Genomic DNA, 288,358 nt, shown 5'->3' with positions numbered 1-288,358 from the left:
TTAAAAAATCATACAATGTGATTTCCAGATTTTTTTATTTATTCTGTCTCTCAGAGTGGGAATGCACCTACAATGTGAATTTAAGACCCCTCCATGATTTCTAAGTGGGAGAACTTGCTAAATCGCGTGGTGTTCAAATACTCCCTCACTGTAAATGGGCCATACAAAAAATACGGTGAAAAACTGTTGCATGTAAAATGCCCTCAAAAGACAAGGGGGCACTGCCTCCGACAGGAGAAGAAAAAGTTCAGTCTCCAGAACAGTGGACAGTTTTAAAAAGGGTTTAGATGAATTCTTAAAAGTAAATTACATTAATGCTTATGAAAATGTGTAAAAATCGGAGTCTGATTTTCATTTTTTACATTAGTCAAAGGATAATCCCCTTAAGTGGCATAATTATGGAAAGGATATTTAATGCATGTCCTACATCTTGGGGATTTAGTTAAAGTGTATGTAAACTTTTAACTAAACTTTATTAAATCCTATTCTAAATATGGTAAACATAATTTTTGCATATACATATAATTATAATACAAAAGACTTGGAGGAGAATACAGCACCACATACCTCTTACATCCAGTGACATCCCCTGTCATATAGATCTTCTCTTTCCTCTTTTCCTCCATTTGATCCAGACCGCCATGACTAATTAGTTTAGCTGCATCTCGTCTCTACAGAGTTTGTTACACAGACATGTTAGATTTCAAAAATTTTCCATCAACCTCCGCACCCTTGTGTCCCAACAATGTCATCCTGCTGCCACTCCCAATACTGTGCCCATTGTGCTCCTCAATGCCCCCAGGTACTATTCTGCTAAAAAAATAGTGACCCCAGTAGACATAATTGGGATCATTTATTAAACTGGTGTAAAGTAGAACTGGATTTCCAAAGGAGCTGTCAAAAATGAAAAGGTGGAATCTGATTGGTTGCTATGGGCAACTAAGCCAGTTCTACTTTACACCAGTTTGATAAATGAGCCCAAATGTCCCTATAGTGTCCACAACACTTATAATGTCCCCTAGAGTGCCCGTACTAATAATAATAACACCCTATATTGTGCTCCAGGTAATAATCCCTGTATAGTGTCCCCAAAAATAATGTCCCCAAAAATAATGTCCCCTAATATGTCCCTGTGCCTCCCCAATAGCAATGCACCCCACATTGTCCCCATATAGTAATTTCCCACACACAGTAATTTGCACCCACACAGCCAGCCCCAATATAGTAATTTGCCCCCACACAGCCAGCCCCAATATAGTAATTTGCCCCCACACAGCCAGCCCCAATATAGTAATTTTCCCCACACAGCCAGCCCCAATATAGTAATTTACCCCCACACAGCCAGGCCCAATATAGCAATTTTCCCCCACACAGCTGCCATATAGTAATTTGCCCCCACACAGCCAGCCTCAATATAGTAATTTTCCCCCACACAGCCAGCCCTAATATAGTAATTTGCCCCCGCATAGCCAGCCCCAATATATAAACCAAGCAATAGAACAGCACCTCCTAAGTTAAAACGCAGGTGCAAGCTACCTGGCAATAATACAGCAAACAGGAAATAGTAGCAGCACACCACTATATGCACTAAGATTGAGTAAACAGGTGAATATGTGAACAGGGTCAAATACATGACGCCACAAAGTATAGTAGTATATAGTCACTGCAAAGGCAGTGGAGAAGTTCTTAGCGCATATTATTGATCAAAAATATGTCGGGCCCACCTACCAGACGGCAAGGTAGCTTCTCATCAGGTGGGGACCTACTCTAATATAGTGATATGTCCCCACACAGCCAGCCCCAATATAATAATTTGCCCCCACACAGCCAGCCCCAATATAGTGATATGTCCCCACACAGCCAGCCCCAATATAGTAATATGTCCTCCTGTGCCCCCGCCCCCTTAATGTTCCCCAAAGTTGGCACATAAAATAAGGAATAAAAAAAAAAAAAAAAACTAAAAGCTAAATATTTACCAGGCGCGCGATGGCAGGCGAGCACACATCGGCACAGGCGCGCGATGACGTCATCACGTGTGCCTGCGCCAGGATTTCACTACCGCATAGGCCTCAGGCCTACTGGACCTGACACCTGGGGCGGTGATCAGCGCCAGGCAGGGCCGGCGCCACCCATAAGCAAAGTACGCCACCGCGTAGAGCGCACTCTTGCTGGGGGCGCCGGCGCTGCTCTGGCCAGGCTTAGCATTAGGACCTTTTTATCCAGCCCGCAGCGCCGCCTCCTAGCTAATTTATTCACTTCACTTGCCGCTGAGGTAAATGCAGAGAAGCGGCGTAATCTCGCACAGGCGCACTGGATACAGTAGCCTGCGCCCGGGCCATGCGGACTACTGGCAAAAGCATCGTCGAGCGAAGTGCGCATGCGCCGTCTTCCAGCACATCTCGGTCTGCCAGTAGTCCGCACGGCCCGGGCGCAGACTACTGTATCCAGTGCGCCTGTGCGAGATTACGGCGCTTCTCTGCATTTACCTCAGCGACAAGTGAAGTGAATAAATTAGCTAGGAGGCGGTGCTGGGCGGGGAGGGGATCTGTGGATGACACTTATGGGGATCTGTGTATGTGACACTTGTGCGGATCTGTGGGTGACACTTATGGGGATCTGTGGATGTGACACTTATGGGGATCTGTGGATGTGACACTTATGGGGATCTGTGGATGTGACACTTATGGGGATCTGTGGATGTGACACTTATGGGGATCTGTGGATGTGACACTTGTGGAGATCTGTGGGTGACACTTAGGGGGATCTGTGGATGACACTTATGGGGATCTGTGGATGTGACACTTATGGGGATCTGTGGATGTGACACTTGTGGAGATCTGTGGGTGACATGGTATGTAGCTGGAGGTAGAAAACGTGGCCTTACCACAATGAAGGGTACAGTCTGTATAAATAGGTGGGCGACAAAAAAGGGGCGGGTCAAAGGGCGTGGTCAATAGGCGGAGTTGAGGGGGGGGGCGGCAAAATTAGCTTTTGCCTGTTTTTGTCATAGAAAAAAAAAGGTCACGTCGCCTGTTTTTGTCATAGAAAAGTTGTAAATTCACTGGATTTTTCAGTGCCATTGCGACTTTTCTGGTCACAATTGGAATTTTACTCCACTTGGCCAATTTTATGAAAAGGGAGCATGCCAAGGGTGGAGTGTGTGGTCTGGACCTTGTCATAAATGACATGACTTCTCCAGCAGCGTAGGCCCCATTAAGACCAGAGTACTGGATGCCGGTTTTGATGAATCAGGGCCTATGTTGTTGCATGACAAGCTATTATTCTGCAAAAGTAGTAAAACAAAAAAACTAAAAATATATACATTTGGTATTGCCGTAATCATACAACCCATAGAATAAAAGTACCATGATAATTATACCACACAGTAAATGTTGGAAGTTTATACTGCAAAATACAATGGCGGAATTGGTTTTTTCATTCCCCCAGAAAGTTAATAAAGGTTAATCATTAAGTTGTATGTTCCCCAAAATGGTGCCATTAAAAATACAACTCATTTTGCAAAAAAACAAGCTTTCATACAGCTGTCAATGGACAAATGAAGAAGTTACAGCTGTCTGAATGAGGTGTCAAAACTATTTTTGCATGAGATGTGCTATTATTGTCCAAAAGTAGAAACACATAAAATCTATACATATTAGGTGTTGGCTTAGGTTAGGTCTACACGACGACATTTGTCGCGCGACAATAAGTCGCGCGACAGATAGGGCACAACTACGACATTTGTCGCGCAACATTTTGCTGCACCAATGTCGCGCGACAATTTTTATAATGGCAGTCTATGGTGTCGCATTGCAACATGCGACATGCTGCGACTGCGACGCGACAGTCGCAGAAAACTCCATCTCAAATGGATGTTCTGTGACTGTTGTGTCGCAGTGGCAGCATGTCGCATGTTGCAGTGCGACACCATAGACTGCCATTATAAAAATTGTCGCGCGACATTGGTGCAGCAAAATTTTGCGCAACAAATGTCGTAGTGTAGACCTAGCCTTAATCATACTTAGCCATAGAATAAGAGGCATTAGTTATGCCACATAGTGAATGCTATGAATTTAAAATGCAAACAAAAGAACTTTTTAGAATCTGATCAATAGAAGTGTTTTACAATGGATAAAAAAAAATACTCATCAGGTATAAGGAGCAAGTTCAGAGAAAAGGAGCAAAGGAAAAAACTAATTTCATTTTGTGCCCCCGTAAAAAGTTCCTTTTTTTTCTAACCAACCCACCGTTAAAAATGTTGCTGTTGTGGGTTGTCAAAATCTACCTAGCAGTAGCCTGGCCTTGACTAATCAAGAGGACACTACCAGCAGCAAAGTGAGAGGCCATTGCCCCACCAACACCCATTTTCTCCTGAAAAACTCAGATGAGGATCTACAAGAACATGTTAGCAGGACCAGTGATGAGGATACATCTGAAGTAAGCAATCCAATTAGGATTGTTAGCTAAAGGCCTCTTTACACTGGTAGATTTATTAGACTATTGTCAGGAATGAAGCATTTCACTTGTTCATTGGGTGCTCTGAGTCACCTTTACACAGGCAGATAATCGCTAATGAGTGTTCCTATGAACGCTTGTTAGTGATTATGTAGCCGATTCTCAGCCAGTGTAAAGGGGGATTTAAACTCACCTAGCGATCCCTCTAGCCATACTGATAACCTTGACATAAGTTCAGGTCCTAGCAGAATGCCATTGAACCAGACAACATATTCAACTTAGGCCTCCTGCACACGACCGTTGCCGTTGTGCCGTTTTCCGTTTTTTTTCGCGGACCCATTGACTTTCAATGGGTCCGTGGAAAAAACGGGAAATGCACCGTTTTGCAGCCGCATCCGTGATCCGTGTTTCCTGGCCGTGAAAAAAATATGACCTGTCCTATTTTTTTCACGGCCAACGGTTCACGGACCCATTCAAGTCAATGGGTCCGTGAAAGAACACGGATGCACACAGGATTGGCATCCGTGTCCGTGATCCGTGGCCGTAGGTTAGTTTTTATACAGACGGATCCGAAGATCCGTCTGCATAAAAGCTTTTTCAAAGCTGAGTTTTCACTTCGTGAAAACTCAGAACCGACAGTATATTCTAACACAGAAGCGTTCCCATGGTGATGGGGACGCTTCTAGTTAGAATACACTACAAACTGTGTACAAGACTGCCCCCTGCTGCCTGGCAGCACCCGATCTCTTACAGGGGGCCGTGATCAGCACAATTAACCCCTTTAGGTGCGGCACCTGAAGGGGTTAATTGTGCTGATCACGGCCCCCTGTAAGAGATCAGGGCTGCCAGGCAGCAGGGGGCAGACCCTCCCCCCCCTCCCCAGTTTGAATATCATTGGTGGCCAGTGCGGCCCCCCCCCCCTCTATTGTAATAATAGGTTGGTGGCACAGTGTGCGCCCCCCCCCCTCCCTCCCTCTATTGTAATAATTCGTTGGTGGCACAGTGTGCGCCCCCCATCGCCCCCCCCCCCTCCCTCTATAGCATTAACAACATTGGTGGTCAGTGTGCGGCCTCCCATCTCCCCCCCCCCCCCATCATTGGTGGCAGCGGAGTTCCGATCGGAGTCCCAGTTTAATCGCTGGGGCTCCGATCGGTAACCATGGCAACCAGGACGCTACTACAGTCCTGGTTGCCATGGTTACTTAGCAATAGTACAATAGTAGAAGATTCATACTTACCGGCTGCTGCGATGTTCGTGTCCGGCCGGGAGCTCCACCTACTGGTAAGTGACAGGTCTATGCGGCGCATTGCTAAATGAACTGTCACTTCCCAGTAGGAGGAGCTCCAGGCCGGACACTAACATCGCAGCTCCCAGGTAAGTATGAATCTTTTACTATTGTACTATTGCTAGTAACCCGCTGCCACCAATGATCGGGGGGGGAGAGGGGGGGGAGATGGGAGGCCGCACACTGGCCACCAATGTTGTTAATGCTATAGAGGGAGGGGGGGCCAATAGGGGGCGCACACTGTGCCACCAACGATTTATTACAATAGAGGGAGGAAGGGGGGGGGGGCGCACACTGTGCCACCAACTAATTATTACAATAGAGGGAGGAAGGCCACCAATGATATTCAAACTGGGGAGGGGGGGGGTCTGCCCCCTGCTGCCTGGCAGCCCTGATCTCTTACAGGGGGATATGATAGTACAATTAACCCCTTCAGGTGCGGCACCTGAGGGGTTAATTGTGCTGATCACAGCCCCCTGTAAGAGATCGGATGCTGCTAGGCAGCAGGGGGCAGTCATGTACACAGTTTGTAGTATATTCTAACTAGAAGCGTCCCCTGGCCGTGCGGAGCCAAACGGATCCGTCCTGAATTACAATGCAAGTCAATGGGGACGGATCCGTTTGACGTTGACACAATATGGTGCCATTTCAAAAGGATCCGTCCCCATTGACTTTCAATGTAAAGTCTGGAGTCCCTTTTATACCATCGGATCGGAGTTTTCTCCAATCCGATGGTATATTTTAACTTGAAGCGTCCCCATCACCATGGGAACGCCTCTATGTTAGAATATACTGTCGGATATGAGTTAGATCGTGAAACCTCATTTCCGACAGTATATTCTAACACAGAGGCGTTCCCATGGTGATGGGGACGCTTCTAGTTAGAATATACTACAAACTGTGTACATGACTGCCCCCTGCTGCCTAGCAGCATCCGATCTCTTACAGGGGGCTGTGATCAGCACAATTAACCCTTCAGGTGCCGCACCTGAAGGGGTTAATTGTGCTATCATATCCCCCTGTAAGAGATCAGGGCTGCCAGGCAGCAGGGGGCAGACCCCCCCCCCCTCCCCCCTCCCCAGTTTGAATATCATTGGTGGCCAGTGCGGCCCCCCCCCCCTCCTCCCTCTATTGTAATAATTCCTTGGTGGCACAGTGTGCGCCCCCCCCCCGCCCCCCCCCCTTCCTCCCTCTATTGTAATAAATCGTTGGTGGCACAGTGTGCGCCCCCCCCCCTTCCTCCCTCTATTGTAATCGTTGGTGGCACAGTGTGCGCCCCCCATTGGCCCCCCCTCCCTCTATAGCATTAACAACATTGGTGGCCAGTGTGCGGCCTCCCCTCTCCCCCCGCCCCCCCCCCCCGATCATTGGTGGCAGCGGGTTACTAGCAATAGTACAATAGTAAAAGATTCATACTTACCTGGGAGCTGCGATGTCTGCTTCCGGCCGGGAGCTCCTCCTACTGGTAAGTGACAGTTCATTTAGCAATGACACTTACCAGTAGGTGGAGCTCCCGGCCGGACACGAACATCGCAGCAGCCGGTAAGTATGAATCTTCTACTATTGTACTATTGCTAAGTAACCATGGCAACCAGGACTGTAGTAGCGTCCTGGTTGCCATGGTTACCGATCGGAGCCCCAGCGATTAAACTGGGACTCCGATCGGAACTCCGCTGCCACCAATGATGGGGGGGGGGGGAGATGGGAGGCCGCACACTGGCCACCAATGTTGTTAATGCTATAGAGGGAGGGGGGGCCGATGGGGGGCGCACACTGTGCCACCAACGAATTATTACAATAGAGGGAGGGAGGGGGGGGCGCACACTGTGCCACCAACGAATTATTACAATAGAGGGAGGGGGGGGCCGCACTGGCCACCAATGATATTCAAACTGGGGAGGGGGGGGAGGGTCTGCCCCCTGCTGCCTGGCAGCCCTGATCTCTTACAGGGGGCCGTGATCAGCACAATTAACCCCTTCAGGTGCCGCACCTGAAGGGGTTAATTGTGCTGATCACGGCCCCCTGTAAGAGATCGGGTGCTGCCAGGCAGCAGGGGGCAGTCTTGTACACAGTTTGTAGTGTATTCTAACTAGAAGCGTCCCCATCACCATGGGAACGCTTCTGTGTTAGAATATACTGTCGGTTCTGAGTTTTCACGAAGTGAAAACTCAGCTTTGAAAAAGCTTTTATACAGACGGATCTTCGGATCCGTCTGTATAAAAACTAACCTACGGCCACGGATCACGGACACGGATGCCAATCTTGTGTGCATCCATGTTCTTTCACGGACCCATTGACTTGAATGGGTCCGTGAACCGTTGGCCGTGAAAAAAATAGGACAGGTCCTATTTTTTTCACGGCCAGGAAACACGGATCACGGATGCGGCTGCAAAACGGTGCATTTTCCGATTTTTCCAAGGACCCATTGAAAGTCAATGGGTCCGCGAAAAAAAACAGAAAACGGCACAACGGCCACGGGTGCACACAACGGTCGTGTGCAGGAGGCCTTAATATGAGCCTTATCAAATCAATCCTTTTCTTTTAAAAATATCAGACTCTTAAGGGTGGATTACACAGCCCGATGTGGCAGACCATTGTCGGGAGGGAAGCAGGCAGCGCGATGACGTCATGGGTCGGGCAGCATACAGCGCGGGATACAAGCCAGAAGAGGCCTGTACTACATCGTTGACAGCTACATAGAAGTAAGTATGTGAACACTATGGGGGCATCTACTGGGGCACTATATAGGTGCATTATATACTGCACACCTTTTAGAGGACACAGGGGAAGGAGGGAGGAGGCCTATGGGGGCATTATATAGGGGCATTTTATACTGGCACTTATTATGGGGGGCACTATGGGCAAAGGGGGGAGAGGAGCACATGGGGACATCTACTGGGGGAACTATATAGGGGCATTTTATACTGGTACACGTTATGGGGGGCACTATGGGGACATTAGCTCTCAACTAGGGGCACTAAGAGGGGGTGTTTTTTATCCTGGCACACACAGTGGGGCATTGACACACATTATCGGGCACTATGGGGAGACTGGCTCTACTGGGGGCACTAAGAGGAAGTATTTTTTGTACTGGAACACAACAGGGAATTTTTTTGTACTGGCACACATTATGGGGGCATTGTTTATATTGGCACACATTATAAGGGGTATTTTTTGGTACTGGAGCACATTATAAGGGTATTTTGGGTATCTTGTGTACTAGTGCACACTAGTGCACATTATAAGTGAACATTTTTTGTACTGGCTCACAATTTAATGGGGGTATTTTTTGTTCTAGTGCACATTATAAGCGGGCATTTTTGTACTGTCACATTATAAGGCAGAATTTTTCTACTGTCACACATAAGGAGAATTATTACCACTGGGGTGCATTATGGTGAGCTTTATTACTACTGGGGGATTATGGGGAACATGATTACTAGTATGGGCACTATGGGAGAGTTATTACTTCTGGGACACAAAGGGGACATTAATAATGGGGCACTCTAGGGGCACTATTACTACTAAGTGCGCTCTGGCAGAGAATTATTACTATTGGTGGGACTTACTATTGGGAGCAATATTACTGTGGGGGGCACCCTGGCACAGTACAGTTTAGCACAATTATTTTTGGGAGACCTTTGGGGTAATTTATCAAACTGGTGTAAAGTAGAAATGGCTTAGTTGCCCATAGCAACCAATCAGACTCCACCTTTCATATTTAACAGCTCCTTTGGAAAATGAAAGGTGGAATCTAATTGATTGCTATAGGTAACCAAGCCAGTTCTACTTTACACCAGTTTGATAAATGACCCCAATTATGTTTACACTATTGGTGTCAGGGGCACTATTTGCTGGATGCAGTTATTTTTTAGGCCATTCCATGCCAATAATTATTAAAGGGGGCACTATCTGTGTGGTACTAGTATTTTCAGGGGGACTGTTTCTGCAGCATAGTATTGGGGAGCATAGCTCAATATTGGGGGTGGCAGAATGTGGTGTTCAGAAGGTGGGAGGATGATAGAAGATTAGGAAACTAAGATGTCTGTTTGTCAAATGCTGCAGAGACGAGTCGCAGCTGAAATAAATCATCATGGTGGTCTGAAAGGAGAAGATGAGGAAAGAGAAAATCTACATCAAATGAGACTTCACTGGATGTAAGAGGTGTGTGGCGCTGTATTGCCCTGTATGTTTTGTAGTGCTGTATTTAACGTTAGGAGGGAAGAGGTTAAGTTGATAATTTGGTATGCGGAGGTCGGGGGGGATCGCCATTTCAGTTTTCACCTCAGGCAGCAGATAGGCTAGGTGCACCCCTGCATGAAATATCCACATATATCTAAAGTACAGCACATACATATGTTACACTCTCCACCCCTGAGCTTCATCCCCGGAAATGACGCCAAGAGCTCCCTTAGCGGTGAGAACAGTGGGATGATAAAGGTATCGCTACTTTTTTGTGGCATTGTAATCCGTTTTCAAATATTAATTTCATATGGGTGGACAACACCTTCTTAGTGCAGACCCCAGATGAGACCACAAAATTAATACAGACTCTCAGACCAGACCCCTGAATTAATACAGACCCCCAGACCAGACTTTCAAATTAATACATACCCCAACATTTGTACAGATCCCAAAATTGATTCAAACTGCTGATCAGCCCCCAAATTCATACAGACCACAGATTCATAAAGGCTTCAGATCAGCCCACAAATTAAAACAAACCCAAGATTAAACCGCAAATCAGCTGTCAAATTCACATGGAATCCAGATTACACCCCAAATTTACACAGACCCAGGATCAGATCCCAAATTTATACAGACCCCAGATCAGACCCCATATTTATACAGACTTCAAATCAGATGCCAAATTTACACAGACTCCAGATCAGACTCTAAATTTATACAGACCTCAGATCAGATTCCAAATTAGACCGCTGGTGCCTCCTATAATTCCGACCCAATCCCTCCATTCCCTAAATAGAGATCTCAAAGCACACAAGAATAAAAATACTCACCTCTCCTCCTCTGTGCGCCACCATCACATCATCTCTTCAGCACTGCACTGTGTCCTGGCATTAGCACCACACAGCGTCAGGTCATAGTGCGTACCTACGTGCACTACACCCTAAAGCTGTGCGCTGTCGGGACCTAATCCAGTGCCGGGTGAAGAAGACCAGGGAGTGGTAAGAAATGCCAGAGCAGCACTAGTGGTGACATACTCACAGCTCCGTGTATCCCCTGTCCTGCACTAATGAGCGCTTTGACAATGGGTGCTACAGAAGATGTGTGACAACCCGCTTAAGGGAACACTCACAGCTGCAGCAAACTGCCTCAGAGGCCATGTGTTCAAGGCTCCTGTATTAGAAGATGGCTCATGTCATCCAGGATTAAATGATTGCTATAACAATTTTCTCTATGACTTAGAAAAAAAACATTCAGTCTGTCTAGTACAGTTGCAAAGAGGGAAACTATAGAACATTTGAACGATATGGTTAATTTACTCCCTCAAAACCAACTGTCTATATTGTTTCTGCTGCTGGCTCTTTGGTCAGAGAAATGAAAAGGTTCCAGTCTCGGCAGAACCATGCATCGGCTTCTCTGACTTTAGAAAAGGCATCGACAAAATAGAACAACTTGAAAAGTATAACGCTCATCGAGAAGCAGAGAAAACATTTCTTATGACTAAATGCCACATAAGTCAGGACAGCACGGCAATAGCAGGACACATCAAAGACGAGAGGACGCAGAAAGTAAGGAGCAGAAAAATCCTTCACTGACTGATACAGATTGCTCGTTTGTTAGCAAGACAGGTTCTTGCATTTTGGGGTCACAGAGAATATGCTGGCTTGGGTGACTCAGACGTCAATGATGGGAATTTTTTGGAGCTGCTTAAATTGCTAGACTGTGGAGAATGGAACCAAATGTGCCACTTAACACTTAGCAGCTAGGAATAATGACATGACAACCTTCTTTTGTTGGGTGAGTGTCGGTCACAGCTTTATTACTTATTTCTTCATCAAACCAACTTTTATTTATATCTCAAACCAACATCAACAAATTTGGAGTCTCCAGAAGCGGTATGCCCCACAGACTCCCTCTGTGGGCAAGTCCGCCTTCTTCTCCATTTTGCTTTGATCACCGACCTCCGCTGTGACTTAATATCATACCTGAAATTGAAACATCAACACTTGTAAAACTTGAACCAAAATCAGGGCGGGCAGGTGGGGAGCTGTCTGCTGGTGCCGAAGAGGAAGAGGCAGAGCCCTGCCTCAACCCCTATTTAACCCTGCGTGGCGCCTACCATTCCCAGCTACCAATCAGGGAGAAGGGGAGGATGACCTGGGACACCCAGGGATATGATAAACGAATAACCACTGCTAGGGGGCTACCCCCCTGAATACTAAACTTCCATGACCCCGGCTGCTAGCTGCTGGAAACCTTAACCCCTTAACATCCGTCTCCCCAGTCTATGCCACCTTCACTTAACCCCCTCGGCGCCATCAAGACTGTGGAGAATGGAACCAAATGTGCCACTTAACACTTAGCAGCTAGGAATAATGACATGACAACCTTCTTTTGTTGGGTGAGTGTCGGTCACAGCTTTATTACTTATTTCTTCATCAAACCAACTTTTATTTATATCTCAAACCAACATCAACAAATTTGGAGTCTTCAGAAGCGGTATGCCCCACAGACTCCCTCTGTGGGCAAGTCCGCCTGCTTCTCCATTTTGCTTTGATCACCGACCTCCACGGAGGGGCCCGTGTATTCCTACACAGGGCACCGACCCCCACCCAACAAAAACTAGGCCTGCGCAATTCCATCTTGTAAACCAGATAAGAAAATATCTAATCCTATATCATTTAAGTGAACACCGTCGGGCCGCATCAAACGCCCGTTATCGCCTTCCAACTGGCGATGGCGTACCACTACTCCAGCTCTGGATCGGATAAAACGTGAAATACGGTTATTAACCGTGCGTCTCGCCCTCTCTATGGCTGTGGCGTCCCTGGCACCTTGCCACGTAACCCGGGGAATAATTTCTGACCACACAATAATCGCCTCCTGGAAGAAAGAGGGGAGTCTCTCCAGATCAGCTCTTATTAATGTGATCAATTCCGCTATCTTTAGCAGACACAGGTCATTGCCCCCAGCATGTATAACTAATATCACCGGGGATCGCACTAGATGGCTACATTCCACAGCTTCCGGGAGAACCTGGGACCAGCGTAATCCCCGAACACCCCACCAGCGTGCTTGTATATTCCGAAAGCCAAGGCATCGACCTCCCGGACGACTCTCTGCTCTTTGTCCTGCCCAGAATATGTACGAATGTCCGATGAAACATACTGTAATCTGAGCCGAATCTAAAAGAAAATTCAAATAAGTAAGTGAGGTCGAACATATGAAGCAAAGCAGGCAGACTTCCAACGCCCAATCCTCTGAACCTCAGCTTCTGGCAAACCGGCAAGGGGCCGCTTCCGTGGCTGCCCCAATTCTGAAGGAGTGAGTACCAAATTCTGAAACTGGTAAATGAAGAAAAAGGAGGCAACGGCGGAATATGGATCTAAATTGAAATCGAGTAAGGGGGGTGCCGTCAGCATGTATAAGGAAGGTAGGTCCTTCAGGTCGAGTGACTACTAACTGGGCTACAGCAGCATGGGGGCAAGCTGGGCCGCCAATCTTATGCAATGGGAGCCAGGCACCGCGCGCAAAAACATCTGTTTTAGAGCGCCTGATGAAGACCCTTAGGGCCGAATCACTGATGAAAACGTCTGTAGCTGCCAAAACTCCTGAGCGAACAAGGGAAGGGGAAACCAGCTCTCCAATATGGAGGGCCGCAAAAAAGGCTAAGCAAAAGGCAGCCCTAAATAAACCCACCTCATAAGGAGATGAACAAATGGACGGTAATATTTGACAAATGCTTGATAACAGTGCAAATGATACTGGGCGGCGACATTAGGTCTAATTGCGCTAGCAAGGCCCTAAGCGCAGGAACTAATCCTTTGGCTACTGTGTCCGCACCCCAGGCCCCAGTAAAATTGTACTCACCGGTAGGTGGATTCTGAAGTGTAGGAGCGACTGAACTCGCCTGAGGAACCGTTGTTGGAACCGCGTTGGCAGTCTCCGCCCCGCGGGAAGGCCTTCTTGACTGATGTCTGGGGGCCCGCCTACTCCGAGAATGTGACCTGCCGGAATCCGAACCGCAGGAGCTCAACTCTGAGGACGAAGGAGACCTCCATCTCGCCGATCTAGACCGCGTTGAACGGCTACTACGGCTATGGGCGCTGGATGCATGACGGGAACGGCGGCAACGATGAGAACCCGACCTGCGCCTTTCTCGGCGGTCGTGGGAAACTGCAGGTGATCTACGCTGGGAAGGGTAGCGTAGGGCCAGCTCCTGTCCAGGAGCGCCAACCGGCATGGTCGTCTGTACATTGGCTGGTGCAATTGGTGTGAGCAGCGAATGGGGGGTTGACTGTAACGGTGGCTGGGGTGTAGGGACACCACTATAAGGCAGCTGCATTGCAGGGGCAGGGGGGGGCATGGACAGTGTTATGTGCTGTGTGACCGGGGGTGCTCCAGCCACAGCAGCATTGTCAACAGCTTCCCCTAAATGTGCCTCCACAGCAGGTACAGGGGACTGTGATAATATTACATTCTCCTCAGCAGAGGAGCGCTCGCTATGTCGGTTGCCCATATTACTTGCAGAGCGAGCAGGGAGGAGGGGCTGAGCCTCGGCCGGCGGGAACAGGAGCTGCTGTTCCCGCGGGGCCGGAAGTTGTTGAGTGGTGGGCGTGGCCTGCGGACGTGCAGGCCGAAGCGCTGGAGTCCTCCGAACTCTGGCAGCCGGAGGATCCCAGCGCTGCTGCTGCCGCCGGCTCCTGGTGCGGCGAGGTAAAGGGGCAGGAGAGGGACTGAGACGGGTGGGTGGGCGGGTGTTTTTGATGGGCCGCCTACCACCCGGCCGCTCCGGTGATAGTGCGCAAGTGACTGGCGGGGGAATGGAGGACTGAGGCGCTTGTAAACCCGACAACATGCGGGCAAGAAAAGCCGGGCCCTCATTTTGCAAATGAGCAGCAAGCGCTGCAAAAATCTGCTCCTCTGTGGCCATACCTGCGAGCAGAGCTGTCTGCTGGTGCCGAAGAGGAAGAGGCAGAGCCCTGCCTCAACCCCTATTTAACCCTGCGTGGCGCCTACCATTCCCAGCTACCAATCAGGGAGAAGGGGAGGATGACCTGGGACACCCAGGGATATGATAAACGAATAACCACTGCTAGGGGGCTACCCCCCTGAATACTAAACTTCCATGACCCCGGCTGCTAGCTGCTGGAAACCTTAACCCCTTAACATCCGTCTCCCCAGTCTATGCCGCCTTCACTTAACCCCCTCGGCGCCATCAAGCACAGTATGACAGTGTTCTTGAGAATCATCTGAAGAATCCAGTAGGCCATGTTAGTTATCTGAGGTCAGATTTCTTCTCAGTAAGGGCTCACGCACACGACTGTTGTTGTTTTGCGGTCCATTTTTCACTGATCCGTTGTTCCGTATCTGATTTTTTTTTTTCTCTGATTTAAGTCCTCTTCCATTCCGTTATTGCACAAAACATATCCGTATGGTTTCCGTATTTGATCCATTTTTTGCAGATCGGAAACGGAAACAGTAACTTATTAATCACCAAACACATGAGCAATATGGGCTGGGCATAGCATTTCTACAGTATGGATCCGCAAAATACAGATGAAATACGGAGGACATACGCATTCCGTATTTTTTGCGTACCCATCGACTTGAATAGGGCATCGGACCGTGATTTGCAGACAATAATAGGACATGCACTACTTTTTTGAGGAACGGAAATATGGAAATAAGGAAACGGAATGCACATGGAGTAACTTTCATTTCTTTCAATAAAATGCTGCTTTATCCCCAAATTTTTCATTTTCACAAGAGGTAACAGGAGAAAAAGCACTCCATAATTTGTTACCCATTTTCTCCTGAATATGGCAACACCCCATATGTGGTGGTAAAGTGCTGTGGGGGCACATAGCAGGACTCAGAATGGAAGGAGCGCCATATGGCTTTTGTAGCGCAGATTTTGATGGATTGGTGCCATTGGTTTTTATTTTTTAAGTGATTGTCTTATGTGGGGGGATGAGGTGACATTTTAATTGGTACCCTTTTGGGGTACATAAGATTTATGGATTGCTTGGTATTACACTTTTTGTGAGGCAAGGTGAAAAAAATGGCTGTTTTGGCATAGTTAAAAAAAAAATGTTTTACAGCATTCAGCTGAGGGGGCATATAATTTGATATTTTTATAGAGCAGGTTGTTACGGACACAGCGATACCTAATTTGTCTATCTTTTTTTTTTTTTTTGTTAAGTTTTACACAGTGAAAGCATTTTTAAACAGAATAAAATCTTGTTTTTGTGTTGCCATTTTCTGAGAGCCATATTATAAATTTTTGGGGCGATTGTCTTAGGTAGGGGCTCATTTTTTGCAGGATGAGATGACGGTTTGATTGGTACTATTTTGGGCTAAATATGCCTTTTTAGTTTCAATAGTTTTTTATTGGATTATAGACAAAAGCAACAAACCAATACATTTAGTAAGACGCTGAGTATATGTATGCACATGCTTGATCTTGTTAATCCTTGATATGTGCAAATCTTTATGCATACATATACTCAGCGTCTTACTATGCCTTTTTGATCGCTTGGTGTTACACTTTTTGTGAGGCAAGGTGACCAGAAAATGGCTGTTTTGGCACTGTTTTAATATTATTATTTTTTTACGGTGTTCACCTGGCATGGTGGATCATGTGATATTTTTATAGAGCCGATTGATAAGGACACGGCGATACCTGATATGTCTACTTTTCTCTTTTTCCCTATTTTGTACAATATTTTGTTACTTTATTTGGGGAAAATAACACTTTATTTAATTTTTTTACTTGAAACTTTACATTTTTTATAAAACTACATTTTTTTACATCTTTTTTAACTTTATTTTTTTGTCTCACTTTGGGACTTAAATTTTTGGGGGTCTGATCCCCTTTACAGTGCTTTACAATTCTTCAGTAATGTAATGCATTGGCTGTAAGTGTATTACACACTGTAAGGGCTCATGCACACAAACGTATTTTCTTTCCGCTTCCGTTCTGGTTTTTTTGCGGACCGTATGCGGAACTATTCACTTCAATGGGTCCGCATAAACAACGGAAGTTACTCCGTGTGCGTTTCGTTTCCGTATTTGCGTTCCTCAAAAAAGTAGTGCATGTCCTATTATTGTCCGCAAATCACAGTCCGAGGCAGTGGCGTACCGCCAATATAGGCAGACCACGCATCTGCTACGGGGCCCGAGCCGAGGGGGGGCACGGAGTGGATAGAAGACCCCGCCCCCTACAATGTCTCCAGTTGTATATTATGCCATTGCCACAGCTCTATCTGCGGTTCAGACGAGCCCTGCTTCCCTCTCTGCTCGGGCCCCGGCCCCTCCCTTACATACATTGTGTGCACAGACAGCGATGTCCCTGACAGCCAGCCCTACAGCCAGGTGAGCGCTCGCTCTGCTCTGTCTGCTGGGGACTGCACTGGCCAATCAGCATTTAGCAGTGCTAAGCTCCTGCTGCTGATTGGCCAGTGTATCGCAGCAGCAGACAGAACTGAGCACGGCACTGCCTTGCTCAGTGAAGCCACTGCACTCCAGCCCCCAGTGTCGCCGGCAAGTTTCACTGCGTGCCACAAAGTGAGTTGTGAGAAATGAGTGCCTCTATGTTTAAAAAAAAGTTAGTGGGTGGAAGGTTAGTGTGGGGAAGTGGTGGCTCTGCTGGGGCAGAAGCAAGCAGAGTTCCTGAGCGGGGGTAGGGGGGGTTGGTCACTCTGTTCTGTATAAAAGGCTTATCATATAGAGAACAGTGTGTCCCTCCCTCCAAGAACTCTGCTTGCTGTTCATAGACAGTGTGCCATAGGGCAGTCTCCCCTCACCATGAACTGTGTGGGGGTGGGGGGCTGGTGCACACTAGTATCAGCAGCAAAAATCTTCAGATGTGGGGGAATGGGCTATGTCAGGCTTTAGCACAGTGGGCACAGGCAGGAGGAGCGATGTGTATGCGGGCCCCTGCCCTGCACTCGCTCAGCTGTGCTTGCATACATATGGCTCCCTGTGCCCACTCTGCTAAAACCTGACATAGCCCATCTTATGCTGGTGTTCTGCCAGATTTCTATACCTTGCCAAAACGCTATACCGGAAGTGACGCGACCGCACAGGAATCAGCTGGAGGAGGGTGTGTGCGGCGCTGCGCAAGCGCACATCCACTGGATTAGCAAAAAATCATTGCAGCGCCGCGGGAGAAGGACTTCATGCGCATGTGCGAAACCGTACACTGTCCGTGCGCACTTAGGGGTAGGTAGATTTTCCAGCGCAAAATGTTCCATCAGATCTCCCTACCCCTGAGTGCGCATGCGCGCACAAATCATAAGGAGCAGTTCATCCTTACCGCAGAGCTGAGTGCAGAATATCGAGGTCACCAAATAGCAGAGCTGAGTGCGGGATATTTTTTTATCACGCGCGGAAAAAACTGAACGCAATCGCAGACAAAACTGACTGAACTTGCTTGCGAAATGGTGCAAGTTTTCCTGAACGCACCCGGACCTAATCCGTATCGTTCGTGTGCAAGAGGCCTAACAGAGATATTCTAGTACTTTGTGTGAAGCATTAATCCATCAGAGTTTCTAGAACTGGGACACCTGTTTCTTTGCATCAGTCGTATTGTCATTGGATACTTCACCACTCGGTCAAGCACCACTGGTGTGGTATTTTAGCAGATTATTTTCTACTTTCAGTAAGTGTTCATTATAAGTCCAAGTATAAGTCCAAGGAATTAGAGACTTCAACTTGGTGTTTATACCAGAAAGACCTATGCATATGGGGCCCGCTACTAATCTTTGACCTTATCCCTTTCTACTGTGATCAAAGACACTTAGGCCACATGCACACGAGTGCGAGTGAACACACATAAGATCTGTATGAATTTCCATGTGGATTTATGTGCTTTGTGCAGCATATCAGCACCACAATCCGCAATTTCTAATTGGATCCAGTTTTGCCGGAGAACTCACCCTTCCATTGAAATGGGTGATATCCGCAGCTAAAACCTCAAACATACTGTATTTTCCTGCATATAAGACTACATTTTAACACATGAAAATCTTCTCAAAAGTCGGGGGTCGTCTTATACGCAGGGTGTCGTCTTATATGCCCGTATACGGCATGCTGAAACTTACTTCCTAGCCGGACTGGAGAAGCTGTCCTTCTCCAGCCTCAGGGACAGGCGCCCTCTAGCTGAGCCACCGTGCGCTGCATCCCGGCCAGCAGCTCCTGAAGCAGCCCCCTCTCCCTGCTCTCAGTGGTTTTCTCATGCCGGCAGTATCACATTGCGTACTATCGCTCAGATCGTCTTGAAGACAGGGTGGGCTGGGCAGGCATAGAGAGCTGACCCACCCAATCCAAGCAGGCTTTGTATGCAGTGTGCACAGAAAATACCGGTACATCGCTTGCCGTGATTGGCTGGTTGTTGTATACTGGGTTAGATTGGCGATTCTGAGGGAAGGCAGAGGGAAGCAGGAGCATCTGCTCTTCAGCCAATTCTAATGTTGGAACGACGGATCTCTAATGAAGTTTGGTGTGCATCTTATCTGTGGTGAAAAACTGAGTCAATCTGGGGAGCAGATACATGTGGTGGTGAATACAGTACAGCACCAGTATCTGTACCGGTTCATACAGTACAGCACCAGTATCTGTACCGGTTCATACAGTACAGCACCAGTATCTGTACCGGTTCATACAGTACAGCACCAGTATCTGTACCGGTTCATACAGTACAGCACCAGTATCTGTACCGGTTCATACAGTACAGCACCAGTATCTGTACATACAGTACAGCACCAGTATCTGTACATACAGTACAGCACCAGTATCTGTACATACAGTACAGCACCAGTATCTGTACCGGTTCATACAGTACAGCACCAGTATCTGTACCGGTTCATACAGTACAGCACCAGTATCTGTACATACAGTACAGCACCAGTATCTGTACATACAGTACAGCACCAGTATCTGTACATACAGTACAGCACCAGTATCTGTACCGGTTCATACAGTACAGCACCAGTATCTGTACCGGTTCATACAGTACAGCACCAGTATCTGTACATACAGTACAGCACCAGTATCTGTACCGGTTCATACAGTACAGCACCAGTACATACAGTACAGTATACAAATGGCTAACAGTCAAGGCCCCATCATGGCTCTACCAGCAAGAAGAAAGAAATATAAGGCCAGTTTCAAACTTAAAGTTGTAAACTTTGCCATGGAACATAATAACTGCGCTGCTGCAAGACAATATGGAGTAACAGAAAAGATAGTTCAGGACTGGAAAGCAAATAAAAAAACATTAAAGAGTATGCCAAGGGGTAAGTGTGCATTAAGAAGAGGCACCCCGCATTGGCCAGAACTCGAAAAACATGTAGCAGACATGGTGAATGAGCATCGCCAAAACGGTTATGTAGTGACACAAAATAAAATAAGTTTGTTTGCACTTCAGTGGGCCAAATCTAACCCAGCAACAGATTTAAGCCCACTGTATCCTGGTGTACTAGAGTCTTGGAAAGGCATAATATGGTACTGAGGCAAAAGACGAAAATTGCACAATTACCTGCAGCTCTTGATGCCAAAGTAAATAGCGTTGGAGGGGTAGTCTTATACGGCGAGTATAGCCCAAACCCTATATTTTAACTGGAAAAGTTGGGGGTTGTATTATACGCCCAGCCGTCTTATACGCCGGAAAGTACGGGTAATTGACAAGCTGTGGATTTGGAAATCTGCAGTGCCATTTTCAATTTTCACATGGAAACAATGAGATTTGTGTAATCTCATACACTTTGTTAGTACTGTACTACGCTGCGGTTTTTCCGCACGGTATTCCTCAACGTGTGCATGTGGCCTTAGGGATTACTACAGTTACATTGGTGAGTGCGGTTGCCCTGCTCTGGTAAGGGAATAGGGTGACCTGCTAGGGCTAACGTAGCTTAACATTTATCCTCAAGGAGTAGTACTCCAGTGTGTTTTTTTTATATATGTGATTTGTCGATTTAAATTGTCACATATGCTCTGTCCTAGCACTTGACGTGGGTGTGACTGTAAGGGGTTAACCTATCTCCACTCACTCAATCTTGGTAGTCCACTAGGCTACCAACTGTTTAATTCACGCTTCCCATTATCTTGCTTATTACTGAATAGTACAGTAGGCAATGAAGAGAGACGTAAAATGAAAACTACCGTAAGTTGCACATTTATTAAGACTGGGATTTTAGATGCCAGTCTTAATAAAGGCCCATAGCTGGTGGAGGATGTCCCGAAGTTATGAAGAGGCGCTAGTCTCTCCATAACTTCGGTGCATCCAGCGCCAGCTCTAAATGTAAGACAGCTTCCGAGCTGTCTTAAATTTAGACCATTTTCTACCCCTACCCCTTCCCTGCCCACAATTTTGGACCTGTCGTGAGCAGGGAAAAGTTGCAGATAGCGGCACAACTAACCGTCGCTATGCCATCTGTGCCTGAAATGTGCCTAATTTAGGCGTATTTTAGCTTAGTAAATTGTTCATTTTCCTGTATTACACCCACTGTGGGGGCTGTCCATCTGTTCATTCTCTGAAGCCTGTACAAACAAGCCGCAATGTGTCAGAAGTCACACTTAAAGTGAAACTGAGCTCTGTGATATGGGATCACATGATTTGGAGCATGGATACCTACCCACACAGGATGATTGATAGCTCTCCATGCATGTACACAGAAGGCTGTCAATCACTGTCTGTGGGTGGGGTTATCAGGACTCTCACTGACTCTCCTAGGAGTCCTGTCAGGATTTATTCTGCTTTTCATTCAGAAATCCAGTTCTAAATCATATAAATCTATATGAGCTCAGCTTCTCTGCCTTGATTTTATCCTACTCACATATAGGGCAACAGACATCACCTGAGATAGGTTCACTTTAAGTTTCTGGTTGCATTGAAATCATGGGGCTTACAGCGCTTGCTAGGACAGCTTGGAGCTTGTAAAGGCTTACAGATCTACCATAGCAAACTGCCTGTAAAGCTGTGCCTGCAGCAAGGCTTGACAGGCAGCCAGTGAAAATACCATAGACTGCAACAGTATTGCAGTCTATTGTACAAACGATCATAGGATCACATGCTAAAGTCACCCAATGGGACTAAAAATTACAATAAAAAAGAAAAATAATTAGTTTTTCATGTTTTCCAGTACAATATATGATAAATTAAATTATGCCTTTAAAACTACAACTTTTCCCACAAAAGAACAAACCATCATATGACTATATGAAAGAAAAACAAAAAAAGTCATGGCGCTTGGAAATGAAAAAAAAAAATAGACTGTGTCCTGCAAGGGTTAATGCCTATAGTTCAATATAAAATGCACAACAGACCATGGCACGTATATTTACTAATGTGAGGGCATCTAGACCTTGTTGTAAACGGCTCTGAAATTTGGCGCATCTAGTCATTTACTGCACCTAGCTTGACAAGGGTGTTTACCAGAAAGCAACATGGCCAAAGACACACCCTTTGCACCACAATTCTGACATAAAATTCTGTTGAAAATTAAACCAAACAATAGTTGGCATTGAGTTAGACAAAAGTGTCTATCCCTGCGAGCGCTCCAAACAGTATTAGAATGTAATGGCTCCAATTAGCCGAAGTTATTACTTCGCGAAGGCTCGCGAGACTTCGCATAATAACTTCAGAAATTGTTTTCTACTGTAAAAAAACATTTCCCAAACTTGGGTACGGTTTCAAGGTCTGTACAGTATTGAAAAAAAGTATTATGCGAATCAACTTCGGATGTTTGATTGTCTTCCCATTGATTGAAAGCACCAGGCTCTAAATTCACCTTCAATTTATCTGCTAATCCTAAAGGTTCACATGCTTTTGCCACTCACAGACATAATATATTGGATCATTCACTTCAATAAATAAATGATCAAGTCTAATATTTTGCCTAATTTGTTTGATTTGGTTATCTTGATCTACCTTTAGGACTAATGTGAAAACCTGATGTAACTTTAGGACAAATTTATACAGAAATATAGAAAATTCGAAAGGGTTCATAAACTTATAAGCACCACTGTAGAGTAATTTTACCACTGGACTTTAAAGGGGTTATCCCATGACTAATGTAAAAAATGAAAATGACAGATCATATATGAATCCAGTGGCGTAGCGTCGGTTGCAAGCACCCGGGGCAAGCCAAAAATTGGGCACACACACACACACACACCCAGCCTGTGGGCATGCCCCTTTTAACAGATAATGTAGTAGATCACTTGCAGTCCTATGTAACACCACAGATAACACACTAATAACTCTCTGAGTACAGATAATGTAGTAGATGTTACCAGGGCCGTCTTTAACGCGGGGCAAAAGGGGCGGCTGCCCCGGGCCCAGTTGCTCCTGGGGGGCCCAAGGCAGCTGCCTCTTGAGCCCCGCTGGCCACTGGTGACGTGGGAGGCGGCCGCAATCATCTGTATCGCCGTCCTCAGGACAGCGATACAGATGGAAGTGCTGCGGCGGGGCATGGGAGGGAGAGGCATCTCCCTTCCCCGTTCCTCTGATAGGCTGCAGGAACTAGGCGTCATCGCACCGCCTGATGGAGGTAAGTAAAAGTGTTTATTTATTTTTATATGGTACTACTACTGGCACATGATTGGGGGGCATCTATGGGGGCACTTGTTACTGGCACATGATTGGGGGTATTCTATGGGGGCACTTGTTATTGGCACATGATTGGGGGACATCTATGGGGGCACTTGTTATTTGAACATGATTGGGGGGCATCTATGGGGGCCCCTGTTACTGGCACGTGATAGGGGGGCATCTATGGGGGCACTTGTTACTGGAACATGATTGGGGGGCATCTATGGGGGCACCTGTTACTGGCACATAATTGGGGGGCATCTATAGGGGCACTTGTTACTGGCATATGATTTGGGGCATCTATGGGGGCACTTGTTACTGGCACATGATTGGGGGGCATCTATGGGGGTACTTGTTACTGGCACATGATTTGTGGGCATCTATGGTGTTACTTTTTACAAACACATGATTGGGGGGCATCTATGGGGGCACTTATTACGGGCACATGATTGGGGGCATCTATGGGGCACTTGTTACTGGCACATTATTGGGGGGGATCTATGGGGGCACATCTTACTGGCACATTATTGGGGGGCACTGTGGGGGCATCTATGGGGGCACTTCTTACTAGCAAATTATTGGTGGAACTTTTATTGGCACATTATTGGGTGGCACTATGGGGGCACTTCAAACTGGAACATTATTGGGGGCACTATGGGGGCATTTACTGAGGCCACAAAGAAGGGGTATTTTATATGGGGGAAGTGGTGAGAGGAACACTATGGGGGCTTCTACTGAGGCCACAAAGAAGGGGTATTTTATATGGGGGGCTCTGCATAGGGGTATTTTATACTGGGGCACATTATGGTGGGTACTATGGGGAAGGGGAGAGAGGAGTACTATTGTCACGACCGCTATCCCAGCAGCAGTCGTGTCGCACCAGACGGAGGGGAAGGGGGACCCTTATCTACGGATGGGAATAGTATGGCCACCCCTGACTAACCCTAAGCTGGCACCTGTCTGCCCTGATACCCTAGACGGGGTGTGAACCCGTGCGGCGAGCAGGATGCCTAAACCCTCAATCACCCTAACAAGCCTAGAGTGGGGAAAGGCCGATGGGAGCACTAGTCACCATCACTCATGTCTAGGAGAACAGCAGGGGAAGACAGCAACAACAAACTATAGCAGAGATAGACTTATCCAGTCACGAGCAGAGAAGGCGATCCCAATCATGACAGTCCACGCCGGACAAGAGCTCCACAGCAACACCATCAAACGATCTCCTTCAAAGGTCAGAATAGAACTGCAAGTAAGGACTATATCTGGCAATGACTGCAAGTGAAAGTGAAACTAATATAGTAGCTGGGAGTGGCAGACAGGACTCACCTGAGGAGGATGCCTACAAACTCCCAGTCAGGACAAAAAGGTTCACAAGGCAAAACCCAGATGACATACCCTGAACCACGGAGCAAACTCACAAGCTATCGCGAGTAGCAAGTCGCTGCGATCTTCTCCTCCCAGACCTGTCTGGATCAGTCACAGTCGTGACAGTACCCCCCTTTCTACGAGGGGCCCCTGGACCCTCAAGACCAGGCCTCTCCGGATGGGAGCTATGAAAAGCCCGAATGAGTCTGTCCGCTTTTATCTCTGATGCTGGAACCCACATTCTCTCTTCGGAACCATAATATTTCCAGTGCACCGGGTACTGAAGAGAGCGGCGAACATATCGTGAATCAACAATCTTTTCTACCTGAAACTCAAGACTGCCATCAACAACCACCGGTGGAGGCGGTAGTGGCAATGGTTCAGGAGGTTCTACATATCTCTTAAGCAGAGATCTCTGGAAGACATTATGGATCCTAAGAGTCTGAGGTAGCTCCAGACGAAAAGCCACCGGGTTAATGATCTCAATTACCCTATAAGGACCAATAAATCTCGGACCTAATTTCCACGAGGGAACCTTCAACTTGATATTTCTGGTAGACAACCACACCAAGTCATTCACCCCAAGGTCCGGACCTTCAGAGCGCTTCCTATCAGCCGCACGTTTGTATCTACCACCAATTCTCTTCAAACTTTCTTGCACACTCTGCCACACTGAAGAAAGTGAAGACGCAAATCGTTCCTCCTCGGGAATCCCAGACGGCCCCCCCTCACTAAACGTACAAAACTGAGGATGGAAACCATACGCACCAAAAAATGGTGACTTATCGGTGGATTCTTGACGACGATTATTAATGGCAAACTCGGCTAACGGTAAATAAGATGACCATTCCTCCTGATTTTCGGAAACAAAGCATCTCAAATATGTCTCTAGGTTTTGATTGGTACGTTCAGTCTGACCGTTGGACTGTGGATGGAAAGATGAAGAAAACGACAGATGAACCCCTAAACGAGAACAAAAAGCTTTTCAAAATTTAGAAACGAATTGGGTACCACGATCCAAAACAATATCGGAAGGGACCCCGTGAAGCTTCACGATGTGGTCAATAAAAACCTGAGCCAGTGTGTTAGCATTAGGCAATGCGGCAAGAGCAATAAAGTGCACCATTTTACTAAATCTGTCAACAACTACAAGAATAACAGTCTTCCCCGCTGATACTGGTAGATCCGTAATGAAATCCATTGACAGGTGCGTCCAAGGCCTGTTGGGGATGGCCAGAGGTAAAAGACGCCCTGCCGGACGAGTATGATCTACCTTAGAACGAGCACAGGTAGCACATGCAGACACAAAATTCAACACCTCCTGGCGCCATTTAGGCCACCAGAACCGATGAGACACTAACTCAGAGGTTGCCCTACTACCTGGGTGTCCTGCCAGTGTGGAGTTATGGTGTTCTTTTAGTATCTCCAGTCGTAAATTTTCTGGCACAAACAGTTTACCCGAGGGGCAGGAGGCCGGGGCGTCCCCCTGAGCTTCCAACACCCTCCCCTCCAAACCTGAGTGTAATGCAGAGACCACCACCCCCTTTTGCAAAATGGGCTCTGGTACCTCAACATCACCCCCTCCAGGAAAACTTCGAGACAATGCATCCGCCTTAGTATTTTTTGCCCCCGGGCGATAGGTTACTACAAGATTAAACCTAGTAAAAAATAACGACCACCGAGCCTGTCTAGAGGTGAGACGTTTAGCAGACTCCAGATATAATAAGTTTTTGTGATCAGTAATCACCGTGACGGGATGAACCGCCCCCTCCAAAAAATGACGCCACTCCTCAAAAGCCAACTTAATAGCCAAAAGTTCCCTGTTGCCAATATCATAGTTCCTTTCTGCAGTAGACAATTTCTTCGAAAAGAAAGCACACGGACGCCATTCACCAGGGGACGGGCCCTGAGATAGTACCGCTCCCACCCCCACCTCTGATGCGTCAACCTCTACAATAAAAGGAAGCGAGACATCTGGCTGTACGAGAATAGGGGCCGAGGTGAATCTCTCCTTCAGAGATGCAAAGGCAGTTTTGGCTGCATGTGACCATTTGGAAAAATCGGATCCCTTTCGGGTCATGTCCGTCAGTGGTTTGACCACCAAGGAATAGTTCTTAATAAACTTTCTATAAAAATTGGCAAACCCCAGGAAGCGTTGCAATGCCTTCAGGTTCTCAGGCAGATCCCAGTCTATAATCGCCCGGACTTTCTCTGGATCCATGCGGAAACCTGAATCTGACAACACATACCCCAGAAATGGCAGTTCTTTAACGGCGAACACACATTTTTCTAACTTAGCAAACAATTTGTTGGCCCTTAATATCTGCAGCACTTGTCTCACATGGATCTTATGTGTATCCAGATCCGGGGAATAGACCAGGATGTCATCAAGATATATCACAACAAATCTCCCGATAAGGTGACTAAAAATATCGTTGACAAAATGTTGGAATACCGCAGGCGCATTAGTAAGACCAAATGGCATGACCAGATTTTCATAATGCCCTTCCGGAGTATTAAAAGCCGTCTTCCACTCATCCCCCTCTTTGATGCGAACCAGGTTATAGGCTCCTCTGAGATCCATTTTGGAGAACCATTTAGCACCAGCAACCTGATTAAAGAGGTCGGGAATGAGAGGAAGAGGATAGGGATCTCGGATAGTTATCCGGTTTAATTCCCGGAAATCCAGGCAAGGACGTAGGCCCCCATCTTTCTTTTTAACGAAAAAGAACCCTGCAGCCACAGGTGAAGAAGAGGGTCTGATGTGTCCCTTAGCCAATCTTTCATAGCCTTCCTCTCCGGGCCGGAAAGATTGTATAACCGGGTTTTAGGTAGTTTTGCCCCAGGTAATAGATTAATCGGGCAATCATATGGATGATGAGGTGGTAACCCCTGACAACCCTTCTCAGAGAACACATCCATAAAATCTGACAGAAAGGCAGGTAAAGATGTTACAGAGAGTGTAGAGCACCTACTACTCAAGCAGTTGTCCTTACAATGTTCACTCCACTCCACAATCTCGCCGGCCTGCCAATCCACCACTGGATTGTGAGTCACCAGCCAGGGAAGCCCCAATACCATAGGAGCCGGAAGACTGTCCAGGACATAACAAGAGATATGCTCTTTATGGAGGTCCCCTACCTGCAGATGGATATTATGGATGATCTGAGTTAACTCTCTCTGAGTAAGAGGGGAGGAGTCGATGGCAAACACAGGAATAGTTCTGCATACCGGTTCCGGAGTAAAACCCAGAGCCTGAGCAAACCGTGAATCCACCAAGTTGACCCCCGCCCCACTGTCCAAAAAGACGGAACAGATCTCAGTCTTATTGCCCGCCTCAACGGTAGCGGACAACAAAAACTGAGACATGCGTATGGAGGAAACGAATACGCCCAGACTGTTCTCCTCCGCACAATCTGGGGACTCTAGTTTTCCGGCGGCTCCTTTGTTTGTGGTCTCTTGGGTTCTGAGGGACAAACCTTTACAAAATGACCCCTCCCCCCACAATGAAAACAAACCTCTGACCTACGGCGGAACTTAGGAGGATCCACCCGTCTAGTGGCGCCCCCTATTTGCATTGGTTCGACTGGACCATAACAGACCGATCCCTGCCCTATAGAGGCCTCCGTAAAATTTAATAGTCTCTCCCTGAGTCGTCTGTCGATTCTTATGGACAGAGACATAGCAGCCTCAAGAGACCCAGGGACCTCGTATACCGCCAGCGCGTCTTTTAATTTTTCAGACAACCCCTGGCAGAACTGACTCCTAAGGGCCGAGTCGTTCCATAACGTATCAGTAGCCCACCTACGGAATTCGGAACAATATAGTTCAGCAGACCGATTCTCTTGCCGAAGTCTACATAGCTTAGACTCAGCCAGTGAGACCCTGTCCGGGTAATCATATACGAGACCCAGAGCTTCAAAAAACTCCTCCACTGATCGTAAGGCTGGAGAGTCTGATGGTAGGGAGAAAGCCCAAGCCTGCGGATCTCCTTGCAGGAGAGAAATTACAATGCCCACCCGTTGTTCCTCACCGCCGGAGGATCTAGGGCGTAACCTGAAGAACAATTTGCAAGCTTCTCTGAAGGTTACAAATTGGTCTCTCCCTCCTGAGAATCTATCAGGTAAAGCCACTTTTGGCTCAGGAGTACCTTGGTTTCCCGTAGCAACGGTGGAATCCAAGGATTGCTGCTGCTGCTGCAGCACTGTTGCTTTTAATCCTGCCACTTCAAGGGATAATCCCTGTAATTGTTTCGCCAAAACCGAAACCGGATCCATAGTGAAACAGAAAAATACAAAGCAAAACAGCAAGCAAAAAAAAAAAAGGAATGTAATTATTATTATTTTTTTTAAAGGCCAGATATACTGTCACGACCGCTATCTTAGCCGCAGTCGTGTCGCACCAGACGGAGGGGAAGGGGGACCCTTATCTACGGATGGGAATAGTATGGCCACCCCTGACTAACCCTAAGCTGGCACCTGTCTGCCCTGATACCCTAGACGGGGTGTGAACCCGTGCGGCGAGCAGGATGCCTAAACCCTCAATCACCCTAACAAGCCTAGAGTGGGGAAAGACCGATGGGAGCACTAGTCACCATCACTCATGTCTAGGAGAACAGCAGGGGAAGACAGCAACAACAAACTATAGCAGAGATAGACTTATCCAGTCACGAGCAGAGAAGGCGATCCCAATCACGACAGTCCACGCCGGACAAGAGCTCCACAGCAACACCATCAAACGATCTCCTTCAAAGGTCAGAATAGAACTGGAAGTAAGGACTATATCTGGCAATGACTGCAAGTGAAAGTGAAACTAATATAGTAGCTGGGAGTGGCAGACAGGACTCACCTGAGGAGGATGCCTACAAACTCCCAGTCAGGACAAAAAGGTTCACAAGGCAAAACCCAGATGACATACCCTGAACCACGGAGCAAACTCACAAGCTATCGCGAGTAGCAAGTCGCTGCGATCTTCTCCTCCCAGATCTGTCTGGATCAGTCACAGTCGTGACAACTATGGGCTCATCTATGGGATGCACTAAGAAGGGGTATTTTATACTAATTATGGGGGACACTGAGGGTGTCTACTGGGGCACTATATATGGGGCATTTTATACTGGTACATTATGGAGGGCACTAAGAAGAGGGGGGAGAGGAGCACTATGGGGCATTTACTGTGGGCACTATATAGGGGTATTTTATACTGGCACATTATGGGGGCACTATGGGGACATTAGCTCAACTGGGGGCATTAAAAGGGGATATTTTTTGCACTGGTACATTATAAGGAGAATTATTACTACTGGGGGGCATTATGGTGGGCTTTATTACTGCTGGGGGGTCTATGGGGAACATGATTACTAGTATGGGCACTATGGGAGCATTATTACTTCTGGGGCACAGTGGGGACATGTTGGGGGCACTATAGGAGCACTATTACTACCATGTGTGCTCTAGCAGAGAATTATTCCTATTGGTGGGACTTTTGGGAGCACTATTACTGTGGGGGCATCTTGGCACAGTATCAGCTTACCACAATTATTTTTGGGGGACGTTATGTTTACACTATTAGTGTCAGCGGAACTATTTGCTGGGCACAGTTATTTTTAGGGCACTGTGTGTCAATAATTATTGAAGGGCACTATCTGCATGGTACTACTATTATCAGGGGGTTGATCTGTTTCTGCAGTATAGTATTGGGGAGCACAGCGGCACAGTATTGGCGGTGGTAGGATGATTTGTCCAGAAGATGGGAGGATGATGGAAAAGTAGTAAACAGATTTTGTTTGTCAAACTGCAGACACGAGAAATGGCTGAAAAATGATGGTCTGGTCTGAAGGTCTGAAAGGAGAAGATGAGGAAAGAGAACATCTAAGTCAAAGAGACGTCACTGGATGTAAGAGGTATGGGGCGCTGTATTACCCTGTATGTATGGGTGGATGGAGGGGTTAGTAGTACAGTACTATCTGCACATTGTAAAAAAAAGTAATAATAATCTGCAAAATACTATATATTTGTGTCAGAAGTTGTGCTTTTTTAATTTTTAGAATAATGATACAGCCATTTTATTTGATTCTTTTTTTTTATATATATATATATTAAGGGATACTATAGTCACCAGAACCACAACAGCTAAACATAGTAGTTCTGGTGTCTATAGCATGTCTCTGCAAGCTTTTTAATGTAAACACTGCCTTTTCAGAAAAAAGGCAGTATTTACATTACTGCCAAGGAACAGCTCTAGTGGCCACTCATCATTATTAAAGTTTACTACTCTACGAGGTGTGTGGATTTTTTGTGTATGTGTGTGTGTTTTGGTGGAGGGCGCGATTGCATGCTAGGGTCCAAGTAAATTCTTGCCCAGGGTCCAATCAATATTAAAGACGGCACTGGATGTTACCTGCAGTCCTATGTAACACCACAGAAAACACAGTGATAACTCTCTGAGTACAGATAATGTAGTAGGTGTTACCTGCAAACCTATGTAACACCACAGATAACACAGTGATAACTCTCTGTGTACAGATAATGTAGTAGATTCACCTGCAGTCCTATGCAACACCACAGATAACACAGTGATAAATGATAACTCTATGAGTACAGATAATGTAGTAGATGGATGGGAGAATTCAGAACACGCACAGTGTGGCCTCAAGTCTGGGGCCACGATGCGGCAGGGTGGGCCAAATTCTCAATCTCCTTCCCCAACCCTACCGTGAAACAGATATGTGGATGGACATTATTATATACAGTAGAATACAGCACCACATACCTGTTACATCCAGTGACGTCTCCTGTGATGTAGACTTTCCTCAACGTCTTCATTCAGAGATAAGACCGTCATGACACCTTCTTTCAGCCGCGTCTAGTCTCTGCAGAGTTCACAGAAACAAATTTAGGTTCCTTACTTTACTATCATCCTCTCCTTCCTGGTGTCTCAACACTGTCATCCTGCTGCCCCCCAGTACTGTGCTAGAGCCATACAGATAGTTCCCCATTCCCCATAATATTATTCCCTCTGTATATTATATTGACTCCCTCTGTATTATTATTATTAGTATAATGGCCCCACGGTATTATTAATATAATGGACCCCTCTTTTTTTATTAATATAATGGCCCCCACTTTATTATTAATATAATGGCCCCCTCTTTATTAAATAATATAATGGCCCCCACTTTATTATTAATATAATGGCCACTCTTTATTATTAGTATAATGGCCCCCTCTTTATTTATAATATAATGGCCCCCTATTTGTTATTAATATAATGCTCCCCTCTTTATTATTAATATAATGGCCCCTCTTTATTATTAGTATAATGGCCCCTCTGTATTATTAATATAATGGACCCCTCTTTATTATTAGTATAATGGCCCCTCTGTATTATTAATATAATGGACCCCTCTTTATTATTAGTATAATGGCCCCTCTTTATTATTTATATAATGGGCCCCTCTTTGTTATTAATATAATAGCCCCCTCTTTATTATTAATAATATAGCCCCTCTTTATTATTAATATAATGGCCCCCTCTTTATTTTTAATATAATGGCCCCTCTTTATTATTAATTTAATGGCCCCTCTTTATTATTAATATAATGGCCCCTCTTTATTATTAATATAATGGCCCTCCTCTTTATTATTAATATAATGGCCCTCCTCTTTATTATTAATATAATGACCCCCTCTTTATTATTAATATAATGACCCCCTCTTAATTATTAATATAATGACCCCCTCTTTATTATTAGTATAATGGCCCCCCTCTTTATTATTAATATAATGGCCCTCCTCTTTATTTTTAATATAATGGCCCTCCTCTTTATTATTAATATAATGACCCCCTCTTTATTATTAGTATAATGGCCCTCTCTTTATTTTTAATATAATGGCCCCCTCTTTATTAATATAATGGACACTCTTTATTATTCTATTTTCAACTGGCGCTTAAACACATGAAATGACGCTGCAGTGTTATAGCAGTCCCGTACCTGCTATACAAGACTTAATACAGACCAGCCGTACAAGACACAAATTTATGTAAAGCAATGTAACACTGCGCGTTAACTCTACGATAAACAATTAAATAATAATAATAGCAAGCTTGTCTCCACCCTCCTATCTATCACACAGATATGTAAAACAGCGTTGATACCTATATATGTCTCAGTGCCTACCTTGACATAGGTGTCCGTGCTGTTATTATGTATCGCGTGCTGGTCTTCGCTTTTCTCCTATATGGTGTTTGCTGTATGGAGCAAATAGGGAGAGCGGATCCCAGGGAAGGGGGCTATAGCGTAAACTATTAAAAAGTATTAAAGTTTTGGGAGTACGCCCCGGCCGGTGGCGATATGCTCCCGTTACCTTTCACTTGAGCTCACGTATGAGCGGGTGACGTCACCGTTAGTGAGCTACGGATGGCAGTGAGGGTCTAACTTACTACGCGTTTCGAGTACAGGCGGTACTCTTCGTCAGGGAACGTTACATTCACTGCGCATATGCTCACTATTTATAGTCTATGCCATATGTCCATCTTCCCTAGGATCATTACTATTCAAAGCCGAACACCTTTATTTCTGAATTCAGACCTCTTGGTAGCAATGTATATAGATTAAATATCCACTCAGTCTCCTTTTTAGATTGTTTCTTTATATAGTCTTTATTATTAGTATGATGGCCCCCTCCTTATTATTAATATAATGACCCCCTCCTTATTATTAGTATAATGGCCCGTCCTTATTTTTAATATAATGGGCGGTCTTTATTATTAGTATAATGGCCCCCACTTTATTATTAGTATAATGGCCCCCTCTTTATTATTAATATAATGGCCACCTCTTTATTATTAATATAATGGCCCCCTCTTTATTTTTAACATAATGGCCCCTCTTTATTATTAATATAATGCCCCCCTCTTTATTATTAATATAATGGCCCCTCTTTATTATTAGAATAATGCCCCCTCTTTATTATTATTATAATGGCCCCTCTTTATTATTAATATAATGGCCCCTCTTTATTATTAATATAATGGCCCCCTCTTTATTTTTTTATATAATGGCCCCCTCTTTATTATTAATATAATGGCCCCCTCTTTATTATTAATATAATGGCCCCTCTTTATTATTAATATAATGGCCCACTCTTTGTTATTAATATAATGGCCCTCCTCTTTATTATTAATATATTGTCCCCTCTTTATTTTTAATATAATGGCCCCCTCTTTATTTTTAATATAATGGCCCCCTCTTTATTATTAGTATAATGGCCCCCTCTTTTTTTTTAATATAATGGCCCTCTCTTTGTTATTAATATAATGGCCCTCCTCTTTATTATTAATATAATGTCCCCTCTTTATTTTCAATATAATGGCCCCCTCTTTATTTTTAATATAATAGCCCCCTCTTTATTATTAATATAATGGCCCCCTCTTTATTTTTAATATAATAGCCCCCTCTTTATTATTAATATAATGGCCCCCTCTTTATTTTTACTATAATGGCCACCTCTTTATTATTAATATAATGGCCCCCTCTTTATTTTTAACATAATGGTCTCTCTTTATTATTAATATAATGGCCCCCTCTTTATTATTAATATAATGGCCCCTCTTTATTATTAATATAATGGCCCACTCTTTATTATTAATATAATGGCCCACTCTTTATTATTAATATAATGGCCCCTATTTATTATTAATATAATGGCCCTCCTCTTTATTTTTAATATAATGGCCCCCTCTTTATTTTTAATATAATGGCCCCCTCTTTATTTTTAATATAATGTCCCCCTCTTTATTATTAGTATAATGTCCCCCTCTTTATTATTAGTATAATGGCCCTCTCTTTATTATTAATATAATGGCCACCTCTTTATTATTACTATAATGGCCCACTCTTTGTTATTAGAATTGTTCTGGTTCTGATCAATGGTCAGGTAAGTTGATACACTGCTCCAAATTAGATAGATACATGCATGCACGGCGAGAGAAATAACACTGACACTCTATATAAGGTCAAAGCATAACTCTAATTTATTATATGGGGGCTTCACATTATATACCCTCCATTTAAGTGGGAGGAGTGGGCTCACATAATTGTTTTTTTTAGCAAGAAGGAATGTAAACAGGAAAGAAGTTTAAGGCATATGTATGATAGACTTAGAGGAATTCCTGACAGTCTCAAGTTTTTGCTGCAAATAGTTTAAATCATAGAATGCATACTGGGAGTTGTCTCTCGGACAGAAACCATTTTGTAAGTGACAAGCAAGTGTCCATTATATTAATATATTCCATAACAGTCCCCCCTTGGATTCTTGATTGTAGAACTTTCCCTGCCTAGTGACCCCTGCCTGGGAATACCATTCGCAATCCTCTTCACCCACAGTGGCGACAACCTACCCCTTTTGGGTAGACTCCCGGTTAATCGGACTTATGATAGTACCCTGGGATTCATATTTCCCTATCTCGGTACGACATTGTATTTGGTGGGGGAATTTGTGTTGAATTCTTTGGATTCCATTTCTTCTTCACCATATAGCAGCATGATGGGCTGTTCAGTAGTTGCAGTCACAATTTTTTCACATATTTATCAGACACAGGGTACAATGCAACATAACACTACTGACATTAATACTTGTATCAAGACTATCACCATACCTATCTGGGTGAGGAAGGTTTTCCAATTTTTTAACCATCCAAAGTACTCATCCCATGGGTCGGTTATCCCTGAGTTACGTTTTAATTCCTCTGAGAGGTTAGTAAGCTTGTTTATTGCTTCAGTTACCTTCCCTTTGGGGCCAGTGTTATCTGGGATGTACAGTAGGTGCAGCAAGTTTCCCCAATCATTTTACAAACTCCCCCAGTCTCAGCTAGGATCATATCTAGGGCCATCCTGTTCTGAAAGGTCACAGCAGAATTAGCCTCTAACTGTTCTGCAATTCCTTTTAGGGCATCACGGGTGTAGTTTACAAATCTTTGCTGATTATAATATATGTTTATCCAGTCGACGTTCTTGTTGATTGTCACTATTGGGAGTAGGGATTCAAATCCAGCTGCCACCTGATCTCTGGCCTTAAACTCGTTGGGGACCCCCCTTGGGACTCCTATTGCGTCTATATACACATGTGGGTCAAAGCTCCCCTATGGGGAGACCTCCCTAAATAGGTTTTTTGAGTATACCCTCTAACTGTGGGGTCATCTTCTAGTATGTGAAGAGGCATTATGGCTTTCGCCAGGGCGCATTCACCGGACCAATTGCCTTCTAACCTAGTTCTTATTTTTCCGTCTCCACAGATCCAATAGATGTCCCCTAAAGATACCCTCTGATTCTGTGTTTCAGTGGACAGGTTGCTGTAGGATGAGCAGTACCCCTCTGTGAAGTTGCCCAAGAATCTCTGACTGCCAGGGTTGAAGTAACAGGTGTAGTTACCGAGGTATATGGTTATGCCTTCACCTGGTTTTGGGGTTTTTACTACCAGGGGGTATTTTTTCTTCCACTTTTCACAGGCAGAGTCATTCACGCTAGTGTTGCTGTATAGGCTGAGGAAGCAGCTTTCAGTCTCAGGCGCTAGATGCAAGGGCACTGTGCCTAGGTGTGGGCGTGCCCCCCCCCCTGCATATGTAACGGTTTGTCTTATTGTGTGTCAGCATTGTATTTCATCCATTCTAACCACAGGTTGGTGTCAGAAACTCCTGTCTCGGCGGCCATAGTATCTTCAAAGGTGTGGTCTGCTATGGCTGTCATCTGCCTAAGGGAGGTAGTGTAGGGTTTGGATGGACCCTTCTCTATCTTTGTGAGATTATGTAGGTCTTTCAGGTGGAACATGCCCATGTCCCCACCAGTTACCACCCCCATCCAGGTGCCTATAAGGTATGTCCCTGCGTCATTGGGGCTGGGGTTTTCTATTGTGAGGGTAAGTGGCATGTTGGAGCCTGTCTGTCCACTTGGGTGGCATCTTCCACTCTTAAACAGTGTCATGCGGGTAAGCAAGGATTTACCCATTTTGTCTTTTTTATCTCGGGCACTCTGAGGTCTGTATCCCCATGGGTCACCCGTGTTCCACCCAACTGCTCCCCACGAGTTACACTGTTCCCCATACTGGTTATCAGTGACACAGATGTATGTGGATCTATGGCTGCCCATTTGGTAGATGCTACATTGCCATGCTGGCATTGGGCACAATACTAGACTGCAGTAATCGAATTTGAAGGTAGCCACGTGAGTACTGGAGGAATTAAACCAGAAAGTGGTCAATATGTAGCCATCCTTCTCTTTTTGTTGGGTGATGGCCACTTTTTGGAAGATTCTGTGTATATGTGACCATGAAGGTGTAGACAAAAAGTAGCAGAGCGATAACTGTTGCAAAAGGCATCATGCAGATTCAGCGGTGGTTTCCTAGATATCTGGAGCTGGCACTCTGGTATTCTTTTGCAGTGTGATGCGTGGATCCAGTTAGGTCTCCCCTCGAGTTTTACAGAAGTTGGGGTGGTCAGCAGCACCTGGTAAGGTCCTTCGTATCGTGGTTCGAGGGTGCTTCTGATATGCTTCTTGACCACCACCCACTCTCCAGGTTTCAGAGTGTGGCTTCCTTCTAGGGAGTTAGGATCTGGAATGGAAGAGAAAACTTGTGCATGTATGTTAGACAATTGTTTACTCAGAGCTATTAAATATTTGGCAACAGATTCATAATGCATTTGCAACTGTTGCGGGAAATACTGTCCCATTCTAGGCCCTGTCCCAAATAGGATCTCGTATGGTGTCAGTTTGTGTGGAGGCCTTGGTGTGTGCATAACTGAAAAGAGTGCTATAGGCAAGCACTGAATCCAATTGAGCCCTGTCTCCCTGGTCATCTTCAACATTTTTTACTTCAACACCCCGTTCAATTTTTCAACTTTGCCGCTGCTTTGGGGCCTGTAGGGGGTGTGATACACCAGGTGCAACCCTACCATTTCCCAGACTTCTTGGGTTAATCTGGCAGTGAATGCTGGGCCCTGATCACTCTCAATGACCTCAGGTACTCCGAACCTACAGAGAAGCTCCTGCATCACTTTTTAGCAGTAGTAGTTGCTGTCTGATTTCGGACGGGGTAGGCTTCTGGCCACCCAGAGAACAAGTCTATCACTATCAGCACATATTGAAACCCTTGGCACATTGGCATCTGGATGTGGTCGGTTTGTATCCTCTGAAAAGTTTATAAGGCCTTTGGGAGACATTTCTGGGCCGTGGGCTCGGTTCTACCTGGATTACACTCTGCGCAGATGAGGCACGCTTGATTATGTCTCACCAGGATGGGGGTGATCCCTGGGGCCACCCATATTTTATCATTTAGCTCTTTCATGATGGTTTTGGATTGGTGGGTGGGCCCATGAGCTATTGCGGCTATTAGGGGATAGAGAGTTTTGGGTAGGCATACTCTCTTTCCCTGTGTCCAGAGTCTGGATTCTTCTTCGAGGGCTGACTCTTTCAACCAGGTTTCCTTTTCCCTGGGAGTGGCCTGTTTCTGCATTTGTTTCAGTAGATCCCATGTGACTTCCTCTTGCTCCAGATCTTCTTGTACTGTCAGGATCTGTTCTGTCTGGGCTCCTTCCTCTTCCATTGCTGCTCTCTTCAATGTTTGATCAGCTAGGACATTTCCTCTGGCCTCAGGAGTGTCAGTTCGTGTATGGGCCTTTGCCTTGATCACTGCCACTTGAGTGGGCAGGAGTACTGCTGCCATTAGGGCTGCTACTGCTGAGGCATTTTTGATTGGGGTTCCTGCGGCTATGATGTAATCGCGTGCCTTCCATATTAGTCCAAAGTCATGAACCACTCCAAAGGCGTATCTGGAATCCATGTAGATATTAGCGGTGGAATCTTTTGCCATGAGGCAAGCTTCAGTGAGGGCAATGAGTTCAGCCTCTTGTGCTGACTGGTCTGGGCGCAATTGTCTTGCACACAGCACTTCATGCTCACTAGTGACTGCCATTCCTGTATGGAATTTCCCTTTGTCATCGGCGTACCTTGAGCTGTCCACAAAGAGAATCCAATGAGGGTTTGTCAGAGGAGTGTCTTGGACCGATAGTGGTGTCCCTACTTCAGCTTCCATCATTGTGATGCAATCATGATCCTGTTCCTGGTAAAGAGAGTCAGTTGAGGTCCAGAGTTCTTTTTCCTAAAGATCTTCTTCAGCATGCAGATCAATAAAATCTTCAGAAGATTCTCCTAAATCTCTAGTATACTTCCCCCTTGGAAGAGGAAGGAGTGCAGCAGTGTTAAGGATGTGACATTTCTGAATGGTGACATTATCTGTCAGGAGCAGACTACACAGCAGCTGGAGGTGGCGTTGTGAAGTGAGGTGTTTGGGTTGTGTCTGCTGGAGGATGGCAGAGATGTCATGCAGAGCCAAAATAGTGAGGGGGTGCCCAAGCACAACGTCAGATGTGACGTCCAGAAGAGAGCTGGCAGCATGGACAGCTCTGACACAGGAAGGGGCAGCTCTGGCTACAGGGTCAAAGCGCTTAGAGTAGTAGCCCAGCGATCTGTTGCGTCCACCATGAGTTTGGGTAAGAACTCCAGTAGCGTGACCTTGATGTTCCATGACATACAGCCTGAAGGGAAGGCTGTAGTTAGGAATCCCAAGGGCCATAGCTGTTCCAATTGCTGTCTTCAACTTGTCAAAGGACTCATTAGCCTCCCTGGTTAACTGGAACGGAGAGGTTGCATTCCGGGGAATAAAGTCATATAGGGGCTGCATCAGCACTGAGGCATCGGGGATCCAGGGTTGGCAGTAGGAAATGAGGCCTAAGAAGGTCTAAAATTGGTGTGGAGTGTCTGGTATCTGTATGTTTGAAACCGCCTTTTTCCTGGAATCCGTCAACTGTTTACTATCTTGGGCAATACAGTGGCCAAGAAAGACTACCTTGGGTAAACACAATTGGAGTTTGGTTTGAGATACTTTGCAGCCCGATTCGGCAAGGAACTGTAGGAGAGAGATTGAGCTGGCAAGACATTCCTGAAAGCTTGAAGCACAAAGGAGGAGGTCATCCACGTATTGTAGGAGTTCGACCTCCGGGTTGTCTGCCTGCCATGGTTGGAGCACGGTGGACGTGGCTTTGCTAAAGCATGAGGGGCTGTTCTGTGCTTCCTGAGGCATCACAGTCTAAGTGTATTGCTTGCCTGCATGTGTGAATGCGAAGAGATATCGACAATCGTCTTTTAGAGGAACAGAGAAGAAAGCGTTAGCCAGATCAATCACAGTGAAGGTATTGGCAACCAGTGGAATTCCAGACAGCAGGGTGTGTGGATTAGGTACAACAGGGGTTTCTAATACAGTTGCCTCATTGACTGCTCTCAAGTCTTGTACCATCCTGTATGTCAGGGATTTACCTCTCTCTGGCTTTTTCCGTACCGGGTACAAGTGTGTGTTAGGGCTCTTTCACACCTGCGTTCTTTTCTTCCGGCATAGAGTTCCGTCGTCGGGGCTCTATGCCGGAAGAATCCTGATCAGTTTTATCCTAATGCATTCTGAATGGAGTGAAATCTGTTCAGGATGCATCAGGATGTCTTCAGTTCCGGAACGGAACGTTTTTTGGCCGGAGAAAATACCGCAGCATGCTGCGCTTTTTGCTCCGGCCAAAAATCCTGAAGACTTGCCGCAAGGCCGGATCCGGAATTAATGCCCATTGAAAGGCATTGATCCGGATCCGGCCTTAAGCTAAACGTCGTTTCGGCGCATTGCCGGACCCGACATTTAGCTTTTTCTGAATGGTTACCATGGCTGCTGGGACGCTAAAGTCCTGGCAGCCATGGTAAAGTGTAGTGGGGAGCGGGGGAGCAGCATACTTACCGTCCGTGCGGCTCCCGGGGCGCTCCAGAGTGACATCAGGGCGCCCCAAGCGCATGGATCACGTGATCGCATGGATCACGTCATCCATGCGCATGGGGCGCTCTGACATCATTCTGGAGCGCCCCGGGAGCCACACGGACTGTAAGTATACTGCTCCCCCGCTCCCCGCTCCTACTATGGCAACCAGGACTTTAATAGCGTCCTGGCTGCCATAGTAACACTGAACGCAATTTGAAGACGGCTCCGTCTTCAAATGCTTTCAGTACACTTGCGTTTTTCCGGATCCGGCGTGTAATTCCGGCAAGTGGAGTACACGCCGGATCCGGACAACGCAAGTGTGAAAGAGGCCTTACACGGAGAGGTGGTCTCCACTAATGCTCCATTTTGCAACAGGGCACCCGCTGTACCTGCTGCGTAATGGCATCCTGCTGTTGCATTGACAGCGGGTATTGGGCCTTGTAAGGCAGCACGTTAGGGTCTTTTAGGAGCACCGAGACGGGAGAGACATTCAGGCGTCCTATGTCTTGGGGCCCCTTAGCCCAAAGGCATTCTGGGATATGTGGTAATATGGTGCTCAACACATCTTTGTTTGGTGTAGTTACAATGTCGTCACTGATTATTCTGAGGGCCATTAGGAGGCAACTTTCCTCGGGGCACAGGGTTGTCCCGAGGAGTACTGTTCAATCTTGCTGAAATTGTATGTTAGCCCTTATTTTCTGGAGGAATTCCGCCCCCAGAAGATTAAAGGGATAGTCGGGCTAACAACTAACTGGGTCATGATGCCGCTGGGTAAGCGCAGCTGTGGTGAGGTGATGGAAAGGGATTTTGTGATCGGGTTGTGTTGCACAACGGAAGTTGAATGTTCGGGAGCCAGGATGGGAGGGCGGCAGTATCACAGAGGACGCTGCGGGCTGCACCAGTGTCTAGAAGAAATGACAATCTTTCTCCCGCTACATCGAGTGTCACTCGAGGTGGGGTGTGAACCGCCATGTAGGTGTTATCCCCTCCCGGCACTGGCTTGCCGGTGTCCTATTGGTTGGCGGATGGGGCGGTGGCATGCTTTCCTGCTGCTGCCTCCATTGCTGATAGGAGGGCCAGAGGTGTCGACTGCGACAGTTCCTTTTTATATGTCCCGGTTTTCCACACCCATAGCAGGTACGTGTGGGGGGGGGAGGTCCCCACTCTCCTCCCCTGACATGACGGCAATCACAGCTGCCCTGGTTCTCTTGTTGTTCGCTTCAAGTCCTTTGGCAACTTGTTCGAGTATGTCTATGGGTAAAGCCTTCCACTCAGGGCGACATGTGGTTAGTGCTTTGTTGATGTCCGGTCTCAGACCCTCAACAAAGGAACGTGATAGAAGCCTCATGTGTACGGGCTCGTTCACGCTGAACACTATGTCCCTATAATTTTGTTTCACTCTCTGCACAAATTTTTCCACTGATTCCGTCCTGTACTGAGTCCTGTCTTTCAGCGTGGATGACTGGTCAGCTAACTTGTCCTTCGCCAATTTTTCCATTCGTGTCATGAAGTCATACTCCGATCCCGAGGTACGGTCATCATATCCGCCTTCTGGCTTCTTGAGTTTCTCCAGAATGAGGCCTGAGTATTATCTTTAGATCTGACCACATACACCCATATGTCTTGTATATTTCATCAAATTTACGGTAAAACGGCATGTCCGGCAACTGACTGACAATTGAATACAGCTGATTTGGTGTGAATGACACATATCTAGGTGGTCCCCTGGGTATTGCTTTGGAAAAAATGGTCTTATTTGCATATCTCAAAAATTCTGACTGTTCTCCGGCCACATTCTTCATCTGTTCTTTTATCTCATGTAACTTATACTGTATCCGCCGCTCCTCCTTGGTCAAGTCTGACCACCGTTTAGGAGTGCTCATATCTGCAGGAGAGGGGAAAGTTGTATGCATGGGGGGTTCTGCTGGGTACTCATCCCGATCATCCTCTTCCCCATCCTCCTGCGGTGGCAGACTAAATGTGCCATCAGGATTTATCATGGGATAGAGTGCTTGAACTTGTGGGCTTACAGGCAGGATGGAGGGATCTGGGTTACTGGGGGTTAACAGTCCAGCCGTGGGCGTCGGCTGGGAATATGACGGTGTCTCATGCAGAGCTGTGGGGAGGAGGTGCCAGGGAACTATAGGAATGTGGCTATGCGGCCTCGTTATGCGAAGTGCGCATGCGCCGTCCGGCGTACTTCGCTATAACCTACCTTGGCCCCCCAATTACAGGCTGTAATCCGGCGGCCAAGGCAGGTTCTAGCGAAGTGCGCCGACCCCATAACGAGGCCGCTGCCAGGAGTGAACGATGAACTGAGGTAGGCGGCTCTAATGGAAGGGAGGGCGGAGATTTCAATTCAGAAGACGGCGCTGGGCACCGAAAGGAGATGGCTGCAGCCGGGCACCCTGCATCGTGAGATGTCCCGTTGGACACATTTTGACGTGAGTGACAGGTTATATAAACCTGTTTTATATGATTATAGAGCCACAGGCGCATTTGATAAGGTCACTTTAGGATTCTGTGTATTAGTAGGGATCTCGCCATATGTTTAGGTTATAGGCCTAAATTCTGATGACAGAATCCCTTTAACTTTCTTCTCATTTAACAATGCTCTCCATCAACACAAAGAGTGCCACCTTTACACATCTCATAATATTTCTCAAACCTGGGTAAACACTTTACGAAGCGTTTCCCTCTCTTGTCCGTCACGTACTGCTCCGGTGAGCAGCATCCCTTTGGGACACTTTCAACATTTCCTATAATGTAATATCTCCTGCAGCCGTCCAGTCCGTAACCTGTCCTCGCACCCTGTGTTCCTCAACTACCTGAGTTCTTATTTGAGTCAGACACCTAGTACACCTTTGGACTGGTTCTGACCGCCTCCTCCCCTTCTACTATCTGGACAGATGCCTCTGGTTGTACCGCGATGTAGGCAAATGAGGTAGGCTTCCTTATTTTGTAACTCGGTAGATTATACACAGGTGCTCAAGGTCATAACAATGTCAGAACAACACATAAAACACAGTGTATCAAAATTTCATCAATTACTGTGGGGTTCTTACTTGCGTGCCCTCAAAGGCGCCCCAACTGCCACCGCACCCCTTCCTCAGACAGATGACAAGAGGCTACACCAGGGGACACAATATAGGCAAGATTACTCTGTTTTCTTACCTCATATCACGGGTAGAGATCCTGGTGTTGGTTGGTGCACCCCTCCTACGTCTGATCTCCGGGGGTATGAGAACAGGGGGTCCAACCTTCGAGCCCCACGTTGGGCGCCAAATTGTTCTGGTTCTGATCAATGGTCAGGTAAGTTGATATACCCTCCATATAAGTGGCAGGAGTGGGCTCACATGATTGTTTTTTTTAGCAATAAGGAATGTAAACAGGAAATACGTTTAAGGCATATGTATGATAGACTTAGGCCTCATGCACACGACCGTTGTGTGCATCCGTGTCCGTTGTTCCGTGATTTTCTGCGGACCCATTGACTTTCAATGGGTCCGTTGAAAACTCGGAAAATGCACCGTTGTTCATCCGCGTCCGTGATCCGTGTTTCCTGTCCGTCAAAAAAATATGACCTGTCCTATTTTTTTGACGGACAACGGTTCGCAGACCAAGTCAAGTCAATGGGTCCGTGAAAAAACACGGATGCACACAAGATTGTCATCCGTGATCCGTGTCCGTAGGCTACTTTCGCACAGACGGATCCGCAGATCCGTCTGCATAGAGCTTTTTCAGATCTGAGTTTTCACATCGTGAAAACTCAGATACAACAGTATATTCTAACACAGAGGCGTTCCCATGGTGATATACTGGAGCCCCGGATGTTTTGTCCAGTGCCCCGAATGCAGGGACGGCGGGGGCTCCACTCTGGCCGCAATAGAAGTCACAGCGGTCTACGCACCCTGCGCTACTCTACACCGGCCCCGCCGCTCACAGGAGTATACATTTATAAACTGTAATCCGTATCCTGCAGTAACTTTAAATCAGCGCTTATCTGTTTACTATCTTACACTCAGCTCCAGTAACAGGCTGTGCGGGCGGCGCTCACTGACTGACGTCACGCGCCTGCTCCTCCCACTAGGCGGCACATGTGCTGCCGCCCGCACTGACTGCTACTGTCTGGAGCTGAGTGTAAGGTAGTAAAGAGATGAGCGCTGATTTAAAGTTAAAGTTACTGCAGAATACGGATTACAGTTTATAAATGTATACTCCTGTGAGCGGCGGGGAGGGGGAACTGTGGATGGTACTGTAATGGGTGATCTGTCGGGTTGCCCAGACAGCTAGGCCCTTCACTGTAGTTATTAACCCCATTCAGCAGTCCCCCATTCACTATAGGGGGACTGCTGAAAGGGGTTAATAACTACTGTGAAGGCCCCCCCCCCGGTGGCGATGAGGGCGTGGCTTCACAGGGTGGGGGCATGGCTTCACGTGGGCTCGTGCCCCGGATGTCTTCAGACCCTAGCAACGTCCCTGGTACATACATAAAAAATAAATATATACTTACCTCTCTCCAACACAGCTTGTGGCGTCCGGCGCAGGCGGTCACGAACGCCTCACTGTGCTTTCCCATGCCGCGTCATCGCATCATCTTGCGAGATCCGACGCAGGAGGTCACAGTGAGGTAATCGTGACAGAGTCCTGCGTCGCTCTACTGCCACATAGGATTCAGGCCTAGTGGCCTGAAGCCTATGAGGCATAACAGAGGGGACAGGAGCCATAGGTGTCATGCCCCACTCTGACGATGTGCGGAGGTCGGCCAGGATTGCAGCACAAGTTTAGTGTTTGTTTTGGAGCCGTGCTGGATCCGCCTCTCATCAGGTGCACTGGGTGGGGTCATTAGTTTTAGTTTAAAGGGCTCACCAGCCCAGTGCTCTGAGCGGATTATACAATTCATTGTGGTCTTGGAAGCTAGGAAGGAAGGTTCTCTGTCTGTTCCAGCTCAGAGAGATAAGTGTGATTTCTGGTTTAGTTATTTTGTGTCATCTTTTCCATCCAGGTTCTGTGCGAGCAGGCTGCTCCTATTTCCCCTCTTCACCATCTCAGGGAAGTTAGGGTTTTGTCAGCCCAGGCCCGGGGACACCTTACACCTATCTTAAAGGTCTGCAGGTGGGCTGAGCAGTGCAGAGAAAGTGGTCAGGGATTAGCTAGGAGGTGACCCTTCCCCTGTCTCTCGCCCAGAGCCTGGTTGGTAGGTTTTCTGTTATTCTGAGTGCACGCCCGCCGTGACAATAGGCTCCCGTGTCCCTCGTTGAAATTCCGGCTGCCTGGTGCCCCCTGTAATTTGGCACCTGGGGCAACCGCACCCCCAGCTCCTCCCACGCTATGCCACTGTGACAATCTCTTTTTAACAAAGCTAGAACCAGCCTTGCACCTCACATGGATCCAGAGATCTCCATATTCATTGCTGTACTAGATTTATATCAAGCTGGCAGCTCAAGGGGGAGTGTCTTTTCAGCATCAGCTAAGGGGGCGTGTCTCAGCTTCCCCTATCACAGCTCAGGAGGCAGTTAAAGTATAAAACTGAGCATGTGCGGCCTTCTCAGTGAGCAGGACAAAGAAATAAGAAAAGAAAAAACAGCAGGTGGCGCTATACAGATACATTGTATTGAATAACTCAGTGGCTATAAAAAATGGTTAATTACATGCAATTACAAAAGTATTCATATTTTTCATGGAACAACCCCTTTAAGTATCTCCAAGTACATCATTGATATACATTTTATAAAATGCCTAGCTACAGTTTTACAGTTTCCTATGGCCCATAAGGCCGTTTTAGAGCATATCTGCTGTTATCGACTGAGGCAAGATGGCAGCGCCACACAATCATGTATAGAAAATAGAATAAAATAAATCTACAATCAGAAAATAAAAACAGAACACAGAAAATGTTTCAGTATTTGGTTTTAATGGGGAATCTGTCAGCGGGATTAATCCCATTAAATCAGGGGTAAGGCCTGGTAGGATTGACCCTCTGAGTACATCATACCTCATTTATGTTCCTCCATTGCACTCTAACAAAACTGAATTTTGATTCATATCTAATTTTGGTCTTCATTTCACCAAGGGGCAGGCCTGAGCCCCTTAGAGCATCATATCTCCTCCGCTATACCCTTAAAGGGGTTCTGCAGTTTTCTTAAACTGATAATCTATCCTCTGGATAGATCATCAGCATCTGATCGGCGGGGGTCCAACACCCGGGACCCCTGCCGATCAGCTGTTTGAGAAGGCAGTTTACCGCAGGCCCGGTGATGTCACGACTAGTATCAATGGCCTGGGTGGAACTAAGCTCTGTTCACTTGAATGGAGCTTAGCCGCGCCCAGGCCAGTGATACTAGTCGTGACGTCACTGGGCCTGCGGTAAACAGTGAGAAGGCTGCCAGCGCTGCTGCCTTCTCAAACAGCTGATCAGCAGGGGTCCTGGGTGTCAGACCCCCGCAGATCAGATGCTGATGATGTATCCAGAGGATAGATCATTAGTTTAAAAGAACTGCAGAACCCCTTTAAAACCACTCTCCCTGCCTGGTCTCGCATTGGATTTGTAGTCTACACAGGGGTGTAACTATAGGGGAAGTAGGGGAAGCGGCTGCTCTGGGGCCCTGACCCGAAGGGGCCCATCCAGGAGGAGGAGGAGGACTAAAAGATTTGGTCAGGGCCCCCTCAACAGTATTACGCAATTAAATTATATACAGTGACAGTATAGACAGCGTATAAAACGGATGGAACAGCTGCCGGGCCTGGTCTTAGAGAGCGATCTTTACTAGCCACAGAAATGGGGGAGGCATGAAAGGAAGGGGTTGCAAAAAAATTACTGGGGCAGGGGGGCCCAATTCAAAAATATGCTGAGGGGTCCAGTCATTTCTAGCTACGCCACTGAGTCTACACATTCAGCACACGTGCAGTACATCTTCCTGTACTTCTCCAGCAGCGCAGATTACTACGGCACACGTGCCAGTGATGTCATCTTTCAACCAAACAAAGCTGAGCGTCTCCATTTTTGGGTGGAGGATGATGTCAGCTGCGCTGCTGGGGATACAGAAGTATATGCCTGTGCATGTGCTGATAGGGTAGACTACAAAGCAGGAAGTGGATCACTGGGACAGTGGAGTGGCTCTAAGCACACATAGGAGGAGCTCTAGTGCTCCGAGGGGCTCAAGCTTGCCCCTCACTGCACAGTACCCAGTTTTTTTTTCCCATGGATATTGGAGCAAATTCTGCCCCTAAAATTCATTTAGAAAACATGTGCAATCCACTTCACATTCATTTTAATGGGAACACCACATGGTATTTTACACTGCATTTTTTCTTCTTCCCGCTCATGGTTGTAAAAACTGTGGAAAAAAGACATCTAAGGCATCTGTTTTAGTAAATACTGTTATTCCCAGTGACATGCTGAGCAGGCAATCCAAGGAATTTACTGTGTTTTAAGGGTCATCTGTCAGCAGAATTGTACCCATGAAACCGGCTGACCTGTTACATGTGTGCTTGGCAGCTGAAGGCCCAACGGGGGCGTTGGCATTACACCCGGAGGCTCAGCTCTCTCTGCAACCGACGTACCCTCTGTACTTTGATTGACAGGGTCAGGCAGTGAAAATGTCACCACATCAGGCCCTGTCAATCAAAGTGGAGAGGGTGCAGCACTTGCAGAGATAGCTGAGCCTCCGGGTGTAATGGCAATGTCTCCATTACTCCTAGAAACTCCTTTGCATGTATTAAAACTTCACATTTGTCTGCAATGTGGGCACATGGGACCAAGAACATCTGCATGGAGTTTGTATGTTCTCCCCATGTTTCTGTAGGCCCCCTCCAGGCACTCCAAAGACATACTAATAGGGAACTTAGATTATGAGCTCCACTGGGGAGAGCGAGTGATGATGTCTGTAAAGAGCTATGGAAAATGTCAGTGCTATATAAGTGAATAACATTGAATCCATTTTGCCACATGCCGCCCCCCAGGGTCTTGATCAAGGTGCGGCCTCAATAGTCTCTGTTTATGTCATGGTGCTCCTACCTGGATACAGTCTCTTCCCAGGGGTTGATATACTTGAATAAACTTGCATCCAGACAATATTCAGACTTTCGCTTGGTTCCAGCAGGTTTTAGCATAAACTGGAAGTCAAACTTGAATATGCTGCTTTATCTCTCTGTTGTGCTAAACTCAGCTTTAGTCTGGTAGCTGGACTTTAGGACTGATCTGGTACCTTTGGAGTGGGGTGCCTTTAGCTGTTGACCCCCTTGCAACACTCTGTAAATCTATAAGGAGTCATGGTGCTCTATGAGCTGCTTTCTTCTGGAAGCAGGGGGGCCTCCCCTCGCTGCTACATCTTCACATATCTGCATCCAATGCCAGCTTGGCTAAGACTGACTAGACACTTCCTGCTACCTCTCCCTTGGTAGGAAATGGGACTTGCCCACTTCTGTCCAAAGGGGGAGAATGGAATGGTAAGTTCCATTCTATCTCAAGATCTCTCTGCCATATATCTGCTGCCACCTGCTGGTGAACCAGGCATATTACATGTACAAAACTGTTTCATAGCAACATTATCAATGCACAGTGACAAAGGACCTGGAATCCATACACAGATGACATTGTGGTTAGCAATTAAAGATAGTAGCAGGGTGTAGAAATAGTAATACCACTCTGGGGTATTACAATTTGAACTATAATGCACCCTTTGCATCTGCATTCAGACGCATACCCCCAACAGAAAACTCAGCACAGAGTCTGGCATTAAAAGGGTTATTCCTATGTTATGTGTTCCCTTGACAAATAAGCCAACTGCAAGTAGTCTGCCAGGATCCCCGTGATCAGAGAATGAAGCACTGACGAGCCAGGACCTTCAGGCTACAATCACACAACCGTGAAAAACGGACGTTTTCTGAACCATTGCAGTCTAAGGAGCTATTCACATGGTTGTTTTTTAAAGGGGCTGTATGGGTTCAGAGCTGAACCCGGACATACCTCCATTTTCACCCCTCCAGCCCCATAATATGAGCATTGGAGCATCTCCCTTGCCCTGCGCTGTATCGAGCAGGGCAACAGCTTTTTGGTTTATGTTTTTAACACTACTATGCAGAGGCTTCCACCCAGCAATGGTCCAGGTGACGTCACCAGCTCGGATGGACGTGCTTTAGCATAGCCCTAGCCGTTTAACAGGCTAGGACAGCACTAAAGCCTGCCCATTAGTGCCGGTGAAGTCACCGGGCTCATTGCTAGGGGGAAACCTTCGCTAGCTTACCCATGGAGAGTCCGGAACGTCACCGGATCTCCAGAAAAAGAGCAATGCTTCGCAGGACGAAGGAGAGCATCGAAGCTGCCTGGGTAAAAAGGGTAATATGTCCGTGTTCAGCTCTGAACCTAGACAACCCCTTTAAACAGCCAGTGAATATGGGCCATAAAAAATAAGGATGCCCTATTTTTGGCCATTTTTTCACAGCCAGACAGACCCCATTGAACGACGGGTACACTAGTGCAATATGGCCTTTTAGAGGGTAAAAAAAACTATGAATCACCTCATCCACTTGCACGGACAGAGGCAGTTGCTCCTTTCTTGATTCTAAAAGACCTGCGCTTAAAGGGGTTCTGCAGTTTGTTTAAACTGATGGATAGATCATCAGCATCTGATCGGCGGGGGTCCGACACCCGGGACCCCTGCCGATCAGCTGTTTGTCAAGTGAACAGAGCTTAGCCGCGCCCAGGCCAGTTGATACTAGTCGTGACGTCACTGGGCCTGCGGTAAACAGTGAGAAGGCCGCGGCGCTGCTGGAGCGCCGCTGCCTTCTCAAACAGCTGATCGGCTGGGGGTCCCGGGGGGTCGGACCTCCGCCGATCAGATGCTGATGATCTATCCAGAGGAGAGGTCATCAGTTTAAACAAACTGCAGAACCCCTTTAAGCATGATGACATCACCACGCGATCATGCTGGGAGCATGTGGTGATGTCATCACGCTTACCAGCAGGTCCTTCAGAAGCAAGAAAGGAGCAACTGAATCTGCTCCTTCAAGTGGAAGATAAAAAACATTACAACTGAGGACCTGGGGGACATTATGTATACTGCAAGGGTTGGGATTATTATTATTATTTTTTAAAAGCCAATGAAATCCGTGTATTTTTAACAGTTGGAAAAGTGGCCAAGGCTAAACTCCCAGTGTCCATGTCCGCTCACCACAGAGTACAAGTTTCAAAACAACTACTGGGATTTAAATTCAAATACGGAAGCGACTTTCTCGAAGCGTTGCATGACGGGTATTGTAGTTCCTTCATAGCGCTGTGGACTAGATAGCGCCCTGGAGAGAACCCGCTTTCCCAGAAGCCTCTGGGCGGCCCCGGTGCTTGCTGGTGCGAGAATGAATCAGTGGCGTTGTTGTTAACGCCATATTGAGAGCAGAGGGAAGGAGACCGAGCCTGGTAACGCACGGCGGCGTCCTGAGCTGGTGCAGCATCCCGAGCCATCCTCCTCAGCCCCGCCGCTCAGCGCCCCGCAAGCAGCTGATACCTCCCCGGCACCCCGCCCGGCAGAAGCACCGACGAGGGGGGACTGCCGGAGGCCGGGCGATCCAGGGAGCGGAGCCGAGTGACATCCTGCCTGCCCGGACATGGCCTGTGGAGCCACCCTTAAAAGGACTATCGACTTTGACCCGCTCCTCAGCCCGGCGGCCTCCCCGAAGAGAAGGAGATGCGCCCCCCTCTCCCCCTCCGCTCCCTCCCCACAGAAATACCTCCGCATGGAGCCGTCACCCTTCGGGGAGGTGTCCTCCCGGTTGACCGCAGGTAGGGCCTTGTGTGGAGGATGGATGATGGGCAGTGTGGGGGGGCATGTATTGGGGGAGGGGGTGCTTCCCCTCTCGGGCCCTGTGCTGCAGGCTCCGCCAGGGATCTGCTCGGCCTTTCATTGATTGGGAATGGAATGGCTTTTGTTCCCCCGGTAATTACCAGTGATGGGTGAAACAATAAACCTGCTAAAGGAGCACTCCTCCCCCAACACAGCTGGCCCCCAAGGTGGAGGGTGTTGTCATGGTGATCTACCGGCACATCTCCTACAAGTCGGGCCGCCTTATAGTTTCTGGGGGTCCTATTTGTAGACTAGGAGGCTACTTGTGCAGCCCCCTCTCTACTGGTCTGGGTATGGGCCCCCCTCTGAGAATGGAGCGCTGGGCAAGGAAAAGGGGCACCATCGCTGGATCAGTGGGGGTCTCCCTCTGATCACCAAGTCATTTCCCATCCTAGCCATAGGACGCTGACAAACTGCCACAAAAACGTACCTCGGGGCATCTACCGTAGCATGCTGCGGTTTTATCTCCGGACCAAAAAAAACGGAAGACTTGTCTGAATGCTGGATCCGGCTTTATTTTCCATAGAAATGTATTAGTGTCGGATCCGGCATTCAAAATATCAGAATGACGGATCTGTCTTTCGCAGACCGGTAAAAATGTGTGGGGGGAATCGAAACGGGTCTGTATGACAGACGGATCCGTTCTTGCAATGCATTTGTAAGACGGATCAGGGTCCTGATCAGTCTTAAAATGCCATCAGTTGGCATATGTTTTGCTGGATTCCTTTGGCGCAAGTGTGAAAGTAGCCTTACTGAGCCCCTAATGTAAACCCGCCAGTTGGTGCTCCAGTGCATGCTGTCTGACGCAGAGAGCTTCTGTTTTGGACACTACTGAAATCCGCGCACCGGTTTGCCTTATGCCGCATTCACACGTCAGTGTTCGATCCGTGACTTCGGTGCGGATGAGGCTTTATAGCGGCTAAAAGGGTCGGTCCTGTGAACGGAGATGTTTGGGCAAGGTTATAGGCATTACACAGGACCACGTGCCTCTCAGGATGGGCCTGTTAATAGTATACCGTCTTCAGCGTGAAATCTACGGAGGGTCTTACTCCTGAAGTCGCCTGCGATCACGCTGGCGGTTGTGTTCGCACACTTCTGAAAGAACCCACCAAATGTTTGCTGTATATTTGCGGCCTTTATGCGTCATGACGGGGTGTTGTGTACACAGGTCGGGGTTAGCGTGCGGGAGCGACACCTGAGGGCAGGGCTTTACCCTTTCAGATCGGGAAATACAGACGTTTGGAGTCTCTGTGGAGATATTGGGGATTATGGTGCATAATTACATCTCCGCCCAGTCCCCATTATAGTGAATGGGGCCGGGCAGAATTCCGGAAGCGCACGCGTGCAAACGGTAGTACGGATCTGGCAGGCTGTTCCCCTGCCAGGAAAGACTAACGCCAGTGTGAAAGTAACCTTACCGTGTTTTCTGCACTATAAGACGCAGCCCAGGTTTAGACGACAGCTGCATACACACCTGACAAACACAGCTCTGCTACTTATAAATCTCTTACATACACAATCATCCCATCTACACTAGCCTCCTACAGCCTAGCTGGCATAAATCAGAACTGAAGCCTGCCTACCTGGCTGATCGTTGTTGCCCAGAGGGTGGTGATGCTGGATGGTCTCTGGCATCCTGAAGTCCAGGCAGTCTTGGAGGCGCAGGCCTCAGAAGATGCTTAGGTCGTTGTCACAGAGCTGCCCAGGGCAATGGCAAGCTCTGGAGGTTAGGCATGTTGGATTGGTGGTGGCGTCTACCATCACTCGATCAGCCTCACTTCGAGAGTTTGCCTTCAGCCGGGCAGCTCCATGATCATGATCTAGGTGTCTTCTGAGGACTGCCTGGACTTTAGGATGCCAGAGACCATCCAGCATCGCTGACCCCTCAGGTAGGCAGGCACATTGATGCCGGCTTCAGTTCTGGTGTATGCCAGTGAGGCGGTAGGAAGCAGTCAGGGGTTCTGGTACTGCTGGCCTACTTTGGCTGCGGACTGTAAGGTGCAAGACTTTTATTTTTATTTTTTTCTTGCTAAAAAGTGTCTTATAGGCTGAAAAATACTGTAAATGGCATCATCTTTTATAAGGCTACTTTCACACTGGCGTTTTGGCTTTCCGTTTGTGAGATCCGTTCAGGGCTCTCACAAGCGGTCCAAAACGGATCAGTTTTGCCGTGATGTATTCTGAATGGAGAAGGATTCGCTCAGAATGCATCAGTTTGCCTCCGATCAGTCACCATTCCGCTCTGGAGGCGGACACCAGAACGCTCCTGATGAAGCGGAGCCAAACTGATCCGTTCTGACACACAATGTAAGTCAATAGGGACGGGTCAGTTTTTCACTGGCACAACAGAAAACGGATCCGCCCCCCTATTGACGGATCCGTTTTGGCTATGTTAAACATAATACAAACGGATCCGTTCTGAATGGATGCATGCGGTTGTATTATCTGAACGGGTCCGTCCATGACGGATCCTCACAAAACGCGAGTGTGAAAGTAGCCTAATCTGTACAGATCTAATAAAAAAAATTATATATATATATATATATATATATATATATATATATATATATATATATATATATATATATATATATTAGGGCTGCAACGATTAATCGACTTTATCGATAATAGTTACTGCCGGAATAGTCTGCTGTGAGCAGCGGGGCCGGGGCTGTTATGGGGAGGGGGATCTGCGCACGGCCCTGTTAAGGGGAGGGGGATCTGCGCACGGCCCTGTTAAGGGGAGGGGGATCTGCGCACGGCCCTGTTAAGGGGAGGGGGATCTGCGCACGGCCCTGTTAAGGGGAGGGGGATCTGCGCACGGCCCTGTTAAGGGGAGGGGGATCTGCGCACGGCCCTGTTAAGGGGAGGGGGATCTGCGCACGGCCCTGTTATGGGGAGGGGGATCTGCGCACGGCCCTGTTATGGGGAGGGGGATCTGCGCACGGCCCTGTTATGGGGAGGGGGATCTGCGCACGGCCCTGTTATGGGGAGGGGGATCTGCGCACGGCCCTGTTATGGGGAGGGGGATCTGCGCACGGCCCTGTTATGGGGAGGGGGATCTGCGCACGGCCCTGTTATGGGGAGGGGGATCTGCGCACGGCCCTGTTATGGGGAGGGGGATCTGCGCACGGCCCTGTTATGGGGAGGGGGATCTGCGCACGGCCCTGTTATGGGGAGGGGGATCTGCGCACGGCACATATAGCATAAGATGCTATATAGTGTCATCCACAGATCTTCCCCATAACAGCGCCACCCACAATTTGTTTTAATATGGCCTTTGAACATCGATTATTCAAATAATCGTTAGCTGCAGCCCTAATATTTAATCAGCGTGCAAAAAAGGCCACTTTGGGCCAGTGGGAGTAGGGTTTATGTAGGGGAGTATTTAAACCTAGAAAACCGGAGTCAGAGCCCAAGGTCCTATTACATGGTATATGTGCACTTGTTTAAAGGGGCTTTCACGTGACCAGCTGCAAGTAAAAGGGGATTACGATATTGGCGGCAGCACATCCCTGGTGATTGTCCTGATCCTCAGCCAGTCAGGGTAGTTGCTGCCCCCCTGTATCTGCACCCACCATGTTGTCTATGTACAACATGTACATTTTGCTGCAGCTGTCATGTCTATGAAGGTCAAGCAGTAATGGATCAGCACATGGATGTCTGATATTGTGCGTCCAGGGATGACAATTACATCTGGTTGGTAATGGAGTCCACAGGACTGCTGTATACTAGGGGAAGCAGGTACCTACTGACCGCTCACATAGGAGTGCAGTCCCATGGCACTCGCCCAGCCATTCAAGAACTGACTAATATGTAATTGTGAAGCAGTACATGTTATATTGTGGTGGTTGGTTGCGTTTCTAGCACAAGGACTATTTATGGCATTTTAGGACTGCGCTAGATGCATTAGTGCATTTGGCCTGATCCACAGTAATATGTCCACTCCACCCCCACGTAGATGTAGGTAAAGATTAAAGAAAGTGTTCAGAATTTCCTGTATGTAAAGCGGTTTTACAGCATTGGGCTAGGCTAGCACGTTTAATTATTGGGGGGGGGGGGGGGGGGGGTGTTTGCCCCAAACAATGGACTGCCCAACCACTTAGTGTGGGATTTCAAAATCCCTGACCACTTTGCTCTCAGGAAGATGAGCTGCATGCATGTCTATGGGGGGGGGGGGGGGTCTGTAGAGATAGCTGGTCGCTATTAGCAGAACCCCACTGGGTCGGGTCCCTACTATTGTGATCGGTGCAGATTCCATCTTGGGATCCTGCAGCGTTTGTAGCTTTTTTGGGTGTAACCTGTGGATATGACATCATACCCCTTGAAACTTTAGCACAGCCCCTATTAAAGAGGCTCTGTCATCAGGATCAACCCTATGAAACCAGCTGACCTGCCTGGTGGGACTCATCACGCTGATTAAGACGATACCTTTCTTTTGTCTGTATGTTTAAAAACAGATTTCTCTGCAGCTATTTTTTATATGCAAATGAGAAGTTTGAGCACCAGGAGGCGGGGCTGAATCCTTTGAGCACTGCTTTGTAACACCCCCTGTGCTCTGCCCTTGATTGAGGGGGCTCGACATGCTGGGGGCAGAGCTGTGTGCTAGCAAGTAAATATCATATACTCCATGTACTATAGCTTTACCACATTCAGATCTGCTCAGAAAGCTAATCTATCACAAGCGCAATATATCATTATACAGACACCAGTAATGTCTGTTAGCTTATAAGCATGGGGGAAAAAATACTTCTATGTGATAATGCTAAAGCTTGATGTTAAAGGGGTTCTCCAGGAATTAAAAAAATGAAAATACTTAAATATTTTAGAATAAATATATCCACAAATACCTTTCATTACTTAGAATGGCTTGTTTTGTCTAGGGTGCAATCATTAGGAGAAATAAAATGGCTGCCGTCCTATCAGTACACACAAAACCTGTCCTAATCACACAGGAGGACAAGTTACTTCACCACAATGAGTCATAGTGCTGCCTCATCCTCCTCTCTGCTCTGCTTGTCAGAATACAGATGAATCTGTGATGATGGAGATGATGAGGAGACATGAGAGGAGGGTGAGGTGTGGCTAATGAGCAGCAGCATTTGTTTACAGTCTCCATTACCACAGTCTGTCATCTCTGTACTTCATGTCTCCTCATGAACTAAATTCCCCAGAGATTCAGCTGAAGTTCTTATCTCTATTCAGGATGATAATCCCTGACAAGTAGAGAGGAGGAGGAGGCAGCTCTTTAGCTCAGTGTTGTGAAGTAACTTGTCCTCTTGTGTGATTAGGATAAGTTTTGTGTGTACTAATAGGACGACGGCCATTTTATTTCTCCTAATGATTGCTCCCCAGACAAAACGAGCCATTCTAAATAATGAAAGGTATTTGAGAATATATTTATAATAGTTATATTTAATCCTTTCTACCCTGGGACAGTTTTCACCTTCCTGCCCAGGCCATTTTATTTTTTTTTTATTTTTTTTGCAAATCCGACATGTCACTTTATGTGGTAATACCTTTGGAACACTTGTTTATCCACGCCATTCTGAGATTTTCTTGTGACACATTGTACTTCATAATGGTCATAAATTTGAGTCAAAATATTTCACCTTTTGGTAAATTTGGGATTTTTTCACAAATAAAAAATTTCAATTTCTCTGCTTTTAAAACGGAAAGTGATACCTCAAAATATTTATTACTTAACATTCCCCATATGTCTACTTTGTTAGCATAATTTTAAAAAGTGTATTTTGGAAATTTTCTTAAGGACCAGTTCAGGTCTGAAGTCACTTTGTGGGGCTTACATAGTGGAAACCACCCATAAATTACCCCATTGTAGAAACTACACCCTCAAGCTACTTAAGGCTACTTTCACACTAGCGTTGTTTTAATCCGGCGTTCAATTCCGACACCGGAACTGCCCGCCGGATCCGGAAAAACGTGTGAAAACGGATTACATTTGAATCCTGATCAGGATTTTGATCACAATGAAAAAATGCATTGGAAAAAACGGATCCGCCATTTATGGACTTTAACTTTTTTTTTTCACATTTTTCGGGTTTAACATGCAAAAGCCGGATCCGTTTTGACTGAACACACAGCGCCAGATCCGGCGTTAATGCAAGTCCATGGGAAAAAGGCCTGATCCGGCGTTCAGTCAAAGTGTTCAGGATTTTTGGCCGGAGGTAAAAATACTGCATGCTACGTTTTTCTGAAAAGCCTGATCAGTCAAAAAGACTGAACTGAAGACATCCTGATGCATCCTGAAGGACTGACTCTCCATTCAGAATGCATGGGGATAAAACTGATCAGTTCTTTTCCGGATTTGAGCCCCTAGGACGGAACTCAGCGCCGGAAAAGAAAAACGCTAGTGTGAAAGTACCCTAAAACTGATTTGACAAACTTTGTTAGGCTACTTTCACACCTGCGTTCAGGTGTCCGCTCGTGAGCTCCGTTTGAAGGAGCTCACGAGCGGTCCCGAACGCAGCCGTCCAGCCCTGATGCATTCTCAATGGAGGCGGATCCACTGAGAATGCATCCACCTGCCAGCGCTCAGCCTCCGCTCCGCTCAGTGAGCGGACACCTGAACGCTGCTTGCAGCGTTCGGGTGTCCGCCTGGCCGTGCGGAGGCGAGCGGATCCGTCCAGACTTATAATGGAAGTCAATGGGGACGGATCCGCTTGAAGATGACACAGTATGGCTCAATTTTCAAACGGATCCGTCCCCCATTGACTTTCAATGTAAAGTCTGAACGGATCCGTTTGCATTATCATGAAAAAAAAAAAAAAAAAATTTTTTTTTTTTTTTTTTGTTCATGGTTATGCAAACGGATCCGTTCTGAACGGATGCAAGCGTTTGCATTATAGGAGCGGATCCGTCTGTGCAGACACCAGACGGATCCGCTCCTAACGCAAGTGTGAAAGTAGCCTTAAAGGAAACCTGTCTCCAGGATTTTGTGCATAGAGCTGAGGACATAGGTTGCTAGATGGCCGCTAGCACATCTGCAATACCCAGTCCCCATAGCTCTCTGCGCTTTTATTGTGGTAAAAAAACGTTTTGATCAATATGCAAATGACCTGATATGTGTCCGTAGATAAGTCCAGCGGAAAGGAGCCCAGCACCGCCCCGCGTCCTCCGAATCTCCTCCTTGCTGGCTGACGTCACAGAGCTGGAGCGCCGCTAGCTCGCGCATCGCGAGATTTCGGCGCTCCAGCTCTGTGACGTCAGCCAGCAAGGAGGAGATTCGGAGGACGCGGGGCGGTGCTGGGCTCCTTTCCGCTGGACTTATCTCCGGATACAGGACACATATCAGGTTCATTTGCATATTGATCAAAACGGTTTTTTTGCACAATAAAAGCGCAGAGAGCTGTGGGGACTGGGTATTGCAGATGTGCTAGCGGCCATTTAGCAGCCCATGTCCCCAGCTCGAATCACAAAATCCTGGTGACAGGTTTCCTTTAATCCTTTAGGTGTTCCACAAGAATTAAAGGAATATGGAGATGAAATTTAAAAATTTCACTCTTTTGGCAGATTTTATTTTTTCTTTAACACATCGAGGGTTAACAGCCAAACAAAACTCAGTATTTATTACCCTAATTCTGTGGTTTACAGAAACACCCCACATGTGGTCATAAACTGATGTAAGGGCACATGGCAGGGCGCAGAAGGAAAGGAACGCCATATGGTTTTTGGAAATATTACAAGAAAATTTAGACTGGCTTATTCATAGTCATAGGTGCACATCCATAAAGCAAACATAATTAATAAAAACAAATGGCTGCACACACATAAGCAGTAAACCTGAGAAATGGGGATCATTCTAAATTCAAGTGGTATTATACCTACTATAAATGGATCAATGGAAGCTCTTAACACACATTTTGATCAAACTTGTGTCGGGCTGTATGTGTATATGGTTTTTGGAAGGCAGATTTTGCTGGACTGGTTTTTAGATGCCATGTCCCATTTCAAGCCCCCCTGATGCACTTTTACAGTAGAAACTCCCAAAAAGTGACCCCATTTTGGAAACTAGGGGATAAGATGCCAGTTTTAGTGGTACTATTTTGGGGTACATATGATTTTTAATTGCTCTGTATTATGTTTTTTTTTTTTGTGAGGCAAGGTAACCCCAAAAAATGGCTGTTTTGGCACAGTTTTTATTTTTTACAACATTCATCTAACAGGGTAGATCATGTGCTATTTTTATAGAGCAGGTTGGTACAGACGCAATGATATCAAATAAGTCTACTTTCTTTGTTTCAGTTTTACATAAAGCATTTTTGAAATAACATTTGTCTCCATTTTCTGAACGCTTTTTTTTTTTTTTTTTTTTTTTTTTTTTTTTTTTAACCTACTGTTCGTCTTGTGCAGGGGCTAGTTTTTTGCAGGAATAGTTGACGTTTTTATTTGATTTTTTTGAACATTCATTATTACACTTTATGGGGCAAGGTGACCAAAAAAATTGGTAATTTTGGCACAGTTTTTATTTATTTTCCCATCGTTTACCTGAGGGGTTGGGTCATGTGAAATTTTTATAGAGCAGATCGTTACGGACGTGGCAATTCCTAATGTCTACTTTTTCTTATTTAAGTTTTACACAATAATAGCCTTTTTGAAACCCCCAAAAAGTTTGTCTCCATAGTCTGAGAGCCATAGCGTTTTTAAATTTTTTAACCAATTGTCTTAGGTAGGGTCTCCTTTTTTGCGGGATGAGGTACTATTTGGGGGGTGGCATACGCCTTTTTGATCGCTTGGTGTTGCAATTTTTGTGCTGTTAGGTGACAAAATGGCTTTTTTGGCACTGGTTTTATTTTAATTTTTAAGGTGTTTACCCTGAGGGGTTAGGTCATGGGATATTTTTATAGAGCTGGTTGTTACGGACGTGGCAATACCTAATATTTATCCTCGGGATGAGATGACCGTTTTGGTATAATTTTGTGGGACATACTCCTTTTTGATCGCTTGGTGTTGCACTTTTTGTGATGTGAGGTGACAAAAATGGCTTTTTTTTGACACAGGTTTTTATTATTTATATATTTTTTATGGTGTTTATCGGACGGGGTGGCAAATGTGATATATTTATAGAGCCGGTCGTTACGGACGCGGCGATACCTAATGTGTGGTGTGTGTGGTTTTTTTTTGTTTTTATTATTTTTTATGACTAACTTTTGGGGGTCTGATCCCCTCTGCAATGCATTACAATACATCTGTATTGTAATGCATTGCCTGTTAGTGTATTACTCAGAGTAATACACTAACAGGTTGTCTAGGAGACCCAGCCTGGGGCTGTATCTCCCAGTAGAAGGAAGGTCCCGATGCCGTGCAAGGCATTGGGCAGCCTCGCCACAGCAGCGCGGGGACCCGATGGGCTCCCTCACCCGCAGCAAACCCCTTCTATGTCGCGGTCAGCTCTGACCGTGGCATACAGGGGGGGGGTTAATGCTCCGGCATCTGGGTTATCATCGATGCCGGCGCATACAGCAGGGGTCCGGCTTACGGGAACAGCCGGTCCCCTACAGATGATCAGGCGGGCGCAGCTCCTGCACCCGCTCGATCAGCGGGCCGTAATAGTACGCCACTCGCTGTGCAGTACTAGTATGGCGCTGGGCGGGAAGGGGTTGTCTCATCTGATAGTCAGTTGTTGTGTTTTATGATGTTATTTTCAGTCACTTTGTAATGTACTTCTGTTTTCTATATGGCTTCTCTTCCCCGTTTTCTTTCATTAAAGACCCTGCTCGTCTCGAGGGGTTACGGCCACTGCTGAAATGCACTTGTGGTGGCCGCACTTTCTTGGAGATAGCTATCCGGCCTTTCTGGTGGCCGGGAATCGCGGGAGCGAGCGTACATAGAGGCCGGTGTTTGTGCATTCGCTCCCGGCCACCTGGTATGCATTCTTGGATTAGCTCTTGCACCCGGCCACCTTGTTCTTCTATAGAACAGCCCTGAAGCTGTTCTCTACAGTTATGCTAGGAGGGTAAATAGTATAACAGGTAATATACAAATCGCAAGTGCCGGCTGTCATCTTGTGAAAGATGACTGTAGGAAAGCTTCAGATCTGACCTGAAAGTTTCCTACAGTGGTTGGCAGAGCGGCCCTATCTGTCTTCTGGTAACCTCATCAGGAGACAGACATCACTGCTTGCTGGGACCCACTGTTATCTCTATATGCAGTGAGCTATGGAGGGCTGCCTGTGTGAGCGCGCATGGAGAGGCAAGGGTTACTGTCAGGAGGAGAAGCCCCGCTCCAGCTCAGAACTAAGACCGCAGAGATGGCAGAAGGTGAGACAACCCATTTAAGTATTTTTATTTTCTTAATTCCCGGAGAACCCCTTTAACCACCTCAGGACCGCCGTACGCAGGATTGCGTCTTTGCGGCGGTCCTGTTGTTCTGGGTGGACGCGCCGGTGCGTCCTCTCGCGAGACGCGAGATTTCCTGTGAACGCGCGCACACAGGCGCGCGCGTTCACAGGATCGGAAGGTAAGCGAGTGGATCTCCAGCCTGCCAGCGGCGATCGTTCGCTGGCAGGCTGGAGATGTGATTTTTTTTAACCCCTAACAGGTATATTAGACGCTGTTTTGATAACAGCGTCTAATATACCTGCTACCTGGTCCTCTGGTGGTCCCCTTTGTTTGGATCGACCACCAGAGGACACAGGCAGCTCAGTAATATGTTGCACCAAGCACCACTACACTACACCCCCCCCCCCGTCACTTATTAACCCCTATTAGCCCTTGATCACCCCTGATCACCCCATATAGACTCCCTGATCACCCCCCTGTCATTGATTACCCCCCTGTCATTGATCACCCCCCTGTAAAGCTCCATTCAGATGTCCGCATGATTTTTACGGATCCACTGATAGACTGATCGGATCCGTAAAAATCATACGGACGTCTGAATGCAGCCTTACAGGGGAGTGATAAATGACGGAGGTGATCACCCCATATAGACTCCCTGATCACCCCCCTGTCATTGATCACCCCCCTGTAAAGCTCCATTCAGATGTCCGCATGATTTTTACGGATCCACTGATAGACTGATCGGATCCGTAAAAATCATACGGACGTCTGAATGCAGCCTTACAGGGGAGTGATCAATGACTGTGGTGATCACCCCATATAGACTCCCTGATCACCCCCCTGTCATTGATTACCCCTCTGTCATTGATCACCCCCCTGTAAAGCTCCATTCAGATGTCCGCATGATTTTTACGGATCCACTGATAGACTGATCGGATCCGTAAAAATCATACGGATGTCTGAATGGAGCCTTACAGGGGAGTGATCAATGACTGTGGTGATCACCCCATATAGACTCCCTGATCACCCCCCTGTCATTGATTACCCCCCTGTCATTGATCACCCCCCTGTAAAGCTCCATTCAGATGTCCGCATGATTTTTACGGATCCACTGATAGACTGATCGGATCCGTAAAAATCATACGGACGTCTGAATGCAGCCTTACAGGGGAGTGATCAATGACTGTGGTGATCACCCCATATAGACTCCCTGATCACCCCCCTGTCATTGATTACCCCTCTGTCATTGATCACCCCCCTGTAAAGCTCCATTCAGATGTCCGCATGATTTTTACGGATCCACTGATAGACTGATCGGATCCGTAAAAATCATACGGACGTCTGAATGCAGCCTTACAGGGGGGTGATCAATGACAGTTGGGTGATCACCCCATATAGACTCCCTGATCACCCCCCCCTGTCATTGATCACCCCCCTGTCATTGATCCCCCCCCCCCCCCCTCTGTAAGGCTGCATTCAGTCTTTTTTTTGGCCCAAGTTAGCGGAATTTTATTTTTTTTCTTACAAAGTCACATATTCCACTAACTTGTGACAAAAAATAAAATCTCACATGAACTCACCATACCCCTCACGGAATCCAAATGCGTAAAATTTTTTAGACATTTATATTCCAGACTACTTCTCACGCTTTAGGGCCCCTAGAATGCCAGGGCAGTATAAATACCCCACATGTGACCCCATTTCGGAAAGAAGACACCCCCAGGTATTCCGTGAGGGGCATATTGAGTCCATGAAAGATTGAAATTTTTGTCCCAAGTTAGCGGAACGGGAGACTTTGTGAGAAAAAAATAAAAAATATCAATTTCCGCTAACTTGTGCCAAAAAAAAAAAATTTCTATGAACTCGCCATGCCCCTCATTGAATACCTTGGGGTGTCTTCTTTCCAAAATGGGGTCACATGTGGGGTATTTATACTGCCCTGGCATTCTAGGGGCCCCAAAGCGTGAGAAGAAGTCTGGTATCCAAATGTCTAAAAATGCCCTCCTAAAAGGAATTTGGGCCCCTTTGCGCATCTAGGCTGCAAAAAAGTGTCACACATCTGGTATCGCCGTACTCAGGAGAAGTTGGGGAATGTGTTTTGGGGTGTCATTTTACATATACCCATGCTGGGTGAGATAAATATCTTGGTCAAATGCCAACTTTGTATAAAAAAATGGAAAAAGTTGTCTTTTGCCAAGATATTTCTCTCACCCAGCATGGGTATATGTAAAAAGACACCCCAAAACACATTCCCCAACGTCTCCTGAATACGGCGATACCAGATGTGTGACACTTTTTTGCAGCCTAGGTGGGCAAAGGGGCCCACATTCCAAAGAGCACCTTTCGGATTTCACTGGTCATTTACCTACTTACCACACATTAGGGCCCCTGGAAAATGCCAGGGCAGTATAACTACCCCACAAGTGACCCCATTTTGGAAAGAAGACACCCCAAGGTATTCCGTGAGGGGCATGGCGAGTTCCTAGAATTTTTTATTTTTTGTCACAAGTTAGTGGAAAATGATGAGTTTTTTTTTTTTTTTTTTTTTTTCATACAAAGTCTCATATTCCACTAACTTGTGACAAAAAATAAAAACTTCCATGAACTCACTATGCCCATCAGCGAATACCCTGGGGTCTCTTCTTTCCAAAATGGGGTCACTTGTGGGGTAGTTATACTGCCCTGGCATTCTAGGGGCCCAAATGTGTGGTAAGGAGTTTGAAATCAAATTCTGTAAAAAATGACGAGTGAAATCCGAAAGGTGCTCTTTGGAATATGGGCCCCTTTGCCCACCTAGGCTGCAAAAAAGTGTCACACATCTGGTATCTCCGTACTCAGGAGAAGGTGGGGAATGTGTTTTGGGGTGTCTTTTTACATATACCCATGCTGGGTGAGAGAAATATCTTGGCAAAAGACAACTTTTCCCATTTTTTTATACAAAGTTGGCATTTGACCAAGATATTTATCTCACCCAGCATGGGTATATGTAAAAAGACACCCCAAAACACATTCCCCACCTTCTCCTGAGTACGGAGATACCAGATGTGTGACACTTTTTTGCAGCCTAGGTGGGCAAAGGGGCCCACATTCCAAAGAGCACCTTTCGGATTTCACTCGTCATTTTTTACAGAATTTGATTTCAAACTCCTTACCACACATTTGGGCCTCTAGAATGCCAGGGCAGTATAACTACCCCACAAGTGACCCCATTTTGGAAAGAAGAGACCCCAAGGTATTTCGTGATGGGCATAGTGAGTTCATGGAAGTTTTTATTTTTTGTCACAAGTTAGTGGAATATGAGACTTTGTAAGAAAAAAAAAAAAAATGAAAAAAATCATCATTTTCCGCTAACTTGTGACAAAAAATAAAAAGTTCTATGAACTCACTATGCCCATCAGCGAATACCTTAGGGTGTGTATTTTCCGAAATGGGGTCATTTGTGGGGTGTTTGTACTGTCTGGCCATTGTAGAACCTCAGGAAACATGACAGGTGCTCAGAAAGTCAGAGCTGCTTCAAAAAGCGGAAATTCACATTTTTGTACCATAGTTTGTAAACGCTATAACTTTTACCCAAACCATTTTTTTTTTACCCAAACATTTTTTTTTAATCAAAGACATGTAGAACAATAAATTTAGAGCAAAATTTATATATGGATGTCGTTTTTTTTGCAAAATTTTACAACTGAAAGTGAAAAATGTCATTTTTTTGCAAAAAAATCGTTAAATTTCGATTAATAACAAAAAAAGTAAAAATGTCAGCAGCAATGAAATACCACCAAATGAAAGCTCTATTAGTGAGAAGAAAAGGAGGTAAAATTCATTTGGGTGGTAAGTTGCATGACCGAGCAATAAACGGTGAAAGTAGTGTAGGTCAGAAGTGTAAAAAGTGGCCTGGTCTTTCAGGGTGTTTAAGCACTGGGGGCTGAGGTGGTTAAGGCCCTTTTCACATGGGTGAGTTTTCCACGCGGGTGCAATGCGTGTGGTGAACGCATTGCACCCGCACTGAATCCGGACCCATTCATTACTATGGGGCTGTGCACACGAGCGGTGATTTTCATGCATCACTTGTGCATTGCGTGAAAATCGCAGCGAGCTCTATTTTGTGCTTTTTTTTCGCGCAACGCAGGCCCCATAGAAGTGAATGGGGCTGCGTGAAAATCGCAAGCATCCGCAAGCAAGTGCGGATTCGGCACATAACGGAGCCAAACGGAGCCTACGGGCCCCATAGACTATAATGGGGGTCTATTCAGTTTCCGCTTACAGGAAGATTTTCGAAGCTGAGACAAGTCGTGTATGCAGGACTTATGTCTCCACTTAGGTTTCCACTGAGAGGAAGATTTTAACGGACCCCATTATAGTCTAGGTAGGGCAGTGATGGCTAACCTCTGGCACTGCAGCTGTGGTGAAACTACAACTCCCAGCATACTCCATTAATTTCTATGGAGTTCTGAGAACAGCCAAGCAAGTTTACATTTTGGGAGTTGTAGTTTTATCACAGGTGAAGCTATAGTACATAGAGTATATGAGGTTTACATGCTAGCACACAGCTTTGCCCTTGTCAATCAAGGGGCGGGGGGGCGTGTTCAGAGCAGAGTGTTTTTTCAAATTGGTACTCAAAGGATTAAGCCCCTCCTCCTGGTGCTCAAACTTCTCATTTACATATGAATCCAAAAGCAGATTTCTCTGCAGCTACTTAACATACAGAGAAAAGAAATGTATAGTTTTAATCGGCATGATGAGCCCTACCAGGCAGTATGCCTGTTTTTAATTGGGTTAATCCTGGTGACAGAGGCACTGTAGAGCCCCCGTGCCAGGACCCTGTATAGCAGCACAAGCTGAGACCCGCAGTGCTCTGTGCCTACGTGAAGCAATATATTCTCTAGATGCCACATTTCTTCCTCACAGATTTGTATGGAGAACCTCTAACATTGGAGATGCATAAAGCCCATATTACAGAAAAGTACCACAATTCTCTCTTGTAGCCCACCAACTGAAGCTGGCCCTATGATCCTCTGGTGGTTGTAGAAGGCAGAAGACTTCTGCTGTGGTGCATGTTTGACATGTGAAGTTCTCCCAGTATGGCACTAGGCGTGTAGGGATGTGGTATGTCTCATTTCCAGCAGAGGACTGGTCACGAGCTGTGGTTAGAGCACTTGCGCAATTGTCTTGCTGACATCTTTGCAGTAACTTCCTGCCCGGCCTGAGAAGTTGGTACCTGTTGTGCCTCTGTACACGGGGCATTTGGGCTATACGTCAGACATGAACTTATTGTATGCCATAAAGACTATGCAACCTGTGAACGGAGGCGGAGTGCCTCCTTTTGCTTTGAAGGTATAAGCCTCATCTGACAATTGAGAAGATATAAGCAGGGTATACACAGGGACAGATTTATCAAAACTAGTCTAAAGTAGAACTGGCTTAGTTTCCCATAGCAACCAATCCGATTCCACCTTTCATTTTTCAGAGCAACTTTGGAAAATGAAAGGTGGAATCTGGATGGTTGCTATAGGCAACGAAGCCAGTTTTGCTTTACACCAGTTTTGATAAATCTTCCGTAATGTCTTCTACCCTGAACATGGATTGTGGGATAAGCGGTGACACTTGGGTGTAAGCGACTTCTCTATTCCCTCCTGCTATAATGCTGCACGTATCTGCTATTAATCTCAACCCATCCAATGGCGGTCTAGAACATCTAGTTGGCCCTTAGAAATAATCAGCTTGCCTGTGTCTGCAGAGGTCCATGTATGGTGCGCTAGAGATGGGAGAGCAAGTCTAATCCAAAGGCAGGAAGCCATAAAAACTCCACACTTTAATCCAGATCAGGAATGCTCAACCGGTGGCCCTCCAGATGTTGTAAAATTACAACTCCCAGCATGCCCTTCTGTAGGCTGTCTGGGCATGCTGGGAGTTGTAGTTTTACAACATCTGGAGGGACGCAGTTGGGCATCCCTGATCCAGTTATTAAAGGGAACCTGTCGCCATGAAAACGCCATGTAAGCAACCGGCAGCATGGTATAGAGCAGGAGGAGCTGACCAGATTAATATGTAGTTTTTTTCAGAAAAAATTCAGTTAAACTTGTATTTCATTCATTTGTATAACAGTCATAGAGGGCAGGCCATCAATCACTGAGGTGGTCCACCTCCCTGACTTCAAAGAATGAGCAGGAATAGAAAAAAACTACATATCAATCTGCTCATCCTGCCGCAGCTCAGTTTCCATGTTCAACCGGACGGGATCCTTTTTAAATATAGTTCCTATCCCACAGCCCTTGTAGCCAGCCTACGTTTCGAACCTGCATCTTTCCAGATGGCCATCTAGTTGGCGCTTGGGCTAGACTATGTATGCTTTACATCTGCCTCCTGCACATGACTATTTTATTTCTAAATCTGATCTGCATTTTTTGTGGATCAGATGCAGACCCATTCTTTTCAATGGGGCCACAAAACATGCGGACAGCGCCCCATGTTCGTCCTACAAAAACTAGAACCTGTCCTATTATTTTCCATTGGCGGAGAAGAATAGGCTTTTTTTACAACAGGGCGCAGCATATTGCTGGATGTGCACAGTATCCGTATTTTGTAGAACCGTGGTTTCCAGACCGCAAAATGCATCCGGTCGTATGCATGAGGCCTTAGATAGCTGCAGCTATGATTGTGAATATGCTGGAGAGCAGCGAAGTTAAAGGGGTTGTTCGGGATTGGGGACATTGTTGTATGTGCACAGCAGTCCCCTAAATATTACATTTATACCTGTCCTAACTTTAACAGATATTTCTGATGCCCCATTTGCAATTCACAAAATCTCAGCCAGAAGTGCCGGTTTTCTGAGAGTCAGTGACTGGTCCCTTTCTGCAGAGCGAAGCCTCTTCCGCTTCGCAAGGAAGCCCGTGACGTCACCATCAGCCACAGTAATTATTCACAGTACATGGATGGGCGGCAACAGACCGCGCTAAGCCACGTCCCTCTGGTCCGGTGAAGTCACCGGGCAGGGCGCTTTATTACTAATGAAGGAGGCGGCATATGAATTAGGGGGGCGGATGCACGGAGGAGCAGACAGACACCAGAAATCACGCGGTACTGCGCTGTGCTGGGACCCAGAAGGCAGTGCGGCAGGAAGTTACCGCATACATAAACAGATGTCAACAAGCAGTGGGGGACTGTTGGAGCCCGGCTGAAGTCGGAAAAATACATAATATCTTCTGGGGGGACCTTGAAACATCTATTAATAGTGAGTAAAGTGTTTTTGTAAAAAAAAAAAAATGTTTATCCTGGACAACCCCTTTAAACCCTTGTGACTATTTGGGTGTAAGGTGTTGGAGTAACCCAGGTTTTACTTTCTTTGCAGAACAAATCCTTTACAACATAAAGCAGGAGTATAAGCGCATGCAGAAGAGAAGACATCTAGAAAGCAGCTTTCAGCAGACGGAGCCCTGCTCCACTGAAGGCCAGTCACATCAGTTTTTACCTGTGGGACAAAATCTACCCGGTAAGTAAATGGCCATGAGCCCGTTGGTCTCTGCAGGGAAAGTTACATGGGAGTGGTCACTGACTGGCTCACATGTAAGTAATGGTCTGACATGACATGGAGGGAGGGTCGCTTTCTGTCCTGCAGCAGTCAAAAGGGTTAATTGATGAGAATGAGCTGACCCTATGCCATGGGCAATTTGGAAATTCGCATCATATTGTGCATTTAAATATGAGCATTGTTCTTTTCATTACAGGAACATCATCCGCATCACCACTGAGGAAGGAACAGCCACTGTTTACTCTGAGGCAGGTTGGAATGATATGTGAACGTCTGCTAAAAGAACGAGAAGATAAAGTTCGTGAAGAATATGAAGAAATTTTGACCACAAAACTGGCAGGTATGGTTAGTCTTATGCCCCATGATTCTTACATAATGGATATTGGTAGAAAACCCCCCATTGTCATACTCTGTTATTCATGGAGTAACAGGTTTTATATGTATTTTATTATTTCAAGGCTGGTCATCTCGTGCCCCTCTGCTCAGGATTGGCTCCAAAACGTCATTAACATGCGCTCGGTACAGCTTTACAATGTATGGGCTCCACTGAGGCAATCTAAAAAAGTCTCGCGTAAGGCTACTTTCACACTAGCGTTCGGGTGTCCGCTCGTGCGCACCGTTTGAAGGGGCTCACGAGCGGCCCCGAACGCATCCGTCTGGCCCCAATGCATTCTCAGTGGAGGCGGATCCACTGAGAATGCATCCGCCTGCCAGCGCTCAGCCTCCGCTCCGCTCAGTGAGCGGACACCTGAACGCTGCTTGCAGCGTTCGGGTGTCCGCCTGGCCGTGCGGAGGCGAGCGGATCCGTCCACACTTACAATGTAAGTCAATGGGGACGGATCCGCTTGAAGATGACACTATATGGCTCAATCTTCAAGCGGATCCGTTCCCCATTGACTTACAATGTAAAGTCTGAACGGATCCGCTCAGGCTACTTTCAGACTTTAGAAAATTTTCTAAGTAATAATGCAGACGGATCCGTTCTGAACGGATGCAAACGTCTGCATTATCGGAGCGGATCCGTCTGATGAAACATCAGACGGATCCGCTCCGAACGCTAGTGTGAAAGTAGCCTTACTGGTGTTGATAAGTCTTGTGCCCGGACCGTTAGTTTTCTGCGCATACATTAGGGTTTCAAAATCCGAATAAATGATTCACAAACCCGTTCAGATGTTTAAACATTAATATATGCGCAGAAACTAAGTCTGGGCGCAAGACTAGAAAAGTCTTGTGTTACGGAGCGCATATTATTACGAATTGGGTTCTGTCTGAACCCACTTTGCTTAAAGAGGACCTTTTCACTAGATTAAATAATCTAAACTAACTATACAGACATGTAGAGCGGCGCCCAGGGATCTCCCTGCACTTACTATTATCCCTGGGCGCCGCTCCGTTCACCCGGTATAGGCTCCGGTATCTTCATATGTTCGGCTCCACCCAGTGGAACCTGCCGGGGTCTCCTTCTCCCAGGCTGTAGCGCTGGCCAATCGCAGCGCTCAGCTCATAGCCTGAGAGAAAAAAAAACCTCTCGGGCTATGAGCTGAGCGTTTCAATTGGCCAGCTCTACAGCCTGGGAGAATGAGACGCCGGCAGGTTCCCCTGGGTGGAGCTGAACATATGAAGATGGCCTATACCGGGAGAACGGAGCGGCGCCCAGGGATAATAGTAAGTGTAGGGAGATCCCTGGGCGCCGCTCTACATGTCTGTATAGTTAGTTTAGATTTTTGAATCTAGTGAAAGGTCCTCTTTAACCCTACTCCAGGATATCTGAAACCAAAAGAGAATTAAAAGGGTATTCCGGATTTAATGATAACATTTCTTTATTTAGAGAATAGAATCTTGAACAATTTTGTAATGTATTTAAAATTTTGCTCACAGACCTTTACATCCATGTAGTAGTCTCTCCTTAAAAAAAAAAAGTTTTAGTCCTGTAAAATGCATCCATAGGAGAGTTGGATAGGACTATACGTGGCATCAGTCAGTCGTAACCTGGCTTTCAGTTAACTGCCCAGGTATCCAACAGGTGAATAGTTGTGGAGCAGAACATATACACTGTATAAAGTATTACTACCTGCATTATTGCCTCATATCAAATAAATGATGTGAATGTCACATGACTGTCACTGATACAGTACACAGGACTATACCGTCCTACTGCATAAAGGGGTCAACTGTCTGATATAAGATGGGTACGGTATGCATAAAGGGGTCAACTGTCTGATATAAGATGGGTACGGTATGTATGCAGAATTTTAAATACACGTATTTTAGAAAATTGCTTGATTTCCTATTATATATAAAAAAAAACAAAAAACACGAATACCCCTTTTAAGGAAGGACACATCTGTGAAATGCAAGTTTTCTCTTCTGAGCCATACGTATGTACTAAAGTTTGCTCTTGCTCTGAGGATAACATTGTGATGACTTCCTCCCATTACTCTTTTAGAACAATATGATGCTTTTGTGAAGTTCACGCATGACCAGATTATGCGACGATATGGAGAGCAGCCTGCTAGCTGTAAGTATGAGAGCATGAACCTTTAGGTCTAGTGAGATTGCTCATTTCTGACTGGGGGGGGGTATGAATGGGATAGTAAGAGAACATGGCCTTGTGTAATGGCATCTCTGTCTGAGTGAATGTGGATTAGGTGCCAGGCAACATATACACAAGAGTGGGGTAAAATTTTTTCTAATGCAGCCAGCCCTTTTTGTAACATAACTGAGGTAGATTGGCAGGCCAATACTATTAATTAGCTTTAATTATACATGATTAGAGGCAGGGATACCGCTGGGACAAGCATAAACTAATGGCGCCATTGTGTATTTCCAGGTTGCTTATAAGTCAGTGATGTAAGGAAATTACTACAAAAACAGTATTGCATTGTAAATGGGAACTGTCATGTCCCCCCAAAAAAGTAAAGTGGACAGCTAGCTTGCCTTTTATTAGCTGTGGCCACCTGCTCTGGACACTGCCGCCGCTCCTGAGATCCAGTGCTCTTCCTGGGCTTCCTTCCGCGCTGTGCTGTGACCTGATGTCGCACTGAGCGAGTTCAGAGAGCACCGACATCCGCACACTGCGCAGGTCACAGCACAGTGCGAGGAGCATGCAGGAGAAGACTGGGAAGCAGTGAGTACAGAGCCTGTGCGGGGGGGCCTGTGAATAGAGCTCCCCTGTACTAATGAGCGCTTATAATCGGAGCGCTCATTAGTATTCGCCCCAGTGAAGTGTCTTTATAGGGTGAAAAATACAGTAGGAGATTAGAATGTGATTGAAGTGGGACAGTTGGGGTCAGTACATGGGCAGCCACATCTCGGCACTCCTAAAAACATCCATCATTTGCTATACTAAAGGACTGTTAAAGGGATTGTCACCAGAATTAACCCTTTTAAAATAGCTGACATTAGCGATGTGCTAATGTCAGCTGAACCTAACTAGCCTATTCCTACTTTTATCTATGCCCCCGTTACTCCAGAAATATAGCTTATATAATATGCTAATTAGCCGCTATGTTGCCCCAGCTTCTAGAGGTTCCCTCCGTTCTCCCACCTCTGGCCAGGCAGCGTTGGTCTCCTACTGCCGGCCCTGTCCGCTGTGTAAATCTCGCACCTGCGCCATCCCCGTTCACTATTGGACGCAGTGAGTGAAGGGCGCTCGCCAGCTGCCTCACTGTGCCCAATACTGAACAGCGCAAGATTTCCCCAGTGAACAGGGCCAGCAGTTGGAGGTGAAGGCTGCCTGGCCCTGTCAATCTAGTGTAGCAGGGCGTGGCCAGAGGTGGGAGAACGGAGCCTCTAGGAGCAGGGGCAACGCCCCTTGTACCTAGAGGCTAATTAGCATATTATAAAAGTAAGATTTCTGGAGTAACGGGGGCATAGATGAAAGTAGGAATAGGCTAGTTGGGGTCAGCTGACATTAACACATCACTAATGTCAGCTAGCTTAATAGGTGACAGAAACCCTTTAACTTGTGATGCACATCTGCACACTGGAGCCAGCAGGGGGTGACTCCTGCTTGTCTGGATTTTTAGGTTTTTGCTAAGTGATGTAAATTTGTCTGAGTTTATAACAGTCTCCCTTTCTCTGCAGATGTCTCATGAATCGTTCCTCGCCTCTCCCGGCTGTTCTCCCATGTTGCTGCAAGATGTCCTACTTATGAATTGCAGCAAGGCCATATTTCCCTACCCCGTGAACACAGCTTATTTCAAGCTTCTGTCAGTGGCAACCACTCTTATGCAGCAACTGGTTTTCGAGTGCTCCCTGATGTCAGTGCCACCTGGATGTGGATCTATGCTACCTGTACTAATATACCAGTGGCCTCATTGCTGTATCATTGAAATCTGGCTTCTTTTTGTTAATGTTTTAAAATGGATAAAAGCTGGTGTTCAGGAACATGCCCTGTACCTGTTGTAGAAATCAGTCTTCTTGATAACTTTTAACAGTTCACTACAAACGCAGCGTCCACTGTCAGAACGGTGACGTAAGCAGTGGGACTTTTTTTTTTTTTTTTTTTTTTAAATGACATTTATCGGATCTGACTCTGGAAAAAGTAAATAGGGCATGTGCATTTTAAAGAACTTTTGTGGGGGAAGTAAAACGGATTTGATTACTTGTTTTGTAGTTTTTATTTATTCTATCCGTCTTTAACAAATGTTTAATGCATTTTTTTTTCTGTCTTTCATTGTTTAACTGCCTTGTAGTACTGGAATTTAGTTGGAAAATAAAAAATGTACAAAAACTTTTTTTCCCCCAATATGTTCCGAAGGTAATGACTGTACAGCAAATATTCAGAAATGGTCTTACTCCTTTTTTTTAGGGCGTGTGTATGGGGGAAATTATTACAGTAGTGGCATGACAATATCATTACTACGCCAGTACCATGTTCCCTTTTATATTGGAACACTATACAGAGATCCTGTTGGAGCTGAATTATAGGGTTGTTCTGTTCCAGGAGGAAACTGGACAACACTTGGGATCTGCCTGCAGTGGAGAATTGATAAGTACTTTCTTGATGGATCCTTCCCTAATGCTCTGGTTTTCCTGGCCGGGCTCTGTTTACCTGGCTGCAGCAAGTCACTGGCTTCAGCAGTACATCTTAGGAGTCCAGTGACTGGCAGATCTGGTAGCTGTGCCATAGGTTCTGTCAAGAATTATGGCAGATTCCCTATATTGGCAGTTATACCCATTAAATGGGTACAAAAGGCCAGCGGCGGGAGTTCCCGAAATGAGGCCTGTAGTAATGTGTATCTTTTTGCCCCTTTTGAACTGAATAGCTGAACTAGTAAATGGCAGAGGTAAGCCATTTCCCTGACTTGGCATATAACATTGTCTAGTAGGCACAATTGCGTTCATACTATGAAAAGTTAGTTATTGAAACGTTCATTGGGATCACATAGTCTGAGAGAGCAAGTATTCAGACAAAAAACTCCAGATCCTACACAATTTCTAGGCCACTATTCAGATTTAACCCTTTCAGGACAAAACCTGTTTTTACATTTTTTTTTTGTTCCCTTCCTCCTTTCTAAGAGCTCATGCACACGGCCATAGCCGATTCTGTGGTCTGCAAATTGCAGACACCGGCCATGTGCATTTTGCGGAACCTCCCTGTCCTTATCCTTTACGGCCAAGTATAGGACATGTTCTATGTTTTTGCGGGTGCCGTTTTTTTCACATAGCCATATGAGGGCTTGATCTTAGTTGGACAATTTTTAACGGCACCATTTAACTTGCCATATCTTGTATTGAAAAATATTTTTTTTTGGGGGGGGGGGGGGGATTATATATAATGTTCTGTGCAGTAAATGCTGTAACTGAAAAAAAAAATTACTAATTAGAAAAAGTGATGAAACCCAAAATGGTACCAATAAACAGTTTGCCCTGCAGAAAATCTGCTCACACATCTCTAGATGGAAGTAGTTTGTCAGAATATGGGGCTGCAAAAAGAGGAATGTTTTTCACAGTAGTAAAATGTTAACTTGGAATCGCATTGACCCTTGAAATAGTGTTTTTTTTTTTTTTTTTTTTACAGAAACCCCAAAAAACCTGGAATTTCAATTTTTTTAATTTAAGAATTTTATTTTGGACATGGCAATACCTGTTTTTTCTTTTTCTATATATAAATTGGGAAAGGGGGTCTGTCACCACAATTTGCCCTTTATAGACCACTTACATAGCACTATAGATCAGTCAAATGGTACCTTTTGGCAGATATCCCGTACTGCATGGAATGATGCTGCTGCCCACAATGGTCATCACAGTGCGCATGCGTGATATCGGCCAGTACACCGGATGACGTAAGAGGCTTACAGGGTGGGCCATGCAACAGGCTGGGGAGGGGTTATGTGAGAAGAAGGCAGAGCGGCCTGGGCACTTGTGAGCCCTCATTTACATATGAATAAAACTGTTTTTGCCCCTGGTGAACATCCAAACAAAAAGACAAAGGTACCATTTGACTGATCTATAGGTATGCTATAGTGCTATGTAAGTGGTCTATATGGGCAAGTTGTGGTGACAGACTCCCTTTAAACTTTTTAATGTACTTTTAGTCCCTTTAGGGGGACTTGTACACGCAATCTTCTGATCACTTGTTCTAAAGAGTGCAGTACAATACTAGTGCAGTCTTGGATTTTCACAGCCGGCCTAGCTCACTGCTTTTCAGGCAGCTTGCAATGACCAGGCCTGTGAGCCACTCCAGGCTGTCAGAGCAACTAATTGGGAGCTCATAGATGCTGCGGTTGCTATTGACAGTGGCATCTTAGGGGTTGAATGGCTGAGATTGAAGTTATCTGCTATCAGCTGTATTCTACAGCCAGCACTGTGTGTGTGTATAGCAGGGAGAGTGCATGAGCCTGCTCCATACACCTAACACTGAAAGGTATAGTTACGTCATGGTACATGTAAGGGTTGAAGGGGTTCGGCACTTGGTATTTTACATTTCCTTACCGTATTATCTAATCTTTCCATCGTTTTAAATTACCTTTCTTTCTAACCCCCTGCTTTGCTGCTAGTTTGTGGTTGCATCATCTTCTGTAAAGTGGCTGGGCTGGCCATCGTATCGTCATATGTCCTCCAGCGGAGGACTCTCCTCACCCACCCATTTAGTAGTGTGCCGACTCAGTATCATCCACCTCCACTTGCTCCTGTCCCATTAATCATTATTACAGATGTTTAGAGTGCATGCGCCAAACACTTCCTATGGAGTAGGGGCAGCATGTGAGACTATGAGTAAAGGAGATAATGCGGGCCTCCCATCAAAAGTTTCCTGGAGGGAGATTCAAATTCCAGGTCTGTCAGATTATATATTTTTTTTTCTATAAACTATTACCAATAACCTACAAACATTTCACATTCACACAGCATGAGGACCTGTGCTTTCAAATGGCAGGGTTAAATTACAGTTCCAGTCTGGCCCTGGGTCATACACTATGGGGGTTGTTTATCAAACTGGTGTAAAGTAGAACTGGCTTAGTTGCCCATAGCAACCAATCGGAATCCACCTTTCATTTTGGACAGCTCCTTTGGAGGAATCTGGTTGTAAAACAATATATGGCTTGACTTTACATCATTATGTGAATAAAGCGTGGGTATAATGCACAGTGCTGTACTTCCTGTTTTTGTGAAGATAGTCCAAAATAGGTTAGCACAAATCTTCAAAATTCAGAGGGATGTCCTAGTTTAATCTGTAGTATTTTTTCTTCTGGTCTTATGAATTTCCAGACTGTAGACAGCAGGGTAATTTAAGCCACCCAATGCAATAAGTGGTTGGCCACTGCCTTGAATGTTCTGCATTCTAATGTCCTCTTAAGGGATTTTCCAGTTTTAATAATTACATCTATTTAGAGAAGAGGACGTTGAACAATTCCCCAGTATAAATTTTGCTTGCAGACCTTTTATTATATCCATACAGTACTATCTCTAAAGAATACAAAATAGTATGGTCCATTTTTAGTCCTATAAAATGCAGCCATAGGAGAGAACTTTAGGACTAAACATGGTGACCGTCCTGTGACCCAGCTTTCAGTTAATTGCTCAGGAATCTAACAGGTAATAGAGCACTGAGGAGCAGAAGTATCCACAGTACTACTACCTGCAGAAGCATCTCATCGTGTCTGTGTAGAAACAGATGTGTCGTTAGTGTTTTGTTTTTTTTAACACTAGACAGGTAGCCATGAATCCCTGGAGGTATTACAATATAAACAGCATTACATACAATACATTCAGTTTAAGTTTATTGACAGTTTTCAAAGATATTCAAGTTAACATCCACCCCAGGTCAGCCTTGCCACATGGTCAGTCTTCTGCTTTGTAGGCTTTACAAATCCAAGGAGCTCTAGCTCAGAAACTGCTCTGATGAAACGAGCGCTGAGAAGCTGGTTAAGGATGTTCTGTTCTGAATGGTGAAACAGTGGATTGTGAATTCGAAAAGAAGAAATGGTTTCAGTTGATAACAATATCTAAGATTTTACATACAACATCACCAAGTTATGGGTTTCTGATTATAATGGGACGCTGACATTTTTCTCCTCATGCCTGGTAATGCTTTTCCCTCAGTTAGCTTTGGAGTTAATGAAGATAATAAAAAGGTACTCTTGCAATAAATCTGCATTATAAAATGCCGTCATTTACATGTTACACACAATGGTCAATGCACACGGGGAATTTATTAAGGCTGCCTTTTCTTGTCAGTTTTAAAGAGGTATTCTAGTTTTAATGATTACATTTATTTATGTAGAGAATATGATATTGAATAATTTTCTAATTTACATCTGTTTAAAATTTTACTTGAAGACCTTTACTATATCCATGCATTTACCTCTCCCTAAAGAAAAAAAAAAAAAAGCTACAGTCCATTTAGTCCTGTAAAATGCATCCATAGGAGAGTTGGATAGGACTAAACATGGCCTTAGTCATGTGCCCCTCACAAGTATGAGGTGACTTGGCTTTCAGTTAACTGCCCAGGTATCTAACAGGTGAATAGTTGTGCACGGAGGAGCAGAACGTATACACTATATACAGTACTACTTCCTGCAGCACCTCATGTTCGTCAGTGTAGAAGCAGATCTGTGTGCTGTTTTGTGTATGTTTTTTTATACTAAACTTTATTAGGCTACTTTCACACTTGCGTTAGGAGCGGATCCGTCTGGTGTCTGCACAGACGGATCCGCTCCTATAATGCAAACGCTTGCATCCGTTCAGAACGGATCCGTTTGCATAACCATGAACAAAAAAAAATAAAATATTTTTTTTTTTTCATTTTTTTTTTTTTTCATGATAATGCAAACGGATCCGTTCAGACTTTACATTGAAAGTCAATGGGGGACGGATCCGTTTGAAAATTGAGCCATACTGTGTCATCTTCAAACGGATCCGTCCCCATTGACTTCCATTATAAGTCTGGACGGATCCGCTCGCCTCCGCACGGCCAGGCGGACACCCAAACGCTGCAAGCAGCGTTCAGGTGTCCGCTCACTGAGCGGAGCGGAGGCTGAGCGCTGGCAGGCGGATGCATTCTCAGTGGATCCGCCTCCATTGAGAATGCATCAGGGCTGGACGGCTGCGTTCGGGACCGCTCGTGAGCTCCTTCAAACGGAGCTCACGAGCGGACACCCGAACGCTAGTGTGAAAGTAGCCTTAACATGACAACATCTCTTAGAGACAGGCAGCCATTTTAGAAATTACTACAGACTGGCACACAATGATGTAGTTACTGTAATAACCACAATAAAAATCATTATTCCACCACTAGTCCTATTATCACATGTATATCATATAACTCTGCTTACTGAATGTCAGGGTGTAAGAGGTGTCACACGACTGATGCCATGTTTCAGTTAGGCCATTGATGCATAAGGGTACTTTCACACTTGCGTTTTTCTTTTCCGGCATAGAGTTCCGTCAGAGGTGCTCTATACCGGAAAAGAACTGATCAGTTCTATCCTAATGCATTCTGAATGGAGAGTAATCCGTTCAGGATGTCTTCAGTTCAGTCATTTTGACTGATCAGGCAAAAGAGAAAACCGTAGCATGCTACGGTTTTCTATCTACGGCAAAAAAAAAACGGAAGACTTGCCTGAATGCCGGATCCGGCATTTAATTTTCCATAGGAATGTATTAGTGCCGGATCCGGCATTTAAAATACCGGAATGCCGGATCCGTCCTTCCGCTCTGCGCATGTGCCGACCTTTAAAAATGAGAAAAAAATAAATACCGGATCCATTTTGCCTGATGACACCGGAAAAACGGATCCGGTATTGCAATGCATTTTTCTGACTGAAAAATGCCTGATCAGTCAGAAAAAATGACATGCGTTTGCATACAGTTTGCCTGATCAGGCAGTCAGTTCAGGCAACGGAACTGCCTGCCGGAATCAAACAACGGAAGTGTGAAAGTACCCTTAAATAGGACTGATACATGGGGTATACCATTTATATAAGAAAGTTATATATTTTAAATACATGTATATTAGAAAATTTTATGATTTCCTATTATATAAACAACAAAAAACCAGAATACCCCTTTAAATATACTGGTTTAGGATTTAGTAAATTGCACTCCTCATAATAATCTCGGGCACCCCAATGGAGACTTGGGCCATTAATTTTTATGGACCTGAAACTTTGCATAGGATTTTAGATTGCTTGATTATTTGAGATGAGTCATGAGGTTGTCATTCAGTTTAGTGCAAACAAAAGTTCTACATGATACCCATCATACCACAGCTTTCTGAAGGAGGTGAGAAGAAAATTGGACTTGTGGAATTATGCCCTGCTGATTTCTGTAATTCATACAAAGGTGCAGAACAAGTAATGTAGGATCCACAACAGTACTGCAGAGTAAAGTTTTAGTGTAAATGTGCAAAACCTATTCTACTCCTACCCACACAGCAATGTAAAACACAGCACCAGTATAATTCATGTAGTACTGCACCTAATAGACCTCTCGGGAGGTGACAGACTCCATTATAAAGAGAAGTGGCATTTTCTAGAAATTAGGATCCACTGGGCTCAATGGGAGAAGAAGAATGTCCTCTGTTCAATAGACTTGGAACTGATAGATATCAGCAGGACATTTTTGGCTCTTCCTCAATTTTGCGTGACTTTAGGTAATGTTTCTTTCATTCACATCTAGCCATTACCATATATATTCAGAAATGAGCATGTCCAAGTGGGCCACGTTCTGTGCCCAGGACATACAGTACCCTCGCCTGTGCAGCATTTCTAAATGTTCAGCTGTCACTTGCACATTCTCTTCACTTTACACAGACAAATTAAAAGGATACTGAGTCATTTCATCCACTTGCTTCAGGGAATCCGAATCACTGTCCTCATCAGCGTTAACAACTGTTGCAAATGCCTACACAATAAGACAATACGCAAGAGAGCGGATCATAAGTTAACCAGCTCCCAATCTGAACAGGTCATAAAACCTCATATCCTTTTTTTTATTACCTTTGCCACACAATAGATTGTATCGGCAAAAAGTGGGACTCTAATTGGTAAAACATTACTGATGACTATTTATTATGGGGCCCCGTGACAGGCACCCATTATATTACTGCTAATCCCAGGTTCCCATGCAGCAGCAGGGACTATATACCGGGTGGTGATGTTACATACCTCTAACCAGTCATAGAGGTTAATGAGTCTTCCACATTCCAGATGCAGTTTGTATGCAATGCATATATCAGGAGCTGCACTGGACAAGGTTCCATCATTTTCCAAGGACTAAATGAAAAGAAGAGAGCAATGTTTTACTGCAGAATATAACGTTTCAGGTACAATGACCATCACTAAGCCAAGATATTCCAAGCCATCGGTTCTCAAACTTTTCACGGCAAGTACCTCCTAGTGACAAGAAGTACGGCTAAGTGGGTGGGCGCGCAACTTTCACTGTACAGTCTGAACTGCAAAACCTGTTGCCCTGCCTTCAACCTCTACAAATATATTAACTGTCTGCAAAGTATGCGGTGCAGGTAAAGTTACTATATCTGTTCAAGTTGCGGGTGGTGGCACAGGTTTCTTAGGGTTAGGGTTCAAAGGCGGGTAGAGTATGATCCACATAGTGCAAAGCCAGTTCTTTTCTTTTTCTTGGTGGTGCCAGTGCACACCCCCTGGAGTTGCGGCGTATAACCCCTTTGGTATGAATACCACTCTTCTAAACCATTCTACTGAATAGAGATGGCACAGGACTTGCTACCTTTAAATAGGTTGAAGGGTTGTTCAGAGCTGTGTGCAGGGCAATACGAGGCACGGCATTCAGGTGTTTGCGGAGGATGGTAGCAGAACTAAAATACACAACTTCATACAGCGGCTGCTCTTCCGGAGGGGTTAAGTAATCTCTGAAACAGGAAGTTAATCTTGGTTATTAGCAAATGTGGAGGGAGATTTTGCTCATCATATATGTTTATATAAAAAAGTGAAGAAGTTTTGAAAGAAGCACAATATGGTCATTGCTAGCTGCAAGGCACATAAACGGATGTGGACCCATTCATTTTCTATGGGGACGGAATGGATGCGGACAGCACACAGTGTGCCGTCAGCATCCGCATTTGCGGAGCGCGGCCCTGATCTTCAGGTCCGCAGCTCCGCAAAAGATAGAACATGTCCTATTCTTGTCCGCAGCTTGCGGACAAGAATAGGCATTTCTATAGGGGAGCCGGGCGGGTGTGTTGCGGATCCGGAATTTGCGGGTCCGCAACACACCACGGACGTGTGAATGGAGCCTTAGGCCTGGTCTACTGTGCGACTTTTTGTAGCACGACTGATTAATTTTAACTATTGAACTACAGCTGCAGTCCAAATGCAGGTACTCAAAATCAATCAGTTGTGCTACAAAAGTCGCAAGGCCTAAAGGGAACCTGTCGTCACAATTGTGGACTATTATCTGTAGTAATACATGAGTAATTTAAGGAGTCCAGATCTCCATTTTTTTATCTTCCTGGTGACAGCGCTCAAACCTGCACTAAGGAACACAGTCTGCGCTGCTGTGGCTTGCCGACACAATGGAGAGGACTCGTGTGCTCGTGCACAGCAGTCCTGACAATGTATTGCAGTGCAGCTTTAAACCCAGACAGTAAGGGAATGGCGGCAGTAGGAAAATAAAAGACAGCAATCTGGACTCATCTGCAGCACTTCTTCTATGTTACAGCAGATAACAGTCCAAGTTCGTGATGACAGATTCCCTTTAAATCTTCCACCAAGAATGAAACATTTTCATCCTTCACAGTCTGCCAACTGTAATCATTTAGGCTCCATCCTTCGCCGGGTATTAGAAATGCTCTTATAGTTACTGCATAATACATACACTAACTTTATTGTAATACTCTAAGCAGCATCATTTGAGCCGACCTCTGAGCTAGATACTCTTTATAGGGCTGTCTATTAAAGGGGTTCTCCAGGATATACCGGTACTGATGACCTATCCTCAGGAGAGAGGGCAGAAAGAATGCTGCTAGAGGGAGAAAATTGCATTTTCTCTGATGAAATAAATTACAAAGTTCCTTTTATTTAACTGTACTAAAGTATGAAAATTTTGTTGAAATGACAGTGATCATTTAACGAGGACCTGCCACATGTGTCTTAGCAACTGCTTGCACTCCCCATGTAATAACAATTCTGGAGCATCTATTATCATGACTCTGTACTGTGTTATTCCTGCTAGAAGTTTGCAAATAAATTACCAGCAGTCTGCAGGAAAGGTACTGCTGAGTGTCACCAGTTGCCGCACAGTGATGCTGGTGTCAGGCTGTGTAGGGACACTCCCCCAACGGTAACACCCATTTGTATCTTTACTGCAAACTGCTGACAATTCAGTCAAACTATTCTACCAGGAATAATAAAGGAATGGCACAAGAGAGTCATAATAATAGACGCTCCAGAATCGTTATTACATGCAAAATGCAAGGAGTTACTAAAACAGACATGTCAGGAGAGGACCTCTTTAAGAAGTTTGTAATGGGAGGGGAAATGTGTGGGATTTATAAACTGTCATCCCAAATATCAGTGCCATTCTACTAAATGGGTTTCTGACTACTTTGTGTATTAAGGAATCACAGTAAAAGTAATTTCCAAACAATATGTGAAATACATGTATACAGCTTCTAAAGGCCCTATTAGACTGCATGATTTCGGGCCAATCATCGGGGATCCGAACATTTGTTCCAGATAATTGGCCTGTATAAATGAGCAGATGATCAACTGATGACCGATCAAGTTCATCGGCTCATTGGCATCTTTAATCAGGTTGAAAGATGCCGATAACTGATAGCACATCTCCCAGTGTAATCAGGGATGTACTACCGATCATCTATAGAAGAGAATGAGGGAGGAACGATTTGCTGTAGCAATTTTTCATCTCTCATTCAAAATCATCATCGGCCTGGGTGATCAGGCCGATGCCAATGAGCGCCGATGGATGATCATCATCCATGGCACTCTGATTGGGCACTGTAATGCCACCCAAAATAGTAATCAATGCACCAATCAAAGCAGATATCTCCTTTAATACATAGACAGGCAAGGATGTTGCTGCCCTCTTCTTACAGTGCTGGTGCCCTACAGCCATAGCTGGGACAACATTTTGCCAGCATGCATATTAGATCTATGGGATTAAGCTGTGCAAGGTTTATTGTACAACTTCTTTGGGCAGTACCCAAGGTTTTAAAAATTTTTAAAGCATTCTTTCAGACAGAAATGTGCTATAGCCAGGCTAAGAAGCACACTGCATGGCACACACCTAACAAGCCCATCAAGGAAATCCACCACCTCGAGGCGAAGGGATTCAAATCTACTGTGTTTCTTTGTTCTTCTAGTTTCCTTCATTTCTAGCAGTGTCTAGAGAGAGACAAAAGGAATACATCAAATGAGATACGGCCTGTCTAAATAAATATCGTACGTCCTAACATCAGGTTTCAATCAGATGTTTGCCTGACCCACTGGTGAACCCAGATGGACCATCTGCATGGCTTTAAATGTGATCAAGTATCAGAACACCAGAGGGGAAAACACTATAGTGGAGAGTTATGTTAGCTGGAATTTGTGAATGGGAATGTTGTCGTATCTGCTACATTAGGTATCCTGGAAGGCACAAGAAATATACCGCATGGCTCTTCTCATGTTCTAAAGTCTACAAGTGTGGGGAGACTATCGGGCATACACCAACTCATTATGCTGCATCTGCAGGCATTTCAGGGGAAATCAAAGTGAAAATCAGATGTCTATCTTTTTTATTAAATTAAAATGATGCCAAATAAGCTTTTTGGCTATAAATACAGAGTTTTGATGGTTTGATTATGTAAAAAGTTGTTTGTATGCTGCCAAAATAGAGACGGCTTCCCCCAGCCACGCAGAGACTGATCATATCATATAACCCAGTAGATCCGGTCACTTTACTCCAAAATGCATAGAACATTTGTTACTTTATTTTTTTTAAAGATTTTCGTTAAAAGCAACATTTCAATAGCCGAAACTGGATCCGTCTATTCTCTGACCGGGCAAAGCAACAAGGGATTTAATATTTTACGCTAATCAGGAAGCGGGTGAGTAATGACAAACGCTCCCCCTCTGCTATGGAAGGATTTTCCAAAATCGGATTAATGTTGTGTTCCCTGGAGGTAAAAATGTTAACATTTCAGATTAGTGCTGACAGTTATCTGTTCCAAGCAAACAACTGCAAGAATGGCCACTGAATCCTGACTGCAGCTTACATCAGTCTATAGTCTGCTTACTCAAGATGTACAGTCCTCCGTCTACACAAAGATGCTTCTCACACAGAGCAGGAGGAGGTGGCGGTCCTACTAAGTGACTCACCATCTTCCCTTGCACCAGTGTGTATACAGAGACAGCTGTCAATCACAGAGTAGGACCGCCCACTCGACTCCTAAGTCCAAAACAAGCAGAAACTGACATGAATAAAATCCAATTTTGCCGTCGTATACAAGCTGATACTAGTACAGCACATACATATCCATGCGCAGGCAGGTAACACAAAAGGTACCTTTACACGAGTAGATGATTGGTATGATGAATGAGTCGAGTCTTGGTGTATTGAACCTTTCAACAATGACCCGTCAATTATTGTTCATAAAATCGTAATTTCAATGGCATATTCCATTGTTGGTAAAGCAGACAGTTACACTTACACAAAGCGATTACTTGAGTGGCGTGCCTACACACATCCACAGTGTAATGGTCTGTAATCGTGCGTGCAGTGAACGATTCCCGTTTACACGTATGAAATTGTTAATGTCCAGCGATGATTTTTGTGCCCACACAGACGATCGAACCAACGAGAAATCTACCAATTATCGGTTGTCTCTCAATCGTTCTATTCCTTTTACACTGCTCAATAATCTTGCGGTTTCACTCAATTTAACGATAATTTACACGATAATCACCTTGTGTAAAGGTACCTTAAGGAATCCCCAGCATCCTACTCAATATCTGTGCCACAATTTTTTACACCCCTCTTCCCACGTCCATGATTGGATGTTACAGATTGGTCCGGGACGCACAACTTACGAAGACGAGTGAGTAACATAAGCTGTAATGTTAGGGCATAGGCCATTATATTCAGAAAATGGTCAGCCACAATGGAGAAGAACAGCTAATGTATTACATACTTTCTGAAGCTGGTACAGGTCAGTCTTTTTCTGCAGTCCTTTTTGTGTGGAACTCTCCTCATTGTCTACATTTTCCAAATTATCTCCTGAAAAGAATAAATGAAAATTAGAAACGTACTTGTTTTACTGCAAACCCTGGATATTTTTTATATGGTCATCTACAAGTGATCCGATTCATATGGTGTACTTTTCAGTGCTTACTGACCGCACCTCTACCTACATTTGTCCAGGCTTTTAATATTGATGACCTATTCAGATTGGCACCCCTGCCAATCAGCTGTATGAGGAGACGGCGCACACAAGTGCCATCTCCCTGTCTTTGCCATAGACAGCAGCAGCTGACAGGAAGATGGCACCTCATACAGCTGATCGGCGGGGGTGCTGGGTGTCACCTCCACGGTATGAGAACGAGGGATCGCTACTGCATCGCGTGTCTGATGCCCAGAATGTTGCATTGTTTCTGATGCCCAGAAATGATAAGTTATGTGCCTGCACGAACAACTATTTCACCCGATGAATTGGCTGCATCATTAGAACATTCTTCCCTGATAATCTGTCCGACAATCGGGCCCAGTAAACACGCTATTAATCACTAGTCTTTAGCTCTTGACCTGATTATAGAGACGACAGGGAGACAAACTATGAGATGAAAGGAGTGCAGGCCACCCATGAGCGAGTCGTGCTTCACTTACAGTAAATCATACAGACAGATTGCATAGGCAAAGTTGGGCATGGTACGTACATAAATTACTCTCTCTCTCAAGGACACTACAGTATGTGCAGCTACCTTCTTCCAGCAGGAAACATTCAGATAACCAGGAAGGAAATTATAGTAACATATTTTTACCTTCAAGACACTGGAATTGAGCTAAAAGTTCCTTCAATTTTTTCAATGCACTGTCAAGCTGTCTTCCAGAATATGGATTCAAAACCTCCAAACACTTATGAAGCGTGGCCACCAGTTCATCCTTGGCCAGCATCCTGCAATGAAAAGAAAACACCAATCAGCAAAGAATAAAAGAGGCAGAAGCTTTAAATATCGGCACTGAAAACCACTTCACAAAAAGTGTATTATGTAGGGAGTTTCCTTTGTAGCTATTCACTAGGAAGGCCTTATGTACGCCATCATTCTGGAGGCAACACTGACGGATCTCCATGCTTCTCTCTAGACTTGGGTTGTCACCTGTTAATGCATTTCGTGCCTAAGAGGGGAAGGTGGCCTCTAGTCCTCAACATAAAAATTAAATAGGCATATGTTTTCTAATGCCGTAAACATTGCTACAAGTTGCACCATTTTATTCAAAGTTGTATGATGCAAACCGTCACATTGCACAAGTAACTACGTACTCGGTACACAAATGAGATCAGCATCAAGGGCTTCCAATAAAGGCATTTCAGGATAAATGAGTGCAGGTATTTAGATTTCGCACATCAAGTGTTTGGCAACACAGAGAAACAGGAAATTGCAAATATTCTTTGTACTGTCAAAGGTTCGCTTCCCTAAAAAAAAAGGTAGTGACCTCAACAGCATGTCTGCCTGCAGATATCAGTACACACCAACACTTCTCTGCCGGGCCATGATCAAAAAAATATGGAGCAGGTTCAAGAGAAATCAGCCTCTGAATTGAAGGTGCTTTTTTTTTGGTGTATTCCTTTTTTCTGCTGCGCAGATGCCTTCATAACACAAGTCAAATAGCAAGTGGTGTGTACTCTGGAAAAATCCGCTTCTAAAACGCTAAGAAGTGATATAACCGTTCTTGAAGCATTACGCGGCAGTGCAAAAATACTCTCCCCCTGTGAACAATGGGCTACTGTTTTCAAGCAATTTGAAGTGTATTATGGTGTGTAAAAAAAAAACTTGAATACGCTGCTGGCATTGCTGTTGTGAACATAGCCTTAGGGTGGGTTCACATCTGCGTTCTGGATGCCGTTATGGCTTTTCATTATAAAATGGTTATAACGGAAAATAACGGATTCCATAAGATGGAAGTGAAAACGGAAGCCTTTGGAGGCATTCCGTTTTGATCCGTCTTAATAGAAGTCTATGGGGAATCATAACGGATCCGTATAGGTCTCGTTATGCAAGACGGAAAACAAACAGGACAGGACTTTTTTCTCCGTTCTGCATAACGGAAACAAGACAGATCCATTATGCTTCCCCATAGACTTCTATTAAGACGGAAACCTTCTATTAAGAACGAAAGGCTTCCGTTTTAAATTCCTTCATAATACAAGTCTATGGGCAGTATTCCGTCTTATGGATTCCGTTATAACCATTTTATAACGAAAAGCCATAACGGAATCCAGAACGCAGATGTGAACCCACCCTTAGGGTATTTTTATACTGCAGCAAAATCCTGCGATATGAACGTGCTGTGTGAATTAACCTTAAGACTCTATTCACACCATATGTTTTGAATCCTGACAGAAGTACAGCCAACTATATTACAAAAACATCATATACAACTGTCTGCCCATTGAATTTAACTGTAAGAAAAAAAATTAGACAAAAGGTAGATAGAAATCTCTCAAACATACCAAAATCAAGACTTTTTTCATACATTTGTCCCATAGAAAGCTGTAGGTATACATCTTTTTTCTGCACACAAATATACAGTGAAACCTTTTCCAAAAGACCTCCCCTTTGAGAAGACCCCACTTCCAAAAAGTTTTTTTCTGCGATTCATTTTTGAAATGACACACATTGGATTTACAGTTCACATGTTGAGAATCATCTGGACGCGGGTCCATGCTGCACCACGTCATCAGACCAGAGTGCGCAGGAGTCTTGGTATCAGGGGAGAGATGCTGTCAGCAAAGAGCGGGCGGGAGGAGAATCATTTCCAGCACCGCAAAGTACAGGAGGGAGGGTGCACCTTAGGTACAGCAATGAGGAAGGAAAATGGGGGAAGTTTACCATAGGGACTGAGAAACGGAGGGGGTTGGGGTGACTTATGAACAGTTCCATGGCTGTTTGGTCTAGTCTGGGCCTGGTTCTCTGTGATATGCTGATGTGATACCAAGCATAAAACACGATACTGGGCTCTTTCATTATTATTTATGGCTTTTATCGGATATATAGGTTTGCTGAATCCAGTATACACTCTCACCTGCATTCTGTTTTTTTTTTTTGAGAAAAGCTTAATTTTTCTGTGCATATTTGGGTGGTTGTCACAAGGAGTTCTTACAGTTTATGTCTTATGTATAAGGAATAGACGACATGAATAGGGTCTTAGTCTCTTAATAGCAGGGTATTAGTGGCTAGTCTTATTCTGATTATTTGGACTTCCACTGTCCATGTAATCCATATATGTTACATATCACCAGGGATATATTAAATTAGTGTCCTTTAGTTGATGAAAAAGGTAAAACACATATCAAAAACAGGGTTCTAAAAACCTTAGTCCATTTTGCTTGCACCGCCGCTGTGTCGGCTTCTTCATGCATTCACCTGTCACTCAGTCGGTATCTCTTTCTCTGGGCACGTTCATTCAAGACAGAGAGCAGTAGCACTCCACTAAGAAGGCTGTACTCATCTTCCCTGGTCTCCTTCTAGGTCCCGCTGTGGTGTCCTGAATGTAGTGCACGTAGGCGCGCACGATGACCTGACGATATGAGCAGTCAGGTCACAGTACAGAGCGGGACCCCGAAAAAACTATGGAGCGGTGAGTTCCTGGATCTGCAGCGCCGTCCGGAGCAAGCAAGGTAAGTTTATTTTTTTAAATGTCTGATCTGAGGTGTGATGGGGGCTGGAGGTTGCCATCTGAGGCTGAGTGGGGCTGGGGGTGCGATCTGAGGCTGATGAGGTCTGATTGGGGATGGGTCCGATCCGAGTCTGATGGGAGGCTGGGGAGTCTGATGGAGCTTGGGGCTCTGATTTTGGGGTCTGATCTGAGGTCTGATGAAGAATGAAGGTGTGATTTGGGGGTCTGCTCTGAGGTCTTATGCAAAAAAATTTTTTTCTTATTTTCCTCTTATAGTCCTGTGCATATTATAGTCCAAAAATACAGTAATAACATCATAAATAAGGGTCTAAATTCCACATTGTCAGTATAAACAATAACCCACACTTTACATGGGATACTTCTTTAAAAAAATATATATATAGTGCCCTATATATAAAGTACAGACTGCTTGGCCAGAGTATCTAGACAGGAATACACTTACCGTAGGAGGTTTAATGCCGACTTATATTCTTCTGTATACCATATATTCTTTTCTAAACAAGCACAATAAAGTTCTCGAATCTGGTAAAGCAAATAAAAAGTTTATTTTATTATGAAAGCATCTACTTTAATCGGTACCATATCCAGATTTATTACCGTAGCACACTTAGAAGTCTAAAAACAGTGAGCGAGATTTACTGCAGTAATGCACCAAAAGTCTGGTTCAGTTTGCACCCAAATACTGGCCTACATAACTTGCACCACATTTATAACGTTTTAGACACTTTTTACACCTCGCTTACCAAGGAGGCCTGCCTTAGAAACATGGTACATGGCTTACCAGAAATGGGGCAACATACACCAAAATCTTTAGATTGTCTTAACCTACTAAATATAAGACAGAACTAGTAAATCTGTCCCTCTCTACAAATATATGGGGCAGAGGGACCACATTTTTTCACCCCTGTAACTTCTCAATGTCGATGCACGATAATGTTCACATAATGTGACCAGTAAGGGACTATCATCTGAAATACATGCCGATAACAGCTGAAGCTGCAGGGAGCAGCACATTTTTGCTGCATAGGTGTGGGAACCACTAAACCACTCGAATGAGAGTCAGCCAAGCGGTGGCCGAGCTGGAGGGGGCGCTTTAGTAAGATTTTTTTTTCAAATGTCAACATCAATGTCAGTTAGAAGTACCATAAGTCGGTAATGAACATACATACTGCGATCATGTTACCGCTAATATAATGGGATATAGTTCAGGTTCTATACAGTACAACCCTGGCATGGTTATACATGTCACAATATAACTACAGTACCTTCAAAGGTGACCCATAAATTGATGTATGTATAATCTGTAAAATTACGGTATAGCCATTAATAAAGTGCACCTTAGGCTACTTTCACACCAGCGTTTTTTGCTGGATCTGTCATGGATCAGCAAAAACGCTTCCGTTACTGATAATACAACCATCTGCATCTGTTATGAACGGATCCGGTTGTATTATCTTTATCAAAGCCAAGACGGATCCGTCATGAACTCCACTGAAAGTCAATTGAGGACGGATCCGTTTTCTATTGTGTCAGAGAAAACGGATCCGTCCCCATTAAATTACATTGTGTGTCAGGACACCGCACCACATCGCAGACAGAAGAACGCTGCTTCAGTTCAGTTTTGTCCCCATTGACAATGAATGGGGCCAAAACAGAAGCATTTTCCCCTGCTATTGAGATCCTATGACTGATCTCAATAGCGGAAAGGGAAAGCTCAAGTGTGAACGTAGCCTAACCAGTCTACACTCCCAAGAACTGTTTGTCTATTTGGCAGCTAGTACCTTCTTTTACTTCACTCACAACAGACCACAGTTAACAGTAGTCTCTATGTATTTTTACACAGCACTGACATATCAAAGTATTCACATGAGACTAGGTAATGAGATTTGGTACTGCACTATAGACACAGTCGAGTCACATTATTATGACCACCAATATCTAGAGTAACCGCCTTTGTGCAGCACGGACAACAGCTATATGGGCTGGAAGTGACTCAGTAAGGTTCTGGTAGGTTGTCACAGGAATCCGGAGCCATGCCGACTGCAGTGCATCTCACAGCTGCTGGAGAGGGCATGTGAGAAGATTCGTGAAGTGAACACGACAATCAAGGTGTTCTCACAGATGCTCAATTGGGTTCAAGTCTAGGGAATTAGGGGGCCAGGGTAGCATTTGTAAGTCTTGGTCATGCTCTTCCGACCAATGTAAGACATTTCTAGCCATGTGGCATTGTCTTGATGGAAGATACAATTTGCCCCAGAGAAGACAATCAGCATGTGTGGGTGTACATGATCTGCAAGGATAGATTAATACCCCAACTGGATGAGAGTGCCTTCCATATGGATGAGTGGCCCAGAGAATGCTACAAAACAGTCCCCAGACCGAAACCGCTGCCACCATCAGCTTGTGTTCTTTTAGTAATGGTTGCAGGGTGTTTGTTCTCTGATCTTTCTCGACTGACATGCCAATGTCCCTCTGTTCGTAGAAGTAGAAAACACGATGAATCAGACAAGGCAATCCTTTGCCAATCAGTGGAGGTCCAATTCTAATACTGCCACAAAAATTGAAGCCTTTTCTGCCGATGCAACTTCATTGGCAGAGGTGCAGTGACCATCTGTCTGCTTCAAAGCCCCATTCGCAGTAGGGTTCGCTGAACTGTTGTATTAGACACACATCTAGTAGGCCCCTGCTTCATTTTGGTGCTGAGCCTCTCCACTGTAGCATGACGGTCCGCCCTCACGCACCTTCGCAGCCGACGTTCACCTCTTGTATCAATGGTATGTGATAGTTCACAGTTTCCATGTCGTTTGGTCACATTGGTGCCATTTGTCCACTCATGATACACTTTCACCTCAGCAGCATGCAAACAGTTTACAAACTGCGCAGTTTCATAAATACTGCCACCCTTGGACCGAAAGCCAATAGTTAGGGTCCATTCACACGTCCGTAGAATGTGTCCGCACCCGTTCCGCAATTATCCGGAACGGGTGCGGACCCATTCATTCTCTATAGGGCAGGAATGGATGCGGACAGCACACAGTGTTCTGTCCGAATCCGCATTTCTGCAGAAAGGCCTCGAACCTCTGGTCCGCGGCTCCGGAAAAAAAATAGAACGTCCTATTCTTGTCCCCAATTGCGGACAAGAATAGGCAGTTCTAAGGGGATGCCGGCCGGGTGTATTGCGGATCCGTGTGAATGGACCCTTATCCCGTTTTGTAACTCTGATAAATGCCCTTTTTTACTCATGACAGCAACGAGGGATATGTGTACAGACAGCCTATCATATGCCATATATACCCACCAAGCCAGCTCGCAAAACGCGACTTCCTTCATGAGCTACACATTCAAAAGTAGGGAATGGTGATAACAATATGCCTTGACTGTGTATACAGTATTGTGTATTTAAGACATCTGTCAGCCAACAGCTAGTCCTTCCCCCCCCCCCCCCCCCCCACACACACACACACACACACAATGCAAGCTTGTCTGAGCATGCACGTTTTCTCAATGGGGAGAGGGGAACAAGCTGCAGCAACACACCTCTAGCCTTTTATCTCCCCTGAGAACATTGTAATGCAAATTCCATTGCACTTGTGGAATATGTGGTACAATGGATGTGGCAGAATGTTGTGGCTTCCGTAAGATGCTTTCTATATTTCTTTTGTTTAGGTCATCTTTTATTGATGATTTTGAGGCGTCCAGGCTGACACCATTGCCGCTGTGGGGTCTGCCCTAGTAGCTGGAAGATCTCTCTACGGACACATCATGGGATCTCATTTATTGCACTTTACACTTTATTTAGAAAACTGAAAAGTGCATGTTAGTCCTTTTTCATGTTTTTCAAAATGCAGTACTAAGGCTACTTTCACACTAGCGTTCGGGTGTCCGCTCGTGAGCTCCGTTTGAAGGGGCTCACAAGCGTCCCCGAACGCATCCGTCTGGCCCTAATGCATTCTGAGTGGAGGCGGATCCACTGAGAATGCATCCGTCTGCCAGCCTTCAGCCTCCGCTCCGCTCAGTGAGCGGACACCTGAACGCTGCTTGCAGCGTTCGGGTGTCCGCCTGGCCGTGCGGAGGCGAGCAGATCCGTCCAGACTTACAATGGAAGTCAATGGGGACGGATCCGCTTGAAGATGACACTATATGGCTCAATCTTCAAGCGGATCCGTTCCCCATTGACTTACAATGTAAAGTCTGAACGGATCCGCTCAGGCTACTTTCACACTTAAAAATTTTTCTAAGTTATAATGCAGACGGATCCGTTCTGAACGGATGCAAACGTCTGCATTATAGGAGCGGATCAGTCTGATGAAACCGCTCCGAACGCTAGTGTGAAAGCAGCCTAACCAACACGGAAATGCAGATTAGCGTGTGAACAAACCATACATATACAGTAATTCACTGCTGGACTATCAACCTGTTCCCTATCATCAGTGCCATCAGCTGGTTACAAATGAGATTTACAGTTATGTAAAACCCAATTATTAAAAATGGAGCATGCCACACCCTATGTACTATATGCCACAGGTTCCACATTGCTATAACACTGAGCATACATTTTTACATTCATTTTAATGTCTTCTGGCAATAAATGGCCAGGTTTGAACACCATCTTACCCTCTTGGACATTACTACGGTTGTATTGCCTAACTTTCTGCCTACTGTTGCGCGATTTTATACATCATGGCCATAGGCTCCTATCTGTAACCTGATGTATAAAAGCACTTGGTCACATTGCGATCTGTTGGTAGCCTGTGGCGCTGCAGATTGCTGTTACCGCTTACAGCTACGGTCACAGGGAGAACTCCTGAAGGCAGCAGGAGCGGTCAGGCTGTGATAGATCCTTGCAGCACCCTGCTACAAGGATCTATCACAGTGATAAAGGGGCTATCCACTAGGGAGGCTGTCCCGCCCCCCGTCGCCGGATGTTTTGATCCAGTGCCATAGAAAAATAGGCCTCCAAAATCCCAAATACTCTCCAGTCTTTTTAAGTCTTGTGACGTGCTCAGCCTTGAAACCTTTTGTAATAGCTAGATAAAAATTGCTAAGAAAGGCAAATTATATATTTTTTCATAATTTTCACAGTTTTTCCTTAAATGTACGGTATATATTTTTAATATATTACCGTATATCCATCATCTAATGACAGAAAAGAAAAGTCTAAGGTGCGCCTTGAAAAATAATATCAAATACATTTAGGTTGGCTCAGGAATTAGTCAGTTATTTGCAGTTAGATAGGTCCATTCCTACAACAACAAAAAAATGGCCCGGTAAGGAAGAACACTCCAGTAATGAAGCGGTTAACCTAATGAGTTAATGTTTTATATGGACCCCATGTGAATTCTTTAATGACTTTGATAAAGAGCTTTGAGTTTTAACTGCTCCTAGTGCTGGATAATCTCTGGACTGTATAAATGCACCCAACGCTTGACTGCAGCATAATCCGAGACACTGGAGCATACCATGAGGATTCGGTAAGATGCCCCCCCTCCCCCCTCCTATTTCTTTTAACCACAATCTTCTATTCTCTGCTTTTTATACTGTAGAAAAGAGACAGATCTTTATGTTTACCTGCTTTCCTAGGGGATATTTAGGAAGAATGCACGTAAAATGATGAAGGCACCTCAAAACTGGGGTATAATTTTCATGATACATTTGCAAATTTTGTAAAAACTTTTGGGTCATCTCCTAAAAAGAAAAAAGAAAATTATTATATATTTGGAGACAACTGTGGAAGAGAGCATGTTAAACATGTTAATTTAGTGGTCTGGTTTATATATTTTTGAAATGTACTTGTTTATAGGATAAGAAAGGATACAGTTCTCTAATCTAATTTTGTTCGGTTGCAGTAGCCTTATGTGCTCATAGATCAGTCCTGAATAATGGGCTACCAGAATGGACTAAACATCGTGTCAGACATGCAAAACACGGGATAGAGGATAAGGGGTGATTTATCAAACTTTTGTAAAGTAGAACTGGCCTAGTCGCCAATAGCAACCAATCAGATTCCACCTTTCATTTTGATAACTCCTTTGGAAAATGAAAGGTGGAATCTGGTTGCTATGGGCAACTAAGCCAGTTCTACTTTACACTAGTTTGATAAATCTCCCCCCCAAGAGTCTAATTGGCAGGGGGCCAACTGCTGGGACCCCGCTAATAAACAGAACGTGAGCTCAGGTTCCCCCGTTAGGATGCTGCGCCATTGAACTCTATGGGACTGCCAAAGATAGCTAAATGCTTGTATTCACCTCTCTCTAACAGCTGCATGTGTCGGACATGCATGTGTGTCTGCTGATCCATTCAAATGGGGCAACAGGCATTCTTATGATTGGTTGGGGGGGGGGGGGGGGGGGTCACACTCTTGTCGTTTAGGCACTGATACCCTATCCTGTGAATAGGGGATAAGTGTTGTACACTGAATTAAATTTAATTAAAGGGGTTATCCAAGTTATTTTTTTGTTCTTTGTATGTTTCTAACTAATCAGATGTAAGGGGTTTACAATGAATTTCCTTCATCTGCAGTGGCTCTTTTCTCAGATTTCACTGAGGGTCACATGACCTGTGATGTCAGCTTCTCTCCCTGCTCTGATGATATCTCGTATAGAAGCCTGAGATAACAAGTCTGTGTCTGTACACGAGACGTCACCGTGCTGGCCATGCCCTCCTGCACTGGCTGAGCTGCTCCTGCGTCCCCCTCCCACTGGATTCTTCAGGAAACTTTAACCCCTTCTTCAGCACAGACTCAGGGCTGGAGGCTTTGCTGAGCAGCTGCAGGCAGTAAAGAGACACAGGATCTGTCCAGAGCTGACAGACTGTAGGATTCCTGCAGAGCATTGCACAAAAACAGGTAGGGGGAAGATCCCATGTATCTGCAGTGTCATTGTACAGCTGGGACTTTTAGTCCTACAGGTACAACATGCTGCTGAGCATCATAGCAGGCAGACATGTCACTCAGGGCAGCACTTGTATTCACTCCCTTTGCAGAGCAGCGGGAGGGGTACAAATATTCATGAGGAAAACCTCAGATATTGTTGTTATTGTAGGTAAACAAAGGACCAGAAGAGAACCAAAGAAATGAGGAAATAGATTTTTTTTTGTCAAAAATTTGCTCAGCTTAAGTATATATTGCTAACCATCAGATTAAGAGTGCAATATTTTTTTTTCCATAACTAGGACAACCCCTTTAAATGAAAGCCAGGAGTCAAATAATGTGTGCGTAAGGGCAAATAATGGAGTCAAATAATGTGTGCAGGTGGGTGAAGCTTGGCGACTTGCACCATGTGGTCCCATAGAGTGTACTCATGTATTATCCATGGCAGTGCCAGCCCAATAACAGTGGGAAATTAATGGGTATTTAAGTGTTTTTACCCTTCATTATTACACAGGCAGCTAATATTCTAATATCTTTATGACCCCCAGGTACACAAAGTACGGCAGAGGCCACAATGATCACATTAATTCATGGTTTTCCATGTCTGAAAGCGAATGTTACAATAGCACATTAGAGGCACGTCATGCTTTTATGGTGGCCATATGCTCTGATAAGAAATAAACGGGTGTTAGCTTCTCTTGATGTGTTCATTTGTCACACTGTAAATACAATTTGCAGGTAGCTTTTCACTGGTAAAGCTAGACACAGAGGGGGCGAAAAAGAAAAAGAAAAAAAAGAGAAAAATCAATAGTCTTCCAATTACTCCAAGAACAAGACAAGCGGGGCTGAGTGAAGTACACTCATGGGAATCCAGAAATGCAATAGTGAAAGGAGGAAAACTGGCTATGCCTGAAAGATAGAAAATGCAGCATCAATCAAGTTTGACAGAAAGATAAATACCGGTACATACTTTGTGATATGCCCCGAGAACGTGACACACCAGGATTCAATTGCAATTAGTTTCTGATTTGTCAGCAAAGTGTTAAAGATGAATAAAAAAAAAATCATATTAAAGGGAACCTGTCAGGGATTTTGTGTATAGAGCTGAGGACATGGGCTGCTAGATGGCCGCTAGCACATCCGCAATACCCAGTCCCCATAGCTCTGTGTGCTTTTATTGTGTAAAAAAAACGAGATTTTTGTAAAACTTACCAGTAAAATCTCTTTCTCGCTCTTCATTGGGGGACACAGAGACCGTGGGGACACAGAGACCGCGGGTATAGCTATGTCCTCTAGGAGGCGTTGACACTAGTAAAAGCTGTTATCTCCTCCCCCGGCAGCTATACCCCCTCCAGCCTGGAGAGAGAGCTTCAGTTTGTGAGAAGCAGTAGGAGAAGCAAGTAAACCAACGAAATAATGTGGAACACCAACCATGCCAAGAACCCAACTAGGTTCTAACCAGCAACAGCCACAACTGTGGCCGAACAACAATACTGGGTGGGTGCTGTGTCCCCCAATGAAGAGCGAGAAAGAGATTTTACTGGTAAGTTTTACAAAAATCTAGTTTTCTCGCCCATATTCATTGGGGGACACAGAGACCGTGGGACGTCCGAGAGCAGTCCACAGGGAGGGAAAACCACAGACCCATGGAGTAAACGCCTCTGCAGGCAACTAAGAACTGCTGCCTGCAAGATCATGCGGCCCAAGGCAGCGCCCGCGATGCATAAGTATGCACCTGGCAAAATTTTGTGAATGTGCGTAAGGAGAACAGTAGCCACCTTGCACAACTACGCGGCCGAACCTTGAATCCTCCGAGCCCAAGAGCGCCCACCGCTCTGGTGGAGTGAGCCGTGACACCGAAGGGCGGAACCCTGCCCCGGGTGCAGTATGCTTCAGCAATTGCAGATGTGCAATTGCCACCCTGGAGGCCGCCAATGACTTGCGAGGACCCTCTGGGATGACAAAAAAGAGGGGTCCGTACGCCGGAAGGAACTGGAGGCTGGCAAATAAATCGTCAGAGCCCTGACAACGTCCAAATGGCGTAACTCCCTTTCCCTAGGGTGTGAAGGGGAAGGACACCGTGATGGAAGGACAATTTCATCATTGAAATGGAAATCAGAGACCACAGTCGGGGAAAGAAATGTCCGGAGAACCGCTTATCCCTGTGAAGAACCAGGAAGGTTCTCTGCAAGAGAGCACCCCAACCCGGACACCGTCTGATGGATGTGATAGCCCCAAGAAAAATCTACATTCCAGGACCGGAGTTGGAGTGACATCTCCCGCAAGGGTACAAGGGGAGAACTCTGGAGCGCTGAAAGGACTAAGTTCAGATCCCAAGGCGGTAAAGTAGGACGGTATGGAGGAACCGCATGTGCCATTCCCTGAAGGAAGGTTATTATGGGCCCCGGGTGAGTCAGAGGACACTGGAAAAGGATAGAAAGCGCCGAACCTGACCCATCAAGAAACCAAGGGCTAAACCAAAAACCCAGGACCGCAGGATCCACCCCTGCTAAAGGGAAGCGCTGCCTGAATGAGGCATGTCCAACCACAAGCCAAGGAATCAATACATTGGATAGGCAGAAGTAGAGACGATATGAGAATCACCGGCGATGGAGTTCCGTCAGCGCCCGTGTATTGACGGTGTAGTAACGCTGCTCGACGGAAATTTAGACCCGACCAAGATGAGAGAAAAAAACTCCTGCCTCGAGGAGGAAGAATAGAAGGGGTGTTCCGTTCCAGGAACGAAACTCCATCAACAGTCGTGGCAGCACCCCCGCTCAGTCTGGCGTGGTGAGTCTCGTAGTCTAGCCACGGAATGTGCAGTGAAAAGGCATGACTACCATCGGACTGACATGGCAGTCATTAGTCAAGACTTGAGAGGTAGCTGCAGATACGGGTAGTACACCCAGGACCAATGGGTAGGATTCACCTGTAGAAGGAGAATATGGAAAACGTCACAGCCCAACAGTCGGTCCGGAATGAGACTGGAAGAAAAAACCACAGAACCAATACCCTGCATCAGCGTAGATGAGGGGAAGTAGTAACTTAGGAGCTACCAAGGTTTGCAGAGTGACAGTGAACCCTGAGCTAGAGCAGGAAAAAAACGGAAGGAAAAAGGGGGCAGAGCGAAGCCCATTCCCCATCTGAGACTGGCACTACACAGAAGTAGCCACCGGATGATAGTGGCGGCGCCATACTCCGCCCAAGGAGGAGGCCATGCAGCATACGCCACCGAATTCGGCATTAGAAGAATCCGTCACCTGACGAAGGAGCAGTGCAGGAGGAGCCAGAGTATGTAATGGCTACTCCAGGACCCCCGTACCGTAGGAGCCGCAGTGTGCCCGCCAGCACAAACTGAGGGGCAGACTAGAGGAATCCGGTAGAAGCCATGGTACCATACTGTCTCAGGAAAGGAGAACTAACCTTAAACACTCCACCTGGGAAGGGCGTCGAACAGGAACAACCGCCAAGCCAGCGTCAGGGTAGAACCCCTACCTGAGGGAATGCCACACTGCAGCGACTGCGAACGCTAGTACAAGCGTAAAATCCGCACCAGCGGAGGTGAACACGCTACAAAGCTAAAGCAGAGTGCCAGCACAACCACTTCCCACATCAGGAATGGTGGATAGAGAATATAGAGTCAGTGTGACACTAGACTCGCTGGGACGTAATCACAATATTAAGTGCCATGGTGTACGCACTACATATTGTTGAAGACACATATTGGAACAGTGGAGGACCATGGAAATTGGGGAGATTGAGGCAACCCCATGAGGAGAGAGGTTGTCGTATTCATGCCCCAAACCGGCACCGAAGGAAAAGGACAATGTGGAAACAGCCACAGTATCCACTGGCGGCACCGAAATACCATTAGAAGAAGAGTACAGGGCACCAGCGTGCATCGATACTCGCTACGCTCCACTTGTAGAAGAAGCTAAGGCATCTATAGCCGTGGCGTAGTTGAAGTGTAACATCCAAGATGTGTACTCATTCCCCACGGTAGTGAATCACTTGTGGAAGGGGCAATGTTGCAATGTATCCCACTAATGAAAGGGGGTAATGCTTGCGGCAAGCACTGCACTCAGTGGTAGTGCAAGTACTCCACCATGAAGGGTGGCAATGCAGAAATACATCTAGCAGGAACTGAATCCAAGTAGAGAGAGTACACCTCTCACAGAAAAGTCAAGGCATAAGGAGTGTCCCGTATCAATATCCCACCTACGTAAGGGGGTAAGATATACAGTAAACACTGAATCAGGGATAATGCCATAGCTCCATCTATGGAAGAGGCTAATGCATACAATAAGTACTGTCCCCAGTGGGAATGCAGTTCCGCCACCTACTAAAAGGGGGAACGCCTACTGCCGGAACTGAAAAGTTCTAGTGCGGTTAGACCCCAATGGAGGGAGGTAATATCCAAGGGAGTACTGCATCCAGTAGTAGTGCAAATACTCTGCCTAAGGAAGGGGGTAATGCAGACGACAAGAACTGCTGGCTACTGTGGACGCCGTTCTGCAAGATCGCAACGGATTCGAGTTAGAGCCCGAATCACAGTTCCCCCCCCTCGGACCGAACCTCTCCAGGGATGGAAGGGTGCGTCTGAGTGGGACCCTTGGGGGTGCGCAGGTGACCGAGGAGAATGCTCTGCTCTGACCCGCTTGCGCGCGGGTCTACCTCTCAGACACTGCCTATGGCAGTTGTAGGCCACGCCGGTGGGGATATATCAACCAACGACCCAGAGGGTGGAGTGGGAATCCACCGGATTGCGTAGGTGGAGCGTATCAACCAAACGACCCCGGAGGATGGAGTGGGAACTTCCAAAGGTTCTCCATTAGATCGTACAGGTGGATCTTCAACCAGACCACCCTGGAAAATGGAATGGGAACTTCCAGAGGTTCTGCGCTGGATCGCACTGGTGGCGAATTATCAACCAAGCGGCCCCGGAGGATGGATTGGGAATCCAGAGGTCCTGTACTGGAGTGCGCTGGAGAACTATCAACCACACGACCCAGAGGGTGGATTGGGAATACTTCAGCTGTCCTCCCTGGATCTGCGCATGTGGAGGAATAACGATCAACGACCCAGGAGGGCGGATTGGGAACTATGAGATGTCCTCCTTTGTCCGCTATAGGACACGGGCCCAGCCTGGTACCACACAGACAGGGTGGTCCTGCGGTGAAGAGGGGGGCCGTATGAACGCACCTTTTAATTTATTTATTTATTATATATATATATGTATATATATATATATTTTTTTTTTTAAACTAGGATGCCCAGCGTCAAGTGGGCAGAGAGGCAGGAAGGGGTTAACTGTTTGAACGTTAAGGAGCTGTCCTCCCTTCACATTGCCCACATAAGATGCACAGATATCTGGAGTCGGTTACAGAAGTGGCTGGGCCAGAAGGGGTTAAGCTGTTTTGAGGACCAGGGGTGGAGCCTAGCGGACTTGTGGGAGAGGGAAAGTGAGGCGGGAAGAATTCGCGCCACAGCGCACCCCCACCCCCTGTCCAGAGATGTGATTAACCCCCTAAGTGCCCTGACACGAGCGGATCGCATATGGGGTAGTGAGGACCTCCTCCGCTCCCTTCCTTGCCTGACGACCGATGCATGGTCCCGGTCCGCAGCGGATGAAGCTGCGGCCGGGCCTAAGTTCTCGCGCACAGCCGACCGGGAGTTGTCGGTCAGCCGGGGCGCAGAGGGACAGAGATCATGGCAACAGGGGGGCCCGGCGGCCATTTACAGAGAGCGGAAGCGGCCGGGATGTCACCCCGGACTGGAAAGATCGCAGACCAAGGAGGGTGGCGGTGGCCGGCATCATACAGGCGTTAACCCTGTGGACGCCGGTGCTTTCTGGTGCCGGCTCCCGAGAGGGTGGATGGTGGTAGCTGCGGGACCGGCGGGGTCACCACATGTATGTGGCCGGCTGAGTAAGCAGCGCCTGCGAGGATGGTATTAACCCCCTAAGTGGCCGCATAGCCGGCGGCCTAGAGGGGAAATAAGAGGGGGTCCTGGTGCTACAACAACCTAGGGATTGTCCCTCCACCTGGAAGGGTCGTGTATAAAACCAATTCACACTGGACCAGCAGTATATATTACTATACAGCTATGTGCACCACAGACAATGTGACAGGATGCAGACTGTTAGCCACAAGGCAGAGTCTCTGCAACCTAACATGTGAGGGCCCTCAGATCCTGTCTGCTATTCATACTTAGGCAGAACCTAGTGAGGCCCCATTAACAGCAGCCGCCCCATATCCTGCGGCAGAAAGCCTTGTGTCTGGTTCCTGGTGCCCAACCCTAGGAAACTATGGAGTGGGAAGAGGGATAAAACATACTTACCTAATCCCATGTACTCACCTCATCTTCATCCTCTTCTCTTCACCCTCCCTAAGTGGGCCCATAAGGTCACCTTCTCCAGTAGGGTCACCTCCTCAGCAGCTGGCACCGGAGTGGCAGGAGTCTGGTATGGCGGGAGGGTCTTCTCTTTGGCGGACCTAGGTGACCCCTTGGCTGGCAGGATGCATGGGAGCGAGGCTGCCCTGGTCCACATTGTCTTCTGTGGGGGAGGCAGCAGTGCGGGTGACCGTCACTGGTGCAGCTTGACCCAGGGAGAACAGGGAGGCGAAGCGACCACTGTTTTCCCATCTGAAAAAGAAGGAAAAAAATAAACTAAAATAAAAAAAATCTTCAGGAGATCCCTGCAGAGCAGGGAGGTCTTGCCTCCTATTGACACTAGAAAGAACTGAAGCTCTCTCTCCAGGCTGGAGGGGGTATAGATGCCAGGGGAGGAGCTTTTACTAGTGGCAACGCCTCCTAGAGGACATAGCTATACCACGGTCTCTGTGTCCCCACGGTCTCTGTGTCCCCCAATGAATATGGACAGAAAAACATATGCAAATTAACCTGAGAGGAGTCCTGTCCTTGAGAGGAGTCAGGGACAGGACTCATCTCAGGTTAATTTGCATATGTATCAAATCGTTTTTTTTACACAATAAAAGCACACAGAGCTATGGGGACTGGGTATTGCGGATGTGCTAGTGGCCATCTAGCAGCCCATGTCCTCAGCTCTATACACAAAATCCCGGTGACAGGTTCCTTTAAGTCATTTTATACTTTCTGCTCCAATCACAGCCAAAGTAAAGAAGCACATTGCCATCACTAAAAGAAATATGCCTCCTTTCACTAAAGGGCATCTGTCAGCAGTTTTGTACCTATGAAACTAGCTGACCTGTTACATGTGCACTTGGCAGCTGAAGGCATCTATGTTGGTCCCATGTTCATATGTGCCCAGATTGCTGAGAGAAATTATGTGTTATTAAAAGCAAATGAGCCTCTAGGCACAACGGGGGCGTTGATGTTACACCTAGAGGCTCTTCTCTCTGCAACTGTTGCTCCCTCTGCATTTTGATTAATAGGGCCCGGCATGGTGATGTCTTCACTGTCAGACCCTGTCAAAGTGCAGAGGGCGAGGCAGTTGCAGAGAGAGCAGGGCCTCTAGGTGTAATGATAACACCCCCATTGCTCCTAGAGGCTCATTTGCACATATTAAAACTTCATTTTTCTCATCAATGCGGGCACATATAAACATGGGACCTACACAGATGTCTTCAGCTGTCAAGGGCACATGAAACAGGTCACTCAGTTTCATAGGTACAAATCTGCTGACAGATGTCCTTGAAACGTGGCACCTGTGAGGCAATAATTATGTGTGATGTCCTCTACCGAGTTCATGGTGGACTCATCCCCACATCTATCTACAATTTATTGTTTTATTTACCAGAATAAAAAGTTCTACAACTTTCTAATATGCTTTTGTTTCCACCACAAGATCTCCGCTTGCAGTTCGCAAGTGAAAATTAAGCTCTGTTCACATTTTCAATTTTTTCCGTTCCATCATATGAGTAGAAAAGTGAAAACAGTGGAGTGCGAGGTCAGTCATGTGACAGACCCCAACAGTGCCGACGGACCCCACTGACTTATAATGTGTTCCTGCAGGATCCGCCATGCTGGCTGTAATTTTGTTGCAAATAACAGCTCTGAATGCTATGCTAGTCATCCCGTCAAATATAACAGAACCTTTGGTGGAGGCTCCTGTTGGAGCTTCTGATGAAAGTGTGAACAGAACCTTACTTACAACCAGAGGCTTGGACCACTACTGACCTTCACTGCTTTTTATCTTTTCAAATCTCTTTTTATTGAAGACACAGTATTACAGATGAATAAACGGTATAATACATCCAAGTAAAACAAGGAAAAGTTGTCAGACAAGATGATGTTCCTCTACATAAACAATATAAGTTTACAAGGTTGGCAGGTAATGGAGGAAAACGGAGAACATATGTCGGCTAGTGTTAGTATATTAAGGCTGTTGAATCGTATGAAGATTTGTCAAAAATAAAATTGGGTAGTATCATTGTTGAGAATAAAAGCGCTTACAGCGGCGTTGTCCAAAAAGCATATTGTGCGATGGTTCATGTAGTCCAGTACACTGCTGAACCTAGACTGTATCTAGTCTAGACAATCTGCTGTAGAAAATATAAACTGATCGCTTAGTGTAAAGGCCCCCATACACATTAATGTATTGTGGGTTGAACCAGAAAACAGCAAGTTTGACCGACAACCTAATGTGTGTAGGGAGCTCCGAAGTCTCCCCCAACAGATGTCGGGGGAGAAAAGGATTGGATAAAGTAATTATTTTTCCTGATCCTTGTGTTCTCCTGGGAGATTAGCTGCAGTAGGCAGGTGTCTGAAGACGGCTTTCTTCTCTTTCCCCAGTGAACACATTTGGCCAAACCAAACATGTGTGTGCGGGATTCGGGAGGTAGTCGGGAGACACGGCTGTCCGCCGAATGATTATTCGTCCAACAGCTTTTAGATGTGTAAGCCAAGCTTAGAACTATGTTCACACCACGTCTGCAGTGTATATTAAGAGGCAAGAATAGAAATGACATAATTTGGAAATGTCAATAAGAAGGTAAATGAACTGTACTTTTTTGGTAGATTAAAGGGGTTGTCCAGGTTCAGAGCTGCCCTGAGCGATTCAGCGCAGGGCAAGGGAGAGCATCGGAGCATGAACTGCTCTGTTGCTCAAGTCAGGGGCGGCTGCCTGGGTGAAATTCTAGGTATGTCCGGGTTCAGCTCTGAACCCGGACAACCCCTTTAACTGTAATATAGTGGAATTATACACTTGTAAATACAGAAAATCTGGTAAATGAGCAATAGATGTGATCAAAATTTTCACATAATCCAATGCTGCACACCAAGCAAAGAGAGCAGTTATAAAATATATCTAAAACACAAAGTCCTAGAAGCAGATTTTGTAGTAACATGCTGTTTGTGTTTGTCCTACCATTATAAGCAAGTTCTTTGCACATTTAGATGCCTAAAACCCCTTTCACACGGGCGAGATTTCCGCGCAGGTGCAATGCGTGAGGTGAACACATTGCACCCGCACTGAATCCGGACCCATTAATTTCTATGGGGCTGTGCACATGAGCGGTGATTTTCACGCATCACTTGTGCGTTGCGTGAAAATCGCAGCATGCTCTATATTCTGCGTTTTCCACGCAACGCAGGCCCCATAGAAGTGAATGGGGCTGCGTGAAAATCACAAGCATCCGCAAGCAAGTGCAGATGCGGTGCGATTTTCACGCATGGTTGCTAGGTGACTATCGGGATGGGGACCGGATCTTTATTATTTTCCCTTATAACATGGTTAGAAGGGAAAATATTAGCATTCTGAATACAGAATGCTAAGTAAATTAGGGATGAAGGCGTTAAAAAAAATAATAATAAACAAATTTATCTCACCCCATCCACTTGGTCGCGTAGCGGATCTCCTCTTCTTTCTTCTGGACCTGGCTAAAGGACCTTTGATGACGTCACTGCGCTCGTCACATGATCCATCACAATGAGATAAATTTGTTTATTTTTTTTTTTTTTAACGCCTTCATCCCTAATTTACTTAGCATTCTGTATTCAGAATGCTATTATTTTCCCTTATAACCATGTTATAAGGGAAAATAATGAAATCTACAGAACACCTAACCCAAACCCGAACTTCTGTGAAGAAGTCCAGGTTCGGGTACCAAACATGCCGATTTTTCTCACGCGCGTGCAAAACGCATTAAAACGCTTTGCACTCGCGCAAAAAAAATCACGCATTTTCCAGCAACGCACCCGCATCTTATCCGGCCCTCACACGTGACGCCCGTGTGAAAGAGGCGTAATAGTTTTAACTGATGCTGCAGCAACTTCACTGCAGTAACAACCAGAAAATGCAGACAGAAAACGTAAGGGCAATCGATCACAGACACGGCTGAAATACTTAATACCTTTAAATAGTTGTCATCAGTCAGGAGCTTAACTTGTACTTCTGGTGTCTGACTTTCAACAAAACTGCAGCAAAAAAAAATTAAAAATTAAAACTAATCACCAAACAAAAAATGGAAGATAATTATTGGCTTTTACATGAATTGGAACATCAATTTTTTCCAGAGGGGTCAGGAAGTGACTAAATTCTTGGACTTGCAGCTGTGTTGGAAAAACCTCTTTACCCCAATTAAAGACAATTAAAAAAAAAAAAAAAAAAAAAAGGATAAAGTAAGTAAACCAGGCTCATCAGGTCTAAGACATCTATTAATGTATGTAGCTTGCATTGTTAAAGGGGTTTTCCAAGATTTTTTTTTTTTACATCAGTATCTGATAGGTGGGGAGCTGACACCCGGGACCCCCACTGATCAGCTGTTTGAGAAGGCAGTGGCCCTCCTATGAGCAGCAGTGGCCTTCTCGCAGCTTTCTCTAAGCCAGTGATGTCACGTTCATCAATCACGTGGCCTAGGAGCTGCGATACCAAGCACAAATGCTATACAATGTACAACGCTGATCTTGGCAACTCACAGGAGCACTGCTGCCTTCTCAAAACAGTGTCAGACCCCCACAGATCAGATACTGATGATCTATCCAGAGGATAGGTCATCAGTAAAAAAAAAATCTCGGAAAACCCTTTTATATCTGGTGAAAGATCTTATTTAAAGGGATTTAACGCCTTGGAGATGTGCGTAACCTCAGGCTGGGTTTACACATTTAGGTTTTTTTATGCAGTTTTTGAAGCCAAAGCCTGGAACAGATCGTAAACGGAAGACATATATAGAGAATGGAAAGGCTGAGTCTTAACCTTTTCTTACCCACTCCTGGCTTTGAAAACTGCATAAAAAAACAAACCTGAAAGTGTAAACCCAGCCGTAAATGACTTTTCTTCATAATTTTTGAAATGTGTTACAGACATGAATATAGGCAACTTGCTACCATATTTTATTCTGCACAGTTGTGTCACGCTCCCTTGTTGGCAGTCTTTTGTCCTGACCACACGCCACTCCTGTACTGAAAATGACAACCAAGGAAGGAGTACGTCATGAGGCATGTCCATCAACTTTCTCCACTGCCCATGGCAGGTCCTTTGAGCCCAGGAAACTAGTGCAGGCGCAGAGCGCGTTGCAGTCATAGGGGTTCTTCGGGAATTATTTAAAATGTCCGCAAGCAACTAATCCTAGAATGTGAATAGGATGGGTTGCATTCACTTGTAAAGTTGCCTAGGGGGTTGAATGGGTGGGGGCTGCCTCCATTTTGCAGTGCTGAACTTTCTAGGATTGCATTATTACAATCTATTGTAGAGCAGGAACACAGTTCTACAATGGATGGTAAAGATGGGATGATATGCCGTCATGGCGGTGCAGCCTAAAAGGAATGGGGAGCAGGATGACGTGATCCAGCCTAGTATTTTTCGGGTCAAGTTGTAGTTTTAGTAGAGACTATTTTAATGTACATACAATATTGTTAACTTAATTCTATGGGTCTTTAAAACTGTTGATACAAAATGTATATAGTTTTTGTAATGTTTAACTATTTTTGCAGAAAAAAAAAGCTATTTCTAGAACCAAACACGGGGGAAAAAAAAAGCAATCAAAAAGTCCCCCAAAATGATTTCAATAATAATAATAAAAAAAAAAGTCATTCTTCAAAAAACAGACCCTCATAAAGCACCTTCAGCTGAAGAATACAAAATGAGGATCTTTAAAGATCGACTTTTATTTTTCATAGGAACCATTTTGGGGGACTTTTTTTTATTGGGAGATGCGATGCGCAGAAAAAAAAATATATATGGCATTGACCATGCATGAGAATTATTCATATATTAATTTTATAGCATGAGACATTACAAGTGTGGCAAGACCAGTTTCATGTTTTATTTTATTTTTATTTAAATGAACAACTGCTCAAAAAGACCCCCACCGCCCATATGTGACAATCAAAAAGCAAGTAGGATTTCTATTTGATAAGGGGGAGTGATAACATGAACAAAAGTTCACATATCACAGATCTCCCTGCTAGCCCCAACACACCAGATCATGTCTTCTATACATACTCACCTCATAAAAGAAGGCAAATGCCGAACGTTTTCACACTGATTATGTGATAAGCTCTTCACTCTACGTTTCATGTCTGGGAGATCACAACATAGAACACTCAAGGGCTGAGCGTTAAAATGCTCCACCACAGAAAGCTAAAACAAAATATAAAAAAATGAAATATTATTATCACCTCCACATAAAGAGCAATACAGAGGAGAAAAGTTCCACCTGAATGATTTGAGAGAGCACTGAATATCTTTACTTCTATCACAGCACTTATCATTTCCCTCTGAAGGTTCATATTTGTATGTTTAAGTCAGCCATACTTATTTATTTTATCTCATCTTGAAAACCTGACCAAGGAAAAGTTAGGTCACTTGCAGTTGCTGTTTGTGGTTTTAGACAGGGCCTGAAATCTGCAGCAAATCCATGTGTGCTGCATAGTGATTTTGCAGTGAACTCTACCATTGAGGCTACTTTCACATTAGCGTTTTTTGCGGATCAGTCATGAATCTGCAAAATCGCTTCCGTTACAATAATGAACGTCGGTTGTATTATGTCTTCTATAGCCATGACAGATCAGTCTTGAACACCATTGAAAGTCAATGGAGGACGGATCCATTTTCTATTGTGCCAGAGAAAACTGATCCGTCCCCATTGACTTACATTGTGTGTCAGGATGGATCCGTTTGGCTCCGCTTCGTCAGGCGGACAGCAAAACGCTGCAGGCAGGTGTCCGCCTCCAGAGCGGAATGGTGACTGATCGGAGGCAAACTGATGCATTCTGAGCGAATCCTTTTCCATTCAGAATGCATTAAAGCAAAACTGATCCGTTTTGGACCGCTTGTGAGAGCCCTGAACGGATCTCACAAACGGAAAGCCAAAACGCCAGTGTGAAAGTAGCCTTACTTAGGGATGGGCGATTGGTGGGGGGCAGGAATAAAGGAAGAGATAGGACATAATGTGGATTTTAAACTACACACTATGTCCTCAAATATATACCTTGAAACCCCAAAATAAACGGAGCGGCAGGTCAAACATGTGCCGGGCCGCTCTACTCATTCCTTATGGGACTGTCTGAGATAACCGAGTACAGTGCTCAATTATCTCTGGCAGTCCCATAAAGAACTGTCACCACTCTAAAAGTTATCCCCTACCCTGTGGATAAGGGATAATTTTTTATAACCAGGATGCCCAGACAACTGAACTGGATGGAAGTTGAATGATGGCTTGTTCACTATCTATCATTCCTGACCTCCCAATACACATGCATACTCGGCTGAGTGTACATATGTTCTCAGTGGGAAGAAAGCTGCAGCAAGATTATTCTGGCAGCAACTTATCTTCCAGAAAAGAAAAGGATCAGACATGTTTGTCATCCAACTGCCTGATCCTTATCTCACCCAACATCTGATGTCAGGGGAGTGTCAGTAGGCACCCATACACATTTGAGGTTTTTTTATCTAATGTTTATGGCCAGCTTAAACCCCTGACCCTCTGCTGACTCTAGCTCAGTCTACACAGCAAAGCTGACAAGTGAGCTGCAGAAACCAAAAAGTGTCTGCCAATTGCGACTACTCTAGTGACTCTAATCTCCATGTGGCTGCTGTAAAGTATATCTCTAAATATTGACAAAGACTCAGGCAAGATGGCCTCCCCATTAATTATGTACACTAGATAGAGTTAAAAAAAAAAAAAAAAAAAATCAGACAAGGTATTAGAAAAAAGGAATATCTTTCATTATCAGTTTTTTAATTGGTAAAAAATAGAGGAAATACATTCCCTTTAAGTGTTCACATAGTGCTCTTAAAATGCTGTACTTGCTGCCAGTAAGGCCTCATGCACACGGCCGTTGCTTTGGTCCACATTCGAGCCGCAGTTTTGGCGACTCTGATGCGGACCCATTCACTTCAATGGGGCCGCAAAGGATGCGGACAGCACTCTGTGTGCTGTCCACATCCGTTGCTCTGTTCTTTGGCCCGCAAAAAAAAACCAAAAAAAACATTTCTTATTCTTGTCCGCGCTTTGCGGACAAGAATAGGCAGTTATATTAAAGGCTGTCCGTGCCGTTCCGCAAATTGCGTAACTCGCACGGACGCCATCAGTGTTTTTGGGGATCCGCGATTTACGGACCGCAAAACACACCACGGTCGTGTGCATGTAGCCTAAGAAGAATCAGATAATCTTACCTGAAGACCCTTGATGAAGTTCTGCACAGAGAAATCATGGTACAAAAATATTGTGATGAGGACCTGCAGAACTCGCCCGCTTAGCTTGAATGGAAACTGACTGGAGAGAAGCAGCTGACAAGAAGAGAGGATTTATATACTGATAAATTCTAGAGTACTGCTACTTTATCATACAACATTTACAAGTCTGATACCAAGAATATTGTACCTACCCAGCACCACAGCAAAACTTAAAGTGGTTCTCCAGGCTACAGAGATTGATGACTGATGCTCAGGATAGTTCCTCAATATCAGATTGGTGGGGGTCCAACACTCCCACATATCAGCTGTTTGGGGCTGCCACAGTGCCAGAAGCTAACAGTGAATGGAGCAGTGGCAGAAGGCTCTGTACACTATGTCGTTTCTGACATCGGTGTACTGAATCTCCTCACCAAAATTGAAGCTGAGCTGCAGTACCCCAGCATGGCCATTACACAGTGTATTGAGCTGTCTGCCTGCAGCTCCATACACTGTATAGATTCCAGTGGCATGGTAGCCTGAAACACCTAATCAGTGGGGGTGCCAGGTTTTGGACCTCCACTGTTCTTATATTGATGACCATCAAAATTTGTAACCTGGAGAATGTCATAAATGTTATCGGACTCATTTGTTTTGCATATTTGTACTTTGCCTTAAATTAATTAACAATTTTGTCCCATGGGCAAGCAACCTGGCTGTCTAAAGGTAAAAGTTTTGGTCATCTCCAATTTTCACCTTTTACAGGAGACTGCTTAAGGGTTAATATCTACTTGGCCTCAGTCTTCTTTACAGGACCACGCGGAGAGATGGGCCTTTGAGATCTGCTGATATAGTGAAGTGCTGCACGGATGCTGTTGTAGTACTGTGCCTGTGGGTGGTGGTGCCCCAGTGCCAAGAGGGCTTAGCCTGACAGAAGGGGAGTTGTTGGGCTTCTGGGTCTTGCTGCCTGCAGATTCTGTGTTGTAGCGGCGTTGCACTAAATTCGTGTAGGGACCCACTCAAAGAAGCTACCGTGATGAGGCGAGTGGGACTATGCATTTTGATAAAAATGTATATAAGGTGTTTTGTGTCCATTGTGACACAGTGAGGGGTTGTGTCTGGCAAGGCAGGTATTTTCCTCCCAGCATGTGAGGCTGGGCTGGTTTCCAGCCAGGTGAGGTCAAATACCGGACTGGAGTTTAAAGGGGTTTTCCCATCTCAGACAATGGGAGCATATCACTAGGATATGCCCCCATTATCTGATAGGTGCGGGTCCCACCACTGGGACCCGCACCCACCTACAATGAGAACTGAGCCGGAAAATGAACGGAGGGCACAGTGTGCATGCGCAGCCTCCCTCCATTCATTTCTATGGGGTCCTCCAGCCACAGTGCTCCCTGCTTCGTTCTCGTTGTAGGTGCAGGTCCCAGCGGTGGGACCTGCACCTATCAGACAATGGGGGCATATCCTATCGATATGCCCCAATTGTCTGAGATGGGAATACCCCTTTAAGTGTCAGTCCGGGTTTTGGCAGCACCTGGCTGTCCTTAAATAGGCAGCTGGGCTCAGCAGAGATGTCTCTGTTTTTGGCATGTGAGGCTTTGTGCCGTGTTGGAGGGCTGAGAGCTGCACGGTGGGAAAACAGGTCCCCTAAAGCCTGCTGTGGACTACTGGTGGCAGAACTGCCAGCAAGGTGACTTGTGTTATATGAACTTTCCATTGTGTGTGAATTAACACCAAGACTGCAAAGTTACGTGCTGTTTGTGCAATTGCCTCAAGTGTGAATAAACACTGACGTTTTGAGTTAAGAACTTGTATTTTGCCTCTGTACTGCGCCCGCTTACCCTATCTACTAGAGCGAAACCCCACACCATGTTGATAAATTATAGTTGGTAGAAATAGATGAATGCAAAGCATGTGGTTTTGAAAGCCATGTCTTTCTTTAACCATGTCTTTTTATTTAACACTTTCCCTGCCAAGGACATAGGTAATACATCATGTCAGAGCTAGTGGTTATAGCTATGGGCTAGATACGAGTCTCTAGCTTTCAAATAATACCAGCCTCAATATTGTGGGTGTAATATTCACGACTTAGCACTTGCTGCAGCTGCGTGTGTATTAGGGAGGGGGATTATTTGAGTAGATCAAAATTGTGCAAACTGTTCTGGCAGCGAAAGACCCCAGAAGAGAACCCCTGTCCACATGCTTTATTAGGGCATACATTGGCTAATTACTTGCATAAAACAATTACCTTATCTACTACAGTTGCCAAGTGTTCGGTACATGATAAGGACTGGAACAGCTCTATACACAGCAGAGAAGACACAGAGTGAGACATAAGTCTGTGGATTATCATCGGGGAAGTGGCGATGCCAAATACCAAAACCAGAGGCAGCTCCCTGCAGTAACGACTGAAACAATGCAAGTAAAAGAAACTGAACAAAAGTGAAGAAGACACATTTAACTAGTTGTGTTAGAAATACTGACTGCGACTAAACATGATGGTTTTATGCAGGGCTTTTTTTCTCAGAGAAAAGGTGGTGAAACTCACCCCCACTCCCCTGGCCACGCCCCTACCCACCCCTAGGACTGCCCCTAAAACCGCCCCTTTAGAGAACAGGGATGCAAGTAAAATTTGGGGGGGCTATAAAAGTCCAGCCCAGCAAAGAAACCCCCCAGATGGGGATGGCACTGTTAATGGGGGATCTGGGGATGGCACTGTTAATGGGGGATCTGGGGATGGCACTGTTATGGGGTGGAGGATCTGTGGATGGCACTGTTATGGGGGATCTGTGGATGGCATCCACAGATCCCCCATCCTATAACAGTGCCATCCACAGACCCCCCCCCCCCCCCCCCCCATCCTATAACAGTGCCATCCACAGACCCCCCCACCCCATAACAGTGCCACCCAGAGACCCCCCCACCCCATAACAGTGCCATCAACAGACCCCACCCCCCACCCCATAACAGTGCCATCCACAGACCCCCCATTGCCGCTCCAGTACAGTTATAAAATGTGTAATTCAATTAATAATGATTCATGCTGCCCCCTCTGTAGTATAACATTCAATATATCCTACTCACAGGGCTACTGTTATATCGTAATGCAGGCCGGCCGGGCAGACGAGCGGCAGAGTGACTGACTGACGTCACGTGCCTGTGCCGCCTACTTTATGAATGAAGCAGGCGGCGCAGGCACGTGACGTCAGTCAGTCACTCTGCCGCTCATCTGCACGGCCGGCCTGCATTACGATATAACAGTAGCCCTGTGAGTACGATATATTGAATGTTATACTACAGAGGGGGCAGCATGAATCATTATTAATTGAATTACACATTTTATAACTGTACTGGAGCGGCGGGGCCGGAGCACAGTGAACGCACCGGCCCCCAGCTCCTCCTCCCAGTCCCTCCCCACTGATACATCGCAGCCTGAGATGCTGGAGCATGGCAGGCTGCGATGTCAAAAGGTGGCGGAACGCCGTTCCGGTGCGTTCCGCCAGAAAAAAAGCCCTGGTTTTATGAAGAAACGCTGCATTACCCCATATATTTATTAGCACTTAAAGTGGTTGTCCGATTATTACAATTATCCTCAGGATAGGTCATCAATATCAGATTGGCGGGGGACCGACACACAGCACCCCCACCGTTAAGCTGTTTGAAGAGAAGGCAGCACTCCTACGTGTACTGCCTCCTCTGCTCTTTTTAACTTCTCGCAGCAGCAATTGCAGTGGTGAGGAGGTGTAATTACAAGTACGGTGTCCCCATTCACTTCTAGGTGTCCCCATTCACTTCTATGGGACAGCTCTGTTTGTTCAAGTGAATACTACAGAGCCATTCCATAGAAGTGAATGGGGACCACATATGGGGTGTTGCTGCATTCAGGAGAAAATGGGTTACAAATTTTGGGGTGCATTTTCTCCTTGTGATAATGAAAACTTTGGGCCTAAAGTGACATTTTCTTGTAAAAAGTATAATTTTTTATTTTCAAAGCGCTCACTACATGTCTCAAATTCCACTGTAAGGGTATCTCAGGGTGTCTTCAAATGCAACCTGGAGCCCAAAAACCATTCCTGAAAAATATACCCTCCAAAAACCATATGGTGCTCATTCCCTTGACCCCAGCTGTGTGCCCATACAGCACATTACAACCATATATGGGGTGTTTCTGTAAACTACAGAGTCGGTTTAAGGCCTCTTGCATACGACCGTACGGCTTTTTCAGTATTTTGCGGTCCGCAAAAAAACTGATCTGCAAAAAATACGGATGACATCCGTGTGCATTCCGTTTTTTGCGGAACGGAACAGCTGGCCCTTGATAAAACACTACTATCTTTGTCCAATATGTGGACAATAATAGGACATGTTCTATCTTTGAACGGAATGGAAAAACGGAAATACGGAAACGGAAGGCATATGGAGTACCTTCCTTTTTTTGGGGATCCATTGAAATGAATGGTTCCGTATACGGAATGCAAAAAACGCAACGGAAACGGAAAAAAAAAAACGTTCGTGTGCAAGAGGCCTAATAAATATTTAGGTTTGGCTGTTAACCCTTGCTGTTTTACTGGAAAATTGGATGGAAATTAGTTTGAAAATATGCACACAAAAAAAAAAAATTTGCACCACTAACCAATCTCCTTTAATTCTTGTGGAATACTTAAATAACTGAAAACATCCGGTGTCGGGGGGACGGGGACGAGCCTCCCTATCATGCTCTCGGCCGGGGACTCCAAGATGGCGCACGGCTCAGGATGTGTAAAAGCTCAAGTTCTTGCGAATCTCGCGAGAACTTGAGCTCCTTCTCCCAGGCTAAGAGCGGGGCGCTCTGATTGGATGCGCTTGCAGCCAGGGAGAAGATACCCGCGCCCAGGACAAATTCAAGTCCCCGCCTAGTTGAACCGAATCGCCTCATTAGCGTATGAGGCGCCAAAACAAACGGGGACCACAGCGGACTAAAGGGGGGGTCCTTTGAAGAAAAAAAAAAAGAGGAAAAACATCTCTGGGGGCCGCACTGTAAGGTAATATAACTATTTCAATACATGTATCCTGGTGAAAGGTCCTCTTTAAATCCCTGCCAATTCTGGTCTTTCCAGTGTGCCGTCCTCAGTGATTGGGATCCATCTCTGACATACAGTGAAGGCTGTACAGTTGGGGGTGCTACGGACAGGGATTTCTTTCAGGGTTCCCCCATGTACTACATGATAATAACATATTTTGCACACGTTATACGTCATTATTGCTTGTTTTTCTTTGTTGTGTTTTTACACTTCTGATGAACCCCTTTAGATGTCATCAATTCAATCGTGGTGCACATTAAAGTATAACAGGCACTGACCTCCACAGCTACATACCTGCTAATAACAATAAATTCCTGCAAAACTGAAGATGTGAAACTTTCGAGATCTTTGACGACCACAACTATCGGAGGTGCCTGGCAATGTTCCAAGGAAGCTCGTCTCTTTTTCTTTGGAGAATGTGCTTTCTTTCAAGTGAAATACAAGCAGAAACCATAATAGTTATTGACAGTCACACAGACATTAGGATCAAGCACACAAGTCATTATTATAACGTTTCCAACAGCTCGTCATTATACGTAAAAATGTACAATGGTTTTAAAGGGATATTTTCATGTTAGAAGTATGGCATATCCTGAGATGTACCATAAAGGTTTGATAGATCTGACACATACCTCCATATCTCCAGAACAGGGCCACCTCGTACAAGGAGACGGTGAATGTAGAAGTAGCATCTCTCTCTATTCACTTCTATGTGAGTGATAGAAACAGCTGAAAATAGCCAAGCTGTGATTACAAGTGTAAAGAGAGAGCCACACCATGCGTGGCCACCTCTCTATTCACCTTCCGACTGGATGTGGTGGGCAGCATCTTGTTTATGGCATCCTGTAGATATGCCATACATGTCTACCATTGGAATGCCACTTTAAAGGGGTTTTCCAAGACTTAGACATTAATGATCTAAGCTCAGGATATTCCATCAATATTAGGCTACTTTCACACTAGCGTTCCGCTCATATAATGCAGACTTGGGATCTGTTCAGAACGGATCCGTCTGCATTATATTGTAGAAAAAATTCTAAGTGTGAAAGTTGTTCAGACGGATCCGTCCAGACTTTACCTTGAAAGTCAATGGGGGACGGATCCGTTTGAAAATTGAGCCATATAGTGTCAAATTCAAACGGATCCGTCCCCATTGACTTACATTGTAAGTCTGGACGGATCCTTTTGCCTCCGCACGGCCAGGCGGACACCCGAACGCTGCAAGCAGCGTTCAGGTGTCCACTTGCTGAGCGGAGGCTGAACGCTGCCAGACTGATGCATTCTGAGCGTATCCGCGTCCACTCAGAATGCATTGGGGCCGTACGGATGCGTTCGGGGCCGCTTGTGAGACCTTTCAAACGGAGCTCACAAGCGGAGCCCCGAACGCTAGTGTGAAAGTAGCCTTAGTTTGGTGGAGGTACGACAAGAAAGGCTCTATTCACTTTTAGGTTTCCTGGCACAACCACTACACAGTGGACAGAGCCTTCTGCCTCCAGCAATGTTCACTGTATAACTGACCACTGCCCAAGACAGCTGATCAGAAAGGGAGGGAGGGGGTGATGGCTGTCGGACCTCCACCAATCTGATATTGATGACCCATCCTGAGGACAGGTCATTAACATGTATGTTCCAGTGAACCCATTTAATTTACACATGTAGAAAAATTATATATATTTATTTTGTTAACAGGTTGAAAATCAAGTCCTCTAAATCTAGCTTGTACATCTTCAAGTGAATGTCTGTCTTTGAACACTTGTACAGCCAAAGAGTTGAGCAACAACCACTAGAGGAAGCTTACTGGGGCATTATTAATATTGGGGGCACTGTAGGGGCATTATTATTAGTGGGGGAATTATAGGGTGCACTGTAAGGGCATTACTATTACTGGCAGCACAAAAGGGACATTGGTATTGCTGGAGGCGGGCATTATTTTTACTGGGGGCAATATAGGGGGCATTATTTTTACTGAGGCCCTTTTTTCTGCAGTATATTATTTGGGGGCATTGGGGAGCACAGCAGACACAGTATTGAAGGTAGCACCAGGATGACAATGTTGAGGCACCATGGTTGGGAAGATGATGGAAATTTGAGGATGCTAAGCTGTCTGTGTGTCAAACTCTGCAGACACAGAACACGGCTAGAAGATGTCATCATTTGTTGTCTGGTCCTAACGGAAAAGATGAGGGAAGATGACGTTTACATCACAGGAGACGTCACTGGATGTAAGAGGTATGTGGTGCTGGATTACCCTGTATGGTAACGCTGAAAGACCTGTGGCCTGTGGCCAAAGCTCTATTCACTTCTATGGGGCTGACAGAAAAAGCTGAGCCAGCGCTCAGCCATTTTCAGCAGTCCCATAGAAATGAATGGAGGGCAGTCACGCATGCGTGGTCCGCTTCGCTTCACTTTGAGGGCTCTGTTCTAGAGATAGAACCTTTGAGACCTGCACTTATCAGACACTGGTGGCATATCCTAGCCATATGTCACCAATGTGTGAGATGGGCCAACCCCAATAAATTAAATAATTAAAACAAATAGGAAAATGAATAGTAAATATCATTATATACATAAAAAGGCCCATTTGCACTGGCCAGTTATCATGGTTTGCTTGCTGCACTGTAAAACCCATACCAATATCCAGCCCAAGTTACAAAGTGTTTTCATTTGTCAATACAATGGGAGATATTTAGAGACTTCAAAGTGCTATGAAGAAACTATGTGCAAGAGTTGTCATGATGGGAGTAAGTAAACAAGGGCCCAGAAGTGAGAGAAAACTACTTAGGGTGCTTCATTCCTTCTGGTACTAAGGCTACTTTCACACTTGCGTTGTTGTTTTCCGGTATTGAGATCCGGTAGATCATGCATTCTGAATGCAAAGAGATCCATTCAGGATGTATCCTGATGTCTTCCGTTCCGTCAGGGTTCTGTTTCGTGACCGGACACAAAACCTCTGCAAGCTGTGGTTTTGTGTCCAGTAATAAAAACTGGAAAAAAAAATTGACCCGGCGCTGAAAACAATGTAAGTCTATGGTGACGGATCCGTTGTTAATGGAGCCCTAAAAAAACGAATCCGTCTCCTATTGAGTTTCAATGTATTTAGTGACGAATCTGTTTTTTTTCCCGTTTTGATTTCACACAATCGCATCCTAACGGAACGGATGCATCCTGATGTGCAAAATAACAAAAGAGCCGTTCAGTTCCGGTATTGAGATCCTCTGCCGGATCTCAATACCAGAATTAACAACGCAAGTGTGAACGTAGCCCAAGAAGGAAAAAGAAGAACTTATATCAGTCATTAAAAGTCACAAAACAACAATTTTCTTATGTTTTAGAATTGTAAAAAAATAAAAATACAAACTAATTCTAAGTTATTACAATTACAAGAAGCTGCATAGCAAGAATTACCTTTGTAATTTCCTGATACCATCCAGAAAGAGAGGTCATGGAGCAGTTCATCTTTCTCTGAGAAATGGGAGTATGGTCATCCTCTTCATCAAGATCGAGCTCTGATCCACATCCCATAAGCTGGGAAAGGAGCTTCTGAAAAAGCTGTTTTATTCCTGGAAGAAAATGAATAATCATAATCCATGTTCTGAGTTTCACAAAGGAACCATTGGCATTAATATATCATACACTGTATAGAATGTCTAAGGGTCCATTCACACGTCCGTATGTGTTTTGCGGATCCGTAAAACACAAACACTGGCAATGTGCGTTCCGCATTTTGCGGACCACACATTGCCGATACACTCATAAAAAAATGCCTTTTCTTGTGCACAATTGCGGACAAGAATAGGACATGTTCTATTTTTTTGGGGAACGGAAGTGCGGATCCGCAAATACGGATGTGGACAGCACATTCCGGCCCCATTGAAAATGAATAGGTCCGCACCTGTTCCACAAAATTGCGGAACGGATGCGGACCCATTTTGCGGACATGTGAATGGACCCTAATGCGCATCATCCTGTAAAATAAATAGCATGAATCTTTAAAAATTTAATATTTCATGTTCAGCATCTGAAATATATTGTATATGTTGATCTACTGTGAATAAAATATGGGCCTCTGAGATTTGCAAATCAATGCATTCTGTTTTTATTTACATTTTACACAGCGTCCCAACTTTTTGGGAATTGTGTTTGTATGTCCCACTTGCATCTGCCCTTAGTGTGTGCTATTCTTAAAAAAGAAAAACTCTCATTATTGCTTTCATTTCCTACAGTGCCCTTCAACAATGGAAGCTGACAGTTTCATAACTGTGCCCCAGTTCTGTAAATGAATGTGAGAGGCTGCCATAGGACTACATGGGGAAAGAACGATCTGGGCCTACATTGTGAGATATACTGATCCCTCCAGTACATGACAATAACATGACGCTAAAACCTAAGCAATGAGATAATGGTCGCCTTCCTGCCACCTAGACTGTTGCAACGCCATGGATCTCGGACACTGAGTGCATATTATAAAACAATAGATATTACAAAGAGGGCAACACAATTCAACTACATAAACAGAGTGGATTACAATAACAAGAAAAAAAAAACTTTTGTCTGCATTTCTCTTTAACCACCTCAGCTCCCCTAGCTTAAACACCCTTAATGACCAGGCCACTTTTTACACTTCTGCACTACACTACTTTCACAGTTTATTGCTCGGTCATACAACTTACCACCCAAATGAATTTTACCTCCTTTTCTTCTCACTAATAGAGCTTTCATTTGGTGGTATTTCATTGCTGCTGACATTTTTACTTTTTTTGTTATTAATCGAAATTTAAAGATTTTTTTGCAAAAAAATGACATTTTTCACTTGCAGTTGTAAAATTTTGCAAAAAAAAAACGACATCCATATATAAATTTTTCTCTAAATTTATTGTTCTACATGTCTTTGATAAAAAAAAAAATGTTTGGGTAAAAAAAAAATAATGGTTTGGGTAAGTGTTAAGGCTGGCCGCAGGCTAGCCTGGATTTGTGGGAGGGGCCGGTACCTGTCTTAAGCAGTCTGGCTCTCCCAGGCAGCCTGGATTTGTGGGAGGGGCCGGTACCTGTCTTAAGCAGTCTGGCTCTCCCAGGCAGCACGTCGGCATTCGGACGTCTGCTACTTCCGGGTGTGACGTCATCAGCAAGCGTCCTGCACGAGTCGGATCTCAGAGAAGCCGGGTGTACCTTTCACTTCAGTCTGCAAGCTGTTCAGGTCGTTTTCCATGATAACTGCTTTGTTTGGGGAGCGTGGCAACGTGGAGGAGGGTAGGAGGGTGTGTAGAGAGGGGGAAGTGTGCCGGAGGATCGCTTCTCCTCACTGCGTTCAGGCACATGCAATTCAAGTTTTGGCACCAATGGGCAGCATTGTCACATAGTTGGAGCTCATTGCCTGTCTCAGCATAACCTGTATCTAAGTTCACACAGGGGCTGCGAGTCATCTGGGCTCAGCAGGTTAAACTCTGGCAGCTGGGTCCTGGTGCCATTACTGAGTTGATTACTTACAAGGTTGCTGCTTGTGCACATGTTTGACACTCATCACATACACTACATACATACCTTAGACACATAGTTCGCACATCAGGCAGTTTGACGAAAAAAAAAAAAAAAAAAAGGGTACAAGTGGATTGTTAAATAAAGTAAAAAAAAAAAAAAAAATGTGGGTTGTTCAAATAAAGAAAAAAAAAACCTTTATCCACCAAGCTTCATCCATACACCTCTAGCATAGGTACATCCGCCAATACAGCTACACGCTCGCACGACATACACACCCCGTTTCATCTCGTAGACTAGTGTCATACGTCATACGGTCTGTTTTCCACAAATCCTATACTTACATACATCACCTACCACGTCTGTAGGTTCTTTAGCCCGCAGTATTCGTTTTTAATTAATCTGCCACGTCACAGATTCACACAAACTCGGGCTCGCTTCATACGTCAGTGGAAACGACTATCATACTCCCTGTCAGCCTCGAAGGCTTTTCGTTCAATCGTTTCACGCTGCTGGGGGGAAGGGGAGGGGCTTAGATTCCGTCAGCTGGGTCCTGGTGCCATTACTGAGTTGATTACTTACAAGGTTGCTGCTTGTGCACATGTTTGACACTCATCATACACTACATACATACCTTAGACACATAGTTCGCACATCAGGCAGTTTGACAAAAAAAAAAAAAAAAAAAAGGGTACAAGTGGATTGTTAAATAAAGTAAAAAAAAAAAAAAAAAGTGGGTTGTTCAAATAAAGAAAAAAAAAAAAAAAAAACCTTTATCCACCAAGCTTCATCCATACACCTCTAGCATAGGTACATCCGCCAATACAGCTACACGCTCGCACGACATACACACCCCGTTTCATCTCGTAGACTAGTGTCATACGTCATACGGTCTGTTTTCCACAAATCCTATACTTACATACATCACCTACCACGTCTGTAGGTTCTTTAGCCCGCAGTATTCGTTTTTAATTAATCTACCACGTCACAGATTCACACAAACTCGGGCTCGCTTCATACGTCGGTGGAAACGACTATCATACTCCCTGTCAGCCTCGAAGGCTTTTCGTTCAATCGTTTCACGCTGCTGGGGGGGGGGGGGGGAGGGGAGGGGTTTAGATTCCGTCATCTTGTTTGTCAGCTTACGGGCAGCAGGTTGTTTTTTATTTTTTTTTCTTCTCTTTTTCTTTCTTCGTTTTTTTTTTTTTGTTGTTGTTTTGTGGTGTTTGTTGTGTTGTTTGCAGTGGTCTACGCCATCTGCAACTTCAGCCAGTGCAGGCTCCTGCATGTCTGTGCCACATGTTTTAGGGCACATCCGGTCACAGTCTGCACATTGAAGCCGGCGTGACTGAGCCGGGTGAATGTGGAGGCACTAGACCAGCTGCTGCGGCTTCATCCGGTTCAGCCGTTCCGTACATTCCTGGTGGAAGGGTTTTCACGGGGATTTCACACTGGGCTCATCACCTTGCCCCAGCAGACTCATGAATGCCCCAACTTGCAGTCGGCTTCTAAACATGCTGGTCTGGTGGATTCACTCTTGGCAGTTGAGCTGGACAAGGGTTTCATCATTGGTCCTTTCCAGTCCCCTCCTTTCTGCACTTGGAGGGTGAGCCCGGTGGGGGTGGTGCAGGGAAAATATTCCAATAAATTTCGTTTGATTTATGATTTGTCTGCTCCACATTCTTCCCACGTTCCTAGTCTCAACTCGTTGATTCCGTCCGAGGAATTTTCCTTGAAGTATACTTCCGTAGACCAGGCTATCCAGGTCATTCTTCAAGACAGGCATGGGGGCTTGGCTGTCCAAAGCAGATGTCTCTGATGCGTTCAAACTGCTGCCCATTAGCCCATCTCTCTGGCAGTGGCATGGCATCAAATGGAGAGATGCGTACTATTTCACCACCAAGTTGACGTTTGGTTCCTAGAGCAGCCCCAGTCTGTTTGACAGGTTAGCGCAGGCACTGGAATGGATTTTGTTGGAACAGGGTTGCCAGAATGTCATTCACTACCTGGATGATTTTCTGTTGATCGAAGAACCCTCACAGGCACCTGTTGACTTGCAGGTTCTCTTGCAGGTCTTCAAGGAGTTAAACATTCCAGTGGCCGAACACAAAACAGAAGGGCCTGCGCAGGTTGTCACGTTCTTGGGGATCTCTCTGGATTCACGTGCCATGTCAGCCAGTCTGCCACAAGACAAACGCGACAGAATCAAATCAGGTGTCCGTTCCTTGCTCATGTCTCAGGTTTGCACCAAGAGAGAATTGCAGTCTCTGTTGGGCATGTTATACTTTGCCATGAGGATCATTCCTCAGGGTAGATCATTCATTTCAAGATTGCTAGTCTTATTACAACAGACCAGTGATTTGGACGCATCAGTGCATCTTAATGCGAACGCCCGAGAAGATCTGTTCATGTGGGACAGATTTCTCAGTGGGTGGAACGGCATTTCCATGTTTATTCCGAGGGCCACTTCTGATTCTCCACACGTATTTTCAGACGCAGCTGCCTCGGTAGGTTTCGCGGCCATATTGGCTCACATTGGTTCGCCGGCTCATGGCCCACACACGTGCTACAGTTGCCGGGGTTTTCTCAGATGTCGGCATTGTTCGAGATCTATCCTATCGTAGCAGCTGCTATAGTCTGGGGGCATAGGTGGTCGGGTCACACGGTGGTTTTCCACACTGACAACATGGCGACCGCAGAGATCATTAACAAGGGCAGATCTAAATCGTTACTTATCATGTCTTTCATGCGTAGATTGACCTGGATAGCTCTGGAACAGGGGTTTCATTTTCATGCCCGGTTTTTGGACGGGGTCAGCAACGTTGCAGCTGATGCTTTATCTCGTTTTGATTTTTCTCGCTTTTTCTTACAGAACCCAGAAGCAGACTCAGTGGGCACCCCGGTATCGGACTGGCGGCTGCTGGTCTTGGATTAGACTCTCTGATGGTGGTCGCCAGTTCACTCATTACCAAGTCTTTGTCGGCCAGTACGTTGCGGTCGTACCGCCGAGCGTGGGTGGTTTTTTCGAACTTTAAGTTGGCATATCCTAGAGGTGACACAGGTCAGGTCAAGTATATGGTGGCTTTCGTGCCTTATTGTCATTCGGTATTGGCTTTATCCTACAACACCATTAGGCTATATTTGGCTGGGGTGCAGCATTTTTTGGCACTTCAAGAGCCAGACAGACCCTCTATATTTTCAGCTCACCCGATCAAGGCCATCCTCAGAGGCATTCAAAAGAGCCAGGTCACGGTCAAGTCGGTCCGTCGACCTATTAACCACCTCCGGACCGCCTAACGCAGGATCGCGTTCCGGAGGTGGCAGCCCTGCGCACAGTCACGCATATACGCGTCATCTCGCGAGACGCGAGACTTCCTGTGAACGCGCGCACACAGGCGCGCGCGCTCACAGGAACGGAAGGTAAGAGAGTTGATCTCCAGCCTGCCAGCGGCGATCGTTCGCTGGCAGGCTGGAGATGTGTTTTTTTTAACCCCTAACAGGTATATTAGACGCTGTTTTGATAACAGCGTCTAATATACCTGCTACCTGGTCCTCTGGTGGTCCCCTTTGTTTGGATCGACCACCAGAGGACACAGGTAGCTCAGTAAAGTAGCACCAAGCACCACTACACTACACTACACCCCCCCCCCGTCACTTATTAACCCCTTATTAGCCCCTGATCACCCCTAATCACCCCTGATCACCCCATATAGACTCCCTGATCACCCCCCTGTCATTGATTACCCCCCTGTCATTGATCAACCCCCTGTAAAGCTCCATTCAGACGTCCGCATGATTTTTACGGATCCACTGATAGATGGATCGGATCCGCAAAACGCATCCGGACGTCTGAATGAAGCCTTACAGGGGCATGATCAATGACTGTGGTGATCACCCCATATAGACTCCCTGATCACCCCCCTGTCATTGATTACCCCCCTGTCATTGATTACCCCCCTGTAAAGCTCCATTCAGACGTCCGCATGATTTTTACGGATGCACTGATAGATGGATCGGATCCGCAAAACGCATCCGGACGTCTGAATGAAGCCTTACAGGGGCGTGATCAATGACTGTGGTGATCACCCCATATAGACTCCCTGATCACCCCCCTGTCATTGATTACACCCCTGTCATTGATTACCCCCCTGTAAAGCTCCATTCAGACGTTCGCATGATTTTTACGGATGCACTGATAGATGGATCGGATCCGCAAAACGCATCCGGACGTCTGAATGAAGCCTTACAGGGGCATGATCAATGACTGTGGTGATCACCCCATATAGACTCCCTGATCACCCCCCTGTCATTGATTACCCCCCTGTCATTGATTACCCCCCTGTAAAGCTCCATTCAGATGTCCGCATGATTTTTACGGATGCACTGATAGATGGATCGGATCCGCAAAACGCATCCGGACGTCTGAATGAAGCCTTACACGGGCGTGATCAATGACTGTGGTTATCACCCCATATAGACTCCCTGATCACCCCCCTGTCATTGATCACCCCCCTGTCGATGATCAACCCCCCTGTCATTGATCAACCCCCCTGTCATTGATCACCCCCCCTGTCATTGATCACCCCTCTGTAAGGCTCCATTCAGATATTTTTTTGGCCCAAGTTAGCGGAATTTTTTATTTTTTTTCTTACAAAGTCTCATATTCCACTAACTTGTGTCAAAAAATAAAATCTCACATGAACTCCCCATACCCCTCACGGAATCCAAATGCGTAAAATTTTTTAGACATTTATATTCCAGACTTCTTCTCACGCTTTAGGGCCCCTAGAATGCCAGGGCAGTATAAATACCCCACATGTGACCCCATTTCGGAAAGAAGACACCCCCAGGTATTCCGTGAGGGGCATATTGAGTCCATGAAAGATTGAAATTTTAGTCCCAAGTTAGCGGAACGGGAGACTTTGTGAGAAAAAAATTAAAAATATCAATTTCCGCTAACTTGTGCCAAAAAAAAAAAAATTCTATGAACTCGCCATGCCCCTCATTGAATACCTTGGGGTGTCTTCTTTCCAAAATGGGGTCACATGTGGGGTATTTATACTGCCCTGGCATTCTAGGGGCCCCAAAGCGTGAGAAGAAGTCTGGTATCCAAATGTCTAAAAATGCCCTCCTAAAAGGAATTTGGGCACCTTTGCGCATCTAGGCTGCAAAAAAGTGTCACACATCTGGTATCGCCGTACTCAGGAGAAGTTGGGGAATGTGTTTTGGGGTGTCATTTTACATATACCCATGCTGGGTGAGAGAAATATCTTGGTCAAATGCCAACTTTGTATAAAAAAATGGGAAAAGTTGTCTTTTGCCAAGATATTTCTCTCACCCAGCATGGGTATATGTAAAATGACACCCCAAAACACATTCCCCAACGTCTCCTGAATACGGCGATACCACATGTGTGACACTTTTTTTGCAGCCTAGGTGGGCAAAGGGGCCCATATTCCAAAGAGCACCTTTAGGATTTCACAGGTCATTTACCTACTTACCACACATTAGGGCCCCTGGAAAATGCCAGGGCAGTATAACTACCCCACAAGTGACCCCATTTTGGAAAGAAGACACCCCAAGGTATTCCGTGAGGGGCATGGCGAGTTCCTAGAATTTTTTATTTTTTGTCACAAGTTAGTGGAAAATGCTTATTTTTTATTTATTTTTTTTTTCATACAAAGTCTCATATTCCACTAACTTGTGACAAAAAATAAAAAGTTCCATGAACTCACTATGCCCATCAGCGAATACCTTGGGGTCTCTTCTTTCCAAAATGGGGTCACTTGTGGGGTAGTTATACTGCCCTGGCATTCTAGGGGCCCAAATGTGTGGTAAGGAGTTTGAAATCAAATTCTGTAAAAAATGACCTGTGAAATCCGAAAGGTGCTCTTTTGAATATGGGCCCCTTTGCCCACCTAGGCTGCAAAAAAGTGTCACACATCTGGTATCTCCGTAATCGGGAGAAGTTGGGGAATGTGTTTTGGGGTGTCATTTTACATATACCCATGCTGGGTGAGAGAAATATCTTGGCAAAAGACAACTTTTCCCATTTTTTTATACAAAGTTGGCATTTGACCAAGATATTTATCTCACCCAGCATGGGTATATGTAAAAAGACACCCCAAAACACATTCCTCAACTTCTCCTGAGTACGGAGATACCAGATGTGTGACACTTTTTTGCAGCCTAGGTGGGCAAAGGGGCCCACATTCCAAAGAGCACCTTTCGGATTTCACAGGTCATTTACCTACTTACCACACATTTGGGCCCCTAGAATGCCAGGGCAGTATAACTACCCCACAAGTGACCCCATTTTGGAAAGAAGAGACCCCAAGGTATTCGCTGATGGGCATAGTGAGTTCATGGAAGTTTTTATTTTTTGTTACAAGTTTGTGGAATATGAGACTTTGTATGAAAAAAAAAATAAAAAAAAAAAATCATCATTTTCCACTAACTTGTGACAAAAAATAAAAAATTCTAGGAACTCGCCATGCCCCTCACGGAATACCTTGGGGTGTCTTCTTTCCAAAATGGGGTCACTTGTGGGGTAGTTATACTGCCCTGGTATTCTAGGGGCCCAAATGTGTGGTAAGGAGTTTGAAATCAAATTCAGGAAAAAATGAGGAGTGAAATCCGAAAGGTGCTCTTTGGAATATGGGCCCCTTTGCCCACCTAGGCTGCAAAAAAGCGTCACACATCTGGTATCCCCGTACTCAGGAGAAGTTGAGGAATGTGTTTTGGGGTGTCTTTTTACATATACCCATGCTGGGTGAGATAAATATCTTGGTCAAATGACAACTTTGTATAAAAAAATGGGAAAAAGTTGTCTTTTGCCAAGATATTTCTCTCACCCAGCATGGGTATATATAAAATGACACCCCAAAACACATTCCCCACCTTCTCCTGAGTACGGAGATACCAGATGTGTGACACTTTTTTGCAGCCTAGGTGGGCAAAGGGGCCCATATTCCAAAGAGCACCTTTCGGATTTCACAGGTCATTTTTTACTGAATTTGATTTCAAACTCCTTACCACACATTTGGGCCCCTAGAATGCCAGGGCAGTATAACTACCCCACAAGTGACCCCATTTTGGAAAGAAGAGACCCCAAGGTATTCGCTGATGGGCATAGTGAGTTCATAGAACTTTTTATTTTTTGTCACAAGTTAGTGGAATATGAGACTTTGTAAGAAAAAAAAAAAAAAAAAAATCATCAGCATTTTCCGCTAACTTGTGACAAAAAATAAAAAGTTCTATGAACTCACTATGCCCATCAGCGAATACCTTAGGGTGTGTACTTTCAGAAATGGGGTCATTTGTGGGGTGTTTGTACTGTCTGGGCATTGTAGAACCTCAGGAAACATGACAGGTGCTCAGAAAGTCAGAGCGGCTTCAAAAAGCGGAAATTCACATTTTTGTACCATAGTTTGTAAACGCTATAACTTTTACCCAAACCATTTTTTTTTTTACCCAAACATTTTTTTTTTATCAAAGACATGTAGAACTATAAATTTAGAGCAAAATTTCTATATGGATGTCGTTTTTTTTGCAAAATTTTACAACTGAAAGTGAAAAAATGTCATTTTTTTTGCAAAAAAATCGTTAAATTTCGATTAATAACAAAAAAAGTAAAAATGTCAGCAGCAATGAAATACCACCAAATGAAAGCTCTATTAGTGAGAAGAAAAGGAGGTAAAATTCATTTGGGTGGTAAGTTGCATGACCGAGCAATAAACGGTGAAAGTAGTGTAGGTCAGAAGTGTAAAAAGTGGCCTGGTCTTTCAGGGTGTTTAAGCACTGGGGGCTGAGGTGGTTAAGGGGGACACGTTTCGTAGCCTGTCGGAAGTTCTCACATTCTCACCATTCAGAGTCCTTCCCAGCCTGGTGATCAAGGCGGCGATGTACTTGGCGTTTTACGGGTTTTTAAGACCAGGTGAAGTGACACAGGCCAGACAAGGGGCGGTGGCTCTCCGCAAGGGAGATTTAGTCAGGATGGGCAGTAACTCATTTGCAGTTGCCTCACAACAAAACAAGGCAGGTAGGTCCCGGCCATGTAGTTAAGTTCTTCCAGACCACAAACGCATGGTGTCCAGTGACAGTCTTGGACAACCTCTTGCTGGCCCTTAGTCTTCACAGCCCCACCGACCCATTACTTCCATTCCCTGTTGGTCCACTGACGTCCAGCCAGTTCATCAAACATATTCGCATCCTGTTGACCAGTGTAGGATTGAATCCGGCTCAATTCTCGGGGCATTCTTTCCGCATCGGTGCGGCATCCGCAGCGTCCAAGCATGGAGTCCCTGTGCATATCATTAAACACTTGGGGCGCTGGCGCTCGGGGTGCTTTGTACGGTATATCCCGGAGCCACAAGCGGAGCTGGTCCAAGCATTCAGTACATTGGCAAAGTAGCACCTAGCACCTCAGGCCTATCCTTCCCTCACTGGTGGGTTTTGCCCCCTTTTTCAGGCATACCGACCTAGTGAGGCCAAGGCACACCTCAGGCCAATTAGGTAGGGGGGTGGTGGTTGGGCATCTTCCACTCGTTTAGGTCCTGACCACAAGTGTTAAGGCTGGCCGCAGGCTAGCCTGGATTTGTGGGAGGGGCCGGTACCTGTCTTAAGCAGTCTGGCTCTCCCAGGCAGCCTGGATTTGTGGGAGGGGCCGGTACCTGTCTTAAGCAGTCTGGCTCTCCCAGGCAGCACGTCGGCATTCGGACGTCCCCTGCCCACCCATTCCCATTCTTCATTCAGTCATTCAACCATCACATTCAGGGTATGCCCCCTTTTTCAGGCATACCGACCTAGTGAGGCCAAGGCACACCTCAGGCCAATTAGGTAGGGGGGTGGTGGTTGGGCATCTTCCACTGGTTTAGGTCCTGACCACAAAAGTTATAGCGTTTACAAACTATGGTACAAAAATGTGAATTTCCGCTTTTTGAAGCAGCTCTGACTTTCTGAGCACCTGTCATGTTTCCTGAGGTTCTACAATGGTCAGACAGTACAAACACCCCACAAATGACCCCATTTCGGAAAGTAGACACCCTAAGGTATTCGCTGATGGGCATAGTGAGTTCATAGAACTTTTTATTTTTTGTCACAAGTTAGCGGAAAATGATGATTTTTTTTTTTTTGTGTGACACTTTTTTGCAGCCTAGGTGGGCAAAGGGGCCCACATTCCAAAGAGCACCTTTAGGATTTCACAGGTCATTTTTTACACATTTTGATTTCAAACTACTCTACCACACATAGGGCCCCTAGAATGCCAGGGCAGTATAACCTACCCCACAAGTGACCCCATTTGGAAAGAAGACACCCCAAGGTATTCGTGAGGGGCATGGCGAGTTCCTAGAATTTTTTATTTTTTGTCACAAGTTAGCGGAAAATGATGATTTTTTTAAATTTATTTTTTTTCTTACAAAGTCTCATATTCCACTAACTTGTGACAAAAAATAAAAACTTCCATGAACTCACTATGCCCATCACGAAATACCTGGGGTTGTCTTCTTTCCAAAATGGGGTCACTTGTGGGGTAGTTATACTGCCCTGGCATTTTAGGGGCCCGAATGCGTGAGAAGTAGTTTGAAATCAAAATCTGTAAAAAATGGCCGGTGAAATCCGAAAGGTGCTCTTTGGAATGTGGGCCCCTTTGCCCACCTAGGCTGCAAAAAAGTGTCACACATGTGGTATCGCCGTACTCAGGAGAAGTTGGGCAATGTGTTTTGGGGTGTCTTTTTACATATACTCATGCTGGGTGAGAAATATCTCGGCAAAAGACAACTTTTCCCATTTTTTATACAAAGTTGGCATTTGACCAAGATATTTATCTCACCCAGCATGGGTATATGTAAAATGACACCCCAAAACACATTGCCCTACTTCTCCTGAGTACGGCGATAACAGATGTGTGACACTATTTTGCAGCCTAGATGCGCAAAGGGGCCCACATTCCTTTTATGAGGGCATTTTTAGACATTTGGATCCCAGACTTCTGTCTCACGCTTTAGGGCCCCTAAAATGCCAGGGCAGTATAAATACCCCACATGTGACCCCATTTTGGAAAGAAGACACCCCAAGGTATTCAATGAGGGGCATGGAGAGTTCTAGAAAAAATATTTTTGGCACAAGTTAGCGGAAATTGAAAGTCTCCCTTTCCGCTAACTTGGGACAAAAATTTCAATCTTTCATGGACTCAATATGCCCCTCACGGAATACCTTGGGGTGTCTTCTTTCCGAAATGGGGTCACATGTGGGGTATTTATACTGCCCTGGCATTCCAGGGGCCCTAAAGCATGAGAAGAAGTCTGGAATATAAATGTCTAAAAAATTTTTACGCATTTGGATTCCATGAGGGGCTGGTGAGTTCATGTGAGATTAATTTTTTGACACAAGTTAGTGGAAATATGAGACTTTGTAAGAAAAAAATAATAATTTCCGCTAACTTGGGGCCAAAAAAAATGTCTGAATGGAGCCTTACAGGGGGGTGATCAATGACAGGGGGGTGATCAATGACAAGGGGGTGATCAGGGAGTCTATATGGGGTGATCACCCCCCTGTCATTGATCACCCCCCTATAAGGCTCCATTCAGATGTCCGTATGTGTTTTGCGGATCCGATCCATGTATCCGTGGATCCGTAAAAAACATACGGACGCCTGAATGGAGCCTTACAGGGGGGTGATCAATGACAGGGGGTTGATCAATGACAGGGGGGTAATCAGGGAGTCTATATGTTGTGATCACCCCCCTGTAAGGCTCTAGTCAGACGTCTGTATGTGTTTTGCGGATCCGATCCATGTATCCGTGGATCCGTAAAAAACATACGGACGTCTGAATGGAGCCTTACAGGGGGGTATCAATGACAGGGGGGTGATCAATGACAGGGGGTAATCAGGGAGTCTATATGTTGTGATCACCCCCCTGTAAGGCTCTAGTCAGACGTCTGTATGTGTTTTGCGGATCCGATCCGTGGATCCGTAAAAAACATACGGACGTCTGAATGGAGCCTTACAGGGGGGGTGATCCATGGACAGGGGGGGTGATCAGGGAGTCTATATGGGGTGATCACCCCCTGTCATTGATCACCCCCCCCTGTAAGGCTCCATTCAGACGTCCGTATGTGTTTTGCGGATCCGATCCATGTATCCGTGGATCCGTAAAAAACATACGGACGTCTGAATGGAGCCTTACAGGGGGGGTGATCAATGACAGGGGGGTGATCAATGACTATGGGGTGATCAGGGGTTAATAAGGGGTTAATAAGTGACAGGGGGGGGGGGGGGAGTGTAGTGGTGTTTGGTGCCACTTATTACTGAGCTGCCTGTGTCCTCTGGTGGTCGATCCAAACAAAAGGGACCACCAGAGGGCCAGGTAGCAGGTATATTAGACGCTGTTATCAAAACAGAGTCTAATATACCTGTTAGGGGTTAAAAAAAACGCATCTCCAGCCTGCCAGCGAACCATCGCCGCTGGCAGGTTGGAGATCCACTCGCTTACCTTCCGATCCTGTGTGCGCGCGTTCACAGGAAATCTCGCGTCTCGCGAGATGACGCATATATGCGTGACTGTGCGCAGGGCTGCCGCCTCCGGAACGCGATCCTGCGTTAGGCGGTCCGGAGGCGGTTAAATTACTACATAATCTTGGGAACAGTTCATCAGAGGACCCCAGAGAACCCCGGAGAACCTGGTATATCTAGCAACCTTCTGAATGATCACATTCAACAATGTAGTGTAATCAAATGTTCTTACCCGGACATTCCTTTGCTTGTAACAAAACTACATATGGAGTTACATGTTCATTAAGAACATCCGAGAGCATGTTGAAGGTTAGATCATGGTCAGTGACATTGACACCTGAGAAGATGAACACAAGTGATGTTACTCAGAACATAGTCTATGACCTGTACATTTTGCTTTCAGCTAAATCCACTGATGTCTTATAGAAAGGTGACTGCATCCGGATGAGGAGGTGGAATATGAAAAGAGCAGTAGTCAGGCATGTGTGTTAAAGGGGTTGTCCCAACGAAAAATATTTAACAGTTTTCAAACCAGCACCTGGATCTGATTACTTTTAGGCTACTTTCACCCGACTATAGGACTATAATGGGGGAGGTGCGGAGTTCCGGCGGAGGCACAGCAGCGCACGGCGAGAGGCTGCCGAAATAAATGTCGGACATGTCGTAGTTTTATTCCGGCAGCCTCTCGCCATGCGCTGCCACCGGATCTCTGCCCCCATATAGTCAATGGGGACGGAGCAGCAGTCCGCGGGCACATGGTCACTAGCGGCAGGCCGGATCCGACAGGCTGTTCACCCGACGGAACAGCCTGTCGGGGGTCCGTGCCGCTAGTGTGAAAGTAGCCTTATAATTGCATGTAATTAAACATTTTGTATAGCCACTGAGTTAATCAATAAAATGTACCTGTATAGTGCCACTTAATTTCTGATTTCTTTGTCCTGCTCACTGAGATGGCCGCACATGCTCAGTTTCATCTTTCAACTGCCTCCTGAGCTGTGATAGGGAGAGCTGAGACACGCCCCCTGAGCTGCAGCAGAAAAGCCACTCCCCTTGAGCTGTCAGCTTGATATAAATCTAACAGAGCAATGACTGGGGAGATCTCTGGATCCATGTGAGGTACTGGGCTGGTTCTAGCTTTTTAGAAAGAGATTGTCCTGGACTATATGATCTCTGATTTTCATTTTTTACTTTATTCATAGGATAACCCCTTTAAGAAAATGGTTGAGTACTGCGCCATATAGGGTCCTCCTTATCACAGCCGTGTAGGTTAGAAGGAATATAGGACATCCATTCTAGTGACTAGTGGGATTCTGGAAAGTAAACATGTATCACCTATCCTGGTGACAAGTGGCATGCAACAGTTGTTTGGAGTAAATTATGAATCTATGGGTGAAGTAAGCCAATGTATAGCTATCTAGAGGCATATGTCAGGCAATCCTCCCAACACAGTGTGAACTGACCCTCACCTGTATAATGTCAGGAAATTACTGTATTCACAGTGTGTTCCAATTAACAGAGCTATTAGATCTTACTGGCTCCTCTTCCATGCCTTATTTTCACAACAGGAAAATAAGAAGGCTTCCAACTTCTACAAGGAGATCCCCTAGAGCTGTGTTGGCTAACCTCCGGGACTCCAGCTGTGGTAAAACTACAACTCCCAAGATGCACACTTGCTTGGCTGTTCTCAGAACTCCATACAAATGAATAGAGCATGCTGGGAGTTGTAATTTCACCACAGCTGGAGTGCCGGAGGTCAGCCATCACGGCCCTAGAGTGTCTAAAAAGCAATCTAGGGTCCATTCAAACGTCCGTGGTGTATTGCGGATCCGCAATACACCCGGCCGGCACCCCCCATAGAACTGCCTATTCTTGTCCGCAATTGCTATGTTCTATTTTTTTGCGGAGCCGCGACCCGGAAGTTCAGATATTGCGGAACAGATGCAGACCCATTTGTGGACGTGTGAATGGACCGTTATATATATAAAAAAAAAAAAAACATGCAGAGGCTAGACATACCAAGTAGGAGGGCAGCAGTAGGGATTTCACTGGACCTCACCCGGCAATTCCAGTCATTTTTTCTGTCCTGAAAATCTGAGTGAGATTTCTTCAAAAAGCTTATGAGATTGTCAAAAAGCTTCTTGTTCAGCTCCTCCTGCAATTGCTGAAACACACAATGAATGCTCGAGTGGGAGGCTGTTTTGTGCTTTCTTTTTTTACTGTCTGCAGTCTGACATTTTCTTAATCATTGGTAAGAGAAAAGTTATACAATCCTTATGCCCAAGATCTCTGCTTTCTGCCAGTATGCATTAACATTCCCCTTTCTGCCTGTGGATGTAAGTAGAAGTTATCCAATTCTCTGACAGCATGCAGAGATCCTGAAAATGGTTACAGTGGGTTACAAAGTTCCAGAACATTTATTTCATTTCTAAAAATAATGATTAAAAGGTTTCTCCTGGCTTTTACTAGTGATGGTCTACCGTGGGCGTCAGACTCTGGACACTTCCACTGATCTGCTGACTCTTAATGGTTTACACTGCTGTCGTTTTAGCACTGGTGGTGCAGGATATTGTAACCATTCACGCTGGAACAGAGCTGTGATAGCCTGCACAGGCGCATACCAATATTAGGACCAGTGTAACCAATGAATGGGCTCCAGTGCTTGCCCAATCAAACTGCTGATTGGTGGGGGATTCATTTCCCCACTTATTTCATTTTGATGGCCCAAGGATAGGCCATCACTTTTAAAAGCTTGGGTAAACCATTTAAAGGGGTCCACCAGCTTTTTAACAAATTTTGCCTGCCCCCATGATAATAGGGAGACTCGTTCCCATCGCGGGCTGGTATTGGCTGACCCCGCCACCCCCTTCCCCAGACACGATGTTTCCATCCGCGCGATGGGGAGATGCAGCGGCAGCCGTGCGGGCATCAGAAGCAATGCAGATGCCAGGCAGCAAGGCAAGTACAACCTCTGTGAGGGGCCCGAGCATATGGGGGGGCATTATAGATCGTGGATAACCCTTTTAAGCTTTGTTTTTAAATAAAATGATAAAGTCTGTAGTGTGTCACGAAAGCTCCAATCACCATCATTTGCACTGAAGAGGATTTGTCATGGTCATAGACTTCTTAAAATAAGGGTATCTGCTATGTCCGCACAGTATGGGTCCATTCACACGTTCGCAATTCTGTTCCGCAAAACACATACGAATGTGTGAATGGACCCTAAAAGACAGTGGTGTAAAATAATACAGACAGAAGCCAGCACGAAATATATGTAATATGCTAAACAGTTGACAAAGATCACATGGCTGCATCCACAGGACTATAATTGTTGGAAAATGTGATTTTGTGAAACTCACCTGTAAAATCAGTTTCTCAATTGATTAATTGGGGGACACAGACCATGGGTATAGCTGCTTGCTGCCACTAGGAGGCGACACTAGGCTGAAAACTGTTAGCTCCTCCCCCGCCAGCTATACCCCCTCCGGCCAGGAGAGAGCTCTCCGTTTGTGCAAAAGCAGTAGGAGAAGCAGAAGGATATTACAACAACAACAAACGCACACGGTCAACGGACCCAAACCGGGGTGGGTGCTGTGTCCCCCAATGAATCAAGCGAGAAACAGATTTTACAGGTGAGTTTCACAAAATCTCGTTTTCTCGCTTATATCATTGGGGGACACAGACCATGGGACGTCCCAAAGCAGTCCCTGGGGAGGGAACACTAAACAGAGTGAAGAAGGTAGAGAACCTCGTGACAGTCATCACACTGCGGCCTGCAAGACCAGGCGGCCCAGAGCAGCATCCACAGATGCGAGAGTGTGAACCCTGTAAAACTACGTAAAAGTGTGGAGGGAAGACCAGGTCGCGGCTTTACACAACTGAGCCGCCGACGCCTGGCGGAAGTGAGCCCAGGAGGACCCAAGTGCCCTAGTAGAGTGGGCCGTCATCCCAGGAGGGGGCATCCTGTCCCGAACGCGGTAACATTCCAAAATAGTGGAGCGAATCCACCGGGAGATCGTCACCTTCGAAGCTGCCAATCCCTTCCTAGAACCCTCCGGAAGGACGAGCAAGGCATCCGTGCGCCGAAAGGGGGCCACGGCCGAAAGGTAAATCCGCAGAGCCCGCACCACATCCAAACAGTGTAACGACACCTCTCTCGGATGGGAGGGCCCAGGACAAAGGACAGCAGGACAATGTCCTCATTGACGTGAAAAGCCGACACTACCTTGGGTAAGAAAGAAGGGCCCGGACGGAGGACCACCTTGTCCTGATGAAAGACTAGGAATGGTTCACGGCATGACAGAGCTGCCAGCTCTGAAACTCTTCGTATGGATGTGATGGCCACCAGGAAGGCCACTTTCCAGGACAGCATGCGAAAACGGCGCACTCAAAGGTAACGGTTTACCATCTTGAGGTCCAACACCGGGCGGACCGATCCTTCCTTCTTGGGCACAATGAAGAGGTTGGAGTAAAAACCGGAAAACCGCTCCTTCGCCGGAACAGGGGAGATAACTCCCCTGACCAGCAGATCGTGAACCGCCTGAAAGAAGGCCCCTGGCCGAGCTGGCTCCCTGGGGGGACGAGACAGAAAAAAACGGTTTGGAGGCATGGATTTAAACTCCAACTTGTAGCCCGAAGTGACCACCTCGAACGCCCAGGCGTCTGAGATGTGGGCCTGGCAAACCTCCTGAAAATGAAGGAGCCGACCCCCCACCCAGGAAGGTGGGGGCGCACCTTCATGCCCGGGGACTGCTTGCCAGAGGAAGAGCGCTGAGGCTGCACTCAGGAACGCCAGGCGGGCTGTGGCTTGAACGAAGGCTTCCGCCTTTGCTCCTGGGTAGACTGCCTCGCGGTCGAGGGAGCCGCCGGGCGGGTGCCCGTGAGGCTGCGAAAGGACTGGCGTTGCATGGAAGGACGCGGTCGAGAAGAACGCTTGGGATTGGGCTGCGGAAGATGGGTGCTTTTGCCACCCGTGGCCTGAAAAATGATTTCGGCAAGTTTGGGCCCAAAAAGACGAGAACCAGCGAAAGGAAGAGATAGAAGGAAGCGCTTGGAAGAAGAATCGGCCTGCCAGGCCTTTAGCCAGAGTTCCTGCCGAATGGAGACGGCAAAGGCAGAGGACCGAGCAACCATGGAACCCGCCTCCAGAGCCGCCTCGCAAAGGTACTTCCCTGCCTGGGATATCTGGATCGCCAGAGCCTGGAGTTCTGTGCGGGAAAGGTCCGAGTCTAAGTCCTGATGTAAGTGCAGGGCCCATTCAGAAACCGCCTTAGCGAAAATGGGATGGTGTGCCGAACCGGTGGCTGAAAAGACCGACTTCGCAAGCGATTCAACCCGTCGGTTCACTGGGTTCTGCAGAGAGGAGCCGTCCGCAACCGTAATAGTGGTATTCTTGGTCAGGCGAGCCACCGGCGGGTCCACCTTTGGAGGGGAAGACCACTTACCCACCCAATCCGGGGGGAAAGGATAAAGAAGATCCAGCCACTTGGGGATCAGGAAACAAGAACCTGTCTGTTCCCACGCTTTAGTGGTGAGAACGGAAAAGGCGTCGTGGACCGGGAACGTTTTGGGAGTCTGCTTGGTACGCAGGAAAGAAACTCCCTGGTGAATGGAGGAGGGGCCCTCCTCTTGAAGTTGGAAGGTGTCCCGGATTGCCGAGACCAGACTGTCCACTAAGGCAGCCATCTGGGACGAGCGGTCCGGATCCGACTCTGCGAGTTCCCCCTCGGACGAAGGGTCCCCAACCAACGAGGACGCCTTGGACACCGAACCGGGGGAGGAGGAGGTGAAGGCGATGCATCCGAGGAGGAGAGGCGTTCCTGTCTGGGACGCTTGCTGGGGTGTCTGCTCCTGGATGGTACGCCCTGAGAGAGAGCAGGTTGCGCAGGTGACGACGAGTCTACCAAGCGACCCATTAAGGAAAGGGTGGATTGGGAGATCTTGGATAGGTCAGTCACCGCCCGGAACAGGGATTTGGCCCATTCCAGTTCCATACTTCCAGCAGTAGGGTGCACGTCAGTGGACTGCGACTGAGGTGGCACGCCCTGGGTGGCCTGGCATGAGGCACAGAGGGGGTACGCCTGACCCCTAGGAAACTTCACATTACAGGAAGTGCAGGCATAATGGGTAACCCTACAGGGGACCTGGGGCGCGGGATCCGCTGGGTCGACATGACAGGTGTCTGGGAGTCAGACAGGCTACAGAGGAGGGGAGCAGTGCTGGTCCTACCAGAGTGGAGCAGAGTTAACCCTTGCCTGACGTGTCCCAGGAGCAGGATTCAGCGAGTTGAGGTGGTCTGCGGCGAGCTGGACAGTCTGGAGAGGAGGGAGCAGACCCAAGAAGATGTCCCTCTCAGGCTGGGAACCGCATGCACAATCGGGCAGGCAGGAAGGGAAGCGCGGCGGGAAGGGTAGGCTCCGCCCCCCCCTCCAGCCGCCTGGCGGAAGAACGGACCGACAGTGCAAAGCCACGCCCTTCTTCCCCCCCCCCCGCGCGCTGCCGGGATCCCGGGAGAAAGAAGGGGTCCTGGCCAAGTAAGAATATATAAACATATATAGATCTCTCCCAGGAAACTGCGGACCAGAAAAAGAGGGGGGAGGGCGGCGGCATTCGCGCAGCGCCGCCGCCCGTGAATCGCTGAGGCCGGTGGGGAAACCGCCGCACGTGCGGAGTTAACCCCCGCAACCCTGTGCCGGCGGTGTCGTGCAGACAGGTCCCCTCATGGAGAATCTCCATGCCCTAATAGAGAGTCCAGCCCCTGGATGGCGTCCACCTGATCGGAAGGAAGGACTTTGACACACACAACACAGACAGATATACTCACCTGCCTTCATCTGTGTTCTTCACCCTTCTGACATGGACCAGCAGAGCCACCTCTTCAGTCCCTAGTACAAGTGACAGGGACCGGGTTGAAGGGCAGGAACAGGTGGCCTCATGGCTGGGGGCAGCAGGAAGGTCAAGCCCTCCTGGTCCACTTTGTCTTCTTGTGGGAGGCAGAGCGGCCAAAATGGTGGCATTTAAAACTACAACTTGTCCTGCAAAAAACGAGCCCTTATATGACTACATGCTGTGAAAAATAAATGGAATGCCACTAAGAAAAAAAATACTTGGTCATTAAGGCCCCAAATAAATGCAGGGGGAAGGGGCTAATGTAGTTGGAACAGACTATTTTGGACCTTGATTACCTTCAGGAACAATGCAGTGTGCGTACATTTTCTTGTATCTCGTAGTCTTGATGACAAATATTGCCATTCCTACTTTAGCACTGTTGCCTTAAGGCCCCATTACACTGCCTGGGCTGAGCATTCATACAAACGCTCGTTAGCGATAATCGGCCCCTTTAAAGGTGCTGATTGCCCAAAGAAATAGTGAAACGCTTGTTCATCGGGTAATAGATCATTGGTGCGGTCACCTAACATCATTTGTGGGCAGCAGAACGTGCCGTCTAAACAGCACTCTGCTGCCGGCAAACAACGGGGGAGAATTATCATGAGGGGAATATTTGTAGTCCGTTTTGCTTAAGTCTGCGTTGGAGTACTTTATGCCACATATATCAAATGTCACAGATTGTTTGATAAATGTGTCTTCTCCTTAAACCTAGCACTTCTGTCTAGAGAAGCTCCCCCACCCTCTTGGAGTGACATTGAGACAATGTCACAATGATAAATTTAGAGTGAAACTCATTAACATAGCTGGTAGCAGCCGCATCCTCCTATCCTAAAGACGCCCCCTCCGCATGCTGATTGACAGGGCCAGCGGACGGGATCTTTCTCTGCTGGCCCTGTTTGCATTCAAAATCTGGCGCCTGCGCCGTACCTGTCCTCAGTCGGCGCAGGCGCACTGAGAGGAGGACGCTCGCTCGGTGGCTCCTTTCTCAATGCACCTGCGCCGGGTGTAGATGTGACATCATCGGCGCAGGCGCATTAAGGATGGAGCGACCGAGCGAGCGTCCGCCTCTCAGTGCGCCTGCGCCGACTGAAGACAGGTAAGGCGCAGGCGCCAGATTTTGAATGCAAACAGGGCCAGCAGAGAAAGATCCCGTCCACTGGCCCTGTCAATCAGCATGCGGAGGGGGCGTCTTTAGGATAGGAGGATGCGGCTGCTACCAGCAAGTAGCCACCCTACTTGCTGGTAGCAAGGTAATTTGCATATTTTAAAAGTAAGTTTTTAACAGAATCTGCTGAACCAAAATGATTAATTACAGTATGTATGGATAAATTGCAGTATAGGGATTAGAAGTAACCAAAAAAAAAAAAATGTTTAGTGGGGTGACAGAAGCACTTTAACGGCATATTATTTATCGCTTTATATTTTAATCATGTCATAATAAAATTATATATTTTTATATACGGTACTATGAGCTCCGTTTCTTTGTTTTTTCGCTTGTTTCACTCGGGAGCTAGTACAGAGTCACATTTACGGGGTGGACACTGTTTTCCACTTTTTACCAATTGGCCACCTCTGGTCTTTATTGTTTTTTCGCTGCATGTAATAGCAGAGGTCACCTCCACTGACAAGCAGGCGATTGTCGGGAAGAAACGCTTCATTCCCATTAATCAGGTGCCCCATCAAGCAGTGTTAAGGGGCCTTTAGAATGGCGTGCATTATGTAAATTAAACAATCACTGATTCTCTCAGATAAGGTTAGCGTAACAATTATAGTATAAGAAAAGTATGTCAAGAAGACATCTACTAAACCGTCAACATCTATATATACAGTACAGACCAAAAGTTTGGACACACCTTCTCATTCAAAGAGTTTTCTTTATTTTCATGACTATGAAAATTGTAGATTCACACTGAAGGCATCAAAACTATGAATTAACACATGTGGAATTATATACATAACAAACAAGTGTGAAACAACTGAAAATATGTCATATTCTAGGTTCTTCAAAGTAGCCACCTTTTGCTTTGATTACTGCTTTGCACACTCTTGGCATTCTCTTTATGAGCTTCAAGAGGTAGTCCCCTGAAATGGTTTTCACTTCACAGGTGTGCCCTGTCAGGTTTAATAAGTGGGATTTATTGCCTTATAAATGGGGTTGGGACCATCAGTGGTGTTGAGGAGAAGTCAGGTGGATACACAGCCGAAAGTCCTACTGAATAGACTGTTAGAATTGGTATTATGGCAAGAAAAAAGCAGCTAAGTAAAGAAAAACGAGTGGCCATCATTACTTTAAGAAATGAAGGTCAGTCAGTCAGCCGAAAAATTGGGAAAACTTTGAAAGTAAGGGCTATTTGACAATGAAGGAGAGTGATGGGGTGCTGCGCCAGATGACCTGGCCTCCACAGTCACCGGACCTGAACCCAATCGAGATGGTTTGGGGTGAGCTGGACCGCAGAGTGAAGGCAAAAGGGCCAACAAGTGCTAAGCATCTCTGGGAACTCCTTCAAGACTGTTGGAAGACCATTTCAGGGGACTACCTCTTGAAGCTCATCAAGAGAATGCCAAGAGTGTGCAAAGCAGTAATCAAAGCAAAAGGTGGCTACTTTGAAGAACCTAGAATATGACATATTTTCAGTTGTTTCACACTTGTTTGTTCTGAATACAGGGAGTGCAGAATTATTAGGCAAGTTGTATTTTTGAGGATTAATTTTATTATTGAACAACAACCATGTTCTCAATGAACCCAAAAAACTCATTAATATCAAAGCTGAATATTTTTGGAAGTAGTTTTTAGTTTGTTTTTAGTTTTAGCTATTTAGGGGGGATATCTGTGTGTGCAGGTGACTATTACTGTGCATAATTATTAGCAACTTAACAAAAAACAATATATACCCATTTCAATTATTTATTTTTACCAGTGAAACCAATATAACATCTCAACATTCACAAATATACATTTCTGACATTCAAAAACAAAACAAAAACAAATCAGTGACCAATATAGCCACCTTTCTTTGCAAGGACACTCAAAAGCCTGCCATCCATGGATTCTGTCAGTGTTTTGATCTGTTCACCATCAACATTGCGTGCAGCAGCAACCACAGCCTCCCAGACACTGTTCAGAGATGTGTACTGTTTTCCCTCCTTGTAAATCTGACATTTGATGATGGACCACAGGTTCTCAATGGGGTTCAGATCAGGTGAACAAGGAGGCCATGTCATTAGATTTTCTTCTTTTATACCCTTTCTTGCCAGCCACGCTGTGGAGTACTTGGACGCGTGTGATGGAGCATTGTCCTGCATGAAAATCATGTTTTTTCTTGAAGGATGCAGACTTCTTCCTGTACCACTGCTTGAAGAAGCTGTCTTCCAGAAACTGGCAGTAGGACTGGGAGTTGAGGCTTGACTCCATCCTCAACCCGAAAAGGCCCCACAAGCTCATCTTTGATGATACCAGCCCAAACCAGTACTCCACCTCCACCTTGCTGGCGTCTGAGTCGGACTGGAGCTCTCTGCCCTTTACCAATCCAGCCACGGGCCCATCCATCTGGCCCATCAAGACTCACTCTCATTTCATCAGTCCATAAAACCTTAGAAAAAATCAGTCTTGAGATATTTCTTGCCCAGTCTTGACGTTTCAGCTTGTGTGTCCTTGTTCAGTGGTGGTCGTCTTTCAGCCTTTCTTACCTTGGCCATGTCTCTGAGTATTGCACACCTTGTGCTTTTGGGCACTCCAGTGATGTTGCAGCTCTGAAATATGGCCAAACTGGTGGCAAGTGACATCTTGGCAGCTGCACACGCTTGACTTTTCTCAGTTCATGGGCAGTTTATTTTGCGCCTTGGTTTGTCCACACGCTTCTTGCGACCCTGTTTGACTATTTTGAATGAAACCTTGATTGTTCGATGATCACGCTTCAGAAGCTTTGCAATTTTAAGAGTGCTGCATCCCTCTGCAAGATATCTCACTATTTTTGACTTTTCTGAGCCTGTCAAGTCCTTCTTTTGACCCATTTTGCCAAAGGAAAGGAAGTTGCCTAATAATTATGCACACCTAATATAGGGTGTTGATGTCATTAGACCACACCCCTTCTCATTACAGAGATGCACATCACCTAATATGCTTAATTGGTAGTAGGCTTTCGAGCCTATACAGCTTGGAGTAAGACAACATGCATAAAGAGGATGATGTGGTCAAAATACTCATTTGCCTAATAATTCTGCACGCAGTGTATAATTGCACATGTGTTAATTCATAGTTTTGATGCCTTCATAGTCATGAAAATAAAGAAAACTCTTTGAATGAGAAGGTGTGTCCAAACTTTTGGTCTGTACTGTATATATATATATATATATATATATATATATATATATATATATATAGATAGATAGAGAGAGAAGACAAGAATGCAACAGCACTCTGCAACCCAAATCAAGTACATAAATGCCATAATAATGATAAATGTTGTAATGCAAATCTTCATATAGTTAATTTGAGATTCTTAGCAAAGATATTTTGTACAAAATTATTTGGGCTCGTCTGCCAAACGTCAAGGCGATATCTGTAAGACGGGAACCTAACGGTAAAAACACTACCTGTAATGAGCCCTCACGGCCACTGTAAAATTCATGAAGTGTTGGTTCCACATGCATGCTGAGTCCACTCTGGCACCAGGTAAGGTACAGAGTGAGCTCAGCATGCATGTTGGTACCTGCATTCCCTGTAGCAGAGTGGACCCAGCATGCATGTGGAACCGACACTTCATGAATTTTACAGTGGCCATGAGGGCTCATTACAGGTAGTGTTTAGCGTTAGGTTCCCGTCTTACAGAGATCGCCTTGACGTTTGGCAGATGGGCCCAAATAATTTTGTACAAAATGCATTTGCTAAGAATCTCAAATTTACTATATAAGCATAGGATTTGCATTACAACATTTATCATTATTATGACATTTATGTACTTGATTTGGGTTGCAGAGTGCTGTTGCATTCTTGTCTTCTGTGTCTTTTTAGCCATGGCAACGTGTACCTGCACATTGGGATGTGCTGACTGACCCTGATATATATTGATATATATATAGTACCTCAAAGAAGTGAGTACACTCCTCACATTTTTGTAAATATTTTATCACATCTTTTCATGGGACAACACTGAAAATATTGACACTTTGGTCACAATTTGGCCCTTTTCACTTAGGGGTGTACTCACTTTTGTTGCCAGCAGTTTAGACATTAATGGCTGTGTGTTGAGTTATTTTGAGGGCACACCAAATTGACACTGTAATACAAGCTGTACACTGACTACCTGACATTGCATCAAAGTGACAGATCTTCAGTGTTGTCCCATGAAAAGATATAATAAAATATTTACAAAAATGTGAGAAGTGTACTCACTTTTGTAAGATACTGTGTGTATGTATATATATATATATATATATATATATATATATATATATATATACACACACTGCTCAAAAAAAATAAAGGGAACACTTAAACAACACAATGTAACTCCAAGTCAATCACACTTCTGTGAAATCAAACTGTCCACTTAGGAAGCAACACTGAGTGACAATCAATTTCACATGCTGTTGTGCAAATGGGATAGACAACAGGTGGAAATAATAGGCAATTAGCAAGACACCCCCCAATAAAGGAGTGGTTCTGCAGGTGGTAACTACAGACCACTTCTCAGTTCCTATGCTTCCTGGCTGATGTTTTGGTCACTTTTGAATGCTGGCGGTGCTTTCACTCTAGTGGTAGCATGAGACGGAGTCTACAACCCACACAAGTGGCTCAGGTAGTGCAGCTTATCCAGGATGTCACATCAATGCGAGCTGTGGCAAGAAGGTTTGCTGTGTCTGTCAGCGTAGTGTCCAGAGCATGGAGGCGCTACCAGGAGACAGGCCAGTACATCATGAGACGTGGAGGAGGCCGTAGGAGGGCAACAACCCAGCAGCAGGACCGCTACCTCCGCCTTTGTGCAAGGAGGAACAGGAGGAGCACTGCCAGAGCCCTGCAAAATGACCTCCAGCAGGCCACAAATGTGCATGTGTCTGCTCAAACAGTCAGAAACAGACTCCATGAGGGTGATATGAGGGCCCGACGTCCACAGGTGGAGGTTGTGCTTACAGCCCAACACCGTGCAGGACGTTTGGCAAATTCGCCACTGGCGCCCTGTGCTCTTCACAAATGAAAGCAGGTTCACACTGAGCACATGTGACAGAGTATGGAGACGCCGTGGAGAACATTCTGCTGCCTGCAACATCCTCCAGCATGACCGGTGTGGCATTGGGTCAGTAATGGTGTGGGGTGGCATTTCTTTGGAGGGCCGCACAGCCCTCCATGTGCTCGCCAAAGGTAGCCTGACTGCCATTAGGTGACGAGATGAGATCCTCAGACCCCTTGTGAGGCCATATGCTGGTGCAGTTGGCCCTGGGTTCCTCCTAATGCAAGACAATGCTAGACCTCATGTGGCTGAAGTGTGTCAGCAGTTCCTGCAAGACGAAGGCATTGATGCTATGGACTGGCCCGTCCGTTCCCCAGACCTGAATCCATTTGAGCACATCTGGGACATCATGTCTCGCTCTATCCACCAACGTCACGTTGCACCACAGACTGTCCAGGAGTTGGCAGATGCTTTAGTCTAGGTCTGGGAGGAGATCCCTCAGGAGACCGTCCGCCACCTCATCAGGAGCATGCACAGGCGTTGTAGGGAGGTCATACAGGCACGTGGAGGCCACACACACTACTGAGCCTCATTTTGACTTGTTTTAAGGACATTACATCAAAGTTGGATCAGCCTGTAGTGTGTTTTTCCACTTTAATTTTGAGTGTGACTCCAAATCCAGACCTCCATGGGTTAAAAAATTTGATTTCCATTTTTTTATTTTTGTGTGATTTAGTCGTCAGCACATTCAACTATGTAAAGAACAAAGTATTTCAGAAAAATATTTAATTAATTCAGATCTAGGATGTGTTATTTTTGTGTTCCCTTTATTTTTTTGAGCAGTGTATATATTTATTATATTCATTTACATAGCGCTGACATATTCCGCAGCGCTTTACAGACATTAACATCACGCTGTCCTAAATGGGGCTCACAATCTACGGTCCCTATAAGTATATCTTTGGAGTGTGGGAGGAAACCGAAGTACCCGGAGGAAACCCAAGCAAACATGGGAAGAACATACAAACTTCATGCAGATTTAGTCCTTGGTTGGATTCGAATCCCGGACCCCAGCGCTGCAAGGCAACACTGCCACTGACCTCTGTCTGAGATTTCATCTGCTGCCACAGGAACTGGCAGCTCTCAAAACGTATTCTGCCATCTTCAGAATTCTTAAGACTTTCAACAAAATAGTCAGCTGGAAATAAAGAGAGGTAATTGAGTTTTAAGACATGTATACATGACAAAGCTGTGGTCAATGTGATGTCTGTAGGAAATATTAACCTGCTACGTGTAGAAAACAACAATTGCTCTTCTTCACTCTACCCTGTGTGTAGTCTACACATGCAGTCATTTATCCCCCTCCTCTGACCCCCGATTCCTGCTAACCTATTGAGCATGGGATGGTCTATCCTCAGGAGAGGTCATGAATATCTGATTGGCGGGGGTCCGACATGGTGCTCCCCTGCTGATCAGCTTTTCTGCAGTAGATTCTGAGCCGGTACTACTACTACGTAGTGGACAGAGCCAGATACTGCAGCACTGAACTGACTGGGAGTAGAGCTGTAGTAACCAGCTCCATCCACTATACAAAGGACTGAACTGTGTAGTTCCAGTCCTGGAGCTACCACAGAATAGCTGATTGGCAATCAGACACTGATGGCCTATCCTGGGGATAAGAAGCCCTTATAAAATCCTGACCACTCCTTTAAAGAGCTTCTCTGGGAAAGAAAAAAAATTACTGAAAATACTGAAAAAAAAATGTTAATATGAATAAATTCCTAAACGCCTGTAATAATTTACAATGGTTCTTCAGTAGAGAAATTAAAATGGCAGCTGTCAGATTCCTTCACATGAAATCTGTCCTAATGACAGCAGAGAGCTCTCTGCTTTATCAGTCCTGTAAAACACTATATTATCTACACCTCGGAGCTCACCTCTCACCTCCTATTCACTGGAATGAAGGACCCGACACACTGTGCAGCTGTGCTGTTCAGCGTGCACAACACGGCCAGTTTGGGTGGGAGATGGCACTAAACCCTCCAGGCATCATACAGTTTCCTTATCAACTGTACCAACCACTGTTTCCTCTGTTATGCCATTTGATTTGCACTCTGACTCTCCAAATACATAGGGGGATTTATCAAACTGGTGTACAGTAGAACTGGCTTAGCTCTTAGCTGCCCAAAGCAACCAACCAGATTCTACCTTTCATTTTTCCCAGCTCCTTTCAGTCCACCTTAAACATTTGGACAGTCCAAGTATGGGTCATATGGAACAGTGGAAGAATGGATCATAGGCTGATAAACATATCTGGAAATTAACACCACTAGCAATTGCAGTGAGCCCCGGAGGAGACAGTGCAAAGGATGGGAGTGGCCCTAATAAAGTGTTGTGTCTCAGAGTACTCCCTCAGACTGTTGCTCCCTGGGTATCGGTGCAGTGGAAATGTAGTGTTGAAGAATGAGGCCAGAAGTAAACGTAGAACTTTTTATTAAGTGCAAAGTGTAAATTCAGGTACTTTCAATAGCAGCAATTTCCAAGTACAATTTTCTGGCACCAGTAAGGATTATGGAGGCAGGTTGGATGGCTGCAATTTAGCACTTGTATTGTGTTGGCCTATTAGTAGTCTGGGTGATAGGCGTCCCTCACCTCACAGCAGTGTCTTTTAATGCTGGTCGCAGCTGATTCTTCTCCAGTATCTGCTTAAGGACGTCTTTAGTTATTCTCTTTGGAGATTCCTTCTTAGGAGCAGGAGCTCAGCAGTGTGCTTCCTGTCCTTACGCAGGCTGCTCTGGAACGCCATCTCCTGGCAGGAAGCAGGACCAGCCTACTTCTACCAAGAGAGGAGGAACAAAGTGGTTAGTCCCGTTCCTTACCAACCACTCCTTATTGAAAGGAGTAAGTCCAAAATGCTCAAACCTTCTTTTTGTTGGGGGGACTGTCAAAGTGCCCCCACCGTGCACACACTGCAGTCCCTTGAAAAAGTATTCATACCACTCGAACTTTTCCACATTTTTTAACGTTATACCCACAAACTTAAATTTTATTTGAGATCTTATGTGATAGACCAACAAAAAGTATAAAGTATGTGTGAAGTGAAAAGAAAATGATACATGGTTTTCAAAATTTTTAATAAATAAAAATCTGGCAAGTGTGGTGTGCATTTGTATTCAGCCCCCGAGTCAATACTTTGTAGGACCACCTTTCTCTGCAATTACAAATGCAAGCCTTTTGGGGTATGTCTCTACCAGCTTTGCACATCTAGAGGCTGAAACTTTTGCCCATTCTTCTTTGTAAAATAGCTCACGCTCATATTGGAGGGAGAGCGTCCGTGAACAGCAATTTTCAAGTCTTGTCACATAGTCTTAATGGGATTTAGGTCGGCACTTTGACTGGGCCATTCTAACACATGGATATGCTTTAATATAAACAATCCATTGTAGCTCTAGCTGTATGTTTGGGGTTATTGTCCTGCTGGAAGGTGAACCTTTATTTAGCTCCATCTATCTTACCATCAACTCTGACCAGCTTCCCTGTCCCTGCTGAAGAAAAGCATCCCCACACCATGATGCTGCCACCACATTTTACGGTCGTAATGGTGTGTTCAGGGTGATGTTTAGTGTTTCTGCTACACATAGGGGGAGATTTATCAAAAGTGGAACTGGCTTAGTTGCCCAGGGCAACCAGATTCTTTCATTTTTCATAGCTCCTTTGGAAAATGAAAGGTGGAATCTGCTTGGTTACTATAGGCAAGTAAGTTCTACTTTACTTCAGTTTGATAAATCTCCCCCATAGTGTTTTGCATTTGCACTCCAACTTTGGTCTCCTCTGACCAGAGCACCTTCTTCTACATGTTTGCTATGTCCCCTACATGGGTTGTGGCAAACTGCAAATGGGACTTCTTATGGCTTGCTTTCAAAAATGGTTTTCTTTTTACCACTCTTCCATAAAGGCCAGATTTGTAGCGTACATGACTAATAGTTGTCCTGTGGACAGATTCTCCCACCTGAGCTGTGGATCTCTGCAGCTCCTCCAGAGTGACCATGAGCCTCTTGTCTGCTTCTCTAATTAGTGCTCTCCTTGCTTGTGCTGTAAGTTTAGGTGGACAGCATGTCTTGGTAGATTTGCAGCTGTGCCGTACTCCTTCCATTTTTGGATGACGATGGATTGAACAGTGCTCCGTGAAACGTTCAGAGCTTGGGATAGATATTTATAACTTAACCTTGCTTTACACTTCTCCACAACTTTATCCCTGACCAGCCTTGTGTTTCTTGGTTTTCATGATGCTGTTTGATCACTAATGTTCTTCAACAAACCTCTGAGCCCTTCACAGAACAGCTGTAGTTATACTGATAATAAATTACACACTGGTGGACTCTATTTACTAATTTGGTGACTTCTGAAGGCAATTGGTCGCATCGGATTTTACTTAGAGGTATCAGAGAACAGGGGGCTGATGCACGCCACACTTTCTTTTAGATTTTTATTTATTAAAAATTTAGAAAACCATGTATCATTTTCTTTTCACTTCACACATACTTGCTTCTTTATGTTGGTCTATCACACAATCACAAGTTTGTGGGTGTAATGTGAAAAAATGTGGAAAAGTTCAAGGAGTATGTATACATTTTGAAGGCACTGTGAATCATCGCTCAATTCTTCCAAAAGCGATGAGATCAGAAAACATTAATCTGATGACCAAGGCCAGATTGAAAGAACACTAAAAGAAAATTTCCCCTGCAGGTTTTGCCACGTTTCCACAGCGAAATTTCCCTGCAGAATTCCTATGGATTGCACCCTCTGCATTGCAAAGGGTGACATTTGAGATGGAAATTCACAGCCTAAATTAACATGCTACAGATTTAAAATCCACACTGCAGGTCAATTTATGCTGCAGATTTTTTTGGTAGCGCGTGACAATTTGTTAAAATCTCATCCACTACGTACCGTGAAACGATGACGATTTGCTGTATGCAAGTCTGAGGAGGCAAGTCCACAGAATATATGTCCCATGTGGAAGTACCCTTAAGTATCCTTCTCCTTTTCTTTACTCCTGTTTTATCGCATATAAAGATACTAAAAAATATCTAAAAAGAAAATCTTCTCTACGCATGCCAGGAGATCAGCCATTTTTCCCTTCCTTCTCCCACAATTCTATGTCTGGCTGTAAGTAAACAGGCTGCAACATTCCGCACTCAAACCCTGACTAAGCATGCCTCCCCCCTCAGCTGTTCTATACAAGATTTCTTCAAGACAAATGACATAAGGAAGACACAGGAACTCCTGCAAACTAACAGTGTGTGCAAGTTTGTCATCCATGTCTGGGTTTAGTGTTCCTTTAAAGGGATTCTGTCACCTCTCATAACACAAATTCAGATTTTAAACCAGTCATGCTCCACAGCTTACCTTGAATCGGCTGTGCTGTTCTATATTGTAATCCGTCCAGTAGTTTTGCAGAAAAACGACTTTTATAATTATGCAAATTAACCCTGAAGGTGCCCAGAGGGGCGTTATGTTCCCCTTTGTGTGCCCAGTAACGCCCCTCTTACAGTGCCCAAAACGCCTTCCTCCAGAATCCCTAACCGCCCACAGCGTCTTATCCCTTTCCTCCCCCTGCCTGACGGCCGAGCGAAGTCTCGCGCAGACGCAGTACCCACTGAGGGCTGCGCCAGTGCGATTTGCTGGAGACTGAGGGCAGGAGCTTCATCGTCGTCACTGGGCATGCGCCGAGCCCAGTGACGTCCGATGCTCGCTCTTCCCTCAGTCTCCAGCAAATCGCACTGGCGCAGCCCTCAGTGGGTACTGCGTCTGCGCGAGACTTCGCTCGGCCGTCAGGCAGGGGGAGGAAAGGGATAAGACGCTGTGGGCGGTTAGGGATTCTGGAGGAAGGCGTTTTGGGCACTGTAAGAGGGGCGTTACTGGGCACACAAAGGGGAACATAACGCCCCACTGGGCACCTTCAGGGTTAATTTGCATAATTATAAAAGTCGTTTTTCTGCAAAACTACTGGACGGATTACAATATAGAACAGCACAGCCGATTCAAGGTAAGCTGTGGAGCATGACTGGTTTAAAATCTGAATTTGGGTTATGAGAGGTGACAGAATCCCTTTAAGGCCTATTGCATACAACCGTATGGCTTTTTCAGTGTTTTGCGGTCCGTTTTTCACGGATCCGTTGTTCCGTTTTTTGCTTCCGTTGTGTTTCCGTTTCTGTTCCGTTTTTCCGTTCGGCATATACAGTATACAGTAATTACATAGATAAAATTGGGCTGGGCATAACATTTTCAATAGATGGTTCAGCAAAAAACAGAACGGAAACGGAAGACATACGGATGCATTTCCGTATGTGTTCCGTTTTTTTTTTGCGGACCCATTGACTTGAATGGAGCCACGGAACGTGATTTGCGGGCAATAATAAGACATTTTCTATGTTAAAACGGAACGGAATAACGGAAATACGGAAACGGAATGCATACGGAGTACATTCCGGGTTTTTTTGCGGAACCGTTGAAATGAATGGTTCCGTATACGGAACGCAAAAAACGGCCAGTAAATGGGAGAAAAAAAACGACCGTGTGCAAGAGGCCTAAGAGGGAAACAAATTATAATCTTCCCGCTTTCAGCGCCATATACACACCTGCTGTAAGAGGAAGCTTTTTCTTCTTTGCACTAGGCTTGAACACAAAGCAGCCCTTAAAATTAGAAAAGAAATGTACAGCGCGTGTTACAGTAATGAATTATTCATGGACATAAGTAAAATAAAAAGGAACCATTACAGTGAATTTGAAGAAGAAATGAGAGATGACAGTCACCAGTGCAGTAGTGAGCTCATGTACCGTAGTTACATATTGTATCCAGCCAAAGCAATCCCTCTGCAAACCATACTTTATTCTACTCATGTCTATTAAAGCTGTTGTTAGTGCACCAGTAAGACACTGGTCAAAATTTCCATTTTAATAGGAACCATGGCAGATATCTTTTTCTTGCATTAAACAGCATCTGTCAGCTTGATCCACCCTATTAATAGTGATGAGCGGCAGGGGCTATATTAGCGATATTTCACAAATATTTAGTAGAGTATTCGCGAATTCGAGATTATTTTATTGAATGCGAAAAATTGGCAATGTAAAAATCGCCTAATGCGAATTCGTAACGCGAAATAAAAAATGGATCACTTTGGCTACATTTTTCAAGCTGCTAAAAGTTTCCTGAGACTGGAGAACATGGTTGGCATGGCAGAACATTAGAATAGCTTTATATGCAGATAGAGTCAAGTGCACAAATATATTCGCGATTGCGCTAATCGGCAGTGATTAGAATATTTTTTCGCACTACGTGCAACTTCACATTTTAGCAGGTCTGGCTACAGATTACTGATTGGTCCACTAAGTATTGTTGTGAACTTGACATTGCTTCCTTCTCATTGGCCCATAAACAAGAAGCAGAGAGGAATCATGTGTTCAGATGGAAAAAATGTTGAATATTCGATATAACAAAAATATAGCACTATATTCTAAATATTCGCGAATTCTCGAAGTGGCGATATTCGCAATAAAAATTCACTATTCAGATATTCGCGCTCAACACTACCTATTAAACCAGGCATACTGGAGGTCGTGTACTAACGTTCTAAGTCTGTTTTTTGGCACAGAAAATTAACATTTTTGTTTTAAGTGACATTTTGTAAAATAAATGTGCAATTTTAGCTTTTTCCTAAGTCCTTGCCCTTTTTTCCAAATAGTGGGCAGGGAGTGGTCAGGAAGAGCATGTGCAGTAGAAAACTGGTGCACGTTACACCAGAAAGGAGCTCCTGGAGTAGACATCTATTCTGGAGCAGCACCAGCAGATGCGACAAATGTACTAGTTGGCATGTGCCTCTTAATAAATTGCTCAGATCTTTTGCCAGCCGAGTTTTTACAAAGACCAGCATGTGAAAAACCAGTCTTAAGTAAATGATCCCTTTTGCCTTTTAGGGTTGATCATGCTGAGTGAAACAACCCCTCTCTTATTTAAATCTGCGGCTCCATTTTAGAGAAATCTGCAGTTTATGCTGATGAGGTTTTCAGTGTACGAAGGGCAGGCCTTGCTCCTTGAAGCACCACTTCACAACTGCCTTTCCTCCTTAGCCACGCCTTGATTGACAGGGTCAGGGATCCTCAATGTCTTCCCGCTTTCCTTGGAAAATGTTCAGTCTGCACATGTGCAGTACATCTCAAATGGGCTTTTCCTGATGCTGAAATTCGAATATCATTTTAACATGATGCTGATCGCAGACATTTAATCCCTCAGATGCTGTGGTCAATTGTGATCCCTGAGGTGGCTTTCCCTGGGGAGCTGGGATCAGGGAAGCCGTTCTTTTGTGTTTATAGTAGAGATAGGACGGGGGATTCGTCGAATCCACGAATCCCTCGAATCTTGCTGGATTCGTGGACTCGAATCCCGACGTAATTTACCTGAAACAAATCCGACAAATCCCGGTGGGAGGGACTGGGAGGAGGAGCTGGGGGCCGGTGCGTTCACTGTGCTCCGGCCCCTCCGCTCCAGTATAGTAATAAAATGTGTAATTCTATTAATAATAATTCATGCTGCCCCCTCTGTCTATAGTACATTCAATATATCCTACTTACAGGGCTACTGACATCGTAATGCAGGCCGGCCGGGCAGACGAGCGGCAGAGTGACTGACTGACGTCACCTGCCTGCGCCGCCTGCTTCATTCATAAAGCAGGCGGCGCAGGCACGTGACGTCAGTCAGTCACTCTGCCGCTCGTCTGCATTACGATATCAGTAGCCCTGTAAGTAGGATATATTGAATGTACTACAGACAGAGGGGGCAGCATGAATCATTCATCATTAATTAAATTACACACTTTATAACTGTACTGGAGCGGCAATGGGGGGTCTGTGGATTACACTGTTAAGGGGTGGGGGGGTCTGTGGATGGCACTGTTAAGGGGTGGGGGGGAGGTCTGTGGATGGTACTGTTATGGGGTGGGGGGGTCTGTGGATGGCACTGTTATGGGGTGGGGGGGTCTGTGGGTGGCACTGTTATAGGATGGGGGATCTGTGGAGAGGTGAGAGGCACTATGATACTGGCACATTATGAGGGGAGATGGCACTAGGATACTGGCACATTATGAGGGGAGATGGCACTATGATACTGACACATTATGGGGGGAGATGGCACTATGATACTGACACATTATGGGGGGAGATGGCACTATAATACTGGCACATTGGGGGGGGGGAGATGGCACTATGATACCGGCACATGGGGGGGAGGAGAGAGGCACTCCGCACTTGATACTGGCACATGATTAGGGGGGCATCTATGGGGACACTTACTGGCACATTATTGGGTGGCACTGTGGGGCCACTTCTTATTGGCACATTATTGGGGGGCACTATGGGGGCATCTACTGAGGCCACAAAGAAGGGGTATTTTATATGGGGGGCTCTGTGTGGTACTAGTATTATCAGGGGTATTATCTGTTTCTGCAGTATAGTATTGGGGAGCACAGCGGAACAGTATTGGGGGTGTTAGGATGATTTGTCCACAAGATGGGAGGATGATGGAAAAGTAGTAAACCAAGATTTTTTTTTTTGTCAAACTGCAGAGACGAAAAATGGCCGAAAAATGGTGTCTGGTCTGAAGGTCTGAAAGGAGAAGATGAGGAAAGAGAACATCTACATCAAATGAGACGTCACTGGATGTAAGAGGTATGTGGCGCTGTATTACCCTGTATGTTCTGTAGTGATAGGAGCAGGGGTCATCGCGGTCATATAGGGTGCGACCGTGATTGGGAGGTGGAGGTTCAGACAAACTGACGCGGTCTGACTTTGTTTCTTACACCGTGCGTTCACACAATTATGTACAGGATTCGTAGGATTCGAGATTCGAAAGATTCGATATATTCGAGAACCTTTGAGGATTCGGATTCGAAAAAAATTGGATTCGTCCCACCTCTAGTTTATAGCCTAGGTCTCTCTGAAGAGTTCCATGCTATTACATTTGTAGTTCTTGTGGAGGCCTGCAGGTGGCAGGGCTCCATAAGAAAAAAGTGAATCTGCCATATGCTGCAATTAGGGATGAGCGAATCGACTTCGGATGGTACATCAGAAGTCGATTTCGCAAAAAACTTTGTTGTAATACTGTATGGAGTTCCCCCTCTGTACAGTATTAGAATGTATTGGCTCCGCTAACCCGAAGTTCTTACTTTGCGAAGTTGCACAAGACTTCACATAATAACTTTGGGAATTAATTATTACTGTAAAAATTAAAACCTTGGTAATAGTAGATACAGTACTACAACAAAGTTTTTTGAAAAACGACTTCGGATGTACCATCTGAAGTCAATTCACTCGTCCCTAGCTGCAATACTAATTGATTGCAGTGTAAAGGGGGGAAAAAAAAAAGGAAAATAAATATATAAAAATTTTAATTACCCCCTTTAGGCCTCCTGTGATGCGGAATGCCCACGGAACGGCACCAGTGTATTACGGATCCGCATATGCGGTCAACAATACGGCAACAGGGCGCACACGTTCGTGTGCAGGAGGCCTTACCCATATAATAAATAAACAATAAAAAAATAAAGATCATATGCACCACCACATCCCAAAATGTCCAAACTATTAAAATATAAATGTATCTATCCCATCAGGTGAATGTCATAATGAAAAAAATAATAATTTTAAAATGGTCGATTTGCAATTTTTTCATTGCTTCACCACCCCAAAAAAACGGAACAAAAAGTGATACAAACTATATCAATAAAAACTACCATTACTCCGCAAAAAATGCGCCCTCACTAAATGAGTTATGGGGAAAAGAATATGGCGATGCAAAGAACAAAAATACAGTTGCAAGAAAAAGTATGTGAACCCTTTGGAATGATATCGATTTCTGCACAAATTGGTCATTAAATGTGATCTGATCTTGATCTAAGTCACAACAATAGACAATCACAGTCTGCTTAAACTAATAACACACAAAGAATTAAATGTTACCATGTTTTTATTGAACACACCATGTAAACATTCACAGTGCAGGTGGAAAAAGTATGTGAACCCCTAGACTAATGACATCTCCAAGAGCTAATTGGAGTGAGGTGTCAGCCAATTGGAGTCTAACCAATGAGATGAGATTGGAGGTGTTGTTACAGCTGCCCTGCCCTATAAAAAACACACACCAGTTCTGGGTTTGCTTTTCACAAGAAGCATTGCCTGATGTGAATGATGCCTCGCACAAAAGAGCTCTCAGAAGACCTACGATTAAGAATTGTTGACTTGCATAAAGCTGGAAAGGGTTATAAAAGTATCTCCAAAAGCCTTGCTGTTCATCAGTCCACGGTAAGACAAATTGTCTATAAATGGAGAAAGTTCAGCACTGCTGCTACTCTCCCTAGGAGTGGCCGTCCTGTAAAGATGACTTCAAGAGCACAGAGCAGACTGCTCAATGAGGTGAAGAAGAATCCTAGAGTGTCAGCTAAAGACTTACAAAAGTCTCTGGCATATGCTAACATCCCTGTTAGTGAATTTACGATACGTAAAACACTAAACAAGAATGGATTTCATGGGAGGATACCACAGAGGAAGCCACTGCTGTCCAAAAATAAAATTGCTGCACGTTTACAGTTTGCACAAGAGCACCTGGATGTTCCACAGCAGTACTGGCAAAATACTCTGTGGACAGATGAAACCAAAGTTGAGCTGTTTGGAAGAAACACACAACACTATGTGTGGAGAAAAAGAGGCACAGCACACCAACATCAAAACCTCATCCCAACTGTGAAGTATGGTGGTGGGGGCATCATGGTTTGGGGCTGCTTTGCTGCGTCAGGGCCTGGGCGGATTGCTATCATCAAAGGAAAAATGAATTCCCAAGTTTATCAAGACATTTTGCAGGAGAACTTAAGGCCATCTGTCCACCAGCTGAAGCTCAACAGAAGATAGGTGTTGCAACAAGACAAAGACCCAAAGCATAAAAGTAAATCAACAACAGAATGGCTTAAAGAGAAGAAAATACGCCTTCTGGAGTGGCCCAGTCAGAGTCCTGACCTCAACCCGATTGAGATGCTGTGGCATGACCTCAAGAAAGCGATTCACACCAGACATCCCAAGAATATTGCTGAACTGAAACAGTTCTGTAAAGAGGAATGGTCAAGAATTACTCCTGACCGTTGTGCACGTCTGATCTGCAACTACAGGAAACGTTTGGTTGAAGTTATTGCTGCCAAAGGAGGTTCAACCAGTTATTAAATCCAAGGGTTCACATACTTTTTCCACCTAGACTGTGAATGTTTACATGGTGTGTTCAATAAAAACATGGTAACATTTAATTCTTTGTGTGTTATTAGTTTAAGCAGACTGTGATTGTCTATTGTTGTGACTTAGATGAAGATCAGATCACATTTTATGACCAATTTGTGCAGAAATCCATATAATTCCAATGGGTTCACATACTTTTTCTTGCAACTGTATATATTTTTCCCAATTATTGTTTTTTTTTCAGTATTAAAACACAAGAAAAAGTACCGTATATAAATGTGGTATTGCTGTAATTGTACTGACCAGAAGAATGGAGGGAACAGGTCAGTTTTACTGCAGTAAAAATGAAACCCATAAAACTATGGCACAAATGCATTTTTTTTACCAAATTCCACCCCATTTGGAATTTTTTTCCAACATCCCACTATATCATATGCAATTTTAAATGGTGACATTAGAAAGTGAAACTTGTCCCACAAAAAAAGCATAGCCCTCATATGGCTATGTCAATCGAAAAATAAAAAAAGTTATGATTCTGGGAAAGTGGGGAGTAAAAAATGAAGATGCAAAAACGGAAAATCGCCATATCCTCAAAGATTTAATTGATTCTTGGGAGTGCTGCAAGTGTTCTTAGGCCCCTTGCAGACGAGCATTCCTCCCGCAGCGCAGCATTATGCCAGTGTTATCTAATACATTCCAGAACTGTAAGGGCTGTTTCACACGAGCGGATGCCGTGCGTGGCATCCGCTCCGTGAAAGAGTGCCAAGACCCGATGCAGACTGCAGAGGAACGGAGCATTAACATGACTAATAATGCTCCGTGCCTCTCTGTGACCTCTTTACTACGAAATCACAGTGACAACTGTGATTTCGTAGTAAAGAGATCACAGAGAGGCACGGAGCATTATCAGTCATATTAATGTTCCGTGCCTCTGCAGTCTGCATCGGGTCTTGGCACTCTTTCACGGAGCGGATGCCACGCACGGCATCCGCTCGTGTGAAACAGCCCTAAGGGTTACATAGCATCATAAATCAAAATAACGCTATGTAACCCTTACAGTTCTGGAATGTATTGGATAACACTGGCAGCATTATGCCAGTGTTATCAAATACATTCCAGAACTGTAAGGCCCCTTCCACGCGGGTGTAATGCGTGAGGTGAAAGCATTGCACCCGCACTGAATCCAGACCCATTCATTTCAATGGGGCTGTGCACATGAGCGGTGATTTTCACGCATCACTTGTGCGTTGTGTGAAAATCGCAGCATGCTCCTCTTTGTGCGTTTGCGGTGCGATTTTCACGCACGGTTGCTAGGAGACGATCGGGATGGGGACCCGATCATTATTATTTTCCCTTATAACATGGTTATAAGGGAAAATAATAGCATTCTGAATACAGAATGCATAGTACAATAGGGATGGAGGGGTTAAAAAAATAAAAAAAATAATTTTTTAACTCACCTTAATCCACTTGTTCGCACAGCCGGCATCTCTTCTGTCTTCTTTTGTAAGGAAAAGGACCTTTGATGACATCACTACGCTGATGGATCATGTGAATGACCATGTGATCAGCGCAGTGACGTCATCAAAGGTCCTATTCCTCAAAGAAGAAGACAGAAGAGATGCCGGCTGCGCGAACAAGTGGATTAAGGTGAGTTAAATTATTTTTAAATTTTTTTAACCCCTCCAGCCCTATTGTACTATGCATTCTGTATTCAGAATGCTATTATTTTCCCTTACAACCATGTTATAAGGGGAAATAATACAATCTACACAACCTTGAACCCAAACCTGAACGCGCGTGCAAAACACATTGCACCCGCGTGATAAAAACTGAACGGAACGCAATCGCAGTCAAAACTGACTGCAATTGCGTACCTACTCGCGCGGGTTTGCCGCAATGCACCCGGGACGCATCCGGACACGCTCGTGTGAAAGAGGCCTAAGGGTTACATAGCATCATAAATCGATATAAAGCTATGTGACCCCCGGCAGTGCTGGGAGTTCAGGCCGGGTGCTGCGTTGCGGACTCGCTGCGGGAGGAACGCTCGTCTGCAAGGGGCCTTTGGGTTTAGTCTACCAAAGTAAAAAAAATCATCATATCATTACATAATTGTAAAATAAATCCTGATCCGTGAATAGTGTAACCTTCATCCTGAATAAGGAGCAACTAAAAACCAGTAACCTTTTTTCACCAAGCAAAAGGGATTTTACCTTGGAAACTGATGATGTTGTCATATTGAAGTCCTGAAAAACACAGAAAGGAGATGACAATATACCAAATACACACAAACTGTCTACATTTGGACATTTCTGTAGAAAACTATGGACCAAGTGCAGATCATGTCCCTCTGGATTATTGATTTTAATTTATTTTACAAAATTTCTTACCACCCGTCAATGTTTTTAGTGCTAACAATTAATTAATGATTAATGTACATAGTTTGTTTTATATTATATTAGCAGCTTCATACCCCTTCCTTACCAGGCCAATATTTCAGTAATAACCAATTAATTTATGAGCCAATTTACATCCATTTAAAGGGTTTCTGTCACCAGAATTAACCCTATTAAACTGGCTGACATTAGCGATGTGCTAATGTCAACAGACTCTAAGGCCCCTTTCACACGGGCGAGTTTTCCACGCGGGTGCAATGCGTGAGGTAAACGCATTGCACCCGCACTGAATCCGGACCCATTCACTGCTATGGGGCTGTGCACGAGGGGTGATTTTTACGCATCACTTGTGCGTTGCGTGAAAATCGCAGCATGTTCTATATTGTGCGTTTTTCACGCAACGCCGGCCCCATAGCAGTAAATGGGGATGCGTGAAAAATCGCAAGCATCCGCAATCAAGTGCGGAAGCGGTGCGATTTTCACGCATGGTAGCTGAAGGGTTAAATGGAATAAGCTATATGATCTAGGTGACGATCGGGATGGGGACCCAATCTTTATTATTTTCCCTTATTGCATGGTTATAAGGGAAAATACAGAATGCTTAGTAAAATAGGGCTGGAGGGGTTAAAAAAAAAAATAATAATAATGTAACTCACCTTAGTCCACTTGTTCGCGCAGCCCGGCTTCTCTTCTGTCTTCTGGATCATGGATGGACCATGTGATGAGCGCAATGATGTCACCACAGGTCCTTTTCCTCACAGATCATCAAAGAAGACAGAAGAGAAGCCGGGCTGCGCGAACAAGTGGATTAAGGCGAGTTACATTTATTTTTTATTTTTTTTAACTCCTCCATCCTTATTTTACTTCTGTATTAAGAATGCTATTATTTTCCCTTAGAACCATGTTATAAGGGAAAATAAAATCTACACAACACCTAATCCAAACCAGAACTTCTGTGAAGAAGTCCGGGTTCGGGTCTGGGTACTAAACATGCCGATTTTTCTCACGCGCATGCAAAACGCATTAAAACGCTTTGCACTCATGGGCAAAAATCGCGCATTTTCCAGCAACGCACCCGCATCTGTTCCCGCACGTCACCTGCAACGCCCGTGTGAACCCAGCCTAACTCTCCTAATATCATGCTTATGGATGCCCCCATTACTGCACAATTTTAACATTGATGATCTGCTAATTAGCCTCTAGGAGCAGGGGGGGTGGGTTGCTCCTGCTACTAGAGGCTCTGTTCGCCCACCTCAAGTCCTTGATTGACAGGGCCAGGCAGCGTTCGTCTCCTCCTGCCGGCCCTGTGTGCTGGGTAAATCTCGCACCTGCGCAGTCCCAGAACACAGGACCGGCAGGAGGAGACGAACGCTGCCTGGCCCTGTCATTCAAGGACGGCAGGGGGTGACTTGAGGTGGGCGAACAGAGCCTCTAGTAGCAGGAGCAACCCCCCCCCCCCCCCCTGCTCCTAGAGGCTAATTAGCATATCAAAGTTAAAATTGTGCAGTAACGGGGGCATCCATAAGCATGATATTAGGAGAGTTAGGGTCTGTTGACATTAGCAGATCGCTAATGTCAGCTAGTTTAATAGAGTAAATTCTGGTGACAGAAACCCTTTAATATTATATTTCACGGGAGAACTTAGACCTTTCTTTTGTGCCATTAGATGACAAATATACCACATATTTTGGACTATAAGACGCACTTTTCCCCCAAAAGTGAGGGTAAAGTGGCAATGCATCTTATAGTCCGAATGCCAATGAATGCTTCCATTATGGAAGCGGTCATCAGCATGCAGGAGGTGCGGGGAGAGGTGGGGGAAGAGCCGCACTGGCTTTACTCACCCTCCCATGTCTTCTTCGGGGCCCCACTCTGCACTGTGCCCTGACGGCGTACAGCTTCAGGACTACTGAAATTGTGCCCGTTTTGGAGGCTTTTGCACCTCATCCAACTATTTATGTTTCAAAAGTGCACCTCATCCAACTATTTAGACTAATTGAGAAGTTTTCTAACTTTTGCAACTTTTTTCTAACCTATTTATGTAGGGGCATCTTTTTTGAGCCTGAATTTGTCGCAAAAACAAACAGTCTCATTTCTTTGCCACCCCAGGGCTGGTGTATTTTCTTCCTCTGTTTTCAGGGGTTTTGCAATATATATTTTTTTTTTCGCATTAAAAGGCACACTTTCCAGGAGACGCGACTTTCTTCTGCAAAGATGCAACAAAAATATGCAGAGTCTAATTCATCAGCTGCTAAGCAACTTTTAATAAATACTTGTGCCCCATTGAATCTGTATAAGGATGAGCAATGGCGGTAGTGATCACTCGTCTCCATACAGTAGATTGCTGCATGTAAATCACCTCTTCACCTCCACTGACGAGCAGGCAATTGTTGGGAATGAAGTGTCACTTCCCGATAATTGCTGGCTATGTCGGGCAGTCTAAGGCCCCTTTCAATCGAGCGAGTTTTCTGCGCGGGTGCAATGCGTGACGTGAACGCATTGCACCCGCACTGAATCCTGACCCGTTCTACAGTCAGGTCCATAAATATTGGGACATCGACACAATTCTAACATTTTTGGCTCTATACACCACCACAATGGATTTGAAATGAAACGAACAAGATGTGCTTTAACTGCAGACTGTCAGCTTTAATTTGAAGCTATTTACATCCAAATCAGGTGAACGGTGTAGGAATTACAACAGTTTGCATATGTGCCTCCCACTTGTTAAGGAACCAAAAGTAATGGGACAGAATAATAATCATAAATCAAACTTTCACTTTTTAATGCTTGGTTGCAAATCCTTTGCAGTCAATTACAGCCTGAAGTCTAGACATCACCAGACGCTGGGTTTGTTGTGCATTTTCATACGTATACAATATTATCTAATGACCTTATAATCAAAATGAATGCTCATCTCATTGCCTTTAAGAATAAGATCAGCCTGAACCAAAGTTATATTATATGGCTGAGGAAACCAAGATGAGTTCAAGGCAAGTTCAGTTTATATTAAAAAAAATAATAATTGTGAACATAAATGGACATTGTATTAAAAGTTAGTGCTAAAGATATGAGACCATCTGTTAAGGAGTAAGTCAACTCCCTAAAATATGTCTGTCTGGAGGGAACAAGGTTACTTGATAAGGACTCATGTCCTTATCGCACACCTGCTGTATGAGGTTCAATTTATATATTTATAAATATATTATATATATATATATATATATATATATATATATATATATATCTCTGCATGGTATATTTAGTTTACAACATATGTTAATCAATAATTCATATAATGTGTTATCTATGTGTAACAATGTATCGATTTATATATATGTCATACCATGTATTTACCATTTAGAAGGTATTGTAGAAGATACAGAAACAAGTAAGTTTATGTTAATTGGATTTCAAAACAATAGTTATTCATGGATGTAGATAAATTAAATGTACAAGTTCCGATGCCAAGCATCAAAGCCGCTCAACCTATATTTCAAAAAGATAGGAGAAGACAGTCAACTCCAACAAGTTCAGGATATAGGTAATTAAAAGTGTCAGGAAAAGACCTTCCTCAATGATTTATGGTAAGAAAGGTCAACGAAGTCATGAGAACGTATTATTAGATATTTAATTTTATGCTTAAAAGTTGGGATGTTCATCTACAGTACCGCAGTGCCATCTGGAGGCAGATGGACAACATTATATTATTTCATTATTTGTTCTATACCATATTAGGAATTGATACAACGTCATGATGTTATTAGCATGCGAATACACCCACCCTACCTGATTGGGAATCCCTAATCTAAAGGGGATGATTCTTAGATAAGGGGGGGAATAATTACTCGTGTGCGGGGTGGCATAGAAGAGCTAGCAAGAGAAAAAAAAAGGGAGAGCTGGAGATTAAGGGAGGAAGAGAGAGAAGTGGAGCTCTCTAGAGGGGTCTATCGAGATGAAAGCCATAATGAGATGCGCTATGATGGACCACCCAGCTTTCCTAGGAGCAGAAGTGAGATTCCTACTAGGACTTGGTAAGAGACACAGAAAATGATATTTCATTTTATTAAGACTAATTTGATAGTGTGGGTGAAATTATACCATCTAGATTGGCGAATAAATAAATGATTAAATTAATTGATCATCTCCATATTGAGATGTAGTCTTAGGATATTGTGAGGCTTCATTCTACCTGCAGAAGAATCTAGACTCATAATCTAGCAAAGCATTAAATGATTGCATATATATATATATATAAATCAAGGAATGTGGGCAGCACCACTGTCTGAAAGGTACAGACGGAGTGCCAGCAGCTGAGTCGGCGATCCACCTCCAAATAATATAAAATAAATGAAATCCGCAGCACATCCAGGTAGTGAACAAGTGAAAGAAGCTTTAATCACCAAGCATGCGACGTTTCAATCCTCTCAATGGGATTTTTCTCAAGCAGTGACATAGTGGGCAGTGCATAGTACATATTTAAACACATTGACATAATCAAACAATCAATGAGTAAAATACAATCATTTACAGTAATATGTTAAAAAAATCATGACAACGGCAGTGTTATCATTACAAAATAGCATTTCATGAAATTACATACAGTGTTACAGTGCAGGCAATACCCGTATCAAATCCAACATACAGTGTACAGGCAAAATACTTTAATAACAATCATAATTAATTCAGGTGTATGTCATTATAATAACCAAAATGTGCAGGTGTACCTCAGTAGAATGATGAGTTAGATCACAGGAGTGTGCGATGGAATCAGAACACATGGGTCACAGCGTCTCAGACATACCAATGCGCATGTCTCAAGGACCTTCCTGGGGATTCCGATCACATGATCACCCATTCTGTTCATTCGATGTAGTGCGCATGTCGCAGGACCTGTGAGCATGTGATCACAGCATGTGATCACTCCTCCGGTCATGTGTTCAAGTCAATCATCCGGTCATGTGCTTCAATGTGTCACATGATCGGAATAGACGAGCTTGAAGATTCAAGTGTTCAGTGGTATTCAGAACACATAGGAAAGCATGATTAAACAGATCTATTTCCAAAAATCATTATAAGGGACATATATATAGCACCTAAAGTAAGTTATGAATACCCAAAGTATACAGAAATATGTCGTCTTAAAAAACATAAGATTATGTAGGCAGGCATAAAAAGTAGCAAAGTACATATGGCAGTGTGGGAACCTGGTACAGGATCGTCGCCGCCCCAGGCGCATCAAATCACATGGACAGTGTCATTCATGAGTCACCCATCAATCAGGGAGAAAAAATAACTGTATACAACTGGAAGTACCATTGTTGTGTACAGGAAAGCTATATGTACTAAGCGGGAGTACCGCCGCTTTCCTTGCTATATAAGGACTTAGTTTATTAGTTGTTAAATAGCCCCCTAGTCTAAACGAGGACTTCAGTGTATGCGACTTAGGCTACTTTCACACTAGCGTTCGGGTGTCCGCTCGTGCGCTCCGTTTGAAGGGGCTCACAAGCGGCCCCGAACGCATCCGTCTGGCCCCAATGCATTCTCAGTGGAGGCGGATCAACTGAGAATGCATCCGCCTGCCAGCGCTCAGCCTCCGCTCCGCTCAGTGAGTGGACACCTGAACGCTGCTTGCAGCGTTCGGGTGTCCACCTGGCCGTGCGGAGGCGAGCGGATCCGTCCAGACTTACAATGTAAGTCAATGGGGACGGATCCGCTTGAAGATGACACCATATGGCTCAATCTTCAAGCGGATCCGTTCCCCATTGACTTACAATGTAAAGTCTGAACGGATCCGCTCAGGCTACTTTCATACTTAGAAAATTTTCTAAGTTTTAATGCAGACGGATCCGTTCTGAACGGATGCGAACGTCTGCATTATCGGAGCGGATCCGTCTGATGAAACATCAGACGGATCCGCTCCGAACGCTAGTGTGAAAGTAGCCTTATGTGGTTATCACAAAGTCCCAACCTGACTTGTCCCCCCTGCCCGTTGGATGCCATCCCTGGAAATCCAACATGGCAGACCCGGGATCATCCTCTAGATTCCGGGGGCACATTGGTATATATCCATAGAACATATCAATCCTCTCCCCGAGACTGATGGCTCAAAAGGCCTGTCCATATGTAAATCCGAGCACATGGGTATAGCAACCAAACCATCCCAGGTATTCCAACATCACCTATGTATAATCACATGCCTGCATACAAATCAAAAAAAGGAAAAAAGTGTCAAGGAAATCAATATATCCGTGCACCTGTACGGAAAACAATCATATGTCATGCAATGCATAAGACATGACCGTATAACCTACTGTGCACAGAAACATGATCTCACCAATCTTGTTAAAAAGACATCTTTTTCTAAAGAAAAAGCAAATAGAATTGTATATAGCACTAAAATAAAAGGTGTGTGTGTGTGTATAGAGTTGTTGCGATACCAAATTTTTGATTCGGTTTCGATACCATGAAAAAGTATTGCGATACTCGATACCATTCGATACCACGCGAAAAAAATAAACAAAAAAAGCCACGTGCATTCCTCATTTTTAAAAATGGCGAATCGCGCAGTTTTTATTTTATTTTTTCTGTTCCGGCATTCACCACCTAGATTTTTTTTTTATATTTTAATAGTTTGGACTTTTCTGACGTGGCGATGTAATATGTTTATTTATATATTTTATATGTGAAATTGGGAAAAGGGGGGTGATTTATACTTCATATTTTAGTGTTTTTTTTTTTTTCACTTTTTATTTAATAACTATTTCCCCCCTTAGGGGCTAGAACCTGGGATCTTTCATCCCTTTTCCTATTCACCCTGATAGATCTCTATCAGGGTGAATAGGACTCCACACTGTCCCTGCTGCTCTGTGCTTTGTGCACACAGCATCAGGGATGTTACCATGGCAACCAGGGCTTCCTGGCTGCCATGGTAACCGATCGGAGCCCCAGGCTTACACAGCTGGGGCTCCGATCAGAAGCTGCCACTGCACCACCAATGAGGGGGAGTGGAGAGGTCCCTGTAGCCACTGCCACCAATGATTTTAATACTGGAGGGTTGAGAGGGGCCGGCGCACTGTGCCACCAATGATTTTAATGGGATGGGGGGATTGAGGGGGGGGGCACACTGCACCACCAATGATTTTACCCCTTTATACAGGAGGCGGGTACTAGCAGATCAGCGGCAGTTAACTGCCGCTGATCGCAGCTCCCTGTCAGGGGCAGGGTGCCGGCAATGCGATTCTGCTGCCGGCACCCGCCTCCTGTATGTGTTAAAGACTGACTACTGTATATGAGTCCAGACTTTCACTATTAGGCCACACAGAGCGGCGCCCAGCGATGTCTCAGCACTCACCATTTAGTCCTGGGCGCCGCTCCGTTCGCCCGCAGTGCCCCATTACTGTCTCCTCTCCTGCTCCACATGCTGCTGATTACTATCGGAGCGATGGGAGGAGACATCAGCTTCACTAGTGGGCGTTCCTTCTCCCTGGCTGTAGCGCTGTCCAATCGCAGCGCAGGGAAAAGGAACGCCCACTAGTGAAGCTGATGTCTCCTCCCATCGCTCCGATAGTAATCCTATCATTGGGGGCGCAGTGCGCCCGCCCCTCCTCCGCCCCTCTCTTCTCATTGCCGCCCCTCCTCCGCCCCTCTCTTCTCATTGCCGCCCCTCCTCCGCCCCTCTCTTCTCATTGGTGGCAGCGGCAGCAGCACAGGGGGGAGGGAGGACAGCTTCCTTCTCCCCGTGCTGCTGAGAGAACATGAGCGCGCCGACAGCAGCGCGCTCATGTTCAGAGATACTAGACTGCGCAGAAGCGCAGCCCAGTATCGAAAAAACGGAAATCCCGGTATCGTATCGATACCGGGACAAAAGTATCGATTGGGTATCGAAATTTCGATACCCGCAACAACCCTAATAATATATATATATATATATATATATATATAGGTCCCATCATGATCCAGTGGATGAATCTTCCAGCGCTCACCCTTTATTGTGGGTACACACAATATTCACCATAATCCTGAGGGTAATAAAAACAATGTATAAGAACACCTTGTTATATAAACAAGGGGCACAACCACTTAAAACTCACCATAGGGGCAGGCGAGCAGAATCATGAGCACAATCACCTAGGACAATAACCAGGGCCTATAATCAACATTCAATCCCTGTGGTCTTAAAGTATTAAGTTTAGCAATCCATCGCATCTCACATTTTTTGAGAAGGGCAAGTCTGTTCCCACCCCTCCGTGGTGTAGGGATATGGTCAACCAGCATACATTTAAAGGTCCCGCTCCTTATGGTCCATGTCAGTAAAATGCTTCGGGACTGGAAGATCCATCCGTTTTTTACGGATGGTGTATCGATGTTGATTGATTCTACTTTTAAAATCCAGTGAAGTTTCCCCAATGTATAATAACTGACATGGACACCAAAGGATATATATAACAAAAGAGGATTCACATGTCAAAAAGTGCTTGATGTAATACTTCTTCTGCGTACGTGGATGCAGAAAAAAACTGCCTTTTTGCATGTATCGACAATTAATACAATTTAAGCATGGAAAGCTACCCAATTTGGGACTACGAAGAAAGGTTTGGCCCAACTCCTTTTGTGTACCTATGTCAGAAAGAATCAATCTGTCTTTAAGGTTCCTAGTTCTTTTGTATGACATGAGGGGAGGGAGATGAAATTCCTCAATCCCCTCATGACCACTTTTCAAAACTGGCCAGTGTTTCAGGATGATTTGCCGAATGTGTGTACTATCTTCTGTTACCAGAGGAATTCTCTTGCTTTGTTTGTCACCATTTTTATTTTTCTTAGTAAGAAGCTCCGTACGTGTTTTGTATTGTATAGAGTTAAGATGTTGTTTAAGTAAAGTTACAGGATAGTCCCTATCTATGAAGGACTGTGTCATACATTTGAGAGTGTCAGATAATTCATTATTATTGCTGACTATACGTTTAGCGCGGTAAAACTGACTCAAGGGAAGGGATTTGACCATGGCCCTGGGATGTGCACTGTTGTACCTCAATAACGTGTTGCGATCGGTGGGCTTAGAGTATAAGCCCGTCGATAGCACACGATCATGTAAGGTCACAACAGTGTCCAAAAAATGTAATTGTTCACATGAGTGTTCTAACGTAAATTTGATATCAGAATCAATAGTATTCAAAAATTGAAAAAACTCCATAAGAGCCTCCTCTGAACCTGTCCAAATCAAAAAAATTTCATCTATGTATCGCCACCACTTCAGAACATGTCGGAAGTGGGGCGATACATAGATGTGTGTCTCCTCCAATGTGGCCCCCACTTATGCCAACATGGCGGTCTCCTTCCTCGAGGAGACACACATCTATGTATCGCCCCACAATAAACGGTGAGCGCTGGAAGATTCATCCACTGGATCATGATGGGACCTATATATATATATATATATATATATATATATATATATATACACACACCTTTTATTTTAGTGCTATATACAATTCTATTTGCTTTTTCTTTAGAAAAAGATGTCTTTTTAACAAGATTGGTGAGATCATGTTTCTGTGCACAGTAGGTTATACGGTCATGTCTTATGCATTGCATGACATATGATTGTTTTCCGTACAGGTGCACGGATATATTGATTTCCTTGACACTTTTTTCCTTTTTTTGATTTGTATGCAGGCATGTGATTATACACAGGTGATGTTGGAATACCTGGGATGGTTTGGTTGCTATACCCGTGTGCTCGGATTTACATATGGACAGGCCTTTTGAGCCATCAGTCTCGGGGAGAGGATTGATATGTTCTATGGATATATACCAATGTGCCCCCGGAATCTAGAGGATGATCCCGGGTCTGCCATGTTGGATTTCCAGGGATGGCATCCAACGGGCAGGGGGGACAAGTCAGGTTGGGACTTTGTGATAACCACATAAGGCTACTTTCACACTAGCGTTCGGAGCGGATCCGTCTGATGTTTCATCAGACGGATCCGCTCCGATAATGCAGACGTTCACATCCGTTCAGAACGGATCCGTCTGCATTAAAACTTAGAAAATTTTCTAAGTATGAAAGTAGCCTGAGCGGATCCGTTCAGACTTTACATTGTAAGTCAATGGGGAACGGATCCGCTTGAAGATTGAGCCATATGGTGTCATCTTCAAGCGGATCCGTCCCCATTGACTTACATTGTAAGTCTGGACGGATCCGCTCGCCTCCGCACGGCCAGGCGGACACCCGAACGCTGCAAGCAGCGTTCAGGTGTCCACTCACTGAGCGGAGCGGAGGCTGAGCGCTGGCAGGCGGATGCATTCTCAGTTGATCCGCCTCCACTGAGAATGCATTGGGGCCAGACGGATGCGTTCGGGGCCGCTTGTGAGCCCCTTCAAACGGAGCGCACGAGCGGACACCCGAACGCTAGTGTGAAAGTAGCCTAAGTCGCATACACTGAAGTCCTCGTTTAGACTAGGGGGCTATTTAACAACTAATAAACTAAGTCCTTATATAGCAAGGAAAGCGGCGGTACTCCCGCTTAGTACATATAGCTTTCCTGTACACAACAATGGTACTTCCAGTTGTATACAGTTATTTTTTTCTCCCTGATTGATGGGTGACTCATGAATGACACTGTCCATGTGATTTGATACGCCTGGGGCGGCGACGATCCTGTACCAGGTTCCCACACTGCCATATGTACTTTGCTACTTTTTATGCCTGCCTACATAATCTTATGTTTTTTAAGACGACATATTTCTGTATACTTTGGGTATTCATAACTTACTTTAGGTGCTATATATATGTCCCTTATAATGATTTTTGGAAATAGATCTGTTTAATCATGCTTTCCTATGTGTTCTGAATACCACTGAACACTTGAATCTTCAAGCTCGTCTATTCCAATCATGTGACACATTGAAGCACATGACCGGATGATTGACTTGAACACATGACCGGAGGAGTGATCACATGCTGTGATCACATGCTCACAGGTCCTGCGACATGCGCACTACATCGAATGAACAGAATGGGTGATCATGTGATCGGAATCCCCAGGAAGGTCCTTGAGACATGCGCATTGGTATGTCTGAGACGCCGTGACCCATGTGTTCTGATTCCATCGCACACTCCTGTGATCTAACTCATCATTCTACTGAGGTACACCTGCACATTTTGGTTATTATAATGACATACACCTGAATTAATTATGATTGTTATTAAAGTATTTTGCCTGTACACTGTATGTTGGATTTGATACGGGTATTGCCTGCACTGTAACACTGTATGTAATTTCATGAAATGCTATTTTGTAATGATAACACTGCCGTTGTCATGATTTTTTTAACATATTACTGTAAATGATTGTATTTTACTCATTGATTGTTTGATTATGTCAATGTGTTTAAATATGTACTATGCACTGCCCACTATGTCACTGCTTGAGAAAAATCCCATTGAGAGGATTGAAATGTCGCATGCTTGGTGATTAAAGCTTCTTTCACTTGTTCACTACCTGGATGTGCTGCGGATTTCATTTATTGCATATATATATATATATTTTGATAGAACATTCTTCGCCAAGCTAAGTGATGGATTCCCACAGGAAAGATTTGTTTCAAATCCTTTCCATTTAAGATCCTAGATCCCTGTTATTTGTCTTAATAGTCTTACCAAAGTCATATATGTGAAAATAGTCCAGGATGGGGCGGAAGGATACAGTTATCTCTTCTAAGTTATATCCTTGGATGGATTTGATCATGCCTGAAGTCATGTGATGTGTAGTTGGTTAGGGGGGGGGGGGGGGGAGAATGTATTTAGCATTCTATATTGATGTCTAGGATTAGACATGCCCATCTTGATATCATGAGGTTTTCTCTGAACAGAAGTAATGTATATAACTTATGTTCCTATTTTGATATCCTAACCTAATAATAGCTTGGTTATAATGTGACAAGTTATTTCCACTCACATGTATTGTTAAGCTTGTAATGCTTTATATTAACGCTATATATTCATTTGCATGTATCATTGTGTTTATTTACTTATGTATGTTTATAACCTTGTAACCAATAAATCTGCATATTTTTATAATACCTGTGTATTATTGTATAATGCAGAACTACATTTTATCATTAACGTCATCGCACGTCAAAAAGAACTTATTTATCTGAGGAAATAGTCGGACTCAGATGTGAATTGTATCAATTAGGTTGTCTACAATTCACCAGGTCATGATTTTAAGAATTTCTGACAAATTTTCTAAAAAAAAAAATTTATGGTTAATTATTTTTATGACCATAATTAATAATTCTTAAATGAATTATTACCCCCCCCCCCCCCCCCCCCGACAGGTTTCATCCCTGGTGATGCTCTGCCAGGCTTCTAATGCAACTGTCTTCAGTTCCTGCTTGTTCTTGGGGCATTTTCCCTTCAGTTTCGTCTTCAGCAAGTGAAATGCATGCTCAATCGGATTCAGGTCAGGTGATTGACTTGGCCATTGCATGCCATTCCACTTCTTTCCCTTAAAAATCTCTTTGGTTGCTTTTGCAGTATGCTTTGGGTCATTGTCCATCTGCACTGTGAAGCGCCGTCCAATGAGTTCTGAAGCATTTGGCTGAATATGAGCAGATAATACAGTCCTGATCAAAAGTTTAAGACCACTTGAAAAATGGCAAAAAAAAAATCATATTTAGCATGGTTGGACCTTAACAAGGTTCCAAGTAGAGCTTCAACATGCAACAAGAAGAAATGAGAGTGAGACAAAACATTTTTTGAGCATTCAATTTAATGAAAACAACGAATAAACTGAAAAAGGCTGTTTTTCAGCTGATCAAAAGTTTAGGACCACATGCCTTTAAAAAGCCAAATCTGTGCAAAGATGTGGATTCATTGTCATTTTCTGTCAGGTAGTCACACGTTGTGATGGCAAAGGCAAAAAAAACTCCCTTTTTGAACGTGGTCGGGTTGTTGAACTCCATAAGCAGGGTCTCTCACAGCGCGCCATCGCTGCTGAGGTTGGACGCAGTAAGACAGTCATTTGGAATTTCTTAAATGATCCTGAGGGTTATGGAACAAAAAAGTCAAGTGGAAGACCCAAAAAAATTTCATCAGCACTGAGCCAGAGGATCCAATTGGCTGTCTGTCAAGACACTGGACGATCCTCGACCCAAATTAAGGCCCTTACTGGTGCTGACTGCAGCCCCATAACCATCAGACGGCATCTGAGACTGAAGGGCTTCAAAAACAAAAAACGTCTTCAAAGACCTCGTCTCCTTGAACGCCACAGAACTGCTCGTTTGGACTTTGCAAGAGAGCACCAAACATGGGACATTCAAAGGTGGAAGAAAGTTTTATTCTCTGATGAGAAAAAATTTAACCTTGATGGTCCTGATGGTTTACAACGTTACTGGCATGACAAGCAGATCCCACCTGAGATGTTTTCTACGCATCACAGTGGAGGGGGCGCCATAATGGTCTGGGGTGCTTTTTCCTTCAGTGGAACAATGGAGCTTCAGGAAGTGCAGGGGCGTCAAACGGCCGCTGGCTATGTCCAGATGTTGCAGAGAGCATTCCTCATGACTGAGGGCCCTCGTCTGTGTGGCAACGACTGGGTTTTTCAACAGGACAACGCTACAGTACACAATGCCCGCAGTACAAGGGACTTCTTCCAGGAGATTAACATCACTTTTTTGGCCCATCCTGCGTGTTCCCCTGATCTAAATCAAATTGAGAACCTTTGGGGATGGATGGCAAGAGAAGTTTACAAAAATGGACAACAGTTCCAGACAGTAGATGGCCTTCGTGCGGCGTCTTCACCACTTAGAGAAATGTTCCCACTCACCTCATGGAAACGCTTGCATCAAGCATGCAGAAACAAATTTTTGAAGTTATAAACAATAACGGCGGAGCTACTCATTACTGAGTTCATGTTTGGAAGTTGGATTTCTGTTTTGGGGGGGGTTTAGTTTTTTTTTGGAGGTGTGGTCCTAAACTTTTGATCAGCCGAAAAACAGCCTGTTTCAGTTTATTCGTTGTTTTCATTAAATTGAATGCTCAAAAAATGTTTTGTCTCACTCCCATTTCTTCTTGTTGCATGTTGAAGCTCTACTTGGAACCTTGTTAAGATCCAGCCATGCTAAATAGGATTTTTTGCCATTTTTCAAGTGGTCTTAAACTTTTGATCACTACTGTATTGCCCGAAACACCTCAGCATTCATCCTGCTGCTTTTGTCAGCAGTTACATCATCAATAAATACAAGAGAACCAGTTCCATTGGCAGCCATACATGCCCACGCCATGACACTGCCACCACCATGCTTCACTGATGAGGTGGTATACTTAGGATCATGAGCAGTTCCTTTCCTTCTCCATACTCTTCTCATCACTCTGGTACAAGTTGATCTTGGTCTCATCTGTCCATAGAATGTTGTTCCAGAACTGTGAAGGCTTTTTTAGATGTTGTTTGGCAAACTCTAATCTGGCCTTCCTGTTTTTGAGGCTCACCAATGGTTTACATCTTGTGGTGAACCCCCTGTATTCACTCTGGTGTAGTCTTCTCTTGATTGTTGACTTTGACACACATACACCTACCTCCTGGAGAGTGTTCTTGATCTGGCCAACTGTTGTGAAGGGTGTTTTCTTCAGTCATCCACCACAATTGTTTTCTGTGGTCTTCCGAGTCTTTTGGTGTTGCTGAGCTCACCAATGCGTTCCTTCTTTTTAAGAATGTTCCAAACAGTTGTTTTGGCCACGCCTAATGTTTTTGCTATCTCTCTGATGGGTTTGTTTTGTTTTTTCAGCCTAATGGTTGCTTGCTTCACTGATAGTGACAGCTCTTTGGATCTCATCTTGAGAGTTGACAGCAACAGATTCCAAATGCAAATGGCACACTTGAAATAAACTCTGGACCTTTTATCTGCTCATTGTAATTGGGATAATGAGGGAACACCACACACCTGGCCAGTCTGCAGTTAAAGCACATCTTGTTAGTTTCATTTCAAATCCATTGTGGTGGTGTACAGAGCTAAAAATGTTAGAATTGTGTCGGTGTCCCAATATTTATGGACCTGACTGTATATTCTGTGTTTTTCACGCAGCCCTGGCCCCATAGAAGTGAATGGGGCTTCAGTGAAAAACGCATTGCATCCTCAAGCAAGTGCAGATGCAATGCGTTTTTCACTGATGATTGCTAAGGCTACTTTCACACTTGTGACAGAGTGATCCGCCAATCTGCATGCAAACGGAAAGCATTTGTAGACGGATCCGGATGCGGATCTGTCTTACAAATGCATTGCAAGAACAGAGTCATCTCTCCGTTTGTCATCCGGAGAAACGGATCCCTTATATATTTTTTTCATGCTGCGGTATGATCTCCGTCCTGAAAAGTCAGAAAGACTGAACTGAAGACATCCTGATGCATCCTGAACGGATTTCTCTCCATTCAGAATGCATTAGGATAAAACTGATCAGTTCTGGGGGACGGTCTGCCACAACTGGCTTTTCGCCCATGGGCGCGTATCTTAGAGGATGGTGAGGCAGGAGACAAGATCTTAAAAGGGTGGTGGGCGTTGAGGAACTCGGTCATAAATGAAACTTGGAGGGACACACAGTTCAGGATAATGCACAATGCCATATATGCCTTCAATCTCCCGACAGCGCCTAACAATCCGGACAGGATCACTAGTTGTCCAAAGTGTAGGGTGATGCACACCGATCTATTTCATGGTTTATGGTCCTGTCCTCAAATTCAAGGTCTGTGGTCCCAGATAGCCCAGATTTCAAAGGTTAGCTGGAATCTTACGGTTCCATTAAGCCCGATGATCTTTTTGTTTCATTATTGGGAGGAATTGAAGGATGGGGTCCTTGTGGAGCGAAGACTGCCTACCCTCTTCCATGCACTCTGTATGGTAGCTAAGAGGAGCATCTTGCAACGCTGGCTTCAGCCTTTGGTCCCTTGTAAAGATGACATTCTAGCCTCTTTTAGGGAATTGTTGGCTCTGGAGCGAGGTGATGCAATAAGACATAAAGAAGGGAAGGGAGGCAAGTTTCTTAAGAAATGGAGAGGTTTCCTAATCCAGTTCTTTACTAATTCCGAGATTGATAATATTATGAGACCTTTTACACTAACAAAGTGGTATTTAGAGGAACAATTGAAAGGGACGCTAGGTCGCTTGGCACTATGATATTTTTATTCGGATCGTCTGAGAATTTGCCCCTATGTCGACATAATACCTTTGACCCATGGCTATCAAGTGGCTTTGCAATTGTTCTGGCAGGACAAGAAGAAAAGAAAGTTAGTTGGTTTTGATTTGGGGTTGGGAAGATGGGGGGGGGGGATTTAGGTTTTTGGGGTTGGGGGGGTGGGGGAATTACTTGAGGAAGGTACTTGCCTCTTTGGGTCAACTTGTTACGTATCCTTGCTGTCTAACCAGGCATTAATGTATGCTTTATGAAAAATGATATGTAACAGACATGCTTTGCTTTGATTTCTGTATCTTTGTATTTTATGTTCTATTTTTCTCAATGAAAATAAAAATTGTCTTTAAAAAAAAAAAAAACTGATCAGTTCTTTTCTGGTATTGAGCCCCTAGGACGGAACTCAGTGCCGGAAAAGAAAAACGCAAGTGTGAAAGTACCCTTAGGCCCCTTGCAGATGAACGTGTCCGGATTAGGTCCGGATGCGTCCCGGTGCATTGCGGGCAAACCCGCGCGAGTAGGTATGTAATTGCAGTCAGTTTTAACTGCGATTGCGTTCCGTTGTTCAGTTTTTATCGCGCAGGTGATAAAAAACTTAATGTGGTACTTAGACCCGAACTTCTTCACAGAAGTTCAGGTTTGGGCTCAAGGTTGTGTAGATTGTATTATTTTCCCTTATAACATGGTTATAAGGGAAAATAATAGTATTCTGAATAGAGAATGCATAGTAAAATAGGGCTGGAGGGGAAAGAAAAAAAAAAATTTAACTCACCTTTATCCACTTGTTCGCGCAGCCGGCATCTCTTCGGTCTTCTTTTGGGAGGAATAGGACCTTTGATGACATCACTACGCTCATCACATGGTCCGTCACATGATCCATTGACCCCTCCAGCCCTATTGCACCCGTGCGGAAAAAAACGGAACGCAATCGTAGACAAAACTGACTGAACTTGCTTGCAAAATGGTGCTAGTTTCACTGAACGCATCCGGAGCCAATCCGTATCGTTCGTGTGAGAGGCCTAAGGCCTCTTTCACACGGGCGTCCCGGATTTGCTCCGGATGCGTCGCGTGTGCATTGCGGGAAAACCACGCGAGTAGGCACGCAATTGCAGTCAGTTTTGACTGCAATTGCGTTCCGATGTTCAGTTTTTTTTTAGCACGAGTGCAATGCGTTTTGCACGCGCGTGAAAAAAAACTGAATGTTGGTACCCAGACCCGAACCCGGACTTCTTCACTGAAGTTTGGGTTAGGTGTTCTGTATATTTTATTATTTTCCCTTGGTTATAAAGTAAAATTTTAGCATTCTTAATACAGAATGCTTAGTAAACTGTGGCTTGGGGGTAAAAAAAAAATTTTTTATAAATAAATTAACTCACTTCATCGCGCAGCCGGGATGTCTTCTTTCAGGACCTGCAAAAGGACCTTTGATGACGTAATCGCGTTCACCACGTGGTGACGTTAACGCAGGTCCTGCTGAATGAAGATAGAAGATTACATCATGTAAGGTTCTTTTGCAGGTCCTGAAAGAAGACGATGCCGTCTGCACGAACAACAGGACGAGGCGAGTTATTTTTTTTAACCTCCCCAGGCACATTTTAGTAAGCATTCTGTATTAAGAATGCTATTATTTTCCCTTATAACCATGTTATAAGGGGAAATTAAACAGAGAATAGACTTTACTGGGGTCCGAGGTTGCTCATCCCTATCATCTCCTAGCAACCATGCGTGAAAATCGCACTGCATCCGCACTTGATTGCGATTTTCACACAGACCCATTCATTTCTATGGGGCCTGCGTTGCGTGAAAAACACATTATATAGCGCATGCTGCGATTTTCACGCAACGCACAAGTGATGCGTGAAAATCACCGCTCATCTGCACAGCCCCTAAATGCGCCATTAGGCTGCATTCACACATTAGGTGTTTGGTCAGTGATTGTGAGCCAAATCCAGGATTGGAGCCTCCACAGACATAAGGTATAAGGGAAAGATCTGCACCTGTTCTGTGTTTAGAGCAGCACCTGGTTTTGGCTCACAATCGCTGATGGAAATCACTGACCGAACACTTATTATTAGGGTTGAGTGAATCTGGTTCGGATTGCTGTATCCGAACCTGATTCTTTTAAAAACTACCTTAAGAATATATGGGCTCCGTCCTACTGTAAAAAGTATGGCCACCGAAGTTTCAGCAAATATCACTAGACTTACTTTGTCTCGTCTTTTAGGCTACTTTCACACTAGTGCTTTTACTGGGTCCGGCAGGGTTCAGCAAAAACGTTTCTGTTACTGATAATACAACCATCTGCATCCGTTATGAACGGATCCGGTTGTATTATCTGTAACATACCCAAGATGGATCCGTCATGAACTTCATTAAACGTCAATAAGGACGGATCCGTTTTCTATTGTGGCAGAGAAAACGGATCCGTCCCCATTGACTTGCATTGTGGGTCTTGCTCCGCATCCCAGGACGGAAAGCAAACTGCAGCTCCGGTATGTGAACGGAACAGAATGCATTTTGGAGCATTCCGTTCTGTTCAGTTACGTTTTATCCCCATTGACAATGAATGGGGACAAAACGGAAGCGGTTTTTTTCCGGTATTGAGACCCTATGACAGATCTCAATACCGGAAAATATTAACGCTAGTGGGAAAGTAGCCTAAGACAAACTCAGCTTCGTGCCTCATTAACAAAGCAGAGTTCAGCTTCATATTTTGATACAGTAAGGGTCCATTCACACGATCGTTTAAATGGATCTGCACCCATTCCGCAATTTTGCGGAACAGGTGCGGACCCATTCACTTCAATGTTCCGTTCCACGGCCACGCAAAAAATATAGAGCATTCTTTATATAACGCCGGCCATGTGCAGTCCGCAAAATACGTAACGCACACAGCCGGTATCCGTATTTTGCGAATCTGCAATTTGCTGACCGCAAAACACTTACGGTTGTATGAATGCAACCTTAGGCTGGGTTCACATCATGTTTTTCCCATCCGTTTAATGTATACAAAAAACGTATACATTAGGGCTCTTTCACACTTGCGTTATTGTCTTCCGGCATAGAGTTCCGTCGTTGGGGCTCTATGCCGGAAGAATCCTGATCAGGATTATCCTAATGCATTCTGAATGGAGAGAAATCCGTTCAGGATGCATCAGGATGTCTTCAGTTCCGGAACGGAACGTTTGTTGGCCGGAGAAAATACCGCAGCATGCTGCGCTTTTTGCTCCGGCCAAAAATCCGGAACACTTGCCGCAAGGCCGGATCCGGAATTAATGCCCATTGGAAGGCATTGATCCGGATCCGGCCTTAAGCTAAACGCCGTTTCGGCGCATTGCCGGAGCCGACATTTAGCTTTTTCAGAGTGGTTACCATGGCTGCCGGGACGCTAAAGTCCTGACAGCCATGGTAAAGTGTAGTGGGGAGCGGGGGAGCAGTGTACTTACCGTCCGTGCGGCTCCCCGGGCGCTCCAGAGTGACGTCAGGGCGCCCCAAGCGCATGGATCATGTGATCGCATGGATCACGTCATCCATGCGCATGGGGCGCTCTGACGTCATTCTGGAGCGCCCCGGGAGCCGCACGGACTGTAAGTATACCGCTCCCCCGATCCCCGCTCCTACTATGGCAACCAGGACTTTAATAGCGTCCTGGGTGCCATAGTAACACTGAAAGCATTTGGAAGACGGTTCCGTCTTCAAATGCTTTCAGTACACTTGCGTTTTTCCGGATCCGGCGGGCACCTCCGGCAACGGAAGTGCATGCCGGATCCCAACAACGCAAGTGTGAAAGAGGCCTTAGGGTACTTTCACACTAGCGTTTTTCTTTTCCGGCACTGAGTTCCGTCCTAGGGGCTCTATACCGGAAAAGAACTGATCAGTTTTATCCTAATGCATTCTGAATGGAGAGCAATCCGTTCAGGATGCATCAGGATGTCTTCAGTTCAGTCTTTTTGACTGATCAGGAAGAAGATAATACCGCAGCATGCTACGGTTTTATCTCCGGCCAAAAAAACTGAAGACTTTCCTGAATGCATTTTTTTTCCATAGAAATGTATTAGTGCCGGATCTACCGCAATGCCAGATCTGTCCTTCTGGTCTGCGCATGCGCAGACCGGTAAAAATGTGAATAAAATATATAACGGATCCATTTCTCCGGATGACAAATGGAGAGACGGATCCATTCTTGCAATGCATTTGTAAGACGGATCCGCATCCAGATCTGTCTACAAATGCTGTCCGTTTGCATTCAGATTGACGGAACTGCTTGCCGGATCACTCTGCCGCAAGTGTGAAAGTAGCCTTAACCAGGCATACTCAACCTGCAGCCCTCCAGCTGTTGCAAAACTACAACCCCCAGCATGCCCAAACAGCCTACAGCCATAGGCCTACAGCAGGGCATTGTGGGAGTTATAGTTTTACAACAGCTATAGGGCCGCAGGTTGAGCATGCCTGATGCCTCAGACTGATGCCATACAGTGGCATCCATTCACCATAGAGTTCCATTGTAAAAAAAATATATATATATAGACTTTTTTTTTTACCGGACTGTGCAGGATACATGAACGTGGTGTGCTGCGTTTTTGTATCCTTTTTTTTTTTGTAACATATATGTCAAACGGAGGCATAAAACGTGATGTGAACCCAGCCTAATTTATGCGGAGGCCATACATTTTACAGTAGGATGGAGCCCATATTCTTAAAGGGGTCTTCCCATCTCAGTCAATGGGGGCATATCGCTAGGATATGCCCCCATTGACTGATAGGTGCAATGAGAACAGAGCCGGGAAATGAACGGAGGGCGCACTGCGCATACGCAGCCGTCGTCCATTCATTTCTATGGGGCCGCCGAAAATAGCCGAGCGCCGTCTGCCCCATAGAAATGCGGGGGGACGCGCATGCGCGGTGCGCTCCCATTCACTTCTATGGGAGCAGCGCTTGGTGGTGGACAGACCCCAGGAAATCCAGGGTCCTCCAGCCACAGCGGTCCCCGCTTCGTACTCGTTGTAGGTGCCGGTCCCAGCGGTGGGACCCGCAGCTATCAGACAATGGGGGCATATCCTAGCGATATACCCCAATTATATGCGATGGGAATACCCCTTTAAGGTGGTTTTTACAACAATCGGGTTCAGATACAGCAATACTTATTTATTATGGATGAGCGAACGCCTGTTTCCAAGTCCGGCGCACAAGGTTCGGGTTATGGACTCCATAACATACCTTATGGTCCGTGGTACCGGAATCCATAATGGAATTCTCAGATAACCCGACCCTTGTACGCCAAACTTGAAACACAAAGTTCTCTCATCCCTAATTCGAATCCTGTGCCAGGACACTAGGTAATGCACAGTCAATGGAGGAACGCATTACAGGTGGAGATGTAGCTATAACTATTAGCACTTTCACCTCTTGCCAGTCACATGCCAACAGACATGAAAGGTGCAATTACTACTCCTGTGTGGCGGAATGCAGTGGGCATCATGAGACCGGGAAGGCTCGGGTAGAAGACCCCGTTATCCGGTAAACACACCTGGCACCGACTCCTTCCCGCAGCTTCCTCCAGTCTCTCACACTTTCAGTCGGGCCTTCCCTCCAGCGAGGTCACGTGACCGGCGCGAGCTGTGATTGGAGGAGAGCAGTTCCGGGCAGGTCACAGGGAGGCACGTGCGTCTGTGAGAGATGCGGCTTCCTGCGTGCCTGTGATGCGGCACCGTCCTCCGTTCATGTCCGTACTGCCGGGGACGCCATGGCTTGTTACTTCAGGAGAGCGATAGCGGAGCAGGTAGTGAGACGTCCTTGTCCTTCTGACTGAGCGGTGCATTGTGGGAGGACTAGAGCTCAATGGGTACTGCCCTTCTGGTTGACCTGTCCTACACACAGCGGTTTATTTCTGCTGTCAGGAATATTATTGACCTCCCAGCCATTATGGTTGACTCTAGTCAGCAGGGGCGGACTGGGAACTTAAAGGGGTATTCCCATCACACACAATGGGGGCATATCGCTAGGGTTTCCCGGGGTCCGTCCACCACCTCTTCTACCATTAATTTATGTGGGGCAGACGGAAATAGCTGAGCCAGCGTTTGGCTATTTTTGGTGGCCCCATTGAAATAAATGGAGGGTGTCTGCGCATGCGCAGTGCGCCCTCCATCCATTTCCCCGCTCCGTTCTTGTTGTAGGTGTGGGTCCTGCACCTATCAGACAATGGGGCATATCCTAGCAATATGCCCCCATTGTATGTGATGGTAAAACCCCTTTAAAGTGGCCCTGGAAAAATTACTAAAAGTGGAATGCAGGGCCAGCAATACCAGATTGCGGCACATTATACCACCCCAACAGAGCCAAATACCACAGTCCATCACAAAATACATCCCCAAAAACTTCCACTGGCAGGCTGTGAGGAGGGCCCGGGCAGCCATCTGGGCATTGGCCCACAGGGACATTTCCTTGTAAGGTGACGGTCTATGGCCAGACCGCCCCTGCTAGTCAGTAAACCAGCAGAATCCTGACTGGAATGATGAAGAAAACTGAAGTAATTAAAGGGCATCTGTCCGCAGATCTGTATCTATGAAACTGGCGGACCTGTTACATGTGCGCTTGGAAGCTGAAGACATCACTGTTTGTCCCATGTTTATATGTGTCCGCATCCTCTAGGAGCAACGGGAGCGTTGCCATTACACCTAAAGGCTCTGTCTCTGCAGCTGCTGTGCCTTGTTGACATTGAATGACTTTAGAAGTCAAGGACAAACATGATGATATTTTCACTGCCTTGTCCGGTCAATACCAGTGCAGAGGTTGCAGCAGTTGAGAGCATCTAGGTGTAATGATAACACTCCCATTGTTCCTAGAGACTCATTTACATATATTTAAAGGCTGTGTACACCTTTTGGATGCAATTTTTGTTTATGATTGCATTTTACTCATTTTTGGCTCAAAATTATCCATAAAATAATCCTTTATTAAAAATATTGAGCCATTCTGTCAAAAAGGGTTAACTGTTTTTCTGTGTGACTGGTACTTTCGCTTTGTGCCGGTTATTTAATAACCCTTATCTATAACTACCTACAGGTTCGAAACACTTATTTAAGCCACGTTTGTATCAGTAAGATAATGATTAAGTTGTAATGAGTGTTTATAATGTCAGAGAGCAGAGATAAGGAGTCCGACTGGTCCTGCTCTGACGGAAAAGACAAAAAAAAACACAGGCAGCTAGTAGAGCATGTCAGCTCTGCACACAAAAAAGGATTCCATGTTGTTAATAAAGACCAAATGAAAACATTTTAACTTGAAATAAGTACATTGCAATAATAAAATAAATTGCCCCCAAATGTGTACATAACCTTTAAACTTCATTTTTCTCAGCAATGCCGGCACATGTGAACATGGGACCTACACAGATGTCTTCAGCTGCCAAGGGCACATGTAACAGGTCAGCCAGATACATTGTACAAATCTGCTGACAGATGGTCTTTAATGTATTTACAGTAATGGAAATAGTGAGGTGCACATTGGTCATTTAAAGGGAACTTGTCATCACCATAATGGCCCCCCAACTGCCGGGAGTACATCACAGCTCTGGTGGTCACGTCCTCAATGATGTTTATATCCAATGGATAACTCTGGTACAAAACCAATTTATTTCCCCCATATGCAAATGGCCTGTGTGAAGTCATGGGGGCAGCGGTCTTGATGGTCCAAGGCAAGCTTGCTGCACCCCAATCCCACCTCTTCAGTCTCGGTGTACATGAGACAGGGTTCTCAGGAGCATCAGATCTGAGAGGCAGGATGGGAGCACAGCTTGGAGCATCAAGACCTTGGTCCCCAGTGGCGTAGCTAGAAATGACTGGGCCCCACAGCAAATTTTTGAATGGGGCCCCCCCTCCCCCAGTAATTATTTTGCAACCCCTTCCTTTCATGCCTCCCCCATTCCTGTGGCTAGTAAAGATCGCTCTCTCAGACCAGGCCCGGCTGCTGTTCCATCATTTTTTTACACTGTCTATACTGTCACTGTATCTAATTTCATTGTGTAATACTGTTGAGGGGGCCCTGACCAAATCTTTTAGTCCTCCTCCTGGATGGGCCCCTTCTGGGTCAGGGCCCTAAAGCAGCTGCTTCCTCTATAGCTACGCCTCTGTTGGTCCCCTTGACTTCACACAGTCCATTTGCATTTGGTGGACAGGGAGAAATAAAGTGCTTTTGCGCCAAAGTTATCCATCAGACTACCTAAAAACATAATTGGGGACATGATGACTAGAGCTGCGAGTTACTCTGGGCAGTTGGGGGGACATTATGGTGGTGAGAGGCTCCTTTTAAATTTCTTCAGGGTCTGTAATGTTTATGTAATGCAGTCCCATTAACTTCTATGAGAAAACTCAACCACAAAGGCCAGGTTTATATATATATATATATATATATATATATATATATATATATACTGCTCAAAAAAATAAAGGGAACACAAAAATAACACATCCTAGATCTGAATTAATTAAATATTCTTCTGAAATACTTTGTTCTTTACATAGTTGAATGTGCTGACAACAAAATCACACAAAAATTAAAAATGGAAATCAAATTTTTCAACCCATGGAGGTCTGGATTTGGAGTCACACTCAAAATTAAAGTGGAAAAACACACTACAGGCTGATCCAACTTTGATGTAATGTCCTTAAAACAAGTCAAAATGAGGCTCAGTAGTGTATGTGGCCTCCACTTGCCTGTATGACCTCCCTACAACGCCTGTGCATGCTCCTGATGAGGTGGCGGACGGTCTCCTGAGGGATCTCCTCCCAGACCTGGACTAAAGCATCTGCCAACTCCTGGACAGTCTGTGGTGCAACGTGACGTTGGTGGATAGAGCGAGACATGATTTCCCAGATGTGCTCAATTGGATTCAGGTCTGGGGAACGGGCGGGCCAGTCCATAGCATCAATGCCTTCGTCTTGCAGGAACTGCTGACACACTTCAGCCACATGAGGTCTAGCATTGTCTTGCATTAGGAGGAACCCAGGGCCAACCGCACCAGCATATGGTCTCACAAGGGGTCTGAGGATCTCATCTCGGTACCTAATGGCAGTCAGGTTACTTCTGGCGAGCATATGGAGGGCTGTGCGGCCCTCCAAAGAAATGCCAACCCACACCATTACTGACCCAATGCCAAACCGGTCATGCTGGAGGATGTTGCAGGCAGCAGAACGTTCTCCACAGCGTCTCCAGACTCTGTCACGTCTGTCACATGTGCTCAGTGTGAACCTGCTTTCATCTGTGAAGAGCACAGGGCGCCAGTGGCGAATTTGCCAATCTTGGTGTTCTCTGGCAAATGCCAAACGTCCTGCACGGTGTTGGGCTGTAAGCACAACCCCCACCTGTGGACGTCGGGCCCTCATATCACCCTCATAGAGTCTGTTTCTGACCGTTTGAGCAGACACATGCACATTTGTGGCCTGCTGGAGGTCATTTTGCAGGGCTCTGGCAGTGCTCCTCCTGTTCCTCTTTGCACAAAGGCAGAGGTAGCGGTCCTGCTGCTGGGTTGTTGCCCTCCTACGGCCTCCTCCACGTCTCCTGATGTACTGGCCTGTCTCCTGGTAGCGCCTCCATGCTCTGGACACTACGCTGACAGACACAGCAAACCTTCTTGCCACAGCTCGCATTGATGTGACATCCTGGATAAGCTGCACTACCTGAGCCACTTGTGTGGGTTGTAGACTCCGTCTCATGCTACCACTAGAATGAATGCACCGCCAGCATTCAAAAGTGACCAAAACATCAGCCAGTAGGCATAGGAACTGAGAAGTGGTCTGTGATCACCACCTGCAGAACCATTCCTTTATTGGGGGTGTCTTGCTAATTGCCTATAATTTCCACCTGTTGTCTATCCCATTTGCACAACAGCATGTGAAACTGATTGTCACTCAGTGTTGCTTCCTAAGTGGACAGTTTGATTTCACAGAAGTGTGATTGACTTGGAGTTACATTGTGTTGTTTAAGTGTTCCCTTTATTTTTTTGAGCAGTGTATATATATATATATTAGTGTCCATACGTTTCCTTCGGATGTGGTACAGAGCCACTGCCAGAACTGATCCCATAACTTTGTTGGATCATTTCTAGCGTCTGGTGCATCAGTGTTGATGCCGGATGTCTCCCAGTGCTGGACAGAAAATCGTAGTATGTACGATTTTTTTTATGGGCACGGAACGGTACACAAAGTGCAAACAATATCATCAGTTCTGCTTTTGAGTGCCACACTTTGTCTTTGAAACTGAACAGAGATGCCTGAGAAATGACCACCACAATACGACCACCACATGTTTAGAAAGCTGCCCATACTCTTTCCGTTGCTGTCAGGCAAGCGGCTATGTTCCTTGTCCTCCTCATAAACATAAATGACTGTTACACACTCCCCTGGACAAAGAATCCGAAGAATTATGAGGGTGTTCCCATCTGGGACGTACGTGGCATATTGTTAGGATATGCTGTTATGGCGTTCACCGACTGTGATTGTGTATTGTTGTGACTTAGATGAAGATCAGATCACATTTTAGGACCATATCATTCCAAAGGGTTCACATACTTTTTCTTGCAACTGTATAAAGGCTCTTGCACACGGCCATGGTTTTTGTCTGCTTTTTTGCGGGTCAGATGTGGATCCGTTCATTTCAATGGGGCTGCACGGACGCGTGGATGTGGACAGCACACAGCATGCTGTCCACATCCACGCGTCCTTTCCGCGGCCCTGCCCAAAAAAAATGAACATGTCCTATTCTTGTCTGTTTTGCGGCCGGGAATAGGCAATTCTAGCAGAGGGCAGGACGTATCGTTGTGCAAAATGTGGAACACACACGGGCGGTATCTGTGTTTTGTCGATCCACAATTTGCAGTCCGCAGAAACGGCTCCTGCCGTGTGTATGAGGCCTAACTCTGAACTAGTCCTCTTGCTCGCCGTAGGTTTCACAAGCTGTGGGAGTGCCACCAGAAAAAATACTCCGCCATGTTCATGCAATTCCAGTCCACAGGAGACGGTAAGATAACTTTATTTTTTATTCTTCATATGCATACATCCACACATGGTTTTGTAGCAGATGCCTATGCACATTGTTTTAAATCCACACTGCATGTCAGTCTCCAGGATGAGATTTGTAACCATGCGATCCATTTTTGTTACTACTGTAATACACAGTGACTTTTCCACCCACAAATACAGATGGAGTGTCCGCAGTTGTATTCTCTGTGTGAACAAACCCTCTATGTGATATACTGTATACTGCCTAATAATGAGTAGGTCCCCCCTCATGCCGTTTATACAACTCTGACCTATTGCAGCATGACTTCTGAAGGTGACTTTCACAGCAGATACAGTAAATGGAGTCTGTCAGCATTTCTGACCTTTCAAAACTGCTGCTAGTACTTACCGTAATAGGTGGGGTGCAAAGCAGTTAAAATATACCTAGGTGGATGGTCATACTAGTTGTATGACGAGAAAAAAAAAAGATTTTAATCTTCCTTGCAACATGATGCAAAGTGCCCATTTTCTACTTTCTAAGGCTACTTTCAAACTTGCGGCAGAGTGATCCAGCAAGCAGTTCCGTCACCGGAAATCTGTATGCAAATGGACAGCATTTGTAGACGGATCCGTCTCACAAATGCATTGCAAAAACGGATCCGTTTGTCATACGGACAAACTGATCCGTTTCTATATATTTTTTTTTTTTCACATTTTTAAAAGTCTTCGCATACGAGGACCGGAAGGACGGATCCGGCATTGCGGTATTTTTAATGCCAGATCCGGCACTAATACATTTCAAAGTAAATTAATGCCGGATCCAGCATTCCGGCAAGTGTGCCGTGATTTTGGACGGAGAAAAAAACCCAGAATGCTACGGTATTATCTCTGTCCTGAAAAGTCAAAAAGACTGAACTAAAGACATCCTGATGCATCCTGAACGGAATGCATGGGGATACAACTGATCAGTTCTTTTCCGGTATTGAGCCCCTAGGACAGAACTTTATGCCGGAAAAGAAAAAACGCTAGTGTGAAAGTACCCTTACTGTGAAGTGCCCTGGACTCTTTGCACTGAACACTCCTCACCCCACCTTTCTTAAATGACCCTCTCATTCCAGAAAACCAGCACTCAAGAGGGGACTTACAGTGGGGTCCACCAGGTTCTGTCCAACACTTTATGAGAAAAAAACTGTGCTACGTACTGCTCATTAGCTTCCGACCAAAAATGTTTTTGAACAGGAGCAGGAACATAGGCAATTTTTTTCTTTTGACTATGACCATCGGGGTTATCGGCTCCAAGTCTAGAGGACCCTTTTAAGGGCCATTCCTTGTCCTGAAGTTCCTTTCCAAGATCAGATTCCAGTTATGAAACATAGGGTAATTGCTTCATACAGTAAATAGTAAGACAGGGTGACTTAAAGGGAACCTGTTATCAACTTTGTGCTGCCCATACTAACGGCAGAATAAAGTAGAGACAGGGGAGTTGATTTCAGCAATCTGTTTATAAGTTAAAAGTAAGTGATTGCAGAGAACCAACATCGCAATCATTGCAGACTAGGCCTGGAAAAGAGTCCTGACCACCTGAGAAGAGTCCTGGTTATTCATGATCTCCTGCTCTCCTGCTGATGACTGACAGGCTTCTACCTAGTTTTCTCCCTTTCTCTCTAGGAGAGAACTGCCAACCATCAGCAGATGGGAGAGAGAGCAGGAGATTAGGAATAACCAGGACTCTTCTCAGGTAGGTTTGACTCTTTTCAAGGCCTGGGCTGCAATGATTATGATGCTGGTTCTCAGCAACCGCTTACTTTTAGCTCATGAGTGACACACCGCTGACATCAGCATTTCTGTCACTATTCTATGCTGCCCTCAGTGAGGTCAGCTTAAAGTTGATGACAGGTTCCCTTTAAAAGTGGGGAAGATCAGTTGAATTAAATTTAGGCTCCCCATGATGTTTGTGAGAACATCGGGGGCCATGATTATTGCAGGGATTGCATAATTTGCAGGTGAGCATAGCTGGACCTAATAGGTGAGGAATTATAAAGTTCCCTGCAAGTGTTCAATTTTATTTTTTTTAAATGCCGTTGTTATGTGGGGGAATAAAATAAATATAATATATAAAGCTGAGTGTATGTGTGTATGTCCGCTAAAGGAATCCGCACTGTCACAGTTACAATCACGTAATTTACGTACGTACGTACGTACGTACGTACTGTTCTCAGATATTCCCGAAAAATGCAAATATGGCACATCACATGACCTACAATAGCCAATAGAAGCCTGCAGGTCTTTCTCTTCATATCCCAACTGACATACACATGGTCACATGTCCCTTATCAGCCAATAGAAAACTCGCAGGTCCTTAATCTCCACATACACACAGTTTTACACCAGGTTTCCATAACAACCCAGCCATTTTCCTTCACTGCTGTAGGTCAGCTTTCAAGGGCAGGGCGCTGTGGATGACACTGTTAAGGGAGCAGAGTGTTGTGAAGGTCACAGTTAAGTGGGCAGGTAAGGTGGCCATTAAGGCCACCCTCAAAAGACGAACTTCCAGGCCACACTAAGCCACGCCCCTGAACTGGTTAGACCACACCCACTCCGCAGCCGACGGGTATTGAAAAAATGAAGGTAAAAATCAACTTCTGTCAGCTGCAGCGGTGGGAGGGAGGGCGACTTTCTCCCTGTAGTTCATGCTCAGACAGCACAGTGCTGCTGTCTGAGAGTGAGCTGTTCAAAAGGACATCCCTGTTTCCTTCGGACGGAGGACAGGGAGTCCTCAAACCGGACCTCTGGCTACACTAGGGGCAGGCTGCTGTGGAGGTCACAGTTAAGGGGATGGTCCACTATGGAGGTCAGTGTTAAGGGGCAGATTGCTGTAGAGGCCACTGTTAAGGAAATCAGTGCTAAGGAGGGGGGGTACTGTGGAGGTCACTAATAAAGGGGCAGCCACTGTGGAGGTCACTGTTAAGGGGGCGGGATGCTGTGGAGGGCACTGTTAAAGGGACGGTCTGCTATAGAGGTCAGTGTTAAGGGACAGGGTGCTGTAGAGATCACTGTTAAGGGGGTGGGGTGTTGTGGAAGTCACATTTTAAAGGAACGGAGCTCTGTGGAGGTCACTGTTAAAGGGGCAGTCGCTGTGGAGGTCTCTGTTAAGGGGGCCGGGAATGGTGGAGGTCAGTTAAGGGGGCTGTAACCTGTGATCAGTGTTTAGGGGAAGGTGCTGTAGAGGTCACTGTTAAGGGGGCGGGCCCCAGTGGAGGTCACTGTCAAGGGGGTGGAGTGCTGTGGAGCTTACTGTTAAAGGGGCAGGCTGCTGTGAAGGTCAAAGTTAAGGGGGTGGGCTGCTGTGGAGGTCCCATTTTAAGGAGATGGGGCATGGTGGGGGGCTGTGGATACCTTCGATAACTTTTAACAACACACACAAACATTAAGAAATAGACTAAATATACCTGTGCGAAGCCGGATCCTTCAGCTAGTCTAAAATATTTTTATTAATTAGAAAATCGCAACGCCTTATGTATTGTAATCTAAGTAACTCCTTTCTATCCCTCTAAGCTCATCAGCTGATTTTCAGCTTCATCTGAAGTCTGTGTTGGATGATCCTCTGGAAGCAGCGAGATACCAGGAGAAGACAGAGAAGCTGGCAGACCAGGTAGTGATGAGAAGGCATAAGTTTGTCTTCTAGTGCATGCCTACAGAGTGCCCAGACGAGCACTGCTTTTTGGGAATTGCATGTATTTCCATAACATTTTTAAATACAGTATTGAGACAATTTACAAGATTTGCTAAATAGTCATGTTAGTAAATTTTATCCCATACGGGTAGGAAGGTGACAACTGCATATGCCACTGTATTCTGTAGCTTCGGTCAGCTTGATATTGTTTGGCGGTGGCTACTCTCATTCAGATGGACTTTCCCTCTTGGGGTATGGTCACAAGTGGCCTATATTGCTGTGGATTTGCTGCAAGCTGCACATTTTACCCTCTGCATTGCAAAGGGTGAAATCCACAGGGTGAGATCCTGCGGAGTTGTTATCCTCACCCCAACCTTATAAAATAAAACGCTGTAAAACACTCTAGATGACTATTTGTCTAACAAATGCTAAACTTCTGTGCAAATGCACCACTGATCGTGTTACTATATTGTTTAAGTATGTGTCCTGAGCAAAAAAGAAGGAAAGTAAGTACATAGGTAGTTCTGCATCAGCTTCACATGAGTGTTGTGTGAAGACAAGCAGAGCGAAATATATATTGTAAGCAGTTTTTCTCATAGATTTTTAGCATCCGATGACTTTTAATTAGCATTCGCACAGATAAATTATTTTTCATAATCAAATCTCTTTTTAGAGTTTGTATTTAGTTCATGTCAGAGTTATACCTCTGGGGAGATTCTCTGACATATACCATTGTACAGACATATAGTAGTATTCATTGGCCATTGCCTTCCTCATCTCAATGAGGACATCGTCCTCCCCTGTCTGTGCCCCTTTCCTTCCCACCCTCGGGAACGGGAACTGCACCGCTTGGACGTTGTAAGGGCCTTGAAGATTTACTTGGAGATCACCGGCTCCTTTCGACGCACAGACTCTTTTTGTGGTTCCGGAGGGTCCGCGCAAAGGGCTGGCGGGGTCCAAGGTGGCTATCGCCCGTTTCATCAAATTGACAATTGCTGAGGCTTACCGTGCCAAGGGCAAGGTTCCGCCTTTCGGTGTTACCGCTCATTCCACCAGAGCAGTCAGGGCCTCTTGGGCCCAGAGACATCGGGCTTCGGCTGAACAATTGTGCAAGGCTGCTACTTGGTCTTCCTTGCGCACCTTTACCAAGTTCTACAGGGTGCACACTCATGCATCGGTGGATGCTGCTTTGGGTCGCCTGGTCTTGCAGGCGGCGGTTTCTTGATGCCTGCGGTTGCTTCGCCTTGGGCTGTAGTCCCTCCCTTCTTGGACTGCTCTCGGACGTCCCAAGGTCTCCTGTGCCCCCCAAGGAAATTGGCGAGAAAACGAGATTTTTGTATAACTTACTAGTAAAATCTCTTTCTCGCTCTTCCTTGGGGGACACAGCACCCACCCATCGTTGTTTGTTCTACAGGTTACGGTTTGGTTGCCCCTGTTGGGTAGTTGACTTGTTGGTTCCACTTTGTTGGTCATTACCTTTTCTCACTACTTGGACACGCAACTAGCAGTCTCTCTCTCTCTTCAGGCTGAGGGTATAGCTGCCCGAGGAGGGGCTTAACAGTTTTCACTTAGTGTCACGCCTCCTAAGGAGCTGAGCTATACCAAAGGTCTCCTGTGTCCCCCAAGTAAGAGCGAGAAAGAGATTTTACTGGTAAGTTATACAAAAATCTTGTTTTTTCCACGCGGGTGCAATGCGTTTTGATGTGTTTTTTTTATACACGTGATAAAAAACTGAAGGTTTACAAACAACATCTCTTAGCAACCATCAGTGAAAAACGCATCACACCCGCGCTTGCTTGCGGATGCAGTGCGTTTTTCACGCAGCTCCATTCACTTCTATGGGGCCAGGGCTGCGTAAAAACCGCAGAATATAGAACAAGCTGCGATTTTCACGCAACGCAGCACTGATGCGTGAAAAAAAAGCTCATGTACACAGACCCATGGAAATGAATGGGTCATGATTCAGTGCGGGTGCTATGCATTCACATCACGCATTGCACCCGCGTGGAAAACTCGCTCATGTGAAAGGGACCTAAACCTGTTAGCCCCTCCTACAGTGTGCAGCATGCATGTCTCTGAGAACGCCCAGGAATGTTTTCTTATCAGCACAATGGGCGATGGGTACTGTCTATAACCCACTTCATTACAAGGAAACTTACCGTATAAATTATTACACAGAGTATTAAACAGAATTAAAGGGAACAGAACCACTCGGTACTTAAAAATACCCTTACAATACAGCATGCAAGATCAATCTGTTTTGTCTACAATTGTTTTTCAATTTTTTTTCTCTCAAGACTCAGCATCTCCTAGCAACTATCCGTGAAAAACAGACTGAATCTGGATGCCATGTGCTGTGAGGTGTTTTTTTGTCACTGACCCACTGTTTGTTTTGTTTTTTTCCTGAACGCACAGATGGTCAGTGAAAAAATATTCATGTGTATATACACCCAGTGAAATGAATGCGTCAAGGTTCAGTCCGGATGCTGTCCGTTCGCAAAATGGAATGCATCTGGATGGAAAACTCGCTTGTGATTAAATAGCCTTAAAGTCATGGCATACTACATACATTCTTGGCATTGAAAAGGTCACACCATCAGGACATTCTTTACATCTGAAACATGTATTACAATTATTCTTGCAAAATGAAATCATCTTTATATTTTAGCTGGTTTCAGACTCGATAATTAGTGAAATTGGCTTGGTGCGGGGAGTCTTGACCTTCAAAGTTAACAGACCTTTATTAGTTAAGGTGAGTTTTGTAAATTATTTTAACCCAGAATACATATAGAAAGTAATACTGTAATCATGGCTAACGTATTGTGCTTTTTTTTTTTTTTTTTTTTTTAGAAAGTTATTCATAAAGTAAGACATGATGGCCCCAGGTATGGATTTAGCTCCGATCTTTTGTCAGACTTCCCAAAAGGTTTGACACTAGTGGAATACAGGTATGTACCCCTCCTCACACACACTGCAGTGTCCTGTAGAAGGTGTCTCATTCAGAATTCCAGATCCCCTATGAAATACACTGCCTGTCCAAAAAAAAAGTCGCCACCAAAAAAAAGCCTTTAGCTTTGATTACGGCACACATTCGCTGTGGCATTTTTTTCCGATAAGCTTTTGCAATGTCACAAGATTTATTTCCATCCAGTGTTGATAAAAATCAGCATGTTTGGTACCCAAACTTCTTCACAGAAGTTCGGGCTTGGGTTAGGTGTTGTGTAGATTGTATTGTTTTCCCTTATAACATGGTTATATTGGAAAATAATAGCATTCTTAATACAGAATGCTTAGTAAAATAGGGCTGGAGGGGTTAAAAAAAACAATAATAATTTAACTCGCCTTAATCCACTTCTTCGCGCAGCCCGGCTTCTCTTCTTTCTTAAGGACCTGGGGAAAGGACCTTTAAAGGGGTTATCCAAGTTATATTTATTGATGACCTATCCTCAGGATAGGTCATCAATATCAGATCGGCGGGGGTCCGACACCCGGCACCCCCTCCGATCAGCTGTTTGAAGAGAAGGCATGTGGTGTCAGCGCTGCCTCCTCTTCACTGTTTACCTTCTAGCCGTTGCATCTGCAGTGGTGAGCAGGTGTAATTACACCCAAGCCTTCCTATTGAAATGAATGGGACGGCTTGGGTGTAATTACACCTGCTCACCACTGCAGATGCAACGGCTAGAAGGTAAACAGTGAAGAGGAGGCAGCGCTGACACCACATGCCTTCTCTTCAAACAGCTGATCGGAGGGGGTGCCGGGTGTCGGACCCCCGCCGATCTGATATTGATGACCTATCCTGAGGATAGGTCATCAATAAATATAACTTGGATAACCCCTTTAATGACATCAATGTGCTCATCACATGGTCCATCACATGATCCATCACCATGCTGATGGATCATGTGACGGACCATGTGATAAGCACAGTGACGTCACCACAGGTCCTTTTCCTCCTGCACAGCAAAGAAGAGGAGAAGAGAAGCCGGGCTGCGCGAACAAGTGGATTAAGGTGAGTTAAAAAAAAAAAAAAAATTAACCCCTCCACCCCTATTGTACTATGCATTCTGTATTAAGAATGCTATTATTTTCCCTTATAACCATGTTATAAGGGAAAATAATAAAGATCGGGTCCCCATCCCGATCATCTCCTAGCAACCATGCGTGAAAATTACACCGCATCCGCACTTGCTTGTGAATGCTTGCGATTTTCACGCAGCCCCATTCACTTCTATGGGGCCTGCGTTGCGTGAAAAACGCACAAAATAGAGCATGCTGCGATTTTCACGCAACGCACAAGTGATGCGTGAAAATCACTGCTCATGTGCACAGCCCCATAGAAATGAATGGGTCCGGATTCAGTGCGGGCGCAATGCGTTCACCTGACGCGTTGCACCCGCGCGGAAATCTCGCCCGTGTGAAAAAGGCCCAATTCATAGATTGTTTTTTTGAGATTCTATCCTGTTCAACAATGTCCCGTTGGATGGATGCAAAATTAGAGTCCATTCACACATCCGCAAAATAGGTCCGCATCCATTACATAATTTTGAGGAACATTTGCGGACCCGTTTATTTTCAATGGGGCCGGAATGTGCTGTCCGCATCCGCATGCGGAACACACATTGCTGGTGTCCGTGTTTTGTGGATCCGCAAAACACATACGGACGTGTAAATGGACCCTTGAATTGAAGTCTTTTCTTTTTGCTCTGGTTCGATTTAACGCACATTATAATTTTTTATCTAAGCATCTTTAACAATAGCCATACAATTACAATATCTGATGGAGGTGTTTCTTGTGTAGTCTCAGCAGAACTTCCACAATCTTTGTTATGGCAGTTTATATACATTGCAGTTTATGGGGCACAAACTTCAGTTAAAAAGGAAATTCCTCCATTGAAAAGTAAATCAAACCCAATGCCATTGATCATAACTTTTTTTTATCTTTTCTGCCTCCTGCAGCTCACCCAATATTGCCAAGAAATTTCACGTCGGGCATTTGCGCTCCACAATAATAGGTGAGATTTTCTGTGTTACAGAATGTAAGGGTTTCTATATTTTATGTATTCATGTTCATGGTATATTTCTTTTAACCAGTGTTTTACCACACAAGTCCACCTTCTCTGTGACTTGCCATGCTCCATTCTAATTTCTAGAAGTTGGCGTCTAGAGTCAGACTACATCAATGCCGTTCACTACAATACATGGCACTTTGTACTCAGACTCTGAGCTCTCGCTGCCAGAAATTTGAATGTTGTGGCAAAAAGACATATCTATAAGTGTAATTAATATATTTGCTTTGTATATGTTTCATATTCACACTGGCATCTTAGGCACCCTGTCAGTGATTACTGTATTTTTGATGGCAATAATAGCACAGTCTGCATCAACGCAACCAAAAAACCCGAACTAAAAGTCAATGGAGTCTGCTAGGATTTGTCAGTATCTTTCACAACAATGCTATAAAGTCTCTGAATCCGGCGTTTCCGTAACTACCCAGGTAGCGGCCGGATCCCATTATAGTGAATGGGGATAGCGGGCATTTCAGTGACATCTTGCAATGCCGAATCCAAAGACCTCCAGCAGGCTGTTCTCTGCCAGAGCTGATAGTGCCCGTGTAAAACTAGCCTAGTATCTTGTGGTATTTAGTGACCTTCATCAGGTATTCTCTGTTGTAAGGACAACCCAATTAATAATGTTTATGGGACAGATTTTGTGCCGCTTTGTTAATATAGACTTTTTTTTTCTTCAAGGAAATTTTATAGCAAACCTTAAGGAGGGAATTGGTAATAAAGTTCTAAGAGTAAACTACTTGGGCGACTGGGGCCTACAGTTTGGTAAGTGTTGTTGCGCATATTTAAAGGGGTTTTCCCATGAAGACAACTTATCCTCTATCCCCTGCTGATCCTGAGAACAGGGGCCTATTCTTCCTCATTTGAATGGAGTGGCAGTCACGCATGGGCGCTGCTGCTCCATTGAGCTCTATGGGGGTGCTGGAGATAGCTGAGCGCTTGTACTTTGCTATCTCCGGCAGTCCCATAGAGTTCAGTGGAGCTGCAGACATACATGCGCGCCTGCTTCTCCATTCAAACAGGGATCATGGGCCCCCGTTCTTGTGATCGACAGGGGCATCAATGGTCAGACCCCCTCTGATCAGACACTTTTGCCCTTACCTTTGGAGAGAAGATAAGTTGTCTTCATGGGAAAACCCCTTTAAAATGATTAATATAAATGCCTATACTATATGCCTATGCTTTTTGACATCCTGTAAACTATGCATCCTTATTATGCAAGTATTGTATGGATATGGTGGCATATATATCATTCTTAAGCTAGCCATATATTTTAGATAGATGTTGGCCAAAATCTATCTCCCCTGACTGCTACATGCTGGACCTGTTGATTCCATTCATTTAAGAGTAGGCGGCCCCTAATCTTTGATGGGGTCCCATCGGTCAGACACCCAGTGATCTAATAGTTATCCCCTATCCTAATACTTATTTAGAATACCATGTCACAAAAGATGTGGACAAGTTTATATCAGATTTTAAAGGTAACATAGTTTAAACCAGCCTCCTGGGACTGCCGCTTTTGGATCTTAAGACTAGAATTTATTAGAACTACCATATTCACTAAAACATGTATTTTGCATAAAAGTTTTTTAATGAATTAAAGACAGATAAAGCCTGTGCTGTTCATTCGAAATTTGAGCGTGGGATATACATTTCATGTAAAAACCATAGGATGTGTATATTCGGGGCTAATGTGCTGAAAAACCTTTATATTTACCAGGACTTCTGGGTGCTGGCTTTAGCAAGTTTGGCTGTGAAGAGAAGCTCAGATTGAATGCTTTACAGCACCTTTTTGATGTAAGTCTGATTTACTGCTATATTTTATAATGTATGGATTTGTGTCGATTAAACTGTAGCAGTGCCCACATTTCTTATGAGAATTTCAGATTTATTTTTGGCCAAAAAATATAATACTTTAGTTAAAAATATTTTGTATTTGATATTCCATGCTCAGATATATGTGAAAGTCAATGCAGCAGCAGAAAAAGATGAAGAGATGAAACGGTCAGCCCAGGAATTCATGAAACAACTGGAGAGTGGACACCCACAAGCCCTTTCGCTATGGACACATTTTAGGAGTTTGAGCATTGAGGAATATGCTAAAGTCTATAAGGTAGAGTATATGTTCATTAAAGTACTACATAAATGAAAAGGCGGATTTAAAGAGGACCTGTCTGCTCTCCTGACATGTATGTTTCAGTAAATACTGTTTCTCGCCCAGTTTCCTTGGGGGACACAGAAGACCTTGGGTATAGCTCATCTCCATAGGAGGCGTGACACTAAGTGAAAGCTGTTAAGCCCCTCCTCCACAGCTATACCCTCAGCCTGGAGAGAGAGACTGCCAGTTTTTTGCTTAGTGTCCAAGGAGGCAAGACACTCCCTGCTCTGCAGGGCTGGTTTCTCCTTGTTTCAATTTTAGTTTTTTACTTTTTTCTTTTCTTTTTGTTCCAGATCATCAGGGATAACAGTGTCGCACTAGACCTCTCTGTTCTCCCGGGGTTGAGCTGCGCCAGTGCCGGTCACCCGCACTGCTGCCTCCCCCACAGAAGGCAAGGTGGACCAGGGCAGCCCAGCTCCCCTGCATCCCGCCAGCGCAAGGGTCGCCCGCACGCCAAGTCCCTCTTCCAGCGTCCTGCCACTACGGTGCCAGTAGCTGAAGGGGCGACCCTGCTGGAATGGACCGAGGGTGAAGACGGCTGTGGTAAGAGAGAGGCTTCTCCAGCCCTACGTCCCCCACTCCCCCACCCTGGTCTCCTGCGTGCCTGACCCCCATACTGGGCCTCTAGTCCCTTGCTGGATCTATGCTGGCCCCTGGGGTGCCGCAGAGCGGCAATCTCCTTCTGCCTCCCCCCCCCTGTCTGGCTCCCATAGACATGCAGCCAGTGGCTGTCTCCACAGCCAGCTACAGAAGCGGCAACATAGTTTATTTCTCTATCAGCACAGGCACCCGGTCTCTGGGCCCCCCCCCCCCCCCCCCATCTCCTACCGGAGTGTTGCTCAAGGCCTGAGGCTCCTGACGGCTGTAGAGTAAGGCCTCGCCTCCGGCCGACATTGGTATTCCGGTGCGGCCGGGCGCCGCAAAAATCTTAGCCCAGGCTCCGCGGCCTGCTAGGCCGCCATTCCGGGTCCCTGACTCTTCCGGCCGGCGGGGTGGGCTCCCGCGGCCGGCAAGCCGCCATTCGAGCCCCTGACTCTTCCGGCCGGTGGGGTGGGCTCCCGCGGCCGGCAAGCCGCCATTCGAGCCCCTGACAATTCCGGCCGGCGGGGTGGGCTCCCGTTGGTGCCGGTCGGTGGGGCTCCGCAAATTTTGGCCCAGGCTTCGCGGCCTGCTGGGCCGCAATTCCGACCGGCCCGCGGGGTGGGCACCCGCGGCCGGTTTTGATGCGTCACTCCCCTCAGGTCCCGGCGGTACATACCGGGCGCCGCAAATTTAGACCCCGGCTTCACGGCCTACTAGGCCGCAAAATTCCGGCCTCTGGTGGAGGGGGCGGGAACTTCTCCAGGCGCGAATTCTTCCCGCCGGGAGGTTCCTCCGCCCCCAGCGGATCGCAGCGCCGCCCTCCAGGCCGGATCCATGTTAACCCTTTGGGTACAGGCCGGCTCCCAATGGGCCTGTATGGCTGGCCCCCCTTTTCCTGACTATCTGTGCCCCTATAGGTGGCCCCCCTTTAGCCTCAGAGAAGCTGTGTTTTTAATGAAAAAAAAAGAAATAATAATAACAGATTTCTATTGGACTGCGCAGGACGCTGCAGCCTCATCAGTAGTGCTGCATGTCTGTATGCCCTCTTTCCACAGGTGGCATAGTGTTGCGCTCCCAACCTGCGTCGGTGCTAGGGCATTTCCCCTTTTAGGCGGTTTTCCTGCCCTCTTCCAGGATACGGCGCTGGCCAAGTGCATGCGGCCCTTCCGTAGGTAGCATTCATCATCTCTCCAGTTATGGTGCCTGCCATGTGCATCCCCCCCCCTCCTAGGCGGGATACTGCACTCTCCCTGGCTGCCGGCTGGCCTTGTGCATGACCCCCCTTTAGGCGGAATACTGCACCTTCACCGGATACGGTGCTGGCCATGTGCATGACCCCCTTCCATAGGCGGAATGCTGCACTCTATGGATTTGCTGCCGGCCATGTGCGTGACCCCCTTCTCTAGGCGGAACGCTGCACTCTCACTGGATTCACTGCCGGCCATGTGCGTGACCCCCTTCCATGGGCGGAACGCAGCGTTCTCACTGGATTCGCTGTCGGCCATGTGCGTGACCCCCTTCTTTAGGCGGAACGCTGCACTCTCACTGGTTTCACTGCCGGCCATGTGCGTGACCCCCTTCCATGGGCGGAACGCAGCGCTCTCACTGGATTCGCTGTCGGCCATGTGCGTGACCCCCTTCTTAGGCAGAACGCTACACTCTCACTGGATCTGTTGCCGATCATGTGCATGACCCCCCTTTTTAGGCGGAATACTGCACTCTCACCGGATACGGTACTGGCTATGTGCACGACCCCCTTCCATAGGCGGAACGCTGCACTCTCTCTGATGTGCTATGATGTACTTATGTACTATGTTGCTATGCTGCACTCTCACTTTTCGCTGCCGGCCATAGGCATGACTCAGGCAGCATACATACATCCCTCCGTCTGTGGTTGTTTTCTCGCAGGTACGTTGCTGGCCATGTGCATGTACCCCATACATGGCAGGGTGCTTGCACTCTCGCTGGATCCGCTGTCGGCCATATGCATGACCCCTCTTCCGTGGGCGGTGTACGCACTCTCGCTGGATTCGCTGCCTGCCATGGGCATGCCTTCCTTCCTCAGGTGACATACACACATTCTCACTGACTGTGTTTGTCTCTCACCAGTACGATGCTGGCCATGTGTATGACTCCCATACATGGCGGGTGCACGCACTCTCCCTGGATGAGATGCTGGCCATGTGCATTACCCCCCTTTTTTTCTGGGCGGCATGCTACACTCTCACCGGATACCTTGCTGGCCATGAGCATTGCCCTCTAACATGGGTGGAACGATTGCACTCCCATTGGATACGGTGCTGGCCTTGTGCGTTGCCACCACTCATTCCATGGGCAGAATTTGTCACGCTCATGAGATTCACAGCTGTCCTTGTATGGCTGTGCTGGACTTGTACATGTCCCCCTTCATTGGCAGAGTAGTTGCACTCTCGCTGAGTTCAGTGTTGGGTGTATTATTGCACACTCACTTAATGCTAGGATAACCCTGTGCATGTTCCCCTTTCACTAGGTGGACCTCCTGCGTTCCTGCTGGATTATAGGGTGTGTCCTGCTTCTCCGAAGTAGGTACTGCTTTAGGCATCACTCTCTTTTGGGACCGGCCTTTGCACTCTTGCCGACTGCAGTTTGCCTGATACAATTTCCCCCCTTTCGGGGCGGACTGCTTGCGTTCCATCGCATGCTATACTAGGCTTGTGCATAACTCCCTTTCAGGTTGCACTTTGCAATTCCGTACATGCTGTGGCACTCTGTGGCGAGCCCCCTTTTTCGCTGAATTAACCTTTTTGCAGTGAGCGGACGTTCTTGTGTGTTGTTTGGGCCGTGTATGCCTTCTCCTCCTGTAGGTGGGTTGGCCTTCTCACTGCTTACGGGCTGCTCGTACGTATGCCTCATCTCCTTCCTGCGGCATACTTTTGTTTTCTTGGGATACGATGCTTGCCGCAAACCTTGCACTCGTCTCCAAGGAGTTCATTCTGTCCACCTGACCCGGACGGGCTCTACTTGCTCTCTGCTGCACGGAGCTGGGTGGTACTCATTCATTTAGTTGGCCCTTCATCCCAGGGAGTGTTCATGGGTCCTAGATGCGTGCCCATTCGTCCTTCCGCGGTATTGCTTCCCTGCGCTAGTGGTCACATGGTCGAGAGTGCGGTTGTCTGGAGCGCCCCTCGAATTCTTCGTTGGCTCTGGCAGGACTGCGGTTCCCTTGCCTGCTGCAATTTCCTCCTCTTCGGATGTAGTGTGGTATGAGTCCTTCCTCTTGGCGCCTCTACGCTTCAGTCTGATCTGCTACCAGGTGCGGGCCGCTTTCTCGGGAAGGTCACCCAAATTCTCTTGGGTGCTCGATTACCCAGGTCCGGAGGACCTCCGCCTTGGGTTCTTCAGGGTATTCGCCTTCTGCGAGGCGGTGAACCGGGCATCTCAGTGTAGCAGGGTTCTGCTTTTGAGCTGTCCTATGGCTTCCCTGTTGCCACTCCTCCGTTCGGTTGGAGGGTGTTATGCCGGCCTCTGTCTCGACTACCTTATCTCGCCGGCTCTGTTTGGCTCCCGCTCGGTACAGATCACTCCGATGTGGCTTCTGTCCCGCCAGACTTCAGAGGTTGTTCCTTCACTGTCCTCCCCTCTGGGGAGAGCATGGTTGTTCATGTGGATAGTTCCGGTGTTCCTTTTGGCCTCGTACTGTCTCCCTTGTTCACACTGGCTGTATTAGCTGTGCCTATTTACCGAGTCTACCGCGTTCTGTCCTCCCGCTGAGTGCAGATTGCGTGGTCCATTCTAAGACAATGGTCCTGCTGTAGACTTACCTTCTCGGTAACTTGGGGGGGACTACCTTTCGGTCCAGATTGTCCTTTGATCTCCTACACCGGGACTGTAGAACATGGCTACATCAGCATGAACTTTAGCCTGTCTTATCCTGGCATCTGGCGGATGCTGGGCGGACCCTTTGGTTCCTTTCCGTCTGTCCTTCTGCTCCCCCACTCGGGTGGATACGGGACAACGTTACTCGGGAGCCGACGGGACCAGTTTTGTCGACTTCTGCCCGTGTTACTGGTCTGCGCCTGATCACATTTGGTTTTTCGCCCGCTTGCCAGGCGGCTCCAGCGGGTTCGCTACTGTCCACTCCTGGCTGTATTTCGTCCAGGATCTGTCGTAAGACTTATGATTTTTTTATCTGGGGTTCTGTGGGAAGCTGTGCATTCCCCACTGACTTTTTCTCTCCCCATGGTTCTGTCTTTTTTCCAGTCCGGCCTGGACCTGGGACTGGGATTCCTTTACTTGAGGTATCAAGTGTCAGCGCTGTTCTTCCTCTTCCAGCGTTCCCCGGCCCTCTGGGCCTGTCAAGACCTTCTTACTCGAAATGGCTCTTTGGTTCCTCTGTACTGTCCTTCGGTACCGCCCTGGGAACTACATACTGAGTTCTCGGCGCTCCAATCTTGTCCTTGGAGCCGTTACAGAAGTTCTCTCTACCCCGCCTGTCCTGTACGGTTGTGTTTCCGTATCAGTCGTGTCTCTGACAGGTGCCTGAATGGCCCCTTTTTGTTCTGAGCCTTCTGTCTTTTCCCAGGACAGGGCTGTTCTACATCCCGTTCCTTCCTTCTGAAGGTGGTGTTTGCCTTTCGCTTCAACACTTCACCGATTTGGACGTTGTTTGGGCCTTGCAGTTTTTACTTGGAGATCTCCGACTCTTGTCGACGTTCGGTCTCTTGGGTTTCCTGGAGGTCCGCGCTTAGAGTTGACGGACTCCAGGGTGGTTTTTCTCCGCTTTATCAGATTGGCTATTGCTGAGGTTACCGCACCGAGGGCAGGATTCTGCCTTTTGCTGTCACCGTTCATTTCACCAGAGCGGTCGGTGCCTCCTGGGCCGGAGGCATTGGGCTTCGGCCATGCATTTGAGCAAGGCGGCCACAGGTCTTCCTTGCACACTTTACAGAGTTCTACAGGGTGCATACTCTGGCTTCGGCATATGCTGCCTTGGTCCGCCTGGGTCTGCAGGCGGCGGTTCCTTGATGCCTTCGGGTGCTTCGCCTTGGAGCTGTGGTCCCTCCCCTTTTGGACTGCTTTTGAACGTCCCAAGGTCTTCTGTGTCCCCCAAGGAAACTGGGCGAGAAAACGAGATTTTTGTATAACTTACCAGTAAAATCTCTTTCTCGCTCTTTCCTTGGGGGACACAGCACCCACCCATTCGTTGTTTTTTCTCTACACGGTTTCCGAGTTTGTGTTACCCGTTGGGTAGTTGGCTTGTTGGTTCCTTGTTGGACTTTGCCTTTTCTCACTGCTTGGACACGCAACTGGCAGTCTCTCTCTCCAGGCTGAGGGTATAGCTGTGGAGGAGGGGCTTAACAGTTTTCACTTAGTGTCACGCCTCCTATGGAGATGAGCTATACCCAAGGTCTTCTGTGTCCCACAAGGAAAGAGCGAGAAAGAGATTTTACTGGTAAGTTATACAAAAATCTCGTTTTCAGAGTCCATAATTCTAGAGCATCTTTTCTTAGAACTGTATGTTATGCCATTAATCAATTATTTTATGAATAAATTGACCACTGGGTGCTACAATATGGGGATGTGTCCTTACACAGTTTGACACTGTCCAATCAGTACTGATGGTGCTCTTCACATGGGGAATGGTAACACCCAGTTGTCAATTTATTTATACATTTCTAAGAGGAATGACACAATGCAAAGTTCTAATAAAAAGGTCCCGTAATTATTTCACAGACAATACAAGTATTTATTAAAACAGACCATATATTTACTGCCCCCTTTCCCCGATAATTGCTAGGAACACCCTGAGAACAGTAATGACATTATGGGAAATCCCTGTTCAGAGGGGTTTAGAAAACATACAGAGAAGATGCGATCTGTGTATATCAAAGCGAATAAATGAAAAAAATAAAAATGTGAAAAAATTATTGTGTGTGTGAACATATAGATAGTAGATATACACACAATGCATCTGGAAACATTTGAGACCCTTGATGTTATGGCCTTATAAAATAAAAAAAAAATCAAGTTTACCCCATCAATATGAATTCAGTACCCCACATTGACTACTTACTGTATATCTATTTTCTCAGACTCTTTGCTATGACACTTGAAATTTAGTTCTCGGGTCCTCACATTTCTCTTGATCATCTTTGAGATGTTTTTACACTTTGATTGGAGGCAACCTGTTGTAAATTCAGTTGATTGGACATGATTTGGAAAGACGCATCACTGTCTGTATAAAGTCTCACAGCTGACAATGCATATCAGAACAAAATCCAAGCCAGGAAAGAACTGCCTGTAGAACTCAGACATAGGATTGTGTAGAGACACAGATCTGGAAAAGGGTACAACATAATTCTGCTTCCCTTAAAGTTCCCAAGAGCACAATGATTTCTATAATTTTTAAATGGAAGATGTGTGGAACAACCAGGTAAGAGAGGTGACCCCAAGACCTCAATGGTCACTCTAGCCCAGCTCCAAAGATCCTATGTGCAGATGATAGTAAACCTTCTGGAGGTTTCTTCCGTTTGCAGCACTTTACCAATCTGAGCTTCATGGTAGAGTGGCCAGAAAGAAACCTATCCTCAGTAGTTTGCAAAAGAGCACCTAAAGGACTTTCAGACTGTGAGAAATGAGATTCTCTGGTGTGCTGAAACCAAGATTGATGTTTTGCAGGGGCGTATCCATAGGGGAAGCGGCTGCTTTGGGTCCCGAGCTCAGAAGGGGCCTGCCCAGGAGAAAGACTAAAAGATTTTGGGGTTCATTTATCAATCTGAAATATGTCTAAATTCGTTGTGCCGCAGTCTGCGACTTCTCCCCGCTCACGCCAGGTCTAAAGAAGTGGACGTGGCAGGGAAGGGGACGGGCCGGTAGGCCCATATGATTTACTATATTCTATGCCTGTTTTAGGCATAGAAAAAAGTCTAAATGTAAGACAGCTAGGAAGCGGTCTTACATTTAGAAGCGGCGGTGAATCCACCAAAGTTATGAAGAGGCCTGTCCACCACCAGTTTGGGGGTTTATTAAGACTGCCATCTAAAACGCTGGTCTTAATAAATGTGCCCCTTTATTGTAAGGACACCCTTAACAGTAATATAACATGACATTATATACAGAGACCCTGTAGGAAACGGACAGAGCGACTGCTGGGCCCAGTCATTTCTAGTTACACCACAGTATTTTTGGTCTCATTTACAAGCGTCATGTCCGGAGGAAACTAGGCACTGCTCATCACCTGCCCAGTGCCATCTCTACAGTGGAGCATGATGATGGCAGCTTCATGCTGTGGGGATGTTTTTTTTTCAGCGGCTGGGACAGAGAGACTGGTCAGGGTTGAGGGAAAGCTCAATGGAGCAAAGTACAGAGATATTCCTGATGAAAACCTGATCCAGAGTGCTCTGGACCTCAGACTGAGCCGAAGGTTCCCCTCCAACAAGACAGTGACCCTAAGCACACAGCCAAGACGCAGGAGTGGCTTATGGACAACTTTGTGAATGTGCCCGAGTGGCCCAGGCAGAGCCCTGACTTGAACCCAATATCTGGAGAGACTTGAAAATGGCTGTACACTAAATGTTCCCACCCAACATGACAGAGCTTGAGAGGATCTGCAGGGAAGAGTGGCAGAAAATCTCCAAATCCAGGTGTGCAAACCTTTTGGCATCATACCAAAGAAGACTAAAGGCTGTGATCAATGTCCAAGGTGCCTCAACAAAGTCCTAAGTAAAGGGTCTGAATAACTGTGTCAAACCATGATAGATATATAGACAGATTTTTTTAGTCTTCTTTTTGTTGAGCATAGCATCAAATAGATATATAACGATACTATCTTCTTTTACAACTCATATTTGAATATATTCAAGTATATCTGTCTACAGATTTGGCCATGTGGAACTGTTGACAGATGTAGCTATGGATTGGGGAGAGCAGGACAAACAAATGTAAATTTTGTGGAACTTTTATTATCAGGAGTGGTGTGAATATGAACTGTTATTCTTCTAGGGAAGTTCTCTGTGCATTCAGCTTCTTCACAGCCCCTTCCCTCTGTTCTGAATGACAGCTAGCCTCCAACCAGGAGACCACTACAGCTGTCAGTGGGAGGGGATATGAAACATCTCAATGAAGAGAGCTCACCACAGTGCAGCATCTCCTCCAGGGCTCTTGCAGAAGCAGCTCCTAAAAGTTCGAATTCACATAACTCCTGATAATAAAAGCTCTGCAAAAGGTATGTTTGTCCTGCTCTTTCCCGCCACAGTTTTTTGCATGGTCAAAACTCCTTTTACTCTCATGTCTGATAATTTCACTGTCATCGTTTGTCTATTACAGCGACTTGGTGTACAATTTGATGAATTTGCTGGAGAGTCATTTTATAGAGAAAAATCGCAAGACGTCTTGAACCTTTTGCGAATCAAAAACATTCTTAAGATTACCAAGTAAGAGTGTGCTGTAAATGTTTTTTTTATACTTTAGATTTTATCATAAGATATTAAATAAATAATTTCTGCTATATAACCCGGTATATATTTTGTTGAACTGTCAAAATAATGAAAAATGACCATTGCGTATAGCTTCATGGTTAACATCTGTCTAGTCTGTGTGAGACTGTCCATGGATATAAACAATATAAGCTTTTTTTTTTCATGAAAGAAATCTAGAGAAAATTTGATCCACCGTGATGGGGTTTGTGTCAATTATCTGACATTTATTGTACGAATGACCAGTTGCCAGAATAACAGACATCATGGCAGCAACAGTAATTAGCCATAGCATGTGTCCTCAACTAGCTGCCCCATTCATTCAGGGGGCACAGGACCCCTGTTTTGAATATTGTTGGGGATCCTAGTGGTCGGACTCCTAACGATCAGTTACCCAGTGCCATCTGCACTTGTGTACTGTTTAGTGCATGTGCGGTGAACAGAGGAGATCTCACATGGTGATGATTTGCCTGATCACAGGACCCTCCATCAGCAGCCATTTTGTAGACAAGGCATCTGTTTGGACTGAACAAAAGATTTGCCCAACAAAGAGCCATACCTTATGAAATATATAAAATGGCACAGAATTTCTACAAAGGTTATATTAGTAAGTGACGTATAGCCGTCTTAACAATGAGTATCCAGATAGCGGCCAACCGTTTTAAAGTGTAACTGTCGTTTCAGTTTAAAGAGTCTTCTTAGCAGTGCTCTAATTGAGCATTACTAAGGAGAGTCTGTCTTCAGTCTAACAAATCAGATAGGGATGGGCAGTGATGGTTAGGGCACACGTATAAAGTCAGGGACTGCGGTAGTGACGATAGTCACAGACAGGTGTCTTCAGCGCTCAGTAAAGCGCTAAAGACAGACTCTTCTTAGCAATGCTCTGAGTTTTGCTGAAAAGACTCTTTACAACCTGTTTTCAAGGGGAACGAAACATAATTCTCTAATAAAGAATATTACAAAAATGTTTAACCCTCGACCCGTCCCCGTCAGATTTTAAACTGGGATTTTTTTCTTAACCTGGGCTTGGCTAAATAAAGCACCATTATTTCACGAGAGATTTGCTTTAAGAGTTAGGGCTCATTCAGACGGCCGTATGCTGTCCGCAAAAATGCGGATCCGTTCCCATTCACTTCTATAGGGCCCGTTTCTTCAATTGCACGGCTCAGCAAAAAAAATGAAACATGTCCTATACTTGTCAGTGAAAATCAGGACATGGCCCCATTGAAGTCTGCAGATCAGCAAAAAAACGGAATGCAATCCTTTTTTTGCGGACAGCATACGGCCGTCTGAATGAGCCCATAACATAATTAATTTTGCATATATTATTGAGTGATTTCTGTGCTTTTATCAGTTTACAATAATTGTAGTAAGTTATAAGCATACGCCATGATTTGATCTGCAAAGCATGTATAAATGGTCACTGATAATTGGTCTTCCTATTACAGAGAAGGTACAGGAGTGGTCGACCTGACAGACAATGGAGACATGTCAGCTTATTCAACAGTGATGCGAAGCGACGGGACATCTCTGTACATTACAAGGTATGAGTATTGATGCAAGAATACTTGCTTCTGGAATTATTGGGTGGTTTGTTAGTTTTTATTCACAGCATAATTAAGTGATTAATGTGCTCAAAAAGGAGATTTTTGTGAAACTCACCTGTAAAATCTTTTTCTCGTAATTTCCATTGGGGGACACAGACCATGGGTATAGCTTAGAGATATTACTAGGAGGGACACTATGCAAAAAAAAGAAGCTCCTCCTCCTCGGGCTATACCCCCAGGCACCTCCAGGAGAACTTCAGTCGTTGCAAAAGCAGTAGGAGAAGGAGAACGGAAACAAAACATTATGGAAACCATCACACAGCACACCCTAAGGCGTAAACCAAAAAAGGGGGCGGGAGCTGTGTCCCCCAATGGAAATTACGAGAAAAAGATTTTACAGGTGAGTTTCACAAAAATCTCCTTTTCTCGTTCATTCCATTGGGGGACACAGACCATGGGACGTCCCAAAGCAGTCCATGGGGTGGGAAAAAAGAACAAATCCAACACCGCCAGGAATAAACGTCCAGTAGTCAAACCGGAACCACAGCCTGCAATACCCTGCGCCCAAGAGCAGCATCAGCCGAGGCCAGAGAATGTAACTGATAAAACTTTGTGAAAGTATGTAAGGACGACCAAGTGGCCGCCTTACACAACTGGGAAACGGATGCGCGATTGCGTCTAGCCCAGGAAGCACCCACTGCCCTTGTGGAGTGAGCGGTAATCCGCGACGGCGGAACGTGGCCGCGAGCGCGATATGCCGCAGCAATAGCGGAACGGATTCACCGCGCCACGGTGACCTTGGAAGCCGCCAGGCCCTTACGGGACCCTTCAGGAATCACAAAGAGAGAGTCTGAACGCCGGAAGGAAGCGGTCGCCCCCAGGTACACCTTCAGGGCCCTGACGACGTCCAGGGAGTGGAGAGCACATTCCTTGGGGTTCACCGGAGAAGGACAAAAAGAGGGCAGGACAAGATCCTCGTTAAGGTGGAAGGGAGAAACCACCTTGGGCAAAAAAGAAGGCACCGGCCTGAGCACCACCTTATCCTGGTGAAAGACCAGAAAAGGTTCCCGGCAGGAAAGTGCGGCCAGCTCCGAAACTCGCCTGATGGAGGTTATGGCCACCAGAAAAACTACCTTCCAGGTGAGTAAAACCAGAGAGATCTCCCTCAGAGGTTCAAAAGGCGCCGCCTGAAGGGCGCGCAGAACCAAGTTGAGATCCCAGGGGGGCAAGGGAGGCACATACGGAGGAACCGAATGCGCCACCCCCTGCAGGAAGGTTTTTACAGGTCTCAAAAAGGCAATGGACCTCTGAAAAAAGATAGCCAAAGCAGAAACCTGACCCTTTAAAGAACTGAGCGACAGACCCATGTCGAGGCCGGACTGGAGAAAAGACAGCACCACTGGGACAGAGAAACGTAGGGGCGAGTAGCCCGATTTCTCACAAAACACCAGGAAGGCCTTCCAGGTGCGATAATAGATTCGTGAAGAAGCCGGCTTTCGAGCCCTGATCATGGTTCTTACCACCGCATCAGAGAAGCCTCTCTTCCTCAGGATGGCGGTCTCAACAGCCACGCCGTTAAACGCAGCTGCCGTGAATTCTGGTGGAAGAGCGGCCCCTGAGACAAGAGATCCTCTCTGTCGGGCAGAGGCCACGGGACGTCCGCCAACATACGAGCGACGCTGGAGAACCAGGCGCGACGAGGCCAATCCGGAGCGACGAGAATGGTTGGTATCCCCTCCGCCTCGATCTTGCGCAGCACCTTCGGCAACAGAGGAATCGGAGGGAAGACGTAAAGGAGGCTGAACCGCTGCCATGGAAATACCAGCGCGTCCACCCCGTCCGCCCGTGGGTCTCGAGCGCGGGCAAGATACACCGGCACCTTGTGGTTGAGCCGGGAAGCCATCAAATCTACGTCCGGACGGCCCCATCGGTGGCAGATGTCCTCGAACACCTCCGGATGGAGAGACCACTCTCCCGGATCCACCTTGGTGCGACTCAGAAAATCCGCCGTCCAATTGTCGACTCCCGGGATGTACACTGCCGACAATACTGGAACATGAGACTCCGCCCATAAGAGGATCCTCGCTACTTCCCGCATTACTGCCCGACTGCGAGTCCCGCCCTGATGGTTGACATAAGCCACAGCCGTGGCATTGTCCGACTGAACCCGCACCGGGCGAGTCGCCAGGAGAGGAGTCCAATGGGAGAGGGAGTGGAAAATCGCCCTCAATTCCAAAACGTTTATCGGGAGACGGGATTCCTCCGTCGACCAGACACCCTGAACTGTGAGGTTCCGGAGAACACCTCCCCAACCGATGAGGCTGGCGTCGGTGGTGACTATCGTCCAGGAGAACGGAAGGAAGGACTTTCCTGACGATAGGTTCAGGGGAGACTGCCACCAAGGGAGAGACGCTCGAACTTGCCGGGACAGACGAACAGGAGTGTCTAGACCCCGAGGGTTCTTGTTCCAGAGGGCAAGGATCATCTGTTGTAGCGGACGAGTGTGAAATTGGGCGTACGGAATCGCCTCGAAAGAGGAGACCATAAGGCCCAGCACCCGCATGCACTCCCGAATGGTGGGACGTGGAGAGCGTAGAAGGAGCACCATTGCCAGACGAATCTGGGAAGCCTTGGAATCTGGAAGAAACACCCGAGAAATCGAGGTGTCCAAGATCATCCCCAGGAACGAAAGTCTCTGGGAGGGGTGCAGAGAGGACTTGGGGAGATTGATCAGCCATCCGAACCGTTCCAGGGATTGAACCGTGATTCGGATGCTGTCCTCGGCCTGTGGAAGAGACGGAGCTTTTATCAAGATGTCGTCTAGGTATGGTAACAAAGAGATGCCCCTGGTGCGAAGAAGCGCCATGAGAGGCGCCAGAATCTTCGTAAAAACTCGAGGGGCGGTTGCCAACCCAAAAGGTAGGGCGACGAACTGGTAATGACGCCCCCCTATGGCAAAGCGCAGAAAGCGATGGTGGGACTCTGCAATAGGGACGTGCAAGTAGGCGTCTTGAATGTCCACAGACGCGAGAAATTCTCCTGGACTCAGAGAAGCAATAACGGAGCGAAGGGACTCCATGCGAAACTTCCGCACCCGTAGAAACTTGTTGAGAAGTTTTAGATCCAAGATTGGACGCACTGACCCCTCTTTCTTTGGAACAACGAACAGGTTTGAGTAAAAACCTGTCCCTTGCTCTTCTGGGGGAACGGGGGAAATGACACCACGGTCCAGAAGAGAGGAGACCGCAAAAAAGAGGTCCGAGGCCCTGGCTGGATCCCCCGGAACGCGAGAAGGGAAAAAACGTTCCGGCGGGCTGGACGCGAACTCCAACTTGTAGCCGGACGTCACCACTTCCAGAGCCCAGGCGTCCTGAACGTGAGCCCTCCAGACCTGTTGAAAGGAGAGCAGACGGCCCCCCACCACGAGGGGTGGGGGCACCCCTTCATGCGGAGGGTTGCTTGGGAGCAGGAGGACGGGCTGACTGCGCCCGAGGCCGCCAAGAAGGCTGGGGCTTGAAGAAAGGCTTCTTGCGGGAGTCCTGGGACCCCCCTGCCGATGAGGATGACGGCGTCCTGGCAGTGGAGAAGCGACGAAAGGACTGGCCCCGGAAACCTGAAGGCCGAGACCGAAAGGGACGCTTGGTCCTGGGCTGGGGTAGATGAGTGCTCTTGCCCCCTGTTGCGGCAGAAATGAATTCATCTAGTTGAGCCCCAAAGAGCCTGGACCCTTCAAAGGGAAGGTTAGCGAGGGATCGCTTGGATGAGGCATCAGCATCCCACACCTTCAGCCAGACCTCCCTGCGCTGAATGACAGAGAGGGCCGAAATACGGGCAAAGAGGGAGCCGATGTCCATTGAAGCCTCACAGAGATATTTAGACGCTTGAGACATCTGGATGATAAAATCCAGAGTATCTGCAGAGGCGTCCTGCTCTGACAGATCCTGGTGGTGGCGCTGCAACCACGTTGTAAGGGCTCTGGCGACCCAAGCCGACGCAAAGGCCGGTCGCAGGGAAGCGCCCGCCAGCGAGAAGATGGACTTGGAAAGTGAATCCAAACGTCTGTCCACCGCATCCTGCAGAGAGGAACCGTCTAGGACGGGAAGGGCCGTGTTCTTGGCTAACCTGGCCACCGGAGGATCTACCTTAGGGGAAGAAGTCCACTTTTCCACTGTGTCAGCTGGAAAAGGATAAAGCGTATCCATACGCTTGGTGGCCGAAAATTTTTGATTAGGTCGATCCCAAGCTTTTGATAGGACCGCAGTGAATTCCTCGTGAATAGGGAACACGGCGGACTCCTGTTTCTTGGGTGGAAAAAGGGAGAACTCCCGACTAGTGGAGGGAGGAGAATCCCCTTGTATATTAAAAGTGTCACGGACAGCTGCCACCAACTCGGTTACCATGGTGGAAAGCTTAGGCAGGGGTTCCCGCTCCGTGACTTCGTCCGATCCGGACAATTCCCCATCGGATTTGCGCTCCCTGCGAGGGGGAGAGTCAACCGGGCATGCCTCAAGGCGAGGGGGAGAAGCGGAGTCATCCGAGGAGGAATGCTGCCGCTCACGCTGCCTTTTAGAAGTCAGACGCCCTCTGTGAGAGTCGCTGAGAGGGGATGGAGTGGTGGATGCCACTGGAGTAGTAGCCGCCATGCGCTCCATGAAGGACATGGCTGCCTTGGCAACTAAGGCCAGATCAGCTGCCGCATTAGACATGGCGGAGGCCCAGGCGGGTACCGCTGGATCCGCAGGGGCAGAGGGAGGACCGGGCTGAGCAAGAGAAGGAGGCTGATCCTGTCCGGGAGCAGGGCATGAGTCACAGGAACCAGTGACAGAAAAAGGCCTAAGGCATATTTTACATGACTCCAGTGGAGCCTGAGAGGAAGCCTTGGAAGGCTTAGGGGCCCCAGGTTTAGGCATGATGGTATTCCAAAAAAGATTTCCTACCAGGTTGCTGCAATTCCTACCACCCAGGCAACAGCAGAAGTCTCCGGTCACCGAGAACTGAGGAGCTGCACGGCCGCAATCCAGCAGAGTCTCCGGCGTAGGGAGAGACAGAGCTGGACGCCGAGGCTCCGCCCCCTTGGACGCGTCATTGCGGCGCGAAATAAGCGCGCGCGCGCACTTCAAATACACCCCTTCGCCAGAAACGGCGCAGCGGGGGTTAATATCGGGAGGAGCAGGCCGGCGGGAGCTGCAGAGAGCGCAGCGGCCATAAGATAAAATACACTCCTTCAGTGCCAAGATTGCCGCCGGTGCGGCCATAGTCTGAGCTGCAGGCAGGTATCAGTGGAATCACCAGCCCTCCCCAGAAGGGCCCCCTCCCAACGGGAAAAAATGCCCCCAGCCGGTCCTTCTCTAGCTCACCTCAGGTCACAGAGCGCCAGACAGACGACATGAAGGGGTGGGGGGAGGGGGGGGAAAGGAGGGAGATTGAAGCAGGCAATACTTATCTGCACAGCATGCTCCCTCGATGTCCAGACCAGCAGGGATTCACCTCTTCAGACGTCTGACTCCAATCAAGGAGAGCAGTGCTCTGGTGGAGGGTAGGCAGCAGGTGTCCCAGCAGCTGGTGGGATGCCAGAGCTAACATGTCGAGCCTGGATCCACTTTTCTTCTGTGGGGGAATGGGAGGTAGCCAGGAACCTTCAGAAGACCGTGGCAGACCCTCCACAGGGGCCAGGAAAGCGCAATGCTGACCTGCGTCCCCATCTGAAACCAGAAAAAAATAACAAACAGGAGAAGAATAAATGTCAACCTCCTTGAACGGACACTAAGCAAAGACTGGAGTTCTCCTGGAGGTGCCTGGGGGTATAGCCCGAGGAGGAGGAGCTTCTTTTTTTTGCATAGTGTCCCTCCTAGTAATATCTCTAAGCTATACCCATGGTCTGTGTCCCCCAATGGAATGAACGAGAAATAGCAAACATAAAGTTGGAAAAAGTTAAGAATTTGTAATTACTTTAAAAGGGTTGTCCATGATATTTTAAAATTGATCGATGAGCAGGAAATGTCACCAGATAACAAAATAAGCTATACTCTCTTTTTAAATGTCTCATCATTCAGGTTCGGGCCATTTCAGGTCCATGCTGATTTAAAAGTGGTGATGTATCTTTCATCTTTATGTGACAGCTGCAGCCGATCATTGGCCTCAGCGGTCACATATGTATGAATGACCTGTCATTGTCTGCAATTTGTATGGCAGTTTTTAGGCATGAATGGTGCGTGACCATTGAGGCCACCTAAAGAGGACTGGAACAACATTTCTGGATTGCGGGGACTAGACTGGTGACGCAAGCTGGCAGCACAATTTAAAGGTGAGTTTAGGTTATTTTATTAATTTATGATGTTTCCTGCTAATAGACTCATTTTAAAATATTTTGGACAACCTCTTGAACACAAAATGCTACAAGAGGGTTATCTGGGCTACAGATATTGATGACTTAGGGTCCATTCACACATCCGTGTGTGTTTTGCGGATCCGCAAAACACGGACATCTGCAATGTGCGTTCCGCCGGCACTTAACAGAAAATGCCTATTATTGTCCGCAATTGCGGACAAGAATAGGACATGTTCTATTTTTTTTTTCGGGATCAGAATAGCGGACCCGGAAGTGCGGGTCCGCATTTCCGGATCCGGGCAGCACATCGTGCGGCCCCATAGAAATGAATGGGTCCGCAATTCCGTTCCGCAAAATTGCGGACGTGTGAATGGAGCCTTATACTCAGGATAGGTCTTAGGTCTTGGGGTCCGACACCTGGCATCCCCACCGATCAGCTGGAACTATACAGTGTATGGAGTAGAAGAAGATGCCTCTGTACACTTGTAGTTTCCAGTGCCGAATGGGAACTGAGCTGCATTACCCTGGCATGGCCGTTACACAGTGTATGGAGCGCTCTGCTTACAGACATTTGGGGTTATTTATCAAACTGGTGTAAAGTAGAACTGGCCTAGTCTTTCATTTGTGACAGCTTCTTTGGAAAAGAGAGGAAGAATCTGGTTGCTATGGGCAACTAAGCCAGATCTCCTTTACACCTGCTTGATAATGAACCTAATTGTCTGCCAACTACTATATAGCTACTGGGGTACCAGGTGTCGTACCCCAAACAATTTGATAGAAGATCTATCTTGATGATAAGTCAATACCTGTAGCCCGGACAGCACCTTTAAACAACATATATGATAAAGATGAGCACAAATCCTTGCTGATTACTGATTTGTCTGCTCCTTTAATTTTGTTGTGCAATTTATTTCCAGAGACATAGCTGCTGCAATTGACAGAATGGAGAAATACAACTTTGATGAAATGGTGTATGTGGTATGTATTTAGTTTATTCACATTGTTTTATTATTACCCAAATCTAAGTAGTTTGGTTCTGTGCACTAAATATTTCTTGTACTAAGACTTCCTGGTCACATAGATCACATCTCTTCCTCATTTCTTTTTTAAATCAGATGTTTCTTTATTAACAGTTTTCAGTCATATTTTATCACATTAACATGATACTTTGTAGACCGCAGATGTATACATTATCTGACATATATAATATATACATTACATTACACATATCTACATAAGCCATGGCATAAATCCACATAGAAACTCAGATATCAAAAATGTTTTCAATGTGAGTACAACTATCCATCCTAAACAAATATACCCAGACAGAAGTGTTTTTTTGTTGGTAAAGCACTATTATTAATGAATAACGGGGCTGAAATAAACGTACATCCTGGGAACCCACTTAAAAGGAATGTAACACCTACAGTATGTTTTTCTGTCAGTTAAAACTATATAGTGACAAGTGTTTTTTTTTGTTTTTTCTTTGCAGTTTTTATTTCTCGCCCAATTCCTTGGGGGACACAGGAAACCTTTGGTATAGCTCATCTCCATAGGAGGCGTGACACTAAGTGAAAGACTGTTAAGCCCCTCCTCCAGCAGCTATACCCTCAGCCTGGAGCGAGCGACTACCAGTTTTTTGCTTAGTGTCAAGGAGGCAAGACACTCTCTGCACTGCAGAGCTGTCTTTGCTAAAGATTTTATTTTTTCTCTTTTTATTATTTTCAACTTTTTTCCTTTTTTCAACAGGGACAACAGAGTCGCAAAGACCTCTCTGTTTTCCCGGGGTTGAGCTGCGCCAGTGCCGGTTATCCGCACTGCTGCCTCCCCCACAGAAGAAAAGGAGGACCAGGGCAGCCCAGCTCCCCTGCTTCCCGCCAGCACAAGGGTCGCCCGCCTGCAAGCCCCTCTCCAGCTTCCTGCCACTTCGGTGCCAGTGGCTGAAGGGGCGTCCCTGCTGGATGGACTGAGGGTGAAAACGTCGACTGGTGAGGTGGCTATGCAGCCGTTCCAACCCCCCCCCCCGTTAGGGTTTTAACTTCTGTGTTGCCTCTGCCTAGCCTTGTCACATTACAAGGCTTACTGTCGGCTTCCCCCCCCTTGTGTGTGGAGCAGGACGGAGCGGTGCTCGTGGGGGAGGGTTTACTGCACAAGTTTACCTCAGGTACTGCGGCCTTGTGGGGCCGCCTTTTGTTATCTCGGCCAGTGCTGCCGCTGTGTTCAGCTGCCGGCTGACTTCTCTTGCCGGCTACCGGTGTGTCATTCGCCGCCGGTGTATAAGGAGGTGGTCGGGGGGCAATATTTTCTCGGCGGCATATTTGTTTGAATCGCGCGCGCGCGCGAAAGTTCCGGCGGGGGGCTGAGCTTCGTTCCGCTTCTCCTGTACATGTTAGACATTCAGTCGGGGGGGGCGGACGTCTTTCTTCCCGCTCCTCGCTGGCCCTGCCTCCTCTTCGTGCCTGCTCTCAGGACGGATCGTTTTTACCTCAGGTTTTACCTCTGCTGTTGCCGCTGCTGTTGTCGCTGCTGTTGTCGTCCGCTCCCACTGTGACCTGGTAGGACTGTTGACCCTTTCTAGCTCTGCAGCCCTCTGGCCTGGACGCTTTTATATTACTTCAGCCAACATGTCTGACCCCTCAGCGCCGGCCGGTCCTTGGTATCACACCTGCACCGCATGTAAGGCGCCCCTCCCTCAAGGGCAGCCTGACCCGCATTGCTCGGCTTGCAAAGCCCCATTACAGGGTCCGCCATCTGTTGTGTCACCCCCTGGCCTATTGGATCCCCCTGACTGGGCTAGGTCCCTTTCCCAGGCTGTGGTCAGCCTCTCAAACGTTGTGGGCCGCCTTGCAGAGGTATTGCCCTTATCGCAGCCGGATATTTCCCCTGCTGGGCCCTCCGGGTCCGCTATCTTAGCTGACCCGTCTGAGTCCCTCTCTCCAGGCGACACCTCCAGAGCCCGTCAACCCCAGAAGCGGTCTAGGGCGGAGCGCCTATCATCCTCGGATGCTTCAGTATCACCCCCAAGGGTGCGCTCTCAGTCGGGCCCTTCCTCGATACAGGATATGCCCTCTGAAGGGGAACTAGTTGATTCAGATTGTGATATGGACTCGGCCTTGCCTTCAAAACTGGCTTCTGCTGTGGGCCATCTTATTAACAATATTCGTGATACCTTTAAGATTCACGATGATCCTCCTAATTCTGAAAAAAACAGTGTTTCCTTTTTTCGCCAAAAACAGACGTCTGCAGTTTTTCCCCTCCTTGACTTCTCGTCGGTGGTTTCCAAGGCCTGGGCCCGCCCTGATGCCCGTTTTACCCCGCCTAAGAAGTTGGATATCTGTTATCCATTCCCGGCGGATTGCATTACAAACTGGGCGTCACCACCCAAAGTCGACCCCCCGGTGGCCCGTTTGGCGAAAAGCACGGCTATTCCCGTTGCTGATGGCTCTTCCTTACAATCCACTGAGGATCGCCGTATAGAGGCCATTACCAAAGGTATCTTTGCAGCCTCCGGTTCCACCCTCCGGCCGGTCTTTGCTTCCGCTTGGGCTGGAAAAGCGGTTTCAGAGTGGGCTTCTCAGCTGGATCAGGAGCTTGAATCCGACGTCCCTATTCAGGACCTCCGTGCTGTAGCCCAACTTATCGTTCAAGCCGGCAAATTCGTCTGTGAAGCATCCCTTGATGCGGGGGCTCTCATAGCCCGCTCGTCTGCCCTGGCCGTTTCGGCCAGGAGGGAGCTTTGGTTAAAGGTTTGGACGGCGGACTCCACGTCAAAGCGGTCTCTTACTGGCCTTCCCTTTACTGGTTCTCGATTGTTCGGGACCCGCTTGGATGAAATCATATCCGAAGCCACGGGGGGGAAGAGTACGCATCTTCCTCAATCTAGGACTAGGACCACCACTCGAGGCCGTCCCACTTTTTCTCGCTTCAGGTCTTCCCGCAGGGCTCCCGCACCTCGCACCTCTTCAGGTCCATCCCCTAGCTCTGTCCAAGACAGACGTAAGAAACCTTTTTTTCGGACCCAGCCCTCCTGGCGCAAGTCACAGCCTGCTCGCCCTCCCGCGACCAAGCAGAACACTACCTGAAGGTGCGCCCCCACCCGCCCGGGTGGGGGGACGTCTCTTCCTGTTCAGGGACTTCTGGCAGGCGCACGTCTCCGACGCCTGGGCTCTCGAAGTTGTGTCTTCCGGGTACAAACTCGAGTTTACGTCCCTCCCCCCAGTTCGGTTCTTTCGCTCCCGGGTTCCCCGGGATCCCCAAGGGGCGGCCGATTTCTTTACTGCCACTCGCACCCTTCTGGACAAAGGGGTCATCGCTCCGGTTCCCATGGAAGAAAGATTCAAGGGGTTCTATTCGAACCTTTTTGTCGTCCCCAAAAAAGAAGGCTCGGTTCGTCCCATTCTGGATCTAAAACGGTTAAACCGTTTCCTTCGTCTTCAGCGATTCCGGATGGAGTCTCTCAGGTCGGTGGTGGCCTCTCTGGAAAAAGGGGAGTTCCTGGCCTCTATCGACATCCAGGACGCCTACCTTCATATTCCAATCGCTCGGTGTCATCAGTGCTTTCTGCGCTTTGCAGTGGGGTCCGACCACTACCAGTTCGTTGCTCTCCCCTTCGGGCTGGCGACGGCCCCTCGCGTTTTCACAAAGGTCCTTGCCCCTGTCCTCGCCTTACTTCGTTCCAGGGGAGTTTTTCTTCTTCCATATTTGGACGATCTCCTTATCAAGGCACCCTCTCTGTCACTGACATCCGCCAGTGTGGACCTCTCGCTACAAACCTTACGCCGGTTCGGTTGGATTATCAATCTTCCCAAATCCGCTCTTGTTCCATCCAGGCAATTGATCTTTCTGGGGATGCTGCTGGATACAGATGCAGCGGAGGTTCGGCTTCCGTCAGAGAAGCGCCAGCTCCTTCACCGGTCGGTTCGGAGCCTTCTGACCCACCGCCATCCTTCCTTCCGGTTCAGCATGCGGGTCTTGGGACAGATGGTGTCCTGTTTCGAAGCAATCCCCTACGCGCAGTATCACTCCCGCACCTTTCAGACTGCCATTCTGTCCGCATGGGACAAGTCCCAGGAAAGTCTGGATCAGCACTTTCCCCTTCCCCCCCAGGTTCGCTCTTCTCTCCTCTGGTGGTTACGGACCCCTCTCCAAGGGAAGTCCTTCCTGCCGATAACTTGGTTGGTGATTACCACCGATGCCAGTCTGCGGGGTTGGGGGGGGGGTGTTTCCTCCTCAGTCCGTACAAGGCACTTGGTCTCCATCGGAGTCCAAACTGCCGATCAACGTTCTGGAGCGGAGGGCGGTTCTCCTTTCACTCCGGCATTGGACTTCGCTGCTTCAGGGTCTCCCTGTTCGTGTCCAATCGGACAATGCCACGGCTGTGGCATACATAAATCATCAGGGGGGCACTCGCAGCGCGGCGGCGATGAGGGAGGTGTCTCTAATCCTTCGCTGGGCGGAAATTCATGTTCCAGCCATTTCGGCCATTTACATCCCGGGGGTGGACAATTGGGCGGCGGATTTCCTCAGCCGGACGACGATCGACCCGGGCGAGTGGTCTCTGCACCCCGACGTCTTCGAGTCTCTTTGCCTTCGTTGGGGTCGTCCGGACGTGGATCTCATGGCCTCCAGATTCAACCACAAACTTCCCACCTTCATGGCCAGAACCAAGGATCCGGACGCTTACGGCGCGGACGCGCTCGTCCTTCCCTGGACGGAGTTCTCTCTCCTCTACGTTTTTCCGCCCCTGCCTCTTCTTCCACGAGTCCTTCGGAAGATCGCGGCGGAGGGCACGCCTGCGATCCTAATAGCCCCGGATTGGCCTCGTCGTCCTTGGTACGCCGACCTTATGTTGCTCCTGGCAGACGCCCCCTTGCCTCTGCCTCTAAGAGAAGACCTCCTCTCTCAAGGGCCGATCTTCCACCAGCATTTAGGGTCGCTACGTTTAGCGGCGTGGCTATTGAAACCACGGTCCTAACGCGGCGGGGGTTTTCTGCTGACGTGGTCCGTACCATGATTCGTGCGCGTAAACCGGCATCGTCCAGGATTTATTACCGAACCTGGCGGGCCTATTTGAATTTCTGCGAGACCTTAGATGTTCATCCCCTTCGGTTTTCTCTCCCCACGATTTTATCCTTCTTGCAGTCTGGTCTGGACTTGGGTTTAGGTCTCAGTACCCTAAAGGGTCAGATCTCAGCGCTTTCGATCCTCTTCCAGCGCCCTCTGGCTCCGCTCGGTCCAGTTAAGACTTTTCTTCAGGGGGTTGCTCACTATGCTCCCCCGTATCGCGCTCCCGTTCCATCTTGGGATCTTAATGTTGTGCTGACGGCTCTCCAATCTTCTCCTTTCGAGCCTTTGCGCAGGGTTTCCCTTCGCTTGTTGTCTTGCAAAGTTTTTTTCCTCGTTGCCATCACGTCTCTTTGGCGTGTGTCTGAATTGGCAGCACTTTCTTGCGTAGAACCCCTCTTGGTTTTTCACCAGGACAAGGTGGTTCTCCGCCCGGTTCCGGACTTCCTTCCGAAGGTGGTGTCCGCTTTTCACCTGAATGAAGATATTGTCCTTCCTTCTCTGTGCCCGTCCCCGTCTCATCCTCGGGAAAGGGATCTTCACCGTCTGGATGTTGTTAGGGCTCTGAGGATCTACTTGGATGTAACTAGACCCTTTCGGCGCTCTGATTCTCTATTTATGGTTCCAGAGGGTCCGCGCAGGGGGCTGGCGGCATCTAAAGTGGTTATTGCCCGCTTCATCAAGATGGCTATTGCTGAGGCTTACCGTGCTAAGGGCAGGGAACCGCCCTTTGGTGTTACCGCTCATTCTACCAGAGCGGTCGGGGCTTCCTGGGCTCAGCGGAATCGAGCTTCGGCTGAACAATTGTGTAAGGCGGCCACCTGGTCTTCTTTGCACACTTTCACCAAGTTCTACAAGGTGAACACTTATGCATCGGCGGATGCTGCTTTGGGCCGCCTGGTCTTGCAGGCGGCGGTTTCTTGATACCTGCGGTGGTTTAATTCATCTTGGGTTGTGGTCCCTCCCTATTTGTGGACTGCTTTTGAACGTCCCAAGGTTTCCTGTGTCCCCCAAGGAATTGGGCGAGAAAACGAGATTTTTGTATAACTTACCAGTAAAATCTCTTTCTCGCTCTTCCTTGGGGGACACAGCACCCACCCATTGTTTTGGTTGCCCTGACGGGAGTTTTTGACTTGTTGGTGTTAATTTGGTCGATCCTTGCCTTTGTTTTAACTACTTGGGCACATAACTGGTAGTCGCTCGCTCCAGGCTGAGGGTATAGCTGCTGGAGGAGGGGCTTAACAGTCTTTCACTTAGTGTCACGCCTCCTATGGAGATGAGCTATACCCAAGGTTTCCTGTGTCCCCCAAGGAAGAGCAAGAAAGAGATTTTACTGGTAAGTTATACAAAAATCTCGTTTTTCTGATTTCAGTTTTTTTTTTTCTGTTTTCTTATTTCTATTTTCTGTACATGCTTATGGGACAGCCATCTTCCTTGAGTTTAACAGCATTTAGAGAGATGCTTTACAGCAGGCACATAAACTGAATAGATCAGGGCTGACCTCATTGACCTCTGCGTCGGAGTATTTTTTTGCTATGCTCTGTGACCTGAGGTCATTGTGCAGGGAGTGGATAAGCTGTGACAATCGCCTATTGTGAGTGGTGGATCCAATGTTTAAGAATATTTAAGACTCCATTTAAACAATAGGTAATTTTCTGTAAATTGTGGTGATTTTAGTCACTGTGGGCTCCCAGTAATTGACCATTTAGATACCTTAGTCACATTTCAGAACAGCATTTGTTGTCTCTGAATACGAACTCTGGTAAAGGGTAGTTGGCTCTTACTTGTAATTGAGACCATGCTGACTTGTAACTAATGTTTTATTTGCCTTATTTTAACTGAAGACGGATAAAAGCCAACAAACCCATTTTCAGAATTTGTTCAAAATTTTGAAGATGCTCGGAAAAGATAAAGCAGACCGGTGAGTGCGTATTATATTTTCGTAGTTTTGTATAGAGCGCACCTTTTTAAGCTGCGGACTTTTCTAACCATACAGAAGCAGGGATTGCCATATGCAGTATGAAGAGATGACACTGTTGTCCCATTTATTCTGCCGTTATATGATGTGTTCTGAGTAGCAGCTTAGCTTTAGGTCGTCATGCACGACAGAATGTAACCAATTAACATCTGGCAGTTTGGAATTGTATATTACCAATGTAGCTGCCTCACCCCAAGCCTTCTTAAAGGGGTTTTCCCCACAATATAAACGTATCCCCTATAGGGTGATAAGCATCTGAACGGTGGGGGTCTGACCGCTAGGATGTGCACTGATTGCAAGAATGGAGATCCCCTAATCTTTGGACCAGTTATCCAACATGTGTGCTTCCACTCCATTCATTCTCTATGGGACTGCTGGAGATAGCCAGGCTCTTTACAGTATACGGCACAAGACCGATGAGGTCAGTGATTGGACGCAGCGTTCACGTGGGGGATACGGCACGTCACTGCTACTGCCAAGTAAACAAAGCCACCAAGACGGTGGTGCTCAAAGTGGGGGGGGGGAGATATAATAGATGAGTATACCTTTTTTATTATTTTATTACAATTCTTTTGTGAATGATTCTGACAACCCCTTTAAGGGGTCATATACAGCAAATGAATGCAGTGCTATATTATACATTATTTATTTTCCCTATTACTCCATCACAGTTTTTTTTCTCATCTGTTCTCATCGCCTTGTTTCCTTTAGCTGTCAACATGTTACATTTGGGAGAGTACAGGGGATGCAGACGAGAAGAGGAGAGGTGATTTTTCTGGAGGATGTCTTGGATGAAGCACGGACGAGGATGCTGCAGAATATGACCAAAGCTAAAAGTAAGGCTTAACCATTTATTTATTCAGTTAACATAACATCAGGATTTAGCATTCTTTAGCAGGAATAATGAGAATGGGCCGCATTTACAGTTTTATTCTATGTAACAGAATTGTAATCTTTCTGATAGCTTTATCAATCAGTTCCATCATAGTAAGCAAAGATCAGTGGCCCCAGCCTTCTTATCACTCCAGCTGTGTAAAAAAATCACGTTCCTGGTAAAGACGTCTTTAACCCCTTCACGCTGCTTTCTACTCCCTGCCTTTTTCATGGCCCTAATTTATATATATATTTTTTTTCCATTTGTGTAGCCGTAAGAGGGCTTGTTTTCTGCAGGATAAGTTGTACCTTCTAATGACAGCATTTAATATTGTATACGATGTAGTGGGAAGCTGGAAAATTCCAAACTGGGTGGAAATGGCAAAAGAAATTCAATTCTGCCACAGTTTTATGGCTTTTTGTTTGTACGGCGTTCCCTGTGCGGTAAAACTGACCTGTGCCCTTCATTATCCAGGTCAATACCATTACAACCAAACTACATTTATATAGTTTTTCTTGCTTGGAAAAAAAAAATTATTTTTTCTCTTCAATGCCATATTCTGTTCCCTCTCATTTTTTTCTGGTTATGGTATGGAGCTGAATGAGAGCTCCTTTTTTTGCGGGGCGATCTGTACTTTTCATTGATACCATCTTGGAGTGTGTATGACTTTTTGATTCAATTTTTATTCCATTTTATTGAGATAGGTGAAGCGAACAAAAAAAACAGCAAATAGGCAATTTGTATTTTTATTTATTTATATATATATATATATGTGTGTATATATATATATATATATATATATATATATATAAAAAATTATTATAGTTTTAAGAACATTTTTTTACACTTTAACATATGATCATTATATTGCTTCTCTCAGACTCCAGTGCATTAGCATTGGAGTCTATGAGAACTACACTATGTTCCCATTGAGCCCTGCCACAGGCTACCCAATCCTTGCTAGGAAGAGCTGTTGCAGGCCCGTCAGTGCACGCTCCTGGGTCTTCTAGCTCCCAGATGCCGTGGTCACATTTAACGTTATCGTCAATCGCAAACATTAGATTTAATAAAAATACTGAATGAAGAAATACCCCACTACTTCCATTTGGACACTTCTGGGTCTGACTGATGTAGCAGGACACTACTGCTGCCAGTGATTGGCTGCATCATCACATGTCCCTGTTGAGGGACAAGGAAGTACAGAGACTGGTCGGTGACCTGGGAAGCGTGGAAACTCAGCAGGCTGGGGATTGGTAAGGTAAGTATTACTTGTTTCATTATTTAAAGGGGTTGTCCGAGTTATTTTTTTCTAATTAAATGTAAAGGCTTTACCATGCACTTACTGCATCTGCAGTTGCTGCTTTCTCAGATTTCACTGAGGGTCACATGACCTGTGATGTCAGCTTCTCTCCCTGCTCCGATGATGTTTCGTGCACAAGCCTGATAGAGCAGATATGTGCCTGTACATGAGACGTCGCTGTGCTGCCCACGCCCCCCTACACTGGCTGCGCTGCTGCTGTCTGCCCTCTCCCTGGATTCATCAGGAAACACTTTAACCCCTTCAGTAGCACAGACTCGGGGCTGAAGGCTTTACTGAGTAGCTGCGGGCAGTGAGGAGACAAATGTTGGGAACAGGAGCTGACAGACTAGAGGAGTTCTGCAGAGCATTGCACAAGAACAGGTAGGGGGAAGATCCTGTGTGTATCAGCAGTGTCATTGTACAGCTGGGACTTGTAGTCCTACACATATAACATGCTGCTAACCATCCCAGCAATCAGACATGTCACTCAGGGCAGCACTTGTATTCACTCTGTTTGCAGAGCAGGGGGAGAGGCAGAGATTGTTGTTATTGGAGGTAAACAAAGGGCCAGAGAACCAGGGAAATGAGGAAATAGATTTTTTTTTGCCTAAAACTTGCTTAGCTCAGTAATATATTGCTGCCCATCAGATTTACAGTTCTTTTTTTTTTTTTTTTTTTTTCCATAACTCGGACAACCCCTTTAACACCATTCAGAGCTTTTTTTTTTTTTTTTATATATATATTTTTAAGTGCAGCTAGAACAATCCATTTGGGTTGTTCTGATAAGAATGTTAAGTGACTGTAGGTAGTGCACTTAGGACAGCTTTCTCATAGCGATTTGCAGCACACACAGGTTCAGAATTGTTTGCACAGGGGATGTATAAAAAAGTGCTATTGCTTATTAAGTTTAATACACAAATGTATTATTGTATTGGATTTTTTTTTGTTAACTAGCAAGTAAAACCACGGAAGACCCAGCTGATACTGCAGAAAATATAGGCGTTGCGGCTGTCATTATTCAGGTATGACACAGTCTTATTTATTACAAAGATGTCATGTATAGTTTAAAGGGAACCTGTCACCGGGATTTGATGTATAGAGCTGAGGACATCGGTTGTTAGTTGGCCGCTAGCACTTCTGCAATATCCAGTCCCCATAGCTCTGTGTGCTTTTATTGTGTAAAAATAACGATTTGATACACATGCAAATGAACTTTAGATGAGTCCAGCATTAAGGAGCCCAGCACCGCCCCGCATCCTCAGAACCTCCTCCTTGCTCCCTGATGTCAGAAAGCTAGAGCGCCGTAATCTCGCAATGCACCGTTCCTTCCCTCAGGCTGATGCCAGCACAGGGAAGGAACACTATGAAGACACTGCGCAAGCGCTAGCTCGCGCATCGCTAGATGGCAGCGCTCTAGCTTTCTGAACTCATCTCAGGGTAATTTGCATATGTATCAAATCGGGTTTTTTTTACACAATAAAAGCACACAGAGCTATGGGGACTGGGTATTGCGGATGTGCTAGTGGCCATCTAGCAACCTATGTCCTCAGCTCTATACACAAAATCCCGGTGACAGGTTCCCTTTAATGAATTAGATGCTGTCCGTATGTAGAACATTTTTTAAAAATATTTTATCTATATAATTTATACTTTACAGACTTCATTGATGGCAGCCACACTGGAGTCATAATTCCTGTATGTAATTAGATAAATATGTACTCTGCACACCTAGGATCCGGTGTGGGTGCCTGTGAGAGTGGTTTAGACAATATAGAGTTAATCCGCGGCACTCCAAGAGATTTGTGCAAAATAAAGTTTCACATTTAATTCTTAATTTGCAGAATATCATTTGTGTACATCCAGTGCAATTCATTTATACATCATAAGTATTTAAGCCATATCAGACAAATAATTCCCGGACGTTTCGGTCTTGTGACCTTCTTCAGCGGGGTCTGATGGCAGTGAAGAGAGGCTGGCGCTGGATGTGAGAGAGGCTGGCGCTGTGACATCCAGCGCCAGCCTCTCTTCACTGCCATCAGACCCCGCTGAAGAAGGTCGCAAGACCGAAACGTCCGGGAATTATTTGTCTGATATGGCTTAAATACTTATGATGTATAAATGAATTGCACTGGATGTACACAAATGATATTCTGCAAATTAAGAATTAAATGTGAAACTTTATTTTGCACAAATCTCTTGGAGTGCCGCGGATTAACTCTATATAATTCCTGTATGTACATGATTAAACAAAGCAGAAGGATCTGTGTGCTTTTATAGAAGCTGAAATAATTGGATGTTATTTCACAGATATGTCTTAAGATGTACTGTAGACTTTTTTTAAATTCAGTGGCTAAAAATGTTTCATACAAGCCCCAGCATAAACAGCGTGGACTCACTGGATTCGCTGCCTTAAATCATACATTGTTAAAGGTCTGGTCCATATAATCTTTGGGAACCACTGTTTCAGTAATGGAAAGCAGAGTGGATTCAATTTCAGGTGCTTAAATATCAGGTATCCCCATGAAGTTTTGGAAGTATATTGTCCTCTTTAAGAGGGTTGTCCGCTTTATTTATAATGATGACTGAAAACCGGTGCCCCCACCGATCAGCTGTTTAACCACTTAAGGACCACAGGTTTATACCCCCCTAGTAACCAGGCCCTTTTTTACAAATCGGCACTTCACAACTTTAACGGTTTATTGCTCGGTCATGCAACTTGGCACCCAAATGAATTTTACCTCCTTTTCTTCTCACAAATACAGCTTTTGGTGGTATTTGATTGCTGCTGACATTTTTCTTTTTTCTGATATTAATCAAAATACACCACAATTTTCTCAAAAAAGTGTATTTTTAACTTTTTCTGGTAAAATTGTTCAAATATAATTACATTTCTATACAAGTTTGTGTCAGAATTTATTGTGCTACATGTCTTTGATTAAAAAAAAAATCCAATAAGTTTATATTTATTGGTTTGCGCAAAAGTTGTAGCATTTACAAACTATGGTACAAAAATGTGAATTTCCGCATTTTGAAGCAGCTCTGACTTTCTGAGCACCTGTCATGTTTCTTGAGGTGCTAGAATGCCAGGATAGTATAAATACCCCCCAAATGACCCCATTTTAGAAAGAAGACACCCCAAAGTATTCGCGGAGGGGCATGGTGAGTTCATGTATGATTTAATTTTTTTTCACAAGTTAGCGGAAAATTACACTTTCTGAGGAAAAAAATAAAATAATCAAGTTTCCATTTCTGCTAACTTCTGGCAAAAAAAAATAAAAAATCTCCCTTGGACTCACTATGCCCCTCAGTGAATACCTTGGGGTGTCAACTTTCCGAAATGGGGTCATTTGTGGGGTGTGTTTACTGTTCTGGCATTTTGGGCGGGGCTAAATTGTGAGCAACCCTGTAAAGCCTAAAGGTACTCATTGGACTTTCGGCCCCTTTACTCACCTAGGCTGCAAAAAAGTGTCACACGGGGTATCGCCGTTCTCAGAATAAGTAGGGCAATGTGTTTTGGGGTGTATTTTTAGAAATATCTCTGTAAATTGACAACTTTGTATAAAAAAAATGGAAAAAGTTGTCATTTACAGAGATATTTCTCTCACCCAGCATGGGTATATGTAAAAATACACCCCAAAACACATTGCCCTACTTCTTCTGAGTACGGCGATACCACATATGTGACACTTTTTTGCAGCCAAGATGCGCAAAGGGGCCCAAATTCCAATGAGTACCTTTAGGATTTCACAGGGCATTTTTACGCATTTGGATTCCGTGAGGGGTATGGTGAGTTCATGTAAGATTTTATTTTTTGTCACAAGTTAGTGGAATATGAGACTTTGTAAGAAAAAAACAAAAAAAATAAATAAATTTCCGCTAACTTGTGCCAAAAAAAAAATCTTCTATGAACTCGCCATGCCCCTCAAAAGTGATCTTTATAGCGCCGCAGCGATTTTACAGTGTTTTTGCAGTGATCAGAAAAAAAAAATTCTGTCACTGCGGTGGGGCGGACTGAACGCAAGGGTGCGCGCAAGATCGGGCCTGATCGGGCGAACACTGCGTTTTTTGTAGAGCCTATAGAACATGTCCTATTCTTGTCTGCAATTGCGGACAAGAAAAGGCATTTTCTATATAGTTCTGGCAATGTGCGGATCCGCAAAATGCGGAAAGCACATTGCCGGTGTCCGTGTTTTGCGGATCCGCAAAACACATACGGACGTCTGAATGGAGCCTTACAGGGGGGTGATCAATGACAGGGGGGTGATCAGGGAGTCTGTATGGGGTGATCAGGGGTTAATAAGTGACGGGGGGGGTGTAGTGTAGTGTGGTGATTGGTGCTACTTACAGAGCTGCCTGTGTCCTCTGGTGGTCGATCCAAACAAAAGGGACCACCAGAGGACCAGGTAGCAGGTATATCAGACGCTGTTATCAAAACAGCGTCTAATATACCTTTTTGGGGTTAAAAAAATCGTATCTACAGCCTGCCAGCGAATGATCGCTGCTGGCAGGCTGTAGATCAACTTCTCAGCTGCGCGTCGCTGTGAACGTGCGCGCGTTCAGGCGAAATCTCGGGTCTCCCGAGATGACGCCTTTCGGCATTAGTGTGACCTGAGAGAGCCGCCGTACTCGCGCCTTTTGGCGTTAGTGTGACGGCAAGCGGTTAAAGAGAAAGCAGCCTTATCTTCATTGTGTACCTGCTTGCCATCACAACTGCAGCGATGAGCGGATGTAATTACATTTCAGCCGTCTCATTCACTTCAATGGGATGGCTCTGTAGTGTTCACTTGAACAGGAAGGAGCCGTCCCGTTTGAAGTGAATTGCAATGGCGAGCAGGTAAACAATGTAGAGAAGGTAGCATGCTTTCTCTTCAAACAGCTCATGGGTGGGGGTTCCGGGTGTCCGATATCGATGAGCTATCCTGAGGATAGGTCCTCAATATAAATAAAGCGGACAACTCCTTTAACTCAAGCTGGACAAATTCCCTCACTTTTCAAGATTAAAAGATAGCCCATTTCCGATAAAATAATTTAGATGGAGAGGTTCTTCTTATTAGACCAATCTGCACAGCAGACCAACACTCATGGCTGCCATGAGTAAATATTCAATGTTATTACTGTTGTACTCTGACTCCACATGGTGGATAAAGAAAGAAAAAACAACGTATTGTTTTTTGTAATACTCTGTATTTATTGATTCAATAAAAACGATTTGATTTAAAAAAAATATTCAATGTTAGGCAGGTGCCTCTCTACTGGAGTGTGGTATACTGCTCATTTGGCAGGTACAGGGATACCTTCTTAGAACCTCAAACAAGGCATTCTTTTGGGGCGTCTGAGTGTTTTGTGAGGATGTACCCACAGACATTGACGCAGCTACAGGGAATGTATCCGCTTTCACTGCTGCCAGAAAAAAAGGAAAGAGGAAAGAACTCACTCCTGTGCCTTATTCACCCAGTCGGTGTTCGGTCAGTGATTTCCATCAGTGATCGTGAGCCAAAACCAGGACTGGAGCCTCCACAGACATAAGGTATAAAAGAAAGATCTGCACCTGTTCTGTGTTTAGAGCCACACCGAAATCACTGACCAGACACTGACTGTGAATAAGGCAATGCAAGACTTCCCCTGCGCAATCACGTTTTTTTCTTTCCTGAGGGGGGCGGCACCCGCACCTAGAAACTGGTGCTAGGTGGCTGTCTCCCCAGTGAACAAAGAAGCAGACAGGCTTCCTTTTAAATAAACATGGCTCAGTCATATGCTTATATACTTGACTGAAATCACAATTTGTGAGTTACCATTCTTCTGTTAAATGTGAAATGCTGTTTATAATACTTTATTTTAGGATTTTAAAGGCCCCCTTCAGGCAGATTACCGTTTCAGCTGGGAAGAAGCACTGCAAAGCGTTGGAGACACTGGTGTCTTTTTACAGTATACACATGCACGATTGCAAAGGTGAATTAGTAGGCATTTAGGAGGTCATTTATCAAGCTGGTGTAAAGTAGAACTGGCTTAGTTGCCCATAGCAACCAATCAGATTCCACCATTCATTTTGGAAAATGAAAGAGGAATCTAATTGGTTGCTATGGGCAACTAAGCCAGTTCTACTTTACACCAGCTTGATAAATGTCCCCCTTAGTTTTTAGTTCTGATTTTTATTACAAAGTGCATCTTTAAACACATTACAAAACGATGGGCATCACCATGGAACCCGTTATAATAAATAATTCAGTGGGGTCCATTATGTGGAGTATATTATACACCGAACCAACACTATAAAAAAGCAAATTAATGAGTCATGTATAATCTATCATATTTCTGTTCAATAAAATGAGGTGATTTTGCTGCTAAATTTTCTTGCTTGCCTGTTCCTAATAACCTCTGTTGTTGACAGCTTGCTTAATCTTTGGAGTAGCAGAGAGGAAGAAGACTTCAGTGTATCCTGTCTGCAGGAACCTTCTGTCGTTGCCACATTACAGCATCTTCTCCGGTAATTGTCCTTTCTGCAGTTAAAGGGAACCTGTCACCACAAAATGCAATGCAATCTGCAGGCAGCATATTGTAGAGCAGGAGATGCTGATTTATAGTTTTGTGGGAAAAGATTCAGTAAAAGATGGAATATATACATTTATATCTCTGCTCTTTCTGACTTCATTGTTTACGTGGGAGGTGTTATCAGTGATTTATTGCATTCTCTGTGTAGGTGTGTATACAGAGATAGCTGTCAGTCACTGATAGTTGTACACAGGGATGTTATCAGTGATTGATAGTATTCTCTGTGTAATTGTGTATACAGAGATAGCTGTCAGTCACTGATAACTGTACACAGGGGAGGTGTTATCAGTCATTGATGGCATTCTGTGTGTGTATACATAGATAGCTGCCAGTCACTGATAACTCCTGCCCTGTGAAAAATAAAATCAGAAGTAGCAGAGATATAAATGTATGATTGCCGGTCTTACTGAATCTTTTCCCACATTGCATTGCAATTCGTGGTGACAGGTAGGGATGATCGAACTTGTCTTCAGGTTCGATGTACAAGGTTTGGGTTATCCAAGAATTCCGTTATGGATTCCGCTACCATGGACCGTAAGTTCTGGTCTGTGGTAGCGGATTCCATAACGGAATTCTTAGATAACCCAAACCTTGTACTCCAAACTTGAAAACACAAGTTCGCTCAACAGTAGTGACAGGTTCTATTTTAGCACTATTAATAAGTCTATCTGTATTTCTAAGGAAAAGCAAACGGTGCATGTTTGGTTCATCTTTAAACCTAACACGTTTGTCTAGAAATGTTACTCCAGTTTTCTGCACCTTGGAGTGGCATTGAAACGTTTTTATGCAACTTAAAAAAAAATGTCCCATTCGTAAACATAGCTAATCACTTCCACATTTCCACCTACTTTTCTAACCTGGAGTGAGTGGTGCAAAAAGTCACAAACATTTTGCATAAGTAACCCAAAAAATTAGCAGAAGTCCTATTTTGTGACTTTTTGAAGATAGAATTCGCGAGTTCTGGCTTGATAAATTCTCCCAGTAGTATATTGGCAAATGAAGTGCATCAGTGATTGATGTTTTTCCGGCTAATAGAGCTCAATTTTTTTGTGGTGATTTATCATTGGAGGAGCACTTCAGATTAAATAAAAAAATCTCATATTTCTGCCGATGCAGGGTAGAGTCAGCTAACACACCGCACCTTTAGATAAACTGAGGACTTTGGTACAATGCTTTACTCTACAGAAGCAAATAGTTGAATGTAAAATAAAACGTGTCAGCCTTGGATCATAGTTGTTCTCTTGGGAAGATTTTCTAAGGGTATGGTTGACACATGCAGGTTTTCCCGGTTTTTGTAGTGAATTGGAACATTAGAAATCTCATTCACATGTCGCATATTTGCAATTTATTTAGATAGTTAAGAAAACATGCTTTTTAGTAAATCTGGTTGTGTTTTTGTAGGCTAAAATTAGGCAGCACATCAGAAGGGTATTCCTATATACAGACATGACATAGCTTATTGTATATTGTGGATTTCACTTCTTTTCCCCTTTTTATACAGATATGATGAAGTCCTATACAAAACTCTGAAGGAGCTTCAACCAAGATATTTGGTTGCTTACCTCATGGGCCTTGGGTTAGTAGCAATTCTTTTCACACAGTGTGGCATATGTACTAATCTTGTAGACAGCGTAAACTTAGACAGGTTGTCTAAACATGCACCAAACTTATGACAGTGGCTCATCATCGATGATAAATTTTAATGCATGTATAGACACTTGTATCTAACTTTATGCCTAGCATTGAATGTCTTACTTTGCAACAGAATTTTATGCCAGATTTGAGGCACAAGGAGGGACATTTATCAAGACTGGCGTATCAATATCAGTCTTGATCTTCCTGCGCTGGCGTGAGATGCGCCAAATTTATTAAGAGACTTATGCCTCTTAACAAATCAGGCACATCTCTGCCCTTCAGTGTGCCAGATACTAAAGTATACTCCAGCTACATTCTGGCGTAGACTTCTGTTATAACTTAAAGTTATAGTAAATGTGACAGGCTGCATGAAGCCCCGTCCCTTTTCTTGGCACTTTGGAAAAGCTCCAAGAAGTTTAAAAAGTCCAATAATTAGAATAATATGGTCCTGCGCAACTCACTTAACCCACCCCTATTTCTGTACCGCTAACAGAGGTGCAGGTGCGCTCTCACAGCATGCATGCAAAGGTTATAATTACCTTGCTAAACTCCAATTGGATTGTTTTTTTGGCACTCCTAGGCACCCATAACTCAGAAAGTGACGTCACAAATTGCTCCTTGCGATTGCAAGTTTTTTGTAACAAAATAGAGCAAAGCCACCGGCCGGGGCACGCTCTTCTACATACAAACAAATAGGATCTCCTATCCCACCCTGAAAACAAGCTCCAGCAAAAAGGAGAGGACCAGCACGGGCAGTGAAGTGACAGCGGAGTATAGAAAGTGAGTCGTGCGAAATCATATTATAATAATTATTGGTCTTTAGAAGTTTGCAGCATTAGCGGTACTGCAGTGACAGGAAAGTTTTAACGAAGGGTGAAAAGCGCCAGTGGTAATATAGTTCAAAAAGCTTAAAAAGTCCTTGTCTTCCCTACTAAAATGTGCAAATTTTTCCCATCGCATTTCTTTGTCTTTTTCAATGGTGATATTTTGTGGCGAAGTAATCGAATAACCAAGTCAGGGGGCACACCACATAATAAACGGAGTGCAAAGGGCGGTGAAAAGGAACATTAAACAATTTTGACCCAAGAGAGAGCCGCCAGAACCACCCTATAAATGCACATCCGACAATAAATCCGTATCAAAAATATATAAAGTTTATTAGACACACCAACAGACACATTAAAAAATTGTATACAATAGAAGCAAAGTGCGGTATGCAATGAATATGTAACCAGCACATACAGGTCCACTGAATGGCCAAAACATGGGCAAAAATGGTATACCAGCATATACAGATATCAATGTAAAGTATAAAGCAAATGTAACATAGGGTGAGACCTCTTTAGAATGAAAGCAGACCTGAAATAGGGTCACAATAAAAGAGCCAAACCTGCATGAGAAGCTGGTGCAGTGGACCTGAAAAATGAGAAAGCGCTTTCTCATTTTTCAGGTCCACTGCACCAGCTTCTCATGTAGGTTTGGCTCTTTTATTGTGACCCTATTTCAGGTCTGCTTTCATTCTAAAGAGGTCTCACCCTATGTTACATTTGCTTTATACTTTACATTGATATCTGTATATGCTGGTATACCATTTTTGCCCATGTTTTGGCCATTCAGTGGACCTGTATGTGCTGGTTACATATTCATTGCATACCGAACTTTGCTTCTATTGTATACAATTTTTTAATGTGTCTGTTGGTGTGTCTAATAAACTTTATATATTTTTGATACGGATTTATTGTCGGATGTGCATTTATAGGGTGGTTCTGGTGGCGAAGTAATCACATGCACAAATGGACTTTCATGAAACCATATTCCCCCTATAAAGTAACATCAAAGGAAAAATCTTGTCCAGCTTTTCTTGTCCCTAGAGAAGAAAACAATGAGTCACTGATTTCAGTTAAAGGAATGTTATTATTTTTTTCAGTCAGATTTCAGAAGTATTACTTTCTAGGAAATGTTTTGGGAAGATATTTTAAAACAGTTAGGCCTCTTTCACACAAGCAAGTTTTCTTTCCAGATAGCATCCGGACTGAATCCTGACCCGTTTATTTCAGTGGGTCTGTGCACATTTGCATTGTTTCACTGATCATCTCTGCATTCAGGAAAAATCATAGCATGTGCTATATACGCAGGTCTGGTCCCATAGAAATAACTGAAGGCTTAAGGCATCCAGATGCAATGCATTTTTCATTGATGGTTGCTAGGAGTTGTTAAGTGTTAGTCTTCAGTTTTTCTTCAAGCATGTAAAAAATACATTATAAATTGATTGCATCCGCACGGGAAAAACTGAAACACTGAATGCAGTCACAGACAAAACTGATTAAACTTGCATGTAAAACCATCAGTTTTTCCATGAACAGACCCCGACTCATTCTGCTCATCTATATTGCTCATGTGAAATGAGCCTTAGACACCTTGAAAAACAATAACTGGCTAGCCACAACTTTCTCTTAAAGGGGTTGGCCACTTTCTGGTTACTGTTGACCAGTGTGCATGTAAGATGATTATATGGAACTTACCAATATAACCTTTGTAGAAATTCTGCACCCTTTCCTGTATTTCGTACGGTATTACCCCTTGTTTGCCAAGTCTGTATTGTCCACACAGAGGTCTTGTCCATAAAATGGTTACTGTGACCAGGCAAATCGCTTCCATGTGACATCTCCTCCATTCAAATACACTGCACCTCCCAGCTGCACTTACACTATTGGCAGTTTAGTGCAAGCACAGTGTGTTTGAATGGAGGAGGCTGAATGATGTGTCTGCTCACATGACCCGCCATGTTATGGACAGGACCTCTATGCGGGCGGCACAGAAGATTTGCCCAACAAGGGGACATAACTTATAAAGTACAGCAAACTGCACAAAATATCAACAAAGGCTATATTAGTAAGTACCATCTAGTCATCTTATATACACATTGCTCACAAGTAGCTAGAAAGTGACTAACCCCTTTAATTATCTGTTTGCCAGGGGTGCCAAGAACTGGACCTGTGACTCCAAACTGAAAGAAGTTGTCTCTGATGAGGCAATCCCTTTAGGGCCACATTCAGATGTGGTGGATTTGTTGTAAGCATTTGGTGTGGATTAAGAACCTAAAATCTACATCAAGTGTACAATGCAGATGAATAATGTTTTTAAACCCACATTCACACACTACAGAAAATAAAACCCACAGAGGTTGGAGGGCCTGCTGCAGCTTTTCAAATCCAGAGAAGGACCAGGTCCTCCATATGTGTGTTATCTATTTCCCTCTGCACAAAAAAATAAAATAAAAACGGAAGTGATGACCTACTGTGGGTGGTACTGTGGAGCACTGCAGCCATTCACTGGCCTCAGCATTGATGTGTAACCAGCAAGCCTATGTGTTACATTTTTCTCAGAGGCACTTTACCACCAAAATAAAGTGAATGTCTGAAGCAGTCCACATGACCACTTGCTGGATGTCAGGAGCCTAGGCACTGGGATAGAGTGGCTTTCATTCTGCACAAAAACTTCAACTGGAATGAGTAGTCATTTGGGGGTCCTGGTATGTGGATTTAGATGCATAAGGGGAAGACGACACTATACCAGACGGAAATCTGTTGGCATCAGACTCTCTCGGTAAAGAAGGCTTTGGGAAATAAATGCCTAAAAGTGATTTTAAATTTTTCATATTTTTAATATACACTAAATCCTGTATGCTTTTTCATAGCCATTTAGCTAATGTGGCGCATCACTCTCTCAGTGTTAAAGGAAGCAGCCAAGAAGTTGCACATGTAAGTACCAAAGATGGTGGGAACCATACTTCCTATTCTATCCTATTCTTATAAATTTACATACATGATGTTCAGATTCCAGTGTTCAACAATATGGCTTTTCTTTCTTGCATTTCTTATCATTACTTAGATTTTTCTAACTGAGGCATCACAATCAGCATTACAGGATATAATATGAATCCCATTATTTCCACAGGCTCGGCTTCACTTCTTCAATACTATATGCGTAGTTCTGGCAAGCGGAATGAAATTACTTGGGATTACACCTATTGATAAAATGTAACCAATACCATCAAGCATAATTTTAATAAATAAAAATAAGTACATACAATGGAGTCGCCTTTTCATTAAAGGGAGCCTGTCAGCAGGATATTCACTTTAAACCAGGCACATTGCCTTGTATGGCTAGCTCAGCCGAATGTGATACCTTTCACCTAGCGATCAGTTGCTTCATTGCAGTTGAAATGCGTCGAGTGTGCCCAAGCCACTCTGTGCACCTTTGCTCTTCCTGCTTCCTGTCAACTCCCCCCTCTCCTTGATTGACAGAGCTAGGTGAGATGACTATCTAGGAACCTGCCCTACCATTTATGCGCTCACATGATATCATGTGAGCTTAGTACAATCGACCCATGGTTAGGCAGGAACTGACTGCATTATAAATCACCATGATGCTGTGAGTTCAGGTCAGATGAACCATAGCTCGCCTGGGAGATGCAGCCAACACATGGACTGTTTATCCTGGACCTCACCTGACACCAGCTTAATTAGGACCTATCACCATAAAATGCAATCTTCGAGCAGCATGTTAGAGAGAGGAGGATATGCTGAGCAGATTAATATATAACCTTGTGGGAAAGGATTCAATATAACGTGTAATTTATACAATTAAACCTCTGCTCTTTCTATACTTAAAATGGTTTTCCGAAACTTTGTAACTGACGACCTATCCTCAGGATCGGGGGGGATACGATACCCGGGACCCCCGACGATGATCTGTTTGAGAAGGTACCGGCAATCCTGTGTGCACTGCGGCCTTATCTTCTCAGAAAGCGCAGCACCATACATTGTATAGTGGCTGTGCTTGATATGCTCGGCATCAGCCTGTTATCACTGGTAACACCTCCCTGTGTACAAATGAAGTCAGGAAAAGCAGAGCTTTACATGTATAAATTACAAGTTTTGTCTAGCAAAATAGCTGAAAAGTTGTTACTAGGGATGAGTGAACTTGTGTTTTCAAGTTTGGCATACAAGGTTTGGGTTTCTAAGAATTCCGTAACTTATAGTCCTTGGTAGGGGAATCCATAAGGGAATTCTTTGATAACCTGAACCTTGTATGCCGAACTTGAAAACACTAGTTGTTACCTATACATCCAAATTTTCCATATTGGTATTTTTTACAGATGATGTTGAGAGCTTGTATACACTAATCCCACATGATATGTGTGTCCAAGCTGTGGTTATTCTTCTCAGACCTTTAGATGAAAGTACTCAATATCAAGAGTTTGTTACTGAGTCATTGCTCGGTGTTTTACAGAATAATGTTTTTGAGTTTAATGGCAGATGGTATGGCAGTGCGGACACCTGTCACCCCTACTTATTCTAGTATTTTTCTGCCATACTTTGAGGAGCAATATATCTTCACTCAGACTAATACTTAGATTCAGTACATTAAATTATTTCTTTGATTTATTGATATATTTTGTTGTATGGTCAGTTTAGTAAATATATCCAGAATAATGATATGAATATGCAGTTTACAACAAACCTGAATTCTGTATCAGTGGACATTTTGGATGTATTAGTTGGTATAGAAAGTGGGTAGTGGTAACTACGGTACATCGTAGGTCAACTGCCACTAATTCTGTATTACCAAGAGTTTGGTGGCTCACTCGCTGTCCACTAATAGAAAAGGTGCACTGCCTCTCAGCACTCCCTATTGCTGGTGTGGTAAAAAATTTTGAGTAAGGTTGGGCGTCACTCAATATCAGGCAATCAAATAGACAAAAATAGGGTGATGTCTGAAAATTATTTATATGTATCACACTTTAAAATCTTCACATGTTGCATAAAAATCATTAAGGTAAAAACAATACACACTAAAATATCACGTATCTAAAACTTCACCTAAAATGACAAAAATCTGTGGCACTGAGTCTCTGAGGCCCTGGTGAGTCTAACTGTTATCAATTGTCCTCAACAGTTTGGTTCAGAGGCATGTGTAGTAATCATCAGAAACTTGCATAGTGACTGTGCGTCACACAAATGATAAAAAAAGTCGATAATATTTCTCTAATTTTCGCAGGGTACTTTACCGCTCCTATGGACCACTTGTGCTCCGAAGATATTGCAGTATAACGCTGTTGTTGTGAGCTGCAAGGACCTGTAAATCAGGTCTATCTGTGGAGATCCCCCGTATTCCTGGATATTCGTTTGCAGCGATCCTGCCGCTTTGGCCTTCCAGGACCTGTTTGTGGCGTCCCACGTGGTTTGCTGGATGGTCAGGTGATTTTCAGTTCCAGGCGGGGTTTTCAAATTAAGAGCGTACCACTGAGGAAGGGGCTCCTTTACCCCGAAACGCGTATGGTAAAAAGACAGTGAGGGACGATAAAAGGAAGAGACTTAAATCTACATTTGGACGCTAAACAAATTTGAAAACCCCGCCTGGAACTGAAAATCACCTGACCATCCAGCAAACCACGTGGGACGCCACAAACAGGTCCTGGAAGGCCAAAGCGTCAGGATCGCTGCAAACGAATATCCAGGAATACGGGGGATCTCCACAGATAGACCTGATTTACAGGTCCTTGCAGCTCACAACAAGAGCGTTATACTGCAATATCTTCGGAGCACAAGCGGTCCATAGGAGCGGTAAAGTACCCTGCGAAAATTAGTGAAATATTATCGACTTTATCATTTGTGTGACCACAGTCACTATGCAAGTTTCTGATGATTACTACACATGCCTCTGAACCAAACTTTTGAGGACAATTGATAACAGTTAGGCTCATCAGAGACTCAGTGTCACTGATTTTTGTCATTTTAGGTGAAGTTTTAGATACGTGATATTTTAGTGTGTATTGTTTTTACCGTAATGATTTTTATGCAACATGTTGTGAAGATTTTAATTCTGTATTACATTATAGGAGTTACCATCCATGTCACATTAAAACATCGTTACCTTATAGATAGTTGCTCAGACTTGGAGCTCATGCACACGGCCGTTCCCGTATTCCGAACTGCGATATGCAGGCACCGGCCGTGTGCAACCTGCATCATGGATGCGGACCCATTCACTTCGAATGGGTCAGCGGAACGGAGGCACAGTTTCTCACTGTGCCTCCGCACCGCAAAAAAATAGAACATTGAAGTTCAATGGCTCTGGATCCGTCTGCGGAATCCGCATGGATGTTGCCCGTGCATTGCAGTGCCCAAAGCACGGAATGGCCGACCAACGGCTGTGTGCTTGAGACCTTAATAGCAGTCAGTATTTTAAACATCAGGAACTTAAAAACTAGATTTTTGTACTTACCGTAAATCTGTTTCTCTTCCGTTCATTGGGGGACACAGGCTTGACCATGGGTATAGCTGTTGCCGCTAGGGGGCGAACACTAAGCACACAAAGTGTATGCTAAAGCTGTAAGCTAAATCATTTAGTGCAAAAGCAGTAGAAGCCACACTATGTACCAACCCAGAACCACACAGGCCCGAAAAGGCCCATAAACGAAATAATGGGTGGGAGCCGTGTCCCCCAATGAACGGAAGAGAAACTTATTTTACGGTAAGTACAAAAATCTAGTTTTCTCACCCATATCATTGGGGGACACAGACTTGACCATGGGATGTTACAGAGCCGTCCTCAAGGGTGGGCATAACAAGCAACGCTCCTGTCAATCAGAGAACCGCAGTTTGCAAAACTCTATGCCCCAGAGAAGCATCAGAAGACGCAAGGGTGTGCACTCTGTAAAACTTCGAAAACGTGTGCAAAGATGACCAGGTAGCCGCCTTTCATACCTGAAGGGCCGATGCACCGCCCAAGAGCCCCCCACTGCCCAAGCCGAAAGAGCAGTCACCCGGAAGGGAGGGGCCCGGTCATTAAAGCGGTACGCTTCCACAATAGCCAAACGAATCCATCTGGAAATGTAAGCCTTTGACACCGCCAGCCCTCGTCTCGGACCTTCTGGAATCATGAACAGGGAATTCGTCCACCTGAAAGATGACGTCTGAGACAGACTCGAACGGCTCGTACCAAATCCAGCGTGTAGAGCGACTGCTCCCGAGGATGAGACTGGTCCAGACAAAATGAATGGAGAGTAATCTCCTCTTTTAGAAAGAATGCCGACACCACCTTCGGAAGGAAGGACAGAACCTGTGTCCCCAATGATATGGATGAGAAATGCCATTCTCCAGCAGGGGTTACCCAGAAGGGATTATTACTGATGCATATGAATGTGCAGCTATTCAGGATAGATTAATATTACTAAAAGGGGTTGTCCCACAAAAAAAAATTCTGCAGTTTCAAACCATCTCCTAGATCTGAATACTTTTATACCTGCATGTAACAAAATTTTAGTATAGCCACTGAGCTAGTCAATAAAATTAATCTGTATAGCACCACCTGCTGTTTATTTTTCTTACTTCTCTGTCCTTCAACTGCCTCCTGAGTTGTGGTAGGAAGAGAGCTACAGCAAAAAAGGACATGCCCCCTGAGCTGCCAGCTTGGTATATATCTAACAGAACAATTTTAACAATAAATGGGGAGAACTTTGGATCCATGTGAGGTACAGGGCTGGTTCTATCTTTGTTTAGAAAGAGATTGTCATGTACTACATGATGTCTGATTTAATTTTTTATTTTTTTTGCAGTATTCATGGGATAACCCCGTTTAACCACTTCACATCCGCCCATGGGATATAACTGTCCTATGGGTGGATGTTTATCTCTGAATGGACATTCTGGAACGTCCATTCAGAGATATCAGCTGCACGCTAACCGTGCAGCTGCCGAGCTGGGGGGCCCGCTGTCAGTGACAGCAAGGCAACCCAGAGAGAAGGCAGGAACAGTTCCCAGGTGTCCCTGCCTTCTAGATCGCTGTATACACAGCTACGCTGCTTCCTGTCCTGGCGATCATGTGACTGCCGGGGCCGGGAGAGTGCAGGAGCTGTCGGGTCTTCTACAGACCTCGATCAGCCCTGCACTGAGGCTGTACAGCGTTGTGTTCTGCTGTACAGCCTCACTGGGGGGTGTATTTCCCCTGTAACTGGGGCTACTATGTCAGCCCGTTACAGGAGAAATCAATGGTCTGGAAAAAAAAAAAAAAAAAAGTAAAAGGTAAATGTCCCCCAGAGGTCTTGTATGACCTTTATGGGGGACGCAAAGTGTAAAATAAAAAATAAAACAAAGTGTTTAAAAAAAAAGGTTTCACATGTTAAAAAAAAAAAAAAATACCGTATTTTCCCTTTCATCCTCCATGACGGCATACCATGAGAGATGACCCGCCTCCGACCAGGTAGGGACAGGAAGTATAAATTTGACTCTCCTCCGGCTCCTCCTCAGTGTCTTCCTGTCCCTCCAGGTAGGAGATAGGGTTTTCTCTTATGGTCGCCGACCATGAAGACAGAAGAGGATACCATGTGAGGAGGCAGCAGAGTCCGAACCCTAGTTGGGAAACGGGCTCTGAACACCTGTCTCTTACCTGCTGCTAGCGCGGGCAGACAGGTCCACGTGGGACCGGACACTCAGGGAGTCCCTCCGGTCGGTTGCTAAACTCCACACTGCGATCCGGCATGGCCGGCGCTCACAGTGTCGTCACCGGAAGTGGACGCGCTCCATGCGTTCCACAGCTTACTTCCGGTATGGGGCCTGAGAGCACTTCCGGGGTGGATCGCATGCTGGCGGCGGCGGGAGATTCAAAATCGCGCAGGATTATGGCGGAGGTCGTCCTCTGATCTGAGGTCTTAAGGTAAAACTATTTAAGGGGGAACAGTAAGATTGCTGGTTACCCTGAAACATGCTGAATCCTGGTGAAGTTATGGAGACCACTCAGGGATCTGTATCTGTGAGTAATACCACCAGGACAGGGGTTAAGGCAGTATATTCTGATATTTAACCCTTGTATGTTCTCTTTCTTTCTGTATGTGTGCAGAGTGAGAAAGGGAGTGCTCTAAAAGCAAAGACTAGTCAGAGGACAAAAAAGTGCAGTATCTGTTCTGTTAAACTTTCAGATTCCTCTACTAGGAAAGTCTGTAAAAAGTGCACTGACAACATTTCTAAGGAATTAGTTCCGTCCTTAAAGGAAGAACTTAAAAACACTATTAGGGAGGAAATCAGGGCTGCTATGTCAGATACCTCATTAATCCCTTCCTGCTCCAAACAGGCACAGGGACCAGAGACAAAAACGTCTGATTCTGAATTAGAGGAAGATTCAGAATCAGGTGAACTCCGGTCCGAAGATTCTGATTCTGATTCTGAATTTAAAAACTATCTCTTTTCATCAGAGGATACCAGAGAGTTGATTAAAGCAGTTAGGGCCACTATGGATCTTTCTGAGGAAAAGGTCCGCAGATCAGTCCATGACTAAATGTTCAGCGGATTTGAGCAGAGGTCTAACCGAGGCTTTCCGGTGCATAAAAATATGCACGATCTAATTAAAAGAGAATGGAAATCCCTGGATAGGAAATTGTTTATTCCTAAGACAATAAGGCGACGGCTCCCTTTTTCTAGTGAAGATGAGGCCCTTTTAACAACTTGCCCTAAAATAGACGTTTCCCTATCTAAATTAGTGAAAGGTCCAAACGCCTTGCCATTTGATGATATGGGATCATTAAGGGACCCCATGGATAAAAAGACGGATCAAACCCTCAAAAAAACATGGGAAGCTTGTGCGGCCTTGTTTAAACCAAACTTAGCTGCAACATCGGTATCCAGATCACTAAAGAAATGGCTAACGCAGTTAGAATCCTTGCTGAAAAGCGGAAATTCATATAATAGTCTAAAAGATTCCTTTCCGCTCTTAATTAAAGCTGTGGATTTCCTATCGGACTCCACTGCGGAATCAGTCAGGATAGCCGCAAAGGCATCTGGGTTAGCGGTCGTGGCAAGAAGGTCCCTCTGGTTAAAGTCTTGGTCGGGAGAGGTCAGTTCAAAATTAAAGTTATGTACCTTGCCTTTTCATGGTAATTTGTTGTTTGGGGAAGATTTAGAATCCATCTTAGAAAAGGCTTCCGACTCAAAGAAAACCTTTCCCAGGGACTCCGGGAAAAGGAAATTTCCCTTTCGGAGAGTTAAAAAAGGGACCCCCTTCCAAACAAAGAAAACTAATAGGGATTCATGGTAATTTGTTGTTTGGGGAAGATTTAGAATCCATCTTAGAAAAGGCTTCCGACTCAAAGAAAACCTTTCCCAGGGACTCCGGGAAAAGGAAATTTCCCTTTCAGGGAGTTTAAAAAGGGACCCCCTTCCAAACAAAGAAAACGAATAGGGATTCGAGCTGGTCAAGGGGACGAAACCAGAAGAGTAGAGGATACTTGTTCTCTACAAAGAATACGGAACCGTCAAAGCAATGACGCCAGTGCTCAGGTAGGAGAGAGATTAAGTTCTTTTTTAGACTATTGGGAAAAAATTACAACAAACCCTTGGGTCTTAAACATAATATCAGAAGGCTACAAAATAGTTTTCCGTCTTCCTCCTCCCTCAAATATTTTCAGGGTAACTCCAATTCAAAAAACAACAGTTCTTCAAACAAATCTGGAAGAAGGGATTCGGAAGCTATTGGCTCAAAAAGCCATAACTCCGGTTCCACCTTCTCAAAAAGGTCAGGGATATTATTCAACCGTTTTTCTAGTAAAAAAAAACTGAAGGGAAATATCGGTTAATAATAAACCTAAAAAACTTGAACAAATTTATACAATACAACAGATTCAAAATGTAAACAATAAGATCAACCGTGAATCTGCTAAAAAAGGGAGACTACTTGGCCTCCATAGACTTAAGATACGTCTCAAAAATTCCTGCGGATAGCGGTCTATTTGGGGAAAGATCTGCTCCACTTTCAGTTCCAGGTATTACCCTTTGGGATAACCTCGGCCCCAAGAGTCTTCACAAAGGTGATGCTGGAGCTGGTGGTCCACTTGAGAAGGAGAAACATCCTGATTGTTCCTTATCTAGACGATCTACTGATAGTAGGCGAAACAAGGCAGTCACTGGAGAAAAATCTCTTAGTAACCTGCCAGACGCTGTATCTAGCGGGATGGCTAATAAACTGGGAAAAATCAAAGCCGGTCCCGTCCCAGGAAATAATTTTCTTGGGCCTCTCCCTGGACACCACTCGTCAGAGGACGTCACTTACAGAGCAGAAAGTTTCGGGACTGGTAGAAAAAGTCTCAAGGTTTCAAAGTCACCCATCTTGTTCGATACGAGAGGCTATGAGACTGCTAGGGACTCTAACCTCTTGCATTCCTGCGGTAAAGTGGGCGCAGTTTCACTCTCGAACCCTGCAACATTGGGTTTTAACCTGCTGGGACAGAAACCAGAGTTCATTGGACCAAACAGTTCTGATTCCCTTTGCAGTAATCCAATCTCTTCGGTGGTGGAAACAAGTAGATCACCTATGCCAGGGAATTCCATGGAATTCAGAAGAACAGGCGTTTGTCACAACAGATGCAAGTCCTTGGGGGTGGGGAGCGCATTACTCTCATCACTATTTTCAAGGGGCTTGGGCAGACCACCAAAAGACTTTGTCCTCAAACCAAAAGGAATTGATGGCGGTTTGGGAGACTATAAAAGTGGCGAGTCAATATATAGAAGGAAAAGATGTCCAAATAAGATCGGACAACACAACAGTGGTGGCATATTTAAACCATCAAGGTGGAACAAGGAGCCAATGTCTGAGCCAAATAGCAGAAAAGATTTTTTCCTGGGCAGAAGGAAATATAAGATCCCTGTCAGCAGTCCATTTAAAAGGAAGCTTAAACGTAAAAGCAGACTTCCTAAGCAGGGTCAAGATATATCAAACAGAATGGAGTTTGAAAAAACAAGTTTTTCACCGAATAACCAAAAAATGGGGGGTTCCCCAGATAGACCTCTTTGCGTCAGCCACAAACGCAAAAGTAGATCGTTTCCTTTCCCTCAATCCAAGAGACGGAAGCGAAGGGATAGATGCCTTTTCAATAAAATGGAATTTCCATCTAGCTTACGCCTTCCCTCCTCTGCAACTAATTTCTCGGGTGATAAAGAAGATAAGGCAAGACAGGGCTCACGTTATTCTGAAAAAATCATGGTTCCCACTATTAAAGATCATGTCCATCCAAAGTCCATGGATCCTTCCTTGGGATCAGGATTTGTTGTCGCAGGGACCAGTTCACCATCCCGAGGTGGAAAGGCTGCATTTAGCAGCCTGGAACCTGAAAGGTTGATTTTAAAAGCTAGAGGCCTGTCAGATCCCGTCATTAATACTATGTCGGCTAGCAGAAAGGAGATAACCTCAAAAATCTATAACAAAGTATGGAGAACTTTTAATACCTGGTGTATAAAAGAGAAGGTATCCCCTGAAAAATTTTCAGTCCTTTCAGTTCTAGGTTTTTTACAATCTGGGCTGGAGAAAGACCTTCGTCCCAATACACTAAGGGTTCACGTATCGGCTCTTAGTGCAGTTTTTGATGAAAAAATTGCCAATCATGCTTGGGTTATCAGATTCCTTAAAGGGGCAGACAGACTGGGACCATCATTTAAAAGCCATGACTCCCCCCTGGGATCTCAATGTAGTTTTATCAGGCTTAATAGAAAGTCCTTTTGAACCCTTATCATTGGTCTCAATAAAATATATAACACTAAAAACCCTGTTCTTAGTAGCAATTACGTCAGCCCGCAGGGTTAGTGAAATCCAGGCCCTGAAGATTAATGAGCCTTTCTGTGTAATTTCTTCATATAGAATTACGTTTAAAATGTATAATTCCTTCCTTCCCAAAGTTGTGTCTAATTTCCACAGGCAAGAAGAAATATTGGTTCCCTCGTTTTGTGACAACCCGAAAACAAAAGGAGAGGAAAGGTTTCATAAATTGGACGTTCGCAGAGCAGTTCTAATATATTTAGAAGCCACGAAGGCCTTCAGAAAGACGGACTCCTTATTTGTTCAGTTTCTTGGCACAAATAAAGGGCAGAGAGCGACAAAAAATACTGTTTCCAGATGGATTAAAACGGCGATTTTGGAATCATATAAAGCGCTAGAAAAATCGCCTCCTGAAGCCTTTACAGCACATTCTACGAGATCAGTTTCTGCCTCCTGGGCAGAAAGGGCTAACGCTTCACTAGAGCAGATCTGTAGGGCAGCCACTTGGTCTAGCCCTAATACGTTTATCAAACATTACAGAGTCCATGTTAAGGCAGGTCAAGATCTGGCCTTTGGGAGGAAGGTTCTTCAAGCTATTATCCCCCCCCCCCCAGTTGTTTAATATGTTATATCTCATGGTATGCCGTCATGGAGGATGAAAGGGAAAAACCAAATTGCGTACTGGTAATTAACTTTTCATGAATCCTCCATGACGGCATAGGGGTTTTCCCACCCAAAAAAAAATATATATATATATATAATATATACACATTCATAAGAATATGATAGTTCTACACATAGGTGATGGTGTGTGTGTGATGGTGTGCAAAAAAAAAAAAGGGTATAAATGAAAAAGATTCGAAAGAACACTCTCTAGGCTGTCGATCCAGAAAGACACTGAGGAGGAGCCGGAGGAGAGTCAAATTTATACTTCCTGTCCCTACCTGGTCGGAGGCGGGTCATCTCTCATGGTATGCCGTCATGGAGGATTCATGAAAAGGGAATTACCGGTACGTAATTTGTTTTTTTCGCCCCATAAGACGCACTTTTTCCCCCCCAAAAGTGGGGGGAAAATGCCCCTGCGTCTTATGGAGCGATGCTGCAACATCGCAGACTGCGATGTATCAGCTGGACGGGGGAGGAAGGAGGGGCCGGTGTCATGCAAATGTGGCGGGGCCGGTGCGGTCACTGTACTCCGGCCCCACCGCTCACTCACTTCCTTAATGCCTAAACCTTTTATAATAATAGCTTTCATTGAAGTTCCGATCCGATCCCCAGCCCCATCTGTACTACTTACTAAATGTCCTGTAGGCTGTAGCAGGCAGAGCAGGGCGGGCGGCCGTAACTCACTGACGTCACTTGCCTGCACCGCCTACTTCATTCATAAAGTAGGCGGCGCAGGCACGTGACATCAGTGAGTTCCGGCCACCCGCCCTGCTCTGCCTGCTACAGGACATTTAGTAAGTAGTACAGATGGGGCTTGGGATCGGATCGGAACTTCAATGAAAGCTATTATTATAAAATATTTAGGCAATAAAGCAGTGAGTGAGCAGTGGGGCCGGAGTACAGTGACCGCACCGGCCCCTCCCACAGGTATATTAGGGCATATGTGGATGGCACTATTATGGGGTGGGGGATATGTGGATGGCACTGTCATGGGGGGGGAGATCTGTGGATGGCACTGTTATGGGGGGGTGATCTGTGGATGGAACTGTTATGGGGGGGGTGATCTGTGGATGCCACTATTATGGGGTGGGGGATAACAGTGCCATCCACAGATCACCCCCCCATAACAGTGCCATCCACAGATCACCCCCCCCATAACTGTGCCATCCACAGATCACCCCCCCATAACAGTGCCATCCACAGATCCCCCATAGTAGTGTCATGCACAGACCACCATTAGTTCAAAACCCAACAAAAGCACACCTTTTGGTTAAAAAAATAATTTCTTATTTTCCTCCTCAAAAACCTACGTGCGTCTTATGGACCTAGGACGTCTTATAGGGGAAAAAATACGGTAATTCCCCAATTGAGTAATAAAAAATTGAAAGAAAGAAAATACATATTTGGTATTGCCGCGTCCGTAACGACCAATAAATACTATAAAAAAGAAAAAGGTGTCAAAAAAAGCCATTTTTGTCACCGTACATCACAAAAAGTGGGGTGTTTCTGTATACCGCAGAATCAGAAGGGTAATAAATATTGAGTTTTGTTTGGCTGTTAACCCTCGATGTGTTAAAGAAAAAATTGATTAAAATGGAAAATCTGCCAAAAAAGTGAAATTTAGAAATGTCATCTCCATTTTCCTAAAGGGTTAACAAAGTTTATAAAATAAGTTTTGAGTAACTTGAGGGGTGTACTTTCTGCAATGGGGTCATTTATGGGGTGTTTCTATTATGTAAGCCCCACAAAGTGACTTCAGACCTGAACTGGTCCTTGAAAAGTTGGTTTTTGAAATTTTCTTAAAGATCTTTTTTTTTTTTTTTGAACATAATTTTTATTAAGTTTTTCAAATATTTAGACAATTGTACAGCATCAGTACATCCTTATCGTCTTCATAAAAAAAAAAGAAAAAAAAGACAATATGCTCATTATTCACAAACAGTACAATATAATACATTCCCTTCCTTGACCCTCCCCCCTCCCTACTGAAACAACCCCCTCCCCCCTCCCTCCCTCCCTCTCTCTCTGTGTCCCTGAGGTGCTTAACATTGTTATTAGTCAATCTGAAGTCTCCCCAAAGTTTGGCTTAGTTTTTTCTTCAAGTACCATTCGGATAGAGTGAATGGGGTCATTAAAGTATGCATATCCCTGTCTGAGTATACCACTTTTATAAAAGCCTCCCACCTCCTGAAAAAGGAGTTTATAAATCGCTCTCCAATTTGTTCCGCTTCAATCCTTTCCATATCCAGACAAAGTTTAGCGTGGTTGAGGACTTCCATCATTAATGGTAATTGAGGCTTGAGCCAATGTTTAAGGATACAGCGTTTGGCTGCTAATAGCAGGATATGAATAATTGGTTGCACATTGGTCCCATTCGCCTGAGCATGGAAAAGTATCAAATCAGGAGACAAAGGAATTGAGATTTTCAAATATCTTTTAATTTGAGACCTAACTAATTTCCAAAATTTCTGGGAGGCTGGACAGGACCACATTCCATGACTCAGATCTGACCTTTCCAAGTGACATTTGGGGCATTTAGTTAACCTATCTGAGGATAGGAGGGGAGAAGAGAATTGGAATCCATAGATGGCTTTATGGATAAATCTGAAATGAGATTCTCTCCAGACTTGGTTGATAATTACTTTATTGACTATATTCCATCCTTGTAGTACTAACGTGTCTGCATCTAGTGAGGGGAATATTTTTTTCCAGTGAGAGAAGACCTTATCTGCCAGACCCTTTTGTTTGCTATCTCGCAGCTCGTGGTAAAGCTCTGAGAGTGATCTTTTTCTGGAGCCATTCCCCACCAAACGATCAAAAGGATTGACAGAGAACTCCCCAGCCATGTTTTTCACTCTAGATCTAAGGAAACTAACCATCTGAGCGTGTGCCAAAAAATGCTGTGATTTGACCTGCGGGAATCTTTTTTGTAGCTCGCCGAAAGACACATAGGTGTTAGTTTGCCTGTCCCAGAAATCCTGAACTCTCCCAAAACCTCCCTGTTTCCATGGTTCAAAGTGTTTTGCCTCAGTGCCTGCTGGGAATTCTGGGTGATCCCAGACCGGCATGAACTTTGAAATCATGAATGGAAGCTTGTAAATCTTCCTTACCCCTTTCCAGGCTGCAATGGTGTCAGTTAACAAAGTGCTTTGTTTGGCCACAAGAGGCAGAGCCGAGAACCTCGTGTGTAGAAGTGCTCCCAGGGCCCATGGTCTAGCTAATTGGGTCTCCAGTTGTGTGTTAGTGTAAAAGTTGGTTCCGAAAATCCAATCGACGCCATGTCTTAATAGACCGGCCAAGTTATACGACCTTAGGTCAGGTAATGCCATTCCCCCTGATCCCTTAGGCAGTTGAAGTTTCGGGAAAGCTATGCGAGGCTTGCGTCCCCTCCAGATAAAAGCTCTGAATGCTGACTCCAAGTCCAATATATCCTTATGTTTGACCAGAATGGGAATCGTTTGCATCGGATATAAAAGTTTTGGAGTGCACATCATTTTTATTAGTTGTACTCTTCCCCCAAGGGACAGTGGGAACTGCATCCACCTCTGCAAATCTCCCTTGATCTTTTGGATAATAGGTGGATAATTTAACGAATAAAGTGTCCCCGGGTTTCTTCCTATCTGGATGCCTAAATATCTAATTGACTTCGTAGCTACCTGGAGGGGGACTCCTAACGGTTTTCCGCTAGTGCTTGGGATGTTTGAACCAATAAACAATATCTCAGATTTGGTTGTATTGACTCGATATCCTGACCTAATACCAAAATCAGAGAACAGTTGAAACAAGCGAGGTAGATCTCTGAAAGGGTTCTCTAAAAATACTAATAAATCATCAGCAAATAGCACGTGTTTTAGTTCCCTATTCCCCACCTTAATTCCCTCGATCTTGCTATCCCCAGCTAGTCTCCTAGAGAGGGGCTCTAAGGCCAGGTTGAATAGGAGGGGGGATAGAGGGCAACCCTGCCTGGTACCCTTGCCCAACCTAAAGGGCTGTGACAAAAACCCTGGGGTATGAATCCTAGCCCACGGGTCTGAGTATAATGCCCTTATATATTGGCGGAAGGCCCCGTCAAATCCCATCACCTCCAGTACCTGTTCCATCCATCCCCAGTGAACATTATCAAAAGCTTTTTCAGCGTCGACTGTTACTAATGCTGGGGATGGATGGAGATCAGGTCGAAGTTTGACCTCATCCAAAATCGTAAGTACCTTGCGGACATTAGTTACTGCTGCTCTGCCCTGTACAAAACCCACCTGGGCTGGGGAGATTAATCTTGGTAGTATCTTTGCTAATCTGTCTGCTAAAATTTTGGAGATTATCTTCAAATCTACATTTATTAGAGAAATTGGGCGATATGATGATGGGTACGCTGGGTCCTTCCCTGGCTTTGGTATTATTTTAATGTGGGCCGTATTGGTTTGATTCGGGATTGCCTCCCCCTGCATATAGCTCCTAAATACTTGCTCTAGTAGAGGTGAGATCTCTGGGGATAAGAGACGATAAAACTCGCCAGAAAACCCGTCTGGGCCTGGGGCTTTTCCTAAAGATAAGTTTTTTATAGTAAATTCGATTTCCTCCTTGGAGATGGGGGCGTTGAGGGCGTTTTTCTCCTCTTCACTAAGTTTCGGCAAAGATACTTTCTCCAACCACTGTTTATTATCTAAGGGAGGGGTGTTTGGGGTCTTATAGAGATCCTCATAAAATGTTCTCAGGACTGCATTTATGTCTTTGGGGTGTGTCTGTAAGTGACCCAGACTATTTCTGAGGGGAGGTATGATAGTAGTAGGTCGTTGACCTTTCGCTAGCCCCGCCAATAATTTCCCAGACTTATTACCGTGCCTGTACAGACGGGCTTCCCATTTTGATTGTGAGATCGCCTCCCATCTATATAACCACTGCTCATACTCCTTTTTAGCTGATTGCCAGATGTTTTTTAAACTAGGAAGCGGTTTACCCAAAAAGTTAGTGTAAGCCAACCTCAATTTGTTACTAAACTCTATTATTTTGGCTCTGATATTCTTCTTTTTGCTCCCCACAAATGCCATAATCCTACCCCGTAGAACCACTTTACCTGCATCCCAGAGGCTTTGGGGACCTACTGTGTCCCTATTGTCCTGGAAATATTCCAACCACCACCCTCTTAATCTATTTTTGAAATCCTCGTCTGAAAACATATTAGAGGGAAATCTCCAGATAAAGTCAGAGCCCCTAAGGATACGGTCCCTAAGCAGGATTGAGACTGTTGAATGATCAGATATAATTAGTTCCTCTATCCGGGGATCAGATATAAGGGATAAACCGCTGTTACTCACAAGTAAGTAATCTAGGCGGGACCAAGAGCTATGTGCGTTGGAGAAATGTGTAAAATCCCTGCCCTCAGGGTTAAAGGCCCTCCATGTGTCAATCAGCTGAGCATCCTAGAGTAACGATGACATTCTAGAGTCTCGTGTGTCTAAGCTCAGGTTTCTAGGTTGGTTTCTCCGTCTATCCTCCTCCGGGTTCACCACCGCATTTAGGTCACCCCCCAAGATCTTCAATTCTATGGGATCCCCCGTAACCCGAGCTCCCAAGGAGTTGAAGAACCCCACATCACGTTCATTTGGGCCATAGACATTATACAGGCTTATATCCCCTAAGTGTGAAGTGAGATGTAAATGAGCAATCCTGCCCTGTGAGTCATGAGACTGTTGCACTATACTGTATGGAAGCCCTCTTTTTAAAAGCGTGAGCACCCCAGCTTTGTTTCCCACAGCCGGAGATCCAAATACCTCACCTACCCATAATCTCTTCATCCTAACAAAGTCTCCCTGATCTAAGTGGGTCTCTTGAAGTAGTGCTATGTCTGCTTTCAGACGCTTTAGGTGTTTCAGAACCATAATACGTTTATGCGGAGATCGGAGACCTTTTACATTCCACGTTATTATTTTTAGATTGTTAGCCATGAGGGTAAACCCAGAAAAGATCTATGAAAAGCAATGTTGAGAGAGATAACCCGTGCCCCCTATCCCAATCCCCCCTCCCCCCCCTTGTAACCTGCCCAACCCAACATAACTTAAAACTTGAACGTCTAGTTAAAGACATAAACCAAGGGCTCCTGCCCCTACACATAGTGTTAAAGGCTTCACTTCTTCCCAACACTCTGATCAAGCATGCATATCTCATCAGCATACTATAATAACTCATATCTCTCCTCCTCTTTCGCTCAGCGACTTCTCATATAGCTTGGTACACAGCCATATTGAAGTAGGCAACTGCATTCATACAACTAACATTGGCAGTAATAATGACAAAAAATGGCGGAGCGGCAAACCTCGCCTTCTGCGGCCATATAAGGAGGTCTGGCCGAGCGTCCCGTGCATGATGTCCATCAAACATGAGAACAATAAAACAAAGGTAGAATAAGATAAAGATAAAATAACTGCTCCAAACTTCAGTAGGAACATATCAAGTATTATTACTACTCATCTTCACCCCACGATAGCGAATGTCCCTCATCCGGCCTCTTTCTGGGTAACGGCTGGGGTGCGCCCCTTCCAAGCAGGTGGACCTGTGGCTCCTCTTGGCTCTCTTAATGACTCCATCTCAGGTGATGCCGGCGCGTTGACTGTACTGCTGCGGTACGTAATCGCTGGTAATGGGGTTCGCTCCATCATGTTGATCTTTAGACGCCGACTTGCTTCTGTAGGTGAGTCGAAGGTTTCCCCAGACCCGTCCGGTTGCTGCACCTTTAGGATTGCTGGGTATAATAGAGAAAAGCGGATCTGGGCTTTGAATAGTGCAGAGCAAATAGGGGCAAAAGCTCTTCTGCGCCTGGCGACATCAGCAGAATAGTCCCCAAAGATAAGTACTCGTTGCCCTCGTAACAGCACCCCTCCGCCTTGCTGCTTGTATGCCCGGAGTATAGCAGTCTTATCAGCATAGTCCAGATACTTAACTATAACTTGGCGGGGTCTGCTTCCTCGCGTTTGATTCAGGCGTGATCCCCGGGGCCTAGTAGTATCATCAGGTTGCATGTTTTGGCCCACCCGATGGGCCCTTTCCACCTTACATTTGGCCCCTAGCCCCAACACCCCCGGCAGTTCGGACTCACATATGGCGATGAGCTCCCGTGCTGGAATGTTCTCGGACAGGCCTATCAGGCGGAGATTGCTCCTTCTGGAGCGATTTTCCAGGTCGTCTACTTTACTCCATAACTTTGTATTTTCCGACACCACCTGGGTTAGATGATTTTTTAGCATTTCATTGTCAGCCTCAATATCCGACATCCTGGTCTCTAGTTCCTCCAGGCGGGCCCCATGTTGCGTAACCTCTGTTTGTATCGTCGCAAGAGATTGTGCCACCGTAGAAGAGAGAGCTTCTTGTAAGTCCGGTGATATCCGAGCCGCCACTTCCAGCGCTAGTTGTTTGTAATCCACTGAGGGAAAATCTTCCTCCTCGGCGGGAACCGGGGGCCGCTGGGGTGAGTCGCTCGGCAGGGAATGAACTGCAGGCTCATTCTGGCGGGTTGCCATTTTAGGTTCAGTTGGCGCCTTTTCTGGTTTGGCCAGATTTTTCTTTGATTTGCTCCCCATGAAGATTAGGTACCGGTCCATAAACCGCCCGGTGAGCTGTGAAGTAGATTGTCCCAACTGCCAGCGGATATCAGGCAGCTGGTGTGACTGGGAGAATGTAGTCGCTGAGCTGCAGAGACGGAGCTCCTCTCACATGCGACCAGTCATGTCGGCGCCGGAACCGGAAGCCCCTTCTTAAAGATCTTAAGAATTGCTTCTACAATTCTAAGCCTTCTAACGTCCCAAAAAAATAAAATGACATTTCCAAAATGATGCCAACATAAAGTAGACATATGGGGAATGCTAAGTAATAAATATTTTATGAGGTATCTTTTTCTGTTTTAAAAGCAGAGAAATTGAAATACTGAAAATTGCAAATTTTCTAAATTTCTGGTAAATTTTGGATTATTTTCTAAATAAATGTGAAATATAGCGACTCAAATTTACCACTGTCATGAAGTACAATTTTTCATGAGAAAACAGTCTCAGAATGGCTTGGATAAGTAAAAGCATTCCAAAGTTATTACCACATAACGTGACACATGTCAGATTTGCAAAATTAGGCTCTGTCAGGAAGGAGGAAATGGCCGGAATGTGAAGTGGATAATAAGAAAAAGCAACAGCAACAAAAATGCTTTCTTCTGTCATTTTATATGGGCCACTTAGAGATCTAATTAGAACTATTATTGTTCATCACAATTGACACATTGTAGGGAAGAATCCTCTTTACAGGAAATGGTGTTACTAAAACCAATTATCTAATTTCGAAAGTGTAAAAACATCAGACATAATAAAGTAAAGGGCAGATTCACGTAGCAGTTGGCTGGATGATCACACTCCAAAGGGTAATTTTAAGTGAGGCAATTGTGCTAGTTCTCGTCTCTTCAGGCAATCTAATTGGTTACGCATAGGTGCGGTAACGCACGCAATTAGAGATATTATAACATGCTGTAGGGGATATCGATTTTGATCCTCGAGGTAGACATATATAACACCTCAAAAAGAGTTTGATTGGTTATTTAATTATATTGTGCAATCAGTAAAACAAGGTACAAGCATCAATGCAAAAATATAAATTATTTATTATACAATAATTTATATACAATCAATAACATTGAATATAAAACCAATGATAGTAAAATGTAGTACCCAAAATACAACACTAGATGTATGCCACACAAATTTACCAGCCCTCTATTATCTGACCAACACAGGAATTTATTCAATTTTGCTTACGATTATGAGAGAGATACCATCAATTGATTATGCATAAAAATTCAATAAAGAAAATGACAGACACGAGCCCTTGCTCTGCCAAAACTATGACTAATCTTGGATAGTACTAGTAGTATTGCAATAAAGCTTATAAATTATCGGCTTGATATCAGACTAGGGAATATAAAGATTCCCAACAGAGAAGTTCTCTTGATATCAATATCAGATCTTTTATTCAGTGATATGCATCTTCACTGAATACTGCCAGTATTGATGTAGTACTAACACTATACGTCCGCAATAAGCGGGGATTGTCTAAGTATCAAGCCAATTAATTTATATCAATGCTACATATAACAAAAATATACATTACCCAAGGGTCAAGTGATGTGCAGAGTCTCGGGGTATCAGCTCTCCAAATGTTCTGATAATTGGGATTTTCTTCCCAGCCTCTTTTCTTTGTTCCTTTGGGATCCTTTTCTTTTGTACCTCGTCTATGTGGGTTATTATCCACAAACTTATCATTTAGACACACCTTCTTAGTTTGGAACTTTCCAATCACTGTCGGATAGGCATGTGATAAGGGTGGTGATGTCACTACATCACCCAGAATGCACTTCTGCTCCTGTTGTAATGTCACTTACTCATAACTAGGTGGCACTGTTGTATAAGCTCTTAGCATCATACTATAAAGAGTTAACTACACAAGTCTAATTTCATCTTGCATTCTATACATTTGACATCTAGAACCTAAATCAAAGCTAGAGGGATTAATTCTGACACTTCTTACCAATTAAGGACAGACTTCTCGACGCCCCTTTGAATGTTTCTCACACTCCTAAATTTATGTTATAGATAATAAAATGATGAGCTTGTTTTCTCATAGAGATATCTGTGCCTCCTCTGCTATACCAATGGTTAATTGATTGTGAGTAGGGTTGAGCAAACCCAAATTGTATAGTTCGGGTTCGTACCGAACTTTAGGATTTTTGGACCCCAAACCCGAACTTTTCAGTAAAAGTTCGAGTTCAGTGTTTGGGGATTTATTGGTGCTTTTTGAAAGGCTGCAGAGCACCCAATCAACAAGCGTTTAACTCTTGTGCCATCACATAATGGCATGGCTGTGATTGGCCAGAGCAGCATGTGACCCAGTCTCTATATAAGCTGGAGTCACATAGCGCTGCACGTCACTCTGCTCTTACTAGTGTAGGGATAGGATGCTGCTGCTGTGAGGGAGAGAATTGAAAATAATCTGTTATCAGAACTTGTTAACTCTGCGATCTACAGCAATTGTGTTTTGAGGGTGCAGTGCAACATTTTTTTACCCAGCCGAGTGACACAGAAAAATTACTTTTATCCGTCTGTTAGGTGGGCGTCTACGGCCATTTTGTGCAAGTTCAGTGTATCAGCACAGCATATGTGCCAGGGACAATAATTTAACCCTGTTCTTTTAGTTCAGTGGGCAACATATACCCATTTTTTAAGTGCACCTGCACCGCATATGTGCCAGGGAAAGGCAAAATAATATAGGGAATCGTTCTGTGAGTTCAGGGACCCAGGGGGTGACATTCATTTTTTTTCCTGTAAAGTACAATCCAAGTAAATTCATCTGTTAGATTCTGTGGGGACACATTATATATATTTTTTGCTTAAAAGTACATGTGCGCCCTGCACTGCATTTGTGACAGTCCAATACAAGCATTAACCCCTTCCCGACCACAATCCCTCTATATACGTGATAGCTGCACATACCCCGTGCAGCTACCACGTGTATAGAATTCAGGCAGTTCTTTAATCCAAGCGCTGAAAAGCGCTTGGATTAAAGCTTCTTCCCCTGCCCTGCTGCTGTCACAGACAGCATACAGTCTAGTAATGCCGGCAAGGGACCAATCAGAGTGGTCCCTTGCCGGCAATCGATCCAATTGGTTAGTCTGTGCAGATTAACCAATCGGATCGCGGCAGTGTTAAAATGCTGGTTTCAGGCTCTGATCTGCACTCTGCAGATCAGAGCCTGAAATCAGATAATGTGTAATGAAGCCCCCCAATCTTTGCCCCCTGATCTGTGCGCCTCCAACCCCCCCACCCCTCCTGTGAGCCCTGCCTCCGATGCGATCCCCGCCCCCCCATCCATGTATTGTATCCCTGATGCGGTCCCCCATGCATGCATCAACCCCCAAATGTGCCCCCTCCTGCTGGCCATGCCCCCCCCTTTACAGCGCTGCCCCCTATCTGTGCCTCCTGCCCCCGATGCGGTCCCCCTGCTTTATTCGATGTCGGCTGCTCCATTCCTGAGCCGCCGACATCAGCAGGGAGTGTCAGCTGTATGCTGACACTGCTGTAACCCCTTAGATGCCGCGGGAGGGGGCTCCCTCTCTCAACCATCGGGGCTGCCGCGCTGTGATGGCAGCGCCCGATGGTTGCCATGGCAACCGGACGCTTTGCAAAAGCGCCCGGTGTTGCCATCTACAGGACATTTGATAGTTTTGTACTTTGCAATACTTTTGTACAGCCATCAGCCCCACTGGATCTTCAAGATCCAAGTGGGACTTGATAAAAAAAAATTGAAAATAATAAAAGTAAAAATAAATTAAATAAAAATGTAATTTAAAAAAATAAATTGCCTTTTCCTAGAAAAAAAAAGAAAAAGAAAAAAAAAACTACACATATTAGGTATCACCACGTCCGTAACGACAGTCTTTATAAATTTATCACATGTCCGACCCTGTACGATAAACACCATAAAAAATAAAAACTGTGTCAAAAAGCCATTTTTGTCACCTTACACCACAAAAAGTGCAACACCGAGCGATCAAAAAGGTGTATGTCCCTCAAAATGGTACCAATAAATCCGTCATTTTTTGCAGGATGAGGTGAAACCCTACATAAGAAAATCGCTCAAAAAATAAAAAAAACTATAGCTCTCAGAACACGGAGACACTAAAACATCATTTTTTTATTTCAAATATGCCATTATTGTGTTAAAGTGAAATAAAAAAATAAGAAAAGTGTACATATTAGGTATTGGCGCGTCCGTAACAACATGCTCGATAAAAATATCACATGACCTAACCCCTTAAGGTGAACACCGTAAAAAATTAAAAATTAAAACAGTGGCAAAAAGCAATTTTTTTCACCTTACATCACAAAAAGTGCAACACCAAGCGACCAAAAAGGCATATGCCCCCAAAAATAGTACCAATAAATCTGGCACCTTATCCCCCAGTTTCCAAAATAGGGTCACTTTTTGGGAGTTTCTACTGTAGGGGTGCATCAGGGGGGCTTTAAATGGGACATGGCATCTAAAAACCAGTCCAGCAAAATCTGCCTTCCAAAAACCATACGGTGCTCCTTTTCTTCTGCGCCCTGCCGTGTGCCCTTACATCAGTTTACGACCACATGTGGGGTGTTTCTGTAAACCGCAGAATCAGGGTAATAAATATTGAGTTTTGTTTGGCTGTTAACCCTCAATGTGTTAAAGAAAAAAAAATTATAAAATGGAAAATCTGCCAAAAAAGTGAAATTTAGAAATTTATTCTCCATTTTCCTTTAATTCTTGTGGAACACCTAAAGGGTTAACAAAGTTTGTAAAATCAGTTTTGAGTAACTTGAGGGGTGTAGTTTCTACAATGGGGTCGTTTATGGGGGTATCCACTATGTAAGCCTCACAAAGTGACTTCAGATCTGAACTGGTCCTTAAAAAGTGGGTTTTAGAAATTTTCTTTAAAATTTTAAGAATTGCTTCTAAACATCTAAGCCTTCTAACGTCCTAAAAAAATTTAATGACATTTCCAAAATGATGCCAACATAAAGTAGACATATGGAAAATGTTAAGTAATAAATGTTTTATGAGGAATCACTTTCTGTTTTAAAAGCAGAGAAATTAAAATTTAGAAAATTGCAAATTTTTCAAACTTTTTGGTAAATTTGGGATTTTTTCATAAATAAAGGTGAAATATATTGATTCAAATTTATGACTATCATGAAGTAGAATGTGTCACGAGAAAACAATCTCAGAATGGCTTGGCTAAATAAAAGTGTTCCAAAGCTATTACCATATAAAGTGACACAGGTCAGATTTATAAAATTTGACCTGGACACTGGGGCATCAATGACCCTTGGTCATGAAAGGGTTAAATTCAGCTGTTATATTCTGTTTTAAAAAAAAATAAAAAAATAACATTTTGTGCAAGACCCTACATTTTGGGCCTTTTCTGCATTTGTGACATTCAAATACAGTCCAGATCAAAAGTTTAAGACCAGTTGAAAAATGGCAAAAAATCCTATTTAGCATGGCTGGATCTTAAAAAGGTTCCAAGTAGAGCTTCAACATGCAACAAGAAGAAATGAGAGTGAGACAAAACATTTTTTGAGCATTCAATTTAATGAAAACAATGAATAAACTGAAACAGGCTGTTTTTCAGCTGATGAAAAGTTTAGGACCACACTTCCAAAAAAAAACTAAACCCCCCCCCCCAAAAAACAGAAATCCAACTTCCAAACATGAACTCAGTAATGAGTAGCTCCGCCGTTATTGTTTATCACTTCAAAAATTCGTTTCGGCATGCTTGATGCAAGCGTTTACATGAGGTGAGTGGGAACATTTCTCCAAGGGTTGAAGACGGCCGCACGAAGGCCATCTACTGTCTGGAACTGTTGTCCATTTTTGTAAACTTCCCTTGCCATCCATCCCCAAAGGTTCTCAATTGGATTTAGATCAGGGGAACACGCAGGATGGGCCAAAAGAGTGATGTTATTCTCCTGAGAGAAGTCCCTTGTCCTGCTGGCATTGTGTACTGTAGTGTTGTCCTGTTGAAAAACCCAGTCGTTTCCACACAGAAGGCCCTCAGTCATGAGGAATGCTCTCTGCAACATCTGGACATAGCCAGCGGCCACTTGACACCCGTGCACTTCCTGAAGCTCCATTGTTCCACTGAAGGAAAAAGCACCCCAGACCATTATGGCGCCCCCTCCACTGTGGCACGTAGAAAACATCTCAGGTGGGATCTGCTTGTCATGCCAGTAACGTTGGAAACCATCAGGGTTACATTTTTTCTCATTAGAGAATAAAACTTTCTTCCACCTTTGAATGTCCCATGTTTGGTGCTCTCTTGCAAAGTCCAAATGAGCAGTTCTGTGGCGTTCAAGGAGACGAGGTCTTTGAAGACTTTTTTTGTTTTTGAAGCCCTTCAGTCTCAGATGCCGTCTGATGGTTATGGGGCTGCAGTCAGCACCAGTAAGGGCCTTCATTTGGGTCGAGGATCGTCCAGTGTCTTGACGGACAGCCAATTGGATCCTCCGGATCAGTGCTGATGAAATCTTTTTGGGTCTTCCACTTGACTTTTTTGTTCCATGACCCTCAGGATCATTTAAGAAATTCCAAATGACTGTCTTACTGCGTCCCTCCTCAGCAGCGATGGCACGCTGTGAGAGACCCTGCTTATGCAGTTCAACAACCCAACCACGTTCAAAAAGGGAGAGTTTTTTTGCCTTTGCCTTCACAACTTGTGACTACCTGACAGAAAATGACAATGAATCCACATCTTTGCACAGTTTTGGCCTTTTAACCCCTTAAGGACACATGACGTACCGGTACGGCATGTTTCCCGAATCCTTAAGGACACATGACGTACCGGTACGTCATGTGTTGCTCCGATCACTGCCGCCCGACAGGTGGTGATCGGAACAAGGTGTCTGCTCAAATCATTGAGCAGGCACCTCGGCTAAATGCGCAATTCAGACCTGCGCTTTCTGCAGTTTCTGATTTCCGCGGGGATCAGAAACTTTAACATGCCCAAAATACGTACGGACCACGGTATGGAAGAGCAGAGGTTAACAGTTGGGAGCCCCCAGACAGGATGGGGTCACAGAGGGAGGGAGCCCCCCTCCTTACCCGTCGCTGTCTGCTCAGTTGTGGCCACAACTGAGCAGACGGGGAAGGTTCCCATGGCAACAATACGCCTTCTCAGGCATCCTGCTGTCCATAGTGCTGAACAGATATGTGCTAAAGGCATAGATCTGTTCAGACAAATTGTAAGTAAAATACAGTACAATACACTATATAGTGTACTGTACTGTATTATACAGACATCAGACCCACTGGATCTTCAAGAACCAAGTGGGTCTGGGTAAAAAAAAAAAAAAAAAAGTGAAAAAAGTAAAGTAAAAAAAAAACACATTTATCACTGAATAAAAAATAAAATACACTACACATATTAGGTATCGCCGCATCCGTAACGACCTGATCTATAAAACGGTCATGTTACTTTCCCCGCACGGTGAACGCCATAAAAATAAAGAAATAAAAACTATGTGGATATTGAAATTTTGCCCATTTTACTTCCCAAAAAAGGTAATAAAAGGGATCAAAAAAGTCGCATGTACGCCAAAATATTACCAATCAAACCGTCATTTCATCCCGCAAATATTCATACCCTACCCAAGATAATCGCCTAAAAACTGAAAAAACTATGGCTCTTAGACTATGGAAACACTAAAACATGATTTTTTTTGTTTCAAAAATGAAATCATTGTGTAAAACATACATAAATAAAAAAAATTATACATATTAGGTATCGCCGCATCCGCATCGACCGGCTCTATAAAAATATCACATGACATAACCCCTCAGGTGACCACCGTAAAATAATAAAAATAAAAACGGTGTAAAAAAAGCTATTTTTTGTCATCTTACGTCACAAAAAGTGTAATAGCAAGCAACCAAAAAGTCATATGCACCCCAAAATAGTGCCAATCAAACCGTCATCTCATCCCACAAAAAATGAGACCCTACCTAAGATAATCGCCCAAAAACAGAAAAAACTATGGCTCTCAGACTATGGAGACACTAAAACATGATTTTTTTTGTTTCAAAAATGAAATCCTTGTGTAAAACTTACATAAATAAAAAAATTGTATACATATTAGGTATCGCCGCGTCCGTGACAACCTCCTCTATGAAATTACCACATGATCTAACCTGTCAGATGAATGTTGTAAATAACAAAAAAAAATAAACGGTGCCAAAAAAGCTATTTCTTGTTACCTTGCCTAACAAAAAGTGTAATATAGAGCAACCAAAAATCATATGTACCCTAAACTAGTACCAACAAAACTGCCACCCTATCCAATAGTTTCTAAACTGGGGTCGCTTTTTTGGAGTTTCTACTCTAGGGATGCATCAGGGGGGCTTCAATGGGACATGGTGTCAAAAAAACCAGTCCAGCAAAATCTGCCTTCCAAAAACCGTATGGCATTCCTTTCGTTCTGCGCCCTGCCGTGTGCCCGTACAGCAGTTTGACCACATATGGGGTGTTTCTGTAAACTACAGAATCAGGGCCATAAATATTGAGTTTTGTTTGGCTGTTAACCCCTTGCTTTGTAACTGGAATAGAAATATTAAAATGGAAAATCTGCCAAAAAAGTGAAATTTTGAAATTGTATCTCTATTTTCCATTAAATCTTGTGCAACACCTAAAGGGTTAACAAAGTTTGTAAAATCAGTTTTGAATACCTTGAGGGGTGTAGTTTCTTAGATGGGGTCACTTTTATGGAGTTTCTACTCTAGGGGTGCATCAGGGGGGGCTTTAAATGGGACATGGTGTCAAAAAACCAGTCCAGCAAAATCTGGCTTCCTAAAACCATACGGCGCACCTTTCCCTCTACGCCCTACTGTGTGCCCGTACAGTAGTTTACGGCCACATATGGGGTGTTTCTGCAAACTACAGAATCGGGGCAATAAATATAGCATTTTGTTTGGCTGTTAACCCTTGCTTTGTTACTGGAAAAAATGGATTAAAATAGAAAATTTGCCCAAAAAAATTAATTCGGAAATTTTATCACCATTTGCCATTAACTCTTGTGGAACACCTAAAGGGTTAACGACGTTTGTAAAATCAGTTTTGAATACCTTGAGCGGTGTAGTTTCTAGAATGGGGTCATTTTTGGGTGGTTTCTATTATGTGAGCCTCATAAAGTGACTTCAGACCTGAACTGGTCCCTAAAAAGTGGGTTTTTCTAAAATTTCTGAAAAATTTCAAGATTTGCTTCTAAACTTCTAAGCCTTGTAACATCCCCCAAAAATAAAATATCATTCCCAAATTGATCCAAACATGAAGTAGACATATGGGGAATGTAAAGCAATAACTATTTTTGTAGGTATTACTATGTATTATAGAAGTAGAGAAATTGAAACTTGGAAATTTGCAATTTTTTACAAATTCTTGGTAAATTTGGTATTTTTTTATAACTAAAAATGTTTTTTTTTACTTCATTTTAGTGTCATGAAGTACAATATGTGACGAAAAAACAATCTCAGAATGGCCTGGATAAGTCAGTGTTTTAAAGTTATCACCACTTAAAGTGACACTGGTCAGATTTGCAAAAAATGGCCTGGTCCTTAAAGGGCTTCTGTCACGCCACTAAACATTTTTTATTTTTTTGGGTTAGTTATAATCCCTATACTGCGATTTTTTTCATACATACTGTAATTAATAATTTCGGTTCAGTAGATTATGTTAAAATCGTATTTTTAAAATATGCAAATTACCTTGCTACCAGCAAGTAGGGCGGCTACTTGCTGGTAGCAGCCGCATCCTCCTATCCTAAAGATGCCCCCTCTGCATGTTAATTGACAGGGCCAACGGACGGGATCGTCCTCTGGCTGGTCCTGTCTGCTATCAAGATCTCGCGCCTGCGCCGTACCGGTATTCAGTCGGCGCATGCGCACTGAGAGGAGGACGCTCGCTTGGCCGCTCCATCCTCAATGCGCCTGCACCGATGATGTCATCAAGTACACCCAGAAGAGAAGACGCTGGCATCGCTGGAAGGAGGCGGAGAGTCTGGTGACGTCGCTGGATGCTCGAATCAGGTAAGTATGTACGTAATAAGCATGCTGCCACAAAAAAACACCAACGAAATGGGAATAAATAATTTTATAAAAATGACAGTTAACACTATACCACCAACGATTATTAATAATAAATCTCTTCCGGGTGTACTTGATGACGTCATCGGCGCAGGCACATTGAGGATGGAGCGGCCGAGCGAGCGTCCTCCTCTCAGTGCGCCTGCGCCGACTGAATACCGTTACGGCGCAGGCGCGAGATCTTGATAGCAGACAGGACCAGCCAGAGGACGATGGCCCTGTCAATCAACATGCGGAGGGGGCGTCTTTAGGATAGGAGGATGCGGCTGCTACCAGCAAGTAGCCGCCCTACTTGCTGGTAGCAAGGTAATTTGCATATTTTAAAAATAAGTTTTTAACATAATCTACTGAATCGAAATGATTAAATACAGTATGTATGAAAAAATCGCAGTATAGGGATTATAACTACCGTAACCAAAAAAAAAAAAAAAAACTGTTTAGTGGGGTGACAGAAGCCCTTTAAGGTGAAATAAGGCTGTGTCCCTAAGGGGTTAAAGGCATGTGGTCCTAAAATTTGGATCAGCTGAAAAACAGCCTGTTTCAGTTGAATCGTTATTTTCAATTAATTGAATGCTCAAAAAATGTTTTGTCTCACTCTCATTTCTTCTTGTTGCATGTTGAAGCTCTACTTGGAACCTTGTTAAGATCCAACAATGTAAAATAAGATTTTTTGCAATTTTTCAAGTGGTCTTGAACTTTTGATCAGGACTGTACAAGCGTTAAATACTGCTGTTATATTGTGGTTTTAAAAAAACACCCATTTTGTGCAAGACACTACATTTGCGGCCTTTGCTGCATTTCTGAGAGTCCAATACAAGCTTTAAATACTGCAGTTATATTCTGGGTTTAACCACTTGCCATCTGGGCCACTTGCCCCCTTCCTGACCAGGCCTAATTTTGCAAAACTGACATATCTCACTTTATGTGGTAATAACTTTGGAACGCCTTTACTTATCCAAGTCATTCAGAGATTGTTTTCTCGTGACACATTGTACTCCATGACAGTCATAAATTTGAGTCAAAATATTTCACCTTTATTTATGAAATAATCCCAAATTTACCAAATATTTTGAAAAATTTCCAATTTTCTAAATGTCAATTTCTCTGCTTTTAAAACAGAAATTGATACCTTATAAAATATTTATTACTTAACATTCCCCATATGTCTACTTTATGTTGGCATCATTTTGGAAATGTCATTTTATTTTTTTAGGACGTTAGAAGGCTTAGATGTTTAGAAGCAATTCTTCTAATTTTTAAGAAAATTGCCAAAACTCACTTTTTAAGGACCAGTTCAGGTCTGAAGTCACTTTGTGGGGCCTAAATAGTGGATACCCCCATAAATGACCCGATTGTAGAAACTACACACCTCAAGGTATTCAAAACCGATTTTATAAACTTTGTTAAGCCTTTAGGCGTTCCACAAGAATTAAAGGAAAATGGAGATCAAATTTTTAAATTTCACTTTTTTGGCAGATATTCCATTTTAATAAAAAAATTTCTTTAACACATCGATGGTTAACAGTAGGGTTGTCCCGATACCACTTTTTTAGGACCGAGTACAAGTACCGATACTTTTTTTCAAGTAGTCACCGATACCGAATACCGATACTTTTTTTAAATGTCATGTGACCGTTTTGGGGGATCTGTGGATCTGTGGATGACGCACTGTCATGTGGGGGATCTGTGGATGGCACTGTTATGGGGGACCTGTGGATGGCACTGTTATGGGGGATCTGTGGATGGCACTGTTATGGGGGATCTGTGGATGGCACTGTTATGGGGGATCTGTGGATGGCACTGTTATGGGGGATCTGTGGATGGCACTGTTATGGGGGATCTGTGGATGGCACTGTTATGGGGGATCTGTGGATGGCACTGTTATGGGGGATCTGTGGATGGCACTGTTATGGGGGATCTGTGGATGGCACTGTTAGGGGGGATCTGTGGATGGCACTGTTATGGGGGATCTGTGGATGGCACTGTTATGGGGGATCTGTGGATGGCACTGTTATGGGGGATCTGTGGATGGCACTGTTATGGGGGATCTGTGGATGGCACTGTTATGGGGGATCTGTGGATGGCACTGTTATGGGGGATCTGTGGATGGCACTGTTATGGGGGATCTGTGGATGGCACTGTTAGGGGGGATCTGTGGATGGCACTGTTATGGGGGATCTGTGGATGGCACTGTTATGGGGGATCTGTGGATGGCGCTGTTATGGGGATCTGTGGATGGCACTGTTATGGGGGATCTGTGGATGGCACTGTTATGGGGGATCTGTGGATGGCACTGTTATGGGGGATCTGTGGATGGCACTGTTATGGGGGATCTGTGGATGGCACTGTTATGGGGGATCTGTGGATGGCACTGTTATGGGGATCTGTGGATGGCACTGTTATGGGGATCTGTGGATGGCACTGTTATGGGGGATCTGTGGATGGCACTGTTATGGGGGATCTGTGGATGGCGCTGTTATGGGGATCTGTGGATGGTGCTGTTATGGGGGATCTGTGGATGGCACTGTTATGGGGGATCTGTGGATGGCACTGTTATGGGGATCTGTGGATGGCACTGTTATGGGGGATCTGTGGATGGCACTGTTATGGGGATCTGTGGATGGTACTGCTATGGGGTAGGATATCTGTGGATGGCATTGTTATGGGGTGGGGGGATCTGAGGATGGCATTGTTATTTGGTGGGGGATCTGTGGATGGTGCTGTTATAGGGGATCTGTGGATGGAACTGTTATGGGGAGGATCTGTGGATGACACTGCTATATGTCATCCACAGATCCCCCTCATAACAGTGTCCCCCAATACACCGGGCCCCGCCGCTCACCGAAGTATTTATAAACGTGAATCCTTATCCTGTTATTAAGTTGAACTAACGCTGCCCTCTCCCATGTTCCCCTGTATCCCCCTGTATCCCCACAGCACTTACTTAAGCTTCCATAGCAGGCAGAGCAGACGGCACCAGTAACGTCACTCACTGACGTCGCGCGTCTGCTCCGCCTGCTTCACTCATAAAGTGGGCGGAGCAGGCGCTCTACGTCAGTGAGTGACGTTACTGCTGCCGTCTGCTCTGCCTGCTATGGAAGCTTAAGTAAGTGCTGTGGGGATACAGGGGGATACAGGGGAACATGGGAGAGGGCAGCGTTAGTTCAACTTAATAACAGGATAAGGATTCACGTTTATAAATACTTTGGTGAGCGGCGGGGCCCGGTGTAAGAGTACAGTGACTGCACCGGGCCCCGCCCATAGTTACGCCCATAGTATTCTATTTATGTATCGGGGCGGGGTATCGGCGGCTGAGTACCGCCGAGAAAACTCGGAATCGGTCCCGATACCGATACTAGTATCGGTATCGGGACAACCCTAGTTAACAGCCAAACAAAACTCAATATTTATTACCCAGATTCTGCAGTTTACAGAAACACCCCACATGTGGTCATAAACTGCTGTATGGGCACACGGCAGGGCACAGAAGAAAAGGAACTCCACATGGTTTTTAGATTCCATGTCCCATTTGAAGCCCCCTGATGCACCCTTACAGTAGAAACTCCCAAGAAGTGATCCCATTTTGGAAACTAGGGGATAAGGTGCCAGTTTAATTGCTACTATTTTTGGGTACATATGATTTTTTGATCATTCATTATAACACTTTATGGGGCAAGGTGACCATAAATTTGGTTGTTTTAGCACAGTTTCTATTTATTTATTTTTACAGCGTTCACCTGAGGGGTTCAGTCAAGTGACATTTTTATAGAGCAGATTGTTACGGACGTGGCGATACCTAATATGTATACTTTTTCTTATTTATTAAAGTTTTACACAATAAAAGCTAAATTTAGCCAACTAAGAGAGGCCATAGGCCTAACTAAATGGGATAAAGTCCTCACAAATAAAAATACAGCCACAAAATGGGATATCTTTAAAAGCATCCTAAAATCTCATTGTGAGAGGTACATACCGTATGGAAATAAAAGGTTAAGGAACAAAAAGAAACCAATGTGGATAAACAGAACTGTAAAGAAAGCAATAAATGACAAAAAGAAAGCATATAAAACACTAAAACAGGAGGGTAGCACGGAAGCACTGAAAAACTATAAGGAAAAAAATAGAACATGTAAAAAACAAATAAAAGCGGCCAAACTAGAGACCGAGAGATTAATTGCCAAAGAGAGTAAAACTAACCCTAAAATGTTCTTCAATTATATAAATGTTAAAAAGTATAAATCTGAAGGTGTCGGCCCTTTAAAGAGTAATGAGGGGGGAGTCGCAGAGAGCGACGAGGAGAAAGCAAAGCTGTTAAATATTTTTTTCTCCAATGTATTCACTGAGGAAAATAAACTGTCAGATGAAATGCTGAATGTTGAAATAAATTCCCCATTAGTAGGCATGGCTGTGATGGCTTCTAAGGTCAGTTAACCGCTTGTTGATTGGCTGCTCTGCAGCCTTTCAAAAAGCGCCAAGAAAGCGCCGAACACCGAACCCGAACCCAAACTTTTACTGAAATGTTCGGGTCCGGGGTCCAAAAATCCTAAAGTTAGGTACGAACCCGAACTTTACAGTTCGGGTTCGCTCAACCCTAGTAAAAAGCAAATAAAAGCTGCCAAACTAGAGACCGAGAGATTAATTGCCAACGAGAGAAAAACTAACCCTAAAATGTTCTTCAATTATATAAATGGTAAAAAGTATAAATCTGAAGGTGTCAGCCCACTACAGAGCAATGAGGGGGGAGTTGCAGCGAGCGACAAGGAGAAAGCAAAGCTATTAAATATTGTTTTCTCCACTGTATTCACTCAAGAAAATGAACTGTTAGATGAAATGCAGAATGTAAAAGTAAATTCCTCATTAAAAGTGTCCTGTCTGACCCAGGAAGAAGTACAACAGCGACTTAAAAAGATTAAAATAGACAAATCGCCAGGACCGGATGGCATACACCCCCGTATCCTAAGGGAATTAAGTAATGTCATAGCTAGACCCTTATTTCTGATATTTGCGGACTCTATACTGACAGGGAATGTCCCACAGGATTGGCGCATAGCAAATGTGGTGCCAATATTCAAAAAGGGTCCAAAAACAGAGCCTGGAAACTATAGGCCGGTAAGTTTAACATCTGTTGTGGGTAAACTGTTTGAAGGTTTTCTGAGAGATGCTATGTTAGAGCATCTTAACGGAAATAAGCAAATAACGCCATATCAGCATGGCTTCGTGAGGGATCGGTCATGCCAAACTAATTTAATCAGTTTCTATGAGGAGGTAAGTTCTAGACTTAACAGCGGCGAATCAATGGATGTCGTGTATCTGGACTTCTCCAAAGCATTTGACACTGTACCACATAAAAGGTTAGTATATAAAATGAGAATGCTCAGACTGAGAGAAAACGTCTGTATGTGGGTAAGTAACTGGCTCAATGATAGAAAACAGAGGGGGGTTATTAACGGTACACACTCAGATTGGGTCACTGTCACTAGTGGGGTACCTCAGGGGTCAGTATTGGGCCCTATTCTCTTCAATATATTCATTAATGATCTTGTAGAAGGCTTGCATAGTAAAATATCAATTTTCGCAGATGACACTAAACTGTGTAAAGTAATTAACACTGAAGAGGACAGTATACTACTACAGAGGGATCTGGATAGATTGCAGGCTTGGGCAGATAAGTGGCAGATGAGGTTTAACACTGACAAATGTAAAGTTATGCACATGGGAAGGAATAATGCAAGTCACCCGTACATACTAAATGGTAAAACACTCGGTAACACTGACATGGAAAAGGATCTAGGAATTTTAATAAACAGCAAACTAAGCTGCAAAAAACAGTGTCAGGCAGCTGCTGCCAAGGCCAATAAGATAATGGGTTGCATCAAAAGGGGCATAGATGCCCGTGATGAGAACATATTCCTACTACTTTACAAATCATTAGTCAGACCACACATGGAGTACTGTGTACAGTTCTGGGCTCCAGTAAACAAGGCAGACATAGCAGAGCTGGAGAGGGTCCAGAGGAGGCCAACTAAAGTAATAACTGGAATGGGGCAACTACAGTACCCTGAAAGATTATCAAAATTAGGGTTATTCACGTTAGAAAAAAGACGACTGAGGGGAGATCTAATTACTATGTATAAATATATCAGGGGTCAGTACAGAGATCTATCCCATTATCTATTTATCCCCAGGACTTTGACTGTGACGAGGGGACATCCTCTGCATCTGGAGGAGAGAAGGTTTGTACACAAACATAGAAAAGGATTCTTTACGGTAAGAGCAGTGAGACTATGGAACTCTCTGCCTGAGGAGGTGGTGATGGTGAGTACAATAAAGGAATTCAAGAGGGGCCTGGATGTATTTCTGGAGTGTAATAATATTACAGGCTATAGCTACTAGAGATGGGTCGTTGATCCAGGTTTTTTTTTGCCTTCCTCTGGATCAACTTGCAGGATGACAGGCCGGACTAGATGGACAAATGTCTTTTTTCGGCCTTATGTACTATGCTACTATGTTACTATGTAATAATAGCATTTTTTAAACAAAAAAATTATGTTTTAATGTGTCCATGTTCTGAGAACTATATTTTTTTTTATTTTTTGAGAGATTTTCTTATGTAGGGGCTCATTTTTTGCGGGATGAGGTGACGGTTTTATTGGTACCATTTTGTGGGACATACGCGTTTTTGATCACTTGGTGTTGCACCTTTTGTGATGTAAGGTGACAAAAATTGCTTGTTTTGACACCGTTTTTTTTTTTTTTTTTACGGTGTTCACTCGAGGGGTTAGGTCATGTGATATTTTTATAGAGCTGGTTTTTACGGACACGGCAATACCAAATATGTCTATTTTATTTTTTCTATTTTTAACATTTTTTTTTTATTCCTTACTTGGGGAATTTTTTTCTTTACATGTGAAACCTTTTTTTTATTTTATTTTTTCAACCCTTTATTTTTATTTTTTTGATTTTACACTTTTCGTCCCCCATAAGGTCATACAAGACCTCTGGGGGACATTTACTTCACTTTTTCTTTTTTTTTTTTCACTGTTGATTTCTCCTGTAACTGGGGCTGACATAGTAGCCCCAGTTACATGAGAAATACAACCCCCAGAGAGGCTGTACAGCGCAATACTGTGCTGTACAGCCTCAGTGCAGGGCTGATCGAGGTCTGTGGATGACCTCACACAGCCCCTGCACTCTCTGGTCACGGCGGTCGCATAGCGCTTCCTGCTCTGCATACACAGCGCTCGGCGAGCGCTGTGTATGCAGCGAGCCAGAAGGCAGGGACACCTGGGAACTGTCCCTGCCTTCTCTAAGGGTTGCCCTGCTGTCACTGACAGCGGGCAACCCGATCAGCAGCTGCACGATTAGCGTGCAGCTGCACTTTCTGAACGGACGTTCTGGAACGTCCATTCAGAAATAGAGAACCACCTCCTGGACGTTTATAGTCTATGGGTGGACGGGAGGTGGTTAAAAAAAAAACACCCATTTTGTACAATACACTACATTTGCGGCCTTTGCTGCATTTCTGAGAGTCCAATACAAGCGTTAAATACTGCAGTTATATTGTTGGTTGACAAATTCAAAAATTTTGTGACCGCGAAGTAATTGTATAAAATTTGCCTGTCGAACATGGCTACTTATAGAGATATATATATATATATATATATATATATATATATATCTATGAAAAAAGAGAAAAGAAGCAGCACACAAATAGTATGCGGGTGCAAAAAAATCCTCCTATAAGACCTGTGACCAAGGCCCAAGATTGTAGATAAAAAACAAAAAAGGAAGCAGCACTCCAGGTAGTGAGAAAAGTGGACGGTTTATTCACCCAACCAGCAGCAACGTTTCAGCTCTCTCTATGGAGCCTTTGTCTAGCTGAGTAACATGTGCACGGTAGCATACATAAATAGTGGCAGTGATTAACTAGATTACAAATTGATTCATGATACAATAAAGTAAAATTATATAAATATAATAAAAGTGCAGTCACATAAATAGTGCAATTCATCTGTGTACCTGATGTGAATCGGATTAAACATAAGTGAAGTCATAAAAATACATAATACAATTCATATAGTGCAGGGTTCAACAATGTTTACATAATTGATAATCGATATAAAAGTGAACAGGTGTGTTACATAATACATAAATAGAAAATCAATTAAAAACCTTTGAATGGATCAATGTTGGCTGAAGCGACATGGTGGAGACTGCTGGCGTCCGGAAGAGGCATCGGCGCATGCGCCGCTCTGTCTATTATAGCGAGACACATACTATAGCTGAGCATCATCCCATTAGGGCGCATGCGCATGACAGCACTGCCGCCCATAGAGCATTGACGTCACTCGAGTGACAGAGAATACACCACAGTAGACAGCAGAAAGGGCCGATCCATATATCGGGGGCCAGCAGGTCAATGCCGGCCACCGACAGGACATCTGTATCGGCAAGGGGGTGTGGCAATCACACCACCACCACCCTGCCGTCCAGATTTCTCGGCGCATCCGCTCCGTGCCGCTCATAACTGCCGTATGGAAAAAATCCACAATTGTGAGTTAACCACACATGGTGTTAGAGAGCGCACGGATTCACTGCATCGGTAGGCATAAAGAAATAAGTGAACAAGGCAGCCAACCCGTCTGTCTGATGTCACCCGAGTCCCAAAACAAGGGGGCTGGGGCTACATCTAAAACAAACAGGGGCTGTCACTAGCCTGCTCAGCATTGCATAATAATTCAATTATATATATAGGGATGGCCGACACAGTTCCTCCAGTCTTCGCCATGTATGTCCATTCATAGTATATGATCATAGTATTATCCTATATAGGAAAAAGGAAAAAAAGAAGAAAAAAACTATTAATATGGCACATGTTATTTTTCATATACACAATCCAAACAGTAAAAGGGGCAAGCATGATCGGTAATTAAACAATCCTAAATTCCACATTTAAACCCTGTGGTTTCAGGGTGCCTAGAGTATAGATCCAGTAGAGTTCACGTCTCTTTAATAGTTTCATACGGTCACCTCCTTGTCTGGAGGGGGATATTTGTTCCAGAATTCTAAATCTCAAATCATTTTGTGTATGTTTGGCCTCGGCGAAATCTTTTGACACAGGAAGGTCCATTTTTTGTTTTCGGATAGAGTACCGATGCTGATTGAGCCGGGTTTTTACGTCCCAAGTGGTCTCACCGATGTATAAAAGATTGCAGGGGCAAATCAGCAAATAGACAACATAAGACGAATCGCATGTTAAATACTGTCTGATTTTAACCCTCTGCCCTGACACCGGATGAACGAATGTGTCGCCTCTCAACATCAACTTACAATTAATGCAATTATAGCATGGGTAACAGCCCTTTCTAGTGGACCCAAAATAAGTCTCACATGTTTCCCTAGATGTGCCAATGTCGGATTTCACCAATCTATTGCCGAGATTGCGACTGCGTCGGTATGAGCAAAGGGGTGGAAATTTAAATTCCTCGACTTTCTCGAAATTGATAGCTAAAATTCGGCAATGTTTTTTAATTATGGCAGCAATATTCGCACTATTGGTACTGAACTCTGAAACAAATGGAATCTGAGACTGGGACCGTTTGGGGTCACCTAGTCCCTCCTTAATGATCTCTTTAGTGAGGGGTTTGACCCTATTAATATGTTCTTGGATGAGTTTTTTAGGGTATCCACGTGTCTGGAATTTATGTCCCATTTTCATTAGCTGAAAGTACTAGCTTCAAGTACTACATTAAGTACTAGTAAAGAGATATTGCAGCAGACTGAAGAGATTCAAGAGATACTGCAAGAGATTGGCTTAGAGTCTCCAACTGGCTCATCTGTGTTGTTTTTGCTGATCATTGCTTGAGAAGAGGTAAGGAATTCGGTCAGCTGTTTGCTATTGTGCGTTTGCTAATGAGCCTAGCTCACTAAGGTGTTACATTTGTTGCTGGGGGAGGAGTTTGGGAAGGAGTGTGTGTATATATAGAGACAGACTCATTAGCTGGCCTAATTCATTAGCTGAAAGTACTAGCTTCAAGTACTACATTAAGTACTAGTAAAGAGATATTGCAGCAGACTGAAGAGATTCAAGAGATACTGCAAGAGATTGGCTTAGAGTCTCCAACTGGCTCATCTGTGTTGTTTTTGCTGATCATTGCTTGAGAAGAGGTAAGGAATTCGGTCAGCTGTTTGCTATTGTGCGTTTGCTAATGAGCCTAGCTCACTAAGGTGTTACATTTGTTGCTGGGGGAGGAGTTTGGGAAGGAGTGTGTGTGTATATATAGAGACAGACTCATTAGCTGGCCTAATTCATTAGCTGAAAGTACTAGCTTCAAGTACTACATTAAGTACTAGTAAAGAGATATTGCAGCAGACTGAAGAGATTCAAGAGATACTGCAAGAGATTGGCTCAGAGTCTCCAACTGGCTCATCTGTGTTGTTTTTGCTGATCATTGCTTGAGAAGAGGTAAGGAATTCGGTCAGCTGTTTGCTATTGTGCGTTTGCTAATGAGCCTAGCTCACTAAGGTGTTACATTTGTTGCTGGGGGAGGAGTTTGGGAAGGAGTGTGTGTATATATAGAGACAGACTCATTAGCTGGCCTAATTCATTAGCTGAAAGTACTAGCTTCAAGTACTACATTAAGTACTAGTAAAGAGATATTGCAGCAGACTGAAGAGATTCAAGAGATACTGCAAGAGATTGGCTTAGAGTCTCCAACTGGCTCATCTGTGTTGTTTTTGCTGATCATTGCTTGAGAAGAGGTAAGGAATTCGGTCAGCTGTTTGCTATTGTGCGTTTGCTAATGAGCCTAGCTCACTAAGGTGTTACATTTGTTGCTGGGGGAGGAGTTTGGGAAGGAGTGTGTGTATATATAGAGACAGACTCATTAGCTGGCCTAATTCATTAGCTGAAAGTACTAGCTTCAAGTACTACATTAAGTACTAGTAAAGAGATATTGCAGCAGACTGAAGAGATTCAAGAGATACTGCAAGAGATTGGCTTAGAGTCTCCAACTGGCTCATCTGTGTTGTTTTTGCTGATCATTGCTTGAGAAGAGGTAAGGAATTCGGTCAGCTGTTTGCTATTGTGCGTTTGCTAATGAGCCTAGCTCACTAAGGTGTTACATTTGTTGCTGGGGGAGGAGTTTGGGAAGGAGTGTGTGTATATATAGAGACAGACTCATTAGCTGGCCTAATTCATTAGCTGAAAGTACTAGCTTCAAGTACTACATTAAGTACTAGTAAAGAGATATTGCAGCAGACTGAAGAGATTCAAGAGATACTGCAAGAGATTGGCTTAGAGTCTCCAACTGGCTCATCTGTGTTGTTTTTGCTGATCATTGCTTGAGAAGAGGTAAGGAATTCGGTCAGCTGTTTGCTATTGTGCGTTTGCTAATGAGCCTAGCTCACTAAGGTGTTACATTTGTTGCTGGGGGAGGAGTTTGGGAAGGAGTGTGTGTATATATAGAGACAGACTCATTAGCTGGCCTAATTCATTAGCTGAAAGTACTAGCTTCAAGTACTACATTAAGTACTAGTAAAGAGATATTGCAGCAGACTGAAGAGATTCAAGAGATACTGCAAGAGATTGGCTTAGAGTCTCCAACTGGCTCATCTGTGTTGTTTTTGCTGATCATTGCTTGAGAAGAGGTAAGGAATTCGGTCAGCTGTTTGCTATTGTGCGTTTGCTAATGAGCCTAGCTCACTAAGGTGTTACATTTGTTGCTGGGGGAGGAGTTTGGGAAGGAGTGTGTGTATATATAGAGACACTCATTAGCTGGCCTAATTCATTAGCTGAAAGTACTAGCTTCAAGTACTACATTAAGTACTAGTAAAGAGATATTGCAGCAGACTGAAGAGATTCAAGAGATACTGCAAGAGATTGGCTTAGAGCAGGGGTGGGCAATTATTTTTTCGATGGGGCCACATGAGAAACTGAAAATATTTTGGAGGGCCGGGCCAAAAGGCTAAACTCAATACTGCATAAAATCACCGCGTCCTGGCACAGGCGGGCGTGATGACATCATCATGCCTGCCTGCGCTGGGATTTCACTACCAAATAGACCTCAGGCCTGTAGCCTATGACAAGTCTTGTCGCCATCTGCAAATTTTAAGGCGCATTGGCGACCATTTTGGTCGCCATCTGGAGCGCTGTATTGCATCAGTGACATGAACACTCTCCACATAGAATGTTATATTACATCAGTGACATCACCGCTCTCTACATATAAGTGATATTTTACATCAGTGACATCACCGCTCTCCACATATAATGTTATATTACATCAGTGACATCACCGCTGTCCACATATAGGTGATATATTACATCAGTGACATCACCGCTCTCCACATATATGTGATGAGCGGTGATGTCACTGATGTAATGTATTACTTACCGGTATATGTGGACAGCAGTGATGTCACTGATGTAATATATTACTTATGTGTGGAGAGTGGTGATGTCACTGATGTAATATATCACTTATAAGTAATATATTACATCTGTGACATCACCGCTCTCCACATATAAGAGGCATATTACATCAGTGACGTCATCCCTTGGCGCTGGGGTGCGCAGCCAGGGCCGGCCTTAGGTGTTCAGGCGCCCTGTGTGAGCTAACCTTGTGGTAGTGTTACCTGCAGTCCTATGTAAAACCACAGATAACACTAGTGCTAAATAATGTAGTAGTGTTACCTGCAGTCCTATGTAAAACCACAGATAACACTAGTGTAGATCATGTGGAAGTGTTACCTTCGTCCTTAGTGTGCCTCCCTGTGTCTATCGCACAGACTCCATGCTGGCGCTGCCTCCTCTTCCATCTTCTTCCCCGCACAGAACGTTCTGAAGCAGCTGCGTCAAGACATAGGAACACTGTGGGCAAGGTGATACACACAGGGAGAGACATACACACAGGGACGGGGACACACACAAAGGGACAGACACACTCACACACACACAAAGGGACGGACACACACAAAGGGACAGACACACACGGACGGACACACACAGGGACGGGGACACACACACAAAGGGACAAACACACACACACAGGGATGGACACACACACACACACAAAGGGACAAACACACACACACAGGGATAGACACACACACACAAAGGGACAGACACACACACAGGGACGGACACACACACACACACAAAGGGACAGACACACACACACAGGGACGGACACACACACACTGGCACACTCAACATCAGCAGCAAGTCCAACCCTTAATGACCCCCACAATCCCTGGGGGGGGGGGGGTGATGTAGTAGCAGGCAGGAAAGCACACACTGTCCCCCTGTCCTATATGAGCCCCCCCCCACCCCCACCAAATACCTGTAAGTTCTGTTAGTTGCTTGGCTTTGGCTGTGGCTGCTGGCTGGGGCTCCGCCTCCTTCCTCTTTCTGCCTGTGCGGCAGCTGCATCACGCTCCAGCAGCCACTGGTCTGCTCTGTTAAAGAGACAGGCAGGCCAGGCAGCAGAGCGGAGCGCAGAGCGGCCGCGGGCCCCGCCCCCTCCTCACTCCGGACAGTGACTCCTTGCTGTTACAGGGCCGGCGGCGGCGGCGGCAACAAAAATGCCGGGGGCCGGATTAAAAGGTCCGCCGGGCCGTATACGGCCCGCGGGCCGTAGTTTGCCCAGGTCTGGCTTAGAGTCTCCAACTGGCTCATCTGTGTTGTTTTTGCTGATCATTGCTTGAGAAGAGGTAAGGAATTCGGTCAGCTGTTTGCTATTGTGCGTTTGCTAATGAGCCTAGCTCACTAAGGTGTTACATTTGTTGCTGGGGGAGGAGTTTGGGAAGGAGTGTGTGTATATATAGAGACAGACTCATTAGCTGGCCTAATTCATTAGCTGAAAGTACTAGCTTCAAGTACTACATTAAGTACTGTCGGTGGGTAATAATTCAATTAAGAATTATTAATTATGGTCATAAAAATAATTAATCATAAAAAAATTAAATTTATAAAATTTGTCATAAATTCTTAAAATCATGACCTGGTGAATTGTAGACAACCTAATTGATACAATTCACATCTGAGTCCGACTATTTCCTCAGATAAATAAGTTCTTTTTTGACGTGAGATGACGTTAATGATAAAATGTAGTTCTGCATTATACAATGATACGCAGGTATTATAAAAATATGCAGATTTATTGGTTACAAGATTATAAACATATATAAGTAAATAAACATAATGATACATGCAAATGAATATATATAGCGTTAATACAAAGCATTACAAGCTTAACAATACATGTGAGTGGAAATAACTTGTCACATTATAACCAAGCTATTAGGTTAGGATATCAAAGTAGGAACATAAGTTATATACATTACTTCTGTTCAGAGAAAACCTCATGATATCAAGATGGGCATGTCTAATCCTAGACATCAATATAGAATGCTAAATACATTCTACCCCCCTCTAACTGACTACACATCACATGACTTCAAGATGGGCAAATCCATTCAAGGATACAACTTAGAAGAGATAACTGTATCCTTCCGCCTCATCCTGGACTATTTTCTCATATATAACATTGGTAAGACTATTAAGACAAATAACAGGGATCTAGGATTTTGCTAGACCATATCTTAAATAGAGGGACTTGAAACAAGTCCTTCCTGTGGGAATCCATCACTTAGCTTGGCGAAGAATGTTCTATCAATATATATATATATATAAAAGCAATTATTTAATGCTTTGTTAGATTATGAGTCTAGATTCTTCTGCAGGTAGAATGAAGCCTCATAATATCCTAAGACTACATCTCAATATGGAGATGATCAATTAATTTAATCATTTATTTATTCGCCAATCTAGATGGTATAATTTCACGCACACTATCAAATTAGTCTTAATAAAATGAAATATCATTTTCTGTGTCTCTTACCAAGTCCTAGTAGGAATCTCACTTCTGCTCCTAGGAAAGCTGGGTGGTCCATCATAGCACATCTCACCATGGCTTTCATCTTGATAGACCTCAACTTCTCCTCTCCTTCCTTCTTTCTCCTTCCTTCTCACTTTCTCTTACTTTCTCTTACTTTCTCTCTATGGCTTATGATCCCAAACTTATCAGTTAGACACACCTTCCTAGTTTGGGAACTTTCCAATCATTGTCGGATGGGCGTGACCATTGATAAAATGTGACATCATAACCCTACCCAGAATGCATTTTTGCTACTGTTGTAATGTCACCTACTGACACATAGGTGGCACTGCTGTATAAGCTATTTGCATCATAGTATAAAGGGTTAACTTATATAAGTCCGAATATACATTTTGACCTTAGAAGCTTTAATTCAAAGCCATAGGGATTAATTCTGACACTTGTAGCAATTAGAGACAGACCTCTAGGCGTCTCACTTAGTGTTTCTCACACTGTTTATTTGTGGATCGTAAATTCCCTTGTTTTCTCACAAAGATATCAGTACCTCCTCTGTCATACCAAAGATGTGATTAATTGTTACAAAACACACATCTTCACAGACACTCTTCTAATGAGAAATATATAGAAATATACTGGATACATGTTGTCTTCGTAACATATAACAATATAATATAAACAAATATATATATGTCCTACTGATTGTCTTATGCTAAGGACTAACTAAGGCTCATTAAATGAATACATACATATTATATATTTTGCTTCATTAATAAATGCCTAATTGTATAGGTAATTATCACCAGCTGCACAGAGCTTATCTTTACCTCCCGTCATAAATTTAAAAGTAGACAAGGAGAGGCCTCTTCTCAGACTGGTACATTCATGAGAAAAATAACACTGAAGTAGAAACCTTTGTGTGACCTTAATTTGGCCTACTCAAGACATACAAAATTGTAACTATAGTCGAGCATGGCTCTTAAAGGCAATGAACATCCATTTTGACAATAATGAATTAGATATGAATGCATTTACCTATGAAAAGGCACAACAAATCCCCCCTTTTCAGCATATTCAATTTCGTTATTAGAGGGTTGAATAGGCTGAAATGCAATAAAGGGCTAAATGCTCCAAATCATTATGCATTGGGGAATGCAAGTTTTATCTTGGAATAAATTTATCACAATTTTGTGTGTACTTTTACGACACAAATCTAGCGTACAAACTTTATGATTAGTTTAACTACAAGTGTGTTACGTTCCTTGTAGTAGTGATAAACGCGCTGGTTCATAGAACGCATATTATACAATTGTTTCGTTCTTTTCTTTTATGACCACTGTAGAGATAAAGACGTTTCGGTCATTTTCTGAACTCTCTGGAAACGTGTCTCTAGTTAAGATCTTTCTTTGGTCCTCTAACTTAATAATATTGCTGCTAAAATGAAAAACTGGAAGTAATAGCTTCCTGGCTTGTCAGCAACTTGGCAACTCGAATTAGCGAGCGGTGCTTGGCATCATATCTTCATGTCTGCGATCTCGAATACTTTGTCATGTTGCACTGGTGTGATGTACTTTTGCAGCGGCTGTCGAATCTCCTGGGGCTCTGCCCACTTGTCCCTCCTAGATACATCTTGGATACATCTGGGTTGGCTCCGACTGGACGTCTCTTGCGTCACGGATAACCTTGACCTCAGGTTCTCTTGTTCCGGATATAAAGACTTTTAGGATTCCGCCATCTGTCCTTCCATCAACACGTGATCCCATCTTGGGCCATCATCTAAACTTAAGAAAACAACAGACAGTATGAGTAACAACGCAGCAAAAACTTTATCAAACATATACCCGCCTATTTTAGGCCTTTGATTTATGCCATACTTTAGCCAGCAGCAAGTTGAGGACTTTTATGTTTTGTTTTTTTTTCCCAAAGAAAAACAAACTACAGGGTATCATGAATAGATATAACTATTCTTCCTCTGCTAGGCTAATGCAGCCTTAGGTGTTATGCCTATTTAGGATAATAACCTAATCAATACTTTGAGACTACCTCGAAACAGAGTAATATATATGCGTCCATACATCAACATGGAATACAGTGACGACAAGTTAGTCACAATTGATAAACAAACAATATGGTTAGTATAACTGTTCAGTCTATTTTCAGTCATACGATACCATCACCAATCATATGAAATTTATGATGTGTCTCCATCTTCAAATTTTTGATTTTTCAATCTTAGTTCAACTCTTGGCGTTTTTGGCACTGAAATAAAACTCTACACAAACATTATGTTAATGATCCTGTGGAAAAATTTGATTAGTAATCAATATCATTAATCATTTATTGACTTGCTATAATTATTAATTTAATGAAGCTGTTTGCTTCGTTTACTGGACATTCCTATGTCAGCGAAGTATTAAACAACTTTTCTTTTACTCTTTATTCACTTTATGAGATAAAGAATTTACTTTCAATGAAGTTGGGAGAATCTTACTCTTCCTTTTCATTAGGCTGACTTAAGAAATCAGCTCGCAGCGCAGCTCTGCGACCTCTGACCTTTTCACTGACATGTATCTAAACTTAAGGAATGTACTCCTCACCCCTCCCTTAGGAGACTTTTTAAGGCAATTAGGGTTAGTTAACAGAGCTATTTAAATACAGTTTTGCACTCTTTACTACTAAAACAAATTAGCAGGTTCTAGGTACTCTGCTAAAAAAATAATAATTCACAAACAAATAAAACTAAAAAATCTGAAAAGATTAATCAGAGTGAGATAAAAAAACAATTCCCCCCTTAGGGGATTATCATATCTGCGGCAATGGCAGATTGTACATTAGGATCCTATAAGAAAGCATGGTTACATTAGCATACATAGCAATTAACCTGTTTAAAACTGTTCTCTTATAGATTCTATTTATCAATAACATTGGGTCAGACTTTATGTATAAAGTTCCTCTATTATCCTGTAACGCACTGAGCTACTAAACTCAACCTCCCTGTATATGGGGGTAAATCTCCAACTATGGGAGTTAACTGGCCAGGAATTAATAGGAAGGTTTCTGAGTCAAACAAAGGACTAGAACCGGACCCTGTACCGCCTAGGCTAATGAGACCTACATCTGTTCCCTATCTTGGGACAATTTACTATTAATTTCTGGCGATACAAAAACATCAATTATGTTTAGCATAGACAAACAACTCCTGAGTTGATTTACATGTCATGCACTGGTTGCATTCGTGTAATAACACTTTACTGCAACAACTCATCTGCGGTTCTGGTATGGGCTTAACCCCTTCAGTACCAGGACATTCATATTGACTGTATATACCATGCCCTTCTAAGGGTTGTAAACGTGATCTGGCTGTAACATTCTAATGCCAGCAACAATATACATGACAATTTATCATTAATATGTCATCTCATCAATCATTCTCACTGGGGCCTCCATTTATGTCGGTGGGTAATAATTCAATTAAGAATTATTAATTATGGTCATAAAAATAATTAATCATAAAAAAATTAAATTTATAAAATTTGTCATAAATTCTTAAAATCATGACCTGGTGAATTGTAGACAACCTAATTGATACAATTCACATCTGAGTCCGACTATTTCCTCAGATAAATAAGTTCTTTTTGACGTGAGATGACGTTAATGATAAAATGTAGTTCTGCATTATACAATAATACACAGGTATTATAAAAATATGCAGATTTATTGGTTACAAGATTATAAACATATATAAGTAAATAAACATAATGATACATGCAAATGAATATATATAGCGTTAATACAAAGCATTACAAGCTTAACAATACATGTGAGTGGAAATAACTTGTCACATTATAACCAAGCTATTAGGTTAGGATATCAAAGTAGGAACATAAGTTATATACATTACTTCTGTTCAGAGAAAACCTCATGATATCAAGATGGGCATGTCTAATCCTAGACATCAATATAGAATGCTAAATACATTCTACCCCCCTCTAACTGACTACACATCACATGACTTCAAGATGGGCAAATCCATTCAAGGATACAACTTAGAAGAGATAACTGTATCCTTCCGCCTCATCCTGGACTATTTTCTCATATATAACATTGGTAAGACTATTAAGACAAATAACAGGGATCTAGGATTTTGCTAGACCATATCTTAAATAGAGGGACTTGAAACAAGTCCTTCCTGTGGGAATCCATCACTTAGCTTGGCGAAGAATGTTCTATCAATATATATATATATATAAAAGCAATTATTTAATGCTTTGTTAGATTATGAGTCTAGATTCTTCTGCAGGTAGAATGAAGCCTCATAATATCCTAAGACTACATCTCAATATGGAGATGATCAATTAATTTAATCATTTATTTATTCGCCAATCTAGATGGTATAATTTCACCCACACTATCAAATTAGTCTTAATAAAATGAAATATCATTTTCTGTGTCTCTTACCAAGTCCTAGTAGAAATCTCACTTCTGCTCCTAGGAAAGCTGGGTGGTCCATCATAGCACATCTCACCATGGCTTTCATCTTGATAGACCTCAACTTCTCCTCTCCTTCCTTCTTTCTCCTTCCTTCTCACTTTCTCTTACTTTCTCTTACTTTCTCTCTATGGCTTATGATCCCAAACTTATCAGTTAGACACACCTTCCTAGTTTGGGAACTTTCCAATCATTGTCGGATGGGCGTGACCATTGATAAAATGTGACATCATAACCCTACCCAGAATGCATTTTTGCTACTGTTGTAATGTCACCTACTGACACATAGGTGGCACTGCTGTATAAGCTATTTGCATCATAGTATAAAGGGTTAACTTATATAAGTCCGAATATACATTTTGACCTTAGAAGCTTTAATTCAAAGCCATAGGGATTAATTCTGACACTTGTAGCAATTAGAGACAGACCTCTAGGCGTCTCACTTAGTGTTTCTCACACTGTTTATTTGTGGATCGTAAATTCCCTTGTTTTCTCACAAAGATATCAGTACCTCCTCTGTCATACCAAAGATGTGATTAATTGTTACAAAACACACATCTTCACAGACACTCTTCTAATGAGAAATATATAGAAATATACTGGATACATGTTGTCTTCGTAACATATAACAATATAATATAAACAAATATATATATGTCCTACTGATTGTCTTATGCTAAGGACTAACTAAGGCTCATTAAATGAATACATACATATTATATATTTTGCTTCATTAATAAATGCCTAATTGTATAGGTAATTATCACCAGCTGCACAGAGCTTATCTTTACCTCCCGTCATAAATTTAAAAGTAGACAAGGAGAGGCCTCTTCTCAGACTGGTACATTCATGAGAAAAATAACACTGAAGTAGAAACCTTTGTGTGACCTTAATTTGGCCTACTCAAGACATACAAAATTGTAACTATAGTCGAGCATGGCTCTTAAAGGCAATGAACATCCATTTTGACAATAATGAATTAGATATGAATGCATTTACCTATGAAAAGGCACAACAGTACTAGTAAAGAGATATTGCAGCAGACTGAAGAGATTCAAGAGATACTGCAAGAGATTGGCTTAGAGTCTCCAACTGGCTCATCTGTGTTGTTTTTGCTGATCATTGCTTGAGAAGAGGTAAGGAATTCGGTCAGCTGTTTGCTATTGTGCGTTTGCTATTGAGCCTAGCTCACTAAGGTGTTACATTTGTTGCTGGGGGAGGAGTTTGGGAAGGAGTGTGTGTATATATAGAGACAGACTCATTAGCTGGCCTAATTCATTAGCTGAAAGTACTAGCTTCAAGTACTACATTAAGTACTAGTAAAGAGATAGTGCAGGAGATAGTCAGGAGGTAGGCTGGAAGGTGGAAACAATACAAAAAAAAAAGGTAAGATTTGTTTGATTTAAAGTTACAAATTTATTTTTTTATTTTTTTCTCCTCTTTAAAATGGCAGACTTGGTTCAGTGCAGGAATTGTTGTGCATTTATTTCATGTTCCACTCTTTGGAGATTCGGATGCTGTCAGATCTGTAGACAGTTCTCCTTACTGCAGCAGGAAATTGCATTTTTGAAAGCTGAAATATTTAAATTATCTGTTAAACAAACTCCAGCTAGGACTGCTGCAATGCCACTGCCACAGAGGACCCCCAGAAATGGCAGATGGGTTAATGTAGGTTCTGGAAGTCTTAGAGTGGTGGATAGAAGACATGTCCCACAGTCGGTGGTTCTCCATAATTCATTTGCAGCACTCTCAGAATGTAAGGACAACATGGATATGGACTCAAGCACAGAGGGTGAGAAACCATCGACTCCTATGTCTAATGTATGCAACAAAAAAGATAAAGTGAAGTCTCAAAGGATGCAGCTGTTGCTGGGTGATTCAATCATAAGAAGTGTGGAGCTTAAAGAAAATGGTTTTGTGAGATGTCTCCCTGGGGCTACTGCTAGAAGAGATAGAAGACGTATTATTAATATTGTTAAGCAAGCAAAGCAGGAAGGGGACGTGGATGTTCTTGTCCATCTAGGGACAAATCACCTGGCTTGCAATGAAGTGTCAGAGGTGAAAAAATCTTTTATCACACTTGGTAATGACGTACAGGATTTTGCATCCACCATTTCATTTTCTGAAGTTCTGCCTGTGCATAATGTTCAGAATGATAGGCAGAGGCGCATAAAGGAGTTCAACATATGGCTTGGTAAATGGTGTCAAGAGCAAGGATTTGGCTTTGTTTCTCATGATAGCTCTACTTGGAATAGAAAGGAACTGTACAAAAAAGATGGTTTGCATCTTTCTCTCAAAGGAACAAATGTACTTAGTGAACAGCTCCAAGAATTTGCGAAAGAGTATTTAAACTAGGAAGGGGGGGCAAAAGAGTGAAAATAAAAGAGTCCAATTGCCCCCCGAAACAATGCCAGAACAGGTCAGAAGCACAGAGGTTAAGAAATGATAAGCTCAGAGTCCTGTCTACAAATGCTCGCAGTTTAGGTAAAAAAATCAATGAACTTGGGTCAATAATGGCATCTGAGAATGTAGATTTAGTGGCTGTTACGGAGACATGGTTTAATGAAAGAAATGACTGGGACATAACCATACCTGGGTACTCTTTATACAGAAGAGACAGAGAAGGCAAGAAAGGAGGAGGAGTGGCCCTGTATGTGAAAGATAGCATTAAATCTAA

At 44.9% G+C, this 288,358-nt stretch overlaps 3 protein-coding genes and 1 long non-coding RNA gene across 6 annotated transcripts; 2 read left to right on the top strand and 2 right to left on the bottom strand.

The window, feature by feature from the left end:
* Positions 1 to 51,058: 51,058 nt before the first annotated feature.
* AKIRIN2 (akirin 2) lies at positions 51,059 to 74,132 on the top strand. Its single transcript, XM_040428750.1, has 5 exons — positions 51,059 to 51,510; positions 69,218 to 69,358; positions 69,594 to 69,737; positions 71,844 to 71,915; positions 73,484 to 74,132. Exons 1-5 carry the CDS (start codon positions 51,336 to 51,338, stop codon positions 73,492 to 73,494), a joined length of 543 nt encoding a protein of 180 aa, XP_040284684.1. The 5' UTR covers positions 51,059 to 51,335; the 3' UTR covers positions 73,495 to 74,132.
* Positions 74,133 to 77,614: 3,482 nt separating this feature from the next.
* On the bottom strand, positions 77,615 to 182,799 carry ORC3 (origin recognition complex subunit 3). 3 transcript variants are annotated; one of them, XM_040428746.1, is made up of 21 exons: positions 182,686 to 182,799; positions 160,790 to 160,822; positions 152,945 to 152,999; positions 147,404 to 147,501; positions 135,268 to 135,412; positions 133,484 to 133,588; positions 119,670 to 119,824; positions 116,559 to 116,689; positions 113,453 to 113,612; positions 111,205 to 111,318; positions 109,034 to 109,167; positions 106,940 to 107,003; positions 95,306 to 95,422; positions 90,180 to 90,259; positions 86,860 to 86,993; positions 86,013 to 86,098; positions 84,128 to 84,225; positions 81,590 to 81,731; positions 81,010 to 81,117; positions 80,673 to 80,746; positions 77,615 to 77,755 (listed from the first exon to the last, which is right to left on the bottom strand). In XM_040428746.1, exons 2-21 carry the CDS (start codon positions 160,811 to 160,813, stop codon positions 77,650 to 77,652), a joined length of 2,130 nt encoding a protein of 709 aa, XP_040284680.1. In that variant the 5' UTR covers positions 160,814 to 160,822; positions 182,686 to 182,799; the 3' UTR covers positions 77,615 to 77,649. The 3 variants fall into 3 exon arrangements, with proteins under 3 accessions (XP_040284680.1, XP_040284681.1, XP_040284682.1); XM_040428747.1 differs by having other exon boundaries at positions 160,790 to 160,823; positions 182,554 to 182,709; XM_040428748.1 differs by having other exon boundaries at positions 182,562 to 182,708.
* On the top strand, positions 182,780 to 238,450 carry RARS2 (arginyl-tRNA synthetase 2, mitochondrial). The gene is made up of 20 exons (XM_040428749.1): positions 182,780 to 182,937; positions 188,098 to 188,171; positions 191,708 to 191,804; positions 194,494 to 194,577; positions 194,676 to 194,773; positions 196,782 to 196,837; positions 197,573 to 197,656; positions 198,612 to 198,688; positions 198,846 to 199,004; positions 207,936 to 208,042; positions 209,533 to 209,628; positions 216,877 to 216,937; positions 223,867 to 223,943; positions 224,712 to 224,836; positions 227,129 to 227,196; positions 232,014 to 232,123; positions 232,563 to 232,658; positions 234,225 to 234,299; positions 238,056 to 238,119; positions 238,316 to 238,450. The coding sequence occupies exons 1-20, from the start codon at positions 182,902 to 182,904 to the stop codon at positions 238,400 to 238,402; spliced, it is 1,731 nt and encodes a 576-aa protein (XP_040284683.1). The 5' UTR covers positions 182,780 to 182,901; the 3' UTR covers positions 238,403 to 238,450.
* Positions 227,804 to 228,783, bottom strand: LOC120998177. The gene is made up of 2 exons (XR_005778309.1): positions 228,413 to 228,783; positions 227,804 to 227,867 (listed from the first exon to the last, which is right to left on the bottom strand). It is a non-coding gene; the product is annotated as an uncharacterized LOC120998177 (long non-coding RNA).
* Positions 238,451 to 288,358: the final 49,908 nt, after the last annotated feature.

Source organism: Bufo bufo, chromosome 4 (genome assembly GCF_905171765.1).
Source record: "Bufo bufo chromosome 4, aBufBuf1.1, whole genome shotgun sequence".
Lineage (NCBI taxonomy): Eukaryota > Metazoa > Chordata > Amphibia > Anura > Bufonidae > Bufo > Bufo bufo.
The sequence above is the reverse complement of the archived record's forward strand: the minus strand, read 5'-3'. Positions and strand labels throughout refer to the sequence as shown.

Bases quoted from the DNA above. Each gene is read 5' to 3' on its own strand.
- AKIRIN2 (XM_040428750.1), top strand. From the start codon at position 51,336: ATGGCCTGTGGAGCCACCCTTAAAAGGACTATCGACTTTGACCCGCTC. The intron at 69,359-69,593 runs GTAAGTAAATGG...TTTTCATTACAG, and splicing joins TGTGGGACAAAATCTACCCG to GAACATCATCCGCATCACCA. The intron at 69,738-71,843 runs GTATGGTTAGTC...TTACTCTTTTAG, and splicing joins TTTGACCACAAAACTGGCAG to AACAATATGATGCTTTTGTG.
- ORC3 (XM_040428746.1), bottom strand. From the start codon at position 160,813: ATGACAACATCATCAGTTTCCAAG. The intron at 111,319-113,452 runs GTAATTGTTTTA...TCTTCTTGTCAG, and splicing joins TGGCAACTGTAGTAGATAAG to CTGCTTCTCTCCAGTCAGTT. The intron at 95,423-106,939 runs GTATTAAGTATT...TTTTCTTTTTAG, and splicing joins CTGATGACAACTATTTAAAG to GAGATGACCCAAAAGTTTTT.
- RARS2 (XM_040428749.1), top strand. From the start codon at position 182,902: ATGGCTTGTTACTTCAGGAGAGCGATAGCGGAGCAG. The intron at 188,172-191,707 runs GTAAGATAACTT...TATCCCTCTAAG, and splicing joins ATTCCAGTCCACAGGAGACG to CTCATCAGCTGATTTTCAGC. The intron at 194,578-194,675 runs GTGAGTTTTGTA...TTTTTTTTTTAG, and splicing joins ACAGACCTTTATTAGTTAAG to AAAGTTATTCATAAAGTAAG.